The sequence below is a fragment of the Gouania willdenowi genome, chromosome 8 (genome assembly GCF_900634775.1).
Source record: "Gouania willdenowi chromosome 8, fGouWil2.1, whole genome shotgun sequence".
Lineage (NCBI taxonomy): Eukaryota > Metazoa > Chordata > Actinopteri > Blenniiformes > Gobiesocidae > Gouania > Gouania willdenowi.
Window position 1 is genome coordinate 22,324,321 of NC_041051.1, and position 243,793 is coordinate 22,568,113.

Below are 243,793 nucleotides of genomic sequence, written 5' to 3' on the forward strand. Positions count from 1 at the left end.
GCTAATTTTCTCTCATTATATATATGTATTTTTAAAAAAACACACTTCCTATTTTTTGTTAGTTCCTTCATTGGAAAATGTTTCCCTATTGCTCAGATAATGAAGCTAATGATTATGTAATTATGGAGAGGTTGGAAGCGATGAACGCCTTCAGGTTTGCTTCGTACATTCCATTAAAACTTGATTTAGAAATATCAGTTTGCCATTTCGCATGCATGTTATTTTTATTAACAGTTAATTTTTACCTTTTAAACTGCATGGTAATAACACTATTACTATACTTGAGTTTCTCATGACTCCCGGAGGTAAAAAGCGAAATCTCCAAGATGAAGAAGTATTTCATCTAAATAACAATGCTTTATGGTGCATTTGACCATTTCAATTTAATTCAGCTTTTGTGATGGTTCTAATAGAGACTTTAAGCTTGATGTGGTTTCTATCTGCGGCCCCGGCCCCATGCTGTACAAACTGTGATATGAAACTGTTTTCCTCTCAACATCTGCTTGGTTCAAGTGTTTGTATGTTCTCCACTTAATCTGAAGCCTCCGCTGCAGCTGACTATATTATAACCTGTTTGTTTGGTAATAGTTAATCATAAGGCAAACAATCACTGAATGTGTGCCAACAAAAACTAATCATGGAAATAGAGTGGAGCATTTTTTATTCTTTATTCGCCCCGCAGTGGGGAAGTTTGCAATAATGACGTCTCAATAAAAAGAAAAAAGTGCAATAAAAAAAGACAACAGAAGGCAGTACACAGAAAAAACCCAAAAAAATAGTGCAATGAAGATAAAATAAACAATACAATAATAGAAGCTAAATAAATAAATGAAGACGGTATTTATCATTTTAACAACAATAAATAAATAAATTAAAGCTAACACAGACAGTCATCATTTAAAGTGACTTTGATTACTTTTGAATAAATTGCAGCACTTATTAGTTGCTTATATCAAAAGTCTTGGTAGACATAGTTTTATTGTTTTATCTGTACTATAGAGTTATTCAAAGATACATTAACCAGGTTGCCAAGCAGAACATGGTAGTATGTTGAAGTTAAGCCTCTAATAAAACCAAACAGTGATGGTTTTGGTCTGATTTCCCTCATCTCCAATAACATGTGTTGTCACATGCAGCCAGGCCTATTGGATGTGTCAAACTAATATGCGATCGTGAGGCTGTACATGAAGAATTTGAAAGAAAAACAACTAATAGGTTAAGTGAATCTTTCTCTTTACCTTTTAGGGATAAAACATAATTGGACAGTGTATTTTATGAGTCAAACCCATTAATGGACATCCTGTTGATGCTCTCCCAAGCTTTTTACCACAGCCTTATTTCATTCTTTATTTTCTTGGAGCCATTCTGTTGTCCTCCACTTTTCCAGGTCGAGGGTCCAGATCCCCTGCAGAGAAGCCCAAATGGTCTTCTCTGTGACTTCTACCAGTTCCTCCAGAGGGATCCCAAGAGTTAAAATCCCTTTAGCATGTCTTAGGTCTGCCTATAATTGTGTCTTTAGCCATAAAATGTACGCAGGTTAGAAGATTATTGACTTTTACAGAATATTCCAGTCCTTTGCTTAGGAATCATTTTGTTTTGGCTTTACAATATATGCCTGGGGTAAAAAAAAAAAAAAAACATTTGATCTGCACTGTAAAGTGTCATAAACATATATACTCAACTGGATTCAATGACTGAACAAAAAACACTTATTTTAATTCACAAATGTATATAATTATATCTATAACATTAAGATGGATTAAGATATTTTGTTCCTGCCAAAATTAGCACATTACTGATTATTTGCTCACCTGTTTTGTCCAAAAAAGAGCTCCTAACTTGTCCTCTATACCAATAACATTTATTTATCTGATCAATTACATTTATTAATGCTCTTTTCCTCAAATACTTTTGGTGAAATGTTGTGCCCTGTTTACACATCAGTGTCCTATGTTTGTGTGGTCAAAGGCCACATGTGTGAATGCATGGGTGTGTTTGTATGGATTCATCTGCCCCAGCTCCCCTAACAAGTTCTAAAATATTCATGAAAAAAACTGGTTGCTTTTGAGAAGGGGAGAGAGACAGAGAGAGAGAGAGAGAGAGAGAGAGAGAGAGAGAGAGAGAGGAGGGTGAGAAAATGAACAAACATGCAATGAAAGTTAATATTCTGGCACCTGCCACAGAAGTGCTGTGAAATTTCTCACTGCTGTGAAACAGTGAAGGAAAGGATTTTAGAAATTGAGGGGAAAAAAGTATATTAGACCATTGTAATACCTGGATTGGTGAAACTGATACTGCAAGGCGTAATCATAGGTCTTAGGTGTCCTTAATTGCCTGTTTAATGGGGAATTGTAAAGATGGCTGAACTGTTTTAAATTCTGAGAGATCTCAGAGGAAAACAACACACACCACCTCACAGAGAACATGCAAGCTCAGAACTATCGATTTATGGCACCAATCTGTCTGTGTGTGTGTGTGTGCGTGTGTGTGTGTGTGTGTGTGCATGTTTACAGTGTACAGCAGGGGTGTCAAACTCATTTTAGTCCAGGGACCAAATAGAAATTTTCAAATGAACAATTGTGGTTAGCAAAGCGGACTTGTGATCCGAGGGTCACAGGTTCGAATCTCAACTGTGGCCATCACTACTGTGGGATGTTGAGAAAGTCCCTTAACCCCCTTAACTGCTCCCCGGGCGCCTGCAATTGGCAGATTAAATGACTGTTAAGTGACCGATATCAGTACCTGCAGCTTCTACTTTAAATTTCCTTAAATTTGTGACCAATTTTTCAAAGATATTTTGTGGGAAAACTTAGAGTTACGGGACTTTTGAAAAGTTAAGAGTTTTTTTTGTTTGTTTTTTTAACAACTTGCAATGAAAAATGACTGCCAATATGTAATATAAGCACATATTTGTGCATTTGGAGGGACTGAAATATTTACAACTAAATTAGTTGGTAATTTGTATAATGATTTATGACTTCTCCATCATTTTTACTTTCTCCTGCGGGCCGAATGAAATGCTCTAAAGGGCCGTATTTGGCCCCCGGGCCTTGAGTTTGACACCTGTTGTAGAGCGAGTTGAGACCTAAGTAAATGTAATTAATTTACTTAATAGATAACAAAAACGTAACATAGCCTTCATTATTTTATTTCCATGCTGCAGTTAAAGGTTCCGGTACAAAACTTCATGCAGCATTAGTTTCCATAGTGCAAAACTGTTTTCACTTAACAAATCATTCAGCGAGCATGCCAAAAAAAGACCACGTTTACTTTATCAAAGCTGATTCAGCTATGTTGAAAAATCCGACAAAATGTTCAGTATCTTGAGTGGATTCATCAAACGAAGCAATAACGATATATTTTATAAAGATACCCACATTTCCATCACAGAGAGAAAATGGCAGGGATTATTGAACGAGATAGAAGATATACACAATCATGCTTTTTGGACATCGTTATAATAATCGATCTATCATAAATAACGGTCAAAAACATTGAGGTAACAGCTTGTAAACGTTTTCATATAGTTTTGTTCAAGTTGGCAATAATAAACTCACTAAAAATATTAAACGATTCGGTTCAAGTGTAAACACTGTCGGAATTTTACGCACGAACTTTACGCACACACATTGGTCTTCGAGCTACTTTCCTCCAGTCATTTTTCGGAAGCAGTTGAACATTTTTGCATATCACTCCTGACTCGGACACTTGGATACTTTGACAAGTCCATGCAGATGCAGATCTTGGAATGTGCAGCACATCCACGCACCGGACCTCCTCCGGTTCCATCCTGGTCTCATTTGGTTAGCTGAGCCCGATCATGACTGTTTCCACATCTTTGGAGGATCTTCGGTCCTTCACCAGGAAGTTGATCATGCTTTCGGATTTAATCATCAAGTTGCACCCGAGGAAAAAAACGCCAAAGATGACAGTGAGCGACAAGACGCACAGCACCGCGATTTGCACCACGCGCATGACGAAGAGTCTGCGCTCCTCTTGCAACAGGACCAGAGAACCTCCACCGTCCCCGGTCACCACGGTGTCCGTGGTGTTCTCGGAATAAGTGGCCAATGTCCCTGCGAAAGTCTGGCTCCCGTTGAAGAGCGCGTCTTGGGTCATGTTGAAAAGGGGGAAATTCATGATTTCTCGTGGAGGAAAAAAGTAACAAGACTCTCGTTTCCACTCGGTAAGAACACAGTCTCTCCACGGAAACAAGCAGGACTTTGCGACATGCGTGTTGTTACAAAATTGAGAAGAAATGAACAAGCTTTGCAAGTCCAGAAAGATTAATAAACGTTGAGCTTTGGCAAAGTGCGTAAAAACCACGTCCGCATCTTCAGGTTTAAGGCATCAAAGTCCCTTGCATGTCGTAAATGTTAAAAAAAAAATGAAATAATCCACAAACTCAAACTTTTTCAGGCTTGGTTTGAGTTCCCAACACGGTATGCACAGTGCAAAGCGGCGTTTCCCCTCAAATGAAACAGGATCTTCCTGTGCGCCCGTGCGCGTCTGCGAGGGCTTCCTTTGTGCCAAGTCTGTGGTGCGTTTTAAAGTAATGATGAGGTCCACCCTCAAGACCACGCCACCATTTATCACCATAGGGGGAACGGCAGGTGGCTTCTGATATTGCATAACACCGGTGTGTTTCAACCTTGGGGTCGTGACCCCATGTGGGGTCGCCTGAAATGTTTAGTAAATGTTAAAAAAAAAATACTGATTAATAATATATTCAATTTATTTTTCAAATTAAAACACAATACATAATCTGAAACAACTGTATTCTATACTTTCACTCTTTCAAAAATGTATATAAATAAATAAAATGCAGAACAAAGACAAAGGAAGAAAAATAAAATAAATGAATAAAATGCAGTATAAAAGTATGTGAGCTGTCAAAAATTGTCACCAATATAGCTACTCTGTATTTGTTACACAGCATAACAAACATGATCAAGTTATTCTAGAAAGAAAAAAAAATTGGGTCACAATCCAAAAAAGCTTGGGAACCACTGCACTACACACTAAAATAAAACAATAATAAAAAAGAAAAAAACATGACAACATAGAAAAAGTGTATTTTGCTTTTCATCCTCAATCTTCTTGAGGTCCAACAAGAAAAGTTTGGAAAAACATGGACTACGACTGTGTCTAAAATGTAATCAGATCATTGAATCTTTTATTCCTGGTATGGGTACAGAATGTTTTTCACTACATTCCAGGCCTAAAGTTGACCTAAATTGAAGTTTTTATTGAAAGTGGACCCTCTTGGATAACTATTACTTTTAATGTAATGCTTACAGCAAATGGATCAGGAAAGGTACTCTTTGACGTGTCCTCCTCTGAAATCTACACGCCACCTATGCACATCAGTAATACCTGAAAACCTCTACATTGTTTATCTAAACTCCAATGTTTGTCAATGAATCATTCAAAACCCTTAAAGAAGAACTCGTTTTGAACACGCCATAGATTTTCATCTGCACTGTAAAGCAGCACAAAACAGAGAGGTATTTATAGACCTTCAAATTGTTGCTGAGGAAACCGTTACAGTGACTAGAAGGCTTGAGAGGGACCAATATAGGCACCGAGAGGTGTAACTTGGAAAAGAAGAAAATTAATAAGACTTGATTAAAGTATGACGCGTGCATCAGAAATAGCAGCAGTAACACATTTACTGTGATAGAGTAGATATTAAACTTAAACCCTGCTTACTGTAATTGCAGTTTGGTAAACATCACTTTGCTGAACGTGTTTATGATTACAGATGTACAGTATATGTGGAAGTAATGGCAATGAAACGTGATCTGTTTAAGAAGCTTGATAGCTTACAGACGGACAAAGTAAACTATTTACAGTTTTTCTCAGTTCGCTTTGGTGCATTCCTCAGATCAGAAATGAAATTCTCGAAACTACTGCGCTTGTTAATGTTCACATCATTGTGTCACTTGTGCACATCAAAAGAACAGTTTGTTATCTCTTCAAACACGTTTCAAATACTTTGGTACATCCATTCAAATGATTGAGCAAGATTCTCTGCTGTTTTAAATACTATCCATTGCTTATGTCATTTTGAACAAAATGTATTATATAGTGTGTATAATGTGTTATATAGTCTTTACATGCAGAATGGTTTAACATGTTGTCATAGTATGTTAAGAATATTTCTATAGATTTCCCTGTTTTTCAAATTCTGTCCTGAATTGGTAAATTGCTCCCAACAAGAACAACAAGAAATGTGTGAAGCATTAGATCAACCAAAACACATCACAATGTTACAACATCTGACAGTAGAAGGACAAGGAATTGGACGGTGGTTGTATCAGCCAGAGAGAAGAGGAAGAGGAGTTGGGAGGCTAAAGAGAGGAATAGGCAGAAGAGGCCGAGGACATATGGACGTTCCTGAAGAGATAAGAGCTACAAAGGTAGACCACGTTCTCAAACATGGGCTTGAGATGGCCGAGGTTGGTCCAAGGGTGGAGCCAAATATTGGGAGAACAACATCCTCAATCATTCAGACGTAGATGTGCAGTTTTCCCTAAACAGATTGTCCCCATATATTTACATTTCTACTTTAGTTTTTGGTTAGTTTTTTTGCCTGTCTGTATCACTATGACATGGTCCATCAACAAATTACAGGACAAAGTGTAAAAGTCCAGTCTCTTACAATCAATGTCCCACATACACTAAGGTGTAACTTCAAATTTACATCGCAACTTTAACCATAGTTTACATCCAAGCATTTCTCCAGAGTACACCGTCGTATTGACAACATGACTAAGTATTTCGACTGTATTCTCCCTACACAGTGACACATGGACTTGTCATTCGGATGGCAATGAAATGTTCAGTTGACACAAATATTACCTTTTAAGAAATGCATTTACTGTTGTGCAAATGGTGAGAATGAAGTTTGAGAAATGTGCCAATAAAGCAACTGAGAAAAACTGTAATGACAGTGGTGGTGTAAGTCATGCACGTTCCTTGGTGCATAACAAGTGGTTCACAAAAAGTCAAAAATGAGAAGAAAGTAAATGTTTTCTAACAGAAAATGCTTTGTTTACGTCATGTAATAATCATTCATCATCTATCCACATCCTTCAGGTCTGTGAGATGGGTGTTCTGGTAATAATAGATAGATAGATAGATAGATAGATAGATAGATAGATAGATAGATAGATAGATAGATAGATAGATCTTTATTGGCATTACATCAAATATGCATTGCATGGGTTACACAGTAAATACATAGTTAAAACAGTTAATTTTAGTTAAATAGTCATTACAGTTAGTTGTGGCTTAGCATTTAAAACTACTGCACTAATATCATACATTGTCAGACCTGCAGACTCCTATGCACAGTCAAACATTATGCAAATCTCTCACTTGTCACTCACTTCTGCGACTCACTGTCACATTACATACATTAGAATTTAAGGTTATTATTATTTTTTTAAATAAAAAATTACCCTAAACTTGAAAAAAATAAAAATATTTGTATTACAAGTTTCGAAGGCATAAAACATTAGTGCCATGAAGCAATGCTGTTAGACTGCTAGAGGAAATCAGAGGTCAAACCTACAGCCTGCAGCTGTAAGTTGTCACCTCGAGCAGAAATTCCTTCCACTGTCTCACTGAGTGTGAGTATCACCATTGGATTTTACCGTAACAAACATCATTGCATCAGTAGAAAATAATCAGCTCTCAGGAAGAGGCTCTGTCAGATTAATTGGCTATTTTTCCATGAGAATTTGTGATAATGCTGATGCTGTCTGGCGAGCAGCTTATAGCAGCAAAACTTTTCTTGGGCTTTGTGTTCGCCTTACTTTCTTGCCAAATATTAAATGATAACAGAGCAATCAGTGGCGTCTGTGTACAAAAGGGACGGATAATCTCATGAGCCATACAAATCAGTGGCGTGAAAATTAATTGGCTGCATGTACACCAGTTTGTTTAATTTGCTACCGTGTGACAGGGAAAAGCTTGTTCTTACATCTAATCCTTGAGCAGTGGTTCTCAAACTGGGGGGTGGCAAGGGAGGCGCAAGAATGGCCTGCCCCAATTTTTTAATCTGCGTTATTGTCAGTGTTCTGTCTAGTGTTCTTTTAAAGCGCTTTTTGTTAACTAATTGGGCTGATGATATCACGTAAACACAAACAACCAATTAACCTAAATGTTTAACAGTGACGTGCCGTGACCACTAGGGTTGGGTAGGCACGTTGCAAATCGAGACCACCAATGACAATTTCATATGTTTCTCCTGACAAGTGTTAATCAAACAAAATCAACATTGTAAAACACCATTAAAGAACCATAAGCAGTTATTTAATATAGCCTCCATACTCTCCCAACAAGATATATCTCATGACACGGCAGCACATCTGTTGTTTGTGTTGGAAACACAGAAACACGGAGAAAATGACAACAACAACAACTCAGAACAGCCTCAGTGAGGCGTATCCACAAAGCCAATCCTTCCTTTTGTTCCATTCACTGTGAAAAGTATGAAACATGTTCTGACCTTACCTTTGCTGAAGGTCTGGTAGCTCATGCGTTGGTCTCCCATCTTTTAAAAGCTGTCGTTTATTCTCAAAACAAAGTTTCTTTATCGTCTCTTGCGCTGTCATCCTTCCTGTAGTGTTATCCCGCCCACTATCAAGAGAACGTAGCAGCGGCAACGCTGGATCAATTCACTAATGCACTGTGAACCTACGCATAGCATTTAGCATAGCACGGTTACGTCCAAAGGCGGCGTAGAGAGCTGCCTTTTTACGTAAATGGTTTTCATCTTGGGGAACTCACTGCGCATGCGCAAACACATAAAAACATGCTATGGGAACAGAGGCAGAGCAGCAATGTGCTTTTGGAAGAAGGTGTGGCCTCCTCCTGCCTTACAGCGAAGTGAGACTGTGCAGCCGTTCCAGCTTGGAAATAGCGATGTTTAGTCATTTGGTCTATGAAACGCACAAAATGTTGACACTTTCAAACGTATAGGTAACTCCTCTAAAGAATCAGCACCAGAGCAGAAAATTAAAAGAGCGTACTTACCTTTTATTTGTCGAAAACAGCCATGGATAACTTTGCATCCTCCCTACTTTTGAACGTATTTCACAGCCTTGTCTTTCATAAGCCAGGAGTAGCAGCTGATCTTAGCTTTGAACTGAGATAGTTTTGGATAGTTCTCTTCCCGTGTCCTGTCTGTTTAAGGCATTAGCATCTCACTAGGCTAACTGCTGCTGTGCTGCTGCTGCTGCTCCGCGATTTCCACAGAAACAACTTTTACCTCAAGCTTAACTTATTGGCTTAAAAACACTTTTTAAATCCAACTGCCTTTTTATTAGCCATTTTCTTCCGTCTTCCAAGCAATTATAATTGTAATTCCATAATTGATAATAATTACAATTATGGCGTGATTATAATTGTAATTGTAATTGTAATTTATCTGCAATTGAGTTTAGATAACTGACTTTGTAATTGTAATTGCCATGGAAATTCTATAGAAATTGTCGATTATAATTTACCGCAAAACTGGGGAGCCGTGTTACAGTTCTATGTACAGTTCTACCCATATGTAGTTAACAATTATTAAAATATGTTTCATATCAAGCTTTCCCACATTTTATAATTTTCTAATAATGAAATCTAGGAGTATTCACAGAAAAGGCTCAAACGCTCACACCAAAAATATGAAAACCTATATTTTCATTGATTAGGAAGCCTAACAAGGTAACCAATAGATAGGAAATAAATTAGATGATAGATATTTGTTTTTAGTGTGTTTTACAGCTGATTTAGGAAGCTAACACAAGAGGATTTTTAGCTTTTATTAAGTTATTTTTATGACTTAGTAATTGTGATGAATTGTAATTGAACTTTAGTAATTATAATCGACTTTCTGAGGATAAAAAAATAATTGTAATTGGGAAAAAATGCTGGTCACCATAATCGTAATTGAATTGTAATTGAACATGGATAATTGAAAAGGTAATTGTATAACTGAAAAATGTAATTAACCCCAACCCTGTTTACAAATGAGAAAATGTGTCACAAAGTCACTAAAGAGCAGGAAACTTTAGGGAACACATTTCACAAGTTTCTTAATATTTGCCATATGTCATTATTTCCTCTGAAATTCTCAAAATGAAGAATTTGTTGCTGATGCGGAGCTTCAAACTTTTGAAAGAAAGTGTTTGTTACTCATGGCTGTTTGTAAGCACAACGGTGTGTAAAGATATATTCATATGAGGATGCACACATGAATGCCAGTGTCTGACTTGTTCCTAAGCAACAGTAGACCTGTGCGCCCAGTAACAGATGGTTGGTGAAGTTATTTTGGTTTAGAGGAGAGAGAGGAGGGTGGCTGGGTGTGGGGGTTGGTAGACGGTGCTGGTGGGGGGGCGGCGGTCGGTGGTCGTAATTAGGTGCCTGGACAGTGGGGTGTTTCCATTTAACATCACTCTTGTTCATTGCCATGGCAACCTAAACTAAGTGAAAACATCCCTGGCGACAAAAAGGATGGTATCTGACCCCACCCATTACTGCAACACTATTTACACCTTACACCAGGGTTAGGGGTCAATTACATTTTTCAATTACAATTCTGTTTTCAATTTTCCATGTTCAATTACAATTCACTTATGATTATAAACTGGAATTTTCTCCAATTACCAAAAAAAAATGCAATTATTATCCCCTGAAAGTCAATTACAATTACATTCCCAATTACTAAAATTCCACTACAATTTTACTAACTTTTATTCATATAGTGTTGCGATGATTGTATGTGCTTCTGTATGCATTTACGATTTAGTTTTAGCATCTGTACATTTACATTTTAATGCATTGATTATAACTAGTGCAGTGCCCTTAGGAAGTATTTATTGCTATAGAAAAGTGGGAGGTTATGTAGCTTTTTTGTGGATGTCCAAATGAGGTTGTGTGTGAAGGTGGGACGTCAGGGACATTTACTGTAGGTTTGTTGTGAAATGTGTAGAGTGGTAACTATTGTGTTTTCATATATTTTGGCTGTTAGCAAGGACACTCTAGGACAGGGGTCTGCAACTTTTACTCTCAAAGGAGCCATTTGGCTTCGTCTCACTTGGATTAAAGTCCTCCTGGAATGCCTTCTCAATGAAGACAATACTGTGTATTAAATTCTATGCAGTTAAAAAGATATAGAATAATTTTTGATTTAATTTGATTTGATTCATATTGATCATGTAAATGGAACCTTAAAAACAGTTTAAAATAAAATAAACATCAATAAATAACAACAAAACAGTATCTTGCATCTTCAAATTCTTACACATCTCAGTTTACATAAACACAATGTTATATAAAGAAGATTCTTTTTTTAGTTAATGTATTCAAAGGGCCACAAAAAGTAACTTGAAGTTTGATAACACATGATCATGTGGTCAACACATGCTAATTGCTACTTTTTTGCCACACATAAAACATGCATGTTTAACCAGCACATTGGTGGTTAAATGAATCTGTTCCCACGCAATTAAAATCTCTATTTTCTTCCAGAATAGTGTTTTTGTTGGTTTAATTATCTTACCGGGGATTTAAAACTTAAGGTTAGCCACAGGTGCAGGAAAGTTAAGCTAACCCTAACCCTGGGGCATCCTAACAAATCCGACGTTGCACACCCTTGAACCGAGCAGCAGCCATGTTGAAACTCTCAGGTCAGTCTGATCCTGAACCGCAGAGATATTTGAGGAACACACACACACACAGACATAAATTCCTTGCTTTTTATAGATAGATATCTTATCCAAAAGTCCAACTAGGGACAAGAGTTGGAATTCAGCAATATGTGATAAACTATTTGCACAAAACTTCAGTTATATTCACGGTATTTTGTTGCGCTTTGTGTCATCCCTATTCAAAAAAAAAAAAAAAAAAAAACTCTATTATATTATTTATTTATTTATCTATTTATTTGTTCCTTTCATGAAAATGCAGGCCAACATAGATTATTACATCAAATAATATCACAGTCCAAATGAAAGATTTTCATAATTGGAAAGGAACAGTAAGATGAATAAAATTCTTATATTTCTGCCCCTTAATTAATAATTAATTGTAATTGACCCCAACCCTGGTTTGTGGTGATTTGCAGACGATCATCTCCACGTGATATCTATTTAAAGATTCCATGCGTTCCTCCTTGATACCCATTCTTTCTATCGTAGTCTCTCTTTTCTGACTTACTGTACATACCATGTCTTGCTCTTCATTGTCCTTTTTCACGACATAAGCTGTTGATCCCACGGGGAAAGGCTGCGGAACAAGAACCATTGCAGCAGAGGAATAACAACACAGGAAAACATTCTCCTGGCAGCTGTATAAGAGCACATCTCATTACCCAGCTGGCCACTCACCTGAGAAAAAACTCATAGCCTCCCATTTGACCATTCCACACAACCCAGTCTCACAGCAAAATGTGTAATAGCAAAGTTTGTCCACATATAATATTGTAAACATTTTAAGTTTGAGGCTCTTGGAACGTAAGATGCTTACAGTTTCTTCCGTCTCGCCCCATGTGCTACTTAAGAAGCAGAAAAGGCTGCCAGTGGTTAACCAAACACTGATGGTGTTTTGATACTGGTTAGACTTTGTGAAAAGCTGGATCTGTAATACAGGTTAGGGTTCTTCCTATGCCCCCACTTTTGCTACGTGCCTCTTCTCCATTTTAATTCGCTGGCATCTGACCTGGTGGTACTTTTATTGAATACAACGGGTGTTATGCTCCTCTGCAAATGCCATTTATTTGAAGGGGCACCATCAGAGCCAATAGATCCAATACGGTCAATACCAGAGAGAGGTTTGCATTATCCACCAATACAGTTAACATTACAGCTTTTCTTCTTACTTCTATATCTCTGTCATTACTTCTGCCAGCACCTCTTGGACACTGATGGCAGTAACCAGGCAACCATGTGGAGAATAAGCCAAGGCATGGGGGATAAAGATTCAATAAATGGACAAGTGCAGAGATAAGAAGCATTGTGTGTTCCTATAAGCTCTACCACACACACTCCACCACCTGCACGCTCTGCTGGAGCTTGATTTCTGCAGAACAATGTTAGATACATTCCCTTTTTCTGCATCCTTTTCTTTTTATTTCTTCTGTTGTTTTTCATCGGTTACTGTGATGGAAAGAGATTTTCTTTCTGTTTTTCTTTCTTTTCTTTTTTTTTAAAGTTATTTATGTGACATGGCTATTTGGGAAGTTATTTAGCAGGATAATTATAATATAATATATTCTCCATTCAGGCCACTAGAGGCCGTTGTGACATGTTGAAAACTATGACCTATGACGTTTACTTCAAATTAACTTTCTAAATGTAATCTTAAATTACTTTAAGAGCATTTTTTGTCATTAGAAAGTACAGTACTCTGTCCTGGTGGCCCAGGTAATGAATACATAAATAAAGCAAATACATAGATAAATAGAATGAATTTAAAATAAGCAATATCAAAAGAATTTTATCTACATAATTCAGTTGTATTCAAAAGCAGTTGTACTTGTAATAATAACTATAGAATTTCATTATGTATATAGTAGCATTTCCTTTATTATTAATTTATTAATAATAAATATTATTGTTATTATTATTAGACATAATTATTATTAATATGATTAATATTCATTCAGTACCAAAAAACAAAACAAAACCCTGCTCGTGTACGTAATTTTGTCATTCAATCGGTCCTGGTAGGTCAGGTAATGTCTGAATAAATAAATAAATAAATAAATAAATAAATAAATAAATAAATAAATAGATGAAAACAATTAATTTAAAATAAATACATAACTGTTGTACTTGTAATAATATAATTTTATGATAAATGGTAGCATTTCCCCACTGTTATACTTAACTTTATAAAAAAAAATGATGATTAGTATTATTATATATAATCATTATTAATGTTATTTATATTCATTATGTTTAAAAAATAAAAAAAAAAATAAAAAATAAAAAATAAACTCTTTTAGGTCATTTTGTCATTCTTAATATATTTTTTCTCCGGATTTGAACGGCCATGGCGAGTCATGGCACGTCTGCGCGCACACACACACGCGCGCACACACACTGTGTGTAAGAGGCGGAATGAGGAAAGGCGTTTTTAAAGTAGCGCAGTGAGTGAACCCTGAGGAACCCCGCTGTGCTTCTCGTCATGAAAACACCAACTCTCTGCGCTGCAGCTCTTTTCCTGCTTCTGTCCACTGCCTCACATGTCTGTGGTAAGGTTGACTTTTACTACTTAATGCTGTGACTTCAGGGGACAGTTCATTTGAACTCTAATGGTGTGTCTCAGCGCCTCTAAACGCTCCCTCGGAGGTGTCTGAACATGCTTCTTTAATACACGTATAGTTGATGAATGCAGATGGAGCCTCACTGTTTGTGGCTTCACTCTCTTACCTTATAAGGGTGTGAGAAGAATCTTTCATACGTTGAAGTGACTTCCTTCCAAAACAAGGCCCTGAAATCTAAAATGATCTTAATTTATTGTTGAAAATATAAAGAACATGTAGCTCACATTTTTTGTGCACCTTTACTTCTGAAGTGGACAAGTGTGTAAAATGTAGGCTTATTATATTTTTGCAAAACTCTGCTCATCTGCAAACTTTACACACAACACAAAATTTCATAAATTGGTTTACGTGCATTTTCATATATAATAATAATAATAAAGCATCAATTTTATATAGCGTTTTTTTTTTGGACACTCAAAGTCGCTTTACAGAATTAAGGGATTATTTTTTCACTCCACACTTGGTGGTGGTAAGCTACTGTTGTAGCTACAGCTGCCCTGGGGGTAGATTGACGTAAGCGAGGCTGCCAAAGTGCGCCATCGGCCCCTCCGACCACCACCAACACTCACACACACACACACTACATTCATACTACCCACAATGTGGGTAAAGTGCCTTGCCCAAGGACACAATGACAGATTCCACTGGAGCAACTGCCACCCTACTGTGGCACCTGGAATTCTCACCTACTAACCAGGCCCAGACCTGCTTAGCTTCCGGGATCTAACGGGATCGGGCAATGACAGGCTGGTATGGCCACATATATAAATCATATGTGTCAAACTCAAGGCCCATGGCCCAAATCTGGCCCTTTAATGCACCTATTCGGCCCACATGCAAAAGTAAAAATTACAGGAAGAACATGTATCATTGTCTAAATTAGAAAGTAATTCAGTTGTAGACACCTCAGCCCCTCCAATTACACATGGATACAAATTTACACATTTTCCACGCTCTGAAATTGATGAAATAAACGAATTTATTTAAATCCTGCAAATTTCTCAAAATACTCTACTACAATAAATAACAATATGACTGAATTTAAGTTTAAGGTCACTTAATGCTTGGATATTGTCTGTCTCTTTCTTATATGCTTTATATTATGTATACCTGGAAATGCTGCTTGAGCACATTAATGTTGAAATTGCTATTTTTCCTGCCAAAAATCTGTGGCCCACTTGAGATCAAACTGTGTTTGGCCCCTGAACTAAAATGAGTTTGACACACTTGGACAACTAACATTTTCCAAAAGAATTTCCTAAAGTACAAGACACATTTTTAATTTCATAATTACACTCAAACATAATATTACAGGGTTGATATTAAAATGTCTACTTTTGAAACGTGATCTCAGTTTTGTGTTAAAATGACCATTATAAGCAGGTTGATTTTTTAAATTTATATTAAAAAAATATGTGAAAAACATATTTAAAATAAGTACACATTAGAAACAGCACATAACTTTCACTTAAGTATATTTTGGTATAATATATTTCTATAGAGTGTAATAGAGTACGGGTGCCTTAGTGTTTAGCAGTGCGTGTGCGTGTGTGTTACCCTGCACCGGCAGATCCCGGTGACCCTGAAAAAAGGAGCAATTGAGTCAGGAAATGGATGAATGGTAATAGAGTACAATTGTGTTAGTGTAATCTTAGTATCATTTTTATATATTTAGCATAAGCACATTTTCAATATACTATCAATTTTCAATATACTATTGAAAATGTGAATATGGTTTAAAAAAAAATTTCCCCACCAGGGTTTTTTTAATCACTTTATGACGATTAATGAAGTTGAATGTTTCGCTGTTGTACAATTTCTGGATGAACAGTAGGAGATGTACAGCGCAAAGTGATTTTGTGAAAGTTTTCTGTATACGTGGGTCAATGACGAGACACCTAAATGTTCTGTCCAATATTTTTTTTTTGTAAAGAAAATGTTTAAAGATGCCAAATATGATACTTAGTATATATAGGCACTCACTTAGATTAAAAAATAAAATAAAAAATATATAAAATGTTACTTACTAAATTACTTATGCAATTTATTCTGTTATTCAGGGCGGTTATGATGTTTGGATTATGGTTATTTAAAAAAAAAAAAAAAAAAAAACACTTTTATGATTCAGCATGGTGAGTGCAGCATGGTGTTGTTGTTCAAGGGTGGAGACTAGGGAACTCTGGGGACTTTGCATGTTCTTCCTTTTCTTGAGTGGGATTTCCTGTTACTCTGAGTTCCTCCCACAGTCCTGGAGTCTCTAAAAGTCTCTAAATCACTCGTAATAATGAATTATGGTTGTAAAAATGTGTCATCTGTATCTATTGTACAGTATCCCACCAACAGGTCATAATAACCCTATGTAAAGAGGAGGTTTTGTTTATTCAAACAAGGTTATCTCTTAAATAAATGAAACCTCAACTTAACATACCATTTCAAAAAAAAAAAAAAAAAAAAAGAAACTCGCTGGAACTATTACATGGAAGTGAAGGGAAACTTCAAAGGAACTATCAAAGGCGATCAACAGAACTCCTCTGATGAAGACTGACAAAAATTCCTGAAAATCCTTGTCTGAATAAACGAAACCTCAACTTAACATACCATTAAAAAAAAAAAAAAACTAAGTGAAACTTGCTGGAACTATTACATGGAAGTCAAGGGAAACTTCAAAGGAACTATCAAAGGCGATCAACGGAACTCCTCTGACAAAGACGGACAGTTGACAGTCGAAACATGTCAGGAGATAAAAAAAAAAAAATCCTGAAAAACCTTGTCTGAATAAACGAAACCTCAACTTAACATACCATTCAAAAAGAAGACAAAATGAATCTCACTGGGACTATTACCCATAATAACTACTTAATAATTACCTTCCCACTGCAGTTTTAATTAATTGAAAATAAAAGTATATATATTAAAGCTTTAAGTTACTTTACCAATGCAATTTGAGTTTTAAAAAGTTACTTTTGCTCTTTTTTTTTTTTTTTTTTTTTTTTTTTTGGGTTCCAGGTTCCAATATATGTACATCCCAGGGTGTGACCACATGTCAACGGTGCCTGACTGTTCATCCGAGCTGTGCGTGGTGCTCACAGGAGGTAAAACTCTACTGTGCCTTGATGCTCAGGAACTTTCTTTTTTTTTTGTTCCTTTTCTGATGTTTGTTCATCAAAGTGACAGAACATTTTGAGGAAATCTGGCATTCTACTGTAGTCAAAGAATGTATGACCACAAGAAACACTTATTTTTTTGTATGCTGTTTAAAATTGAGTAACTGTTCCTATAGGAATTTGGAAAAGGGGGCTCGAGCGTCTCTCGCTGTGACCTGAAAGACAATCTGCTGAAAGGAGGATGCAGTCAGGTGGCTTTGGAGTTTCCCTCCAGCTCCCTGACTGTCGTCAAAGATGCACCACTCAGTGACAAGGCCTCAGGGGTCGCTGATGATGTCACTCAAATCAGACCCCAGAAAATTCACATGGTGCTAAGACCAGGTTTGTTCCCATGTGCTCATTCACTCACTTTTTATTTAAAATGGTGAATCAGAATCATAACACTTTTATTCGCCAAGTACAGTTTGAAAACAATACAAGAAATTTAACTCTGTGGTTGTTGCGAAAAACCCCCCAAAACAAAACAACAACAAAAACAACACTATAATAATAATAATAATAATAATAATAATAATAATAATAACTAGACAAGATCTGTATTCACAAGGTGAATATGTATTTGGCCAAGTTATTCTGAAAAAAAGTATATATTTTTTGTTTTGGCTGAGCTTCGTCATCCTGAGAGCGTTGAGGTTTCACATTATTCTGGCTTCCAGAATATTCTTCTGAGGAGTTCTTGACCTAAAATATGACCTTGAGCAAAGGTCAAGGTCACACATTGAAAGGAAAAAAGTATTTTGACGTCATGAACTTTGACCCCTACCGATCTTTTTACTGGTAGGTCGTACAGCTTCGGTCCAATTAAATAAAATACTCCACCTGAGATGAGCTTTTTCATAAATATATGCATCGAACTTGTACAATAAATATTCATAGATATATGGAATATTTTGGTTTTTGACACTCAAAAAAGATCTACTGCCCATCCTTGACATTGCTCCTATGAGATGACATACGTGTCATTAGTGCTGCATTGTTAGCCTAGGAGTTACACGACAAAGGAGTTGCGAACGAAAAATAAGAACTCCAATGAAAACAATGTCAACAATAAAACAAAAGGATAAAGGATGGATATATACAAGTATTGCAGTACTGAACATCAATAAACTATTAAAAAAAAAGGCCTTCTGCTTGGTTATCTAGCATGGAGAAGACCTATAGATAGACAGTTTGGGGTTGCTAGTTTTAACTCATATTTCCCCACAACCTACTGCATGTGTTGTATATACAATTCTTCTTTAAAATATCATGCATCAGGGGTATTAAACCAGTTGTCGTCCAGGAGCCATATACAACTGTTAGTTCTTAAAAATCCCATCAACAACCTTAGCAAACTACAACTGACACCTTTGCTTTAAAAAAAAAAAAAAAAAGCATTTCCTATCAACTATGGCATCAATAATTCATTAACAAACCTCTGGAATAAAATATTAGGTTTCATGAGAAATGGTTTTCCTGTGATTTTTTTTCCCTTTGCAAAATCACCTTTGCAAAACCTTAGAAGGGCTGAATTTGGTCCCCGGGCCTTGTGTTTCACACTTCTGACAGAGGTGTTGTTTCTTGTTTACTTTCTCCCTCAGGTGATGCGAAGCGTTTCACTGTGAATGTGAGACAAGTGGCAGATTACCCCGTGGACCTCTACTACCTGATGGATGTCTCTTTTTCAATGAAAGATGACTTGGAGAGGCTGCGCACTTTGGGCAACAAGCTGGCTGTGACCATGGGCCAAACCACGAGCAACCTTCGCATGGGGTTTGGAGCCTTTGTGGACAAAACCAAGTCTCCATACATGATGGCCTATCCTCCGGAGGCAGTGAAAAACCCTTGCATGGGGTAAGCATGGACACATAAGAAATGTACGAGCTGAGATGAAAGTTTTTTGATCAGTTATACTGGTTCATCTGCGCAGGATTAGTGAAACGTGCCAGGCTCAATTTGGGTTCAAGCACGTTTTGTCACTGACAGAGACGGTATCTCGCTTCACTGAAGAGGTGGATAAACAGTCGGTGTCCAGAAACAGAGATGCTCCAGAGGGAGGATTTGATGCTATTGTGCAAGCTGTGGTTTGCAAGGTACAAGGATGCATTATTTTAATTGGCTTTCATCACGTACATGTACAATGTTTACCTAAAGTACAAAACCCTTTGAAAAAAACCTTACAAGAAATTATTGTATATATGTAAAACTATAACAATTAAACAATAATAGAAATTTTATTATTATTATTTATTATTGACGTTTTGGGAATAATTTGAAGAAAATTGCAGGATTTGGGAAAAATTGAGAGTTCTTTTAACAACTGATGCCTGCCACATAAGCATGGGGGGGAATTGTGAGCAATTCTAATATTGTGGAGCTTCATTGACATTGTGTATTAATATGGCAATATCTAGCTCAGATATCGACGACTGAATTAGTTGGTAATTTACACAAGGATTCGCGGTTTCTCTGACTTTTTTTACTTTCTGCTGCGGGCCGAATTGGATGCTCTAAATGGCTGGATTCGGCCCCCAGGCCTTGAGTTTTAAACGCCTGATAATTAAAAAAATAACAGTTCGAGCCAAAATGAATCAAGACATTTTGAGAGTCGTGGTCGTGATCATTTGCCATTGTCTCTAGGAAAGGATTGGCTGGCGTCCAGATGCCTCACACCTTCTGGTTTTCACAACTGATGACAAATCTCACCTTGCCTTGGATGGACGTATTGCTGGAATCATCCAACCAAATGATGGACAGTGCTACCTTGACAATGACAACTACTACAACAAAACACAAGTGCTGGTAAATAAGGAGTGAACTTTGAAAGAGCGAATCAGACGAATGCGTTATTCCATAACAACGGTATTTAAATGTAATGTGTGGATATTTGTGTTTACTGTGTCTTTCAGGACTATCCCTCTTTGGCTCTCCTTACAGACAAGATGTCAGAAAACAACATCAATTTAATTTTTGCAGTGACTAACCTTGTGGTCCCACTTTACAAGGTAAACAAATAGTTGTGCGCCATTACATAGCTTTATTGCCGTTCACTTCAGAATTGATTCCATTTTCTGTACTCAGGAGTACAGTAAGCTCATTCCAGGCACCACAGTGGGAAAGCTGTCTGATGACTCTGGGAATGTCATCGAGTTAATTAAAGAAGCTTATGAGGTAAAGATATCAAGAGGTCATTTAAAAAAATAGCCTAAGGAAAAGCATGCTTTAGGTCTTGTATTTCAAAATGTCTAATATCAAGTTAATTTTCTTTGATTTCTGTCAGAGAATCCGTTCCAAAGTGGAGCTGGAGCTTCTAGACATCCCAGCTGAGTTAAATCTCTCCTTCAATGCCACTTGCTTAAATGGGGAAGTCATTCCTGGCCTTAAGTCCTGTACTGGCCTTAAGATTGGTGATACCGTACGTATTGTTTTTGACAATGCTTAGACTCAGTTTTTCTGCCAAGAGTTGATTGCAGGTGAATTTATTACCTTCTCTCCAGGTGTCCTTCAGTGTTGAGGCTCAATTACGTAGTTGTCCTAAAGAGAAAAGTCACACTTTTATCATCAAACCAGTGGGCTTCAAGGATTCCCTGGAAGTTACCGTGGACTATGCCTGTAGTTGTAACTGTGAGGCACATGCGGTGGCCAACAGCCCCCTCTGTAGCAACGGCAATGGGACCCATGAGTGCGGCGTGTGTCACTGTCACCAGGGTCGACTGGGCCCACGGTGCGAGTGCTCCGTGGAGGACTACAGCCCATCCGATGATGTCAACTGCATCCCCAAACCAGGAAGCCCCATCTGTAATGGAAGAGGAGACTGTTTGTGTGGACAGTGTTCCTGTCATTCCAATGAGTTTGGCCAGGTGTGGGGGAAGTACTGCGAATGTGATGACTTCAACTGCTTACGCTTCAAAGGGGCTTTGTGCTCTGGTAAGTACATGCATTTGATTCTTATGGAAGATTGAATAAATGTGTTAAAATAAGATTTGGAGAATTCAACATATTGCAGAAAGCTTTTTCCAAGATTTGTTAAAAATGGTACACTGTGATTATCAAATTTGATCAAAGTCTTATCAAATCTATTTCTGGAAACCATAAGTTAATAGCAGATTATCGAGTCAGTATAATATCAGTTGCTGACGTAATTGTGAGTTTCATTACCTTAGGAGAAAACTAACCATGTTTGGCTCATAAACGCAAAATTTAGGGGGTCGCTGGTTCAAATCCATCCTTAGCCATCACTGTAGGATGTTGATCAACTCCCTTAACACTAATGGCTTCCCAGGTGCTGCACTGTAGCTGCCCACTGTTTTTCAGGTGTGGGTTAAAACAAATTTAATGTATGTATGTAGGGCATACAGTATATGACCAAAAAGGCGATCTATCATCCGTTTATTCATAGATTTTGGCTGCCTTGTGGAGACAAAAAAGAGGGTCATTGGTTTCAGATCCAATCTTCAGTTGATGAAATTTCCTTCTGCATGGTTTTGGATTTTTTGGGGAAGAATTTATTGTAAATATTGTTTCAGTACTTGGATAGATGGATGATGGATGGATGGATGGATGGATGGATGGATGGATGGATGGATGGATGGAAACAGTCCATCATAAGTATTTCTGTTTTTATCTGTTTGACAGCTAGGTTTGGTGATTTCAAAGCCAATGCTGTGATATTTAGACAATATTATTAGTATCAGATATAAATGGTAATTATTATCCCTATGCTAACAAATGACCAATCCTTTGTCTAACCTGTAAACTTACACAATTGTTAGACAACACACCAGATTAAACAGGAGTCTGTCTACTCACTGGAGTGTTGCACAGAATGCGATCCCTCCCTTTTACAAGTCTGCACATGGCTCAGTTAGTCAATGACTGTGCTTCACAACGTTTTGTCATTGGGTAATTATTAAGCTTCTCAAACAAAAGCTATACTGCTGTCTTAGAATTTGGACACAGTACAACACATGATGATGTGCTTTCCGTGGCTCTAGATGAGCCAAATGATTCTCCTTATTTACTTATTAGGTAAAATGATTCCCCATAATTTCTGTGCTACAAACATGGTTTGTGGAGTTGGGACAAACATGAGTTCAGGCATGGAGGGCCTAAGTAAAACATGCTGTCAGCCATCATGATAACAGGCCAATGAAGAAGAACAGCTTCAGAGAGGCACGAATGTAGAAGACACAGTATCACACAGCACTGTACTTTTTTAACACATTTTGAACAGATATAGGCAAATAAAATAAGCAAAAGAGCATTTTTGAGTCATTATGATTTTATTTTTTCAGATATCTTGTCTTTCAGCAGTCATTGAAGGTCTTGGATGTCTTTGTCATTTGAATGAGACTCTAGAGAATAAGTGACCATATATAGTAATTTGAAAATCTAAGCCCGAAAGGATGTATTTACAGCAAAGTGTGTTGTTAAAAGTCTAATGACTCTAAAGTAAATGTTTATCTTTTCAGACCATCCATTTGTCAAATTGTATGTCTTATGGGATGGGGTTATATTTTACAAATGGTTATTAGGACATATTATTGGACTCCCAGGGTTTGGGTGGAAATGCCCCACAGTGCACACAAAGTCAAAGCTGTTGAAAAACATCTCGGGGGCTTAGTTTGGGCCAGCTAAGTTTGAGTGTTTGAGTCAGTGCAGACATTGTGTAGTACCATGTGTCCCTCTGTCCCACCTCAATTGAGGCTACCATGACCCAGGGCAGAGGCAACAATATCCCCTGTGGCTGTGCATTTCTTCCCTGGCTGAGGGACTGGTGCAGGGCCAGGAAGCAGGAGTCAGCAAGCACAGCCCCACAAATACAAAACGGAGGAGAAAACAGGAAGGTTTGCATTCCTCTGCTGGAAATTTGCCCAAACCTTTTTTTTCCTCTGTGCAATGTCTGTCTTCACTTTCAATGATTTTGCTCCCTTTCTTCATCCATTGAGCACAATTTACAATGAGTAGACTGTGTTTATGTGACTTATTGAGCCTCTTTAAAGCGTCTGCATGTGATTAATGTACAGGATTACTACAGAAACTCAGAGAGGATTGTGACGTCAACTTGAAAAACGTCCTTTAATACCTGAGACGCATTTTTACACATAAAAAGAAAAGTTGTCCACAACCACATGTGATTAATTAAATGCATCGGTAGGAAAAGGGTTTGGGTGTTCGATCTCCTGAACATGTTTCAGCTCTTATTCTTCTGACTGAGTTGGATAATTAAGCAGCTGCTTCATAATATGTAGGTCATGGACCATGGTTAAAAATTAACTCCACCAGTTACCAAAGCTGATCCCTTTAATGCTGTAAACGTTGATTCTAGACGAGAGGCTGCTGCCTCCAGGGTGGAAACCATTGCATTGTTTTCTCCGGTTTACAGCTTCAGTTGAAGAACCTTGAACCTTGTGTGTTGCTTCATGACCACTCATTCACTCAGTCTGATCCAGCTAGGCGGTTACTCACGCACTCTAACACTTAGTCATCCAATGCCGTATTCTGATTGGTTTCCCCTCTCTGTGGCTCTGTAATAATAGTTTGCTTTCTGATCCCATCTGCAAAATGGTTACATTGAGTTTTGTGCTTTCTTCACTTTTATTGTGTCAGACCAAATTTGTATGCTTATGGGATCAACAAATATTGTAATTTGGAAATACAAAATGCTATGGCATGATTCACATTCAATTTCAAGTTCTTGCAATACAAATATATCTGTTTTGATCATTGACATTGCATTTAAACTGTGATTTGTAAAACTATCCAGCTAATTGAATTTATTGTTTCAATGAAGTTAACAGAGGTTATATTAATCCATTTCCTAGGTAGGCTAATGTGGATATTTTTACTGAAACAACCTCCTATATGAAGTCAAGCACTGGAGTCTGAGGGTACTATGCAATATCTCAGCTCTCCCTACCACTGCACACTTCTGAACTGATGATTCTGATCGTGTTCCTGGAATCTGTTGGAGCCTGTTGCTCCTATTACCACATGGAACACGAGGGCTTTCATCTTCCACATCTGGTCAAGTTTTTCTTTGAGCCCTTGGTCATTTTTCAATTTCTCCTTTTTGGAGTTGGTATCCAGAGCCAGCTTTCAGAACAGAAGTGGTGACAGTGCATCTCCTTGGTATATGCCACATTTAATGTTGACTTGGGTAATGACTTTTGACTTCTCTAGGGTGGTCTTTCACATTCCTATGGGGGAGTTCTTTCTGAAGGCTGTTAGTGTCCTGTTGATATTGTACAATTCCAGAATCAATGTATGCGGCATTGAGTCCTAAGCTTCTCTTCTAGTCAATCCAGGTCATGCACAGGTTGGTCTTCCTACTCTTGCAATCGCTCCGCCCACTAGTAGCTGGTATTTGGCTCTCTTGGTGTTACTGCCAATTCCTTTCTCTGCCTTGCTCATTTACTGACTCATGTGCTTACTTATATAAGCCGCTATGATGACTGACAGAAGCTTTTCCCCCCCGAAAAGTGATTGAATCTTCCTTGGCGTAAGGTCTCTCTTTGGTTAAAATTATGTCAAAATGTGTCAAGTACTTTTTACGTAATCCTGCTAACAGACAAACTAACTGTTTGTGTGTGTTTTCTCCAGGCACTCCGGCTTCTTCCCACAATCCAAAAACATAACTGTTAGGTTGATCGCAGTCTCTAAATTACCCGTAGGAGTGAATAGTAGTGTGAGTGGTTGTCTGTCTGTGTGCATCTTGCTCTGCATGTATATATCAGTATCTATATCTATAGATTAAATGTATGTTTTTTTGTTCAGCAGTTGGCAATAAGTGCACCTCTAGGTAGCAAACACTGTCTACATTCTCAACAAGCCACAATGTCTTTTGACATATCAATACATTGGGCACAGCCACAATAGTCACTGACAGATTGAACAGCACAGCCCTCGTTTGATGGATTACAATGACTAATAATGTATCCTAATATTGTAATTTATGTTTGTTTTCTCATTATGCCCATTTTAATAATAAACAGTATCTTAATTCATGTCAATGTAATCAATATGTTCCCAAAGCACAGAGATACAGACACGCAAGTCAATTCTGTAATGATAATGTAACCACATGGTTAAAATTCATACATAAAAACAACACATTTTTATGTTGTACGCTTCCAATTCCCTCAGACCATGGTAAATGCAGCTGCGGAATATGCCAGTGTGATGCTGGCTGGAAAGGAGAAAACTGTAACTGCAGCACTCGCATTGACACCTGTATGTCAAGCATTGGGCTGCTGTGCACTGGGCGCGGCAGCTGTGAGTGTAGTGTTTGTCATTGCACTCAACCTGGGGCCCATGGAACTACCTGTGACAGATGTCCCACCTGTCCTGATTCCTGCACCATTAAAAAGTGAGTTTAACACCTGGGATTTGATTAAACAAAATGCATTTCTTAGACTTTTTAAATAAGATAAATAGCCGCTGCATGCACAACAAAGCTTTGAATTTTTGGGTCAAACATCTTCCACATGGTAAATATGTTTTATGGACTGTGTTTGCAGGGCTTGTGTTGAGTGTCAGCACTACAAAAAAGGACAGTATATAAAAGATAACAGCTGCAACAGAATCTGCAAAAATGAAATTGAAGTCGTGGATGAACTGGGTGAGATCTCTTGATTTAGCTCCCTGTTGACTTTCAGCTTAAACTAAAGTTCTTGTTAACATACACATTTGTGCTGTTTGTAAAGGAACTTTATCATTATTTTTATTCACAAATCATTTTTATTTTCACCCTTTTTCTAAAACTTTTTCCGACAGTTTTCCATGATGCGAATGCAGTGAATTGTTCCTACAAAGACGAGAACGACTGTGTGGTGCACTTCCAGTATTATGAAGACGACAGTGGAAAATCCATTTTGTTTGTGGTTAAAGAACCAGGTACTGTGAGGCTGAGTGTGATACAAGTAGTTGTTGCACTGCCAGAGAGCATCTTATTGTTGGTATGTTGTCATGGTTGAGCGCTGTCTGGGTGGAGGTTCTGTCTTTGTGCATCTGGCGGGCTAATTTAACTGCACAGCAACCAGTAATGTGTTATTACATTCTCATCATCAATGAGTTTCCCACTGCTCACCACAGCTGAACCACAGACACTGAGTCATGTGGTGATTATGTTTAAGTTGATTACGAAACACTTTACTGGACTTTGGGTTGCGCCATTTTTTGAACTCCATGATTACATTTGACTAATTAACAAACATTATCAGACCAAGCATTAAGAAATATTATGTTCTATCTCTTGCTCTTCAGAATGCCCTGAAGGTCCAAATATCTTAGTGGTACTGCTGGCAGTAGCTGGAGCGATTATACTACTGGGCCTCATTTGCCTCCTAATCTGGAAGCTGCTGATCACGATCCATGATCGCAGGGAGTTTGCAAGGTTTGAGGAAGAGAGAGCCAAAGCTAAATGGGATACGGTAAGAAAATTGCATTAAACACTGTCCTTGCCACTGGTGCAAAAGTAGAGGTACTATTTAGAGTTGGCATTGTCTTCCTTAAGGGAGGTCATGTTATTTTCCCCCCATCTTCATTGGTTATAAGAACCCCAAAAACATAGTATTTGAGGTTTATTTTCCCTAAACTCGCCTGTTGTCCAGAGTTTTAGCCTCTGAAAAGTCACTTTCTGAGCAACTCTACACAAACAGGCTGATTTGAGGCCTACTTATGCATATTCATGAGTGGGCGTGTCTATAGACGGGACACTGACTTCCTCCTCCCCGCACGGTGACGTAGGGCCAGAGGATGGCCCGCCCTCCTCCCACCCACTCCGTAGCCGAGCTCATGCTGCTTTAAAAAAAAAAAAAAACAGAGACAGCGTGGGGGCGGGGGCATTCGCTGGTACATACATAGACTGTAGAAAATACATACATAGCACTGCGCGAAGGACGCTGAAATGCTCACCTTCGTGGGCGTGTCTGTTTACATGTCAATCATGGTAGAGAGCTTCCTGGAGGCGTGGCTTCTCCAGCTCAGTGCCACGTCAAATTCGTCATCAAAGTGGGAACGCGTCATCAAATTAGAGCGAGGTGTTTGGGCTCACCCTGCATTAAGAAAGGAACAAATCACCCTCTAACTAACGATTGAGGAAATCAATGAAAAAAAACTCTTTGGGCATCTGTGTGAAGCCTTAATAGACCATTTATGATGATGTTTAAAGCACGGAAAAGTTGATTTAGTTTAACATGGGCCCTTTAAGAAAACTTTTCCTTAAGTAGGTTACTCAAGATTTATTATGACAGTTAAAAAACTCTATTCATCCTGTCACCAACACACAAAGCACGAGGGCCCTCATTTATCAACCTTGCATTAAAATCCTCATCGTTAGGGACTCCCACCCAAAAGGGAGAGTAAAGGTCCTTTAGGAGAGCTCTTCTTCTCTGCTTCATTGTCTAGCTCTCTGTTTTTATTCTCTTTGGGTAAACAAAACAGGGTTACAATGGCATCTCTAACTTTTCCTGGTTTGTTAGAGCAAACAAAAGCAGCAGAAGTTGGCCTTTTGACTGAAAAAGCTGGCTAAATGATCTAAAAAGCAGGCTGAATGCTTCACTCCAATAGAAAACAGTGGGATGGTGACAGGCAGTGGGGCCGTGTGACATCATCAATCATGTAATTTCAAGATGACAGAACACAGGCTCTTAAACTGTGAAGTAGTCCCATTTTTAAAAAGCAATGAAATCAGTATGGTGCATAACAATGCATTTTGTTAAGCATAAATCATCTAATAAGTACATTTCAAAGATTTTTGGCCGAACTTGTAAAAACACTGGAGGATCCCTTTAATGATAGTGCGGTAATTTGCTAACGTTAGCGGAACAATCCCCGAACATAAATCAGCTGATTTATCACAGCAGCACGCCCTGGAGAACATTTATTAGGACGTATTAAAGCATTTATTTAGAGTTAATGACAGCATCAAAAGTATTGGAACACTCCTTCAACATGACAACAGTGCGTAACGTTCCATAAAGGTAAGTGAGTTTGGTATAGAAGTCTCTTTCATTGCACTAAATAATGGACAGATTCAGAGTAGGGTTGAAGCTGTTAAAACTATAACTCCAGGTTAAACCTTACAGAACTAAGAACAATAACTAATTAGAGTTCATGTACAGTATGTAAAGACATACCAACACTTAAGGCATGATACTATTTAGAAAAGGTTACAAATTAAGCTTGTATGATCATGAAGAGTTGAATTTTCTTGAAAACTTGCTTACTTTGAAGAGGGTGAGTATTGTGAAATGCATTAAAAAAAAGGGAATTTAGAAGTGTGTTAATTTGTATCAATTGTTTGCAGTTTAAATGGGCAAAAGCCAGGTTTATATAAAACCGTACAGGGCAGCCTTCCAGGGTTGGGGTCAATTATAATTGTAATCGCATAATTGACAATTCATTACAATTATGACATGATTATAATTATATTGTAATTAATAAAACCTGTTGCTGTTGTAATCCTAATTTAATTGTAATTAGGTTCAGATAATTTACTTTTTAATTGTAATTGGCATGGAAATTCTATGAAAACTGTTTTTTATCATTTAAACGCAAATCTGTGGAACCATGTAAGAGTTCTATGGCTGACACATATGTAGTTAGCAATTCATAAAATATGTTTTATGTCAATCTTTACCACTACCTGTCAGTTTTCTTAAGAATCACTTTACCATTTTAAAAAATTTAGGAGTATCTGGACAGAAAAAAGGCTCAGACGCCCACATCAAGAACATTAATACCAATATTTTCATTAATAAGGAAGCCTAACAAGGCAACCAAGAGATGAACAACAAATTACGTGATAGGTAAAAATGGTTGTGTATTTTACAGCTGATTTAAGACTTGGGTCAAAACTGACCCAAGTCATATGAGATGCTAACAGAAAGCAAACACAAGGGCTTATTTATTAAAAGCTCAGTAATTGTGATTATTTGTAATTTAACTTTAGTAATTGAGAACGTAATTGTAATTGACTTCCAGGGGAAAAATAATTGTAATTGGAAAAAATGCCAGTTACAACAATCGTAATTGAATCGTAATGCTGCCTTCGACAGTAGAAGATTATAGTTGCATGATATGTGTATCCAGAAGAAAGTGAACTAAAATCCCTTTTCTCTTTTTTCCTAGGCTAACAATCCTTTGTATAAAGGAGCAACCTCCACCTTCAAAAACGTAGCATACCGAGGCAACTAACAGCAACTCCAGAGAAGACGAGCTTATTGGCTAACAACAGTGGTGGAAGGTAGTGCTACTGAAAGGAAAAGCATTACACTGTCATGTGACGAGCTACTGTGGTTCAAAAGTACTTTCTGCTGTCACCAATATGATGAAACTATTGTACATCGCTTACTGTGAAAATTAAAATTGTTAATATAAGTCAGAAATATATTTTAGGTGGCCAAGTGGGGGTAGGGGGACGGGGGCGTATAAAGGAGGACATTTTTCAGGACTCAACAAAGCCAGAATAAATACTTAAAAATAGTACCAAACCCATAACATAGCACGGCTTAAAGAGAGTCCAGATATATGTAGAAATACAACAAAGTCTACAAATATTGTAGTTTTATTCAAAGGTTTTATACAGCTCAGTTACTGTATAATCAATGTCTCAGGTACAATATTGTTAACATACAAAACTGTTGTTTTCAGTCAGAGAACCCTCAAAAGTTACATCTTAACAATCAATAACAATATATATATATATAATTATTAATATTGTTATATACATAATATAAAAGTATTGTGACATTATCGGCTATATAACTAAACACAACTGCTTTTAATGCTGTTTTTGCAATATAAAATAAATGTTACACTGCGACTACATTAATGTAGATAAATCTACAAGACACTTGTATTTTATTTGCTAAGGCACCACAAATCTTGCATATTTCTAATTATCAGAAAATAACCCTGTATAGTGATGGGTTTGATAATTGTCCTGATTATTTACATGGACACAAGGAGGTTGCTGGTTAGTCCCACATCAAATAGCGACCGGAGTAGACGTGTTCTTTTGGAGGTCATATCCTCTCTTCAGTGTATTTTTATAGAAGCTTCAAGCCTTGCAATGAGGTTGTCAGGATTTTAACATAGCTGCAGTTTTTGGAAAAGACTAAGAAAGTTTGAAAAGGTGCTGAATTTAGCACAAAAATGAGAAGTTGGCAATAATGCCCATAGTAAGAATGGATATTTCTTCTCACTTCTTCCACATAGTACTTGTCATTTTCCCCCCATCATTATACAACAAAACCCTGAACGTCAGCTCTGCACTTAAAACAAATCTAGACTTAAGTTTGTCCACATTTTTATATATATGAAATCTCATCATTAGAAATGTAGCAACTCACTTGCTTTGATTATCAACCCAGCAGCAATAATAATATTCATAATACAAAAATTGAAATGTGACTTATAGAATTTTATAAACGGACTGCCTTAGCTTACTGAGTTATGTTAACTTTGGTTAAAGGGATTCAAGGGATCTTTGGTGCACTTGATTTTTCAAACAGCAGTGCTACCTTTTGATGGTATGGATTGAATGTCTTCTTTTATTTTTATTTTTATTAATTATTATTATTATTTTATGTGACTAACTTACCGGTTGGTCCAGCCATTTCCAAATTGTACATTTCTGTTGGTATGTGTTGAAGAGTATCATCACAAAAAATGGCTTCATCTGGAGGTAGGCTACAGTATAAATAGACCTTATCTTATGGCCAATTTGTTTCTATTGACTTTAATTGACTCCTTCGGTTTTAAATGGTTAACTAATGAATAATCAATTTTATTTGCATGACTTCCAAATGGCGGTTTGTATCATTATATAGAAAAAGGGTTTCTTAGAGGCAATAATATCCATTGTTCAACCATTATACCATGCACCATTAAATCTACCAAAGATTATACAAGAACAATAATTTCAATAATCCAGCCACTGTTCCCACCAAGAATGGTGTTAGAATATACTTGACCTCAATTGGTGAATCAATGAAATAGTGAATGAACTCCATTGTTTGCCTGATTGTGTTTTCTACTGTTGACTGTCTGTCTTAGATGTAAGTTTTGTTTAAATACTTTCAGCTGTAAATTCAAATAAATGCAACACCATACAAGTTTGGAAAGGGATTTGTTCAAATGTACTACATGTTGCCTTATCAGAGTACAAACTCAAAACGAAAGACTGAAAATGGTAACAAAAGAATGTATGAACATACCTGGGATATCTCTGAGCTAACGTTAGTGAATGTGCACTTGAAAAGACAAGAATAAAGTTCAACTTTGACAACAGTGTTGTGTTGTGGGTCTCTGTGTGTATTTAGACTGTTTCATTTTGATTATGATATGAATAATGGAAATTGAGACAAGACATGTTGATAATGAACCTGGGCGGCAGTGGCTCAGTCTACTGGTCCATGGATTAGGAACGGGAGGATCGCCGGTTCAAGTCCTGGTGCGCACCAAAAAACCGAAGTTGTTCTGGTAGCTGGAGAGGTGCCATGGTACCTCTTGAGCACCACCAAGGTGCCCTTGAGCAAGGCACCGAACCCCAACAATGCTCCCATCAAGTATAATAATAATAACTGATTGTAAAATAATTGTGCATTGCTGTTTTTTGGGTATCAGTGAACAACCTGAATGTTGATGCTGTGAGCGTTTTTTCTTCACATAGTCCGCCTCAGTTTCCCCCACACTAACACATACATATACAATCTATGACTTCAATACTATTTCTCCCCATAGCGCACCATTTACAACCCATGCATCAATGTCTACAGGAATTGCTTTTATCCTTCCTGATGCTGATCTCAGGTTCGATTGGCCCTTCAGCACAAGTTACCATGGTGATTTTCCCCAGTAAAAAGTGAACCAGTGTCGTACATCAGAAAACAGAAATTACTTTGATAAGAGAAAATCCGGCTTCGTAGTACAGCTCCCTGGTCTGGTCTGCCCTGTTCTTTATGGGTTCCTGTTAACTCTGTTACTTGATTTCATTACAACTGACTTACTGTTAAAACGATACTACTACCTGCTGCCTTAATCTTAGCATTTGGATCAACTTACACCTAAACCTGATAACAAATAATCTAAATGTGTGTCCTAAACTTAACAACTGGTATGAAAACAATATTAACAGGGCATGAAAAATAGTTCAAATTTGGTCTGTCTTCAAAGTTTCCAAGAAATGAGAGGACAACTGATATATTTATTTAGAAATTATTATTTCTATATTGCAGGTACACATGTCCAGCTCATATTGGAGGTGAGGCATGGTACATAATGAATATGGAATAGAGTGCAATGACTTGCTCCTGCAGTTCTTTTCATCCTATTGTCATGTTTTGGTTTTTTTATTCAGACGTGTTTTTAGCAATGTGGCAAATACATCCCATCAAGCCAACCAGAACCTGGGTGGGTGATTGTGTTGTGTTGTGCATTCCCATTATAAAGTAATTTTACATTAAAGCTAATCTATCATATTTTACAACTTTTCAAAACTCAATAAATAAAAACTATATCAATGTCTCCCTCTAGTGTTTGAGTTCAGTAACCAAGGCACAAATAGGAAAAATGGAAATAGCTGTCCTAACATTAATTTGAATAAATAAATAAACATGTTTATTAAAAACGTGATAAGTGTGAGAAGTGATAATCAAAATAAATGTAATCTGAAAAAAATAAACTATTACGTCTATTACAGTATGTGTGTGTATATGATTGTCATTTCATTAAAACCTTAAAGTAAAGATGATAACTGACATGGCACTGTTTGTTTATTATACCACAATAATATCTGATAAGAATAAACCGATTTCACAAATTCCTTCCTTAATGTATTTACTTTTTAATCACATGATTTTATATCTGCGATTATGCTATAAAAATAGTTAATCAGGTATTAGTGATCTGTGAGACAGTTTACAGCTGATATGTTTAACAGGACCATGTAGGACAATGATAGATATGTTAGTTTATCAACTGATATAGTTTTTCACCTGCTACATTTTCATCATATTTAACTTATTTGTGATGTTTCTATTCATTTTATTTTGTTTTTGTTTTGTTTTGTTTTGTTTTATTTTATTTTATTTTATTTTATTTTATTTTATTTTATTTTATTTTATTTTATTTTATTTTATTTTATTTTATTTTATTTTATTTTATTTTGTTTTTTTGTTGCAGTTTTTCCTGCCGTTCATGAACGCATCACCACTGAAAACCATGGTCCAATGTCAGTGACGTCACAGTCATCATGGCGGCGCCCCGTACAGTGGACGAAGTGGAAGCAGACAGTGTTCAAATGGAGCCTGATGGAGGGGTTAAGAGGCCTCAATTCGGGACACGGTTCCTCACGGACCCGCGGCAGGTCTTCCAACATAACGCCTGGTCGGTTCTTTCACAGCTGCGCTGCTGTAGTAACAACAGGTTGAAGTTCATGCAGATGTGCTTTAGCAGCTGCTAGCTTAGCTAAGGCATGGTGCACACTGCACAACCCACAGTGCAGATCAGCACTCACCGATTTTGTCTTACACTTTAAACCAGTGTTTCTCAAATTGGGGTACCCCTAGGGGTGCGCTATGGCACTACGGGGGTATTTCAGAGAGAGAGAGAGAGAAAATAATAAAAATATGGTGTTTTTATAGTGTTTATTTTTGGTTAAAATGATAATCATCATAATGAGGATGGGAATGTTCTTGATTAGAAGGCAAACTGGAAAAAAGGTCAGTCTTGGTCCCACACCAGGTAGGAGATGATTCAAACTATAGAAATAAGGAGCCACTATAAATACTGTTAAATTCCACTTATTTACAAAATAAGATCATTTAGAATATGTCATCACTCATTCATTCCATCATTATGGTCTATAATTGTTTTTTCATCGAATTCTAAGCAAAATATTATGTTCGGACAAAGGGGATACTTGGATTCAGAAATAAGGGAAAGGGGGTACTTGAGCCTTAAAAGGGGTCCGGGTAAAAGCCGGAATTCCGCCACACACACACACACACACACAGTATAGGTTTTCATTGCAGCTTTCCACAAAGCTGTCAGTACACACACACAGAGCTATATATGTATGAAAAATAATCCAGAAAAGTGGAACAATGGCGTTTTATTGAAATCATGAGCCATTTATAAAAAAATTTGCCTTTCAGTCAGGACTCAAACATTGTCAAACAGGACATGTATCAGTATGTGCTTTAAAAAAAAAAAAATGAAATTCAATATCCATCCATACTCTGGAGATTAAAGAATATATATATATAACTAAAACGTGTTAAGATTTTTTTTAAACAACAGTAACGGACTACACTAACTCTAACCCAACCTTTACAGTGTGTGTGGAGGAATTTCAGAATTAATGTTCTACCAGATGACTACAGTTGTACTTAAACTGTGCCTAACAAGCTGCAGAACACAATGAACTAGTAAATAATACAAAACCTTTATGTAGCTATAAATGTTGTTTAGCTTTTTCATTTTTATTAAAGAAGCCAAACCAAGCACAGTCTGTATGGTTTATTATCCCCGGATATAGGTTTGAGCTCCGTGCGTCCGAGTTAAATGGGACAGATTTTCTCAGAAACTGTTTAAGATACGATAACCAAATCCTTTGCGTGGCTTCAGGTTATCAATACCTTGATGGAGTTCGAAAATGAGAAGCGCACAATTAATTTTTCTGGCGTTATTGCCCTTGATTCGTTTTTCTTTACTCTGCTCGAGGTATCTACAAAGGGGACAGCTTTTCTTAGAAAATGTCTAAGACAGGATAACTAAATTCGGTGTGTGGCTTCAGGGTATCAATACCTTGATGGAATTTGAAAATGAGAAGTGCGCTATTATTTCTTCCAAAGTTATTGCGCTTGTGCCGTTTTTTTTTTTTTTTTTACTCTGTTCAAGGTATCTTCTGTGGGGACAGCTTTTCTTTGAAACCGTTTAAGCTATTTAGTAATTTTATATTCTGATGTGATAATATTTTCTTATGTCTACATCTAAGTTCTTAGATTTAGGACATTTAGGAAAAGGTTGTGAGTTATAATGAGAAACAATTTGGTGGGGGATGTTGATGACTGTCATCTTATTGACTTTTCCTTTATTCAACATAGTTGAGTGAATAGGAGGGTTTGACATTTTCTAGATGTCAGTGTTATGTTATTGTATCTAATTATTCATTTGTTTGTGCTTTATTCTTGGTTCAGTGAGCCCATTTATTAGCATCTGTTGCACTAATTGCTTTGTTTGAATGTGACTTGAAATTCATGGCACTTTGTCTGAGACTCAAACCTGTTATTTATCTTTCTGCTCCTACAGTCTGAATAATCATGTATTGTCAACAGGGACAATGTGGAGTGGACCGATGAACAAGAAGCAGCTGCAAAGAAGAAGGTTTCAGAAAACAGCCAGCCTCTGCCTACTGAAAAACAAGGTGACCTGTCCAAGTTAATTGTTGATAATCAAACAGTGAGTCACTCAGCCATAGGAGAAACCATAGACTGTAAAAAAGATGGATGTGACGTCCTCCATAGTTCCCACTCAACGCTCTTGAAGCCAAAATACAGCGCTTAGGGGCGTGGCCATCTTGCAAATTTGAGTCAATTTAGATCCAGAGTCTGCGCTGTAGGGTCCTGCGGGAGGAGCCTTGGTAGCACGCCCCGCCCCATTTAGCGTACTTACCAATCATTGTAATATATGACGTCAAATTCCGTATTTCAACCTCAAATAACCTTTTTAAAACAAACTTCTCAGAAAATTGAACACTTGAACGCAATGTAGGGCGATAATAACTAATGATCACAGCAAAATTTTGGTGTGGAAAACTTACCAGTTTGACCCAAATCCTTTCCGTTAACATTGAGGAGGCGGGGTTTATGGCCTATACTGCAGCCAGTCAGCAGGAGGAGCTTTAAAAAAAAAAAAAGCTTAACTTTTGGAGGAGCTTGTCACATCCATCTTTTTTTTTTTTGCAGTCTATGGGTAAAACTGTGTTTCTAATTCCATTGTTGTAATACAATTTATGTATTTTTATAAAAGCATTTTTTTCCTGGAATTTCCTGGATGAGCTGATTAGTTCAGGCATTAGCTTGTAGTTTTGCAGCAATTATTGCATTTTTTTAATCCAGTCTCAAGGTTGCGCTATAAATACACACAGACCCCCTCCCCCAACCTAATTTTATTTCACATTACATGTATCTCCAAATAACAGGGTAAGCCTACTTTGTAATGTAATGCCCCACTAGATGTATTCCACAAATGCACATCATCTGTGCAAAATAAGAATACTTATTCAACTTCAGAAGTGGCAAAAGTGCTAAATTCCTGCCCCTGGATAATAGTAATACATAAAGAAATATTCAAAATAAAAGCATGGGAAGTTGGAATCATTCTGCTACACCTGCCACTTTTGGGTCCTGACCCACCAGCTGAGAACTTCTGCTCTAGAGGCTTTTATTTGCAATATTTTTCAAAGATATTCAAGCAAAGCAGATTCAACGTACAAACTAACTCCTTCCATATTGAAAACAGTCTATGGTGTAAGCAGAAAAAGGTAGGCGGAGCCGTTAAGAAATGAACTAATGTGTTTCATGGCTTTCCTTTTCCTTGCAGAAGAATACAACAGCCGAGCCAACGAGTTCTGGAACGACTTTTACACCATTCACGAGAATCGATTCTTCAAAGACCGTCATTGGCTGTTCACAGAGTTCACAGAGTTGGCTCCACAGAGTACCGCGAGCCATAAGTGTCAGTCTGAGCTCGGTGCAGCAGAGGAGAATAAGCTGCACAGTTTGGTCAAAACACCAACCGGGGAATTTAACGCTTTGACTCTGAATAATAAGGATGCCTATGGGGCTGCTGCCACATACCGGATACTAGAGGTCAGCGTAAACACATGAAATCAACAGCCTGCCCAGCTTCTTTTCAGTGCCAACAGTTTATTACAGTTGGATCATTTATTTCTAGACTGTTTGAAGAAGTTTGAGTGATTTCTTTGTTCATTTTTTCATTTTATTCATACCAGGGTTAAGCGGTGTACACACATAAAATCTGAGTAGATACAGACATAAAGATAATAAAGAGACTTTCAACAGTTGTTATCGTACTCCCATAATCACGCGTGATTGAAGGAGATCTAACAACGTAATCTGATGCTGTTTTCCAAGCAACTCATAACTCGTTATTTTTCGACCTCCAACTTGAAAATGGTGACTTGAAACGCCACCTAAAGTCGGAGCTCCCACTCGATACAGTTGGGAAAAAATAAAATATTTTAATCTAATATTATACTGGCCACTCTGATATTTGGACATGTCGCTGCTGAACGTGGTTAAGATTATGATTACATTTTAATTTATAAATGTTGAATATTGGTTTAATAATTACGATTGTCGGCCCTGACCCATTTCAAAGCTGATTATTGGTACAAATTCACTCTTAACACCTCAGACCACAGGATAATCTCATGAAATAATTTTATCAAACTAAATAATCTGCCGTCTTTGGTCGAAAACGGGAGCCCATATATAAATTTGTGTATACCTCGCTTTAAGGAATGGAACCAGTTTCAGCCTGCATTTAACAGAAGAGTGGGTACATCCTAGTCAGGGCAACGGTCCATCTCATGTTAGAGAAGATTAAAATGTTCTAGGTCACATGTGTCAAACTCGAGGCCCAGGGCCCAAATCCGGCCCTCGAGAGCATCAAATTTGGCCCTCTCGAGACAGTAAAAATTAGTGAAAAAAACATGTAACACTTTGTAAATTACCAACTAATTCATTTAATACAAAAAATGCAATTTAAAAAATCTGAAATTGTTGAAAGAACATTTTTACTCAAATCTGGCAAATATTCCTCAAATTATTCCACAGAATTTCTCCAAATTCACAAAATGGGGCGGGTGATTTAAGTGTAAATCCTGCAGGGACTGATATACTGACATACTTCATTTATATATCTTTTATACCTCGAAGTGCAAATCAGGGAAAATTAATTTTGAATTTGCTCTTTTTCCCACAAAAAAATATGTTTGACCCCTGAACTAAAATGAATTTGACACCCCTGTTCTAGATTAAGAGTTAAATATTGTGTCTCTCTCACTGTTTTGCAGCCTTGTTAAGTGTTTTTTTTTTTCCCCCAATGTAATGGAATCATGAAAAAATAATGCACTTTGTTTCTTTGTATGCAGGTTGGCTGTGGTGTTGGGAACACGGTTTTTCCAATACTGAAGACTAACAAGTAAGTACAAAATAAATTGAAAGCAGAGCTTCTCAGATCATCCAGTGATTAATTATAAGCATGCACATGTTCAACCTTTTTATGAACTTCTCCCTTTAACCTTGTTATCCTAATTAAAGCACTGTTGGTTAATGATAGCTATTCTAGTATAGTATAGCTCAGGGGTCTGCAACCTGCGGCTCTGGAGCCTCATGTGGCTCTTTGACTCTTTTTCAATGGGTCCCTATCGCTTAAAAAAACAAAAAAATTTAAATAAAGAGTTGTTTGTTAACCTAAAAATAAATAACGTTGTACAATGACTCAGCACCTTCCTACTTCACCTCCTGCAACATCTACAGACCATTAGCTTTCCTGCACCTGTGGCTAACCTTAAGTTTTAAATCCCTGGTAAGATAATTAAACCAACACAAACATTATTCTGGAAATAAATAGAGATTTTGATTGCGTGAGAACAGATTAATTTAACAATGTGCCGGTAAATTATGTATGTTTGATGTGTGGCAAGAAATTAGCAATTAGCAGGTGTTGACCAACATGATTATGCGTTATCAAATTCAAGTTAGTTTTTGTTGCCCTCCAAATACATTATCTAAAAAAAATCTTCTTCATATAAGCATGTGTTTATGTAAACTGAAATGCATGAGAATTTGAAGATGCAAGATACTGTTTTATTGTTATTTCTTGATGTTAATTTATTTTATTTTATTATAAATTGTTTTTAGTTGCCATTTACATGATCAATATAAATCAAGTTAAATTACACATTATTCTACATAATTTTAACTGTATAAAATTCAATACACTGTGTTTTCTTCATTGAGAAGGTATTTTTTTTGGCAAAGGAAGGACTTAAATCCAGGTGAGATGAGGCAAAATGGTTCCTTAGAGAGTAAAGGTTGCAGACCCCTGATATAGCTGTTTGTAAGGCACCTAGAGCAGACCCCCTGTACAGTGGAACAGATTTTGAAGTGGAAAAGTAAATTGTAAAGGTGGATCCACAGCTCGTGTGATGATATATCGTGATAGTAAAATGTCACTTTCCGTAAAGTTTGTATTTTCTTTCTTTAAAGGGTCCCTGTACTGGAAATGATTGTAGCATAAAATGTGTTTAACATATTACCAATAAATAAACCTTGCACATGTATTTGAAAAAAGTAAAAGTACTTTTTCAACTGGATGTTACGCTGTCATTGATTCTGGTGTAAGGTTTACATTAGGTCCCACTTGATTGCTGTGATTTTCCTGTTTATTTAGGTTTTTTGTCGTGCTTTTCTCCCCATTTTTTACCTCCGCCAAGCGCAGAGCGGAAGGTTATGTTTTACCCTGCGTTTGTTTGTCTGTCTAAGTTAGGATGATAACTTGAAAAGTTATGAATGGATTTGGATGAAATTTTCAGAAAATGTTGATAATGGGAGATTCAATTTTGGTGATGTTCTGGATTACCAAAAATGAGAAAATACCACTCGTGGAAATCACAATATGGGTGGATGTGCCTGCTCCTTTAAGCGCGGTGGCTTATGGGTAATGTAATAGTGGTAGGGAAGTGCAAGCTGTACTCTTTAAATTACAATATGGGTGTAAATGAGCTACTTGGTAAAGGTCTGTGCTCTACGTGTGCTCTGGTCTTTAATATTTTCTTATTTATTACTACAGGCAACATCATTTTTCTCCTGGCTGGTCTACAAGGACTTTTAAAGAAAATAGTGGACTAAACCTCTAATATTTTATATGATGCACTAAAACACATTACTTTACCTGTAACAGTGACCCAGGACTCTTTGTTTACTGCTGTGATTTTTCCAGTACAGCTGTGGAGTTAGTCAAGGTGAGACGGTTTGATCTAAAATAGTTCCTTCCACACAATAGTTCTGGATTAGGGACCGACTAATGCAGCAATGTTTTATCTTTTTTTTTCCCCCCCTCAGGCTAATCCAGATTATGACCCTGGGCGCTGCCTAGCCTTTGTTCATGATTTGAGTGACGTAGAAGCCAATTATCCCTTTCCTGATGAAACTCTTGATGTTATAGTCCTAATCTTTGTGCTATCAGCACTACATCCAGACAAGTACAAACTCTTTTCGACTCAATCCTTTAGTTTTCATTCGGTATAAGTCTCATATTTGACCTCTAGTTCTGTACGTTGGGGCTTTTTTCAGGATGCAGGCATCCATCAGTAGGCTGGCACGTCTGCTAAAGCCTGGAGGAGTGCTGCTGCTCAGAGACTACGGCCGCTATGATATGGCTCAACTCCGCTTCAAAAAAGGTTTGTCACACTGAAACACAGTGCAGGCAAAAGAACCAGTCTTATCTTTGACATGTTGTTGTATCAATGACTGCACGCTCCGCACACTCTATACTAGTTTATCAGGCCACAATAAATCAGTAATCTAGTTATTTAAATCTACAGTGAACAGATTTCTTGCTTTAAAAAAACGTATATCTTACAGTCGTAGATGTTGACTGTTTTGATAATCAAGTCTCATCAACTGTTTATTCACATAAACTTAATTAACTTTTGTTTAGAGATCATGTAGTTACCATTTTGGGTACATTTTCTAAAAGAAGTATTGACATTTTTAATGCTAGATCGTGCTATTTGTACCTTATTTCAACATAATTTGATGTAAATTACAACTTGCATATGAAAGAGAATTAATCTGCCCAAATACTATCTATTCAGCTACACACATCTGGACCTAAACTTTATGGACTTTAATATTTAATAATAAATATTTTACAGCATGTTTCTCACTGTGGCTACAGCTGTACCTTATCTCCATCAATAAATCATTGAACAAACTTGTGTAATTTCTACACCTAATTATTAAATGTATATTAATATGTCTGTTAATTCTATTAGGAAGGTGTCTGTCCGAAAACTTCTATGTACGAGGTGATGGAACACGAGTGTATTTCTTCACACAAGGTATGAGGAAATATCAACGTTTTATTCATGGGAGTTTTTTGACAGATAGTCAACAATCGTGAAGAAAAATTCCTCTCCTCCTTGTTTTACTTAAGATGAACTTCACCAGCTGTTTACAGAGGCTTGCTTGGAGAAAATTCAGAACATGGTGGACAGAAGGCTTCAGGTGAACAGAGGGAAGCAGCTCACCATGTACAGGGTGTGGATCCAGTGCAAGTATCGCAAGCCTATTTGTCACCCTGGTGAGACAGAGGGGAAAACCTGACAAACTTGACATTCCACTACAACTCCTACTCAAACCGAAGTTCTGTAATGGGAATGTCACGAACTTCATTGTTATTGGAAACAATGTGTATGGTAACTGCCCTGTCACCTCTTTGCCATTGAACCGGTTTTCGATGGTGATGCTGCTGTGATTTTTGGTGCTGTTGTCTTTTTGCAGCCAAAGTAAGGTTTTCTCCATCTCTTGACGTACATAGTCACAGTTGGAGGTGTTTGACATGATTGGACATTTTTTTCATAGAGCTGTTGATAATAAAATACTTAATTTTCTAAAGAATGTTTGGCGATGCATGATAAATAAATGATGTTACATTGTAATATGTCTCCCACATAAGCACATCTCAAAGATCACTTGTGGAACTCCGAATTCCTTGCACTTGTTCTCATAGAAGGGATATGCCGGTAAAAAGAGAGCAAGCATGAAGGTATATGACTGAGTAGTTTGTTCTACCAGCTTTCAGAAATGCAAACCCTTATTAATCTCAAACGGGAAGGTGAGTTGATTTTTTATTTTTCATCCAGAATGAAGACTCCAGCTTTCCTTCACAATCCAAAAACATGACTGTTGGGTTGATTGGAGTCTCGAAATTGTCTGTATTTGATGCCCTGTGATGGACTGGTGCCCTGTTGAGGGTGTACCTCTGCCCAACTAGAGCTAGAGGCCTCAGCAGACCCTTACCACCCTTAAAGAAAGAGTAAGCTGTTAAGAAAATGGATAGATAGTTAAGTGTGTTTGTTATTTATACGTGTTTATAATTTCTCAGTTTAGTTGATTTTAGAGTTCTGCGTGTGTTGAATTCTGACCATAATGAGAAGGAAAAGTTTCCAATAAGTGGGTGGTGATGTTAAATAGTTTATTGCACTCAGAGGTTTGCCATTGGTTCATTCTACAGAGTTTGGGGCAGGCTTGGACTGTGAAAAAGAATTTAATGATCTCACGAGAAAACGTGAGACTTTACAGATTATTGTTTACATTGCAAAAAAAAAAAAACATAAGAACCGAACCGAATCGATCCGGATTCAACTGAAACGCGCAGTCAGCACAACTTCTGATAGAGGTTTTATTCCCTGCGGTGATGAAGAGGAGGACTGCATCCGACCTGTAGCCTTTTTTATGCAACATAAAAGATTCGCCACACCACACCACAGGGGGAGATAAAGATAGGAGGGGGTCACTACCGCTGGCTTCAAGACATCTGTGATACCTGGTGGAAAAAAATTGGGATTCAAGGGTCGCCATTGTGTGAAGCGAGATATACGACCCCCGAACCACGGTATGGTCCTCGGATAGAGGGATGTGATGGGGATCCCCACCTTATAAGGACTGCATTAAGGCAGATTTGGGGATACCCGAAGTCAGCGAGGCCTCCGAGGGAATCCTCCATCGTCTACCTAGAGACACGCTGCGGGCTGCCTTGTCCGGATCGTGGCTATCAGGCAACGCGAGGGACGCGGCTGTGAATGCGGCCTTGCCTGGGAGGGTCCGCCGAGCACCGGGCAAATAACGGAGACTGCTGCAGTGGTGACAACAAATCCCAATAAATAACAGTAAGTGTCCGGTTAGACCGCTGGTGAAGGGAACGCTTGTTGACAAGTGTGCTGTGAGGGGAAGGACTTGTTTTTGGTTTAGCTTGTTAGCGTTAGCCATATGTTTGTTTGTCTGATAGCCTTTGGCTGCTGATTCTTATTACACTTTAAAAAGTCGAGGTTTAATTTGTAGAAAGCATTTAATAACGGTGGTGGTAAGTGTTTTGTTATTTTTGGTGCTGTATAGATTTATACATGTCTAATAATGAAAGCTAGCTAACGATTAGCTATGCTAAGTGATGACTAACATCGGGTTTTTTTTTTTTTATTAAACTCTTCATATTTTGTCATTACTCAGTGTTAGATATTGTAATTTCAGATAAACTGGTTTTCCGTAATTGCTACTAACGTTTTGAGTTTGATTGTGTTATCTAGGGGACACAGTTAATAATCCATATGCAATTTACTTCATGTATATATGTAATGCATGTAATCCGAACACACAACTCATTGTAGAGCGTGTAACATAAATATTAATGTTTGTTCAAGGCTTAGGTGAGTGTTTATTGTAGCACTTTCCATTGATTGTACACCCTCAAATCTGACCTTTTATAACTCCATCCGTAATCCACGTCTAGAATGTCAGAGAAAAATCGCATGAAGCTACGATTTTTCAGTTTTATAGACAGTGACTTCACACATCTGGCCTACCTCGTTGATTTATGTGCGTTCACAAGTATTGTCTGCCTGTGTCTTTAGGAACTTTACAATGTCACTTATATTGATAACTAACTGATATTGATAACTAAGTTGCTTGAATTGTCCTTTGCTGATTCACTTAGTTTATGTCAAACATTGTTTTAAAGCTCATGTATGACTCGGAACAGGAGTTTTCCATATCCATATTGCTTGGAAAGCCATGAGTCACCAAACTGTGCCTTTTGAAATGGTGATCTCTGACACCCACTTGAATATTTTCATTTCTACGTACTGAATTTTGTACTGTTGTGTTCACAGCAATGATGGAAGAACTGCATAGTCTGGACCCCCGAAGGCAGGAGCTGTTGGAGGCACGCTTCACCGGGGTCGGTGTGGCAAAGGTTTGTTCAGAAATGATGAAATGTGGCCGCTGTTTCCTGCACTTAAATAGCACACACGAGCACAATATATACTATGTAACTTTTTATGGTCGAGTCTTTGTTTTTCTTTGTCTCTTTGTGCCTTGGTATCATTCTGCTATTTGGCATGGACACGCTTGGCCCCACATCTTTTTTGTCCATCCCTGGAGAAGGTTGAGACACGTCTGTGCTTTTTTGGCGGGTGGGATATGGCATCTCTGGTTGGCTCACGATGTAGCGGCTGTATATGCAAGTTGTGATTTGTGCCAATAGGGCCAAGGATGGACATGGGTGGTCGGGGGAGGAGGAGGGGTAAGGGCAGGTTAAGAAAGAAGAAGATGCTGTTGACCAGCTGTAAAGAGAAGACAGCTGTCTTCGTTTCTCTGATGGATCTGTCTTTGTAGAAGGTGATCTTGGAACAGTTACAAAGTCATTTGGTGCCAGCAGTGGGCCCCATGCCAGCCATAGGCAGAGCGGAGCCCAGAACATGGCATGGTTCCTGCTGCTGCAGAGAAAATGGCGGCGACTCTTGCTGAGGAATCATGCCCCAACCATCCTATGTGACAAGCAATGCAATGTGTGTGGTGGAAGTGAGTGAGAGGAGGAAGAGGCTTCTTAAATGGCTGAAAGAATTACTATTATTTTCTACTGGCTCTTAATGCAATATCACCAAGTTGTACAGGTGACATTGTAATTTACCGTGACTGCTGAATTGGGAAATAATAAATGAAGCACTGGTTTAGTAGAGTAAAAGTTATGATGGGTATTTTTTTCTTTTCATCAACCATTGTAGAGAATAAAAGCCGTCTTGCATTGTTAAAAAAAAAAAGAAGGAAAAAGCATTCCACCAAATCTTTTTCAGTGAGCAGGAGAAAAATAGATGACATTATTTAAAGGTGACAGACTGAGAGAGGAATACATCCCCAACAGCATGCCTAATGCTCAGCCATTTTAGGAGAGTTCAGCGAGAGAGCTCCAGTGTGCTCTGAATGACTAAGTGTCTCCCCCTGATTGGACAGTGCCTGCTGAATTCTGATGCGATTCATTTGATTGACAGACATCACCAAGGGAACCACATTAGGGCTGACGCTGGTCTACATTCAGTGGGAAGTTAATAATTGTTGTGGTGGAGGTGGTGGTGGATTCCTGGTATCTGGTTTCCAACTCTAAGGGAAATCTTTTAAATGTGTGTGAATAGTTACAGCTGAATGTCTTGTTATCTTATGCCATTGAATGTATGTCCCACTCATTTTACCAGGGCTCGGGTCAGAATCTAAATGAGTCATCCAATCAGAGTCTATGCAGCGTGGGTTCACTCAGTGACAAAGAGCTAGAGGTTGGTCTAACTGTCCTTTTCAGCCATGTCGCTGGTCCTTCATATTTCTTTTTAATGAGCCATGATTCTTTCCCCACAGACTCCTGAAAAAAAGGCCAACGACCAGAGAGTAAGAAAACGAAAAGCAGACCACTTTGATAGCAGCCAAGGTGAGGTCATCCCACTGTCACAGTTGTTTTCTATCTCGGACGTCTCTCTAAACTTTCTGGTTCTTTTTCACAGGTAAAGCTGGAGTAAGAGGACATAAAATTAGTGATTATTTTGAGGTAAGTATCAGAGGAAAACGCCTCCTCTGTGCCTTATATCAAGCACTAGGGGTGTCCCAATCCGATTTTGATATCGGATATTGGTTCGATATTAGCCAGAAAATGAATATCGGCTTTTATCGGACTGCATCTAAAATCTTCAACATAATAGCTACAGTATTCTACAATTGAATAAATTATATATTGAAGGTTAAAATGTATGTAACCAATTGGTTAATAATAAATGGGTTAATTTTTCTCATACCTACTGTTGCTGACTATTGTTCTCTGTTTGAGTAACATCACTTGATCAAGTCTTTTCTAACATCCCACATTACAAAATAAGTAATAAAAGTATGTAAGATTTGTGTTGATATCGTATCGGTATCGGCCAATACTCAAGGCTGCAATATCGGTATCGTATCTGAAGGGGACATCCCTATCAAGCACCGCTCACGTGCTCCAGTGCTGCTTTTCACACCTTCTGCTAACTTTGGTTAAAACCATCTGTCTTTTCATCAAATCACTTTCTTCCTCTTCTTTTTCTTCTTCTTCTTCTTTCTGAACGTGTCTGTCAGTTTGCGGGAGGTAGTGGTCCTGGTACCAGCCCTGCCAGGGGAATTCCACCAGTGGTCCGCTCTTCCCCACAACACTCTCTCTCCAATCCCCCAGTCACGGTGAGCACGTTTGCTCTGTGGACTCTTTAAAGCCTCTTTTCTATCATCTAATGACTTTATTTCATGCAATTCTGCCACTTATTTTAACATTTTTCTCAGCATTCTGGCTTGACCACAATCTTGTGAAAAATAATGGGATGGCTCCTTGTATGATTCAGATGTTCCAAATGCTGATGGTCGATGTGGTCAATTATAATTGTAATTGATAATTAATTACAATTATACAATTATTGCTGCTGTAATGAAATTGTAATTGACTTTAAATAATTAACAATTATTAAAATATGTTTCATATCACGCTTTCCCACATTTTACCATTTAAAAAAAAAAAAAAAGATTGAAATCGTGGGGTATACTGACACAAAAAAGGCTCAGACGACCACAACAAAACTGTTAAAACCTATATTGTCATTGATTAGGAAGCCTTATAAAGTAACCAATAGATGGGAAAGAAATTAGATGATAGGTATTTGTTTTAAGTGTATTTTACAGCTGATTTAGGATCCATTATTATAAGAGATGTTAACACAGGAGGAAGGTTTGCTTTTATTAGGTTGTTTGCTTCAGGCTCAGGAATTGTGATTAATTGTAATTGACTTTAAAAGAATAATTGTAATGGAAAAAATGCTGGTTACTGCAATCATAATTAAATTGAAATTAAACATAGGTAATTGAAAACTGTAAATTGGAACTGACTAATGTAATTGAGCCCCAACCCTGATTACAAGACATTTCAGGAGTCATTTTAGCGCGTCGTCTTCCTATTTCGCTGAGCACTTAAAGCAAGAGTCCAAAAAGACATATGAACAAGTTAAGTTTAGAACTTTGCTGACATCATGCTAAAACATTCTATAGGTGTTCCATCAGTTTGAAGGCTGCTCCCAATTATTTTCCTGACCTCACAAATGCCCTGGAAAAAGAGAATAGCTAAACATTGCCATTAATACGCTTCTTAAAACTGGTCGAAATTCTTTCTTAAATTTGTAAAGAGTGCACCAGCTCCCTATTTCATTATATTTGCATTTAACAATACAGCGTGGGTTATGCTTCAGAAGGATCACAGATGCATATGTCTGTAAAACATCTGCTATTACTTATTATAGAGATGAAAATAAAGTCTAATAATTGAGGAGAATTTTGCAGATCTTATTCAAATCTGAAGATGCAATGATAAAAAAGAACAAAGATGTAACTCATGACTTTTTGTGCACAAATTTTCCTTTTGAGATGACAAAACTAGGAGTGTCCCAGTCGATTTTGGATATCGGTCCAATATCAGCCTGAAAACGAATATCAGATTGAAATTTCCGATTTTTAATTTTTTTTTTCTTTAACTATTTTATTATTTTATTTTATTCTATTGTTGATATTATGTTGAAGGTTAAAATTCATGTAACCAATTGGTTAATAATAAATGGGTCATTTTTTCTCATACATACTGTTCTGACTATTGTTCTCTGTTTGAGTAACATCACTTGATCAAGCCTCTTCTAACATTCCACACTACAAAATAAGTAATTATTATTTTTTTATATATTAAAAAAAAAGTATGTATGATTCATGCTGATATCATATCGGATCAATATCTGTAGCAGCCGATACGCAATGCTGCAATATTGGTATCATATCGGAAATGAAAAAGTTGTATCAGGACATCCCTAGAGAAAGCATTAGTGTACGCCACCTTTGACACCCACCATTCACATCGTTTGATTCTGCTGCTCGTCATTGCTTCCATGGAATCTTCTTTCCTCCTGCTGAATGTTGTTGTTGTTGCTTGTTTCATCCAAACTGTGGCCTCAGCTCTTTAGAAATTCTTTGATGTGATGAAATTCACAATTTGGGAAATCTGCAGCTGCTGTGTGCGTAGAAGGTTTATTTAGACAGACGTTTCTGCTTTTCCAGGTGCAACAGGGAAGCCCCTCCTCAGTCAACTCGGCCAACGCAGAGCACCCCTCCTGTTTAATGAAGCCTGCTGCTCTGCACGTGCTTCACAAATCCACTCAGGTACTCAAAACACTAAAAGGAAATCTCATTTAGTTCTATCATAGAACTATATATAGTGGATCATAGCATTTTCTGTCATTATCCACTTATAGCATGATTGTGTTTGTGTCCTTTAGTCTGACCTTACAGTAGAGAAACTAACAGCGATGGAAAACAACAAGAACTCTGACCTGGAGAAGAAGGAGGGCCGAATAGACGATCTGCTGCGGGTACTAAATGCATCACATCATTCCTGCTAGTCTGCCTGCTATTTCAGGGTTCCTGCAGATCCTTAAAAAGTCTTAAAAAGCATTAAATTCCTGAATCTTCAATTGTTATTAAAATGTCTTAAATCAATGCTTCAAATATCTTACGTCTTAACACATAATAGGTAGGTTTTTATGATTGCAATATAGTCTTACATTTCAAAATAAATGGTAACATTTAGTATAAATAATGTGGGAAAAAGTAAAAAGTTTTTTCTTAAATGTTTTTTTTTTTTGTATTTCTGTTGTTTCATAGATTTTTGGCTATTTTTTGTATTTATCTTGTGTTTTTAGAGTGATTCTGATTTTTTTTTTTTTTTTTTTTTTTTGCGTATTTTACTCTCATGTTGTGTATCTTTGTGTGCTTTCTTTGGGGGCTGCCAGTTGAACATCTGCACTAGACAATAGAAAAAATTTACCCTAACCATATGTAATTGATGTGGCATTTTTTTTACCCCAATTATGTTTACTTTAAAGTTGGTTTTAAATTCAATTTCAAATGGCATTAAAAAGTCTTGAATTTAAATTTGACTAAAGCTGTAGGAAACCTGTATTTTCACCAGTTTTTAAAAGATATTGAACTGCGTCTTGTTTTTCCCCCACTCTGTATATTTCAGTGTACTTTTTTTATTTTATTTTATTTTTTAAACTTTTTATTCTGTTCTGTTCCAGGCAAACTGTGATTTAAGACGGCAAATAGATGAACAGCAGAGGATGCTGGAACGTTACAAGGAACGTCTAAATAAGTGTGTGACCATGTCTAAGAAGCTGCTGATTGAAAAAGTAGGTGTATTTCTGATTATTCACCTGATAAAGGCCTTATTGGGACCTGGAATAAAGTATTGATCATTTGTGCTTGTTTACTCCAGTCCAAGCAAGAAAAAATGGCATGTCGGGATAAAAGCATGCAGGACAGGCTTCGGCTGGGCCACTTCACCACCGTAAGGCACGGGGCCTCTTTCACTGAGCAGTGGACCGACGGATATGCCTTTCAAAATCTTATCAAGTAGGATTCTCATTTATACATTGGTTTTGCAAGTTCAACTGTCAAAATTATGCTGTTCTGCTTTTTTTTTTTTATTATTTGGAATAGCTATTGTCTTCACTTTATATCAAGGAATTTAGATAAAATTATACCCAGAGAAATTGTTTGAGGTTTAAATATGTGACCAACTGCCATTTTCTAGACAACAAGAACGAATCAACTCTCAGCGAGAGGATATTGAAAGGCAGAGGAAACTGTTGGCTAAACGTAAGCCTCCCTCAATGGCCCAAACACCCCCACTCAGTCTGGAGCAGAACAAACGCAAAAGCAAGACCAATGGAGCAGAAAGTGAAGCGTACGATGCCAACGTCCTTCCAGTTTGAAACTCTTTATCTTTGCAATGTTTGTGCTGCACAAACGTGACAATTTGTTTTTGTGATCTCACAGGTTATCACAAGCAGAGTATCACGAGCAGGAGGAAATCTTCAAGCTAAGATTATGCCATCTTAAAAAGGTTTAGCCTCACTTAACAGTCACTTCTCATACATTATTTTTTTTTCTGCATTGACAAATAGTTTCTTTATGAATGGTTTGTTTGGCGTGTGCAGGAAGAGGCAGAGATCCAGGCAGAGCTTGAGAGATTGGAGCGAGTGCGAAACCTGCACATAAGGGAGCTTAAAAGGATTCACAATGAAGATAATTCCCAGTAAGATTTTGTTTGTTTTGCATATTTTCTACTTCAACAAAAAGTTAAAAGTGCTCCGTCTAATATTTTATGAGTAACTTTGAATAACAGATTTCATATAGATTCACTAAGACATTACAAGTTAGTCAATGCCTAGCATTCACATGACAAACGCTAATGTTTTCGTCACGCATATATTCAGAATTTATGGATACATGTATTGGCCGTCAATGACGGTCAACGTGACTAAAAAAGTTATTTAATGAGTTCTTTATGAATCAGATTAGAGGTGTGCAAAAAAAAGTTGTGCTAAGCTGTTTTGGTAATAGATTCTTGAACAAGTAGAAACGTGTTTTGTCATGTCTTACCAAGGTTCCAAAATAACTGAGTCGTCACTTTCCAGTGATGAGGACTGCATATATTTGTGGTGATTGCGAGTTGCCTATATTCATGTGTACCTAAGTTTATTTTTCACGTTGAAATAAAATGCAGCATTTGCTTTTTGAGTTAAGCAGTTGCAGTTATTCAACAGTTTAAATTGCATTACAAGTGAGAATAAGAGAAACATCTAAAATGTGTAATTAAAAGTTAGCGTAGTGTGATGTTAATAGTGAAATATTTACAGTATTAGTTGAGGTCGGAGCTCAACTAAAAAGTTTAATTCTCACTCTCTCTAGATTTAAAGATCATCCAACGTTAAATGACAGATATCTGCTGCTTCATCTACTTGGACGTGGAGGATTCAGTGAAGTTTACAAGGTGAGAGAAGGAGGCTTCCCATCATCTAGGAGTTTATCTGTCTACACTGACTAAAGGGCCAAATATGGAAAATAAGCTTTTAGGTGGGGAAAACAGAGCAACTTTAACATTAAAAAAATATGAATTTTGGTTAGGAATTTTTGTGGAATTTTGTGGAATTGTTTGCGAGAAATTGCAAGATTTGTGGAAAAATTGACTTCTCTGTGCAATTTTACTTTCTCCTGCGGGTCGAATTGGATGCTGTAAAGGGCCGGATTTGGCCCCTGGTTCTTGAGTTTGACACGTGCTCTAAAACAAAGTTGTATGGGTTTTTTTTTCTAGGCTTTTGATTTAACAGAGCAAAGGTATGTTGCTGTCAAAATCCATCAGTTAAACAAGAACTGGAGGGACGAGAAGAAGGAAAATTATCATAAGTGAGTATAATTTAAAACTACAACAGATTCTCTGCTCGCTGTTGGTAAACCATAAAGATCTACAAGTTGTGCTTAGATTTACAGTGAATTATGCTTTCTCCCCTCAGACATGCATGCAGAGAATATAGAATCCACAAAGAGTTGGACCATCCGCGAATAGTTAAACTCTATGACTACTTTTCACTCGACACTGACTCGTAAGTGCCTCGTTTTTCAAACAACCTGTGATCTAAAGTCAGTCTGATGTTTTTTTTTTAAACTGCTTACGGGTTTCTTTTTGTTCTGACCAGATTCTGCACAGTCCTGGAGTATTGTGAGGGCAACGACCTGGACTTCTACCTGAAACAGCACAAGCTCATGTCAGAAAAAGAAGGACGGTCGATCATAATGCAGATCGTCAATGCCCTCAAGTACCTAAATGAGATTCGGCCGCCTATCATTCACTACGACCTTAAGCCTGGCAAGTCTTCATTCCAGTTCTATTGGCTTTTGTATCAGGATGCTGGAAAAACCTCTTCACATTTTTCATCATTATATACAGTATATATATATATCACCTGTCCACACCCAGATCACTGCCACTATGGGCTTTTGATCAAGGCCTTTAACCCTTAAATACTCCCTTGATGCAGTAAAGCATGCTCCTTACGGATGGGTTGAGCCAAAAAAAACAATTTTTTCCTTTGCAACACAGGTAACATCCTGCTGGTAAACGGCACTGCCTGTGGGGAGATCAAAATCACAGACTTTGGCCTTTCAAAGATCATGGATGACGACAGCTACAACTCAGTTGATGGCATGGAGCTGACGTCACAGGGAGCAGGAACATACTGGTAAGATTTCTTCTTTCACCTCAGGATGGAACAACAAATTATATTTTTCATAAAACAGCTCCTCTTACCTTGCTTTAAGGCCTGAGTCAGCTGGAATAGGCTGATGTTTTACAGACAGTGTGGTCATATGTGTTTTCTGGACAGAGTTAAAGATCTTTAACTAGATCAGTTAAAGATCTTTTATTTACAATTGTTAAATGCAGCATTAAAAAAAGATGTGGGAGTTCCCGGTGTTCCAACTGCTGTTGTAGGGAAAGAAGAAAAGCTTCAGATAATTGCAGGAAGAGATGACACTGCTGAGCTCTGATCAAACCCTAACCCTGAAACGAGGCCAATGAACACTTGCTATAACCCAAAGAAAACAAGGCAAACATATATGACAGTGAATAGTCTATTACTCAAGGTTTTTCCCATTCACTTTAAGGACAAAATGATCTATGAACGCAAAACGTTCTTTAAAACTATTGTAATAATAATAATGCATTGGATTTTATATAGTGCTTTGACATAGACACTCAAAGCGCTTTACAGAAATAAGGCGTTATTCTTTGTGGTGGTAAGCTACTATTGTAGCCACAGCTGCCCTGGGGCAGAGAGACGGAAGCGAGGCTGACATAGTGCGCCATTGCCCCTCTGACCACCACCAACACTCACTCACACACTACCATTCATACTAGGTAATGTGGGTGAAGTGTCTAGCCCAAGGACACAATGTCAGATGCCACTGGAGCGCCACCCCACAGATTTTTCGGGTCACAGACTTTGATGTTTTCCAGATCTGCTTAATACACAGACATGTTACCACTACAGCTAACGTTAGCATGTATATTAGCCGTAGTATCTGCCTACCGGCTGCAGTTTGAGGAGAAACGCTTGATGTTGTGCTGCCTTGCCGTGCAGGGGTACTAGGGACCTCATTTACTGTGTTGCACCGCCATCTTGGGCAAAAGTCAGGTACTGTGACTAGTCGACGTCACGTAGACAGAGTCGTGAGACAACACTTAAGTCGACTAATCTGTTCAACTCCTAGTTCACGTACTTGCATTTATTTTATTTGTCTCCAAAATAAAGGCTCAGAGTTGCTGTACTGCTGCGCACATTGTCATGCTACGTTGATTTTTATAAATCACAAACTTTGTGTTTTAAAGTGTCATGCACATTTCAGTTGAAGAAGCAGATGAGATCGCAGCACTTCAAGCTCATTCTGAAAACACAGTTTAACAGATTCTTTTCACCAAAGTGGAATGTGGTTTTGTTTCTAGGGCTTTGCTTCCTCTTGTGATTAGGGGACCATTTTTGGTATTTAGTAAAGTTAATTTATCTTTTTAATCCAGTGCATACGTAGCAACTCTGCACCGTTTATTTTCTGCATTTATTTTTATTCTTCCTGGAGCCATCGTCAAGCTATCATGTGCATAGATTTAAGTTTATTCTAAGAAGGAAAGATTCCTTCATGCTTATTGATTCCTTGCCCGTTCACCTCTTGACCTCCAGGTATTTGCCCCCTGAGTGCTTCGTGGTTGGCAAAGAGCCTCCAAAGATCTCCAATAAGGTCGATGTTTGGTCTGTAGGCGTCATATTCTACCAGTGTTTGTATGGCCGCAAGGTAAGACACCTACTCAAGAGGAAATAACTTGATTTTGTTCAACTGTTCTTACCTCATTTTGTTCTGGTATAAGCTTACCTGGACAGGGCTGCAGTGATGCTCAGTTTCCGTCTCTTTTCTCTAGCCCTTCGGCCATAACCAGTCCCAGCAGGACATACTGCAGGAAAACACCATTTTGAAGGCAACAGATGTCCAGTTCCCTCCTAAACCTGTAGTCACGCATGAAGCAAAGGTAGTTCATCTGTGACATGTTACACTTTTTACATGTGTTAATATCTCATAAAATCTCTGTATCTGTACAGGTAACCTATTTTTGCATAATGATATAGGTACAACGTAAAAGTAGTTATTGAACATTAATTGCATGTAAGAAATATATTTTTTAATTTTGCTATTGAATTTTTTTTATATTTTTTCTTTCTATAGGACCTAAAATAATATGTAGGTATATATAATTTATGCAGGGATCTAAAAAGGCAAACTTTTACAAAAATTATTTCATTATTTTTTAATCAATCTTTTTTTGCATTTAAAGATAATTGTCAGACAGGTGTATAATGAGGAATTTAAAAATAAAAAGAGGACAATAGATTACAATTTCATTTAGCAGATGCTTTTATACCACTCTTTAATAACTACTGTTAATTTTGACAGCAAATTTTGATTGTTTTGGTCATAATGTTTGGACTAAATAAAACCAAAATTGGTTTTATTCAAAATGTAGTCATGACATTAAGGTTTTAGTTGACTAAATCAACTAAAATATACAGCATTTTTATTTTTTGAAGATTCAATTACCATTTATCAACCTGATATGGAATGGTAATAATGATTGTAAAAACACACAGACGGATTTGATGTGATCAATGCATAAGATCACATGAGTTCATCCCATGTGCTAATACAGTTTTGTTTTTATTAGTTAACAAAAACTATTCTAAACATTCTAGGGATGTAACGATTCACTCAACGCCCGATGCGATTCGATTTGCGATACTGGGTTCACGATACGATTCTTTCACGGTTTCTTTTACAAAATGAGACTGTCGACAAATGATGACTGAAAAATATTCATTTTTTTTTCTTCGGAAAAAAAAAATGAATTTGGGGAAGCCAAAATGCTCCCTCACTTCTGATTTAAAACACGGTGGTGCGTCCTGAATTTTGAAATCTAAATGGATGGCTCACGATTCATCTTAACATCCCTAATTCATTCACTTATTTTTATTTTTATTAATTAGTCAGTCTATTTATTATCACTTAAAAAAAACATTTGTCGTCAAACTATGACAAAAGACTGGCAGGTGACAGTGGAAACATGTCAGGAGATAAATTTTCCTGAAAAAAAACATGTCTGACTTAACAAAACATATATTTCAAAAAACAGACAAAATGAATTTGCTGGAGTTTTTTTTTTTTAATAGAATGACGTCACATTGAGTAGGTTACATTTTCTGTGTTCATTCATTAAAGTTGTATCACGCTTTGCAGTTGGCACTCAATGCTGCTACGGATACACGCTACCATTGGTTGTTTTTAGAAACAAGTCTTTTTTTTCCCTAATATGATCTATTTCTCTTCCTCTGCAGGCCTTTATAAGGCGCTGTCTAGTCTACCGTAAGGAGGACCGCATCGATGTGCACCAACTGGCCAGTGACCCTTTCCTCATGCCTCACATTCGCAAATCAGTGGCCTCTTCGGGTACCTCGGGAACAGCTGTTGCCTCTACATCCAGTTCCTCTAACAGCAGCGCCTCAAACTGAGCCCACATCTTTTACCTGATGAACTGAATGGGTTTTTATGAGTGAGATGGAGATGATGCTACACAGCATCTCACCTCACCATAAAGAATAAGGTCAGATGGCAGCAAGGGGTGGGTTGAGGATTAACAGACAAGATAAGGAGGGTAGTGGAGCCACCTTTGGTCCATGTCCATCCAGCCCAGCTCACTGGCATTGTTCTGGGGGTCAAAGCCCTGGATGCCTTAACACGGCAAGGAGCAAGTTTTGGTACTGTACGGTTGGCAAATCGGGGTTCACATGTTCTTTTTTTGTGTTTTTGAGTTTAAAAAAAGATAAATTGAGGTGTAAAACCACTACAGCTTGGCCAGTTGGAACAGAGTCTAGAAGGTCTTAACCACACACACACACACACACATACCCCTGCATAAGCCAGGCTAATACCAAGTAGACCAAGTACAGTTTGTTCTCAATTTCCTCCACCATCAAACCCTCAGAACCAATGGAGGCTGTTAAATTATAGAACTCTAATTCTCCAGAGCAAGATGTTATTATCCAGCCACCAGTTCATCACCTCGCTTAAATTCCAGGCCCAGATAGTTTGTGATGAGGAGACACAGGATTCCACATCTGGACTCCTCTCCCTCGTCCAGAACTCCCTATGACCAAAGCGTACAACGTCCAGCTGGTGGCAGTGTTCCGCCTCAGTTTTTATAAGGATTGGTTTTAGAGTTGTGCTACTAGAGGCTGTTGAGGAATGACCCCCTCCATTTTACTTTTTTTTTTTTTTTTAAAAGAAACTTTTCAATATAACAAGTTTTATTAAGAAAACTGTTGTTTTCAAGTTGCCTTCAATTGGAACTGTTTTTTACTGACCCCTCTCTCTCTCTCTACCATAACACATATTTATTTAGTATGTTTGAAATTATTTTTGGCCAATATAATGCATACTAGTACTGTTAAGGAGGTTGAACCTTTGCAGAAAGTTGCATAAACCATTAAAATACTATTGGTTAAAAAAGCTTTGTGTGTGTGTCTATAAATGCCGTCCGACCATAAATAAATTTTTATTGTTAAAGTTAGATTGTAATGTCATTAATGTACATTTTAAGAGTAAAGATTTGTTTATCGGGAATGTAATTTACTTGTAGTTAAATCTTCCAAAAAATATGACCAACATCAATTTAAACAATCTTTATGGATTACGTGTCCAGCACTAGGAGAAATATGCAAAACAGCAGATATTAAGATGCTGCATATTTTGCAATAATCACTAAAAATACACAAAAAGTAGATCAGGTATAATATGTAAATGCTTTATAGTAAATACAGGCCTTGTGCAACATTTGTCTATATTACACATTAGTGTAAATGCAGTTGTTGACTGTTTATAAAGTACACGTCAGAGTTAAAATGTGCACAGTTTACATGTTATCCCTGAGCATACTTTTACAATACATTTACTCAGATTAGTTTCTCTCCACAGTCCATATAAATGTATTGTAGGAGTGACTGTGCCTGGGAAGTGTTGGCCCCTTTTTTCAATGAAGTACAATTATCACACATACAGTATGCCTTAACAGGTTTACAGTGTTTTTTAGAGCGTGTTTTGCCGGCAGTCAGACCTACTTTTGAGGTGCAAACCATCGCTGTGAGGCAGGATAGTGAGTTATGTATTCTATAAAGATAGACATGGTTGCATTATAAGCTGTACAGGAGAAAGTGGGTAGGCCTATATATGATGAACGGCCAAAGAAGATCAGGAACATCTGACAAGAGTAGGTTTTACTTGCCTTGAAATTGGGGTGCACAGCAACATAGTCCTATAGGTTCAAGCATTAGAATGGACACGAGTCCTTTCTGTGTGAAGTTTGCATGTTCTCCCTGTGCTCAGGCTTCCTCACACAATCCAGAAACATGACGGATAGGTTGATTGGAGGAGTGAATAGGAGTGTGAGTGTTGCTCTGTGATAGACTGACGACCTGTCCAGGGTGTACCCCCACCTAGCGCCTGATGACCAGTAGACCCCCATGACACTGAAAAAGAGCACATTGGTTGGGAAATGTATGGCTGACTGGTTTTAACAGGTAGGCCTATGATATTTTAGTGCATTGCATGTTGATGAAAACTTTTTTTATCAAGCATATGTAAAAATGATACAGATTTTTTTTATTTTTAGCAAATACGTTTTTGTACTCTTGTTCCTGAGTGAGGGAAGGATAGAGTGGCAGATCGAGTTCAGTCATCCAGGAGGGGCTTGGAGTAGAGCCGCTGCTCCTCTGCATTGAGAAGAGCCAGATGAGGTGGCTTGGGCACATGATTAGGATGCCCCCGGACGCCTCCCTGGTGAGGTGTTTGGGGCACGCTCCACCGGTAGGTGACCCCGAGGAAGAACCCGGAACACGCTGGATAGAAAATGTCTCTGGGCTGGCCTGGAAACACCTCAGGATCCCACGGGAAGAGTCTGGGCCTCGCTGCTCAGGATCCTGCCCCCTTGACCTGACCACGGATAAACGGTAGAAGATAGATGGATAGAAGTTATTTTAACCAATGCAAATGAAAAATGTAATAGTATATTAAAACCTGTGGATGGGTGGGTACTAAGCTACTATTTTTTTAACAGATAAACATGTTTCCTGTTTTTCGAAAGCTATCAAAACCCATAATTTTTCTTGTGAAGAACTTTTCTCTTAGCTTTTATGTAGGATTAAATATTAAACAAATTGGAATTCACTTTTTTTTTTTTTTGCTTTTTGTGGCTCGCGTACCTCACTTTGCGAACCACGCACACCGTGGGCTGCTTCATTCAGGGGCAGAGGCAGACGGAGCTCTAGCGGTCACAATCTCCTGCTCATCTTCCTCAAGCTCTGGATCTACTTTTTCCCTCTTTGTTCGTTTCTTTACTGCTGTGCGAGTGTGTGTGTGTGTGTGTATGAGTGTGTATGTGTGTATGTGTGTGTGTGTGTGTGTGTGGCCGTGAGCATGTACAGCAGCGATCGTGACCGAAACTGCGGATTTGGCTCAACATGGACAAGTCTGCGTCTCCTGCTCTGCAAATGCACTTTATATTTATTCTTCTTCAGTCTGGAACTGAAGTGGAGCGTTACTGGTGAGAACACGTCAGCTTTTCTTTCAATGTCCAACTATAGGTTAAAGTTCTAGACGTATGTGAACTGATGGTATAGGCTTTGTTTTAATGGAGGGGTTTCAGTGATTTTTGCTGTTTAAACGCTGCGTAACCAGGGTTTGGTGCGTCGCTGTGCCACGAAATACAAGTCCGAGCGCTGAGTGGGACCAGATGTTAGAAAGGAGAGGTGGGGGCTCTGCGCTCCGTGGAAGTGCTGTGATTTATTACTCATTTATAAAGTGTGCACAGAGAAAACGACTTTCTACGTCTCTGTTGGTCAGAAAACGTACGGGATGTGTTTGTTTGTCGGCCGTGCTGTGGAGTGACGCGTCATTGGCCCCCTGAGGCCAGATGTGACCCTAGAATGTAATTAACACATTCAGGCCTTTGCAAACGACCACAGTCACACCAGTGGCGCACAGAGGTCTAAGGAGGCCTGGGGCTAACATCATCCCCCCCCACCCAAAAAAAAAAAAAAAGATTATTACAATGGAAGATACTTGGAATATGTAAAATAAAAATAAAAACACACATCAAACGTTTGTAAATGTAGGGGTGTGTATTGTAGGGATGTCCTGATACAACTTTTTCACTTCCGATCTGATACCGATATTGCAGCCTTGCGCGTTGGCTGATACCGATATTGAACCGATACAATATCAGCATGAATCATACATACTTTTGTGACTCATTTTGTAGTGTGGAATGTTAGAAAAGGCTTGATCAAGTGATGTAAGTGTAAGTTATTTTTTTACTGTCAGTCTATGGTGGGAACAACTGAGGGCGGAGACAAAAACAACAAAAACTTATCGGAGTGCTTATATCGGAGATTTTAGATGCAGTCCGATAAAATCCGAAATTTAACTGAGGTGTACTGTATGTCTAGAACAACAAATAAATGCAGAAAGATTTCATTTATTTATTTATTTAGATTTTATTGAAAAAACACAAGCAGGTCAACATGCCCAGGTTTCAGAGCACTTCTTTGTGCAGTTACAATGTGCAGTGGAAAAGACTTTGATGGTTTAATAAAGGTACAAAAAGAAAAAAAAAAATCGATATGGATGCATTTTGAATCAATCCGAGAATCACGCGACGTAATATCGCAATATATCGCCGAATCGATTTTTTTCAATACCCCTATTTAAATGTAAGTCAGCCAAATGTATTAAGTTATGCATGTCAGAACAATTTCTTCTCTTGCTTCTTCTTTATCACTTTTTAACCATGTATCTAATGTCAGTGGTGAAAGCAACAGATTACAATGACTTAATTGAGTTGTACTTTTTTGAGTATATTTCAAAATCAGTAATATTAGTATGTTTTTAAAGGAGTAAAGTAATTTGTGACATTTCTAAACCCAACCGTTACTGACTAAATCATTATTATTTTGTTCAAAATGATCAATGTGAAACTACAAAAAATGAAATGACCAGACAACAATCACATGCATCACATTGTAGCCGACCAACCAGATTTAAACGTAATGCGCTGCGCCAAAACAACATTTTGTCAGTGTTAGAGTTCATAAATGTAGCTATACTTAGAGCCTGAGAATTTTTTTTAAAATTTTGCATTGAATTAATTGCCATTATTTTATTCAAAAAATAATATTTTTTTATACAGATGCCTAAATTAAATTAATTTCCAATTGTGCAAGATTTGGTCTCTTCCTTTTTAAGTTTATACATGAGATATTTACTGTATGCTAGAGAACCGTGGCAAGATTTATTACCAAGTAATACTTTTTAATTGTACTTGAGCATTTCATTCATGACTTACTTGTAATTGTACTCGAGTACAATTTAAATCAAGTAACAGTACTTCTACTTGAGTAGGATATATCACTACTCTTTACGCCTCTGTTTAACGCACCTAGTTTTTTGCTGTTCTGTTTTCCACTCGGTTGCACATTCTTTATCTGTGAGATGTTGACACTTAAAGAAATATGTAAGAAAAAATAAATTACCATAATTGCCACAAAACGTATTTTTTAAGAATAAAAAACATCTCAGGTTCAATATTGTGTATTTTAAAATTCTATTTGAGATATTTTCATTCTATTTAGCAATTTTAACTTGGTATTTATAGTCAATTTCTTTTTTAGAATACTTTTGAATATATATAAAATCAAATATCTGCCCTCACTAATAACAGTGATGATACTTAGAGGTCGTCTTCTGCTCGAGAGGTTGGAGGTTCAATCCCTGTACCATACATGTCTTTGTGAGTGTGCAAGGTTTAGTACCTCCAGTATAAGAACCACTAGGCTATGTGGAGTGTGTGCTTTGCCAAGGTTAAGAGAAATAAGTGGGAAGTTGATAAGTGTGTGCAGTGAGGTGGAGTCCTCTACATTTTTTATAGAGAAAATGGACGACCAAGTGAAACAAGCTCATTGGCCACCTACATATTAAGCTGTTTGAAATGTAAAGTGTTTAATGCCTTATGGCACTGATGTGACTGAGCCCGACTTGAACCCGAGCATCATTTTTAAGTATTTACTTACAGTAAATGTAGAGTCAGCATGGATGGGCTGGCTTCTTGAAATCATGAAGAAGCTGACACATCATGTATCTTCCTCCATGCCAGCATTGCAGCAGAAGAGGGCAGCAAAGTCCTGATGGCCAACGCCAATGGCACAGATGTTCTTGTCATTGTAATCAGTGTTCTACCAGTCCAGATCTTTGGACAAGGACAGAATCTCGAATAGATTCCTGTGCATGAGCTTCATCACTCCCTTTAACAGGAGAAAATTTAATTAATCTTTCATGCGTTTACAGCTGTGATGTTGTATTACTGTGGCCAAGGCAAGATGTCAGCATGGCAAACCTGGAATGTATGTTCTGGTGCTTTCATTGTTTTGGCCAGACTCAGCCAGTACCCACAAGCAGTAGATGATGATGTGGAGACCCATTATGACACGTCCAGTACAGCCATAGGCGTTGATGTGTTATTGTTAATCTTCAATCATTGCTTAACTTACAAATATCCTGCCAAGTGATTAAAAGATGATGTTGCAGCATTTCGCCCATAGGCAATCAGCTTTACCTTAATGAACAGAAATGCCTTTAAAGTGTTTAATATCAGATATTACAATTATTGTGATATTATCAATTGGACTTACAGTATTTATATAAAATGGTGCAGGAAGTTCAGGGTTTGTGGAATCATCTTGCGCCAAGCTGATAGCACAGATTTCAATTGCAAGCCATAAAAGAAAGTAAAGATATGATCACAGCTGTTTAAAAATGTAAACTAAACAGGCCTAATATTTATCCTGCAGTGATTCAACAGCTAAGCACGTAAAAGCTGTCTCATGCGTGGGAGTGATGGAGAGTTTCAACAACTCGCTTTTGTTCACACACTCGTTTATAAAATCCGTTCTGCGTACAAAAGTGTCGACTTCACTCAGTTTTTGTTTTGTGACTTTAGAATGCCAAAATCTACGTTACGCTTTCTGTAAACTCCCTGCCCCTGGGATAAGTAAACCTGTCCAAAATGTGTGTTGCTTCTGAGGTCAGATCACCATAAAACAAAAATGAGACAAACACAGAAGATTGGAATTTCCTGTCTGTTCGTATACTGTTTAATCATACTGACCAGTTAAATGCCTGGTATTTGTTTTTTATTGTAAATATCAGTAAAATTGAAACTTTATGGTTTGAAGAGATAAAAGTATGAATGGAGGAAGGTGTTTTTGTATTTTATATTTCAATTTTAATTTGTCAGGAATAATGAGCCTCACTTAATAAAAAGCTGAAATGATTAAATCCAGCTTATGTCCTAGAATCTGGTTCAAGTGATGAGCCGAGTGTGGAGGCTTTGGGAGGATTGTCTTTCTCGGCGAGTTCTGCCAGTTACTCTTTCATTCTCTCTCCTCAGAATGAGAGACTTTCTGCGGTGATAGGAAAAAAGGCGACATGGCAAAGAGGAAGATGAGTTCACAGCAGGAGAGCTGCTGTGGCTTCACTTTCACAGAGCTCAATGGCTTTAAGTTCCCCTGGAATTTTGCTCTCTGATTGCCCTGGCTGTGAGTGCTCTCACATCTCACATCCAGTCCTGTCTTCTGCAGGGTTGTATTCACACTTCTGTTTGAAATGACCTCTGAAAATTAAGTTTCTAGTCCTTCAATAATCCGATAGCAACTAATAATGTCATGACTTAAATGTAATGAAAGATCGGAATATAATAATCGACTAATAATCTAATAAAATCATGAGCTCTTAGCGTCATTAACATAATTTTGCATAATGTAACAATTTATTGCATTATGAGCCATAATGTAATAAAAGCTTATATTGTAACAATGGCTTATACTATGAGAAAAGTGCATTATCACACCATTCCTGCAGGTTGGAAGTACATACTTTCACATTTGTGATTGTCTGTTTGTATGTTAGCAGACACTGATTATGTTAAACGTTCTGGTTTATTTTGGGAATAGATTGTTGAGAAAGTATGTCATAAAAGTGAAAAATGCATAGCTCATCACTGTTAACATGGGAGACATAAACATCTGATGACATAAGAAATAACGGCTATCTAAAACATACAACAAAAATGTTAATACACAGACTATATGCTGGATGGCTTGGTTTTTACATAGGTATTGCTTACCTGCAGTAGTCTTTTGGTAGAGGTGAGCACGGTGTTCTTAAATGCCCCCAAATAACTCTCATGAATGCCAACTAGTGGCTAATAATAAATTGTAAGAATACACTTACTATTAAAGCAAAACTAAGGAACTTGCGCTTTGCGCTCCTCCTAAAGGTCCCTTTTGGACTCTGCACCCCCCGCCGCCTGCCCCACCCCACAGCTACACGCACACCTTTTCTCAGCCAATCACTGAAAAATCCTAATACAACAGTGACACTAAGGGTGCTTTCACACATATAGTCCCACGTGACCATGTGAACAGTATGAGGAAGAGAGACAAGTAAAATAAATAAATGAGTGTGGAAATGTGAGTGATGTGTTTGTTTGTGTGCTGAAAAGTGGTGGGAACCTCTGGGTACCTCACGATACGATACGCGATACAAGGCTCACAATGACGATTATCTCACGATATAACGATACTGCGATTAGCGATATATTGGTCAGAAATCAATCTACGATAATCTGACATAACAAGAAAAAAAAAAAAGAGGAAGTGAAAAAATACATTTTTTATTTTACATCTCCGAAAGACAGTAAATTGAAAAAGTGTCCTATGAACAGTGACACTATTTTAGTGGAACATTTCTGTAAATAAGTGTCAACATACCAATGTAAATGAATAAGTATTTTCAATAGTGCTTTCTGTAAACGAAAAATAGGGTTTTTCTTGCCAGTGACACCATTATAGTGCAATATTCCAGTAAACAATATATTGCTTGCTTCAACAAACAGTGACACAATTTCTGTGAAGATGTACCAGCACATTTTAGTGAAAAGCAGAAAAGGTTTTGGAAAGAAAAAAAAAAAAATCGATACTTAGCGGGAGCATATCGATAATCGATTGTGCGGAATGTATTATATGTTATATTGCCGTATCGAGATATCGTCACACTCCTAGTGCTGACAAAGCGGCTCTGAAAATGGATGGATAGCTAGATAAAAAGATAGTTAGATAGATGGATGGATGGATATTTGTGTGTGTGCTGCCTGATGGAGCGCTAGGTTGCGAGTGTGTGTGCGTGCCGCTTGTTGCGACGACGTGAATTTGTAGACAATCCTGTGCAGTTTGTATCAGGCTGCCGTAAAGCGGTACGTCTTGCCACCAGGTCGGAGGCAGGGAAAGTTTCAAGTGCTGTTTTCTGACCAGAGACAGCAGGGAGAGATGTAAGACCCCCCAATCACCCCATAAATACTTGTATTACCCTCAGAGGGACTACGAGAATATGGATTTATTAAGTTGAAAAAGTTACATAGTTCTGCTTTAAAAAATAGGCTAGTTAGGTTAACTAAGTTGGTTTATTGATGTGCTGAAACCCATGTCTTTTGCTTTATTTGCATTTTAATTTGAGAGGTAAATGATGATAATGCAACCCTTTGTTTCACAATATGGAAATATATAGTTTTACTAGTGCAAGTGGATTAATTTCAATTAATCACGTTAAGCACTAGTTATTTTTAATTTATATAATAACGTTTCAATTTGCATGAGAAAACAGATGCAACTAAGACAGGAATATATATGAATTCAACATGTATGTTCACTTCAATTACCAAACTTCTCATTTATGCTTGAGATATCTCGATACAACTTTTTCACCTTTGATATGATACTGATATTGCAGCCGATACCGATATTGATCCAATACGATATCAGCACGAATCATACATACTTTTATGACTTATTTTGTAGTGTGGAATGTTAGAAAAGGCTTGATCTAGTGATGTTACTCAAACAGAGAACAATAGTCAGCAACAGTAGGTTACTTTGTTGGCGTGTGAACCACAGTCACCTATGGATAGAAGTACTGGAGCGGAAAATGTTATCGGTGAGCTTATATCGGTGATTTTAAATGCAGTCCGATAAAATCCGATATCCGTTTTCTGGCTGATATCGGACCGATATCCGATATCAATATCAGATCGGGACACCTCTAATTTATACACATTAATGTGGTACAGTTACTCCTCTTTCAACCAAGTTCTAAGACAAACTAACTTCTTGACGTAGTCCAAGAGGAGAGCTGGATGCTTCTTATTTACAATGTTGCCTGCAATTGACAACATGGAACAGTGGTTGCAGGAGTGGTAAGATATTTATGAGCCAGCAGTGCCATCTTGTCATGAGCTCCTGAATGAGTGTACCACCACTCCAAAGGACAGTCCTGCATACTAATGATAGGCTCTGCTCTGTACACGTGAATGATGTTCACGTGTTGGGATCAATGGTTGCTTGCTGTGCTTCTAGCTCTAAAGTGTTAGCTGGACTGTGAGTAAGATGTGAGCCACACAAGGCAGAGGCTGAAATGGCAACAGTTTTAGCTGCAGCTGTCATGTTTCATGCACAGTCAGTCCCTACAGTTGTGATTTTAGCTTCAATTCCCCACTCAATGTTAAGAAGTGTTGAGCGCATGCCTCTGCAAAGTGACGCTTTTCGATGTTACTGTTACTCACAGAAGTCCAGTAGTCTCACACCAGGGCGACACGTTGTTGTTTTCTCTTTTCAGTTTCATAGAGTTCATGAATTTTTGACATTATTGTGCTACCTGATGGAGCCTTGTTCAATGGGTTTTTAGAGACAACTTGTAAAACCCTTTGTGAAGCCCATGTCCTCGACGACATGAATGTATCTGCAGTTTTTTGCAATCCACTTGTCAATTTGCCCAAGGTATTTTTACTGAGGACCCGACGTTCTGTGATGGTCGTTTCATCGCAACCTGTGTGACAAATTAGCAAAAGTGCTAGCACAATCCCCGACTAATGAATGTTTTGTGTTAAAGTGATATTTTAAACAGGAAGTGTTTCGGTGAAAGAAAAAAATCCTTTTTGCGGTGTGTGTGTGTGTGTGCGTGTGTGCGTGTGTGTGTCTGAAGTGCAGTTAAAAAGAAAGAGGATGAGTGAACCACACCCACTAAACCCTCATCAGAATGAGTGTAAAAACATTGGAGTTATTATTACTCTCTTGGTGACTTTGCACATCTTACACATTCAATTCTGGACCAGTGCAGTGCAAATCTTGGCTCTGTGGTCACTTTTTGGGCAAATCCTCACCAAAAGACTAGAAAAGACAAATGGATATTGGAAAACCACGTCATTTTGGGAAGTCATTGGGTTTTCTTCTTGAAATTTCCATCACCAAGGCTAGCATGCATGTGTTGGTTCAGCAGTTTCGAAATGTATCTATTTTGGATATTTTTAGGTTGAATTGACTGTGACCGTAACCCTGTGGGATGTTTGATAGAGCTGAGGTTAGTGATGCTGCCCGCAAGTCCTTGGGCAAGGCGCTTCATCCAGATTGCCGTGTGTGAAATGGGAATGTAAAAAGAAATCTGTGGTGGCACAATATAAATCCAAGCACTTGTTAATAATATACAGTATCATGAACAAATCTAATGTGTGTATTTTTACCAGGGCAACTGAAGCATTGAGACAAATCAAATCAAATCTCCTAACATGTTTACTATTAACATGTTTATATACTCTATGTTTGTACTATAGTATGTTTATACTATTAACCACTGTCTTTGTCTTCCTCTCTTTCCACAGTGCCGTTGGAGAATGACGACTTTGCGTTCTTCCTTGATGGCGCTGAGGGATGCCTGGGTGTGCGAGACCGTTCACTCTTCCTCTCGCCCTCCTGCCAGGAGCCCAGCCAGAGGTGGAAGTGGATAAATCGGGGACGCCTGTTAAACCTGGGGTCCTCCATGTGCCTGGGCATGACCACGGAGAATGCCAGCTCCAGTTTGGACAAATCTCTTTTCGGAGTTTACACCTGTGGCCACAAGCCCCCCAGAGTACACTGGGCGTGGAACTGTAGCCAAGTGCTCGACAACCTCAACAAATACATGCCGTCGCCATCTCTTTGGAACTCCTCATTCCCCGCCTCCCCTGCCCAGTTCAAATGGATTCTGCATGATGGTTTGCAAGACCTGTGCTCCAAAGCGTATCAGGGTAGGCATGTTTCAGATGTTTTGACATTACTGATCACATATTGTCAATTTGGGCTGCCTTCTGATTGGATTACAAAAGACACTTTAATTAACTGGTGGTAAAATAACTGTAAAGTGTAACATTGTCTTCATCTAGGTTAAACAGTATGTAAAGTTAAGAGGTGTTGGTGGATTTTGTTCTATTTACTTTCTTAGATTTGCTTTGGTTTTTTATAGCAATATATAAAGGTCTTGCCACTAATTATCAGATAGTTCTTTTTTTAATGTGTCAGTCTGTGCAGGCATCTTTTCAATGTTTAGGGTCACAGAGTCCTGCTGTGTTGTTCTGACCACAGAGCTTCAAAAAGTGGGTACCTTCATGACATCATGGTGTAAATGTGCAGATGCAGTGCTGCAACTCCTCTTAGCTACGTATTTCTTTCTGAAAAGCATATCGATGCAACTTTTTCTTGTGTTATCGGAGAGTTATCTAATGTTTTAGAGACTTACATGAAAGCAAATTACTGTCCTGAACAAGTAGCGGGTGCTGCCGTGAGCCCCTCCCCCGTCCCAAAGCCCTCACAGACGGTCAGGTTTACAGTGGCCCCTGGCCGCAGCATTCCCAGCTGCAGGTCAGAACAGAGAGGAGACCCACACCACTGCAAATGAATTGCACATGTTCAAAGCTGCCGCTGTTCCCACGGTGTTTGTGCGAACAGCTCACAACTGTGACTCGGCTCCCATCGTTCATGTTCATGAGCTATTTCATAGGTTTGCTTAAGGTCGTGAATGTCACAACCCTCCGTAAAAGTCTTTCGATCAAATTTGATTCTCTTAACAATGAACAATACAGGACGCAATTTAATTATATTTAAAGAAAAGAAAACAATAATCAACAGAAGAAAGTTCATTTGTATTTCTAATCATATTCAACGTTTTTTCAAACTAATTTTTTACTTTTATCCTTCCCGCAACATTGTTCCTATCTCCTACAGGGGGCGGGGGATATTTTTAAATAATTAGATTGTAATATTTACACTATTAGAATTATTATTTTATTATTATTACAATTATTAAAGAATTATTCAATATTTGTTTAATATTAAGACAAGGCAAATTTATTTGTATAGCCCATTTCATACACAAGGCAATTCAATGTGATTTACATGATTAAAAAGATTAAAAAATATTTTGAAAATGCAACGCACCAAACACAGCTGCTCACTTCATCAAAGACTCATAATAATTGGTAACACTCTGCAGATGGCACAAGAAAGTGGTTTAGAAGCTACTAATGGCATTGTAAACCTAAATATGTGTGTGGTGTCATTAATTGTCTTTGTGTTTCGGCATGTGTGTGTGGTTAGTGTTTTGTCAGACAATTTTTCAATTTATTAAAGCTGCGGTTTGTAACTTTTTTTTTTTTTTTTTTTTGCATCATTTGGTCAAAAATTTATAATCATCTTTGAGCATATTGTAATCCAAAGTGTTCTGAGTGGACAGTGAATCTCATCTCTTTCTCCCGGCCCTGTAAATGAAATTTATAAAGGAGTGTGACGCTCCTGGAATCTGGATGTCAGCCTATCAGAGATCATTCTACAAACATGTGTGCTCCATGAGATGTTTTGGGCGTTTCTATTGGCTGCTTGACTGAAGTCAGACGCATTCAAGGACCATCGGTAGTAAACGTGCATTTGCGGACGTTCCAGCAGAAGTCCCCATAACAACGTTAGGCACAACAGTTACACAGCAAATCAAGCGGAAAAAGGCAGACCGAGGTGGAGAAACAACAGAATAAAGCCACAAACACTGAGAAGGAACGAACTGCTTTCGCTTTGCATCATCTGCCCGCACACACACCTGCTTCAGAGGGAGAGCGAGAACCGAAAGGATGAATCGCGTGTTCAAGGTAAATTCATTTTACAGTCTGAATGTGGCTGCCACTCAGAGCGGCTGGGATCACTGCCCCCTCTGTGTGTGGAGGGGACGAGCCAACAGCAGCAGTTGCTGCTCGGGACAGTAACTACAGTAATACGTGCATTCATGTCAGAGTCTCTAAAATATCAGAAAAATCTCCACTAACACAAGATAACGTCCCTACATTTGTCACTAGTGTCTTTTGAGAAAGAAGTTGCTAAGAGAATTCACAAAATATACCGGTAAGGGAGGTTGAGTTTCAGTTTCGGTTTCAAAACGGAGCGGAGAGAGGATTCTACAAACTGCAGCTTTAAGTTTAACCATCACAAGTCACATTACCATTAATAAATGTCATGACTGTGCAGAGTGAACTTCAAAAACGAGTCAAATGCCAAAGTCTGTATAATAGGCTCTGGTACAAACTCAGCAAGTCTTTCTCTTTTCTTTCTAGACTGTCATGCTTCTAACTGAGAGCAACATCATTCTTGAACTTTCAATTTCTACAAATATGTCTGGGAAGTCAGTTTGATGCTGGAGAAGAATATCTCAGACATTAGTCAGCTTCACTGCAGCCTGTCATTGGCAGAGAACAGGAGCTACACAATTCTCGCCTCCCGTCTCTTACATGTGTGTCCTACTTTCCAGTGATCTAGCGTGTTTTGGTCATACCGCAGATCTAGACTGTGCCCTCTTCACTTGCTTTCTTCCCACTATACTATACTTGTGGAATGTAGCATAAAACCACACCAGCAAACTCAGGCTTGCTATTTTTGGCAAACTTTTTTTTGAAAAGTCAGACTTGCTTTGATTTCCAAGTCCTCAGGGATTTTCAACTACTGTGCTGTAGCACACAAGTGCAGTTTTTCCAGAAGATTCTTCATCGTAATCTTCACTTTTTCTCTCTTTTTTAACATCCTAAAAAGCAAAAATCAAGGTTTGGTGGAATTTATTCAAACAGCCAATGTGTGAAGTGAATGTAACGGATTGTTTTTATGGTTACTTGTACTTTTTTTTAGTTTATTTCAAAATTGGTGATTTTACTTTAGTTATAAAAGAAGTAAAGTAATTTATTACATTTCTACACCCAACCGTTACTGAGTACATTTTCATTTTTGTTGACGGACATTGTGAAACTAGGAAAAAAAGAAAAGACCAGACAACAATCAAATGCATCACATTATAGCCGACCAACCAGATTATACGTAATGCAAGGCACCAAAACAGCATTGAATGCCAGTTACTTCCTGAGGTTTAAATGTAGCGATACTTAGAGCCTGAGAATTGTTTTTATTTTGAATATAATTCATTGGTTTTATTTTGTTTAAAAACAATTTTAATGAAAAAAAAAAATTGTCCATTTTGACAAACCTTCTATTTTATACAGATGCTTGAGTAGGAGTACTATGTAACTGAGTTACATTTTACTTGTACTTGAGTATTTCATGTATGACTTAAATGTACTTTTTAATCAAGTAACTACTTCTACTTGAGTAGGATATAGGGCTGGGCAAAAAAATCGATTTCATTGATTTATCGAATTTGTAGATAAAAATGATTTTTATTTAGCAAAGTCGAGTTTTATTTTTTATTTTTAAAAAAAATGTATTTATTTATTTTTTTCAACCACAGTTTTCTCAGACTTTTTCGCGTTCCATCCTTGTGGGTTACTGTAGCGTGATGTGAGCAGCCCCCAGGCTATATGTGTGCCACAGGCAATTTTTTATTCACACTATGCTGAGATGCTAAGGGAAGAGTTTATAATTTTTTAAATTGTAATGTTATACATTATAGAATATGGAGTTATCTGAATTCTTAATATGAGCTACTGTGGTGTTACTGTTGCACTTTTGCTTAAGTCTGGTTAAAGCTTGAGATTGTTGAATGACAGAGCCTCATTTACTTTTTATTTAGGGATTGTTTTCACTCTTGAGGACAATCACAGCAATGAAGTTGCACTGTTGACTATATCATTAATGTCTGCAGTAATTTTTAAGTGCATCGAAAAAAAATCAAAAATCTAATTGAAACTCAAATTTTTCTTTAAAAAAATCTGAGTTTTTTTTCTTTTGGCAAAATCGCCCATCCCTTAGATATCTCAGTACTCTTTATACCTCTGCCAATGTGTGAAGTGAAATGATCTATTTTCTCTATTTTATTCTTCTCTGTTTAGTCTGTAAGAGCATCTTCTTGCCTATAATCCTCTAATGCAGTGGTTCCCAACCGGGGGTACGTGTAACCCTAGGGGCACTTGAACACATTGTCGGGGCTACTTGGAAATATTGATGAATCTGTTTCCAACATGCTGAGTCATTTTTAAGCCTATTTCAGACACTGTACATGCTCATCCTGCAATAAACTGCAATAATGAAATAAACAATATTTTGGCCTTAATATCCTACTATTTGTTACTAATGTGTTATGCACATTGCTAAAAATTGAGGTGAATATATTCTCTGCTATACAATAATTGTAATGCACAAAATTGATATTTAGTGTGCGTTAAACGTACAGGTTGACATTTTCAAACTATTAACAACATGTAAATAAAACAAGAAAGGCTACTAAATTGGAGTGATGAAGGGGTTCTCCTAATCTGAAGAGAGGCCTCGGGGGGGTACATGAGACAAAAAAGGTTGGGAAACACTGATCTAATATTTGATTGTTCAAGCTGCTAGGTAAACGTTCAAACACAACTCTCTGTTTCAGTGGTTTTAGGAATATATCTTTCATTTCCAGAGATCTACTCAATCCAAGGGAACTCTCATGGACACCCCTGTCGCTTTCCCTTCCTGTATGATGGCCAGTGGTTCCACAGTTGTACTAGCATTGGGCGAGAAGATGGTCACCTTTGGTGTGCCACGACATACGACTACGGAAAGGATGAGCTTTGGGGCTTCTGTCCTGTCAAGGGTAAATGATCACAGATTACACAGCTATGCATTTTTCCGATTGGAATATTTCACCGATCCAACCTCCTCCTCATCCCTAATTCCCCGTCGCGCTCAGGCAGCAGCTGCGAGACATTCTGGGACACTGACCCGCTGACAGACAGCTGTTATCAGTTTAACTTCCAGGCTACGCTGTCATGGAGTGAGGCTCGGATTAGCTGCCAACAGCAAGGGGCGGATCTACTGAGCATCACCAAGCTGCACGAGCAGACCTACATCAATGGTAATGTCAGGATGTGCTGAGAACACATGTTGGAATCATCGGTAAAGGATCTTAGTTGGTGACCTCTCACTTTATGAGGAGGTGTAAACACTGCACGTGATTAGCTGCTGTTATTCATAACCACAACCAGGGTTGGGGTCAATTATAATTGTAATCGCGCAATTGATCATTAATTACAATTGTGGTGTCATTATAATTGTAATTGTAATCTGTTGTTGTTGTAATTGTAATTCAATTGTAACTGAGTTTAGCTAATTGACTTTGTAAGTGTGATCGCCATGAAAATTCAGTAAAAATTGTCAATTATAATTTAAAGTAAAGATGAGGAACCGTGTTACAGTTCTATGTAGAGCTCTACACTAATGTAGTTAACAATTATTCAAATATATTTCATATCAAGCTTTTCCACGTTTTACCATTTAAAAAAAAATCGAAATCGAGGACACAGCAAGGCTCAAACGTCCACACTAAAAATATTAAAACTTATATTTTCATTGATTAGGAAGCCTAAAAAGGTAACCAGAAATTAGGAAAGAAATTAGATTATAGATATTTGGTTTTCGTGTATTTTACAGCTGATTTAAGACCTGTAAGACCTCATAAGAGATGCTAACAGAAGGCTAACACAAGAGGAAGGTTAACTTTTATTAGGTTATTCTATTTATTTCAGGCTCAGTAATTGTCATTGATTGAAATTGAAGTTTAGTAATTTAATTGTAATTGAACATGGGTAATTAAAAACTTAGTTGTAACTGAAAAATTTAATTGACCCCCAACCATGACCAGGACGCTCTAAACCTAACTGATTCATTTTCATTAGCATAGAATGAAGCTATTTTTTATGTTTAGCTTTAGTCTGCCATCCATCCATCCATCCGTCCATCCATCCATCCATCCATCCGTCCGTCCATCCATCCATCCATCCATCCATCCATCCATCCGTCCATCCATCCGTCATCCATCCATCCATTCATCCATCCATCATCCGTCCGTCCATCCATCCATCCTTCCATCCATCCATCCATCCATCCTTTCATCCATCCATCCATCCGTCCGTCCGTCCGTCCGTCCATCCATCCATCCATCCAATATAATCATGTAAGTTTTCTCCAAACTTGTAGCCAAACTGATGTATTTCAACTGACCCCCCACAACTCACATGAGCAGCAGCTCTACTTTGAGCTCCTCCCAGGTGACATACTGTAACTACTCTTCCTGTAACCTAAAGTTAGTCTAATTAGCCTATAAATTAAGATCAGTTTAATTCAAAGTAACACTACCATGAATTAAGATGTTGAAGTCTTAATTTTCATTGGTGCTTTTTTTCACATTTAACATCAAACTATTCAATTGTGAGTTAAAGGGGCTCTTAATTTTATTATATTAATTTTATAACATAACCATTGGGATTTTCTTTTTTTTTTTTTACTTGCCTGTGAGTCATTAGACATTTTGTCATTTCAATACTGTAAAATTTGATAATTTTATTTATATAATATGTATTTCTCTTTGGGAAATTACTTTATGCTTTATATGTAAACATAACTTTTTTGGTAAAGTTCTACCACTGTTCTTGGACACTTTCACACCACTTGTGGTAGTCTGATGGCAGTTGAAGTCATGATGACTTGATCATTCATTTTTAGGCCTTAATAAAACACAGTTGACTTTATTGCATTTTTATCTGTTGAATTGCCCTTACTTTGAGGATAATGATATGCTGCACTGGTTGAGAGATGTGCTGTTGTTCTACTTTAGGTTTTCTGACTGGCTACAGTGCTGCTCTGTGGATTGGCCTCAACGACCTGGACATAGACGGCGGCTGGCAGTGGTCCGATTCCTCCCCACTCAAATATCTCAACTGGGAGCCAGGTTAGCTTTTGAAAACCATCTAAACTTTCTGCTTTTTTTTTTTCTTATACACATCAAGGTTGAAAACAATACAGTACAGCCACAAGGCTTGGCTGTTGACATTTGGGTGTTCTATACCAGTGTTTCTCAAATAGAGGTACTTGAGAGAGAGAGAGTGAAAAATTAACATATAAAGTGTCATTTTTGGTCATCTCACTATTAAAAAAACTATAGAAATAAATCTATTCAGAAACCACTAAATCAGTATTTTTCAACCTCAGGGTCGGGACCCCATGTAGGGTCGCCTGAAATTTCAGAAAAATAACATAGATTATTATTCTCTTTTTTTATTATTAAAACAACACACACTTCGTGAAATATAAATCTCGTTCAACTGAAATGCAGTAAAAAAAAATATTTGAGCTCAAACATGATCAAAAACTAATTTTAGAAAAATAAAATTTCCTAGGGGTCGCCTGAAATTTTTGAAAAATTATAATAATTTTTTGAAATGTTTTTTTTTAAATTAAAACAACACACAATCTAAAACAACTGTATTTCTATACTTTCACTTTGTGAAATATAAATCTAGTTTAACTAAAATGCAGTAAAAAAAAAAAATCTGAGCTCGAACTTGTTTAGGAACTCATTCTAGAAAAAAAAATGTCTTTAGGGTTGCCAGAAATTCTTGATATCAAAGATCCAAAAAAGGTTTGGAACCACTGCACTAAATACTGTTTCATTCCACTTATTTACAAAATGAGATTCTTTAAAATGTGTCATCACTTTTTTATCCCATCATTATGCTCTATAGTTGTTTTAAATAGCTTTCTAAGGAAAATGAATTCACAAACAAGATAAAGGGTTACTTGAGCTAAAAAAGTTTGCGAGCCACTCATCTACACCATGGTACGAGGAATTGATCATTCCTATGAGTACGAGCTGATCATTCTGTTCATTTCAGACCAGCCTAATCACGCTGAAGAGGAGAACTGTGCTGTCATCAGCACAGAATCGTCAGGTCACTGGCAGAACCGAGAATGTTATTTTGCTCTGCCATATGTGTGTAAAAAGAGGCCAAATGCCATCCTGGACCCATTCAACACAGGTCAGTATATGAGCCTTCTAACAGCCTTATCTCTCACCACAATACAGACTCAGGCTCCTTGGCTTTGTTTGCTCAGATTCATGGACAGATGAAGATAAATATGAATGTGACGTGGGCTGGCAGGCCTTCCAGGCTGGATGCTACAAGCAAACGTCAGAGAAGACGGATTGGGACACAGCTCAGAAGATCTGCCAGAAGATGGAGGCCAACCTGGTCAGCATCCACACACTACCTGAGCTGGAGTTCATCTTACGTAACCTTAAAAAAGGTGAAGAACCCTTTCTGCTTAAGTTCAGAAACACAACCTCAGGAGTTTACTTGCCTTTTCTAGGCTAACCCTGCACTCTCTGTCACACACGCTCACTCTGAAATCTCTCTCCTTGTTTCTGCCGAGTGTGTCAAAAGTTCAATGGCAGTTTGGAAGAGATGAAACACATATTTTGACATTTGCTATGAAAATTGAATATTTATGATGTCTCACTCGAACAAGGACAAACAGAGATCAGAGTTATGACAAAGTACTATCAAAATCCAAGAAGTTCAAACAGGGTTTGGTACATTTTTAGAATGTTTTTATACTGAGATTATAGTGTTACCCGATAATACTTAAATTATTAGAAAAAAACACATTTTGTTGTTATTTTTGGCAAAATGTAGGTACAAAAAGATCACAGGCTTCCTTAAAGCTGCAGTATGTAGAAGAATGAAATTTGTATGGAATCAATCATGCTCCCCCTCCCCTATTTGTGACTTATGTGATTAAACATAAATCAAACAGGACTTTTCTGACAAATTGTGTTGAAAGCATTTTAAGCGAGTAAAATATCAACATGTGGTCATTTGATCCATACAGCTCGTGGAAACACATTTCTTGAGATTTTGGGAGACTGTGCTACTGACTAAATTTTCGGTTAACTTCCAAACAAGAACCCTGTTTACAAAAGTGTTAAAAACTAATGGAAGACAAGAAGAGATGATTTTTTTTTTTAATTTAATTTTTAAAAAATCTTTGAAATAAATTAATTAATTGCTTTGAAACTGGGATGTTTGTCTTTTAGCTTGAAGCCAGTTCCAGAACGATTTTACGTTCCGATCGCAATGCATGATGGGGTGGTTAAGTACGACGAGTGAACCCATCGTGCATACTTAAAAAATGTCCCGAATTAGTATACTTCTGGGTATTTCTTGCGTAATCAATGTTTCCATACTGTCTAATGTAAACGCCATACATACTAAAGTCAAAATGAGTAGTACGTTAGTATGCGAGTTTGAACACAGCCATTGACTAGAATGGAAACGTATCAGCTTTGTTGCTTTGACCAATCAAGACTTTTATCTCCTCCATGTTAAACACATAATGCAAAATCCTCATTGAATAGGGGTGGTTTCAACCACGTGCACCTTTTGGTGCTGCAATCTTAGTAAATCACTCACCACCGCTAAAGAAATGGCACATGCAAAGTGTTTAAGCATGCAATCAGTTTTGCACTCTTTATTTGGTCTTAGTAAATCAGGCCCTTAGAGTTAACTTTTTACTTAAACTCATCATCTATGTCTTCCTGCAGATGTTGATCAGTTATGGATTGGACTTCACGATACCAAAATGCAAATGGACTTCCAGTGGACAGACAATACGCCTGTCATTTTTACATACTGGCACCCATTTGAGCCCAATAACTTCCGCAACACCCTGGAAGATTGCGTCTCCATGTGGGGGGCCGTGAGTCATTCCTTTGACGCTTTCTAACCTGATGATAACCCATAAAGTCAGAGGGCTTTTGCTGGTTTCCTTCTCGTATATAATTTACCAGCTGCTGTGTGTCTGGTGTCTGTGCAGGAGGGCCGCTGGGATGACAGCCCCTGTAATCTGACTCTGCCCTCCATCTGTAAGAAAGCAGGAACAAAGAGCGATGCGAAGAAAGAGCACCACGACTGCAAACAAGTATGACTTCTTCTTTTCTCCATTGTCATTCACAGCTTTATTCTTCCTTTTCTCCTTGACGTATATTTTCTCAGATTAAGACCAGAAAAGATTTGATGTTTTCCCTCTGCAGTACTTAACAAATAGATTTATTTTCCAGTCAGGTGTCCTGTAGCCGCTGACAGACTTTGCTGCGCCTCAGAGCGCAATTGTTGTTTTTGCCGTTTCAGCTGCTCTATTACCTTTGATCTCATTTTCCAGAGTTTATCTCCATCGTTCTCCCTTCAACTCATCCACTCTTACACTAATCGCCCCCAAACTCTCACTATTATATAAATCACTGCCTACTTACAGACACAGTCAGTATTTTACACATATCACCTTATTAACACACATAATAAAATTTTTGACACCATGTTTGCATCTTTTTCTCACCTTTGTACACATTACATGCATATGACTATTTCTGATAATTATCTCCACCTCAGGTTTAAATGCTTCAGAGCTGATGATCACTAAACAAATGCAGCTCCTTCATTTAATACATGGATCCTACCAGGGTCATTCGGTGCCCACGGCAAGAGTGGACTTAGTATAGAACAAAAATGTAAATAAAATTTTTAATATTAATATTGAATTACGAGAAAACATGTACAGTGATTGTAAAGGGTGTGTTTCGCGTGTATTATACTTTTTAAAAATATTTTAAAAAGGGTGCAATTTGGCGCCCCTCCAGCAGATGGCGGCCTAAGCAGCCCCCTGGGTTGCCTGGCCGGAAGGCCGGCCCTGCATGCTACATATATTTATCGTTTCGAGTATTGTTTGAGTAGAAACATTTGTATGTCTCTGTATGTTGCAGACAAAGATGCTCAGATGTAACATTCAACATTATAATAACAGCATGGACCTATCATTTATCTGATAAATAACTCATTCACCCTCCACATAAGACTATGAGTTTGGTGGTCATTCACAGGACCGTTGAACATATGAGCACGATACGCAACATGTGAAAAACCAATGGATCTTTTTTACATTTATCCCACTGCAAGTGAGCTTCAGTCAATTCTCAAAACATGAGTGGTGTAATACTCAGAGGTGTAAAGAGTACTGATCAGTGGCAGCTGGCCAATAGAGGGCGCTAGGGCGCTGCCCAACCACTCACCACATTTGTTTAAGACATGAAAAAAATAATAAAAATTAATAATGAATTAAAAATACGATGAAACAAATGTATATCTGTATTTAGATAATCAGAATACATATTATATAGGTAAGGATTACGTGTAAAGTTGTTTTGTTCATCTGTGTCTGGTATTTGACGTGTTTCCACCCTAGGGCTCACTAATCTATATACCGTCCACTCTCGTTCAAAGTTGTACATGTGCAGTAACTCCTCTTCAATACGTGTCAATGGGCACTGGGACGGTAGAAGGAGAAGCAAAATGGAGAGTGAGAAATAATTATGCTCTCCTTGCCTATCTGCCAACCCAGCATGAATAAACACAGGTAGAACCCATTTAAAGCACTTTTCATAAAAGGCTCATAAATATGAACATATGAACCTCTGGTAATGCTGTTACTTGAGCAGGCACCGAGTACTAAGGTCAGGAATTGAAAATTGGTTCTTGTTAAGAACCGGTTCCCGGTGTTTGAATTTTTTTGTAATTGTTTGCCCCTCACTGAGCATTCTGTACTTTGCTCCTGCAGTTATTTTTTACAGGATGGCCACTATTAGAGAGAGCAGTAACAAGAATAAACTGTCTTTATTTATAGACAATCTTGTGAGAGCTTTTCTTGACAATGTTCAGATCATACAATGCTTGGGTTGAGCAGCTATAACCAACACCTCCAATCTCCTAATGTTGATTATGACTCCATGCTGGCCAGTGACTCCCTACTCCCATTATCTCTTGGAGAAGTAATTAGCCTAGGGGTTCAAATACTTTCCACCTTTCCACTCTTTTAACATGTTGTGTTCAATTAAAACATGTTTTTTTCTGTACCATTGAACATTTGGCTTACAAATTTGCTTTTACTTACCACCATCATAGTTTTTTTGTTTTTATCACAACGCTATAATTGCTAATCCAATTCTTATGTCAACCTTTCACCATTTTTTTCTTACTTTAGTGACTTACTGCTTGGTATATTATTTTGTGTGTTATTTCTTGATCATGCTACGAGCCAACTGGAGCAAAAGGCAGTTGTAGGGTGTTGTGTTGAGATTTGTGTCTGATCAGATCAAACCTCCCAAGCATCTGCTTAATGCTTAATGCCAAATGGGTTTGTGCAAAAAGCCCGAGGTTAGGATTTTTCACACAAGGCAATATAAGAGCTGTCTCTTACAGCCAGTCCTAAAATCGAAATCCTGTTGTGTGCATTGGCTTGGACCACGTCTGTACACGTCCACAGATATTGCACAAGAGCTGAAAGCAGGGGGAGTTGTTTTTTTTTCTATGCCTGGACATGTTCTCTGCACTGTAATCAAGCATTTTGACATATTTAAGACCTGACTTTTCTGTAATACAATGCAATTTTCAATGTCATTTAGGCTTTTTTTGCCTCCACTAAAGGTTTTAATAGGGCTTTGTTGTTTTGCAGTTTTTGATGTGATTGCCACTGAAAACAGCATTTGATACTCCTCCAGATAGTTTCATCCCTTGGCACAAGTTACATTTTTAATCCTTGAGTTTTTCCATTGATCCTTGTATTTGTATCCTTGTTGTTTAACACAGTCTTGAGGCCTTTACTATGAAGCTGGATTTTTCTCTTATAGCTTCAGGATTAACCAGGGGTTTTCTCTACCACAACTCTTGTTAACATCTTACTGGGGTAAATCACCATGGTAACTGATGCTGAACAGCTAACCTGCTGCAAAACAGGTTATGCTCTGGATAAGAGATCAGCGGGTATAAAAGCGCAGCCTACAACGACCAATCAGTTCTTTAGTGGGAGGATTTGACAGGAGAAAAAGATGATATAGGGATAGATGTAATTCTTTCGTTTTTGGAAAGAGAAGGAGAGGGGCCAAACAGCGAGAATGGCAGAGGGTCCACTTAAGTCCAAAGTTACACCCCAGTCCCTAAAAGAAATGGTATAGAAGCAACGAACAGTCAAGTTTTCTTCACCTCAGGGCTGGAAGTGGCACAGTCCGGCATGTTTCTGGGTTGGAGAAGACCTGCTTACTTTTGATGAAGCCAGAAAATCCTGTGAGGATTACAGCGCTGCTCTTGTGACCATCACTAACAGGTACACACACACACACACACATACAGGAAACAAGATCTTGTAATTTAAAGACCAATGCTGCTATTTTTTTTATATCTCTTATTCTTTTATACCAGGTTTGAGCAGGCCTTTGCCAACAGCCTGATCTTTGGCCACTATGGAGATTCCTTTTGGATTGGACTCCACGATGAGGGAAATAAAGGTTCCTTCCAGTGGCTGAGCGGCAATGAAGTTACCTACACCAACTGGAATCGAGATGAACCAGGTACCTCAGACACAACTCATCTGAATGTGTCTTTATTAACAGATAATGTGTCGTAATTCCACTCAACACAATATTGCTTCCAGTTCTGCACAATTTGAAGCAAATAACAGACATGTCCAAGTAAAATTCTAAATAGGCTTATCTGTTTAAATTTCTGTGCTTCTATAAAGAGCTGATTCTGGTCTAATCAGAGGGTTCATCAAGCTATATATGTACAGTATGTACAGCCACATCGTGTGCATTTTCTCGTCTGTTTCTGCGTGTGTGCGCGGACGTGCGTCAACTTGTTGTCGCTGTGTGTCTTCCTGGTTTGTGTGTGTGAGTTGCATTCCGGATATATACAATATATACAATTAAATGTTAAAATGTTTTAACATTTAGGGTCCAATGAGTGTTCACAGCATTTAGGTGGTCCCAATTTTACAGATTTTCCTCAGTTTCTACTTTTTTCTTTTGTCCATTGTTTTTCCACTCCCTGTCCTCACTTTCAGTCAAATCTCGTGGTGGCTGTGTTTCCATGGAGACGGGCTTTTTCATTGGGCTATGGAAGGTGAGGGATTGTTCATCCTCGAGGGCAAAGTTCATCTGTCGTCAGACCCAGGACACGTCGCTAAGTCCGGAGCCCCCCGTCCCTCAGCCCACCCCAAGCCTCAGCGGGGCCTGTCCCAGCGGCTGGAAAAGCAACAGCAACCTCCGCTACTGCTACAAGGTACGTCTCAGTCAGAGTTATGAGCACATTAAGTGTACATTTGTCCATCAATCTTGTACAAGGAAAGTGTCTATTGAAGATGAGATTAACAAATGACAACAAAAGATGTTCTGAAACAATGCAATCAGCAGTTGTGCACTATTTCCCAGGCTTTTGTTGTGAAAAGTTAAAGTTTATGTTATGTGGTCAGTACTGCTTTAACTAAGTAAAGTAACTTTCTCACTGTTGTGCTATCATGCCCCTTAGTTTGAGAACCATTATGTAAAAAAAAAATCTTGTGTTTTTATGTGTTTGCGCATGCGCAGTCAGTTCCCCAAGATGAAAACCATTTACGTAAAAAGGCAGCTCTCTACGCAGCCTTTGGATGTAACCGTGCTATGCTAAATGCTATACGTAAGGTCACAGTGCCTTAGTGAATTGATATCACGTGACCGCTACTGCTAAGTTCTCTAGTTAAAAGCGGGATAACACTAGTCAGGATGACAGTGCTAGAGACGATAAAGAAACTTTGTTTTGAGGAAAAACGACAGCTTTTAAAAGATGGGAGACCAACACCTGAGTTGCCAGACCTTCAGCAAAGGTAAGGTCAGAAAATTGTTCGTATTTTCTACAGTGAATAGAACAAAAGGAAGGATTGGCTTTGTGGATGCGCCTCACTGAGGCTGTTCTGAGTTGTTGTTGTTGTCATTTTCTCCGTGTTTCTGTGTTTCCAACACAAACAACGGATGCGCTGCCGTATCATGAGAAATATCTTGTTGGGAGAGTATGGAGGCTGTATTAAATAATTGTTTGTTTCTTTAATGGTGTTTTATGATGTTGATTTTGCTAGATGGCTAAATGCTTGCTCATGCGGATCTTGTTGGGTTTTTTCTTTCTTGTTATGATTTTTATATTTTTATAAGCGTATTGAGAGGACATTATTGTAAATTGTGCTGTACAAATAAAGTTGAATTGAATTGAATTCAATTGAAATAAATTGAATTGAATTAACACTTGCCAGCATAAATTGTCATTGGTGTTGACATTGGTGGTCTCGATTTGGAACGCCCTGCCTACCCAGCACTAGTGCTCCCAGCATGTCACTGATTATCATGTTTGTGTAGGTCTTCCATTCCTCCCGGCTGGAGCAGAAGATGAGTTGGTTGCAGGCTCACCTGTTCTGCCACAGGCACGGAGCAAACCTGCTGAGCATCAGCGGCCCTGAGGAGGAACAGTTCATTCTGCAGGTCCTCCATGAAGCCTTTGGGTAGGTGTGGACTGGAACTAAATCACATGTGTGAGTCACCATTATGATAATGTTTGCAATTTTCTGTGCCACGCAGAGAGTCGGAGGACCATGAACAGCACTGGTTTTGGATTGGGCTAAACCGCAGAAACCCTACGGACAATGGCAGCTGGAAGTGGAGCGATGGCCTGGCTGTGAGTAATGATAGCACAACATACCTAAGCTTCCAGCTTTCAGGTTGTGATGAAAAATGCTTCTCTGTGAGAACTGAACTAAGAGTAGGAACGGCATTGCCTGCAGCATGGTTTCATTCCGTACATTTTTTAAGAAAAGTTTGCGACTGTGGCTCAGGTGGCAGAGGGGTCGAAGTTGGGGGTTCGATCCCACAACTATACCTGTCTATAAGTGGAAGTGTTCTTGGGCAAGACACTGAACCCTAACTTGCTCCCAATGGTTGCCAAATGGATGGTGCACGCTATGTTACGTGCTTGACAAACGCATTCCTGATTGCCTGGGGTTAGTAGGTGTCCTGCAACGTCTATCAGCGTGCGTAGTGACATTTGCGCACGTTGTAACAGGCGTGGACTTTTAGTAAATCTGCCCCTATGTGTTCATCATTGCTTTGTGTTTACACTAATGAATGGAGTTATGCGCTCATTTTACCCCAATAAAGCATTTTTATATCACACAAGCAGTTGCACCCGATATCAAGAAATAACATCCCTATGAATAGTTTTGTAATGCTTCAGTTTAGTCTGGAGAAAGCGGTTTTCAATGGTGGATTATTTGTTTGTGTCATAGGTTACGTACCAGAACTTTGGCCGTTACTACTACAACACTCGGCAGTGTGCTGCAGCAGACTTAGGCGCTATGACCTGGCTACCCATGCACTGTGACTCCGAGTTGGATTGGATCTGCAAAATCCGCAGAGGTATAGCTAACACAGGGATACAGTTTTTTTTGTTTAGTTTGTGAATTATTGATGATATAGGCTTATATTTGCGTAATTCTAGGTAGCGTGGAGCAGATACCAGAAGAAACAGAAGGTCAGTTATGATTTTTCATTCTACCCAACAGTTAGCTAATTCTTTTTAATTATATTTAGAATAAACAGTCTATTTTTATTAATATTATGATTCTTACACTTTCTCTATCAGGCACCACTACTCCAGAATGGATCGGTTTCCAAGAGGCTGACTATAAATTTTTTGACCACCGCACCACTTGGGACCAGGCTCAGAGAATCTGCTCCTGGTTTGATTCCTCCTTGGCCTCCGTCCACTCAGCAGACGAACAAGCCTTCTTGGTCAACACTTTACAAAAGGCACAGTTAACTTTATATATACCTTATTATCACTTCAAGGGTCAAGTTTTGTCTTGCATGTCTTACATGGTCTTAATTTTGCTGTCATAGCAACCATATTGTTTAGCTTAGTTTTGTGGATAGTTAAATAACTGGAGTAAAGACAGGGAATTTACAATAAACTTTGAAAAATAACTTTGATTACCTTTATTTTCACAAAAAAGTGATCAAAATTTTAAAATTGTTGTTTCAATGCTTCTGTCAACACTGTCAACACATACCATATCTAAATACAGTAGGTTTCAGCTTTCAAAACAGAACTAAGTAACTTTTTCATCTTAATAAATCCTTCTCGTAGTCCCTGTGAGGGTCATACAAGTGTTTATGGGGTGATTGGGGGGTCTTTCGTCTCTCCCTTTTGTCTCTGGCCAGAAAACCGCACTTGCAACTTTCCTACCTCCGACCCGGTGGCAAGACGTACTGCTTTACGGCAGCCCAATACAAACTAGGCAGTGACTATCCATACGGTTGCCGTATCAATAACCAGCCCCGTGGCAGCACACGGTTGTCTACAAATTCACTTTTTTCAAACTTATTTCATGGCGAAACCAGCAAAAAAAAGGCAGAGAAGACCTTTGTCCAAGGAATGGAGCAACTCCATGCAGTGACAGCTCAGCAGCAGCACACATGCAGCAACCACACACACACATATCCATCCATCCATCCATCTGTTTTCAGACCTGCTTTGTCAGCACACAAACAGACACATCACACACATTTCCACACCCCCTTCCATATTACTCCCCATCATTCATTTATTTTTATTGTCTCTCTTCCTCATACTGTTCACATGGTCACATGGGACTATATGTGTGAAAGCACCCTTACTGTCACTGTTGTATTAGGATTTTTCAGTGATCAGTTGCTACCATCTTGGGAGAGAAAAGGTGCGCATGTAGCTGTGGGGTGGGGCAGGTGGCGGGGGGTGCGGAATGTTTACAACAGTGACATAACTAAAAGGGACCATTAGGGGGAGTGCTAACCACTAGTTACTTAGTTCTGCTTTAGGTACCTTTCTTTACTAAGATTTTTTTCAGATTTTAGACTTTTCTCCTCTGTGATTTTTCTTTTCTTTTTTCATTATTGACCTATTTCTTGATTGTCATCAAATGCGTTTTAAGAGAAAAATGTGATTGTCTCAACTTGTATTCCTGCTTATGCTAATGTTTATACATTTGTAAGATAAATGTATATATCTTGCATGAATCTGCTTTGAAAGGCAGTATATTGTCATCTCTTTTAGATGAAGAAGGTGGAAGGGGACAACTGGTGGCTGGGGCTTCACAGCTATGAAAATGATGGTCGGTTCCGCTGGTCTGACCATTCTGTCCTCAATTACGTCTCCTGGGCCCTTGGGAGGCCACACCCACTTAGCCGTGATCGCAGATGCATCCACTTGTCTACAAACAAGGGTGATAACAGAAAAAGAGACAGTATGTGTAAATGAAGCATAGTGCAGCTTACATTGGCACCTAATAATTGTTTTTCTCTGATTGCCAATAAGCTGACTGGTCTGATCAGAAGTGCTACTCAGACCTGCCTTACATCTGTAAGAGAGTCAACGTTACTGGTACCATTCCTCCAACTCCATCATCTCCACATCCACCTGCAGGCTGTCCTGATGGATGGTCGTCTTTTCAACACAAGGTAGAGCCAAGAACCGTTAAGTGCTTTGTATAATGAATATAATAACTTATCTTGTTTCCTTGTCTGTGTGGGCTGTAGTGCTTCAGAGTGTTTGATCAGCCATACCAGGTCACATGGTCTGCAGCCAAGCTAAAATGCGAGGTGCAGCGGGGTGTGCTGGCAGTGGTGTCTAATCATTTGGAGCAAGGTAAGTACCAGAAGTACATTCAGCAAAGTGTACGATGTCTCAGCAATGCCTCCCATTCCCACAGCTTTCATCACTACTCTGTTGAAAAATGCCAGCTCTGAACTGTGGGTGGGCATGACCTCAGACTCCAAAGGTCACTTCCAGTGGGCCAAGACCAGTCTGCTCAGCTACACAAACTGGGCTCCTGGGGAGCCTATAGACAACAGCGGGCCACACCACAACAAGACACCGGTACTCCCTACACTCCTCCTGCTTCTGCATCTTTGGAGGTCATTATCTATATAATATGCTTTTTTTTATCTCTCAGGGAAACTGTGTCGTGATGATTCATGGGAACCCTTGGAAGAAAACTGGCATGTGGGCCTCCAGAGCCTGTGAGATGGAAAATCATGGCTACATTTGTCAGAGGCCACAAGGTGTGTTTTTATGTTTAACTCAAACATCTTAAACAGAAACGTGTAAGTAAAGTCTCCACATCTGACTGCAGACCAAGGCCTCAGTCCTGCTCCAGAGCTTTTTCCTGCTTCACTGTCAAAGCCAGTGGAGCTCGGTGGAGTCACCTACAAGGTAGTGAAGAAACGCCTGGACTGGACAGGTGCCCTGCACCTCTGTGAGTCTGTGAATGGTACCTTGGCTACTGTGAAGGACCCCTACCAGCAGGGTTACCTTACTCTGCTCATCAACAGCCTACGACAGCCAGCCTGGATCGCTCTCTACAACTATGGAGTGAGACTGTTGACTTACAGACAGCTCAGTATTTATTTGATTCAGAAGGAGATTAATAAAGTGTTATCTTCTCACGTTTTTTTTTCTTGCAAAGGGTCGAAGCTTCACTTGGTTGGGTGAGGAAGAGTTGTCATATTCAAACTGGAGAGATGCTGAGCCCAAGCAGTTGGCTGGATGTGGTCAGATGACCACTACGGGTCATTGGTTTATGACTCCCTGTGATGAAAAACTGGAGGCTGCCATCTGTCAGATTAGCGGTATGTGTATGGGATATACTGTATAAACTAGGGGCCACAGGTAGCCTGTATGGACCATGTGAGGTGCCTGCTTAGGCCTGTCCTTAACAGCAGCATTAGCCATCTAAAATCAACTTTTACCAGGCTTCAACCTCACAAATATAAATTCAGATAACAAATGTAGCCAGAGCCTTGGTAGTGTTAAGTACTGTTGAACCTGATGAGTTTTTATTTTTATTTTCCATCTTTTTTACTGAAACATTGACACAAATGTGTCAAGTGTCACAGATAGCATTTTATTACAGATGCTGCAGTCTTGGTGTTTAGATTGTGATGTTTGTTTCTGAAGATAAAAACAAGTTTCATACAAATCTTACATAATTGTTAAATTATTAGAGAACATATTTTGGTTGATAAAACAGTAGTTAGTGGCTAGTGAAATAGCAACATGATGATTCCCTATTAAATTTTTCAGAAGTGGTCATTTAAAAATGAAACAATGGCATAAATCAAGAGAAATAAAGTGTTGCATGTTGAAACTTTTAAGTATTTCCTAACTTTTTAACTAGATGCAAAGTCTTTCTTTATTATCTTTCCCTCTAGTTAAAGTGAAACTCAGAAATTGTAGTATTTTTTCAGTGTATTTCAAACTGGTAGCCCTTTGGGTTATTAGTAAGTCATGGTTTCAGAAAGGTTGGGGACCCCTGCTGTTTACCCAATTACCAGAGCAACTAGTTCCTGTTAGAAGGTGCGACTTTGTGTATTATAACAGATAGATACACAAATATATATAAATAAATACAGTAGTTACTTTGCAATGGATTAGTGCAATGTACAGACTGTACTCTTTGACAGCTGGAGTCACCAGTAAACGCCCACAGCCTTGAACAGGAACATGCAGGTCAGGAAATGAATCAATGAATGAAATACAGTAGTTAGAAAGACATTGCAACTCCCTCCATTACTGTACACACAGACTGTATGTGCAGAACTTGCACTTCAGAAAGGAAGTTAAACCCCAATCTCATTAAAAACAATTATTTAGGAAAATCTTTCATAATATATACTATGACCATAATTATATCTACAATAGCCCCCCTGAAATAAGGTTCCTCATTGCTGTGTGATTGTATTGTAGCAGCTCTTGGTAGAATGCAGGGTGCACCCTGGGTAGATTGTGGTTCACAGTGTACCCTGTATTGTCAGTCAGCTTAGATATGCTAGGGCAGTGTTTCTCAAATGGGGGTATGTGTACCTCCAGGGGTACGCGATGGCACTACAGGGGCTACTTGAGAGAGGAAGAGATTGAAATTTTGTCAAATAAAATCATTAAATATATGACGGTTTATAATGTTTATTTTTAGTTAAAAATTATAATCATAATAAAGATGATGGAAATGATCTTGATTAGAACATTAACTAACCGGAAATGATGCAAACTATACAAATAAATCTATTCAGGAGGCACTAAATACTGCTTCATTCCACTTATTTACACAATGAGTTTCTTTCAAATTGCATCATTATGCTTTATATTTGTTTTTTCATAGTATTCAGAGCAAAATGTAGTCAGAAAAAGAGGGTACTTGGATTCAGAAATAAGAGGGTTGAACTTGAGAAGCACTTTGCATATCCAACACAACATTACAAAATTTAAAATGTTTTCTATGTAAGATGTATTGAGTGTTGGCTAAAACTTGTGTATCAGTGACACAACTGACTGTGTGAAAAAAAAAACATCTCTAATAAATCTTGCATGTGAATATGAGACTATTTACACCTTTATATTAGCCTACTTAACTAAATTAGATCCAATCCAGACTATTGATCCCACTCTTCTTTCCACCTGACAGATGAGCCAGTGGTCCACCAGTGGGTGTACCCCGGCCTGTGCCCGCAGCCTGTGGGAGAGTGGGCGTGGGTTCCTTTCAGAAACCACTGTTACGCCTTCAACTTGCAAATGCTGAAGTGGCACCAGGATGCCCGTACATCCTGCAAAAACGGTACAGTAGCGCCTCCTTTAGTGCAACACTGCTCAGAATCCTGCTGTCCTTCAACCTCAGCCTGTGGCTTCCAAACGAATGAATGCATCAGCATCGACCTTCTCCACAGCAAACACTATTGACAAATGTGTATCAATATATCTAAATTTAGCTGTGGTCTCCATCCTTTACTGTTCTATGTCATCAATCAATCAGTTTGTGTTTCCACTGTTTCCAGTTGGTGCAGAACTTCTTTCTATCTTGGATGAAACAGAGAATGTGTTTGTGTGGGAGCACATTCAGAGCTATGCAGAGCAGGCACATGGAGCATGGCTGGACATCAGCGTCAAAGGTGCTATACTTTCACCTTACCTTTGGAGCAGATTGTTTGCTTTAAATTATTATACACATTTATTTTGTTCAACAAGGGATAGGAAAAAGTCCTATCCCCCATTCTTTACCATTAACAACTAACAAAATCCAATGAAACAAACTAAATGTACAATCTATCTATCTATAATGCAAGAAAGGTCTGCGTGTGTGTGAGCAAATATCTCCCCGACGCACTGTCTGATCGACCTGAAACTTTGTCAACGACTTGCGCATACCCCGAGTGTGTGCATCTGTTATTTTGGAGTAATTTGGTCATTTTAAAACCAATTGAAATGACCAATCCACACTGTGGAACTCCTGTTTAAAAAATGTTTTAGAACACTGATGATGTCATTAACAGTGATGTCATCAGAGTTCCATCAGAATGTTCTAACTGATGATGTCATCAACAATGATGTCATTGGTGTTCCAAGAATGTTAAAACTGATGGTGTCATCAACAGTGATGTCATCATCAGTGTTCTATTCTATGCTAATGCTAAGCTAGTGTCTGTACACAATAACTTGAAAAGATTTGATTCCATTTTCAGGAAATGTTGATAATGGGTCAACGAACAGCTATATATAGATATATATATCCCATTCATTTTCCCATCCACACTGTGGCACTCCTGTTAATGTCAATATGAATACATTCTTCCGACGGGCACTGTACTAGCACAAATAAATACTCCAATCGAGCTATTAAGAAAAACAGGACAAAAACCAACAAAATGCACAGGCGCCATCAACATCTGTGAGATTGACATTCTCCTTCTTCATTTCTGTACATTTCAAAGATATATCTTTTGTTAAAAAAATAAATAAACTGCATTATATTCATACTTAGTTTAATCGTTTCATTAAGATTGTTTCACAAAACCACCCCACAAATGGAAATACATATAGTTTTTTAATCAGTCCGAGCGTAATGTTGTTAAATATCTCTGCAGTTGTGGTTACAATTTTGTTATAAACAAGAAGGGACACCTGATTGTGTCAGTTATACAGTTCTAAAGCAGACCATTCCCTGCTGCTTCCTACAAGTGTTACAGTATTTGTTCCTGCTACAGGCCGAGGTCTTGTGTGGAGTGAAGACGTAGAGATGTCGTATACCAACTGGGAGACGCATGAAGTGGCTTTCTCTGTGCTCTCCATCAACTCCTGCTTCTGGATCCAGAGCAACAGTGGTCTGTGGAAGCCGGGCTCCTGCAGGAACCGCACACACGGAGTCATCTGCAAACGACCTCGCTGTAAATACACACCCATGGCTGATATTAACCACATCAGTAGCGTTAACTCGAGTACTGCCTTCAGGGACAGTTGTTTGATAAAAGGGTGAACATAGTCTGCAATTTCAAATCAACATGTTTGTAAAAACATGTTCCTTTGCTAAGGCAACAAACTTGCATGTTTCTATTCACGTAGCAGAAACGGAACATTATGTTATTGTCCTGTGGTTCAGATCTGAAGTTGCCAATTGTTGCTACTCTGTTGTAGTCCTTGGAGTGTCAAAGTTTAAAACTTTCTTTGTATAATCTTTGTGGAGAGCCTGATTGTACAAATTCAGCTTTTATTCTTCATTCTTTATATTTTACAATTTTGTTTCACAACACTCAAAGGAATTTTCAAAACCATGAGCAAACTCCTTCCCTTGATGATCTTCGCTACAGCTTTTGGGACCCTCTTCTCCCACCATCTAGTGCAGTGCAGTGGTTTCCAAACTCTATGGCAGTGTTTTTCAACCTCAGGGTCATGACCCCATGTGGGATTGCCTGAAATTGAAATGGGGGTCGCCTGAAAAACAAAACAAAACATAAATAAATATTTTAAAAAATGTAATTAATATTGTTTTTCAACACAGTCTTAAATAACTATTCTCAAATATTAATCTAGTTAAAAGAAAGAGAAAAAAGGATAAATAAATAAAGGATAATAAATAAAATACAGTATAACAATATGACATTTTGTGCACTAAACCTAACTAGTACACTGTATTTGGTGGAAATCATTGTGTGCCTTGAAAATCTGGTCAATGTCCCCTGGTCGCTCCAATGATATTAAACTTTTTGAATTTTATTGTAATGTTCTGTTATAAAATACTGGTAAACCTTCAGCATTCATAGACAGTAATTTAAGCACTCAATAGGTGGTGGTATGGGGCAAAACAAGAAATGTGTTTAGCAACACTCCTCCAGTGAGCAGTGTTGCTAATATTCAAGTGTTGTTTATTGATAAAAAAAAAAAAATGTAACAAGTCTAAAAAAGTCTTAGCTTGTTTCAACTTTCTTGTGAATTTGCGTTTGCTGTATTAGTTTTTCCATGAGTGGTCCACTTAAAGCAGAACTACGTAGCTTGTGCTTAGCGCTCCCCCTAAAGGCCCCTTTTGGGTATGTCACTGTCCTAAACCCCCCGTCACCTGCCCCACCCCACAGCTACATGCGCTACCAAGACGGTAGCAACCAATCACTGAAAAATCCTAATACAACAGTGACACTAAGGGTGCTTTCACACATAGAGTCCCATGTGACCATGTGAACAGTATGAGAAAGAGAGACAAGTACAATAAATGAATGATGTGGGAGTAATATGGAAGGGAGTGTGGAAATGTGTGTGATGTGTTTGTTTGTGTGCCGAAAAAGCGGCTCTGAAAATGGATGAATATTTGTGTGTGCGCGTGCCTGTCGCCGTGATGACAGTGTGTGTGTTTGCTGTGTGTTGCTGCTGAGCTGTCACTGCATGGAGTTGCTCTGTTCCTTGGACAAAGGTCTTCTCTGTCTTTTTTGCTGGCTCCACCATTATATAAGTTTGTTTAAAAGTGAAATTGTAGACAACCGTGACCAGTCACGGTGCTGGTGATAGCCTAGCTTTCGTTTGTATTTGGCTGCTGTAAAGCAGTGCGTCTTATCGCGAGAACGAGAACAGAGCTGCAAGACTGCCAACAGGTGGGAGGCAGCGAAAGTTACAAATGCTGTTTTCTGGCCAGAGACAACAGCGGGGGTTAAAGACCTCTCAATCACCCCATAAACACTTGTATTACCCTCAGAGGGACTATGACAAGGATTTATGAAGGATAAAAAGTTACTTAGTTCTGCTTTAATGTGCTGATTGCATTGATTGTTTTTATGGGCGTGTTGACTGACTTTGGAGGCTTTAATCTGTCCTGGCTTACCTGACTTTGTTTGCTGGTTTGTTTATATATGTCATTAAATGCTGGATGGCCTATCAAAGGCCTTTACAATAGTAACCCTTACTGGTCACCTAATCACTGTTGTTTTCCTCCCTTGCAGCAGCAGAAACGTCCTCTTCAACATGTAAGTTGTGTTATTAGCACTTAAGCCATTTTGCCTGTTGCTAATTCTAATCAGCGTTTTCATCCTCTTATCTTACTTAGCAAATAGTGACAACCTACCTACTATGATCGTCGTCCTGGTGACGGGTCTAGCACTGGTGGCGCTCATAGTTGGGGTGATCTACCTGTACCGCCGTCACAACCTTGGGTCCCGGGGATCCTACGAAAGTGCCCGTTATAGCCGCACCAACTCCAGCCAGGGCGAGGAGCTGGAGAAGAACATTCTGGTGTCGGACATGGAGCTGAACGAGCAAGCAGAGTAGCCATTGAGGACTGGATGTTGGACCACTAGTGACTGGACCCCATTCGACACATTGAGAGGCTGCTGAGTCTTATACGTGGTTATTTTTGTGTGGTTTAAAAGACAAAAAGCTGATTTTAAACTGGTTACAGGCAGTGTGGAGCGCAGCAAAGGTTTAGTTTTTTAATTGAATTTTGAAACCTATTATTTGAGCTTGTCAGTGTTCTGGATATTTCTCCTGAAACAAATCAGACAGATTATGTCAAAAGCATTCACAGATATTGTTTTTTTTTTGGAACCAGCTTTGGACTCAGCATAATTCCATTTTAATGAAATAACCAATCTTCTCTTTCTTATTCCTGTACATCTTTTTGCACTCCATATCTTTACTGCTTATTACTCTTTGGATCATAACCAAGGGTTGAACACACTTACCAGCTCTAAATTATCCATATTTCAAACTGTTTATCTCGGCTAATTATTTTTATTTTCTTTTAAATTCCACTCTGTTATGGCCGTGTCAGTATTAGGTTAAACTTGTGGTTCTGTTGTGATTATTTTGTGTCCTCTCTATTGACTGGTCCGTTTCTGTGCAGCTGCAGTGAACTGTTTTCTTGTTGTGTATGGTTTTTTTTTTTGTGAGGCTGTCTTTCTGCTGTTTATTTGTGTTTATTCTTTTTCCCATGTCTGCATTTGTCATCTTAAGTCAACGTTGCACGTTGTGCGATCTTTTCACAACAAATATGCATTTTTTTTTCTTGCAAAAAATGAATAAATTGAATTTATATTGCATAAATATGACCATTATAAACCCCCCAAGGTGGGTCTGAAAAACTATATGAGGGGGAAATGTGTAAGAAAGAAATGGAAGTGTTAGTCCTGAGTGAGGGTGGAAGTGAGAGGGAAAAAAAGCTGAAAGCAATGCCCCAGAATGCTAAGAATACCAAGGAGGTCACCGTATGCCACCCTACCAGGTCCCATGCGCGCTAACAACCCCAACCCCTAGCCGGGCCCCTGTTGAACGCCAACGTGGTGAGCAAGGTGACCAACACGGCGAACACGGGTTAATAGAGCCTGTAGCAGTCCCCGTAAGGCCACACAGTTAACCAACCCAAGCCCCCACGCCAGAGGCCCCCACCCAGCCTAAGCCTATTCACACCACCTAGATGGATAAAGACTCTGCTCCTAGTCAAGAAAAAGGACCAGGATGTGGTTGGGTTGACGGTTAAGGAATCGGGCTTGTAATCGGAGGGTCATCGGTTCAAATTCAAATGGGATGTATGCGTGTGGTGAAAAAAAAAAAAAAAAAAACAGACCAGACCAGTTGAGGGTGAAGGTGAGGTCCTTTTCTAGAAGGCCCAGCAGAGCAGGTACGAGTCCAGCCCACGGGCCACAGAAGCAGGAAGAAGTTTTAGATTGGTAAGTGGTGCACCAGGCCCCAGGAGACAAAGGAGTTCCTGAAGGGCCTTGTAAGACCCCTATTCCAGCAACTGCCCACAAAGAGGCCTAGCTCACCAGTCACTGAACCAACCCAGTGGGGGAGCCTACACCAGGGGCCCTCTCGCTCTAATCTGTACTACATATAACTAGAAGTTGGCATTGGAAGCTGGTCTTGCACTAAATTGTTTTTTTTCCTGATATATGAGGGCTGAAGATTGTCCAAATCCTCACTTGTTCACTTGCTTGTCTTTATTGAAGACCTCAAACCCCTTTGCAGCCACAAAGAACACAGCCCAAGCTTTGAACTGGTGGCAGCAGTAGGATGGAGCTTAGACTTTCTTCTGGCTACTGGCCTGAAAATACAAAGCTTCAAAGGAACTACCTCTGTGGCTGTGGGTGTTTGCTGAGGACCAACACAAAAATGCTGACAATATATCTTATCATTTGAATGAGAATCTGGCAGCAGAAGTATTGAATTTGACCTTCCTGTGAGTTGTGTGTTGTACATTGGTGCTGGATTTCAATTGCAAAAATTTAGGGCTGCAATACCCTGTGTTAATTCATGTGTGAAGGAGAAGTGACATTTCCATTCCATACAGACTTTGTAAGGCTTTAACAAACCTGGTAACTTTGATGGTTTAGTAATGGGTGAAGCTGAACCAACTAAGGACTAGTTTTAGCACCAGTTATTGGTTCTGGCTTTGAAAAGGGGCCTTGAGTTTTAATAATATGCTTGCTTCAGCAAATTAATTTATCTTTTTTTTTTTTTTTAAGAAAAAAATAGCCTTTTATTACTTCATTAACAATTGTGATTTCTCTTTTTTTCTTTTAGGATGCAGGTCACCTTACATGATTTAACTCACCTATGACTGGTGCATATGTCAGACAGCTTTACTGCTTTAATGGGTAAATTGTTGATGCTTAAACTTCCCTCTGCCAAAGGGGAAAACATATCTCACATGAATGACATGGTTGTAGCCTATGAATAGAATTACAGTGTTTTGGAAACCAGTTAAATTCTTCAGAGAAGAAAATCTTTACTTTTTTCTTTTCAACCATCTACTAGAACAAGCCCCTCTTTCAGCATATTTTTACATCCATCACTTTGTGCGACACAATATATTTTTGTGCTGCTGTTTGTTCGAATTATTTACAGCCATTTCGCTTTGAGGCATTTTGGTGTTCTGTTTAAGGGGAAGGGGGAGGAGTTATAAGGAGAGCATGCTCAATGTGGAATATTGAGTCTACAAAAAGAGCTCAGTGGCACATCTGGAACCAATCAGGGAAAGGAAGGCATTAGGACATGGAGGGTCATAGCGGAAAGGAGTGGGAGAGAAAAATGATGGGGAAAAGAGGAGTTTGAAGAGGACTTCAGAGTGTAGGTAGAAGAAGAGGAGTAGACCGTGTGTTACGCAACCCTGCCCAGATTTGTTAGTGGATCTTAGTGAGTTATAATTTGTTTTTGGGAACTGATTGAGCCAGAGTTGTATGATAAGAGTCGAGGGCCTGTATTCACAAAAGTCCGTTCAGAGAACTCTACAACCTAAAAATTCCTAGCAAGGAATGTAACACCACATTTCCACTAGCGCAATGGTTCTGGAACGGCTGCTTGCTCGGCTGTCTGTCAATAAGCCTTTTCAAAGTCTGGAACTGCACATGCGCGACATGGTTTATTTTTATGGGGTCAAGAGGTGTAAAAACTTCAACTGGAAGCTCAGTTGGTCTGATGACATTGCCAACCTAACAGCATTTTACATTTTAGTCCAGAGATCTTTAGTGTTTTGCTCTGAGATTTTGTTGTGCAGAAGCCACAAGAAAGATTTACGTTGCACATCCTCAAATCTTTTTTTTTTTTAAGTAAAAGACACCGGCTTCACATAAAGGAGGAACGGTGAGAAATCAAATTTAAAAAAAAAACCACCAAAAAGTTGTTTGTGAATCAATTATTAAGGTATTGCTGATAACCTTGTCAAAATGCAGGCGACTAAAGAAGCAATATTTGTTTATGTATTATTTTCAAAGTAGCTATCCGTACGTGGACAACCCCTGTGCCATTCCTATGTGGCCTATGACCGGAAGTCATGTGACCATTCCGTACATTCAAATCAAAAGAAAAAAATGGCTGAACAAGTGATACATGTACAAATTCACGGTGGCAAGAAATTCAAATCCACTTCAGAAGGTTAGGGTTAGTTAGTCTGTAACATAGTTTAGGATTAGGGTTACGGTTGGTTAGTCCATAACGTAGCTTAGGGTTAGGGTTAGGGTTATGCGTCTTCTGCGGCAGCGGACACATCTGCCGTACGAAACGCACCGCAGGGTCCGCAGGATTCATTCGCATTCGCATCATACGCACGTCTAAAGCAAAGCCCCGCCCACCAGCGACACATCCAACTCGGCGAGTTTCACTGCCTGCTGAAGTGAGGAGCTGCAATCCTTTCTTTCCCCTCACAAACATGAACCACCAGTGAAAAAAGCCAGTGTGATTAGCGGCTAATGCTATCCTATCTCAGTGCCAACTTTCAAAGATGAAAACTACAGAGATAACTTTTACCTGCTACTACCACCTCCTCGCTGATTCTTCTCCACGCCTAATCCTTCCTAGTCTGGTCCCGGTTATAAAGGCCGTGTCATACAGCTCTAGGTGGTCACACACAGCTTCTACTCCATGACGAACATGTCGTGACCATCCGGTGTGAACGCAGCATTAGTCAGTCTGTAACGTAGTTTAGGGTCAGGATTAGTTAGTCCGTAACGTAGTTTACGGTTAGGGTTAGGGTTAGTTAGTCCGTAATGTAGTTTAAGGTTGCGGTTGGGTTAGTTAGTTAGTCCATAACGTAATTTACGGTTAGGGTTAGGGTTAGTTAGTCCGTAATGTAGTTAGGGTTGGGTTAGGTTAGCCCTAATAGCAAACAGAAGTACTGGCCAATGAGGGGTGCTACGTATGAATATCACAACAATTCATAAATACGTAGCATGTCCGTAACATAGTTTAGGAATCTACGTATTTATAGCAAACAGAAGTACAAGTACGTAGCGTGACTTATCACGTCACCTAAACTGGCCAATGAGAGGCGCTACGTACGAATAGAATGTCGGTATGTTGATAAGACCATGTACGGACAACCACTGCCTATTATTTTTGAGTCTGTGTCTTGCCGTGTTGCAAAATCAAGTTCAGTTTTGACAGGGTCCTGTGAATCTATTAAAAATTCCAGAAAGTTCATTAAAGACGTAACATTACAAACAAAGCCGGAACTGTGTTGCAAAAAAACTGTTAAATAATGCTAATACACTTGTAAAAACTAAATTTCATTCATCATTTGCGCAATCACAGCACATAATTTCACTTTATATCACCCCATCCATCACATCACCACAGTGTAGGGAGGAAGAGTCTTTCTATGAGCTTATCACTGGAGTTATGAAGAAACGAAGGTCCGCACCACTGCATAGTTTGCTCCCAAATTCAGTTTTTAATAAACACCAAAATTATCACTGGAGTTACCAGCCAGGGCAGCAACACTAATAACTGCGTCTCTTTAGTGAAGTTATCAGTGGTTCCATCAACGTTCCAATGAGAAAAATAATCGAGCTGTGATGCCTCGAGTTTACACCTCTTGACCTTTGACTTCAAGTGCGAGATCTGGACGAGAGAGTACGTTCTTGTGACATAAATATCGCGAGACTATGTTCAGCCAATCACGTCGCTTGAGCGCTGATTACAAACAGCTGAGTCCGTTGTCTTTCAGGACGTGAGGAGCAGCTACATGTTGGCCACTTTTAAACATCTATCTCTACTTTTCTATGGATTGACACACATTCTAATGCGTAAATTATACATTGTACACCTTCGGACCTCGTCTATGTCAGGAGTAGGAGCCGTTTAATCCCGCTGTGCGTGAGGTATAACAAGGAATTGGTGAGTTAGTTTGTTGTTTAGTGTGCTCATGTTATGCTAACTGTTGCCATCCACATATATTGGGTGGCTAATGCTAACGATTGTCTTTTACTAGAATGAGGTGGCTAAAGAGAGCTAAATGTGCTCCAGAATCATGTTATAAGGAACTGATTGCTTTTTATTATTGTGATTGTTGTAATGTATGTAATCAAGGAACAATATGAATTAATTAATCATGCAATTATTATTTTATTTTATTAATAACAATATAATTAATTATTATTTATTGATGGTTATTGTATTGGGTATAAAGTATAACTAACTAGCATGTGAATCGAATACCTATGTGGTAATGTTTGTTGTTATTATACAGGCTTGGTTTCCCTCCCTGGTGAAAAAAAAAAGTATTTTATTGTTTTTTAAGTATATTGAAAATGTTCTTACACAAATTGTACTTTTTGTAAACACACTTTCACGGAAACACTTTTACACGCTTCAAAACAATTGTACTCTATTACACTTTATGAAAAATATGTTTTACAAAATATACTTTAAATAAATAAAATATGATTTTTTTTTTAAAGTGTATTACATACTGTATTTTAAAATTGATGCTTAGAACTGACATTTTATCATACACTGAGAGCATATTTCAGAAGTACACGTTTTAATATAAATACTCTGATATTAGGTTTGAACGTATTTTAAGTTACGTTTGAGTCTAATTATGAAGTATACTTGTACCTTAAGAAATGTATTTGGAAAGTGTCCAATAGTATGAATGTGAACATGCACTTCAACCCTATTATTAATTTAGTAATTTAGCATAAACTAGTACATTTTTAAGTCATATACTTAAAGCATACTCAATACACTTTAAGTTGTTCCACAAAAACACACTAAATACACTTCAAGGTGAACATTTTTATAATTTAACTACATTTAAAATATATTAGGGGTGTGCCACAATATCGATACGATATATCACGATATTTTGTCTTGCGGTACGTTATCGATACACACAAGTTAAGTACTAAGCACAAGTTAAATGTTCTCAGGTTTTTAAGTTTACAAAGAACAAATTGAGATTAGTATTAGCACTGGAATGTATGTGCAGTCTGCAGTGTAGGTTAAAGTTGAACTTTACACATGCTGGTAAGTATAAGTTAAAATGTGTGTCCAGGTTTTCATAGACCACCCAGTTGTTTATATTACAATGCACTGACTGAAATGTTTATTTTTCATATGCGGTGAAATTTTCCAGTTTTCATAAAACAAGTTAATTCTGCTTGTTAAGCAGCACTGATATGTGTCCATGTTTACAGAGAAGTTGATAATACTAGCACTGAAATGAGTATTTTCTGCATTCATTTTGTTTTTAATGATTTAAAGTTAATTTGCACAAATGTCAGTAACAGTATTTTGGTGAAGCTTTATTTTGTATAAGTTCTTCCCTTAAAGACTTAAACATAACACAAGGACATGTGACTAGTTGTGGTCAGTGTGTGTTCAGAAGAGCCACTGTGCAGTATACACTGTGTTTTACTTTACTGTCATTCATGTGAAATTGATTGACAATGTTTTGTAATTCCTGTGAAATGGATTCAGTGCAGTAGATACATTCTGAATTTCTTCAGTAACACAGATATCGTAATGTATCGTGGATGAAATTTCCAGCGATGTACCTGGCAACACCCAGCCCTACTTCCTTTGCTGATCTGTTTGGCAGCAACATGCATCTGCTGCATTTAGAATAAAAAATAATGGATTTAAAATAATCACTATTACTGTGCAAATCGTTGTATAATCTTTTTCAAATAAGGTCCAATGTGGACAACAGTAGTTTTCATTAAAGCAATTATCTTTATATTTAGCTAAAATATATCAATTTTCGCTGTATCGTGATAATATCGTTATTGTGGGCAAAAATATTGCGATGTATTGTATTGCAAGGTACCTGGCGATACCCAGCCCTAATAGACAGACTTGAGGTATATTCATGATTAGTGTGGCTTCAAGCACACAACAGTACGATAAAGTTGAGTACACTTAACACTAGGGATGTAACGATTCTCTCAACTCCCAATACGATTCGATTCACGATACTGGGTTCACGATACGATTCTCTCACGATTTATTTTACAAGATGGGACTGTGCACAAATGACGATTGAAAAATATTCCTATAGAAAATACTGTACTATTATCCTTTTATTTTTCATTGTCAAAAGAATCCCTTGATAAACTATTCAAAACAATGCAATTTAACTAAAAATAGATCTTGAATGAAATAAATAAAGGAATAATACAAATGAAGAAGAAGCCTATTAATTTAAATTCTGGTTCTATAATAAACAATGCAAAACTGCAAAATAGATATTTTTCTTTTTAAAAGTGCAACTGAAAATGTATTTTGTGCCTTAACAATTGGACTTTAAAAAAAAAAAAAAAAAACAGTCATTGCCCTGTATTTACGTCAGATATTTGTTTGGACCAGCAGAGGGCGCTGGTAACCCAGTGGTTGGTTGGCATGCAGCTATTCTGTGCAGTGAAGAAGAGAAGCTACGTTAGCAGACAGAGCTAATAGAAAAACGTGACTTTTACAGATATTCACGTAATATTACAGATATTCTTTCGGTGCTAAAGGGGTAATGAATCATTTATTAACATATTTAAGAGTATAAGGTGGTCAGAAAAAAAGTAGTAGCAGATTCTGCCCGCCGCCTCAGCATTTGGACAAGAGAAGGATAAATATATAGTGCCCTCTGCTGTTTATAAAAAGTACTGCGATTCAATTTTCAGAAAATCGATATCAAATGTGATACCTATGAATTGATTTTTAACTGCCTTACGATTAATCGTTACATCCCTACTTAACACATTATTTTTTTTTACAGGGCTGTTTCAATGAAGGCACCACTCACAAAAACACAAAACGAGTTCTCTTTGTTGGTTCTGATTAATTACTGATTAAAGAGGACGTTATTGGCTGCTGAAACTTCTTTTGTCATGATCAAAGAAGGTCCTTTAGCTTTAGAATAGATAATAGCTACTGAGTTCAAATCTCTGATTGTACCTTTAAATGTTTCTATAACTGTAAGGAGTTCAGTCAGGCATAAAGATAACATCACATGTATGTCAAACATCTGCTCCAATCTACATCTTCACAAGTTCTACACAATGTTGTAATGAACAGAAATCAGGGAAATAATCAGATACAGTAGGTACCAACAAGGTCTTCTGCCAGTTAACTGCAAACCATGATTCACAAGTAAAATATTTGCAATGTGGATATTTTTCCACAAGAGGTCACACTCAACTAACATTATGAGCCAAGCTGGCCGTGGCCATCAGAATACATTTCACTTCTCTTTGAGGTTTTAAACTATAATTCACCTGTCCTACACTTTACCAAAATTGTTTGTTTCGACGAGATTTTCCAAAGAGACAATTGCACGTGTTTGCATATGTGTGCATTATCAATGTTTGTTCTACTGCAGGTTTTAGACAAGAAACAGCCTGACTCGCATTCAGCTAAAACCTGCAGGACAGCAAGCCTCCAGGAAATGTTTAACACCCTTAAATGACAGAACCTACAACAAAACAATTGTGTAATACGATCAACACTGCTGATTAATACATAGGCTCATGGAATATGATGTATGTCTCACCCTATCCTCATTAGGTCACCGGTTGGTGTACTTATGGAACAGGTAAATGGACTTGATTTGTATTGGTTGACCCAAAACAGCCCCTACGCTGTGATCTCGACCCCCCCCACCCGGTATGCTGTGATGTCGGCTGTGACGTGTTTTTTGTTGTTTTTTTCCGCTTTTAATCGGTACTGTCGTAGTAATTGTTACACACTTGGACACAATAAAAGGAACTTCCAGGAGTGTATGGGTTGTTTTAATTCTTTTTAATCGGCATAACTAGCAGCACTATCTATTTACTACAGGCGATCTGCTCGGATGCCCCAGCCTTCACCCGAGGACCCCTGCAGCCACTTAGCTGCGCCGCACTAAGTGATCCCCTACACAGGGTAAAAGGTACCTTGAGAGAACCCTGTCATAAGTGTTAAGATTTATAAAGATTTGGTTAAACGTGTGTCTACTAAGTTCAATAGAAGAACAGGTAGTTTGCTTTATGTTTATGGTTGTAAAATATGGCATTTTTACTTTCTTTCAACAAGTTGGCTTTTATTCCCATAGTGATCATGGCTGATGTGTTTTTTTTTCCCCCTACCTGAGCTACTTGTTGTAAAAAGTGTGTGTAAAAGGAGGCAGCTGTCTGATGCTTTCATGAGGTGCAGTCACGGTGCTCTTCACGACTCCTTTTATAGTGTGAAGCACTACAGAGATGATGATGATGATGATGATGTTCCACTGCTGGCGTTTGACAGTGTGAACAACAGTTGGCTGAAATTGCTTTTGGTGTGTCATCTTGAGGCATGTTATCATTCAATCCAAATGTTATTTGAGTCACACAAACATGAGCCAGTTGGTCACGTTGATGCCTGAAATGCACACACACACACACTCAAAATATTTTGAGTTTGATTAATTTCTAAAATGGCTGCACACTTCAAAGTGACTGTATCAGTAAGTAGCACCAACACCACAGCAGAAGAAGGGGTTTTAAAAAAAGCACTTGGCTTTCACCATTTCGTCCAAACTCATTTCTACTCCCGTCTTTCCTTCCGTGCTTCATTTCTTCCTGTGAGTTTGCAGTGACATTGGACTTCTTTTTTAGTGTGCAAAGATAGAAATTGAATTGGACGGCTGACGTGCACAGGCAGTTTATGTGAAGTAGAAACTCTGCACTTATCTGCTCTGTGCAGAGGAGAAGCAGACTTTGCCTGTGGGATGATGGCCTTTCTCAGGCCATCAATAGTAATGGTGGACCACTATTACCCAACCTGCTTCTGTGGACTCTTGTGCTTTCCAAGGTGGCAACAGGAGGGTAAGTGTTCCAGTGCCGTCAGTGCTCACCTGCACACAATCATGATCAGGATTCTATTTAGGCAGTGGCTATCCGTAAGGTTGCCGTATCAATATAGCAACATTCTATCCGTACGCAGCGCCCTTATTTGGCCAGTTTAGGTCATGTGATAGGTCAGTCATTAGTCAGTTGAGGTCGCGTGACTGAGACTAAACCTTAGCCTAAACCTAATTCTAACTCTAACATTAACCCTAAGACGCTACGTACGTGTATTTCGGCAACCGTACTAGTAGCACCAGGGATTGTCCGTACGGCAACCGTACAAATAGACACTTTCTTCCATTTTAGTCTGCGAGAGATGTATAGCAGCGCCGATTGTAGAGTTGTGTATGCTAAAATAAACAGCAACTTTTGCAACATTTAGCAACAAACCACATTAACTGAAATGTATGAGAATTTTTATTTTTATTTTACTTTTGACCAGATTTACAGCAATATTTGTAAACTTTGTGAAAATATGTCAATGTTAAAGCTAAATCAAAATTTGATATCGAAAAGTTAAATACTAAATCTAAACGGTGAATTTGCATATTAGCTAAATATTTAGTTTCCCCTGTAACATTAAGATTTAATTTTTACATTTAACATTTAGATTTCACTTTCAGCATTTAGATTTCACATTTAGCATTAAATTTCACATTTATATTTGAATGTAATATTTAGATTTAACATTGATGTTTTTACAAGAAAAAAAGATCACTAATATTGCTGTAAATCTGATCAAAAGTAACATTAAGAAAATTCACACATGTTTTTAAATGTGGTTTGTTGCAAAAAGTTGCTGTTTATTCTAGCATGCACAACTTTACAACAGGCGGCGCATATCATTGGTCTTACCTGTATTTGGTAGCTTATGTTGGTCTGCTGTGTCGCGGGACAGCGTGTTGTTGTTTTGCCCGTTCTGGTGGAGGAGCGTGCTGTCTGCGTCCACCGTTTTCTTTAGGAAATCAGGATTGATGCAAGAGACACTTCTGCAAGATCCCCAAACATATATGGAGAATTGGATCCCACATGAGTGCTTCAGAACCTACAGCTGAAGGTCTTCTTGTTTGTCAAGGACTTTAGTAACCCTATTTTATTAAAGAACTGCTCAAACTCAACTCTGTGTCCTAATCTTCAGGGCTTGTTTTTTCAAAATGTTTAATTCGGATAAAATTGCAACATCGGATTGGATCAATCTGACCCATATAGAACTTTTCAGGATATCTAAATGTGGATAAGAGGTGCTCATCTTTGTTAGATGAAGGGCTTTAAGCCTTTGGAGACCCTGGCCAACCTCCTGCATTCTGCCAGAACCAGTAAACAGGATGTGCAACAAGGGCCGCAATAGTAAGACACTATTTCTGATTTGGATTTGTTTTGAATTTAAAAAACCAGTGATGTTATTGATTTACTATCCTGTTTTATCATTGCGTGCATCACTAAAAAAATCATCTATAAACAAAACAACAATATTTTTGATTGTGATGAATATACATCTATTCGTGACAGATTGAAATAATCAGTTTAATCCAGATTTTATTGGATCAAAGTGATCCCAAACTAAAGGTTTGATCCGGATCAAAACCAAGATTGGATTACATGATTTAATCTGATTATCTGATTACTTTTGGAAAAACCGGCCCAGGATTTTAGAACAAAAAATAGATGAACAAAGTTTACACTAAAAAGGTTTTTTAATATAAAGCCTAAATGTGTTAGTTTTTTCTCTTCTGAGATGCAAATGGTCCCCAGTTATACACAGATTATGAACACAGCTGATGACAGGACGACTCTGTTTTCTCTACAGTAATGTGCTGTGTGATAGTGTGCACTGTGCTTGTAATTATCAGTAGGGAGTAAATGGGAAACCTGCCTCAACAGAGCCACAGTCACACAATGGCTTGCATCAACATACTTTTCTCAGCATGCATTTCTCTTTTTATCTGAGCCATCATTTTCTCTGCACCCCATCACCCTCACTTTCTCTAAACGGTCTCCTTCCTGTGGCTCTCATATACTACATTTTGTGACCAGAGTGAACAAGTACCAATGGACTATTTTATCTCCCTGCTGCTCTTTTTAACCTTCAAGGCAGACTGTACTCAACCTTTGTGTGAGTCTTTGCAGGCTAACTTTAATCTCACATTATCTGCTGTGTCGACAGCGTGTACACTGACTAAATACTGAGAGGTGACCCTCATAGTTTTGCATGGTGGTCTCATCATATAATTTTACATACATAAGTGGGCACATACATGAGCAACATATGTTGATATTTCTTAATGAAAGCATGCAGTTTTGTTTGTACCAGTGCATAATGGACAATCGCTTAAAGGGACTTGGTTATAATGAGATCCCTGGGGCTGAATGCAGCCTGCCTCGAAAACAACAGATGTGACTGGACTCGCAGAATATCCCCTTCATGCTGCCCCCAGTGTCTTGATGGAGATGTTACTCAGCAGAATAGCTGGTGATTGAAGGGGATGAAAAAAATCTGGACGTATCGAAATGTGCGTGAAAATATGCTGTGCTTCACGATAGCTTCTAGGGGTGTGAAAAAAAAAATATATATACAATATATATATATATATATATATATATATATTTTATGTGCCGATTTTAAATTGATTTTTTTTTTTTGTGTATTTGTGCAATGTTTCAGTGGTGTTACAATGCTTTCAATGTGTTGCAAAGTTACTTGATGCACTTGATTTTATGATGGCAGTGTGTAATGCCTGCAATGTTTATGTATGCACAGGCATTTTATTTTCATATAATCTGTTCAGTGCTTAAGCTGATACAATAGGGTAAAAAAAAAATTCAGATTTTGTGCATTATCAGTAACTCAGGGTGGTTTATCATTAATGTTCACTTACAGTTCTTACAATGCCGTCATTATGTTGTCATGGTTACTTTGTGACTTCTACATAGTAGTTTCAGTGAAAAGAAACTTGTTGCACTTTATTTTATGGTGCCAGTTTGTAACACTGCATTTTCTTTTTTAAGTGAAAATGTGCAAAAACACTAATAATGAATAATAAATAGGATGTTTTCAAGCAAATAGTTTTGACTAAATTTGTCCTCTGATTCTGAATGATCAATATCTTCAGATGAACATATACAACAACTTCATTTTTCATTTCTACGTTTAATTTTGATATTAACTGGGTAGAGCAATACGTATCGTATTGCAACAACTTTGCCAATACTCACCCCTAGTAGCACCTGAGGTGACGTGCTCACGTTTCTACCGATACCTATGCTTTTGGCGACACTTAGAACTGATGCTGGGACACTGCTGATTCATTGTGAAAATAATGCCCTCAGCATAGCAAACACATCGTGTAACACTGGTGAACAATTATCACACAATACATAGAATTAAAACCCTGTCAGAGGGTGAAACCTGTGACTTTGTTTCAGGTACACTGTAAAACCCAATAAATTGAACATTGAAAAAAAAATAGCTCAAACTGATTACATCAGGAAAAAAAAAATGTCATTAACTTAATCCTTTAAGTAAGGTTTTTTTTTTTTTTTTTTTTAAGTAATGGCTCCATAGCTAATTTAAATAACATTAAGTTTTATGAGTAAGAGTTGTGTTATTGAGTACTTTTAAATTGTTTCTTTCAATATACATTAATAATAAAAATTAATTACTTTAACCTCAAGTTTTCTTTTTAGTTTTATTTCAATTCAACTTTATTTATATAGCACAAATTACAACAATGTCATCTCAAAGCGCTAAACAAAATCCATAGTAGGAAAGAAAGAACCCAACAAGATCCACATGAACAAGCATTTAGCGACAGTGGGAGGAAAAAACTCCAGCGTAACCACTTATTTAATGTATTCTGTTAGCAGTTTTTCAATGTGATGTTAACTTAACTCTTCTAAGTTGAATTAAGTTACACAAACTTTCCCATAATTAAATAAATGTAGTTATTCAAACTCAAAAATCTGTATTTTCAAGTACTTAAAAATTCTTTGAAACTAATTACATAAATATTTTGAAGTTGCTTTAAATCAAAAGACACCCCAGACAAACAAACTGTGAGTGAACACAAAATGCTTAAATGCAGGTCAGTTTGTTGAATAACTCACAACTTCTTAGCAGTTCAAACAGCCAAAGAACTTTGGCAAGTGGACAGGGTACCACATACAACTTCTAGGAGGAAAACACTAAATCAAGGGATCCCATCCCTGACGGACATGAGGAGGCAATTGTTGATGACTGCAGGAAAATACTGGAAACGCAGCCCTAGGCCTGACAACCCTCTCTGCAGAGTTAGGAGAGCAAAATTGACATCTATACTAAGTCATCACTGCAACGGCAAGATACTAAAAAAACATGTGAAAAATGTCCTTTACCGAAAAGATACAAACATTGCTGTCAGAGGCAGTATGCTGCGTTCACACCAAATGCTGCTCCACCGGACGCATCTGCCGCACGAAACGTACCGCAGGGTCTGCAGGATCAAAAAATGTCCCCATTCACATCATACGCACGTCTGAAGCGAAGCCCCGCCCACCAGCGACACATCCAACTCGGTGAGTTTCACTACCTGCTGAAGTGAGGAGCTGCGCTCCTTTTTCTCCTCTCATAACCAAACCACCAGTGAAAAAAGCAGGTGTGATTAGCGGCTAATGCTATCCTAGCTTAGTGCCGACTTTCAGAGATGAAAACTACAGAGAGAACTTTTACCTGCTACTACCACCTCCTCGCTGATTCTCCTCCACGCCAAACCCTTCCTAGTCCGGTCCCGGTTATAAAGGCCATGTCATACAGCTCCAGGTGATCACACACAGCTTCTACTCTATGGTTGAATGGGTGAACAGACCGGTGTCTGTGTTGACGGCTTGACGTCATCGTCAACAAAGACTCTGATTGGCTTTCATCATGCGAAACAGCCGCAGGAGTTCAATACTTTCAACTCTTTCGGATGTGCGAATATGCGTAAAATTGGGAGCGCGCTCGCACGGTCAACGCACTTGACGTGTGGATCGCACCGCACTGAAAAGATTTAGCATCTGGGACGCATCTATCCATTGACTTTGTATGTAATCTGGACGTACGCATCCGGTGTGAACGCAGCATTAATGTGTATTCCTGTCTCGATGCCATATGCATAGATGAGAGAAGTGGTATACATTATATGCTGTGAAAAAATCCTCTATCCTTTATCCTTTAGTGCAAAGGGAAACTTCAGGGAAGTTGCATCACATTAAGTGCGAGTCCAATGAATGCCAAAAAGACTGTGACTTTGCTGTTGGGAGTGGTTTAATGACATTTCAATGCCATCATGTCTGCTCTTTGGAATACAGTTCAGAAAATGCATCCAGACTGCACTCCATGAAGAAATATTAAGTCATGTGGTTTGGAGAAAACAAGAAACGGCAGTGTCTCAGCTGCAGTCACAGGCAGTTGTTGCCAATGTATTAGTGTACAAACACAAACAAATCATATCAATCTATGAAGCAACTATGAGCTATTAGAGTCAACTTGGGTGAGTCATGGTCACTTATGCAAAAGCCTGAATACATGGCACTGTCAATGTTCAAAGTCAAGAATGACTTGCATTCACAATTACATTCACGTGTCCATCTTTGTTCATGCCCTGAGCAAATCTCCAGACAGGAAAGCTAATCGATGCACCTAGTGAAATGTTACTGCAAAGTGCCAGGAACATCACAATAGAGGTTCTGTCTGAGCAAAAGAGCAAATGGATACTCACACAAAACATTCCTCTGGTCCTGGGCAGTGAGCCACTGGCACACTGAAGCCTCACTGTCATGAGACATTCGTGGCTCCTCCAACAGGAACTTGCTGCAGAAACCTGTTACTATGCGGTTCAGGAAATTTTGGCGAAGGAAGGAGATGCATTCACAAAGAAGCATTCAGAGAATCACAGAATATTTCGGTTTTCATATAGGATAAAAGTAACTACATTATTTTTCTGTTGGCAGAACGTTGACAAACGTCTGCATTTGTCAACTCTTGTTGTCACTCCATTTAACTGCAAACTTTTTCCCACAAGCATGCATGGTTTTTCTTTCAAAAAATAAAAGTAGCTTATGACACAATCAAACAACGTGCAGTGATTATGAGTCGGAAAAGTGTGTGCGCGTTGCTGCAGAACCAGAGCAGCGGCAGCAGCTCCTCCTTTCTGCACACAAACACAGCCAGCCTCTCTCCTTTCCGCTCTCCGTCGTCCGTCAACACGTAAAAGTTGGAAACCGTCCAATTCCACAACCGAGTCTTTTGTTAGCGCTGTCATTGTTTCTTCCTTACACTACACCGGCTCTCTCTGCATAGGCTGGTGTAATATTAGCACATAGTGCTAACAGCTGATGTGTGTAAACAATGGGTCCGTGGCTCCAAGCAGTGACTCCCAACACAATCAGCAGCAGAAAAAGTAGTGCAGTTTGGGCGTCCAGTAGTGCAGTTTGCATTTACATATATGGCAATAAAGAATAATATATATTCTATATTTAACCGCAGTGTTTGTTTTAGCTGTTGGATAGTTGGAGAGGGAGGGGCTCACATTCTAAGAGGCGTGTTAGGTGACGTCACCTGCCAACGTGGGCAAAATCCAACTCGCCTGTTTGTAGCTGACTTTTTACAAAATGTGGAATAACAAGGGAGGGAGGAAACAGAACCTTTTCAACTTTGGCCCTCTGAATCAGGCTAAAGGGATGTATATCACTGTAGGAAAACCATTATAAAGTGATTTTTTCATCATACCTCCCTTTTAATGCACTTAAGTTTTTTTGGAATGCATGTTTTGTTTTATTTGAAAGCCTAATATAATGAAAAACTTTGTAGTGCTTTTTTTTTTAAAAAAGCAAAGGCTACTGGAATATTTTTAAAAAAATATTCGATAAACATTTACTTTATTTAAAAATGTATTCTAGACTATTTATGCACTATTAAAAAAAATAGTGAAAAACTTTCGATATTTGGTATTCGGCCAAGCGTTTACATTTTATTTGGCTTCGGCCTCAAATTTTTATTTCAGTGCATCTCTAGAACTGATCTGAGCTGCAAAATCTGTAGATAATGAAAATGTGCTTTGACTGTAAAGGCCATGACTCACCGGCTGCTCATTAGATTCATGTTTTCCAATGAAATATTTATTCATAACAATTAATGATTGTTATTGTGTTATAAGAAAGAGTTTCTCCCATCTGCATGGTTGTATTATTTGTGCTCCACTGCCATTCAATCAAGGCAGACTGACTGGATGTTTTCTACACAAAAATATGTAGCGCTTCCACCATCAGAGAAAGCTTTGATGCATAGCCTGCTTGACTCCACTTATAAATGATTTATCAAGAGCACACATAACCAGTCTAGGTAAGAGGTTGTAAAAATAAGGAGTGATGTTCGCAGGAAAAGGAATGACAGTGAGCGTCTAAACAAGACAGAACTCCAGATGGTGCCAGTGATAAGTGTGATCATCACTGGGACTCGTGCCACGGTCGTTATACTCCAACTGAACGATGTGTGATATTGCCACTAATAGTCATGTCAGCTGAGCATCACACCATGGGGGGTGGGGTTGAGGAGGCATCTTGAACTAATCTTGAAATCGACAGCAGCAACATGAGAAACAAACATTCCAAGCATCAAAATAGCTAAACACCAAAGAATTCGGACAATGCATATGGATTTAATTACATTATTATAACCTACAATTGTTGTGGCACTTTTAGCTTTCTGTTTGGAATTGACATGTTAGCATTACCTTGGTAGGTTTAGTCTATAGGTGGAAAGCTTACCTTTCATTCCAAAACATGTAGATTACACTGACTGTCCTTACATTGTCATTATCTGTGTGTTAGTCATGTGACGGAGTTGGGACCTGTTTCACAGCAACGCCTCTCTTGGTTTAATCCTTGGTTCAACAAGAGTTCTTCCTGTGTGAATAGGCATGTTAACCCTGATTTGAATTTTTTCCCTCAATGGCAAAAACCTACCTTTATGGGCTAATCTCTTCCAGTTATTATTATTAATTAGGCTCTACAATCACTGTCTTGCCCTAAAAGTACAGAAGATTGATTGATGTCATGCATTTTTCAACAAGACTTAACCATTGACTTACTAACTCGCTGAGGTAACTGTTTCTCCCAACATGCATCACTGAGCCTTGATAGCCTGTGACTTTGTTAGTGGTTTAGCTATTGTTTTGTTACTTGAACACTTCTTATTTATACAGACAACTGCAGACCAGGAACATCCCACAAGAGCTGCAGTTTTAAAGTTGCTCTAATCTAAACACATGGAAATCTCAATTTATATCTGTATCTATAGGAATATAAATTAAATTATTGGATCAATCGTTATACACTTAGTGCAGTATCTGTTTCTAGCTTTGGACACTTGTGGAGTGGTGCTTCAGATGTTGTTGGAATCTGTTGGATCCACTCTCCAAGTTTTGGATGATATATATACACACAAACTGAAGCAAAACAAAGCGATACACAAACTTGAACCAACGACTATCAACCTAATTATAAACTGGAACTAAACTTTCAAAAGACAGGTGAACATACCATGAACGTAAACCAAAAATAAAGCCACAGATCCCAATCATGATAAAACAGATTCCATCTGTTGGAGCACTTTGCTAGAAAAGGACCCCAAAGCCTTTCATAAATGCTTAAAACTTGTCTCTCTCAAGCACAGATAGAAAAGACTTGCTTCTGAAAAATGTCTGTGAGCGTGTGGACTCAATTTAAAAACTGAAACTGTGCATAGATCTTGTTTACTCTGACACAAATCAGGGAAAAAAACAACACACACACACACAACCTCGTCAACATCATTTGGGAAATATAAGTGCACACTCCTGAATGATGGTAATTACAGCACTGCCTGAAATATCAATAATCACTAAATCCCTTGCTGGTCTGAAAACCTATTATTCATTTCCTCACTCTGTCACCTTGGAGACACAGTACTGTAAAATAATACGACCACATGTGCCTTCAGATGCAGATAAAGACACATCACCATTCACAGAGCAGCCATATAAGGGTACACGCTCACATTTTAATTAGCAGCACTAAGGTTTAGGAATCACAAGCCACACTTTAATTAATCTCTACAGCTATGGTAAGCAGAATCCAGGTCAAGCTCGACTTTGTGTGGTTTGCTCAACTGGGAAATGTAAAGCAGTGGATGTCAGAAGAAAATGCATTCAACATGTTTGGTAAGACAGAATCTTGATGGTCTATTCCCACTCAAAGAATGGGTACAATTTCTACAGGAAGGAGGTTTGCATGCATATGAATTCAGATTGATCCCATTCCACCTCTCAAACCTAGGTCTGCTGACAGTTGTTTGCACTGCTCTTTGTATTAGAATCTCCCTCTCTTGAAGGACAAATTCTTATTAGCACAAGCATCCGATGTTTGACATCATTATTGAATGACTTCAGCTCCGGCTGATCAGAAACCAGATGACTTGACTCCCTGTGCTGGTCAGAGTTGTTCAGAATAGCAAAAATGAAAACTGAGAATTTAAAATCTGGATAAATCGTCAAAGCTCTTCTAATCCCTGCCCTGTCTCAGCAGTAAAAGGGCAAATTGGATTGTTGAAATTTCTGCAGGAATTAACCTGCCTGTGAGTGCTAGTAGATAGCTAATCTTCTCAATTAAGAAGCATCAAAATTGTGGTGCTCAATTGTGGACACTCGAAGAAATGAAGCATCAAAAATCAACTCAACAAAACTAGTAATCTCCCTCTAAAGGACACCAAATTAGCAGCTGTAGTCATTAGGATTAGTAACAAGGCAACATTTATGGAGTGAAAAAATAAGCCTACGTATATTCTTACCTATTATGCCGAATCATTCTTTCAAATTTCTTATTAAGTTGTTGAATATACAGCCTTTTTATTGGTCTGGGAAACATAAAAATATAGAAACGTTTATCTTCTTGTTGACCCATCTTGGTTTGAATTGGTCCAAACTGTGCAGCAATGTGTTTTGATTTTATCTTCACCCAAATTCTATTCACAGCAATAAAAAGTATTTATCCAGTCTAATTATTTTGTAATCTTATTGATTTAGTCTGTTGTTTTCACCCATGAACTCTCGTTTAGCAGGGGTGCAACTGCATTTCGCCTGTTATAAAATGGAGGTTGGCCAACCACTCCTATACAGAGAAAAGCATATGAGAAGTCTCACATGAACTAAAGGGCAAAATGAGAGGTAACACAGCGCGTCAGCCAAAGCTTCTACAAGGTCAGTCATTTAGAACCAGCACTTTAGTCCTGCTGCAATGCCAACCAAAAGGTTTTAATGTTTGTGCACTTTGTCTTCAAGGACTGATCACAAAGACTTAAGTGCTGTTTGCAACCATTAGCTGAGTGAATGCAATAAGACCAAATGCCGCTTTACTCAAATAAACTAAAAAACAGAGCATTAGTGGACAATGTGCTCATATGACTAGTTAGCAGAAGTTCGCTTAAAAGAAATGGCAATGGACATGTTCGTTTCCAACACTATTCCTTCACTACCAAAGTGTTGCAAGCTAATTGGCCCAATTGATCCTACTGTTGCTTGTATAGTGCCTTGCTGCATTACAGGCAATACAGTCTTGTAATGCTTGTTTGGAAGAAAAACATTCATATTCAATATTTTATCCCATCTTACACATTTAATTTTTTTGAATCAATAAAATACATGTATTTTTCTGAAGTATTAAAATTAGCACTTAACAATTTTGCCTGCTAGGAAAACCTGCATTTATTAATAACCCCATAAGGGTAAAATTGATATAGAAAACAAGTGCAGATGAGACCATAGTACATTAAAAAAGCACAAAAAAATATTTAAACCCATTTATTCACTTTTTCTTGCTTTTTTTGAATGTAAATTCAAACAAAAACATGTCAATATTTATATAAATAAACATGATGAAAATAACACCAAACAAATTTCAGTAAAACGAACCCATGTCATTGAAAAGTGTCAAGTAAAGAAACATTGTGGCTTTTTTTCTGAAATGCATTGTTGATACACTTGTCCAATGAGATGCCCCTTCTGCCATCGCCCCTTCCCTATGTTCAGTGTTCATCCAAATTCCCATTTATTTAATTCAAAGCAAGAGAAATACACACAAATTGATCTAAAGCATTTGTTTCCAAAGTACAGTTTCTTTCATCTCTGCAGTGCAAGAAATATCAAGATGAGGGGAAAAAAAAGCTCAAAATAATAAATAGACTTCCTCTGTCATAATTCTGTGTATATATACATATTTATAGATATATTGGAGGATTAGTCTCTACATGAGTACACAGCTCTTGGCCCGGTCCTTTCTCATAGCTGGGGCTTGGTCCATTTGCTCAGTCCGGCTGGTCAGAGGCGGCAGAGGAAGCTGCGACACTCGCTTCAGGTCTCTGCGGCTGCTGCTGCGCTTCAGCTGTGGAATATGTGGCCGATGCACTGACGCAACAGTGGTAATGTGGAACACGTCCCGCACGCTATTCTCAGACATCTTAGACGTGCACTCAACATAGGCCACAGCACCCATTTCTCGAGCTATTGTGCTGCCCTGGAACAAGCAAATGAGTCATTTTAATGACAAAACAATATATCAGAAACGACAGAGTAAACAATAAAAAAAATATATACATAACTGGAAAAAATAACAATTTTTGGAAACTAGCAAGATGGAAAAAAAATCTAACCACAATGTGAAAAAGAACACTACTTTAAACAAATCATGGAAGGAACCAATGCATCAAAAATGCGTTAGATTACTACGTCACCGCAAAAGTAATCTGATTACAGTAACGCGTTACCTAGTAATGCGTTGATACGCCTTGTTACCTAGTAACGCGTTACTGACCAACACTGATTGTGAGTGCTATGTTGCAGGATTGACAGACACAATCCTAATTGCGTGTGGTTTATCAGCTGCAAACCTTTAGTAAATCTGCCCCACGACTTCTCTGTGTAGCCATTATGATACTCCTAAAGCCAACTCTGAGGGCCGTTATAATCAACCCAGATAATTGAGACCATAAATTGTTTGCTTAGGATCACATCAGGGGCCGAGTTAATCTTAAAATCCCTCTCTTTGGTAAGGCGTGACCTCATCAGGCGTTTAACCCTACATTCACAAAATGATCAACAAAGGTTGTGACGGATACATTTCCCATGACCTTTAAATCACATTCTCTCCCGTACAAAGGCAGCTTTCAGTTAGATTTTCATTACAGCTAAGCACTTAGCTGCTAAAAGGCGATAGAATTGTCATTAGGTGAAACAGCAGATCTAGATCCATGGCTGATGGGAGTAGGAAGGAGGAGAATGGTATGAAGCTACAAAATTAGCACCCTTGATACGCCTTGATCACATCTCGGGTGGTAATTAGTGTAAATGACTTCAGTTCATCCCACATCAGTGAACAGTTGCTTTTAAATACATTTTCAGATTTAGGATGAAGGGTACCACCTTGACTATTGTAGCATTTGCTTTTTATACAATGAAAAGTGAGAGTTATTTGAATCTGATATTCCACAATATAGCAACTATTAAAAGATGACACTAAAAAAGGGAAATGTTCACATTTACACTATACCCCTATTTCCCATGAGTGATATGTTCCGGCACCCCGCGATTGGTGAAAATCAGCAATATAGCGCTCCATATACAAAAGCATTGTTTGCGTTGTCCCTTTAAGATGACAGTGTGTGCGCTCGATTGGATATATAGATGAGAGAGAGGCTGTGATGGTTTGTGTGCGGTTAGTGAGGCTCTTAAATAGAGATAGTTTACCCAAAAGTCAGACTTTAGGACAAAAACATGCTGGCTATAAATGCTCTTCAGCTTTTTTGATTTAACTTCACAAATTGTATTTTACTCTTCCTATAAGCATTTAGTTTACATGAACCTTTGTTGCAGTTTTCATCTAATCATCAATTCACTATTTTTCCTCATTAATTCACCCTGCACTTATTCTCACCTGTTCGTGTGTGACAGGGATTAGGCGCTGCTTGGACAGTTCCCTCATAATGTTGATGTCCGTCCTCCTGTCCAGTTTACAGCCCACCAGCACCACTTTAGCATTGGGACAATACTCTTGTGTCTCTCCTTGCCACTGCAAAGTTAAGCACATACAGTAAAATAACTATCAGTCAATGTGATCCAATGAGAGTGATTGAGATTGGAATTAGCCAAGTCAAGCAGCATTCAAACTGCATTTATTTTGCTAGGAATCAAAACACAACAGACTGGGATTTTACTATCAGTCTTTGGCACAAAAAAAGCAAGCAAAGTGAGGAGTAACCACAGGGTCATGGAAACAATGAACACATGAGAGAAACTGAATTCACAGGGTATGCTACAGTAAGGCATGCTAAGATGTAGTGTGAATGTGAATGCTGTTAAGAGAACAAAGGACATTTTGTACAGAATGTTTTTAGTTCATGGGCAAACGTGTTTTACAACACAAATAGAAGACAAAGCTAGATTAGTCTTTTTCCTTTGTTCTTTTTTGCTGATCAAAAACAATGATCCCATCATGACTTAAAACCATGATATGATCTGAACCGTGACTTTTTTGATCAGTTGCGCCCCCACCAGATCATGACAGAAAAACTTTTGTGACAATTTGTTGAAAAAAACCACAAATTCGATTGGTTTGTCCTTTTTTGAGATTTGGTATAAATCAGTTATTGGAGAGCATGTGTAGGTCATTAGCGCAATCAACATTATTGATCCAAAAAAGAGGAAATACTCACATACAGTAACAGGTAGAACAAAGAATATGTGACGGATGTAATGGGAATAGATAATTCGTTTATAAATATTTAGAATTTTCTTTTTCTTCTTTAAATGCGCACAAAAAAGCTGGAATGATGCTACCTTAGTTAAACATTCAGTGGCATCTCCACTACAGGGCACTTTTAACAAAGAAAATCTTTGTTGTCCAGTCTTCCTTCCTTCCAAAAGCACTTAAAGAATAAATGTTACCTTTGAAATTGAACATGTGCAGTCTTTTCTTCTCACAAAAGCACCAAAACCCCTAAAATACTGTGCTTTCCATTAGCAAAATGTCAAGACGACTATACATTGTTCACACTACAAACACATTTCACCTTTCAGGCTTCTCTAGTTTCATCCTAATCCATCCAGTGTTAAGGTTTGATTGTTTAACCCTCCTGATGTCATCTGGCCACCCTGCGGACCTCCTGGTGGAGGCAAAGAGTCTAATTGTGGGGCATGTACAACAGATTCTCAATGTGCCCCTAAATTTCAGGAATTACGATGGTGAAAACTGGGGGCTGGAGTTGATGGAGTACCCCTAGCAAGTAATGCATGGAAATGGCTAAATCCAGCTTCTGGCACTGTTTACCCAACAGAGAGTAACGGTTTGTAGATTCTGGTGCTGTCTTCAGCTCACACGGGAGCCAGTTCAAAGGCAAACTTTGTACATCCGGCTTCAAGATGAGAGTCAAAGGGCTGTTTTATATGTCACACATGCTTGCTTTCAAAACCCATAAGTGTGTGTTTACCCACCACAGGTATTTGCCTAAACGTGGGTACAGAGGCTGTAAAAACACATCTAAAGACCACATTTTGAAACTCCACCCTTGAATGCCTCAACTTCCAGCATTCCCCTTTCTCAACCATTAACCACCTTCAAAACTATTTGGTTCAGTATTCTGCTTAAAACTTAAAATTCTAAACTCATACATAATATGTGTGCAGCATCTGCTTTGATATGATTAGTGTGGATGATTCGTGTATCTATTATTTCCTTTGATCCTAACTGGCTGCAAAGTATATTCTTTTTACTTTTTGGCCTTCAATTCGTTAAGGGGACACGGGTCAAGTATCCCTGGAGGTTTTGATAACAAGGAGGACTGAGTGGGCTTTAACCTGCATGCTAATCTGTTATTGTTGAGCCCAGAATAGCTGCTGGCACAGAAGTCTGAATCAATAAGAGAGGGTGATCAAGAAAAACTGTATATAAACCTGTTCTGAGAAAAGACCAGAATTCTCTTGAATAACTCACCACAAGGCTTGTAATCATACATTTACACCACAGCATAACAGAAATACTATATTTAGGACAGATGGATATATTCTTGTTTCTATACCAACAACCTAAGGTGGTTTCAAAATAGTCTGCTTCTGTGCATCAGATTTGTAATGCACTGACAGGCTACCCAAGGTGTACCCTGTCTTGTGTTATCTGTAGGTTTGTTTAGTTAAAGTCAGTAGATAAGGTAAATAAATGATAAAACACTGACCTTTTTTATGACACTGTCCAAAGTCTCTGGACGGCTGATGTCAAAGCAGATGAGAACCGCGTCTGAGTCGGGATACGCCAGAGGCCTCACATTGTCGTAATAGGATGAACCTGCACACACACAATTAAATACGGTTCTACGATCATTACATCGTTGAAGAAAGTGTGATTTGACCTTATTCCAACCATATGCCCAGCTTGTCTAAAAATGAGTGCATCCACGATGCAAGTCATTTATTACACATTTGAGTAGACGCTGACAGTAAAGATAAACTAGCCTCTTCACAGATTTCTATTTAAGAAATTTTTTTTTTTTAGTCAAATGACATGCAGCTCAACTGTATCCCAATAATTCTCAGGAAATGTCAGAGAGCAAGGTCAGGATTTGGGATGCAGAGAACTTGTAAATGCTCTCCATAATCAAGGCCAAACTTAGGGTTGTCTTAATTTTCATTGCTCTCATCCCCTGGAATAGAATCCAACTAGAGTCGGGTAGAAAAATCAAAGCCAATGCTTTAATCTGCCCACATTTACACCAACGATTGTATATGTGTGGTGTAAGTGGGTGGCTGGTGAAGTAATCAAAGTTGTGGATTCAATAAGTGATAAAAGCTCTGTGTTGGCTGTTGGTGGAGCAATCCTGTTCCCATTCGCTGTGAGGTAAAGCAAAAGGTCAATTGAATTCTAGACAGAGGCAGATAAAGACGGTAAAGGTGAGGAAACACACAACCGCTATAACACATTTATTACAAACCCTCCTCCAGTATTAGCATTACCCTGATTTAGCACCAGCAGTCATTCACCATGAAAAGTGGAATTGTGCCTCCTCATCCATGGGGTTAATAGCAGCAATCCTCCGAGAAACTTCATCAAAGACTGAGAGGGGCAGAGGTGACAGGGTGGTGAGGAACGGATCCTCATCTGCCATCTCTTGAGCTTCATCACAGGCCTAAATTATCCCAGAGGATGTTTTGCGAGATATAGAGGCTGTATTACAGCTTGAGAGTTGGGATCTAAAATGTGACAACTCTATGACCTCCATTGCGGAAAACTCATTTTGAGACAAGAGAAAATGAAACAAAATTCAAACTGCATTTTCTGAGAAGCAGATTCTTAAGGAGTCCGGTGTAATTGAGTGTGCATCATCATCAAACAATGCCTTCTGCGTTAATCTGCATCATCACAGCAGGAATCCTTAACCTCTCTCTTATCGCGACATTGTCATTGCAGACGCAGCTAAAAAACAAATTATCAGTAAGCGAAGCAGAGTAGTTTTTGCTTCCAGATTCTCTGATGTCTTCATATGCGCATGCAGAGTCAACAGCGACTAACAGCCTCATTAGGCCACAGACTCTGAAAAACACCATTGCACTAAAAGGCAGTGGAACAAACAGCTCCTCAAATGTCACCAAAACGCTAAATTAACCAAAGAGTTTGTGTGTGAGCCTTTTCTCTTCTCACGCAGCTGTTTTTCTTTTGAAAACCACCTTCAAAGTGAAAGAAAAACATTTTAAGAGGAGTTGGAAGAGTATCATAGCAACCTAGAGGGATGCAAATGGCTTCTTTGTGAAACCCTGAAAGAAGTGAAGAGAGCTGCTGTGATGAGATTGCTGAGGTCCTTTGCCATACTGATGATTACAAAGTGAACAAGAAGACAGTCATCAACATCCCCCGCGAAAAAAAAAAGGAACAAGGGCAATAACTCCGGAAAAAAATTGTTGCACGCTTCTCATTTTCGAAGGTTTGGAGCTCAAACCTATATCCACCTTCCACACTTTGTGGCGGGAATAATTAAATCAGAGAAGAATAAGGTATGTGGGCCTTCTCTTTAGAGGTCAGACAAACCATTCAATGCTTAAAGTCTGGTCAATGTTGCAAACTTTCATAACATTGCTTTTTATGAAGCAGTAAATACAGATGGGTGCCAAAGCCCCTTAATATGGTGATGTTTCCATTACCCTATGTACCACAAAAGTATACATACAGGCTGTGTGTTTAAAGGTGCATAGGGCAGGATTTGAGAAAAAAAAATGGGTGCTAATGGGTGATGAAGCATTAAAACCCAAAAAGAATTAGCCCCTCCCTACTGTTTTGTACAAAAAATGATATCCTGGCGCAGTCCGCCTCCTTAGCTTCAGACCGCCTTCATTGACAGACTTACACGTGTTGGGTCAATTTATGTGCGGTCGGCGTGTCAGGGGACTGGATCGGAGAATATGAGCAGGAGAGATATGCGCGTCTCTGCAGGTACGTAAAAAAATGTGCAGACTGGAGAATAGGGCCCTAAGTGAGTGCAAGTCTATTAAATTTGGCATGAATGTCAGATTACCAATACACAGTTTTAATTGCATCATGATATGACATTACAACCAGATTTTGAGCAGTATATTCAAGCATCACACACTCCACTTTAAATGCCTTGACATGCTCAGCAGCACTCAGTGATGGACTGGCGGTTGCAGAGTAATTCAAAGACCCTGAGGCAAAGAAAAGCGAAAATCAATTCAATACAGTGAAATAGGTCATTGCGAAGCCAACTAGAGTTGGCATCTCTCACTCGAGACTGAAGCTTTCATCATTTAATGGTGTTTGAGTCGATATAAAGGCCGAATACGTCTATACACACACGTTCATATGCACACCGAGATAAAACTGCAGACCTGTAATAGAATAGAGATGACACAGTGAGGATTTCAAAAGCATTGCCTGGACAGTGATGGTGGTAACAGGTTAAGTAGCCATTAACCTTCACATAAGAGATATTGATCAAAGAAAAGCATTTCAGGACATCAGCAGCCTTTTTCATGGATCTGCTCTGAGCTTCCAGGGGGCTTCACACCTGAATGGATGTTTGTATGTGTAATGTCCACTTGTATGTCAAAAAGCATGGTTTCTCCTCAGGGGAGAAAAGATGGAAAGGTGTGTCTGCTACCAGTTTCTCTTCAGTCTGAGTCCCTCTTGTACGATCACACAGACACTCACTTCACCAGAGCAACAGGTTTGCATTTCATCTGCTGTTGTTTGATCTCTGTGTCGGCCTCAACCATTTGGTTCATGCTGTGCTTTGAGAACATGCGGCATTGACAGTTTACTGATCAGAGACCACACTACATTACTGCTCCTACTTAACCTGGTTTGATGCTCGGGCTAAATTTTAATCGTTTTAACACAGGCTTGGGTCGGTTGTTTTGATTAACACGAGAAAGAAGCACAAATGGATGCTGAGGAGGTGAATCAAAGGCTGGCTTGTGGTACATGAATAAATGAAGTAAATAAAACTGAGTTAATAAAAGAACAAACCTTGGAATATTCTACATATTTGAATAGTGTCTGGCAGTAAAGAGTTCAAGTTTAAAGAGGGATCTGTTTGATTCATTTTTTTCTTCTTCTTTTCTACATAGCAATAGGAAAACAGAAATGACAGCACAGACTCTAAGCAGTTGTCTCCATCACAGTGTTGTACAAATTTCCATACTCAATGTTAAATACAAACAAGTGTTGACTTACATCCTGGAAATAACGATATGTTTGTTTATCATGTAAACATGCTAAGTGTTAATATTTCATGAATAAAAGTAATTGTGGTAAAGTTTTCAAGTCAAATTAATGATTAGGAGTTTAGTGAGTTTTAAAAGTAGCAAAAGTGATTCCGCACACCAGATATAGCTCCAAAATAAGAGATCAACACTTTTCATTAAACCATTTTTTGGAGCTATACTGTATATGGTGTGCGGACTCACTTTTGCAACTTTTGTCATAATTTTTCCAGTCCAGTCCAGTCATCCTCTGGGGTGTGCGTGCCTATGAACTTTTCATCGAGTTTAGTGAGTGTAACGTTAAGATTTAGTATTTTCTCAGAAAACAAAAGTTGTTGTGCTCTTTCTCCTTTATCCACAACATAACAACTTGTTTCTAGTTTTCTCATTGCATGTCACATATAGTAAGAAATAATTCCTGGGAATCTGATTTCCTTGAAATGTTTGAAAATCCTTATCTTAGTTTCAGACATGTCAACACTATCAGCTCTAAGGGTTCTCAATGGAATGGTGGTAAAACATGGGTTCATGCCCCAGGAGTTCACATCCGGGCATTCTGTGTGACAAGTTTCTATGTTCTCTCCATGTAGGTAATCTGGGTGTTTTCCACTGTCCAAAATATATAATCCATTAGATCAGCATTGGGCCTGAACACATCCTATTCAGGATATACAAAGGCTCAAAGAAAGGGAATTTCTAAGGTTAATATATCCACTTCCTCCAATACAGAGCTATCATGGTGATACCTTACACCTTCCATCTCTCTGATCCTCTATTGAGGCATCCTGGGTTATAGCACTACTTATTTTACTTCCATAAAAGCACAAGTGGCACCAGACAAGAAAGGGGATGCAATCTGTTTAGAACATAGTCATTAATTTCTAATAGGTTGAGTGAGTGTGTGTTTGTAGGTTGAGGTAAGGAACAAAGTTGAAATCCAACCTCCCTCATCGTGTTTCCTCTTGTGTGGATGGGTGGCAGGTGAATGCTGAGAAGATTTCAGACCTGTGGAGGTGGGTGTGGGGAATGCAGGGGGGGGGGGGGGGGGGGTGCAAAGAATAATGCCGGGAGCAACAGAACCAGTCAATGTGGCTGTTTGAAGTGTGGTGATCAAAGCTGGTACTGCTGAGGCAGAGGCAATGGACGGACTGAGAAAACACACTGAGCCACATTTCTCTGGGCAGGTTTCCTGTCTGCCTGCATGACTGAACCATTCACTGCTGCTGAATGGGAACAAATACAGGGTTTAGTGACAGAGGGATTAGTCTATGTTCCTTCTCTTGATAAAGTGGATGACTGGTGCTAAAGAATGGTTATGTGTCACTGTCAACACACCGCACAGTAGTCTGTTGTGCAATGACATATCTTTATCAATACATGAATAATTTATATCATATATTGTTATCATTATATTATACAATAAAGTGTCATGAGTAATTGGTCAAATTAACTATGATGTAACAGGCTAAGGACTCACATACTGCATTACTGTAATACTATTAAAAAGGCACAGTGAGATGTTTAAGAAGTATTATTTTTGGATTGTCTTTTCAATGAGAATAAATGTGCCTTCAACTTTAAGAGAAAAAAATAGCATCAGGGTGATAATAATAAAGAGGTTTACATTTTGAGTATGAAGAATTTCTGCTGATTAATGCTAACCTCTTGTTAGCATTAGGACTCTATCCCCACCTGTTGTGGGAAGTCCATAAATCAATCAACCATGATCGGTAAAGACAGATGATGATATAATGAAACCATTAACATCACAAAAGTGTTTAATACCACAATACATTTGTTTATAGTCTTCAGGCTGATGTAACACTGCAGCTGTTTAAAAAGTGACATGGTTGATATTTGTGTGACTGTGTCCCAAGCAGGTCAGGTCCCAAGGGTGCCACCAACAAGCCTGACTCACAACACAATGCCGAGGAGGGCAGAGTGCTGGGCAGGGGTCGAAAAGCACAGATGCACAGTTCTCCTTTTGTCCCTCTTTTCTCATAGACTTGTCTAAGGCTTGCCCCCTCCTCACCCTCACTTCCATCCTCTCAAACTCCCATTATTCTCCATCCTTCAGCCTTGTCCCCTTGCTCTTTGATGCAGCAACAGATGCATGTTTTAATGTGTGCCCCAGCCCCCAATTTAACCTGTGGTCAACACATATACAAAAGGAAAAGTCAGAGTAAGGGGAGTTCTTATTCACATATTTACATTTCCCACAAATTTTGAGTTTAAAGTTGAACAAATCCACCAAAAACTTTATTTTAACTTCTAGATAAGACCATAATGTATTTTACAAATTTGTCCTGCACCAATATACACGTACAGTACCAGCATAAAATAGATTTTTAAGACACACTGCACAATGCCATTTGTAAACGACTGGTACTTCTACTGATGACTGAAAGTGAAAAAAAAAAAATGTAACAATAATAAAAGGCAATAACAGTGCTCAATAGATTGTTGTGCTTGAAGACGCTGAACTATAACAATAGCGGTCATTTCTGTGATTAAAAAAACGGGAAAAAACTGTAAATAGACTATAATGGCAAAGGATGTATTTGGGTGAACAATGTAGGATGTGTTCTTAGTATAAGAATGACAAGAGTATAAAAAATTGTTACATTAAGGAGCTTGACAATAGATTGTGATCTATTAAAGTACTAACTTAACATTGTTGGTAACATTGATCAATTGAAGTTACTTTCCATCGTTACTTTCCAACATCTTTTTGTATATTTATGTGTATATGTATGTTTCTTGCATATAAACTGTTTATCTGTTATATTAACTGTTTCATGAAAGGAAGCAACCACTAATATGAAATTATGATACTTACAGGGGTGGGAACTTATAACTTTACTTCCTCCTTCTCGAGTTTATGTACAGTATTACGTATATATGAAAGTATGTTAAAATGTCGTAAAGCTGCACATGTTAATGCAAAAAAAGTCATGTGTATATGTAATGTACATTGAACTCGGAATAAACAATCAATACTGATCATAGCAACTAACGGAGTACATTACCTTCACATTATTTCGTGGCATGAATGAAAATCTGTTGAAACCAAAAGGACAATGGACGACCATGGTTTTTAATTCCCGTGACCTCGACACACACTAAAGCAGCTGTCTCGATTAATGGATTGCTAGAGGTGGAGAACATTGATGTACCCTTGCTTTATTGAGGTCCCTTGTTAAAGATAATCATGGGGACTATTTTCTCCTCTCACTATCTCTTCCTCCTATAGTCATTGGTTTCCTTGTCATTTCCCAGTAATGTCCTCTACAAGCTAGTGTCCACTCCAGTAGTTGTGATATGTGGCTGCCTCTGTGTGTCTTGGGGATCATGCATCTGGGGTGCTGTACTAAGTGCGGTTTTTTTAGTTAGTTCACAAAGACAAATTTCTTTTACAAGGTTTGCAAAAAAAAAAAATCCAGAAAAGTATTAATATAGCTTACTTAAAGGTACAGTCTGCAACTCTTATAAAAGTAACTTTTTGTCACATTTGCTAAAGCTGTCACTATGTAAGGACAGCTTTACATAAAACTAGTAGTTTGTGTGAAAAAAAAAAAAGTCTGCCAGAGGCTGCAGGTACAGCCTCGGGCAGATTGCCAGAATGCACCGCGACCGAGCAAAAAGAACCAATCAGAGCCAGAATTGTCTTTGATGGACTGTCTGACAGCTGTTGCTCACAGGACCCGCCCCTTTCTCGGAGTTAGAGCGCCGTCTTTTTTTACAATGTATGGTCTGGAGGAGTAGAAGATGGAATTGGTGACTTTTCTGCTTGAAAGGTAATTACTGCTGCTTGATTTACATTATGTTTGATTTGTAAATGTTACACGAGAACTCTGTGGTGCATGTGTTGTTCATGTGTGCACAGCAGCCTCCGTTTGGGCTGCAATAAGTGACACTGTGTTGTTATTGCTATAATCTGGTGTGTGCACATAGAGAGAGAGAAGCGCTGCAGTAATATGCTTTTAACAGAGCATGTTATATCACTGTGATGTTGCTGTTCGACTAATGTTAGCTTGTTAGCTCCTCTGAGGGAGGGACTTTGGAAAGTTTGGAGGCAGGGCAAGAGAGCAGCGGGGAAGGAGGGGGAGAGAGAGTTTGTGCCTGTGAACAATGCATCCAAAATATTTTTTATTCATATTACACATTATGTTAGCACTCAGTGATAAAAAATAATAAACACAATTTTGTTGTTTAAGACCATCTATTGTTTTCATTGATTCAGTCATATACCAAAATCCATTTAAATTGGAAAAACTTTGCTTCTCGTGTCAAATATTGTTATGCGCTTATTTTAGTTTAATCGAGATTAAATAATTACAAAGTCTCTATTAAATTAGATGATCTTTCTTTTATCTAGTCCCACCACTAATTTTTATGTACAGGCCAGGCTGCCCTGGACTGATTAAGGGTCTTTTTCTACTTTATATTAAAGGCTGTAAATCAACAGATTGGTGCACTATTTCTCTGTATTCATTGTTTAGTGTGTACTTTTGAATCTCTACATTTTTATGTCAGTGAAGTGAAATCAAAGCCTCCACTTCATCTTGATTCTGGTAAAATGAAAGAACCATGTTATTTATCCACTTCAGTGGTAATTCTGACTGGCTGTTGTGGGCATGGACACTCCTACTTAAAGATTAAACTCCAACTCTGCCTGAAGTGGTTTAGGGTTTTCTTTATTTTTAAAGGACAGCATTCTCATCAGAGAAACGATACTCTGCTAAGTTGTGGCCCTGGGCAGATGCTGACCCTGACCCCTGACTGACAGGCTCCAACAGATTTATTCTTGAAGTCAACATGAGGACCAAAGATAAACAATATTATTTAACTTGCTGATCATGTAACTTAGAATACTCTTGTCATCACTCCCAGAAGATAATTTTCGGTTTGGGAATGTTTACGGTAACAGAAAGACATCCCTCTGGGAAAATCCCACACTCTGGGTATAAACCGCTCAGCCATGTCTGGTCAGACGCTGGCAGGCGCCTTTGGTCTGGGACGGCAGTGACATGCAGGATCTCAGGGTAGCTCAGAGCAGTAAATCCATCCAGATGGTCAAAATGGGATGTAGAGCATAGCATTCCTTGCTTAAAGCATTTACACATTTGATGGACTAGATATGTACATATACATACTGAACCACTGTACAGTTGTCCCTGGCCTCTACATAAGTTTGTTTTATTTCAAATTAAGCATGATTTCATTTCCTAGAGGCATGAACTCCAATCCATATAAAAGTAAGGGTCTGGCATTGTCATCACTAGTAAATAATGAAGGCAATGGTCCTACACTGCTCTGGCTTTGTGACCCACAATTAGCACACTACAGCAAACTGTGACCAAATCAAGGAAAATGTTGAATTTATTAAATGAATTTAATAGAAAAAAAGTGTCCATAGTTCAGAAAAACTAAAACAAGAACATTTTCTATCATTATTTTTGTTGGTGCCTATCTTCAGCTTTCATTGGGAGATAAATGGAGTATACCCTGGATGGGGTGCTAGTCCATCACAGGCCACCATCCACACTGACAGACAACAGGCAATCTAGAGACTCCGACCAACCTGACAGGCATGTTTTTGGATTGTGGGAGGAAGCCTGAGTGCCCATTAATAAACCCATGCAAGAACGGGGAGAACATGCAAACTCCACAAAGAAAGGACCCAAGTGTCCACCCGAGGGCTTTAACCCAGGACTTTCTTGCTGTGAGGCGGATGTGCTCACCACTACTCCACCATGCACCCCCAATCTATCAATTTGAACTTCTTATTTACAGTATATCACCATGTTTGAGAGGTGTCAATCACCTCTCTCAAAAGAAACATAACTAATTAATTACAAATCTGACTGTAATTAATCACAACTTATTAATTTGTAAATCACACCTTGAATTATCCACTTATTGCACAGAAGTAGTGTTTGTTAAGGTAAAATATAACAGTTCGTAACAGCTCATTCACACATCAAGATTGTGAAGTTTACACTTTTGATCGGCTAAAACCATTTGCACAATATTTGCTAAGTCCTAATACTAATGAAAACCCATGGTCCTAACACGCTCAGATGTATTTAGTAAATATACTTCAGTCTAATAAACTACAATTGAAAGTTTATGCAGTCTGAAACTGAGTAAATACAGAATGATATTGCAATAGAACAATACCAAAACTAAAGATGTAGAAGAACAATGATTCCCAGAATGATCCGCAAAGATGAAAAAAAAAAATTTGAAGAACATAAAGAATCAATCACCATCTATTGTTATGCATTGAACTGCAGGGCACAACTGGAGAACAGATACTAAAAAAATCTTAAGGTTCTATATCAACAACTCCATCAACAGTGACTCACACCGGCCTGGCCCTCCAGGCAAAGGAAATGATTTAGTGTGTTTTCTCACAAACTCACAAAATAAGAGGATTAATGTTGCCCCCATTCATTCTTAAGGACTTAGTAGACTATATGAAATGTGCCCAAGTTTGTGTCGTTATTTTAAAGTCCTGATACATGCTAAGTCACAAAGATTACTACTGAAAATGAATAGAGTGCAACTTTACCAAATCATCTAAAAAAAAACGATGCTTTAAACTTACAAAATGTCATTATCCGTCTTGAGATTTCACATTTAAAAAGAACTCCTTTTGTCATACATGTTTAGACATTAAATTAATTGTTAAATTTAAAAGCAGTATGGATATAATAAATTGGACATTTATTCTGTTGAGGTTAAGGAGTTAAAGGTTGGTAGGTAATTTTCTCCAGATACGCTTTTTAAGTTTTTGGAGGAAATTTTTTTTTAATGTCCTGACAGAAATGAAGATCTTATGTGCTCTGAAAAAGAAACGAAGAAAATCTGTAATCTGTAGCAGCTGTAAACCTGTAATAACTTCGACCAATGAAAAAATACGGCGGAGCCCTCGGAGAATGCAACATTCAAAATCATGCTAGCTTTTGAAAATGACCCTGCCTTTAACCCCTGCAGCAAACCCCTGCATTATTTTAAAAAGTGGCACAAAACAAACAAACATGTATCTTAACAGTTGCTATATCTTCCCACAGCTGTCTCACAAAGATAACTAAGCCAGGGAAGATTTGGACACGTACACGCACACACACAGGGGACTTTCATTAAATGGAATGCAAGCACAAAACAAAGCAGGGCATGGCTGGCTCCGAACTTACAAGTAAATACAACAATCATAAATTGCAGAAACTCTGAGCCACGAAAAGCCAGAAAACGGAGGGTGTGAACTTGGCAAGGTCAAAGAAAAACTTGTCAGAGACATGTTTGCAGAGGAAGCGTGAGCCAGTCTTCCCACGGTCACAGCGAGGAGGACAGAAAGAACATCATCAGCTGAAGGCTGGATTGATTAGATGTCAACCTCTGGAGAGAGGTGCAACCTGAGATATGGAATTGTCTTACCTGATGTGTCCCACATGTTCAGCTCGATCCGGTGCTTGTCAATCTCAAAACTGGCAGTGTAGTTTTCAAACACCGTGGGCATGTAGTTCTGCAAAACAGAGGTTTATTTTGGTACTTTAATAAAGATGAAAGAGGGAGGCATGGTAGACAAGCCTGTGTTTTAACAGCCACAAGGAACTAGGAATATCTCACTTTAAATGATGCACGAGGAAATCAAAGGTTCTCAACTGGTGGGTTGAGACAGAGAGTTGGGTCCTGGATCTGTTGTTAGTAGGTCGTTGGCATTTGTAATTATCAAAACAAAGGGGGGAAAGGGGATCTTGGACTTTTATAAATAAAAATGTTGTTTTTATCTTATTCTTTCTTCTTATTATTTTTTTATTATAGTGTTATCTAATTATTAGTGGTGTCCCGATCTGATATTGATATTGGATATCGGTCCGATATCAGCCAGAAAACAAATTTCGGATTTTACGGGACTGCATCTAAAATCTCCGATATAAGCGTTCCGATAAGTTTTTGTTGTTTTTGTCTCCGCCCACAGTTGTTCCCACCATAAGTTAAAAATAGCTGAAGTGAACTTGAATTGCTGACTATTGTTCTCTGAGTAACATCACTTGATCAAACCTTTTCTAACATTCCACACTACAAAGTAAGTAATAAAAGTATGTATGATTCGTGCTGATATCGTATCGGATCGATGTCGGTATCGGCTAACACGCACGGCTACAATATCAGTATTGTTTCGGAAGTGAAAAAGTTATATCGGGACATCCCTACTAACTATTTCTATATTTACATCAGACTTCATCACTAACTGCTGATAATACATTATTATTCTTTTAGAATTCAAATGTATGGATTCAAATGTTCTGATTTTATTTATCAAAAATGAGAATGGATTTTATGGTACATGTACAATTACATTTGGGTTGGGGGTTCGAATCCCACTCTAGCCAAGTAATTGTTGTTGTGTCCTTGGGCAAGGCACTTTACCCACATTGCCTAGTATGAATGTGTTGAGTGTTGGTGTTGGTCAGAGGGACTGATGGCACATTATGGCAACCTCACTTTTGTCAGTCTCTCTGGGCAGCTGTGGCTACAATGTAGCTTACCACCACTGTGTGTGGAGTGAAACAATAATGCACATCAATGTAAAGTGCTTTGAGTGTCTATGAAAAAGGCTATATGAAATCCAATATATGATTATTATTACATTATTATAATTATTCTTATGTATACACATTTTCTTGTAACTTTTTTTAATTCGAAAATGTCTTTAATTTGAGTCACAGCTTGAAGGAGTTACTGAAACCAAATCAGCTGAGAATTACTGCCTTAAATCCTTTGGGGGATGATGATGATGATGATGATGATGATGATGATGATGAGTAGCTTAGAAATATAAACGGAGGCTGGCATTAGAGCTGAATGTATCATTAGAGATGTTCAAAGACTACTGTTAGACATTTATTATTGTCCTCTCCTCAATGGGAAAAAATACTAGGCTTTGAGTGGATGTAAAAAGCATAGTGAAGGGTGTATAATAATAATCTTATATCACGTATTTTCATTTTCAATAAACACCTAATTATTGTCACGTGTCTTTTTTAATAAAGCGTGGAACTTTAAACGAGCCTACCTCTGGATAGCAGTCCTTGGCAAACACATGGAGGAGCGCCGTTTTCCCACATTGCGTGTCCCCGACCACCACGATCTTACAGCGGCTGCCCGCAGCACTGTCCATGGTCGGCCCGACTCAGGCGTGTATTGACACGGCGGTGAGTTCCATCCAGCGTCCGCTACCATGCGCAGAGTGGTCAGACACCGGGAAGAACAGGCACACTGGACGTGTCGGCTCCACTGTGGTTACCCAGCTGATGAGACTCAACTACTGAGTCACTACGAGCACGAGCACGAGCACGAGTACGAGTAGGGCACGCACTGGCTCCTCAGGAAACTCTAGTTCTTTGGTTGCTGGCCACGCCTCTCCATTTTCTTTCAAGACACACAACACAGAACCTAATATTATGAGCAGAGGTGTAATGAATGCTTCTCAAACCTTTTGGGCTCAAGTACTTCTTTTTTCTTATTTCTGAATCCAAGACAAAAAAAACTATAGAGCATAATGATGGAATGAATGAGAGATAACACACATTTTAAAGAATCTCATTTTGTAAATAAGTTAGATTTAGTGCAGTGGTCCCTAACCTTTTTTGTGTTTTTTGATCGTGACCCCATTTTGATATCAATCATTTTTTTTTCGAATTAGTTTTTATCATGTTTGCATGCATTTTTTTTTTAATTTTTTACTTGATTTATATTTCACAAAGTGAAGGTATAGAAATACAGTTGTTTAAGATTGTGTTTTTTTAGTTTTAGAAAAAAATGCAAATTCAAAAATCGATTTCAATTTTTCAGAAATTTCAGGCGACCCCATAAGTGGTCCCGACCCCAAGGTTGAATAACACTGATTTAGTGGCTCCTGAATTGATTGATTACTATAGTTTTTATAATTTCCAGTCAATTCACACCTGGGGTGGAACCAAGACTGACACTTACCCCCCCCCCCCCATTTGAGAAACACTAGTGTAGATAGAGAGTACTGATTCAAGTACTGTCTCTAGATTGAAAATGTACTCAAGTACAAGTCAGTCAAACATAAAATTCAAGTTAAAAGTAGCTAAGTTAAATAGTACTCAAAGTAAAAGTTACTAGTTACTTTCACTCCCCACATTTATTTTTGGTAATATCTTACCACGGTTCCCTTGCATACAGTTAACATCTAATGTATAAACTAAAAAAGAAAAGAGATTGTGAATGGGAGTGTGATGAGTATCAGCAACCTAAAGAGAAACACTGACCCCTGCTGGTATTATTATATATTATACCAAAACACTATTATATTATCCATCCATCCATTCATTTTCAGACCCACTTGCTCCTGTTTTTCAGGGTCGCGGGGTGTATTATATTATGACAAAAATATAACGTATAAGAACACATTCAAACAAGTATTCAATGATTTATGCAGGACAGGTTTCAAACACATTTTAGCCTTTTCTTAAAACAACACATATAAAACCTGTAATTCTGTAAAAGAAAAATTAGATAAAACAATTTGGTATATTAAATCAATAAGCAAGAGATTGGCGCCCAAAGCGAGTCTATTTACCATTCACTCAAAATTTTTGTATTGATCAGTTGATGGTGAAAGCTGGATTTCTTTAGCTCAAAATTCGGTAACATAATAATAATTCCATATTGGTAAGTTGATGGAGAAAGCTGGAGTTCTTTATATCAATCTTCAGCAACATACACCTCAATGAAGTGCATTAAATAGCAAAGAATATATCTCTGCTTAATAAAAACTATTGTAGAAAAGACTTAAAACTAAGTCATCCATTGATGCGTAATAACAATGATAACTGAGCCCAATTCTGAGCTTTTCTTTTTGTTTACAGCTCTGTATTCTTCTGATGGCTGATGAAACAAAATGACAATGATAAGGGTTTTGGAGAAGTTCAAGGTAGCACTATTACACAAATCAGGCACGGTTCTTCAAGAGGTCCTACACATGTGTGTATTAGAAAACAGATGACCAGATAACCTTTCCAATTCAGTATGAACTGGAAAGAGGTCATAATCGAGGCAGAGAAAAACCAGTGAACAGCCCAATACCCACATGTCAATGGCCTCAGAGTAAGGGAAAGCCAAAAGAAATTTCTGCGTAACAGAAGTGAAAAACTTGTCTAAAATTGATCATCTTAACTCTTCGGGATGCGCCTTCATGTTGACCAGCATATTTTCAGGTTTGATATCATAGAATTTGACCACGTTAATTTGGTTTACATTCAGTTGGCCAATGACCTTAAACACTGATAGCTGGAGGGAAAGAAGGACCGTTAAATTCCTGTCAACGTTAAAGTCCTGTTGGAGGCACCAAAACTTGAGTTTTTCACGTGCTACGTCTCCTCCGCCTGCACTCTCTCTTGTTCTGAAGAGAAAGCACCATCCCATATACGTGCAGCACATATGCATACCACACACTGTCATCAAGAGAGTTGAGCAGAGCAAGTTGAGCAGCGCAAGGCGCTACCATATACTTTCTGTTAAATATTGGACTTTTTTTCCATTTTAGGAGGTTGGTGGTCATAGGAGGGTGTGTGTACTCAGATTTTGCATTGGCCACTGAACCCAGAAAATGCTATGATGAGACTTTGTCTAGTTCTGTTGTGTCCTGTTGTAGGAGCTTGATCTAGAACATGGAAAAACCCACAGTACAGCTCACAGTTTACGGGGTATTCCAGATAGAAGGTTCAACATACTCTGAGTCTTTCCTTGAACTCTGAGTTGACTTACTCTGAGATGGGAACCTCCGAGTATCCGATTCCAGAGTATTTCCCTTGAGTTGCACGCGAGCACAACCACTACAAAAAGCCATCATCAATGGAGCCCTGATACCACTAGTCACCATGACAACTAGAAAAGAAATATCCTGTTTCTGCGTAAATGTAACACAGCTGCAGCTGTGAAGGAGATGGAGACACGGCATAGGGTTAAACAAAAAAAAAAAAAAGAAAATTGCTACCTGAATCAAGGCATAAGTTTGAATGGTACGTTAATTTTGTGGGGAAGTCATCTAAAAAATAGCCTAAAAAGGATCTAGGACAATTTCCTAATTATCAAAATAAATATATATATTTTATTAATGTCTTTATTTCAAAAATGTAAAAGAATAAAATAACAACAATTTACAAAATGAAAAATTATGAATTACAACAGCAGAAATAGACCATTTATAAGATAACAAACATTTAAGCGTCTCATCTTACGTGTGCAAAAAGGAGTAGTAAGAAGTGTAAATTTATTTAATCCTACCCTTTAATCTACCGCTTTTTTAAGTACAACTAATAATACAATTAATTACCCATATATTATTAAACAAACAATCTACATATTCACAAATAGTTCATAGCTAATCATCAAAACAGAAAAAACCAACTGGTGATTAGATACATTTATTTATACCTGCTTTTAAACTGAATTATGTTTGAACATTGTTTTAGCTTCACACTCGTTTTGTTGCGTAATTTTACTCCACAAATTGAAATACATGTTTTGGATGTTTTCTGGCAGTAGATTATTTATTGCCTTGTATAAAATATGTGCAGTTTTGATTTTAATTAACTGTTAAGTCTTTCCGAGTACCCCCGGCAATGTGCTCGTGCACCCGTTTGGGAATTACTACTTTAATATTAACAAATTCCCAGAGGTGTAAAGAGTATTGATACAGTATATCCTACTCAAGTAGAAGTACTATAACTTGATTGTAATTGTACTCAAGTACATATACAAGCAAGTCATACATACAAGTACAAGTAAAAAGTAGCTAAATTAAATAGTACTCAAAGTAAAAATGACTAATTACTTTCACCCCCCCCATTTTTATTTTTGGTAATAAATCTTGCAAAGGTTCCCTTGAAGACAGTAAACATCTCATGTATAAACTTAAAAAGGAAGAAACCAAATCTTACACAACTGGTACATAATTTATTTTTCCACAAAGGCATCTATATAAAATAAAAAGGTTTGTCAAAATGTACAATTTAGAAAAAGGAAAAATAAAATGACACCAATGAATTAAATTCTCAGGCTTTAAGTACTGTATAGCTACATTTATGAACTCTAAAACTGAGAAAATAACCAGCATGCAATGCTGTTTTCTTGCTAGGGATGGATTAGTTTAATCTGATTGGTCAGCTATGATGTGATGCATTTAATTGTTGTCTGGTCATTTCATTTTCTGTAGTTTCACAATGTCCATTGATCATTTTAAAGCAAAAAATAATAATTTACTCAGTAACGGGTTGGTGTAGAAATGTAATGAATTATTTTACTTCTTTTAAAATGTACTTAAGTGCGAGTAAAATTTAGAGATATACTCAAAAAAGTACAAGTACTCATAAAAACAACTCAATTACAGTAACGTGAGTACTTGTAATCTATTACTTTCACCCCTGTAAAATCCCTACTACTACACCGTTGAAGCCAATCCGTGGCCACATTCCACTCCGTGTTTTCCAGTAAACCCAACATCGTCCCACTCACACACTGTCAGAGGCAGCGCTGACATCCATTGTCCGCTAATCATCCACTGACTGCTTAGTGTCTGTGTTTGAGTTTACATGCAGCACAGCTGAGAAGCTCCCACTGTTCTAGTCTCTGTCAGTGCAGCACAGACGGCATCAGACGGTCGCTCCTCACCAACAGACGCCCCTCAGTAGCTCATTTAGTCTCCATAACTGCCTCTCATCCTTAAACAATGTCTGGAGAGGACGCACCTGCCCAGCAGCAAAACGACGTGGACCAGAAGCAGGAGACCAAACCAAGCGAGGAGCCCAAAGCCGAACCCCCGAAGGAGGACCCCGCACCCGCAGCTGCACCTGCCGCTGAGCCCGCAGCAACCACTGATAAAGTCCCTGAGGAGGAGACGTTCACCTACCGGGCTCTGGTGCTCACCGGCTACGGAGGTTATGATAAAGTAAAGTTACAAGTGAAGAAGGGGAAGCCGGTGGTGAAGCCTGGTGAGGTGCTGGTCCGTGTTAAGGCGTGTGGGCTTAACTTCGCCGACCTGATGGCCAGACAGGGCTTGTACGACCGGCTGCCCTCCCCACCGGTGTCCCCCGGTATGGAGTGCTCTGGGGTGGTGGAGGCGGTGGGGGACGAGGTCATCGACCGAAAAGTAAGGAGACATTCATTAATTGGTTAATGAAACAGATATTAATTGATTTATAGTTGTTGGCGAAAAGCTTCATCTATGGGCGTGTCAGGCTCTCTCTCTCTCTCTCTCTCTCTCTCTCTCTCTCTCTCTCTCTCTCTCTCTCTCTCTCTCTCTCTCTCTCTCTCTCTCTCTCTCTCTCTCTCTCTCTCTCTCTCTCTCTACATCTTTATTGGCATGAGAAACAATTGTTTCAGATATAACAATGTACACAGAAAAATAATCATTATTAAAAAAAAGCTAGATTTGTGTTGTGCAAAACAATAAAATAGAATAAAAATAGGGGTTCACTCTATAAATGTAGAACAAAATTTACAATTATGTTATATAAAAGGGGAAAAGTTTTATATAGGGTTTTACATATACTGTGTGATATATCCATACACACACACACACACACACACACACGCATCCGGTTATACAAGTACATACATTATATACATGCACACACATATGTATATATACATACATGAATTGTGTGTGTGTGTGTGTGTGTGCGTGCGCGTGCGTGCGTTAAAAGCATCCGCCCTAAAACACTGTTTAATTTTAGTTTATTTTATCTATTAACGCTGACCAATGTGCGAATTCCTAAAAGTTGATTGTTTTGTTGAATTGTTTTTCATCATTTGTGATAAAAGAAGACAAAAGATTTTTAATCAGACAAGTTGAACACAAAGCCTGCAGGCGTTGCCTTTCTTTTTTCAGTTGTTCTCAATATGAGGTGATGGTGCGCACTGAGTATTACTATGTAATGCATAATGACCAAATAAAAGCTTAATCCACCATTTCAGTTTAGATTTTGCTATGGATATAATAAGCCAATATTTGTGAGTCTTTAGGGTGGTTTTTTTTCGTGATGCTCCGATGTTGAGCTGCCTGTTGATGTGCGTCATATCTCAGAGCGCTGAGTCAAGTTAAATGGAGAACGTGACAATACCGGAAACGATATGTCTGTTCCTTCAAATTAAAGATAATTAAATAGTGAATTGAGGAATGAGGATGTGTATTTATTGTGGGAGATATTAAATATTTATAAATAACCAAAATTAAGAAATGTCACAATCTGACATTTAAAATACAGATTTACATAATGAAATTGAGGGTCTATAATAGTCATAGCCTTCTATTGTTAAAGTCCTACTAAATGTAAACATTTTTTTTGATCCACTTTAAAAATAAATTCTATAGTAACAAGCATGACTCAACACTGCTTGGAGCGGAGTGACCAACGCCCTTTATCACCGGGTTCGTGAGAAGCACACGAACACACCTTTTTTCAAGAATGTGTATATATATATATATATATATATATATATATATATATATATATATATATATATATGTTATGTTTTATGTTTGATCATAAAGTAATACATGTGAGTGGGGTGTCATTCATTTTTTATATTTTCCTCACAATACGGATGAGCCTTTTATATTCAAATCATATCTCATATTAAATATATCCATTGTAAGTACTTCTATATTTTAAGTGTGAAGTGGATTATTCTGTCCTGATGTTGCACCTAATATGTATAGCTTAAATGAATGACTAATACTCATGGGTAATGCTTTGAGTGGTGTTTGAGTGATGGCCTTTCCTGCGTTATTGTCTCTTGCCTCATGTTGATTTGATTTAAAGGTCACAATACACACTCACACAAGCATTACCACAAAGCTTGTCAGCCCTCCTCTACATCCCCTTGTCACATTTTATAGAATCAGGAACACGTCTTCCAACATAAATATAGAAAGGGAAAACTTTAGGTTATTTACATAACCCCGGTTCTATGAGTAATATGAGTGAGATGTCTCAATATGAGATGCACCCTCCATCTGCAGCCCTCAGAAGCAATTTCTCAATCTGCCAATCCTGATTGGCTGGTGAAATGTGTCTATCCGACAGGGACACTCCCACCTCCTAATAAAAGAGGAGGCGGACAGACTCTCTTCATTCAAAGTAAGCACCTCTTCTCACTCGTTCAAGCAAGAAGGGTTGTCTGGTAGACTCATAGAACCAGGGTTATGTAAATAACCTAAAGTTCTATTTCATAATATTTTCTGAGTATGGGATATGCTAGCTCCCGTATTGCAGGCGTGTTTATTGAGTGGAGGCCAGCCCACAGGGCAGAAGTCTGTACATATAACAACAGGAGAACTGCCCGTGCCATGCACGGGGCGGAAACATCCAGCATGTAAAAGCAAACAAATGTGAGGGGCGAGGTCCAACTTGCTGCCGCACAAATGTCCTGGACAGACACTTCCCTGAACAAAGCTAAGAATGTTGCGAGACCCCAAGTCGAGTGCGCGCGCAGGCCCTCAGGCGGCCGCAGACCCTGACTTGTATAAGCCAAAGCGATAGTCTCCACAACACACTGTGACAGGCGTTGCTTAGTAACAGGCTTCCCCTTACGGGGATTAGCCCAGGAGATGAACAGCTAATCGCTCCTAATGCAGCTCCTTGTTATGTCCATATAAGTGCGCACCGCACAAACTGGACACAAGACATAAGGCCGCTGCCAAATCTTGTGAGGCAGAAAAGTCCAAAAGCTCAATGGGAGCGCCGCTCTTGTGGCTGGTCTCCAGTACTCCCGTACCTGTTGGGATGTAACTGAAACAGAAGTTCCTAACGGAAAAATAAAGTTCCTTAACTTTGAATTGAAATTGAGAGAACATGAGCCCACCACCTTCGGCACAAAGACCGGGTTGGGCTTCAAAATGATCCTCACATCGCCCAGGAAGAGCTGAGCACATGACGGGCGCACCGAGAGTGTATGGATTTTACTGACCTGCTTCGCTGATGCCAGAGCCAGTAACAAAACAGCCTTCAGAGAGCCAAACTTCAGGCCCGCCTCTTCCAGTGGTTCGAACAAAAGACGTTTAGGTCCCTCCAGAACCACCACCAGATCCCATGGTGGTCCCAGTGGTCTGGACACGGGGAAGAGCCTGCGCGCTCCCTTCATAAACCGGCAGATCAGTGGGTGCTGACTCGCCAGTTTTTCCCCAAAGCCTACATGACGGGCGGCGATCGCTGATAAATGCACTTTCACAGTGGAAAAGGCCTTGTCAATCAGGTCCTGCAGGGATCACAAAATTGCTCCCACCGGGCACTGAAAGGGGATGCGTCTCCTCTGGAGACACTATGCCTCAAATATCCTCCACTTGCAATCATAAAGAGATCTAGTAGAGGAGGCCACTCTGTGTAGTGGAAATCACAATCTGTGAGAGTCCCACGGCTGACAGATTGAGCCACTCAGGGGCCAAGACCAAAGCACCAGATGCTCCGGGTGCAGGAGGAAAATTTTTCCCCTCGTTTGCGACAGCAGGTCCCTGGGCAGTGGGAGCTGCCAGGGAAGAGCTCGCAGTAACTGGCGAGCCCCTGGACAACAGGTCTGCGCCCGTGTTCAAGATCCCCGGGATGTGCATTGCCCTCAATGAGAGGAGACAACCACAACTCCACAGGATTAGTTTGTGTACCAGCAAATGCAACCAACGGGAGCGCAACCCGCCCTGGCGGTTGACGTATGCCATGCTCGTGGTATTGTCCGTTCTCACCAGGACATGATGTCCCATGAGAGACGGAAGGAAGTAAATCAGCGAGAGGAACACTGCTGAGAGCTCAAAATAATTTATATGAGAGCGCAGAAGGTCCACATCCCAGCTGCCCCTCACAGACCTGCCCTCGTGGACCCCACCCCAGCCCATCAGGCTGGCATCTGTGGAGACCATCTTCCTGGACGTAACAGTGCCCATAGGTACACCGTGCATCAGGAAACCCAAGGCCCGCCTGTGGCGTAAACAACACTCTCTGTGCGCCATGACGCAGAGGATTCAGCCCATGTGAGGCCACCCACAGCTGGAATTCTCTCATGTGGAGGTGTCTGAGGCGGATCACGATGATGGCCAAAGCCATCAACCCGAGTAGTCAAAGACACAATCTGAGTTGAACAGATTTACCCGGTCGAAGTAGCGCTTGGCATGCCCTAAACTTCTTCACCAGCTCCACCGAGAGGCGCTTGGTAAAAAGCACTGAGTGCAGGGATAACCCCAGTAAGATTATTTCCTGTGTAGGGGAGCAGATCTCCTCTTGTACCACATGGGCCGAGTCTCCCTGGACCTGAGAGTGTATTATGCCGGCAAAACAAGGAGGGGCAGACGCAAACTGCAGCCTGTATCCTCTCGATATTGTCCGTAATACCCAAGCTCGGGCTGCGAGCGCTGCCCATCTCTCCTCCCTGAGGGAGAGAGTGGTTAAGCGCTGTGGTTCACTCACCATGAGAGGCTCCATCCGTGGTGGGGTGGCGCCCTCTCCCGGAGGAAGACTGTCTGCGGCCGGAGGTCCCATCCGTGGTATGGTGGCACCATCTCTCGGCGGCCGCCCGCACACACAGAGAGGACCCATTCGTGGGGTGGTGGCACCCTCTTCGGTGGCGGCCCGCGCACCATGAGAGGACCTGTGCACAGAGCGATGGCGCCCCCTCTCTTGGTGGCAGCCCGCCCATCAGAAGAGGACCCATCCGCAAAGCGGTGGAGCCCTCTGTCAGTGGGACACAGCCATACCCCCCAGGGCAAGCATGTCGTACTGCTCGTCCCAGGGGACAGCGTGATGACGGGGGTCCCACCGCCCCCGACCAGGGTGCTTGAGCGATGTATACATCACTTTTATTTGAACAGGTGTGTGTGTGCGTGCTTGTGGACATGGAGGGGGGGCCAACAGCTGAACTTCCCATGAAACATGTCCGTCTCTCCAGGGGCTACCAATGTCACCAATGTGCCTTGGTAGAGGGGAGGTTGGGGCATGGGGAGCCCTTGGGTGCACACGTGAAAGCAGAGCAAGTGGAGCTGGAGAATGAGGAAAGAAAGCGGTCAGGCTGTCTTCTCCTTCTTCCTCGCCTGTGTGCGTTGATCAGGTTGTACCGGCGCAGCTGCAGCCAAGGCTGGGAGTTTACTGGGCCATCTGGGCGGGCCCTGTTGAGGCTGCGGCCCTAAACTGCAGGCTCTGGGGAGCAGTCTGCAGGAACACCTCCGTCGTATGGATGGAGACGTGACCGGAGGCTTTCCGGGAAGACAAAGGCGCAGAGCCTCATCATCTGTCTTTTTCGCCTCACATCGCCGCTGCATTGAAGACAGCGCGGAGCCAAAGATCCCCGCCGGGACTATAGGCACATCCAGGATGTCGCTCCTCTCTGTGTCGGACAATTTAGCGAGGTCGAGCCTACGTGCAGTCAGACATTTTTTTAGTAAGTGATTAATCTATCAATGTTTTAATCAATTAATCATATAAGATAAATTGCACTTTTTATGCTTCTGGATCTTGTTTTATTGGTATCAAATTTTTTGTGGCAAAAAACACTTTTATTGCATAAACTAATTGCCATTTCAAATAGGTATTACTTAAATAAATGCCTAAAAAGCTCCTAATAAACACAACCACAATGTTTAACTTAACAGTGCATTTAGATGCCAAATTGAGGTAAAAAAAAAAAATTCCCCAAGGTCAACAATAAACAATACAATTTGCTATTAACTTAAAACATAAAACGCCAATTTTTTATTTTTTTTTACTGTCCCGATTAATATTTATGTAATTAAGAATTAACATTAATTTATGCTTAAATGTTTTATTGTTGTTTATATATCAGCATATAAAACATGTTTTGAAACATTTAAAATTACAAGAGGGTACATGCCTTGGAGCCAAATGCGGATCATCCCCTGGTAAAATGCACTCGAACTCGTTTGCACAGTCACTGAGGCCACTCAAACTAAAATGCATTTACCTGTGGCTTTAATCTGAATGCATTTAAATTACAAATTTACAGTCAGGACATTGTCTTTTTGACCCATATTTTCATGCATATATATATTAAAACTTGTGAACTTGTAAATGCTTGCATGCGTAACTAACTACTAACCAGGCGACAGTTCAATAGAAAAACAGTCTGGGTGTGCTCTAGCCTTTTCTATGCACAGCACGCTGTATAGTGAAAATCACATCCATCGGTTCTGGTTTAATTGACAAATCTTCTCATCCCTCGATAAATCTTAATTTTAGCTCTGTATTACTGAATTTTGTAACAGCTGACTAAGCTATAAAGACAACCTAACATTTTTATATTCAGTTTTAGAACATCTGTGACTAAAATATTGTTTGTAAATTAAATATTTAAGGGTATGCAATCAACTGGGGAACAATATTTTAGAAGACAAATACATTGTAAATAACCAAGCTAAAATATATTTTTCAATAACTAGTTTTCTATAATTAAGGTGTGATAGTGTAAAAATGTGGTTTTAACAAATGCAGCTTCTGTGTTTGGCCAAACTATTAGACTAGAACAAGAACCAAGGTACTTACATCCTCTGCATCACATGACTCTTTTCTGTGTCAGCCTCAAACAAGCGTTCCTGCCAGGGACAATAATGCTGAGTGAAGTGAAAGCACAGTGAACTCACCCAAATTGACCTCAGAAATGAGGGCCGAGAAGGAAGGAGCACAAAAGCTCATATAACCTCCAAGTTCAGTGTCTATTTTTTTAAATTCACTGTGTTTTTTGGAAATTAGTGTATTTTGAAAAGGGTAACACTTTCTTCCTTTTTCTGTTCATACGGATATATTTGATATTTTTTCTTTTTCTTTCTAGCTCTTATTGTTTCTCCTAAAGATGCTCTGTTTTATGTGATCTTTTTCATTTTACCATCTCTGAATTTGATGTTCGTCTCACACTGTGGTGGCATGTTCATTCTTAAGCTTGTACTGTTTGCATATCCCTATCTGGCAGTTCATAAAGCTTGGATAAGAATGTTTTATTAAGGAAGATTTGTATTGATGGAATGATATGGTGGTAAACAGAACTATAGCTGCAGCAGGGTGTAAATAGACATATGGAACCTATACTACAAAGCTGGATATATACCGTATATCCAGGATAACTTTCTGTTAGCGGGCTTAACCTAACCAAACATTTATAATCCCAGAGCAGCTGTACTATGAAGCTGGTTTTCAGCACGTTAACTAAAGCCAGGTGTTTTCAGCCTGAATGTGTGTGTGCACATAAAAGGGGTGGAGTTGGCTTCATCTGACTATCACAAACACGGAGAACCCGTGTAGGGCAGCCTACGTTTTGTACTATGGAGGAAAAGACAATTATTCTTAAAAAGAAATATGAAGAATTAAAATCCAAAAGCCACACTGTTTCTGCAGCAAAAACCAGAGAAGAAGGAATACAAAATTGTCTGACTCTGTTAATAAAATTGGTATACAGCTCAATAAGGATCATCATAAGGTGTACATTATTTGTATTTTATATAGCTTATATCATCTTACAGGGTCCTCACTACTTTGTGTATAGCAGTGCAGCGTGAGTTCTTGCCAAGGCTGTTAGCGTCCAACAACGTGTCTGAAAGAATTAATGAATCAGAGAGCGGCTGACAAAGGCTCAATCAGCTGACAAATGTAGGCCAGTCCATTAGATTCAAATTTATGCATTTCTTATAGGATGTCATCAGCTAAATGAAAAGGATGGCATCGATCCATAAAAATTCTCTCTCTCTCTCTCTCTCTCTCTCCTAAGCACACCTGTCAGATCCCATCCGCACACCAACCAGGATCCTCTAAGACGCTGTTTCTCAAATAGGGGTACATGTACCCCTTGGGGTACGCAATGGCACTTGCAAGGGGTACTTGAGAGAGAAAGTGAAAAATTAACAAATGAAAGCATTAGAAATATGGGGGTTTTTGATGTTTATTTTTAGTTAAAAATCCATCCATTTATCCGGGGCCGGGTCGCGGATGCAGCAGTCTCAGCAGAGATGCCCAGACCTCTCAATCCACACACACCTCCTCCTGCCGTTCTGGGGGAACCCCGAGGCGACACCAGGCCAGCTCAGAGACATCCAGCGTGTCCTGGGCCTTCCACAAGGCCTCTTCCCAATAGGACATGCCTTAAACACCTCCCAAGGGAGGCGACCAGGAGGCATCAGAAACAGATGCCCGAGCCACCTCAGCTTGCTCCTTTAGACGTGAAGGAGCATCACTTTACTCCAAGCTCCTCCTGGGTGACTGAGCTTCTTACCCTATCTCGAAGGGTGCGCCCAGCCCCCCTGCAAAGGAAACTCATTTCGGCCGATCTTGTCCTTTCGGTCATTACCCATAGTTAAAAATGATAATCATAATAACGATGATGGAATTGATCTTGATTAGAACATAAACTGAAAATGCAATGGTCAGTCTTGGTCCCACATCAGGAGTGAGATGACTGGAATTGATCAAAACTATAGAAATAAACCTATTCATGCGACACTGTTTCATTCCATTTATTTACAAAGTTATGTTATCACTCATACATTCTATCTGTAGTTGTTGTTTCATAATATGCTACTTGATCGAACTACTTAAATAAAAATTAAAGAACCACTGTTCTAAGGGACAGGTCATTTTACAAGAGATGTCACTTTGGTTAAAAGTGTCTGCTAAATGAAATTTTAATTGTAATCTTATAACTGATTGGTTAGAAGGGCTTGCTTTTATACTCGCTAATATCAAGAACAAAACATACTCCCGACGAGGTTAAGCTGTTCAGCATCAGTTACCATAGTGATTTACCCCGGTAAACCAGTGTCATATAGTACAGAACACAGAATAATTCCCAGGAGTTAGCGCCATAAAAGGAAATCTAGCTTCATAGTACAGGCCCATGAAGTCAGTCTTCTGGGCGTGGCCTTCATTAAATAAACAAAAACGTACCCATTCATCAGATGTTGTATGAACATCTTTCCTTATGAGTCAAGGAAATGTGGTTAACCACAACGTTTCAAGGAACGATAGTTTTTGCTGATATCATCAAAGCAGCCCAAAACAAAAGTGCCGATTCATTGTCTTGCATAGTAAGCAAAATGAATCACCCTCTGATTAAAAAAGAGTTAAAGAAAGGTTGTCAGCATTGGAAATCATAACAAAGAAAAGTATTAGGAGGGAAAAAAGGGAAAGTGTAGCTTGAAATAAACCAAGTCACTTGACCTCAATTTGAAATATAGAGGGAGATCTCCCTAATTGGAGTGAACGGACAGTGAGAAGCATGGAACCCTAGTCTAGACCATTAGAAAAGCATGGGTGGGGACGGTTCGTTCCCAAGAGGAGTGAGCTTGTCTTCTGCTCAGCCATGGGGAAGAAACTGGCATGGACTCTGATATGTGGAGAGAAGCCAGGGGATAAGATGCGCCCCATTGTCTTATTTCTCTGATCAGGAAGAGGGAACACGGGACGCTCCTCACAGGGGGGAGGACGGCATAGACAAAACCAGACAGCGGAGGATGTCAGGCTGGTGATGCAAGAGGGCGCGTCATAGAAAAAGGCAAAAAAGATCGACGGCGAGAAGGGAACAAAGGCAGTCTAAAGTAACAAGAGGAAAAATGAGTAAGGAAGTGAAAGAGAAAGAAGGGAAGGCAAATAAGTGAGGTGTGTGGATATGAAGCGGGAGGAAGAGCTGTGGTGGGAGGATAAAAACAGGAAGAGAATTATAATGCTGTAGTCGTCTCTGTTTCCTGTGTCCCTTGAGTGGGCTCTCATGATTGGTTGGTTGGAGTGCCGAGGGTTAGAAGTGTTTATATCGTGGCAATTTTCCAGCTTTGAGACAGTTAGGAATTTAAGGCCACTGCTTTGGTAAGAATAGATTGGGAGGAGCACATTTCTATTGTTACAATAAAAAATCACTGATATGAGAGAGTTTTTATTGGATATTGAATCATGTGTGCCACTCAACTTTCATAGAACCAGCTATGACCTTTCATCAATTTAAAACCTCAGAAAAGAAAGAGATGCTTCCTTAGTTCATAAGAAGTATGCACAAACCATTAAACCCATCAACATATTCAATACGCTGAAAAGTGAGAAGGCCGTATGGAGTAAAAACTAGGGATGCACCGAAGTAAAAATTCTTGGCCGAAATCGAAAACCGAGGCAGAAAACCGAAACACCGAAGCAATGACATTCCAACAATGCACAATATAAAAATTAAAATCATTTAAAACTTGACCCCACTTCTGTATACATTAAATAATATTGTACAGGCCTATAACTGACTGGGCTGCTGAAAGAGAGTCAAATGAAATATTTTTTCTCATTAAAACACAAAGTGCATTACATTTCTTGATGAAGAGCAGCTCCTCTGCTTTAGTGAAGTCACTTCCTGACTCTGTGGAAACAAATTGTGCAACGTTCCACTAAAACATCTGTGTGCTCAAACAGCTGTTTTACAGTTACATGCATAGTTTACATACATCTGTGTGTAGTTTCAAATGTGAGTGATCAGTCAATTCAACAATGTTGGCCCTAAATTTACTGAAGCAAGGCAGATGAGAAAGTCATGTATTAAATGGAACAACAGGCTGAGAGGAATCTTTAATCCATGTGTATCACACAGCTGTGAGAACACTTCTCCCACTGGAAGCTACAGCGTTCCTCCTCTGCTTCAGTGGATCAATGAGATCTGAAATGAAAAAACATTGACAAGCTGCTTGATTGTAGAGCGATGGTTTCCTGGAATTTACTGAATAAAGCTGGCTGTTTTTTTTAACTGTAAATAATATGCTTGCAAAGACTGTTCAAACTATAAATGAATAATTACATGTTGTTCTCACAGCATGTGTGTAGCTGTTCACCATCATGAGCAGACTGCTCTTCTTTAGCACCAATGTTGGCATGTGTAGGTTTTTCTCGACCTTGTTTCCGGATCTTTTAATTCAACGGCTCCAATAACACAGGAGAAGAGTAGTATAATTTCAATTTTGATTTTCTTTCTTTTATTTCTTTTACTGCGTACCTTGACTCATGTTTTATGAGTCTTAATTTATTTCGTATTTAAAATGTAGACTTTTGTGTGATGTATTTTATTTTCGTCTGTACAGCACTTTGGTCAGTACACTCCAAACCAACTTTTGTCTGCTGAATATATGTGTATTTGGGTATTTAGTAATGCTGTTGATGGATCCTAGTCCCACTCTTCACATTTAAGTAAAAGTTTTTTTTAATTTTGCGTATTTAGCTGTAAAATGTCCGGTATACTGGCCACTAAGAGTTGAAGCTCTTGAAACCCCTGCGTCATCACTTTAACTGTTGGCCCCGCCTCTCCTATAAAACCTGACACCCGCCTCCTTGCAAACTGTAACACGTAGATTGGATTGACACCTCAAATGACGCCTCTGTGGCTAAAGTGTCCGTACTCTCGGACTCACTCATGTTTAGCTTGTTAGCTAGCAGTTGTTATGGGTTTTGATTCTGTGTGCGGGGATGGAGGGGAGCGGTCGGTTACTGAAAGTAGCTGGGCGTGTCTTACTGCTACAGCAGTAACGCCCATAATCAAGGCTTTTTTTTAAATTTCCCTCCTAGTGGCAGCTCAGCAGAAGACAGGGGTGTACTTATAAAGTTGGATTGGATTGGAACATGCAGAGAAACACAAGTTACTATAGCATAAGGTGTGAAGAGGACCCAAACATGAACACTTCATTTACCAGTCCATCTTTGATAAACTTCAAAATCCAACAAAGTAGAAATCATCAAAATCCAGAACAATGCAGTTACAATAATAAATGACAGCATGAATAACACGCAATAACTGGAATAGTGTATACGTATATGTGTGTAGGTATGTAAATGTGCATATATATGATACCTAAATATATATATATATTGGTTTTATTCATGTCTATAAAAAAATGTAGATTATTATTTATTTATCTTGATGTGTAAATGTCTTTTGCACCTTATGTGGAACAGTACCCACATTTTGTTTTACACTGTTAAATGACAATAAAAATCAAATCTACTAATCTTCGACTGTGAACAGAGGTATATAGTTCTATACATGCACTTACACACAGACAGGACAGGGGCTGTCATACACAAGAAGAGACTAAAACAAAAGCTAGAAGAAACAGCCCCAACAGGGGATCAAATCTACAACTTCCATAGCACAAGACAAAAATCTATTACATAAAATTAGATACAGCCAACCAGATATAGATATGAAAATCAAACACGAAACACACTCACAGACCCCAGATTGTAGCAGTCACGGTTGTAAAAAACACAAAGGTTCAAAAATACAGTAGGAATGCACAGTTGCACACACACACCTATACACACAAAAAGATACAAACCAAGAAGAAACCCTGTCACTCTGACAATGCATACAGTACATTTTCTTTGACCATACATTGTGGTTGTTTTCGCATAAAAGCTCTTCACTTTAACCATGTCTTCTTTTTACATTGTCTTTCAGGTCGGTGATAAGGTCATGGTACTAAACCGCTTCGGGCTGTGGCAGGAACTGGCAGTGGTGCGGGCAAGCCACACCTTCCTCATGCCAGAGGGGATGGATTTCAAGGAGGCAGCAGCCCTCCCCGTCAATTACATCACTGCATATATGATGCTGTTTGACTTTGGCAACCTGCGACCCAACCACAATGTTCTCATCCACGCTGCTGCAGGTAGGATGCAAGGGAAAAAAAACAACACAGAAAATACAGACCTTTATTTTGAAATTTCTAAAGTTAGAAAATGTAATAATTCAATACATTATATTTAAGATTAAAAAAAAACTGTGATTATATTAAAACAAAAACCACAATAATCTTTCATTTTGATGATTAAGCATTGAACCCTTAATTGATCACAACAAGTATACCTATAAAGACTATAATTTAATTTAAAATAATTTTAATAAATTCCTTTTGATACCAATAAGGTTTACTGGAGCATTAAACCTCAATTTTTTTTGTTTCATTTCCTTTCCCCAGTCTATTCTGCTTTAACATTACTGCGCCCACTTCACACTGTGTACAGCTGTGACAAATACCGCCTGCCTTTGTGACGTGCTAAACGTACGTGCAAAAACAGATGCCGCAATCAGCCGCTCTCTAGGAGATATAACAGCTGTGATTACTCACAATGCACCCGCACCATCCACATTTATCAACTGGTTCTCTCTCCACGCTCATATCCTCAAATATAGTAGGCTAGTTATCTTTTCCATATATCTTCTCTGCTCTAAGATCATTACTTTCCAAACAAAGATGACATGCTAATGCTAGCTTGCTGAGCTGCTTTTGTGTAACAACAGGCGTGTCATGCTGGCTAATGTCCAGTTGCTGTTCGATGAGGTTCTGCTTTGACCTGATTGAGTTATTGTATGAAATGTTGTGTTGTGCAGTTTGCATAAACCATAAAACTATCATTTTTAGCTGTCTCACTCACTGTCAGCAGCTGCATGTAGCATCGTGCTTGTGTGGGCGTGCATCTTCAAAGCTTGTGGCAGGACAGGTAGTGTTTAAATGAGCCACAGATTGTGCATTAGAATCACAATTAGTTTTATTGCCAAGTGGAGTTTTTATACATTACAAGGATTTTTTTCTTGGTGGATGGTGCAAAAAACAAACAGTATAATTCTAATAATAATATTTATATGAATATACATTGGTCATTTTAAAAATGCTCCTGTTGTGGCTGTGTTTTTAATTTACTGCTATATAATGTATCTAATGTATATAGATTATATATGTAGTATTAACTTTATTATAGGCATGCTGCTGTGAGTTACTAACACGAACAAAACTAATGGAAAAAGGGCTAGTGTTTTGGCAGTTGACTTGAATTCTTTTCAATTGCACAGGGTTAAACGTTTACACACCAACACCAGTATCCTCAATGGGAACACAGACTGATCTTTAAGGAATATAGGCTCAGAAGAATAACTTCATTGAGTTTATAACATTAACTTTAACCAACAGCTGAATAATTGTCATTGTGACACATAAAGATATTTGAGTGAATCCTCCTGGTGTATTCCACAATGCATTTGCACAGTAGTTAAGACTGGCCAGACATGATAAGTTTGAATCACCATTCTGACCTGTATTTATAATGTATATTTGATGGTTCATAATTAGAATTAATGTGCTTTAACATTTACCCAAGTGGATCACCCAGTTCCTGAGTCATTTATTCATGTGACACATTTCCCTGCTGATTTGGTACGAACAGTGTGTTTGGTTTCTGAGGGCAGGCGGCCAATTGCATCTCACCAGCTGTCGAGACATAAGGATTGTTCAAACACATTACCAAGGCTACGGCAAAAACACTTTTGGAACAATCTGTTATTTTCTAAATGTAAAAACAATTACTTCAACATCTTCCTGTGGTACCTTTAATAGTGCTTGGTCCCCTACTCTTTGCCTTATACAGGTACTGGTCATATAATTAGAATATCATGAAAAACTGTATTTATTTCAGTAATTCCATTCAAAAAGTGAAACTTGTATAGTGTATACATTCATTTTAATGTTGATGATTATAACTGACAACTAATGATAACCCCAAATTGAGTATCTCAGAAAATTAGAATATTGTGGAGAGGTTCAATATTGAAGACAGGTAATTAACTCAAAACACCTGCAAAGGCCTTTAAATGGTCTCCAGTCTAGTTCTGTAGGCTACACAATCATGGGGAAGACTGCTGACCTGACAGTTGTCCAAAAGACGACCATTGACACCTCGCACAAGGAGGGCAAGACACAAAAGGTCATCGCTAAAGAGGCTGGCTGTTCACAGAGCTCTGTGTCCAAGCACATTAATAGAGAGGCGAAGGGAAGGAAAAGATGTGGTAGAAAAAAGTGCACAAGCAATAGGGATAACCACGCCCTGGAGAGGATTCTGAAACAAAACCCATTCAAAAATGTGAGGGAGATTCACAAAGAGTGGACTGTAGCTGGAGTCAGAGCTTCAAGAACCACCACACACAGACATATGCAAGACATGGGTTTCAGCTGTCCCATTCCTTGTGTCAAGCCACTCTTGAGCAAGAGACAGCGTCAGAAGCGTCTCGCCTGGGCTAAAGACAAAAAGGACTGGACTGCTGCTGAGTGGTCCAAAGTTATGTTCTCTGATGAAAGTACATTTTACATGTCCTTTGGAAATCAAGGTCTCAGAGTCTGGAGGAAGAGAGGAGGGGCACAGAATCCACGTTGCTTGGAGTGTAAAGTTTCCACAGTCAGTGATGGTTTGGGGTGCCATGTCAAGTGCTGGTGTTGGTTCACTGTGTTTCCTTAGGTCCAAGGTCAACTCAGCCATCTACCAGGAAGTTTTAGAGCACTTCATGCTTCCTGCTGTTGACCAACTTTATGGAGATGCAGATTTCATTTTCCAACAGTACTTGGCACCTGCACACAGTGCCAAAGCTACCAGTACCTGGTTTAAGGACCATGGTATCCCTGTTCTGGATTGGCCAGCAAACTCATCTGACCTTAAACCCATAGAAAATCTATGGGGTATTGTGAAGAGGACGATGCGAGATGACAGACCCAACAATGCAGAAGAGCTGAAGGCCACTATCAGAGCAAGCTGGGCTCTCATAACGCCTGAGCAGTGCCACAGAGTGATCGACTTCATGCCACGCTGCATTGCTGCAGTAAATCAGGCAAAAGAAGCCCCAACTATGTATTGAGTGCTGTGCATGCTCAAACTTTTCATGTTTATACTTTTCAGTTGGCCAATATTTCTAGAAATCTTTTTTTTTGTATCGGTCTTAAGTAATATTCTAATTTTCTGAGATACTGAATTTGGGATTTTCATTAGTTGTCAGTTATAACCATCAAGATTAAAAGAAATAAACATTTGAAATATGTCAGTCTGTGTGTAATGAATGAATACAATATACAAGTTTCACTTTTTGAATGGAATTACTGAAATAAATGCACTTTTTCATGATATTCTAATTATATGACCAGTACCTGTACACCACCTCACTTCATGTAGTGATCCACCCCCCATGGCTTCTCCTGCCACTGGTATGCTGGTGACACTCAGCTTTTCCAGTCTTTTTCACCTGATGACACTACAGTCTCAGCTCGAATATCAGTGTGTCTGGCTGATATATCCACATGGATAAAGGAACTCCACTTTCAACTAAATCCATCTAGGCTCATTGTCTTTATAGCTTGTCCTTTTCCAGTAGTGCGCATGTGCATATACCATCTCAGTACAATGCAATCCCAGTACGCCACACCAGCTTGAATTCAATCTACTTGTGCCCACAAACTCTACCAGAAATCTGGGTGTTATGATTGATGACCAGCTGATCTTTAAGGTTCTCCATCTTGTCAATACGCCCTTTATAAGATCAGAAGGATCAGACCCTACCTGACACAACAGGCCACACAGGGTCTGGTACGGGCCCTTGTAATTTCATGCATTGACTACTGCAACTGTGGCAGACCTCCCTACTTGCACATTCAAACTTCTGCAGATGATTTCCATTGCCTGCTTGAATCAAGTTAAAAACTCTTCTTCTGGCTTATAAAAGTGATAAGAGTGGCTCCTGCCTCCCTGGAATCTCTCCAAATCTACATTTCCTCTCGCCCGCTACACTCTGAAAGACACCCGGTACTCCCAGTCCAGCATGGCTTTAAATCTCTAGCGAGACTCTTCTACTCTGTTGTTCCCAAATGGTGGAATGAATTATCCAACTACGTTAAGATTGGTAGAGGCCTTTTTCACTTTTAAGAGACGTCTGGTGACTCAACAATACCATGCGCTCTACGTCATGGCCGATACTTCCTATGTTTGATGTTCACAGCACTCCTAATTGCTCTAGGCTTCAATTGGAAATGCTCCGAGACTGGTAGAAACAATCACTCTAGTATTTGCCTGTTTGATTTGCTCTAGAGTTAGTTTGCGTGTTCACCGACTAAACGAGACAGACTATTTGAGCAAACGAATCCTAGAGCGTTTTAACCGCTTAAGGATCCATCGGTGTGAATGCACCCGTTGTTTTCAACCAGGATTAGTTCAGAATGCCTGACTCCAATTTGTCCATCATTCCTTTATGCAAGATTCCAAATAAACAATAAATTGGGACGAGTCCTCAGCTGCCTCTCTCCTGGCTTTTTTTCTGGTTTTTCCAAAAACAATAGCCTATTGTATTTCCTGCCATCTCCAACACACCTCACATCTGCATCCTCTGTTGTCGTCCTACCCCTCCGGCCCTCTTTAACCTCCTCACCCTGTGCATGACCCCAAATTATTTGCACTTGAGTCCTCGTCATCGGGGATATGTGCACATTTTCTCTTTTGTTTTTCCCTAGAGGCCTTGGAAGGAGGTGGAAGTTCAGAGACATTTGGATTCATATCTTGTGGCTTTCCGGCCAAGTACTTTTCCCCTGACCTCTTTCTGAACTGGCCCTGATGTTTCGAAACTTGGCCAGCGACTTGCCACCACACCCACACTACACATTTTATGCATTGCTTCCAGCAATGACGTTTACATTTCTTTTATTTATGAGCTCTCAAATAACAGCAGATACAGATACATTTCACAGTGTAACACATATGATAAATTCCTTATGTGAATTTTAAGGTGTTACAGGAGTGCTATTGGATTTTTCTCCAAATGTTTTGCTTCAGAGCTTATGAAGATATAATTCATAAATGTGAAGATGGTGGTAAGACTTTTTTGTTGTTGTAAAAACCAATCCCCTCTTAAAGCACTGGAAGGTGGAAATGTTCTGCACATTTTTACCACCATACTTTTACAGTGATTCCATCTGGAGGGTCTCCATAGGAATATGTTGGAATGTCAGTTTGATGATCAGTTTTATGTGAGACGGCCCCAGCTGCTGCATGTGGGGGAAGTACAATACAAACAATGAATAACAGAAATTGAAGCAGAAAAGCTGTAGTTGTATAACTGTATAAAAAAATGTGTTACGTAAAAGGAGTCTGTAGCTGACAGTTTAGTAATGTGTGTTGAAAATAATACATGCATTGATACATGAATGAATACTCCAACTTAATAACCACAAAACCCAAGGCTGGCAAGAACACTGTGCATAACAAAAATTAAATAAACCAGATAAAATGTCTTAACAATTCCTGTTAAAGGAGACATATAATGGTTTTAAATCCTTCCTTTTTACATATAAATCATACAGTTGTGGTCTATATAAAGCGGAACTGCAATGCTTGGGTCTGAATTCCTCATTATTATAGCTCCACAGACCCCTTTTCTACCCCTTTTCTGATGTGCTTCTGAGAGCAACTCGTTTGGGTGCGGTCTCTTTAAATGCAAATGAGACACTTCATACCCCGCCCCCTCTCCAGGTTGCAGAGGTGACACTCGGTTCAACTCCACCCAGTTCGGCCATTTTTGTAGTTTGATACAAGAGATACGATTATTTAGCGGTGCAGAAAATGTTTATTCACACGTTATTTACAAATGTCAACCGGCGGAGCGAGATGAAAATGATGATGAACCTGCAGAACCCTAACAAGTGAGCTAACACAAGCACCGAGCTAACGCTAGCGCCAAGCTAACGTCACAAAATGCATTTTAATACAGTCTTTTCGGAGACAAAAACGGCAAAATGAAATGACTAATGAAAACTTTAGACTTAAATTAAATCACGTAGGCCATATCATCACACTTTTTAGTGTTATTTACAGCTTACTGAAGTGCTCTGTTCGTCGTCTCCAAAGATAGAAGGAATTGAACCCTCAATCAGACAAAGTCTTTCGGCAAATCCTTCTTTATACTGGCGGAGGTTGCTGAAGCAGTCATCCTTGAAGTGCTTCGCGCACACAAAAATGACCTTACCCACAGATGTGGGTACATTTCCGTGAAAAATAAAACTCAACCAGGCACTTCGAAAAGGTTCTGATGCTGGGAAATGGTGTAATGAAGCGTGTGGGTTACTACATCCAACAACTGAACATTTTGATTTATCCTCTCGTAACTTCGGCCTTTGGACTACAAAATAAAAGCGAGAAATAAAAATGGCGGATTGCTCGAAGTGTTGGGCCTGGAGTCGATGTACTAATTTGGCAGTTCCGCTGCAAATACTGTGACGTTATTGCTCAAAAAACAAGAATCGAAAAATCAAAACAGATAGAAAAATATGACAAAAACAGAATATAAAGATATCAACGGAGCACCTGAAGAGACTAATTTGAACTTTTCTGTACTTCTAAACAACAAAATGCATTTCAGGGCTAAAAAAGTGGATTTAGCATGATATGTCCCCTTTTAAAAAAAAAACACATAAGAGTCAAGAGTACACACAGAATTAAATTATGCTATAATTATTCAATGAAAACAGAAGGATAGCTGTAGCAAGCCTGGTGGTCAGGTAAGAGTTCAGTTGGTACAGATACAAAGACATTAGCTGCAGTTGGGGTTTATTTTATTCCCTGCACTCATAAATAGTTCAGAGAATATGTTCAGGGTTTTAATTCCGCCTCTCCGCTGGCTCGAGCGAATGTTTCCCTCACTGTGGTTTCCCGGCCATACAAACATTTCTGTTGGCGTGTTAACCCCAACTGTCAAACCAAGCGACTCACTGTAAATAAATACAAAGGTAGAATAATTTGCATTTGCAGTATGAAAACCACATTGGGAATAAATGTGCAAGGAGCTCAAAGTGCAGTCAACATTTAAAAAGACATTTCACAGTAAAAAACAAACAACCAACAATCAATCAATGCCATTACAAATACTATAATTTAAACTACTGTACAATAAAGAGTCATATAAAACCACATAAAAATACTATAGGGTCAATTCTGTACAATAAAAAGTCCATACAAAATTAAAGTGCCTTGTTTAACCCTCCTTCCTGTTTCTCTACATCCGCTAACAAACACCCCACAAAAGCCTTTTATTCAATGTAAACAAATACCATCAGATTGGTTAATGTTGAAGGTGAGTAAATGGATGGACAAGTTTAGGACCCAGTTCATTGTCAGCCAGACTTGAAGGCCAATTATAGTTGCTGCAAAATATTGTTTAAACCATAGAAAAGAAGCAGGTAAAAAGACCCCTTGTGTGAAGAGAGCAGGTTGATCAGATTATTCCATCACACACAAAATCATACACAGGAAGCCATGACAGACCAGAAGCAATACCATAGACTGAACAAAAACCTATACAAACTACAACAATACTTGGGAAACCAACTGAAACTATTACACAACAAACATGACTTGGTACATGATACTTTACCCCCAGTGGTACGCACATTTTTATAGGTGGTACATGAATAGAAAATACAAATTGGATATTGGAATATAAATCGACCTACTGTCGGGAGCCTAGATGCATTACCACAAATTACACATTAGCCAACTACTTGTGGTTACAGATCATTATTCTTTTTTTAAATGATTATACTGTATATTATTCCTAAACAGGAGAGGTAAATGTCAGAGACAAATGTCACTGTAGGGTTACATTGTATGTGTTCCCAACTTTTTTGGGGCGTGACCCCATTTTAATATCACAATTTTTTGGCATTTTTTGTTTCTTTCTAGAATTAGCTTTTGATAATGTTTGTTGTTGCCAGGATTAGTGCACAAAGTGATGCGCCAGCTCAGACATTTTTATACGCCATTTTATTTCAACTAGATTTATATTTCAGAGAGTGAAAGAATGCAGTTGTTAAAGATTGTTGTGTGCGTATGTGCGTGCGGTGTTGTAATTTAAACAACAATAATAATTAAAACATTTTTAAAAAATACATATTTAATCAGTATTTCTTTTATTGTTAAAAATTACACTTTTCAGCGGACCCCATTTGAAATCCAGACGACCGCAAATGGGGTCATGACCCCAAGGTTGAAAAACACTGCATTACATTATGTTTTTTAAGTGTGCAGGAGAAGGGGGTACATGGTTTCAGGTTAAATGTCTGAAGGGGTACAGAACTGTGAAAAGTTTGGGAAACACCGCTCTCGTCCATATCTGTGTGGCATTGTTTGTCAGCCATGAGCACTACACGCTATGATAGGTTTGACAGGACGGGAGTCCTCGAGGAAATCAGTGCAGGAGAAATCAGTGAAAAAATAGTACCAAGATGGAGTTTAGAAGTGAGGGGGCAAACAACAACCATGGCCACAATCCATTCCTCAGTAAACACCTGAGATCAATGTGTCTCTTGTTCATTTGATCAAAGAAAATATGCTGTTGAAGATGTGACTTGATGGTGGGCTAGCAGATACAAAATGAGTGAGACAGAGTGTTTATCCTGCCATTGTGATCATTCTCGGTTTCTCCACCTATCCCAGCTGTTGGATTTTGGTTGCGGAACATTTTTTTGGCATTTTTTTTTTTTTTAGCATTTTTCGTCTTGGATTTCCTATGGGTTTTCAGGGAAGTTCCTTTTCACTCTGAATAGTCATGTTACAAAGTGCAGCTTGTGCCAAAAATGTGAAAATGTGTTGAGATGAAGAAAAAGACGTTTTCTTTGCAGAGGAAGAAATACACAATCACCAGAAAACAATTTAGATGGATGTAGCTGAAGACAAAAGCAATCATATGGAAGTATTTACTAAAGAGGGTTTCTCTGTCCTCAGCAAGTGTTTGTCTGTCTGAAACAAATCATCACCGACAGAAATGTGGGAAAGAAACAGAATTTCAGAAAAGAGACAAATGCAGTATTTTTATTCTTTGCACATTTTTGACATTTACCCGATACCAGCAGCCGTTCACAGTGGTTCAAGGCTCCGCCCCTCTAGCCTTTGTCTTCTTTGTATCCAGGAATATGTGTGTCTGATTGTCTATGTATTTTTATGGCGGAGTGAGGTACAGAGTGGTTTTTTTGGCATGTTTTTTTGCATCTTCTGATACAAAATCAGGAGGTTTTTCTGCTGAGATTTTGAAACATTACAACGTTACATTTTCTTGTGTTGCTTGTAGTATCTTTGACTGAAAACATTCTGTTTTCCTTAAAAGCTGAAAAATTACATTTTGAAATGTATGTATTTGTGCAATGTTTAAGGCACAGGATTAAGACATATTTTTCAGCTTTGTGTGAACATGAAAAATAGTATTCATACTTGTTACTAAGAAAATATTAAAACATGTTTTATTTCAAACTAATCTGTTTAATTTAAGTTCCAAACATTTATTTTTAAAGTTTCTCTTTTTTCCCTTGGAATGGTTTGTTTGTATAATAAGAAAAATCAATAAAATTGATTATTGCAAAGTGTAAAAAATTTATCTATTGTCATATTTGACCACAAACCATGTTCCCAAATGCAGACCTAATAAAAACTGTTTTTTTACATTTACGTTGGTCATTTGTTTGTTAAGACTTTAGATTAATAATGTAAAAAAAAAGACGTTTATTAAACAAGCACTAATGTTTTTAAAATAATTTATATTTTAAAGATATTTTGCCTATTTTCTGTTAAAAAAATATTCAAACAAGATATTTGTGTTTGCTAATTGCTCCAAAGGCTAAAGAAAATAATTTCCTTTTGTTATTTAATTGTGAGACAATTGAACCATTTATTTATTTTATTTTTTTTTTCATGTAATTGCAAAAAAATGTTAGAATTAATCACAAGATTGGGTTTTGGGTAAGGATTTTGGTTCATAGAGTTGAAGTAAAGTAAAGATTATGTGTATAACTTAATTTAAAAAAAAGTGTTGATATATAAAGTCATGTTTTTCACATTTACTAAATGAGTTGAAAATATTTCAAAACAATGCAAAATGTGTCTGATCTAAACCTACTGTACACATTGGTTTTAGTTTTTTTAAATTATTTTCCGTTTGTTTTCTTGATGTTACCAATTGACTGTGTTTTGATTCAGCCGTTGTTTTTCTGTTAATTTAAGATAAAGGGAAAAAAAAAAATAAAAATCACTTTTTCAAATAGATTTGTATTCTTTTAAAAGTAAAAAAATTAATAATCTGAATTTTAACCCATTTTTAAAGGTTCAGTTTTACATGCTTAAGGTCCCTTTTTTGGTTCAAATTCTGCTTTTTACAGCTAAATATTAAATGAGGACCATCATGATGCAACCAAATGTGTCTTTTAAGCCTCAAAGAAGAGCAGTCATTCACACAAAATGGCTCACTTTGCTCAGTCATTTTCATCAATTTGGTCGAGGTTTCCTTGGAAACACAAACTTGGTTTCTCACAGAGGATTGAACAGTTACAACAGCACTTGCATCCAACAGCAACAAGCCCCAATACTGTTTTGCCATCACTTGTGTGTTCAGTCTCAGCAGGCGAGATAATTGTAATACAGAGCGGCTCATTCATCACAAATGGTTCCAAAGCTTTTCAATGAACAACCATGGATCACAAAAAACTACTGGTTTTATTTAAAAGAAGTCATACTCTCCAACGTGTTGGGATGTTTAAAATGTCTTATTTTTCTTAGAAGCAAACCATCATCCCTAATCTTATCAGTGACTCATTTCTGCTTTTTCTGTGAGGTGTCAGAGTTGTTCTGTGGTAGCTTTTCTTCACATAGCAACAATGAGGATAGCTTTGAAAAAAGTCATTTGCCTCCATTTCCTGTATTTCACTGGGTCGAAACATATCGTGCATGCATAAATTGATAAAAAACATTTGGGAGCCACGTTTTGTGCAACATTTGCTCATTTGTCACAAATATGATGTACAGTATATTCTACTAAAATGTTCAATAGACCCTTTGATTGTTTGTAAACATTGTGACGAATTTTGTTGGGCGGGGCTTACCCTGGAGGCAAACCACCAAAGATATATATAAACACTAGATGACCTACCTGTGCTGTTAGACAATAGGGAGCTACGTAGCACCGTGGCGAGCATCTTACCTCAGACAGCTGGCCCCGCTCATTACATCGATGTCAGTGGTGCATGTACTAATTAAATAACCCTAACTTGCTCAATTTTCAAACGGCAAGCGGCAATTTCAACATGTACAAGCATCCTTTGTCAAACCTACATATAATAAGGTTTGTAATAAGGCAAACCGTTTGTAAATCCGTCAATATTTCATCGAGTTACCAGGTTCGGAGGTGGCAGCCATCTGCGTTGACTGGTTGGGGTTAGTGGACAGAAGGACCAACAGAACAGGATAGAGAGATAGACCATCAGAGTGTCCCAGACTAGTTGAGCCGTGAACCACAGATCAGGAACTGCCATCATCAGCTTCACGACACCTGAAACAGAGCAGAGAGAGAAGGGCGAGGAGAAGGCACTGACTGCAGAAAAACACGATACAGTATTATCAAGTCAGCCTGCCTTGGCTTTGGGCCTCACTCCCAGTGGCCTAGTCAGCACTTAATGTAAAAGGAACAAATCTCTTCTCCTTTATTGGTAAGCTAACATCGACTCCAAGGTCTGTAAACGTGACCGTTCACAGACGGGTTCATGTCCGCTCTAGCGATTAGATTATGTTATGATTCTATATTTATGCTTTAGCCTGCGCCGTTTCTTGTTTTGGCCACCATTAGGGGGTCTATAGCCTAACCCTCTAACCTTTCCTGACAAGTTGTGCACCTTATACTCTATGATTGAACAGACCAACAATGATGATGAAGGCTATAGGAATGCAAAATGAATGTGGTATTCCTGATATTGAAAAAAATTGTGTTTTATCTTCCTTTATCAAATGTAAATATTTGACTTTAACTGGTATGTTAGCTAGCGAAACCATCTATCAGTCTGTTCACCAAACGATGTCATAAATAATATTGTAATCTGATACATTTTTGTATTTCCTCGGTCAGGCATGTGTTTATAGAAGCATTTTAGTTTTTAGAAATCTTTAGACAGGCCTCTGTTACAAGCAAGCCGCTGCTTATCAGTAACCTATTACCTTCATACCACCTCTGCAAACACTGACTGAGTCATTTGCCACGGCTGTGTACACACTTTTAAAAATGGGGAAGGAAAAAACGCAGACATACAAAATTCAAGTCATGGAGAATGAAGCATATTTTGTCTTTAGCTGGTTTTGTATGAATAGCTGTGTGTGCCAAACCAACAGACTGGGCAGCTCTGTGGCATTTAATGCAGGTAATCTCAGTTTTAGGAAGCACTGAAAGAGCTACATTGACTCCTGTTTCCACATCTGTATGTGAATGTGTGTGTGTGTGTGTATGTGTGGGTGTCCATTTTCCAAGGCAAATGTGAGTAATCTGATTGTGTTTAATGCGCTGTTTACCTACCCCTGAGCTAATCACATCTGCCCTGGTATTGACGTGCTTGGTTTGGACAATAAATAATGCAAATCACATTTATCTTCAGAAAAGCATGTGACATGTTGATTTTAAGGGTGCTTGTTATTTTGCTGTTGATTATTAAACAACCTCATTTATGCCTTCTCAGCAGTGTGGGAAGGAGATGGCTGTTGATTTGCTGCTAAGACGTCTTTTTTTATTGTATTTTTGTTAGCAGATTCTTCACCTACCAAAGTCAGTTAAGACAACAAATAAAGTCTGAGATGGGCTGATTGATTCACAATGAACATAAACTAAATATCTAATCTGTTATTTCATTTATCTGCCCGCCAGTCTGAGGTTTGCTTTAGAATCAATCAAAGCACCCATTCTTTATCAAATCTCCCCAATATCCCTAACCCTGGGGCGTCAAACTCATTTTAGTTCGGGGGCCAAACACGAAATAGTTTGAACTTAAGATACATAAAGTATGTAAGCCACCCACAATATCTAGGCAATAAGTGACAAACATTAGTCCCAGCAGGATTTTCTCTTTTAAATTTTAGGGATTTTGTTACCAGTTTTTTTATTTAATTTGGGGGTAAATATGTGAAATAATTTGAGGAAAATGTAGTTCTTTGAACAAATTGAGATTTGAAATGACTGCGGTTATGCATGGGAAAATTGCCATCTTCCAAATATTGTGGCATTTCATTGAATTTGTGCATTTAGAAGGGCTGAGATATCTACTACTGAATTATTTGGTCATTCACTATAATTCATGTATTTTCCATCTTTTTTTTACTTTTTCCTGCGAGCCAAATTGGATTGTCTGAAGGGCCAGATTTGGCCCCCGGGCCTTCAGTTTGACTCGTGCCCTAACTTATAGTTTTAAAGCCAAATCCATCCATTAATATTTTGTATACCCACTTCTTGCTGCACTAAGGGTTGCAGGCATAAGGTGGGTTTATACTTTACAAGGTGCTTGTCTGTCACAGAGCCAAAAAGACACAAACCATTTATACACTTATCCACTCCTATTTAGAGTCTCCAATCAAACAGAACTTTTTTTGGACAACTTTTTGGATCGTTGAAAGAAGACGGAGTACCTGAAAAGAACTCATGCGAGTGTGTGGTATACATCTAAACTCCACACAGAAAGCTTCCAGGAAGGCTTGTTGTGAGGGAGAACCACAATAAATGACTATGGGGCCGTGCTGTTCTTAAAGGTGCAATAAGTCAGATTTGCAAGCAATTTCTGCCACCACCAGGTGGGATATTACTGAGTAAAACCATCACTTCCACCATATCCGGTTCTGACCACTGAATGTACAGGTGACAATATTCTGTGCTACACCTCGCAATTGTTTTCGGCGTGCCCATGCAGGCCGATGTATATCGTCAGCTTTACATGTGTGATGAAAAAAAAAAATTACATATGGCATGACAGCTAAGGACATGTTTCTTAACACAAAATTTTTATATTATGTATTTAAGACATATTTAGAAGTTGAAAATTCCACATATTGCACCTTTAAAACTAAAACCATCTTTGATTATTCATGTTTCATTTCCCATATACTGAGTTTAATCTGCACGAAGGTAAATTGTGTATTTATTAAATTGCTTTTATTATTTTTGTGTCTTTTAAGGAACAATAAAGTACTTGTTTTAACCCAACCAGTATTCTGCATAGACTCTTAGTGTTAATGTCTGCTTATCGCACCTCACTTTGACAGTAAAACTGGTGAGATTTGTGTATACATATGATAATTTTAGGAATTCAATAATGTTTGTTGGTCAGGACTTTTTTAGGTTTGTGAGACTCACAGGGAGAGCTCCTACTATGGTACAAGGTCACTTAAAGGTTACAAGGTCTGAGTTAAATTTGTTAAATGACACTGGTTAAAGTCTTTTTTTAAAGGAGGAAAACTAGACCTAATCCATCAAATGTAAAATCCTGAAAAATTCAACTGAGTAAATGAATACTGTTTTCATTGAATCAAAACTACATAATACTACTAATGACTTATTAAGCCAGAAATATTTTTCCCATCAGTGTCTAATTTTAACATATAGTGGCTAGTTAGTGAGAACGTGTGATCTGATGCTAATCCAGCTCAATATGAAGAACTCCAAGTGCAGGAAGTAACACATCTATATGATCAATCTATTAGATGGTAGCGAGCATCATCCACTCCTCATATTAACATGCTGTACTGGTTTTAATAAGGTAACTTTTATCTATTGCAGATTTTGTGCTTGTCAACCAGTATGATGGCTTACACATAGATTGAACATAATTGCCCATTAACCAACACATCCCAACAACCCATTAGGGAAAAAAGCAGTATATTGAAAGTAATATATCTATGTTGTATTTCTCCACACTCTGGCAGTATTTAACCTCTTTCATCCTCCTTCAGGTGGGGTGGGCATCGCAGCCACTCAACTGTGCAAGACAGTGAAGGATGTGACTGTTTTCGGCACCGCATCGGCCAGCAAGCATGAGGCCATCAGTCAGGGTGGAGTCACACACACCATCGACTATCGCACCAAGGACTACGTAGAGGAAGTTCGCAAAATTAGTCCGAAAGGTGAGAAAACTATACATCTGCACTTCAGAGGCACTATATAAATCAATCAATCAATCTTTATTTCTATTTAAAAAAGTGCTTTTAATACATAACATGCAGCTCAAAGTGCTTTTACAGGGTTAACCCCCCCACCCCCACCCCTTACAAACCCTGCCCACCACACCCAGGTTAAGATAAAGACAATGGCATATGGCACATGGCTGGGTACAGAGGATCTTGGTGAGGAGATTTATTAGAGGTTATTTGAAGCTATTATTGCTAATAGTAGTAGATTTATTCAGGCTTACTTTGAGCTGCACAGTTCACAGATTGCATTGAAGTAGCATTTGTGATAGACTAACACAGATCTGCTGTATCACACTGTGACTGATGGTGATAAGAGAATAGACTAAATGTACATATTATTTTACAAATCTAACTGAATGCAACGAGAAGTCATCAACATCCCTCGCCAAAAAAAAAACATAACCATTTTTGAACTCCATCAAGGTATTGATACCCTGAAGCCACACTGAGAAAAGCTGTCCCCTTTAACGCGGACGGACGGACGTTTGTGACGGGAGATAAAAATACCACGATACTAAAAGTTTTCTAGCTTCATGCTAACGTCTATGGGATAACACATGTATATGTTCATGCTAACATTTACTGCGATCGGCATTGATTTATATAACACACCGTTTATGCCTAGCTTTCACAAACACGGTCTTAGGAGTGTTATCAAACAGTACACTTAAACATAATCACAAGCATATGTTACAAATACAGTATATATTAGTGTTCTTATAAATAGAAAACACCACAAATCAAAAAGTCTGCTAGCTTCATGCTAACGTCTATGGGAAAACCCATGTATATGCTCATGTTAACATTTACTGCGATCGGCAGTCATTTTATTTCTTTTTTATTTATTTTATTCAATTGTAGAATACTGTAGATATTATGTTGAAGGTTAACATTTATGTAACCAATTGGTTAATAATAAATGGGTCACTTTTTCTCATACCTACTGTTGCTGACTATTGTTCTCTTCACATCACATCACTTGATCAAGCCTTTTCTAACATTCCACACTATAAAAATAGTATTAATTATTATTTTTTTTATTAAATTTAAAAAAAATAAATAAAATGTATGATTCATGTTGATATCGGATTAATATCGGTATCGGCCGATATTTATTTCAACCGTCATCCAAAGTTTTAATCCCCGAGGGGTAATTAGATCGGCAGAGAGCGGCATATTAAAAAGCAACACATAATAATAATTATTATACACACACGCAGAAAAAAGTAGCAAGACTACAGAAAGAAAATGTGCAAATGAAAGATAACGTGCAAAAATATTATTTAAAAATAATACAAATAAAAAGAAGAAGAATGAATACAAATAAGTAAAGTTTTTTTTTTTTTTTAGCTCCAGATAAGTGGTGAAAAAAAAGTCAGATTATTTGAACCCTTTAGTGTTCAGGAGGGCAAACATTAGTATAGTTGTAGTATATTAGTTTTACTGTTATTTATGGGCTTTCCCCCCTTGTCCTGTGTTGCTAGGGAGAAATGTTATTGTGTCAGTTCTCTGGAGAATCATTTCATCCTCTCCTCTTCAACTCGTCTTAATTTTTAGCTGGAATCGAGTGAATCGGAGAAGTCCCATAAGAAATGAAGCACTGACACTTTATACAGCATGTATCTAATTAGAAACCTGAGTCAATGTAGTTTAAAGCTCACTCTATCCTTTTCTATCCAATCATTTGTGCTGTGGTCAAAGTGAAGTCATGCTGTGAGCCTCCTACAATCAGTGGAACAAGGGTTTAACGGAGTCCAGTCCTCACTGACATCAAGGAACACAGTTAAAGCTCAGGCATTACCTAATAAACACAACAAGCTTTTACATCAGCTCTCGCATTTTGACCTTGTCTGTGTGGTTTCCTTCATTATATACTTCAGAATGAAATCAACTAGAATGGCGAGACATTTTATCTTCCTATTCTTTTCAAGAACTAAAGTTAAAAAAAAAAAACTCAAAACAAGTAGAATCTCATATCACCCTCTTATTTAAATACCATTGTATTTTTATTTATTTTTTGTATAAACACTCCCATACTTGGCTCTACTCTGTACTTCTACTGAACTCTGGCATGCAGAGGGAGTTGGATCTGTGAAACACCAGCGATAATAACTATCCACTGTTCTTTTTCTCTGCTCCAGGATTAGATATAATACTGGACCCTCTTGGAGGGTCAGACACCCACAAAGCCTACAACCTGCTGAAGCCAATGGGCAAACTCATCACCTATGGTACGTATGACTTTGTCATGGCAGTGGATTTGTTTGAGTTGATAGTGACAATAGGTTAAGATTTATATAGTTAGCTTTGTTTAGCTTTTACCCAACAAAATCCATCTGAAATGAATAAGCGTGTAATGATTAATCTACTAGATCAATTGATCGATTTATTTAATTGCAATTACACATATTTCAGTCTCTCCAGTAATTTGTGTGATTGTTGCGGCCTCAAACGCTCAAAAGCTTTTTTCAAAATATTGCGGCAAATGTTGCAGTATTTTGTAGCTTTTGTGCATGAAGATACCAACTAAGCACCAATGACATTGGCTACTGCTGCTGTGTTAAAGGATACCTGTAGTGATTTGGTATTGAAAGCTCTATTAGAGAACAAATAACCTCTGGTATTGTATATGATTTTCTAAGTCCTTATAGAGCAGCCAGGACATAAATAAACACAGCCATTTGTGAGGCACATTTGCCGCTATTTTAGAATCAGACTCCTTTTATTGTTATTGTTGCTCTTTCAGAAGCACAACAAAATTTAAAAATAGCAGCTCGTACGAGGAAGATTCGCATTAACTGTTCTGACACAGTCTGCGACCAGACTAAATGGTGGTTCTGGTGGAGTCACCGTTAGCAACTGGCTACGGTAGCTGACGATGGTTTACACAAGGTGGCTGGAGTCTGTGTTTACTCATGGACTTCAGCTACATTATCCCACCAGATCGATTTTGTTGTCACTGAATTTGACACGACACCTGTCTGTAGAATTGTAGCAACAGTTGAAATGTTGCGGTGATTGGACATAATTGTGGGGATTTGAGGGGATTGGCTGAATTTTTACTCCTGATGATCTCTCATGGCATTCTAATTTACCACAGCACAGCGGTTGAAAATCATCATTCTAACAAGTTCAGATACTGTATGTCTTTTTTTTCCCATTCTCACAATTTGCCTCTTTTCTTTCTCAGCATTTGATACAATTTTTCCCAGTTCAAGTAATCTATCCATAATGCAAGAAAGGTCTGCATGTGTGTGTGTGTGTGTGTGTTTCCAGAGCGAATTCCTCCCCCGACGCGGTGTTTGTTTGACCTTAAACTTTACGAACAGCTTGCACACAGCCCGAGTGTGTGCATGCGTCATTTTGGACTTATTTGGTCATTTCAAAACATTTATTTCTATGTTTGTTTGACCGTTCGCTGTTTAGACTGGACGGACGGGACCCGGAAATTATTGACGGGCAATGGCCGCGGCTGTTCTGAAATCGAACGGTGACAAAATGACAACAGAAATGCACAAAACTACACCACAAAAAATACAAAAATACACCAAATTATTTCAAAAAACATACATTACAGAAAAATACACCAAACGAAAAAAATATTAAAATGAGTACAAAAAACAAAATAACACATTTATCATGCACATGTTTCATAGCGTTAAACCAGGGAAATCGCACACGTTATTTTACTTCTCTTTGTACGTCCAACCTTCTAACATATACTCATTTGGCCACAACTGACAACTCTACTGAAGCTCCCACATGGATACATACTTCCACAGGGCACTGTACTAGTTAAACAAAAGGCAGAAAACAAATTGCTGCTGTCACAGATAAATGAATAAATAAATCATAGATTCCTCTTCGATTCTAGCTATCAACCAGTATAGTATCAGTTAGCAATAAAGATGGTTCAGCTATAAGTCAGCAGCCGGATTCAGGTAGTAAGGCTGCGCATGTAATCCAATTTTAAACGTGATTATGAATTGGGCCTCCACTATTACATTTATGTGATTGTCTGTGATTTTTGCATTTAAAATGCGGGCTCTGCTGCATATCTAATCAGGAACTTTCTCAGCCCTAGGAGTCAGCCAACCACCAGGGGGCAAACACATGATTAAATTCTCTAAACTAGACTGAGAGCGAGTCATGTGGAGCGACCAACCTGCAGCGCTGCTTTTTTTATGGTTTTTATTAAGAAAAACATATCTAATTAGTTAGTATTAATTAATTAATCAGAACACTGAAGTCAGTAAATGTTGACAGGCTGCTGTTTCTGTAGGTTTAAGCCCGATGTTCTTAACTTTTCTTTATATGCTGTAATTGTTTTCATAGAGTTCCACTATGAGTCTTTAACAGTGTATTTATATATTTATCCCATAGTACATTTACAATTTTGGGGTAAATGTATTATTATTCTTGCTGAAAGCTTTTCTTTTGCGCTCTAAACTGTTCACATATTGTTTGTTAATAAGTAGTTGAATAAAAATACAGACGTTTACCCTAACAGAATGAATAATCATGACTAATAATCGTGATTACAATGTTGATCAAATAATCATGATTATCACTTTTGGCCATAATCGTGCAGCCCTATCAGTTAGTTGTTAGTTTTACTATTCGTAGTGTCAAGCTGCTTTATGGATGTGTCCTCAGTGTGCTTCCCGTGGGAAGACTTTTTACAGTCGCTCTGTTCCAGTGCCAATCTCAACCAAACGTACATGCAGCAAGGGGTTGGCATCTGAGGACAAAAGGGCCCTTCATATAGCCCAGAATCTTTCTATCCGGCATGGTACCCACGACATTCATCCTCTCTCCAACTCACACTCTAGCACAACACCACCCTCCCTTTCTTTGTGTGCTGGCTGTTTCTCTTCCGACTTAATAGAAGTATGCATTTTGAAACAATGTGAGTTCTATCTGCACAAAAACTTGGAATGTATGTTAATGCAGTTAGCTCGATCCCTATCCACTCTCAGAGGCAGCTTTGTCTCCCTGTTTCCCCAGAGAGTGACACAGTCCGGGAAAGCACATGCAACTATGTGGTTAAGAAGTCGCAACTGGCAGCCCTGGAGCCACATGTGGCCCTCGGTCTAATTTTATGCAGCACCCAAAGTAAACGTACAAAATGACAGAAAAATATAAATACAAAAACAAGAATACATGAAAAAATACAGTAAAAGACAAGAAAAACAGAAAATACTCTAAAAACACACACTACTACAAAAATTGACAAACTGACAACAGTAATACACAAAAGTATTCCAAATAACACAAAACAACAAAAATACACAAAATGACTCAAAAAATATCTAATTTAGGAAAAATACACAAAAGGACAACAGAAATGCACAAAATGCAATATATAGAATGACAGAAAAACACACAAATTGACGCAAAAAGACACAAAAAATGACTCACAGTACTAACAAACAAGCAAATGGACAACAGAAATACACAAAAATTACTCCAAAAAAATGCAAAATGACATCAATGCACAATATGATTCCAGAAAACATACAGTTTACAGGAAAAATACACAAAAGGAGAACAGAAATGCACAAAATGCAATCATAACAAGCAGAACAACAACAAACATACACAGAATGACAGAAAAACGCTGACATATTTGTGGCCCCCGCTGTGATAGAAGTTGCCCACCTCTGGGCTAGGGTATGAATATACAGAGAGATGAAATTATAATTAACTTGTCACTTTTTAATGTCAACCAAATCTTATATATACAGGTGCTTCTGGAATAATTAGTATAATATGATGCCATATGGATATATGGAATTATGGTCCCAGAGTGTTGAGGAAGAGTTCAGAATCACATGTTCTAAGCTGCCTAAAGTACAGAGGGAAGTTACCATCGTCAGTGATGGTTTGGGGAGTCAAGTCATCTGCTGGTGTTGGTTCACTTTGTTTTATGAGGTCTAACATCAATGCTTTCTCTACAAGGACATTTTAGAGCTGTTTATCCTTCCCTCTGCTGATAAGCTTTATGGAGATACTGGTTTCATTTTCTAATGGGACTTGGCACCTGTCCACACTGGTAAAAGCACAATTACCTGATTTATGGCAATGGTATCACTGTGCTTGATTGGCCTACAAACTCATCTGACCCTAAACCCAGTAAAATGAATGATGATTTGAGGTCCCATATTAAAGCAACCTGGGTTTCAATAATACTTCAGCAGTGCCACAGGCTGGTTGCTTCATTGCCACGTCACATTAATGAAGTCTTCATTAAACATAATTTGGCCTTATGTAGTATCCAAAATTAAATGTAAAAAAAATGGTTAAAATGCATTATCATGAGTGAATTGACTGTGTTTAATCTATATATATCAATATAGATAGATAGCTTTATTGTTATTCATACATACACACCATAGGCGCATACAAGAATGACATTTTTACGCACAAGGCTTGACTTTATATTCTGTATATATATATATATATATACATATATTAATGTTGTGCCGATAATGATACTAGTGTCGGTAGGAGTCCCGATACGGCGCTAAAAGGCTGGCATTGGTATGAGCATATACTAACTGTTAACACTTCGATACAATTTACAGCATCAAACTCTTCCTAAAACTACTATCGATAGTCAGCCAAACGGAACAATAAGCCGCCGAACGCCAACGAAGAAGAAACCACCGAAAGTCTTTGCGTTCCCGCGTAACTCGGCAGTCGCCCCTCTCTTCACCGAGGGTCTCACCCTCTCCCCTCACCCACAGCCTTATCGACATGTGTTGGCATCGACCGATACGACGCAACTGGCTATCGGCATCAGGACCTAAACAAAGGGCATTGGAACAACACTAATATATATCAAATAAAGAGCGCAAAATAGTTTGCGTGGTTTAAAATTTTTGTTGCGCCTTTTCTTTACTTGCTGTGGGTGATTCACTTTTTTTTATTTACTTTTTGGAAGCACGTATCTCTGATTACAAAATGATGCAATAAAGAATATAAAACCTTTCTTTATAGATTTTACATTACAGAGTAACTAGTTCAAGTTCAATTTATTTGCCATTTGCGGTGAAAAGAAACCACATTGGAATATTTGTGCAAAAATACACAAAACAGACAAAATAAATGAACACAGTGAAAGTTCAAAGGGAAACATTTGACACTATGAAGCGAGGTAATAAAAACACACATAAAGCCTACTTAAAACAATACAATAATAAAGCAATACAACAATAAAAGTGCAAGAACAGCCTTCAAAGAGCTTTATTCAGCCTGATAACAGTTTGTGGGAAGAAGCTGTTGTGTAAACTAACTAAATCCCAAGACCACTTGTGTTCTGCTGAAAACAAATGTATTTAGGTTTTACGTAGTGCTGTTGATTGATCCTCATCCAAGTCTGACATTTTAGTCAAAACTTTTCAATTTGGCGAATTGTTGTAAAAATGTATGAGTGACACCTGTGGACTAAAGGAATTGTGAATAGAGGTATAATGAGTATGTCGTTAGCATAGCATAGATTGTTCTTTGGATATTTTAAAGTAGGTGTGTCTTTATTGCTCCAGGAGCCCCGCCCATAATCAAGGCTCAAAGCTAGTGAAACTAAACATAGTTAAAGTTTTAAGTAAAAATATTCTTTACTTGTGTTGTACTGTATTGTTAATGTATTGATATTAGCAGATTATTGCATTACATTATCAGAGGATTATTATTTTATCATCAGGCCAGTAACGTGAAAACAAAGCTAATAATGCAATAGCTTAAGTTATTGGCAAAAAATGTTTTTTTTACTGAAAATGTATTACATTATTGGCAGCTATTAAGTTATCTGCTGTTATAACCTCTCCTAAAGCATTAAGCCAACACAGAAGTTAGAAATGTCAATAAGTGGGGTTTTATCTATCTATATATCCATCTGTCTTTACTTGTAATATATTTTTCTTAGGTGCAGCCAACATGCTAGCAGGTCAGAAGAAGAATCTGCTCGCTGTGGCTAAGAACTGGTACCATCAGTTCTCTATCCACACACTCAGCCTGATTCAGGGAAACAAGTCTGTGTGTGGATTTCATCTGGGATATCTGGATGAGGAAACAGAGCTAATTACCCAGACCATGAACACCATCCTGGATCTCTATAAGCAGGGAAAGATCAAACCACACATCGACTCCACCTGGCATCTTGAACAGGTTTGTCTTCATCTGTGTGCTTCTACTTTTCACTTATGGAATCTGATTAGATTACAAGTCATTTTGAGAGGGATGAGAAATAATGTTTCATTCATTGTGTCTCAATGACAAATGTCTTTGCGTGCGTGTGTCTGTGTTTGTCCGTGTTTCACTCAATTTTGTGACTTTTTTACTAAATCAAATCTTGTTTTGTGCGTACTAACACAATTTTGGCATATTTTTCATGCTGCTGTGTGTGTTTGTTCATGCGTGTCCCTCTGAATTCACCCAGAATGCATGTGAATATTGCGTTATTTTGTGTCTGTGTGCATATTTCTAGCTTATAAAGTGTAATTTGCTGGTGCTTTTGGTTGTGGCCACTGATGCTGCAAAACCCAACACTCAACAGACAAAGTTTGTCTACAAGCAGCTGTGTCAACTGAACAGGCTTGAATGATTGCAGACCAATTTAAACAGATAAGAATGGAGTGAGTGTGAAAATAAATAGGAAAATCGGACGTCGTATGACATCTTCTGTTGTCATTGTCTAAGTCCTCCTCTCTGCCTACCTCTCTGTTTTTCTCCCTCCATAGTGTCATTTTTTTCTTCTTCTTTTTTTGTTCCTTCTTGTTGCTATGGTGACGTCCTTTAATCGCTGTGTGCGTCTGTGTTTGGGAGGGGCCTTAATGTATGAGAGAAACATGGGAGGAAGTGTAGAAACACATCAGAGAAGAAGGTCGATGTCACAATGTTTTAAGATGTTTATGCCTTCCTGACGACATCCTATATAGCATTAATCTACTAAATTATTATTATACACAATGGTATTGTTAATAACTAAGACATGACTGCAAATGTCACGCTACTTTCTTGTTCATCATGACCCCTAACACCCCCCACCGCTTTTAAAAGCAAATGTGTGTGTGTCTCACTGATCATTAAGTCGTTGAATAAATTCTGTAAAATGTTAATAGTAATGAAAAAGGTGCTTTCCATTGTTTCTTCACGATCATTATCTTCCTCTACATTGATACACAAGAAGATCACATCCACGTCAGCCGCCCTGAATAGCAGCCTCATGTCTAAGATACCTTAGAGCTAGAGTGGTTGTCAGGTCCTTAACAAGCGGAGGGTGAATGTGGGCGGAGCTGTTAAGACAGCATCGGTCAATCTCTCCTTGACCTCTTCTTCATTTTAAAACTGATACTCACACTTCCTGAAATCACTCCTTCCTCTCATGTAGGTGCTTAATTCAAGGGACTGGAGTTGTCCCCACATACCCTTCCCCTTCCCCCCCACCTCCCAATCGTCCCCATCCCTCTCATGTGCCTGCGTTGTCAGGGACACGTTGCAGTCTCGGCTTTGCGTTGCTAGGAGATGACTCTGTTGCCGTGGCACTGGTTGTTAGGTGGTCTAATGGCTTCGTAGAAATAGGTGAGTGGTTGGTGGAGGGTGGTTGGGGGGGGAACACAAGCAGTGTAAAGGCCTCAGTGGTCAAGAAGAGGTTGGGGCGTATCTCACGAGGATTTTTCATTCATTATTTTGAAGCACAGAGGCACGTCACTGCCTGTTGGAACATTTTATGTCACAAACTGTTCTGATTAGGTTACTTGTTAAACCCAATCTGAAAACATGACTGTTAGGTTGAGAGCACTTTTAAGGATGTGCTTAGTCATGGAGGGTTTGCTGGCATAGTTGGTCTGCATCCAGTTTGATATACATTTCTTAAATCCTAAATTTCCATGGTTTCACTTAAATTAAAGGGTAAGATAATAAGGAAAAAAATGTTTCAACTTTCAGCACTTTTTTTCCTTAGTTGTTTCATTTTCATTACATTTCATAGGCAATCTTTATGTTCCTATTTTACTAGCCACTAACTAGCAACGTTTAAAGTAATCATGAAACACGTAGCATTTGTACAATTTTACAGAAATTGTAAATTTATGACAATCTGTAGCTTCTTTAACAAAATCCCATCTGCAACACTTACACAAATTTGTCCCAATGTCTTAGTGAAAATAAACATTTAAAGTTGGTTAATTTAATACAAAAGCTTATCAAGTGCAGTGTGTACTGTATTCTGTCACCTGTATTTATCTTAGTGAGTTTGAAGCCTGGCAAGGAAATCAGAGTTTAGACAAAGCTCATTGGTTACTAATGTTCCTGTTAGAAGAGGCCTGAGGGCACCTCTTATGGTCAGTGCGTACTACCTGGTGCCCGCAGGCACCATGTTGGTGACCCCTGTTTTAGCTATTCCTTTATTTTGTTGTTAGTTATAGAGTGTGGTAGGGGGATATATGTTTGAGCTCCGTTCGTCCGAGTTAAATGGGACAGCTTTTTTCAGAAACTGTATAAGATAGGATAACCAAATTCTCTGTGTGGCTTCAGGGTATTAATACCTTGATAGAATTCGAAAATGAGAAGCGCGCAATTATTTTTTCCGGAGTTATTGCCCTTGTTTTGTTTTTCTTTACTGTGTTCGAGGTATCTTCAAAGGGGTCAGCTTTTCTTACAAACCGTTTAAGATAGATAGTAATTTTATATTCTGATGTGATAATATTTTATTATGTATACATCTACGTTCTTAGATTTAGGGCATTTAGGAAAAGGTTGTGAGTTATAATGACAACCAGTCTGGCGGGGGATGTTGTTGACTCTCATGTAATAATACATTTTTAAAAAAAGCTTCACATATTTTGTTTAATACAATAAACACATTTTTTATTATATATATTTTCACTGCAACTCCCCTTTAAATGTTGGTTTCTGTCTTTCCTACAGGTGGGCGATGCCATGAGGAAGATGCAGGAGAGAAACAACATTGGCAAAGTAATTCTTACCACAGATCCCATGCCTGAGGAGGAGAAGAAAGAGGAGGTCAAGAAAGAGGAAAAGAAGAAAGAGGATAAGAAAAAGGATGAGAAAAAGAAGGACGATGGCAAGAAAGAAGAGAAGAAGGATGAAAAGAAGAAGGAGGAGGAGAAGAAAGAAGAAGCCAAGAAAGAGGAGAAGTGAGAGGGAGAGTTAATTAGGCAGCGGTGGGGGTGGGGGGTGGGGGGGATAGACAAGGGAGAGTGAATATATCGATGATCCTCTGCCTTACCCATTCAGTCACAGTGATTACCTCAGCCTGGCTCCGCCCACCATCTACACCTTCTGTCCAGTGCTCTTAATCTTATGTCCAAACCTTACAAAGATGATAACTTCAGGTTAATCACCTTAATTGGCAACTACCTGTATTTGTAATTGGGAATGAAGGAGACGGTAATGGTGATCCAGGCTTGGGGCAAATCACTGTTCCCATGACAACCCATTAACCCCGTTGCTCCACCTACTCGCCCCTCTACACATCTGCACCCACTGTGCTAAAATGTTTTGCTTGGACATTCACCCACCACCTCCAGCTTATTTCCCTTAACTCACTGTGCTGGGTGCTCCCACACACACACACACACACATCTGTCTCACCTACACCCGCAAAAGGACAGGACCCGCAGACAGGCAAAGCCAATAAAAAAGTACCACACCCACACGCTGCTCTGTCAGCGTCCAATACTTAGTTACGTCACATACGATGAGTCAGAGATGCCTATGATTGGGCTGAGGCATCCTACCCGCCCTGGGGGGCATTCTGCTTTTAAACAATGGCCATATGTTTTATATTTTTTTCTATAGATGTCTCCCCTCTGAATAGATCTGACACCATGGATAGTTGAGGCAGAAATCATTGCCCAGCTTTAGTAAGGGACCATTGGTTGCTACAAAGTGCAGTTTGATAGTTATTGTCTGTTAAATCAAGCCACAAACACACATTCAAACAGCCTGTGTGTGATGAAAGAGGTTTTAGTGACTGAAATCAAATGCCTCTGCATTCCTATATTCCGCAACGGATTTTTGCGATGTTCCCAATCTATTGTGGTCCAAACCAGTGAGTGAAAATTTGACTAAAGCTGTCATCCATTTACTCTCTTCTTCTCTTTCTACTCCATTCTCTTTTTTTTCTCTCTGTCTCCCACCTTCTTCCATTCCCTTCTCTGTGGTCGGCATAGCAACAGGCCTCAGGCTCATCAAAGATGGCACTGTGGTCGGTCTCTGTCTATCTATCTCTCTCTCTCTGCATTTCCCTATTCTGCTTTATGTTTTTAACCGTTGTTCCCACCTTTTAGAAAGATAATGTGATGATAACATGAGTTAAAAGTGACTAATATTGCTTATTGCTCCCAAAAAGTCATTTAGTTTTTAATCAACACTGACATTTTGTGCAATCAGCAAACTTCAATCAACAAAAGTGACTACCGTACCTACTCGCATAATGAAAAATAATCATCAGTATTTCATTGCTGCCTGTCTCTGAGTCCACTCCTCCTGTTAAGACTCAGATGGTGACTGTAATAATTAAAAAAAAAAAAAAAAGTTTCTTAAGAAAATAAGATTAAAAAAAAGTCGTGTTAGCATGAGTGCCCCCCCCCCCTTGCCTCGTGTGCAGTGTGTGGTGTGTCATTGTGTGTAAAAACGTGTCCTCAGGTCTTTTGACAGGTTTTGGGAGTGCCCACCTTATCCTTTCCCCTCATTAAAACACCTGTGCTACAGTATTCTTGAGCTCCAAACCCAACCTACGCCTGTCGCTCCCTCCTGTCTAAAAAGAGACCCTTTCGAGGACACTAGTTTTTATTTTTTTATTTTTTGCACTCTGCTCACTGATCTAAATGCACTTGCAAGCATAGCAGTCACACTCCAATTCTCCACCCCACACACACACACACACACACACACACACACAGGGCTTTAATTCTTCACCGGCGCGCTTCCCATCTTCCTGTTTCACCAAATATCTACTGAAAAACAGGTGACGCACACACAAACACACACGCTCCTGTAAAGGTCCCCACATTTTTATCTGCCAGTATTTGCCCAGCCCAACTCTAAATGGGTGGCAGCTAAAATCAAAGCATTCATCCATCCTTTGGAGTGGGAAGTAAAATACGGAGCCGGATTGGGGACCTGGATCTGAGCTGGAGTGGGGATGTCACGCTGGTGTGTAAGGAGTGATTGTGTCCTATTTGCTTCTGGTTAGTGTTCTGTTTTGATCTACTGGGCTCTCTTTGTGAACCTGTTGACAGTGATTCTGTTCCAAGTGTCCCGTGAGGCACAATGGTTCTGTTTTTTTTCTATTGTTTTGTTACCCAAGGGTTTAAAGTTCAAAGCTCATCATCACTTTGTAAGACCCTGCACTTATTTTAAATGTGATAAAGTTTGTTTTGGTTTTTTTGATCCAAACTACTTGTGCCAAATTGTGTCTACATACCTCTGTCGATGCTTTAAGTAATTACTGTAAGAATTTGAATAACATTCATGTTTTGGGAGAACTTTTCATAAACGTGGATGACAAATGAAAATACAATAAAGCTGTCACAAAGGTGAGATTTGTATCCCAATGGTCAAGATGGTGCTGAGTTAATTTTGACTCCAGTTTACCAAAAGGGTTGTAGTTTTAGATTGCCCTTCACTGTGGCTCCTCACCTCATTCCCAGCCTGTTGTTTCAGCACTCGCATCAAATCAGCCACCTGTGGATTTCTCAGTGTAAACTATGGGATCGGAGGTGATGAACTTAGAAAAATGGCTCCCTTAGCTCTGAATTATTCCAATTTCAGCTTGATTTCAAGTTGTTTGAGTGGTTGTTGATATTCAACCACAGCTGTGCAAAAAAATTGCTTAAAGTTTTACTACAGCTAAGCTCTCGCCTCTTTCCCCCCATATGCTATTTTCTTTTCTTTCTTTTAGCTGTTCTCGCAGCTATTTCGTCTTATAGTGCAGTGCATCTGTAATCTCTGGCCAGGGCATCCATCTGAGATAAAACATGACTTCATCATCTGGGATTTAAAGAAGCATGCATTCTTCTGTATGTGGAAAGACAATTACAATCTTTATTCCCAATGCTTTCTACGTATTTCTCACATCTTTCGAGCCGAGATGCCTCTCAGTTGAACTCGATCAGTTTGACAAATGTGCCATATCTGTGCTCAAGGTATTCAAGTGATTGTTTGTTCAACAGATACTGAACTCCAATATGTTAAAACTTGACCCAATATAAATGTCCACCACAGCGTACGTCATCATTAAATACCTTGCAGACACTTATACAACCAATTATTGCAAATATGAGATGCAAAGAATTAGTAGTTACGTATAAAAAGGTAGAAAGATAAACACTATTTTCTAACAGGTCTGCTGCTAGATTGGACATATTGATTTACGTTATATTCCAATAACTAATTCAGCTTTGAAGTGATTTTGTTGTTTATGGTTTCTCAGGTCATTCCAAATTATGTTTTTGTGTGTTAAAAAACATAATTCTCTGCATTGACTAACACAGCAAATTTCACTGCACCCCACCCTCACACTATTTCTCCTCCACATAGTTCATGTTTGATATATGCTTGAGCATTCAAGAGTGGATCTGTCTTTCCACGTCATGAGCCACTGTGTTCAGAGAACCCAAACAACTTGCAGAGGGTTTCTACTAAGCCAACGTGTAACTGTTTAATGATGCCAGTTGTATTCCAGGCAGGCAGAGAACTTCCAACCTGGCTGTGTTGTTGTGTTCAGCACCTGAGAGCATGTTTTTGTGTATTTTTAGTGGTATTGTAGAAGGTGTGGTGTGAGTGAGGAGGGTGCTGAAGCCAATCTGCTGCCTTACTGTGCCGTATTCAGTCCCAGTTTGTAACTTCAGCATGTTCACTGCCAAGAACAGCAATTGTCCATTTAGGAGACGTCTCAACATACTGCAAATACCCTCTCCTAACATCCACAAACTTCCTGTTAGGAGTTTTCAAAAAAACTGTCCCAATACTCTGGTTCTCTTTTCACCGTCATTCCTCGTCCTCCCATTCTTCGTCTCTACTTTGTTTTTTAAACCCTGTGAATTGATGCTGCTTCTGTGCTTGACTCTGGGTTTAGTGCGTGGTGCCATGTTGTCCCATGGCTTTTACAGCTTGTAATGCTTCAGTGTGTGATGTTACCATATGCCTTACATGTTTTCCAGGACTAATAAAAGAGCATAACAAAAAAAAAATCATGAAAGTGTGTTTATTTCTGCTAAATATGGCGTGAATGCATGTCAACATCCTAAGGCAATACAGAATGAAATAGATTTGAAACTGTCTAAAATACACAATACAAAAGCTTTCGTTTAAAAAGGTTTTTAAATTTTCAAATAAACAAGTTAAAAAAAACAAAGATATGGAATGTGGATGGTATGACAAACGTGACATTAAATGGCATCTTGTATTGTTATCTATTAATACTAAAACAGTTTGAATAAAAAAATTCAGATTAAGTACAACTCTAACAGAGTTGGTGTGCCCAACCAATCACAAGAAGGTACTTTGAGGGTGTGGCTTTTTTTAGGAGAATAAATATTTTGCATTACTTCAAGAACCCTTTCTAAAATAAAATCAAACTAATCTTGATATCAATGAGCTATTTCCCTTTTGCATTTTGGTTTACGGAGTCCTAAATCAAAGGCGACATCTCCACTTTGTGTTGCAACACAAAACTAGGAGCCCATCACATAAAATGAGTTAAAACAAAATAATAATAAAAAAAAAATACTTCATTTACTTCAATTACACACGCACTCACTGCGACAGTCCTGTTGGAGGAGTCACTGAACACCGCATTGAAGTTTGAAGTAGAAAAGTTAAAATAAGACTAAGATACAACATTAGGTTTTATTTCTTTTCAGATCAGTTGTCAGTCTTTGCTTGGTGTTCCCCTACACTGTCTATCTGCTTGACGTCTCCAGCTCTGTTGTTCAGCCCGTCACCTTTTATTCCTTCCTCTGTATCATTTCCTGAAGCAGTGAGCCCGAGAAATGAAGGAGTCGAGTCAACTGTACTTGTTTTGTTCACTGTTGGGAGACTTGTAAATCCGTTTGCTGCCTCTTTCTCACAGAAGTCACTCTTATAGGTTGTCTGCCATCCCTGAATTTTGCTGCTTCCCTCTGCTTTGCTTGAAAACTTATTACTGTCATACTCCGGTACACGATCCCTATTTATTTCCAATGAGGAAGGAAAGTTCCCCATAGAGTTATACGGGGCGGTGCTCTTAGGCTGGTTATCAGTTTGGTCCAAACTTCCAGAAAAGACGTCCCTCAAGGTGGCACACAACTGAGAACACAAATTTCTTGGGCCGGTAATGATCATTCTATGTTTAGTAAATTTAACACAAACCTTTTTAAATCGACTTTGCATTTCAGAACAGCAAGCCCGCAAGGTTTCATCCTTTGAGTCGGACACTCCTAATTCTGACAGGTACAGTTCATTTACAGATATGTCATAACGCAATGAGTCAACCAGCTGCTGGAGACATAATTGGCTGAAACTCACTTTGTCCTCGTTTGCACCCCTTAGGGTCAGTATCTTATGCTTACAATCATCTGACAACCTCTCATTCATCAGGACATCAGAGGTCAGGTCGTCTATTTGGACTCTATGCACCTGGTTCATGTATTCCCAAATCGACAAAGGAACAGTGATCTCATGTTTTTCCTTGTTGGTTTCACTGCTAAAACTAGAAGACCTGGCCCTGGATCTCACTGGAGTTTTGCTGGAGTTATCCAGGCTTTTTGACTCCATAACCACAGCCTTTTCCTGAGGAATCGCTGAGAAACTATTAGAGCGTCTGAGTGTGGATTTGGATGCAACTAGTTGAAAATCAGCGTTTCCTGTAAAACTAAACTGAGAAGTTAGTTTTACAGGTGTTAAACTCTTGGGTCGAGCATCCGTTAGTTCTGGGTTCAGCACTGATGCTGGCAAAGTGGTACTATTTTTGAACAAAATGTCCGAAGCAATGCTTTGAGGTAATGCTCTGGAAATAGGCTCATCAGAAACCTTTGCAGGTTTTGATAGTACATTGAGACCCAACATTGGTCCAGGACGGCTTTGTCCACTGCAAGATGAATTTGTTCCAATTCCGATGTCAGCTGACCGATGGCCAAAAGCAACCAAATCTTTGAACTGAGCTGCCAGTTTAGGCTTTTTGGGTCTATGGGGAATCTTTTGTTTCTCTTCTGTCCACAATGTCTTAAGCAAAGGATCTCCAATGTGGGATGATGGAAATCTTTCCACATGACTTGAGGTGTGTTTTGGTAAACTTGCCTGCTCCGGTTTTGAAATTATCTCTGTATTGTCAAAATTCTGGAGAAACATCCTGGCTTCAGACACGTCGCTGCAGCTCCCAATAATGTCAATATAGTGGTCATCTTCACTCACAAGAAGCTTGGGATATCTGGTACATAGGCTTTCCATTGCTCTTTCCAGCTGTCCCTTAGAAGGCAGTGGGGTCTTCGGAATCTTGACTTGCCTGATCTCTGCCTCATGCTTCTGGTAAAACCTGCGTATTGCTTCTTTTGCCAATGTTAAGTGACCCGGTTTAAAAAACGCTCTAGCTACAGTTAATGGTTCCAGAGTCAGAGTAGTTAAACCCTCATTTGTCACATCCAACATACTGACATTATACTGCCTGAGAGTTTTTTGACATTCCTTGCTGTAGTGTTTCTGCAGATATTTGAACAACACTGCATCTACAATCAGTGAACAATCCTCTTTGGGCATCAGTGCAGCCTGTCCGATATCCTTTGAGCTACTGTCACCAGGTGAGTAATTATTTTCATCTTGCTTGGCTTCTCCTTTCTGCTTTTGAACCATTCTGTTCTGGTCCTCTGTCTCCTGAACACGAGATTTGTGTGCTGTTTTAACACCCTTTGATTCACTCGATACCTTTTCAACATTTAGTTTATCTTTAGCTGATTCTGAGTGTCCAACGTGTCCGAGTAGCTGTGTCAAAGCTGCCTGGACTTTGGAATAAGTACCAGACAACTTGCATTTTTCTGTCTCAATGTAGTTTATGCGGACATCTCTGTGGTTCTCAAGAAGGTTTGTCAGAAACAGTGATCCTCCAGGCAGCCACCTGTAGTCAACAGTGGCTGACAAATGAATGATGACCTGTAATAGAAATAAAAAGAAACCAAATAATTTCACTACTTTTAAACTGAACAATCCATAGGCCACTTCCCCCTTTCTGAAAACAATCTAAAATATCTTTAATTATATATCATTCAATAATTATTATTATTATATAAGCAGCTATTAAGTAATGTTTAGAAATGCACTAAATTGGCTTTTTCTTTACTATAATGTTTTGTTGGCTCTCTGGTAAGAGCCAAGTTTCAGTTTGAGCCCCTTACTTTAGCTGAATATACCTGATTTGGGTCCATGCATTCACAATGCTCTGTTGCAGTGAGTTTGTAACTCCTCCCATCGATGACCAGAACGTGCTGGCTGTGACGAATGATTCTCTGTGCCACTGTGTGGGAGACATCATTAAAAGGAGATCAGTCAAAGCCTGACAATAATCCTGACTAAGCATTTTTACCGTAGTTCTCTATAGATAACTTTCATGTTAGAACAGTGTCTGTGTTTTGTAGCCTCCTTATCCCTGAAGGCGCTACTGTGAATGTAATTATGGGCACTGCTTTCTATGTAATACAAGAGGTAGCATTTAGTAAGTAGCAAATCAATAACGTTGGCAAGTTTTTTTCACGATTTTTCAATTAATTTATCAAAACAGTGGAATATGACTTTATTTTGGACTTCTGACATAGTGGGCAACGGCGTAGGATGAGAGCATGAGGACCACCTGTAGAAGTTATTAATGTTATTTTGTTATTTGAACAACAACCCCTACCAAAACTCTGACATTAACTTTATCAGTCTAAGTTGCTCTATGTCAACTTTCGGATGTACGACTCAAACTCTGACAAGTGGTGATTCACACAGCCAGGAAACACCCTGTCCAGAAGTGGCATGAGTGGAGCATGGATTCAAAACCAAATTAAAAGCTGCACTGGGCAATGATTTAAATTCAAACATTCAAAGTCAACTCCAAGCGATGAAAATTGTGCGTTCGAGTAGCATAGCAACAGTTCAATCTAGCAAAACTAATAATTACTTATTTTATAGTGTGGAATGTTAGAAAAGGCTTGACCAAGATGTTCCTCAAACAAAGAACAATAGTCAGCAACAGTAGGGATGAGAAAAACTGACCCATTTATTATTAACCAATTGTTTACATGAATTTTAACCTTTAACATAATATTTACAGTATTCTACAATTGAATAAAATAAACTAAAAAAATAATTGGGAAAATGAATAAATAAATAGATAAAAATAATCGGACAATCTGGAAATTTGAATCTGATATCCGATATTCGTTTTCAAGCTAATATCGGACCAATATTCGATATCGAATCGGAACACCCCAAGTTCTAAGTATTGGTATTTTATCGGTTTGAAAAAAGTGGTATCAGTGCATCCCTAGTCATTTTTCTAGTTTTGGACAGAAGGTGTGTTCTCCTTGAACGCTTGTTTGGTTTCACGTGTACATCCTATATCCTGGGCCATCTGTAGGAAAGGCTTAAAGCAGGTTGGACCTCACAAAGCCTTTTTGTTTGTACTTGATGTATTCATCACACAGGAAGTTGCACCAATAATCAAGGTATAGCGGCTTCTGGGTAAATAGGATAGAGAAAATTCTATTTAAATATGTGAGCGGCAATAAACAATTCAAAACTGCATAATAGTTCTTATTCTTTTTAAAAGTGCAACTGAAAATGTATTTTGTGCCTTAACAATTGGACTTTTAAAAAAAAAAAAACAGTCATTTTACTGTATTTACGTCAGATATTTGTTTAGACCAGCAGAGGGCGCTGGTAACCCAGTGGTCGGTTGGCATGCAGTTATTCCACCAGTGAAGAAGAGACGCTATGCTAGCAGACAGAGTTAATAGGAAAACCTGACTTTTACAGATATTCACGTAATATTACAGATATTCTTTCAGTGCTAAAGAAGTAAAGAATCATTTATGAGCATGTTTAACAGTAAATGGCGGCCAGAAAGAAAATAGTAGCAGATTCCGCCCGTCACGTCCGCTTCTGGAAGGATTAATATATAGCGCCCTCTGCTGGTTAAAAAAAGTACTGCGATTCAATTTTCAGAGCATCGATGTGAACCGTGGTACCTATGAATCGATTTTTAACTGCCTTACGATTAATCGTTACATCCCTAGTGAGCGCAGTGTACCACATCCCTCACTGACCTCTACTCTCCTGGAACGTGATGAGGGCTGACATGGGTGTCCCTTTGACTATATTGACTGAGTCAATGTCCCCACCGCCATTGCTGACACGCTGGAAATGGATGAGAAGTTTGTCTTTAAGCCTGACGTCCTGGATGTCTGAGGGAAGCCCACTCACTCGTACAGTCCGACCTGGCTGTGCCATCTTCTGGGATGGGAAACACAAGAGGAAAAGTGTCTCAGTGACTGAAATGGATAATCATGAAAGCTGGCCAGTAAGCTGTGAAGGATGTTAGCGTGTAAAACGGTTAACCATGACTATAAAGGACTAACCATGTACACACAGACAGTATTCTAGTGGAATGACAAAACACTAGTTGCTTTTTTGGAGTTTTTCATTTTTTTAAATGTATCTTTACCAGTGCAGTGCCCGTATGTCTTGCTATAGAAAAGTGGGAGGTTAAGTAGCTTTTACATGGATGGTTTATATGGAAGCTTTAATTTATCTTTAATTCAGAATAAAAGTTAAATCCTCTTTAAACTGACCTTGTAAACACTCAATTCCTAATGCAAATTTAATTCTGAATTACACACACGCACGTATGCACACACAATTTTTTATTATTATTATTATTACTCACATTAGTTACAAAGGTTGCTCATTGATAACACCTGCTGGTCAATATTTACGGGGTGTTTTTTTAAGATATTCGACCCACTTTAGTCGTTTTTAAAAGCCCTTTGTGCAGTCACATCTGTAGATTATACGCAGCTTTCAACTTATCCTGAGTTACCACAACTACCTGTCAACATTGAGCTGTTCTGCAAAGCTGCATTTAAGACAATTTTATGGAATAATTCATAAAATGTATCATTACAGTCCAAACAAATCCAACGTTGCACACCCTTGAACCAAGCAGCAGCCATGTTGAAAGTCTCAGGTCAGTCTGAGCCTGATTCGCAGAGATATTTGAGGAACACACACAAAGACACACACACAAAGACACACACACACAGACAGACAGACAGACAGACAGAGATTTATAGATAGATGTCATCCAAACGTTTTTCCCTTAAATTTATTCACAAACAAATGTCGAAGCTAGCAATTGCCGCTCTTAAGTTTGTTTTTGATTCCACTAATAAAAATGGGTTTGTTGTCAAATGGCCATGTGACTTAAACTTTGAAAAAGTTTTGCGCATTGCATTGTGGGTTGTGGAGTCCCTAGAAAGAATGCAAAGAAGAGAAAAACTTTGTTCAAGAAGTGTTTTTACAAGATTCTTACAGCAATTTTTTTGTGATTCTTCACCAGACAAGACTGTGATTCGTTGGACGTCATTTTTGTCCAGATTTGTTTACATTTTTCACCGTAACATGCGCTCACTGCGATTTTGACTGTAATCAGAGCTTTAAACTACAAAGCTGGGGGGGGGGGGGTGGTTCCTGCTGTGAGCTTGGAACGGCCCCAGTTGCCAGTGTGAGTACACCCTTAAAGTTCCGTCAGTTTTATTTTAGCTCATGCTTATTTTTAGCTACCCGGCTAACCCTTTTATTTTAGCCCTAACCCCGGAAATAACCTAAAACGTTTCTCTTTTTTTGTATATGTATTTTTAAAGGTGGAATTTGCCGTATTAAATATGGTGAATTGAAAAAACATATATGACAAAAGCGGGATTCGAACCCACGACAATGGAAGGAAGAATTCTCGAGTGCGGTGCCGAGACCACTCGGGTGAAAATGCAGGCACATTACGCTTATGTAGAAAGGGTCCGCTTCCTACAGGCGCATGCGCACTAATAGCGTAGTAAATAGTTACACTTATACGTACAATATTTTGCTACCTTAATTTATCTTACTATGATTAACCCTAACCCTAAAAATTAAAGGAAGATTATTACCCTTTTTTTTCCTTTTTTTTTTTTTCTCAAAATGACGGACGCGCATGCGCACTTCGCCAGGCGCGCATGCCCACTGTTACCGTATGAAACTTTCACGGTCGGTTTATTCTACACTACACTCGCAACGTCATCTTTGGTACCCACACCCAGGCTATTGATACGTTTCCGTATCAACAGACACTTCCTTTTTAAAATTAGACACTACTTGGTTTTAGTTAATTTTCCTGTAATTTAGACAATAACGATGATTACAATGATTAATTAAAATCAACACAACCTTTGGTCACGGCTGTTTCGCCAGATGTGCACACATTACTATTTATTTACTCAGCATCTGGTCATTGAATCTTTGACCTAAAACATTAAATTGATTATGTATTGTTGTAATCAATCAGTTCTGCTTTCCTTCCTCAGCTTTTAACGCGAGATGTTTCCTGTTCTTTTTTCTCTTTGACTTGAAACGGTTTTAATAAAGCCAAACACCATGTATTCTGACTTTTTATATACATACAGTATATATGCACGCCTCAGTGAATCCTCTTCAACAACAACCTGTATTCCACACTAAATGTGTTATTGATCATTTATACATGTATTAGTCTGATGATACGTGGGATCACCGTGTGTCGTGAAGAAGCCCAAAACAGGCTAACCAGCAACGCATTAAGGAAGTGAAAGGAGTACATACTACATTCTGAGCTACGGAACCTGTCAGCTTTAGAACGTGTTTTACACATGAATAAATAAATCATAAGCTCCTTACCAGCACACACCTAATGGCACCCAGCGAGGCTTGTGGCTATGTTTCACAGATCGACTCTTTTTGAAAAGCCATGAAGGAAAAGTGAAACTAACACTACTACCATGTGTAATTAGTACTCTGCCCGCCAGGAGGCGACAAAACATCATGTATGTTAACAATTAATGTAAATAACTAATACAAGTAAATGAAAACATAATAATGCATGATAATGATTGGATTTATATAGTGCTTTTTTTTCAAGGAGACACAAATTATTCATTCACACCAATCATACTGGTGGTGGTGGTGGTGAGCTACATTGTAGCCACAGCTGCCCTGGGGCATATTGACAGAAGCGTGGCTGTCATTTCCCGCCTACAGGCCCTTTGACCACCACCAACATTCATGCACACTTCATACCCATTCATAAAAAGCAATGTGGGTAAAGTGCTTTGCCCGAGGAGACAATGACTTGAACTCACAACCCTTCGGTTAACGAACAACCTGCTCCTCAATTTTTTACTTTTGACCATAATAAAAATGGAGCAGCAAATGTTTTGATATTTTTTCAGCTTTTCAATATTGCTGTTAGTTGTGTATGCCTCCCTCCATCCACAACATGTGACCACTGAACCCATTAATAGCAGTGCCATGGTTGGGGTATCGGTATTTCCTTATTTGTGAAACTATACAGAAGTACAATCTCTCAAAGAGCTCCACTGGTCTCATCTGTATAAATTACAGCTTTTAAACTCATACATTTACGAGTTTAAACTCGTAAACTAATATGTATTTAGTTTTTTTTACTGTGGCTCTAAAACGCCATCCATTGGTGTTATAATGCACACGTGTCAAACTCAAGGGCCAAATCCGGTCTTTCAGAGCATCTGATTTGGCCCACTGGAGAAAGTGAAAATCAAAACATGAATCATTGTGTAAATTACCAAATAATTCAGTTGGAAATTGTTGTTGAAAGAACTCCAATTATTTTCAAAATCCTGCAGTTTTTCTCAAAATCATCCCACAAATTCTCCCCAAATTAAATAAAGATTAGTCATAAATAAATCAAAGGACATTTAAGTATCTGTCACCCATTGATTAGCTATTGTTGATGCCTTCCATGCTTTGTGTAATTCATAACCGGAAGTGCAAACTCATAACCGGAAGTGCAAACTTGGGCACATTAATGTTGAAATTGTTCGTTTTCCTGCTTAAAATCTGTGGCCCACTTGTGATCGACCTGTTCGGTGTTTGGCCCTTGAACTAAAATGAGTTTGACACCCCTGTTATAGTGGAAGATTCGTCAGTGGCGCTATACACCTTAGGGTTGCGTGGAGCCGCCAATAACCAAGAGAAGAAGAAGAAAAAGCTGAGCATGCGCAGTGAGTTTAACGCCTCGTGAAACGGTGAGTGGAGGTCACAGACAACTGAAGCAATAGAGGTAAGACACGCCAACAAATTCCCTCATGGAACTAAAACTGCGTTACGAATTAAATAAACTGGAACATAAACTCATTTGCTGTTGAATTTTGAGCTTGAGCGGTTTGTGCTATCCGTGCTGTACTCGTCTGACATAGTAAATGTCCTGAGCTTGATGTCTTTTACTTGTCTTTCTGTGGGGGTCATTAAACTTCACTATTACTGTCGAAGTGCTCATTTCCGTCAGCGTTCTGTTTGTCCTGAGCTAAGTTAGTTAGCTCCAACTAGCTTTAAACCGAAGGCCAGTGTTAAAGATTGAGTGGCGACTATTTTAGCTAGCGACCATTTTCCTTTAGCGCAGTTAGTTGCTGGTTGCAGCAAGTTACATATTTTAACACTCCGCGTGGTAGATGGCATCTATAGGGAGCTGGCAGAGGCATTTATATTTACAATGTCTCCGTTAAGGATGAACCATTTTGGAAATTTTTTAATAATTAAATTATTTAAAAAAAATTTCAAGGTCCTCTACCCATCTATTTTTCAAGGCAGTGGCTATCAGTACGGAATACGTGTCAAATGACCGGCAGTCGTTCTATACGCAGCGCCCCTCATTGGCCAGTTTAGGTGGTATAGATGCATCACGTGACTTTCAAGTTCCGTCAGTTTTATTTTATGCTCGTATTTATTTTTAGCTACACCGCTAACCCTTTTATTTTAGCGATAACTGTGACCCTAACCCAGGAAATACCATAAAATGTGATTATTTTTTTTTTAGTATATGTATTATTTTAGGTGGAATTAGCCGTGTTAAATATGTTGAAAATGAAAAAATATATATGTCAAATGTGGGATTCGCACCCACGGCAGCGAAAGGAAGAATCCTTGAGTCAGGCGCCTTAGACCACTCGACTGTCCTGATACGTATTACGTACTAGGAGACACTTACATTTTTCATTTTTCTATCTGTACGTAGCTGTATGGACAACCCCCAGTGCTATTTGTATGTTGCCTATGATGTTACCGGATGTCATGTGACCTTTTTGTACAATCTGTAATATGTAACTAATGTACTATATTTTTTTCCTGCATGGAAATTCTGTTGCTCTGTGCTATGCTTTTTTATTTGTCATGTACGGTTTGCCATTTGAGCAATTTTAATATTGAAATTAAAAAAGTACATTGTACTCTGAAAATACAATCATTTAGACCACTCTGAGGTCCGTCAGTGTGAAGTCTTATGAAAGAAAATGCTTATTAGTGACAATTTAGTCATTTCATAATGTGATAGTTTCTGTCCAGTTTTAGTCAACAAAAATTCAAAGGTTCTAGTCTAATTTTAGTTTGTTGTTGTTTTTTTCTCTATATATAAATTGGTGTAAAAATATGATCATATGGCATGTGGCTACACAATTCTCAGTGTCTCTTACTGTGTTCTTTGCTACCGCAGGTTACTGTCATGGCCAAGTTATTTGAGTCTATTGGAAAGTTGGGGCTCGCCCTCGCTATCGGTGGTGGTGTTGTGAACTCGGCACTTTTTAATGGTAAGTAAAAGTCATCAAACGTATCACTGAAAGTTTTTTCTATTAAAAGCATCTGTGTTTGTAATTCTGAACATTGGCGTCAACAAAGAAACTGTTTCTTTGGAGCTCAAAGAATGTAACCCCCAGGATTACCGAATACTGTTGGGGTCAATACACCCTTTTTGTAATAGTGCGCTGGGGTTGGTGACATCAAAGGTTCTGTTGTCCTTTGTGACGAACACAGGCTTGAACAGCTTTTTATGCGTAAGTGACAATGACATAAATCTTAAACAAAGAAATGTTAAATATTTCACTTACATGTGCACCCCAAAACAATGTTTTACTTGAATATTGTGATGCTGAACAAGATTTAGGAACAGTAATTTATATCAAGTCTTTTTCTTAAAGCACTTCAAAACAAAATATTTTCCATGTGACAAACATATGAAGGCTCAAACAGCTGTTTCAAATTATTCACAGTTTCCAAGGATCTGTGTTGTGTCAAATGTTATAGCTCATCAATGCTGGCTCCAAATTTACTGCAGCAGTTAACAATGGAAATCATAAAAAGGGTCATGGCTAATGGGGTAAAGCATGTGAATCAAATATTGATGAGTACCACTTCTCTAACTGGTAGGTACTTCTAGAGCAGCTTACAATACAGTGGGTGAAGCGGGTGCCCAATGGTGCTGCATACTTAAAATGGGTGCTCACACAGTCACGAGATGCGTCGATGCAAATAATTATTGTTTACAAATTTATGTTGTGATGACATCGACCTGTCTTCTAGGGTTGGGCATCGTTTGGATTTTAATGATTCTGATTCTCAATTTCGATTCCTGTTCTAAACAATTCTCGATTCTGATTCTTTGAGTTGTGCAGGTCAACAGGTCACAGATTTCACAGGATAATTTTTTCATTTGTAAAAGCCTTTACACAGGCCATTTTTATTAATTCACTTAGTTGAAACAATTTATTTTGGTTGCTGTACTGTAACTAGGGTATTCAATTACAAAGGTCCCCAACTGTAACTGTAAAAGTGAAACTTGCTTAAATAAAACTACAAACAAGTTGGCAGCAGTCTAAAAAACAAAGAGCTACAGCCCAGGTAGATGTGAACCTAAATGAAACAAACTCAAACCCTGGAGCAGTTGTGTGACAAATAAATCAACACTTCTAGTTGAGAAAGATTAAGTTAATTTTGGTTGTTCTGCGCATGTGTGACTTGCGGCGATGACGCGCTGGTGAAGACATAATCCAAGATGGCGGTGGCCCAGACTCCAGTCGACACTATTTAATAAGAGTCTTAAAAGACATGGATATTATGAAAAGAGTGGATGGACGGAAGCATAAACATGCAGACTTTCACATGGACTTAGTGAACACACACAGACCTATGGTCAACAAAAGTAACGCAAATTTGTACCATTGTGTACCGATACCGGTTCCTAGCTACCGTGCATTTGTACCATATCGGTATTTAAACTTTATTTAGTTGTCTTAAGTGTTGTGTGCTGTTTGTTAGACTGATGAACCTTTTTTTCCTTTTTTACTGTAGTTGATGCAGGACACCAGGCGGTAATATTCGACAGGTTTCGGGGTGTACAGGACATCGTTGTTGGTGAAGGGACTCACTTCCTCATTCCCTGGGTTCAGAAACCAATCATCTTTGACTGTCGCTCACGCCCACGTAACGTGCCAGTCATTACAGGCAGCAAAGGTACCAGAGCTAATGAAGTAATAAAAACATTTAGATCTTGAGCCTCCCCACACCTTTAGGCCTCCTTGTGCTGACTTTAACAGTGACGATGTTGTTGCCCTTTGCCAGATCTGCAGAATGTAAACATCACGCTGCGTATTCTCTTTCGTCCGGTCACAACTCAGCTGCCTCGTATCTTCACCAGCATTGGTGAAGACTACGATGAAAGGGTTCTACCATCCATCACCACAGAAGTCTTAAAGTCTGTAGTGGTAAGTATCGATTAATCAGAATCACATGACAAAAGGAAGTTATCGGTGTCTGTGTACGTCATCACAATATCCTGTTTCGGCTGAAAACCGAAACCGACCAAATTTTCAGGACATCACTATACGAAACTATTGTGACTCTGACTTTCAGTGTTCAGCCTCTTGTCATTTACAGGTGTTTTTAACTCGTTAACCTTTTGTTCGTCTCACTGCCACAGGCCCGGTTTGATGCTGGTGAGCTCATCACTCAGAGAGAGCTGGTTTCTCGGCAGGTCAGTGAAGACCTCACGGAAAGAGCCTCCACCTTTGGCCTCATCTTGGATGATGTTTCACTGGTATGTTGCTTTGCACAGAGCATCCCTTGTTAGTTGTTGATCTCTTATTAACAAAGGTTGTCATTTTTTGTCCCCAGACCCACTTGACTTTTGGCAAGGAATTTACAGAAGCTGTTGAAATGAAACAAGTGGCCCAGCAGGAGGCAGAGAGAGCTCGGTTCATCGTAGAAAAGGTATTTTACAAAAATATTTTGTTTTCATCTGTGGTGTTGCAACGTATAGTGTATTTTGCGACTGCAATGATAAGTCAATGTAATCGATTATGTTAACATAAAACATAAGATGTCAAAAATGGTGGCATAGGGACTTTAAAAAGGGCACATGGCACCAGTTTTGACATCTATTTTCAACATCGTCCTATTCTATGAAAAAATAATGGCAATATCTAGTAAATAAAGTGCCACAGGTTGTCTGAAATCTTTAATTTGACATCGTATTTTCACTTCCACTGAGCGCCACTGCTGAAATCCCTGCAGTTTGACTTTGATGTCAGAGAAATCCTCAGCGATACATCCGAAGCACACAAAAGTTTGATTTCTGGGGAAATACAATTTAAAAGTACATAAGTGGCTGACTGTAGTCAGAGGGACAGGGCAGATGTCCTGTTGTCTTGTATCTTCCTGAAATGAGTGGTGGAAGCACTGAAACAATGTGCCTTTAGGGGGTGGGAACCTCTGGGTACCTCACGATATGTGATACAAAGCTCACGATAACGATTATCTTACGATACGACGATACTACGATTATCGATATATCGGTCAGAAATCAATCTACAATAATCTGACATAACAAGAAAAAAAAGATTAAATGGAAAAATACCATTTTTATTTTACATCTCTGAAAGACAATAAATTGAAAGTGTCCTATGAACAGTGAAACTATTTTAGTGCAACATTTCTGTAAATAAGTGTCAACATCCCAATGTAAACGAATAAGTATTTCCAATAGTGCTTTCTGTAAATAAAAAAATAGGGTCTTTCTTACCAGTGACACCATTATAGTGCAATATTCTAGTAAACAATATATTGGTTCCTTCAACTAACAGTGACATCATTTCTGTGAAGACCTACCTGCACATTTTAATGAAAAAGCAGAAACGGTTTTGAAAAAAAAAATGATACTTAGCGCGAGCATATCGATGATCGATCGTGCGAAAAAATATTACGATATAGCGCCGTATCAAGATATCGTCATACTCCTAGTGCCTTTATTTCGGTACTGTATCATCACAGACACAGTTTAAAAACCACTGATATAACCCTACATGTTCCTAATGTGTTTATAGATGTGCCATTTGGAGGCAGCTGTCTTTGTTTGTAGAATAAAGAGAAATTAAAAAATGTGGCTGTCAATGAGGAAAAAAGTATTTTTTGAAAAGATCAAACATAAAGACATGAGTCAAACACTATTGTTTTCTTTCATCTTTTCAGGCAGAGCAGCAGAAGCAGGCAGCTATCATCTCAGCAGAGGGAGACTCTCAGGCTGCGCTGCTCATTGCCAACTCTCTAATGGAAGCCGGTGATGGCCTGGTCGAGCTCAGGAAGCTGGAGGCAGCGGAGGAGATTGCCCTCCAGCTCTCACGCTCCCGTAATGTCACTTACCTGCCCTCAGGTCAGGGCACTTTGCTCCAGCTGCCCCAGTGATCACTCCTCGCTCTCTATCCTCCCCACCTGCTGCCACCAGCTGCCACTTTGGGCCACAGTGGTTTGAGGATTCAATGAAAGGATTCTTCCAACTTCCAAACATTCCTCCCACTCTTCCTAACCATCTCTGGACTAGGCTCTGCTGATAGCAGCACAGTGGTAGAACAAATGAAAGGTCTGTAAAGGATAAGTTTATTAAAAATATTACCCTGGTGTCAAGCAGTGAAGCGATTGGATAGATTTATTATATGCCATGTTGTTATTGGTGTGCTGGAGAAGGTAAACTACTTATTAATAAAAATCTGTATAAAGATCCCTCTTCTGATTTACCATACTCAAAAAGAATTTGTTGGACTTATCAACTTTGGAGCAAAGCTAAAATCATCCCGTTTACAATTGGAATGTGCCTATATAATAACACTAGTGGATTACCCTTTATTAGTGTGTGCTTGGATTGAATTGTTCAAATGTAAGTCCTGTTGTTCAGAGGTGGCAAAAAAATAAAATTATTTCAACCACTGTATAGTCACTTTTATTTGTGATGTGGATGTCATGCCGCGAGCAAACACCGCGGCCAGCACAGGCTTGTCTGAATGCGGGCCAACGTGTCTGCAATGTGGATGTATTTCAACATATCTGAGCAATAAAGCGTCTTTTAAGCATAGGTTGAGATGGACCATGGGTTGAAAACAATGAAAAGTTCACTCAAGTGCGATTTATGTTTCTGTCATGTCTACGCCAAAGCTACATGTAGCCCTCTGCATCAACACAGACCCCTACACCGTAACGCCACCTGATGCACGCCTCCAAAAAATCCTAATCATACATTTTTTTTTTTTTATTTATTTAGTTTTTGAAACAATATTAGTATATGCAACTGCTTTGATTTTTAGTGAGGTTAGTACATAGTCATAAATGCAGTAATTGGTATTTCATTTGGTGTTTACATTTTCAGCCTTAATTTTCTGTTTCACCCAATAATTTTTATTTTGGTGCATCTACTATTTATGACATACTTTAACACATTTACAGTAGCTCATTCTAATGGTGTGTATTGTAGTTGACGCTACGATGGATTATAAACACTATTGAGGACTACTTTAGAAGGGATTTATAAAAAATGAAACACTTAATTTGTTTGAAAATTTACATAGAATTGTCCTGAGTACACCGCCTCTATCCATCCTCAGAGATAAGCAAATCCAAAGTGTGACTGAGTGTGTATTGGTCTAGTCACATGTATAAACGTCTACATGAATATTAATGTTATATTCAGTGCAGACAACAGACAGTAGTTCTGCAAACAACAATATGTTGGGTCTCTCAGCTGATAAACAAACCTACTGACGTGTTACAGTTTATTCTGGGGATATTTTCCTCACTCACTGTAGCTCTTGGTTTATTCTTATAAAAGGATTGTATGGTATACAGTACAATAGAAAGGGAAAAACTATCATTAAAACTGGTTTAACAAATAAGAAAAGGTGAATTTGAGATCTAGTTCCATGTGGTCTCCTCATGACGATTTAAGCTGAGTTCAGTGTGCGCGCTCCCGCCAGTCTGTGCAGAGCAGACGAACAGAATCCCGACCTAGATACGCGGCGGCGCGCTTGCCTAGACAGCGGGCGGCCCGTCAGTGCTGGGATGAGTGCGGGACGGCTCTGCTGGGCCACGTAGCGGGGCTGAGGACGCCGGTGAGCGGGTTTCATCCTCAGCCCGTTCAACAACTGCTCCCCCGCAGGTTTTCCAACACAAAGTCAGCTGCCGTCACCCAGTTGTTTTCAGTTTACATCACGGTTACGGAGAGAAGAAGTGCACAGTAATCTGTGCAACTCTGATTGCACGAAAGGGAGGTCGACCTCGACGGAGGTGAGCTAAACACACAAACGTTTTGTTTCAGTTGCTTTGTGGCGTTTACACGGTGTGACAGGCGCAGCGGTAAATGCACACAGTACCGGTGTGACTCGTCCAAGAGCCCGGCTTAAGCTCTGACTCGTTGAATGCTGTTTGCCTTCACAGCAGACCGAGTTGTCTCTCATTACAGCGGAGAAACAAAACAAAAGCATGGCGTGCATTTTTCCTGCGGCTCTGTGCGGCTGTGATAGCTGTCACTGACCCTTCACACGGTGCTGCTGTGAAAGCTACTGTAACCACTGTTAACACGGTTGACGTCGATGCTAGCTGAGAGCTAACTAGCCCCAGTCTGGGCGCTTTGGGGTTAAAAAAGTGACAGTTGTTAGCTAACGCCTGTCAGCTAACACTGGATTGTACTTCATTGGCTGTTGCCGTCTTTTTTTTTTCTTTTATTATTTTATAGTGAATACTCAGAAACCTCTAATAGTTGCACCTGGAAAAAATGTACCCAGGTTAGCTTATCTTGTGTGTGTGTTGGTTAGAACTAATGTAGTTCTCAGGCTAGCAAGCTAAGTAGCCTAAGTTGGCCTAGCCCTGTGTGGCTGTATTTAACCCTCTGCGTACTTCACCCTTTACAGCCTGAAGTAGGAGCTGAAACTGCCATTTTTTATGTTAAACTGCTTGTTTGTACATGTTATCTTAGGCTTTTGTTAACTATACCCTTTTCAATATGTTAAAGCTCAAATGAAACAACACGCCCATTGCTGCTGACTGATGTTTGTGTATCTTCAACAAGATACACAAATGGCACATATCTTTTTTTTTTTGTTGCATTTTTTATTTTTTACGTGAGGGAAGTAGCATAGTTTTAGCCGTCCTTGAAAATATGAAGCATTTATAAATTAAGTCAATTTTTTATGGTTTAATTTCAAAATAAGACATTTTTCTTGTATACATATGCTATTTAAGATTAACATGTGTACTGCAAAGACAACAGAGATTTGACTGCAAACTTGCACTATGTCCAGGTTTTGTGAGTTTTGGGATTGCATTTGCATTGTTGAGGTGCCAACTCCATACTGCCTTATTTGAAATTAAAAAAAAAAACATATCTTGTGCACCATCTGTGAAAACCCTTTTTCTGCTGTGATTCCCACATTTTATTTGACGCACCCTTTGTTTTAGAAATACCATTTTCTTTATCTAAATTTTATTGTAAGATATATATTTTTTTATTGTCTTTATTGAAATTTTATAGCCCTTATTAATGTTGAGCAACAAAACCTAGCGCACAGTCTCTTTAGACCAGACTTTAGGTCAATACAGAATCTGAACATGCATCCTCAATTTCAATTACTATTCTTAATTCACTGCAGTTATGTTGGAAATACTTTTGGAAGTAAGGTGTATTTGTATACAAACACATGAAGAGTTAGTTTGTAATTGTAATCTATTCATATGTACATACTCTAGAATGTTTGATTGTGCTTTATGTGGCCCCCGAAACTAGAAAGCTTTTGGTACCAGTGCCGCTGCCCTTTGGTGCCACATTATGACCCGATTATGAGCTCTTGTGTCCAAAAACCTCCATACTCCTGTAGTGTAACTACACAGTGATCTGGATTAGGTTTTATGAATTTGACCAGAGTGGGGAATGTGAACTTTCACACTCGTCCTGTGCAAACTGTGAAAGCAAAAGCTCATTGAAGTCTTGAGGTGAACTGATGCATTTGGTCTTTTGAGCTCTCCTCCACTCTCCTGTATCATTCAGTAAATATATATTGTTCACAAATGTTAAGTTGTGGTTGATGAAATTTCGTATTGCTTTTATTGTTAAAATGTCAGTAATAAATAATATTCTCTTTTTTTTTTTTGCTGGATTTTTTTTTTTTTTTTTTTTTTTTCCTTTTTTTTTAAGCTTTTGTATTAATTTGATGCAATTGCATTGCCTCAGTTTAAGTGAGGTTAGTACAGTCATAGTTATAAATGCAATACTTGACAGTACTACTAATAATTGGCATGATGAATTATTTTGGTTTTTAAGTTTTCGGCCTTTTGGCCTCATTTTCGGATTCGGCCAAGAATTTTCATTTTGGTGTATCCTTAGAAATAAGTCTTATCAGAATATCACGGGTAGAGGATGAGTTAAGACTTCTTACTACCCTCTGCTCTTAAAGAGACAGTACAGTACCTCACTCCAGAGGAATAGCTCTTCCAGAAAAAAGACTAGAGCCAAACTTAATGCCAGGGTCCCCACGGTCATGAAATTCCTGGAAAAGTTATGGAATTTGAAAAAATGATTTTCCAGTCTTGAAAAGTTATGGAGTTTTTGAACTGTTTTGGTAAAGTTTTGGAAATATATCCTATTTTATTTTAGTTTAACATGTGTTGAACCCCAAATATTTTAAGCGTTATCTGAATGTGAAAGTGCTGCATACCGGCAGCATCACTGAGCGGGAATCACGAGATCTAATAAAGTCACGCAAATTCACTCTCGGCCTCATTTATAAAACTGTGCGTAGGTAAGATCACCTCAGCTGGCGTATGCTAAAAACCAGGAAATGCATAATCAAAAAAAGATCTTAATATAATAATTATAATATATTGGATTTTATATCATGCTTTACATTGATGTGCATTATTCTTTCACTCCACACACAGTGGTGGTAAGCTACTATTGTAGCCACAGCTGCCCTGGGGCAGACTGACAGAAGCGATGCTGCCATAGTGAACCAAAGTCCCCTCCCACCACTATCAACACTCACTCACACACTACATTCATACTAGGCAATATGGGTGAAGTGCCTTGCCCAAGGACACACAGACAATGACTTTGCTAGAGCGGTATTCAAACCCCCAACCCTTCGGTTATTGGATGACCCACTCTACCACTGAGCCACTGTCGCCCACAGTCTTGGCGCTTCAGAGCTAGGTCATGGAAATTTGTTAAATATTTTGAAAAGTTTTGAAAAATAATTGTGCATAAAAGTGTGGGAACCCTGTAATACTTAATGTAATTGTTATGAACTTGTTCATACAATCTCTAGGCCACCAGGGTACACAGAAATGCTCTTTTTTCTTCAGGGTAAAAAATCATTACTCCAATTGCCAACAGGATTATGTAAACATAACGCACTCTGAATTTTTGCTTTCTTCAATTGATGAAAATGAATGATGGATGTGTAACATAATTGAAATAGTCACAATTACCTTGATCAAAGGTGAATAATTTGACCTGTACACGGCACCACTTTGCTGAGATTTTACCAGTTATCAGCTGTGATTGATTTAAGCATTTTTGTACATACATACTCTATGTAATATAGGATTTTCTTTATAACAAGACTTCATTAAGGTAATGGGGGCACAAAAGATGATCAAAGTTGTTATTTGTTCTTGGTTTGTTTTTGTTTTTTGTAAAATAATTTATTAAAGCTAAAAAAAATTGTCAGATTTTATTTTAAATTTTCCTCCCACAAGGACTCTTGCTTACTTTCTGGACTTGCCAAGTAAGAAAATCATTCTGATAAGCATTCACTGTGGTAGTGGGGTGGAGGGAGGGAGGGTTGTTTAAGGTTCTTATACTGTTAGCCAAAGATATGGTTCAAAAGGTCAGTACTGACAGGAAGAGCCTCCAAAAAGAGAGAAATAAAATAATAATAAAATTTAAAAAAAAACAATACAGCTCACATATTTTATCTACACGTCTTAGTACTTTGTGTCTACATGTTATGTGTGACCATAATTCTCTGTGCACTACTTTGGCTACACCCTCAAGTTTAGGCGATGGCTTCCTGTGGTTTTATCTGTAACTGAGCTGTGGTTACGCTACATGTAGTTGTCTTACACTAGCTTTGGTTTGATCAGTACTTTTATTTTGAATTAATTTTGTAGAAATTCTAGAGACTGCGTTTTGATTTTTACATCAGTGCAACAGGATTCTAGATGCACTTTTTCACAGCATTTCTTTGTTTCTTACAACAATCACTGATAAATTGCTGTTTTTAAAAAAAACATGGCATTTGCCTTTCAGACACAGGAGGCAAAATGACCTTTACCTTTTAATAAACCAGCAGAGGATATCTGTAAACTGTTCAGTTAGAACCACATGGTGAAGTGCCAAAATGGCAACAACCTTGCTTATAACATGTACAATAAACAAAAAGGTCTGTTCTAAATTTTATATATACATACATATATTATATACTGTAGATAATAAACTAAATAAGCAGCTCAAGTACGATCAGTTATTCCATTAAAGTGTCCTTCTACAGTCCTTCTCGTAGCTTAACATTGAAACTATTATTGGAAATGTATGCATCGATTACTATGTCTGAACGGTGAGGTGTCGATTATTTCTCCCAGCGCCTAATTCTCTGCAGATACACCTTTAAGTTGGTGCGATATACAGTGCCGTGAAAAAGTATTTTTCCCGATTTGTGATTATTTCACATATTTGTCACACTTAAATGTTTTGGATCATCAAACCAAATTTAATATGTCACAAAGCCAATCTAAGTCAATATAAAATACAGTTCCTAAATGATGATTTTATTCATTATTATTTATTTCCATTGTTAAAATATGAGTTAACCTTGTCTTCAGAAATCTGTGTAGAGTTTCACTGGCCACACCCAGGTTTGATTAGCGCGATGATTGTTGAATCAAGAAATAACTTCAATGTAACCTGTCAGACAAAGTGAAGTATGCTACAAGATCTAAAAAACAAAACAGGATCCAAAGTAGTTTAAGAACAAATAAGAAAAAAAGTGATTGAAATCTACCAGTCTGGAAAAGGTTACAAAGCCATTCTAAGGCTGGAAGGTGGAAACCACGGCTGACAACAAAGAACACAAAGGAAACATCTTGATGATCCCCAAGACTTTTGGAGAATGATTTGACAATTCTGTGGATCGACAAGACAAAAATAAAACTTTTTGGAAGTTCTGTGGCTTGTTGCATCTGAAGTTTAAAAAAATAACAGCAGGGAGTTGAATCACTGGTAATTGCCAATATATCCAGTCATAGTCAATCACTTCCTTCTTCAATTTTGTTGCTTGTTTTATTTTATTTTATTGATGTCCCATTTGTGTTTTAATGACAGTTGGTTAGATGCTCTCAGAAAAAATATTCAGACAATGTTTGTGTGGTGTCAATTGACCTTTCGCAAACCCCGCCCACAAACAGTCATTATCCAATCATAGTAGGCTAACGAGCTACCGTTAGCCTACTATGTAAGCAAGGTCCGACATGCTCAGAGCAGTCACATTGGTGAAGTGGTGTGCTCATGGCTTGTGCAAGTCAGATACCAGGTACCCCAAGAGTTTGGCTGGGGGGGGTCATGTTACTCAGTAAGATCACCATTAGCTGTGGTAACGCTCTTATTGCTTGAGGGGGATACGAACAATATAATCTGAGAAAACTTACCCAGTACTGCAGGAGCATGACTGGTCCGGTATGTTATCACTTCCATAGTTGTGTGTCCCTTCGTTGTTTATTTTAATATGTTGAATTAATCCCTCCACAGCATATTCTGGATCTGGAGGATATCTTGCATGGATTGCTTCAAAAAGTGTCACTAACATGCACCGGTAGACTTTTCCCTGCCATTACAGACAAGACCAACTCGGAAACATGACAGACATATCAAACGTAAATAAGGGGGGCGGGGCTTTTGCAAAAGCAGGACATCTTAGCATTGGGTTGGTCTAAATGTGAGACACTTAATTGTTGAATTTGCATTCACTGACTTGTGAAATTCCACAAAGATTTGTGTGAAAAAAGCATTTGCACCTAATCTGTACTGATGCTTCAGTCAGTGGCATGCCGCACACACCAGCTACACAATAAATCAGTGGTTCTCAACTGGTCTCACCCTGGGCCCCATATTTTGCCAAGGTCATTAAATTGCGACCCACTTTTTTTCTGAATTCAACCAACCAAAGTTTGTTTTTCAAAAATGGCTGTTGAAAACACACACACAATCATTTTTTAATCATAAATCTTTATATTATATTGTTCAACATGCATTTCACAGCATACCTGTCAAAAGAAAAGTTTATTTCAAGATAAAAGACAAGCCCAACACAATAAACATTAAGTATTAATTTGGTTTTGACCAGCTGTCCGCGACCCACCCAGTCCAGGTCCACGACCCACCTTTGGGTCCCGACCCACCAGTTGAGAATCACTGCAATAAATGATTGAGAGCTCACTTTCTATTGCCAACCCTTACACTCTTGTTCTTTCATCTCTTTCCTCAGGTATGTGTTGTGGACAACACTTCAAGAATTACAGAGGTTTTCACAACAGGTTCTTGTACTCTTCTTTGCTGGAAGACCTATGTACCCTGAAGATCAGCAGGCCTCGGAGAACTTGAGGAGGATCCTTTTGTTCCAACATCTGCAGAGGACCTGTGATTTTTAAGCAAACATAAAAGATCATTTTGAAATGATTGTATGTGTCAAGTGGAGCTTTTACGTCAGACGTCATGGATTTGCTCTTTGAATCAGGTTGACCGTGTGTCACCTTATCCCCTCCTCTCTGTCCCTTCAGTAGGTTGGGAGGGTTGGTGTTGCTTCTTCCACCTCTTAGCACGATCGGCTTGACTTGGTGGCACAGTACATGGCAACTCTTTTATTTCACCAAAATTGCACCAATTAGTTTCTGTACTCTCTTCATGAAATCTTGCCAGAGCCTCAAAGAGGAGGTTTCCATCCCCGGCCTTGGCGGGATGTCCCAGGAGGGAGGACACAGAGCTCAATTGTCGCAAACCTATTTTCATCCTCCCAACCCTGATCTGGTCCTGACTGAAAAGCTTTACAATAGGGAAGTGGGAGGCAAAGCTTCCTCTGTGCTAGTGGAGAGCAAAATGGCGGCCAAGACGACCATGACAGATCTAAACATCAGTCAGCTGCCAAATCAACCTGTGGTTTCACCAAAGCAGTATTTCAAAGAAGGTGTGTTAGCACAAGAGGTGGAAGGTCAAGGTTCTCAGGCAAGCAATGAAGACTCCTCTGACACTGATGATGATGATGAAGAAGAGGAGGAGGAAGAAGACGAAGATGGAGAGGAGGGTTTCAAGCGTGAGCAGATCATTGTAGAGGTTAATTTGAACAATCAGACACTTTACGTGTCAAAGGGGGACAATAATCCTGGAACAAAGACAGTGGAGGATGATGATGAAGAAGAAGAAGATGATGAAGATGAGGAGGATGATGACGATAGCCCGGATGCAGAAGAGGAGGAAGAAAGTGAGGGCGACGAGATGGAGAGTCAAAGGACATGTATAAAGAGATCCCGTCGCAGCGCCAACATTGAAGCAGCTGCCAGTCAGCCTCAGAGAAAAAGCCTGAGAGCAGCCACAGGTATGACCACCAGGGGGCAGCGTAAGCCCCTGGAGGATCCCAAGAGCAAGCGCAGGTCAACCAGGTCAGCACAGTACTCTGCAGGAACCACGACTACAGCTTCCAAAACGGAGGCAGAGGAGAAGGAGATGTTGACATGTGAGAAGTGCCCTCGAGTGTTCAACACCCGTTGGTACCTGGAAAAGCACATGAATGTGACACACAGACGCATGCAGATCTGTGACAAGTGTGGCAAGAAGTTTGTCTTGGAGAGTGAGCTGGCCTTGCACCAGCAGACAGACTGTGAGAAGAACATCCAGGTAAAGCAGACGCCTTGATGCATTGTAAAGAGCTAAACATTTAAAACCCTTTTACTATAATCAAGAATATAATCATAGCATAACATTTGAATTTTGTCCTTTTTTTTTTTTTTTTACTGAATTTACAACTAATTCATTTCTGAATCAAATTTCTTCTATGAAAATTTAAAGAATGGACTCATCAAACTATTCATCAATAGTATTGGAGACAGTAGTTATAACTTGTTAAGAAATAAACAAAAAATATGTATTATAGAGCAAAACTAATGTAATCCAATATTGTGGTATTCATTTAACATTATTTATGTAACTGCAGCTTTTCAGGTTCAGATTTGGAAGCCTATTATACTTGATGTACATCAGAATCAGTTTTATTTGCCAAGTAGATTTTTTTTTAAGACAATACAAGGAATTTGACTTGGTAGATAATGTGAGAAAAAAACATAAACCAGAAACGGTATAATAATAAATACATGTATATGAAGGATGAATATAAACATGAATATATTTACACACAGTACATGCAGTATGTTGTAAAGTCCTGGTCAGTATTTAATTCAGGATGTTTTAAACAGGTTGATGCCTGGTTTAGCTAAGCCCTACCTTTAGTTTTTCCATTTCACCAAACTCAGATCAGGCTGAAGAGCAGCGGCTCAGTCAAAAATATGTGAAAAGCTCATTAGTGTTGCCTGATAGACAACATTTAACATGTGTACTGGAAAATTTAGTCGTAGTTTTAATTGATATGTTGTGTTTTCCCCATTGTCATTTTTAGACCATCCCTTACTTGAGTAATAGTTTTATTTTTTGAATTAACACACAGGTCTAAATGTCATTAGTCATTTATAAATTACAGAAAAACAATAATAGATTTTAGATCAAATAGTGCATCTAACCTTTTCCCCTGCGATTCAGGCCATGATTCTGTTTAACTGTTGGTAATTCTTACTGGTGTTTTGCTTAATGCCACCAGAGGGAGCTAGAGTATGATTTTAAAAGATTTATTCACAACTAGTCTTTCCTCAACCTTTCCTGTCTTCTTCTCTATGTTCTCCAGTGTGTCTCCTGCAATAAGTCCTTCAAGAAGCTGTGGTCTTTGCATGAGCACATCAAAATTGTGCACGGTTTTGCAGAAAAGAAGTTTGCGTGTGAAATATGTGAAAAAAAGTTTTACACAATGGCTCATGTTCGCAAACACATGGTTGGTAAGTCCAGACCTCTCTTATTAGATTATGACCCCCACCCCCTACCATAATATTTACTGACATAACCTCTTTTTACTGTTTTTTAACTTTAACAGTATCAGTAGGACTTTGTGTAGTGAATAATTATTTATTTATTGTACATCCACAGCATCTTGTAACAGCAACCATTCAACATGTGCTTGCATGCAAACACAGATGTTGTCCATACACCTAGAATAACAGCATAAACCTAGAAGAGACGGTGTTTCCTAGTTGGTCAGTGAAGTCCCAGTCTCATGTTCAAATTATTTTATTACATTTAATTACACTGGCGGTTAGGTTTAGGCATTTGATAAACATGGAAAAAAGGAAAACTACACTTTTATAGTAAGAAGTTGGAATTTTTTTCCACTATTATTTATTTTTTTACCATGTCTGCATATGCCATCAAAGGTTAACGCTAACGTTAACACTTTACTAGGATTTTGACTATTGGGATTTTGTCTGTTATGATTGAATGTGTGTACCCCAATTTGAGAACCACTGTTAAAAATGATCAGAATTCATTAGATGTCTCAGTTTTTTCTTTTTAAATGTCTCTCTCCTGAACCAGCTCACACTAAGGACATGCCGTTCACCTGCGAGACATGTGGGAAGTCATTCAAACGCAGCATGTCTCTCAAGGTCCACTCGCTCCAGCACTCAGGAGAGAAGCCTTTCCGTTGTGAGGTAAGATTACACACACACACACACACACACACACACACACACACTTTTAGATTGTACCCCAGTTGCTTGCGTTGGACATTTGCGTCTGAGAGCGGCCGTGAGGTCACCTGGAAAGTAATAATTTTTATTTTATCCTTAATGCAAACTACCACTGTGTGTTGCCGTGCAATGGACTGCACTGGCAGGGTGTACACCCGCCTAACACCTAATGTGAGCTGTAGATGGGCACCAGCAGACCCCCTCCACCCTGAAAAAAGGAACAAGCCAGTCAGAAAATGGATGGATGAATGTATAGATACACTGGGTAGGGGTACGCGATGGCACTAGAGATAGAGAGAGAAATGAAAGCCTTAAAAATATGGGGTTTTATTATATTTATTTTTGGTTAAAAAAAATAATCATAACGATGATGGAAATTATCTTGATTAGAAGACAAACTGAAAATACAAGGGCCAGTCTTGGTCCCACACCAGGCAAGAGATGACCGAACATGATAAAAACTATAGAAATAAATCTATTCAGGAGGCACTAAATACTGTTTCATTCCACTTATTTACAAAACGAGATTATTTGCGTCATCCCTCATTCATTCCATCATTATGCTTGGGCCAAGCACTAGTTTGGATTATGTACACATTTTAATGTTTTTGTCATGTGTTGTGGTGTTTTGTTGTAAATTGTAAATACAACAAAATTATAGCAAATCATAAAAAAAAGTTGTATCTGGCAGAGCGACGTTCTTTTTACTTTCAGATTCTGACATTTGTGACAGATGTGACACAGATGTGACACACACATTTGTGACACTCTGTATTCTCCATTGTTGTCCTTCTTCTAGTAGACTAGATGCATTAGAGGCAGGTTGCAGGTCATCAAAGGAACTGTGTGTGGACCATAAGCAGTCAACGATGTAGTTTTTTAGGATGTCATGATGATCACCGTGTGGTTCTAGTTTCAGATTGGCATCAAATTTTTCACATTCAGTCAGAAACTGACAAATCTATTGCAGAATTCATAAAATAACAAAATAAATATGATATTGGTAATAAATAAATACAATTAAATCTTTATTTTTAAGTCATGTTCATTACTTTTCATAAAAGCTTCTCTGAATCCGAAAAGTTAATTTGTTATAGAAATTATCATGTGTAATTTAACTTAAGGTTGTGGTTAGTGTTGGGTCTGAAAATGTTCTTTTTACTCTTTGGGGCAAGACTTTCTCTAAAAAAAAAAAAAAGCAATCTCCAAAGCCATAAACACAGATATTCAAAGGTATATATAGTATAAAAAGTGTACATTTCTTCTTCTCAGTGGGCTAACTTTGCTGTGGTGGATTGCTTTTCCCTACAGCCAGGTGCTTAGACAGACGGCCCAGTGGTACTATAAATGCCTACTGTCAGGAAAAACCTCACTGTGCAATCATGCATTAAAAGCCTGGATATAGTTTCAGTAATTTCATGTTCTGTAATGTATGAATTTCACTGCTCACAATATGATGCATTTTAGGTGTTTTAGAAGTTTTCACCTACTAGAAAAAACATTCTATGTTTTATTGTTAAATATAGCAAGTACAAAAATAAAGAAAAATCTGTGAGATGTGAGAAAAGAACAAGGGGGATTTTATTTTTTTACCTTTAGCAACAAACGGCAAACCAGATGTTTACCTTTGAAATTGTGTTTGCACACTTTGAAAATGTCAAATTCCATTTTAATGACAAAAAGAGATCTGAGTGTGTTCTGGCTATCTGTGCTGCAGAATTGTGACGAACGGTTCCAGTACAAGTACCAGCTGCGCTCCCACATGAGCATCCACATCGGACACAAGCAGTTCATGTGCCAATGGTGCGGAAAAGATTTCAATATGAAGCAGTATTTTGACGAGCACATGAAGACGCACACAGGTGAGGAAGAGTTTTTCTTTTCTAGTCACATATCTGTCCATTTCTACCACAGACGAATATTCATAATTTGGAAATTTCAACTACACAATATTGAAGGTGCTGCGAGGTGAGGTGTAAAGAGAAGTCAAATAATTGAGCAGCTGGCCCATTTTAAATGGAAGATCAATAATCAGCAGTAATAAAAAATCGAATCAGTAATCATTAATCGGTTTGTAATTAAATCGAGCTTTAAAAATTCTGAAAAGTGAGCTATTTTACTGGCCCTAGTGCTTTAGGTGATGGAAATATTGGCTGTACTGTCTCATTCTTACTGGTCAGCTGCACAGGAATTCAAGTGTGTTTTAAAACACACATTTAACCATATAACTTATTTTCTGGGAAGCTGAGCCAGCCGGTCTCCATACACGTCTAAAATAAGAAAGTCGAGAGCTTTCCAAGATGAACACTGGTTGTAAAAGAGCGGGTGTCGCCCAGCTTTTCTAATGAGAAGGATGCAGTGCATCAAAGAGGTGCCTTGCATATAAATAGACTTGTAATCACAACCCAAATGAAGCTCTCTGATCCTGCAGAACTATTTCTCAGACCGAGCTGAGCCACACAGCTGGGAAGTCCTTCAGTGTTTTGCTCCAGCTGTGGGTGGACACACCACGCTCCTCTAGCCTTTACGCTTCTATTTGTGGTATGTAATTACGATGCTACATCTCCTCTCCCTGCTGCCACCAGGCAATTTAGCCTCCTACAGGAAAGGCACACCCATGGGTGCTCTCTAGTACTCTGACAGTACTGGAGTTCAGTACAACATTTTTCAGGAACTGTTGGAACAAAATTTTATATAACAGAAACGGAAATCATTATCTGTCACCTTTTTGTTAATCACACAGAGTGAAAGAGCCCCACGTATTGCAAAATAGAATAAAGCATTTAAAGTGGCTTTCAGCCGCCTCCTAAAAGTGGGCTGTGTGGGTGGTAACATGCACATTCAGTCGGTCCACGGAGGGAGGTTAATGGGAGCACCAGTCTGATGAAACGGCTTTTGTTTTCATTTTCACATGTCTTTTCTCAGTGTAAATTGTAGCAGCTTCCTGTAGAGTTGGTTGAAAGCAGATACTTTCCTTTATACATTGTAAAGAGTTCTATTGCTTTCAGCACAGAAAAAAAATCATGCTTGCATTGCTGAATAAAGTGCTTTGAGTACTTGCTGCATGTTTAATGGATGCAAATCATGATTCGTGGTTGCTGATTTGATTCAAGGACGATATTGGTTGGTTTACGATTACGATTTGATCCAAAAAAGATTTGTTCCCTTTTTAGCCAAAATAATAATTCAACCATTGTAAGTGAAATAAATCCCTGATTTCTGGACAATGCACATGAGCTTTCCTAGATTCCTGTTGTTTCTTTTAAAGAAATCGCCTATAAATTAATTATGGACATAAACACTCAAGTAAACAACATTTAATGACAAATGTATTCACATTTAGTTTGAATGAAGTTCAACCAACAGTTTAAATTAAGAAGATGTTAACTTTTCAATACTCAGTACACTTTCAATAAAAAAAATACATACAGTATGTTTACCTGACTCTTCTGCTTGTTTTTTCAACATGAACTTGCCGAGCACAGATTGATGTAGTTAATTGATCTGATTGATGAATTGTTACACCCTTAAAGGAGCAGAGGCCAGGATTTGAGAAAAATAAACATTCATTTTAAGTTTTTTTTTTTTTTTTTTTAATACTAATGGTTGATAAAGTGCTCTAAACCGAAGAGAATGAGCCCACTCACATTTCTCCTTATTGCCTTGAAAAGATTGTGATATATTTTGGACTGCTGTTTTGGGCGTGAATTTCCCGAGCAGTTCTGGGGACGTGATGTCAAATGATGCTGGTGCGTGCTCTCGATGGCTTGGAAATAAACAGAAATAAAGAAGAATGAGAAGAAGATGGTTTGGAGACTGAAAGAAGACAAGCACAGTGGACTAAACAACTGTTTGGTTCCACAGATGAATGCAGAGGCATGTGCACAGATCTTGCAGTAAACAGTCAGATGAACAGCGAGTAGATAAATAACCGTGTCACAGTTGAAGTGCGGATCAGGCCGAATTTTCTCGTCGGAGTCCGACTCAACAGTGGAAAAACCTCTTTTTTTTCTTAAAGGTTCCATATCATGCTATTTTTCACCCATCTCCATTTGTTCTAAGTACTCTAAAAACATAGTATTACAGGTTTATTTTTCCAAACTCGTCTGTTTTCCAGAGTTTTAGCCTCTGAAAAGTCACTTTCTGAGCAAATCTACACAACCAGGCTTATTTGCATCCTACTTATGCATATTCATGAGTGGGCGTGTCTATAGACGGGACACTGACTTCCTCCTCCCCGCATAGTGACGTAGGGCCAGAGGACGGCCCGCCCTCCTCCCACCCACTTCGTAGCCGAGCTCATGCTGCTTTATAAGCATGAGACAGAGTGTGGGGGCGGGGCATTCACCGGTACATACATAGAAAATACATACATAGCACTGCCCGAAGGACGCTGACATACTCTCCTTCGTGGGCATGTCTGTTTACATGTCAATCACGGCAGAGAGCTCAGTGCCGCGTCAGATTCGTCATTAAAGTGGGAACGCGTCATTGAATTGGAGCGAGATGTTTGGGTCACCCTGCATTAAGAAAGGAGCAAATCACCCTCTAACTAACGATTGAGGGAATCAATGAAAAAAATACTTTGGGCATGTGTATGAAGCCCAAATAGCACTTTATGATGTTTAAAGCACAGAAAAGTTGATTTAGCGTTATATGGGCCTTTTAAAGAAATTACATATTTATGTTTGTTTTTAGTGGTAAGCATCAATATTATTAACAAACAACTGTTAATGTCAACATCAGATTATCGCATGGGTAACAAGCGAACATCAAACATAAACGGGCGCAGTGCGTGCAAGAGACCCATAGGATCTATTTACATAATCCATGTATCAAAGATAAGGATAATCCATGTTATTGTGCAGGAAATGGAATATTTCAATGGTGTATTCCTTCAAAATTGTCCTCTACTCCATTCTCCTTGCCGTGCGGATCACAGCTCTCACTGTTATACAGCTTAAGCTGCATGCGAGTCGGAAAGGTAGAACGCTGCGCGCAAACAACACTGTGACTGAACCCGAACCCCAGCTCTAAATATCTGTCTCAACCTGACCCGTCCGGTGCCGTCGGGTTTCGTCAGAGTACGGTCGGGTATCAATCCTCAAGTATCAGCTGTAAACAGTTGATGTGCACACCTGCGGTGGCTTGGCTGATGGCTGCACTTACTCTAACCACCGTGGTGTCACTATGGAGTCTGATTTCTAGATTCTGCCCTATGCTCCTTTAATGCATCATAATCATTTAACTTTACTTCTGTTACCAGATTAATCAGTCTGATTTCTTGAATCTATGCAGGAGAGAAGCCTTTCATTTGTGAGATCTGCGGGAAGAGCTTCACCAGTCGGCCCAACATGAAGCGCCACCGCCGCACTCACACGGGCGAGAAGCCGTATCCCTGCGAGGTGTGCGGTCAGCGCTTCCGCTTCTCCAACATGCTCAAAGCACACAAAGAAAAGTGTTTCCGGGTAACCAGCCCTGTGGTCCTACAGACTGGTGGTCCATCTGTGCCTGTCCGGATTTTCACTAATGCCTTCCCCCCCTCTACCGCCACACCAACCCCCCTCCCCTCAGCTGTGGCCCCAGCCATCACCTCTACAGCTCTAGGCCTTAACCCAACAGGAGGTTCTCTTCCTTCCCAAGGCCACGTCGGACATGCATTTTCTCACGTTCATCTCCACTCGACGCCCGCACACCATCATCCTCACCCCCCTACCACCCAACAACACCTCTCCAACACCACCCAACACATTACAAATCTCCCGCACCACCACCTGGTTGCTCCTGCTGTCTCTCACCTTCCCCCTCCCCCGGCTCTATTCAAGAGCGAACCCCTGAACCACTGTGGGCATGAAGACAACAATTACCTTCACCACATAGCCCCCCCAGGCAAGGGCCCAGGAGCAACACAGCACCACTGAACTGTGCTCCAGTCTTGCAGCTCTGCCCCTCTTCATTTCCATATATGGCTTCTCTGATGCTGTATCAACAGAGGAGATGCTGCGCAAGTAGAGCTTGGTGGAGCTCTAACACGAGTAGGCCTTCAGGCGCTATTCTAAAATCTTGGTTCAGAAGTACAGTACATGCACCATTGTTGTTTTCTGCATACAAACCAGAACAACAGGCTTGGAGCTCACAGACATGCAACGGAAAGACAGCAGGAATGATTCACTCATGACTTTTGTAATGCATGACATCTCTGACGCTTTCAGTAGTCAAGAACTTCTTTTTAGAATCTTAAGTAGGACAGATTAAAACAGATTAAGCTAAATGCACACATTTGTGTGTGAACTAATGTACCCTGTGCCCACATTATCGAAAAGTAACATCAACCAAGATCCTCTTCTCAACTAACAGAGATTATAGCACACTTTGTGTAATAATTCCTTCTAGCAAAGATTTTTTTTATATAAATGTTCTCAATCTGTACAATAGTGGTTGTAAAGTATCCCATCAAAAGCTGCTACTGGTTGTTAGCGTGTCGCCTAGACTTCAAAGATCAAACAGAACATCATCAAACCCTGGATTCATTGTTTTTGTGTGAGCAGGTCATCCCCATAGCAATACTTTACCGAGTGAATGAATGTTGCACCTGGTTTTACTAGAGCCTTCTTTCCACTGAAGGTTAAGTAAAATGTTTTCTGAGCAGAGAAAATGCAGTGCCAAAGGTCACAGGAAGGAAAAGAGTTGGAAATGGTCAATGGAGTCTTGACTTAGTGTGGGATTCATAACAATTAATGGTGCTTTCCATTCCAGTAGGCTACATAACATTTTTCTCATTGTTGCTTTTACATTTGATTTTTCAGATGTATAATTTAGAAAATGAATAATTTAATGTTTCATATAGACCTTGTCTGCAAGCAAGGATTTTGTAATAGAGATATAAAGTTGGACTAAATATTTTCTCATCAGGACTGTTGTAGTTATGCTCAAATCACACACACACTCACAAGCACACAAAGACCACGCTGTAGCTGATCCACTTTCAGTGAGCAGTGCCACCTCAACGCTCTCTACTGCAGGTCAACCGATGCTTTGAGATAACAGACAACTGACAAAATACTGCCAGTGTCAGTAGCCAGGCTCACAGTCCAGTCAGCATTTACCCCACAACCCTTCCCTGCTGATAAAACCATACGAGTCACATGCACACAGTCACACTGGGACCTTTTCATTCAAGTTCTTAACAATAATTGTTTTATCTTCATTGTATAGCAGTTTGGATGTAGTGGATGTTTTTGTTTTTTTGTTGTAATCATAACTTAAGCCACCTACAGATTTCACAGAAACAGAACTTTACTGTCCTCATTCTCTTTTGTTCATTGATGAGAACTTATTTATTTTGTTCTCAAACAGTTGGTTTGGAAGTTCTTCCTGCATCATGTGTGAAATCTGTTGTGTTAGGTGGGTGAGCGATGGGAGGTCAGGGTGTGGTGTGGTTTTTCTGCAGCATTTAAGTACATCATATTGCATCAGTGCATGCTGAATGAATGAATGATTGTGTGTGTGTGTGTGTGTGTGTGTGTGTGTGTCCAAGTCACCAATATCTTAAGTGTTAAGCAAAATGTGCAAGTCTACCAAGCCATCGCCTGCATTTTTTGGATCAGCTGATTTTAAAACCTATTCAGCTCTTGTGCAGTTTGAAGTCATTTGCTGACTTTATTTAACAATGCCGGGTTCCTTGGTCTGCTTTTTTTATTGAACAAACATCGTGACTATTCCAAGTGATTAGTGTTGACATTTTCCACAAAGTAAAACTAAACTAAGTCTTAATACAACGGTGGAGTCAGTTGAATTAAAACTTCTGAAACCTAGAAATGCATCCCCGTTTTCAAAAATGTTTTCAACATCTACTAAAGTCTCGTTTTTTTTATATTTTTCCCTTTAAAGGTCATATAGTGAGTTTATTGCACAGCAGCTGAGGTGAGCATGTTACCAGAAACAACTCATCACCTCAGTGTCTTTGACCTAGCTAAGTATGTAGAGGCCTTTATAATCGTATTGACAACCCCATTATTTTTGATGTACCCCGATTTGCTCAATGCAAAAAAACCTTTCCAAGTATTTTGAATGTGGAGTAAAAGATTTCTTATTTTCAGACAAAGCTATATGTATTTGGTAAGTCATTAAAAAAAAAAGAGTCACGAGGATTACAGGTTAGCTCATAAACATTTCTGTAAATTCAGCTCATTTTCCAGCTTATTAATTCATTGGTTATTCAGTAAGAACTGCCAGGATGAGAGGGAGTAATCTAATGACTTCTACGTCATGGGAGAGTAGAACTGTTTTTGATCTTGGAGCAACCATCAGAATGAATGTTAAATGTTGCACAGTTACAGGAATGGTTTGACTGCCATTTGTCTGTCAATCGTTTGCTAACAGATTTGAACAATGAGATATAAGAATTTTGAAGTGTGTGCGAGTGTTTGAAAAGGCATACATTAGTGTGACTGTCCGACCATTGCCCATTGCTTTTGTACCAAAAGTAGCTTTTAGATTGTGTGCCCCAGTTGATGTGTGGGATTTCTTTCAGAGTAAAGCATTAAATCAGTTGCTACAAACTTATACAGTGCACACATTCCCGTGGCTTGGTACTGCTGTAATAATTGCCTTTTATCTGCCCCCCCCCCCCCCCCCCCCCGGCTCATTGTTGTGCTGCAGCAGGTTGCCTGGTGGATCTTTTGTACAGTTTTCCTTTCTCAGAAGCCTTTTCATTTTGTGTGTCTTCTCTGCACTTTACTGCTGCGTGGTTGATGTGCAGGGATTGGGGAGCTGACAATGTATTGTGGAACTGAGTGCAGCTGTAGCTGCACGGGAAATGGGTGGTGGAGAATAATTTGGATGTTTTAAGAAAGAAAAGGAGAAGAATCCCCATCAGAGGTGGGCTGTGTGGAAGGGGCCATCACAAACGAGACGATAAAAATATACTTGGTATCAACAAAAAACTTGCTTCGTCATGAAAGCATGTTACATTACTGCTTTGGTGACTGTCCACTGTACTTTTTACACAGACTGAAAATCAATACATAATTTCTGTCTTCACATTCATCTTTCAGTGTGCTGAATGATTCTCCTCTTTTTTTTTGTTATAGAATGCACTTTCTACTAAATCTCTTGGCTAGTTGAGAGTAATGACATTGTATCTTCTTTAAAGATGTTTTTAAAAAATCAATATACCTTTTCCTTTGTATTTTTAACCACTTAATGTAGCATTGTGTATTTTATTATTGTATCTGGTACAAAACTGTGCAGCTTTATAATGTCCTGGTTTGTGTTTTTTGTATGTCATGTGGAGATGTGGGAAAGTTGGGCCTTTTTTTAAATATTGTGCATTTAAATGACTGCTAACAATGAGAAAGTAAAAACAAGTAGCCATGAAAAATACATTGCAGCATCTCTTTGGCTTGTCCTTTTAATAAACCAGGATCGCATACATCAATGGTTTTGCCTTCTACTGCACTCAGTACGAAAACTTAAATTTGCAAAGGTTTGTGTAAAATCAAATCACCTTTATTTATATAGTGCAAATTACAACAAAGTCATCTCAATGCGCTTAATGAAATAAACTCATAGTAAGAAAGAAAGAACCCAACAAGATTCACATGAACAAGCATTTAGCGACAATGAGAAGAAAAAGGTGAGAAAGGTGAGGAGAAGGCACTGACTGCAGAAAAACGTGATGCAAGAATACAGTGGAATGAGAATGAATATGGTGTGTGATCAGTATCAAGGGTTAAAGACACAGAATAAGTTGAATTCTGTTAACAATATGATACCAGTTTTATCATATATATTTGTCAGCATTATCTTCTCTTTGTTATATCGTGAGAATAATTGGTTTATGTTCAAAAGCAATCTGTGAATGCAATCAATAATTTATTACATCAAATTTTACAAATCATGTTCTAGGGCACTTCTGGCCTTCGAGCTACAGTTGTTGCCTTGTAGCTTGTTTACAGAGAAATGAGGACATGACTTTAAATTGCATTAGCTGTGTAATGAAGGAAAATATAATACCCAAAATGTCAAACATGTCAGCATATTATACTAAAAGGCATTAAAAGTGCAACAGGCTAATCAAGTGTGTCGTAGCCAGTTCCTCCTGGCTATAACTGAATGGCCATGTTATTGTGTGCACATGGCATGACGAGATGTCCGATACCTTAGCCACTCCCTGATTAATTATAGACATGTTTACTCTTTTTCAAGTGAAACCCCTGAGTCTAAAAAGGTGGTTTAAAAAGAAGAAAAAAAAGTTTGTCAAAAGCGAGTAAACGGCAACATCGTCAAGTGATCTTCGTGTCCCATAACACTCCAAACAAAGCCACGATCTCTCAGAACTGTCTGACCACCAACATCAGTGGTATACTGGCATCCTAACTCACCACATATGAACACCATCAAACATTTTTGGGATGATCTGGATCAATCAGTAGTCAGCAGAATCACCCATCCCCCAAATCACCTTGGGCTCCAAAATACGCTGTTGGTCGAGTGGGATCAAATTGTACAGAAACAGATCAAGCATCTAATCAAGATGAGTATAGGCGGTAATGTCAGCAAACTGCCGTCATACACACTATATTACACTAGTGATCCAGAACACAAATTGTTTTTATATACTTGTCACAAAATAGTTATCTTAATATAATCAAAGAAATTATAGCTGATGCACAGTAATGGTTGTGGTCAGTCAATTTTAGGCAGTTCTGAGTAAATGGTAAAATTGACTATATTTAAATAGTGCTTTTATGATGATGTAGTTTCAAAGCGTTTTACAATATTATCTTATTCACACACCAATGGGACAAAGCTGTCATGAAAGTCACGAGTTGACATTTTGGAACAACTTAGGGTTCAATGTTTAGCCTTGGTATAGAACCCACAACCTCTCTCGATCAGAAGGCGACCTCTTATCTGAGCCACAGTTGCCCAAATCTTGTCATAAATACAATAAAGGTATGTATGTAACCATCTCTAACTTAACACAACTTTTACCGGATTTCCTCTTCTTCAGAGGTCACACAAAGACATGTTTTGATGCTGCATTACACGCTGTACACGCAACGCTCCGATGAGTCATGTAATGGCACAGCAGGTTGTTGGAATGACAGAAAGTGTTTAGTGAGTGGGTGGTCATAACACGGGGGGATGGACCTGTTTGTACATCTCCACTTCCATTTGGGGCCCCAGCTGCTTGGCATTATGGTGCAGAGCTGGAGGCCACGTCTGTCAGCTTCGATAGCAGAAGAAATGTGGCCTTCCACATTCTATCTGTGTGCAGCTCTGGATGTCGCTTGGGGAAAGAAAACCTGTTTGTATCACATTTTGAGTTTACATTTTTTCATTCTCTCTTTAAAGAAACAGCAGGGTTTGTCTCAGACGAAATATATAAGAGAATGCTGGTTGAGAATGTTTGTTTTTAATCCAATTTTTCATGAGCTTAATCCAAAAATCTAAAACTTTAGTGTGGAGAAGGCTGGAGAACAGGACCTACACGAGCACGAGCAGAACATAAAATTAAAAATTAAAAAAAAAAAGATCCCGGGAAGGCATCTGTCCCTAGTAATGAAATCTAGCCTCCTCAATATTGTGTTTTTTTTCATACAATACAATAACGATAGCTAATTACATTTTGTAACTTTTATTAGTGTTTAATAATGTTTTAAATCAGTGGTTCTCAACTGGTCTCACCCTGGGGCCCATATTTTGCCACGGGCATCAAATCGCGACCCACTTTTTTTTCAGAATTCAACCAACCAAAGATCATTTTTTAATCATAAATCTATACATTATATTGTGCAACATGCATTTCCCAGCATACCTGTCAAAAGAAAAGTTTATTTCAAGATAAAAGACAAGCCCAACACAATAAACATTAAGTATTAATTTGGTTTTGACCAGCTGTCCGCGACCCACCCAGTCCAGGTCCACGACCCACCTTTGGGTCGCGACCGCCAGTTTAGAATCACTGTTTTAATTAACTCTGTGCATGTAGACATTATTTAACTGCTTATTAATGCATTAACTGACATGTTAATGAATTTTAGGTAATACATTATATTATTAATAACATATTATTAAACTGTTAACTAATGTTTAATAAGCATTAAATAAACGTTGATTAAGGGACCCTTTTTATAAAGTGTTACCATAAAACTCAAAGTAATGAAAGCCTATACTGTAATTCATTTCTTTATTTTTCCCCCTTTTTCTCTCTTTTTTTTCATTAATTTCTAAATATGGATATGGAAATGTAAAATAGTGTAATGTTTGTGTGATAAATGAAAGGATGAGTTCTGTGTTTATAAAATGACCTTGGTTGTGTTCATGTTTATTCTGTTGAGAAACACGCATCACGTGACTTAAAATTTAAAAAACAAACAAACAAAAGACACAACAACAAACACTGGCTCATCTACCCCTGATTTCTATGCATTGATCGATTCATTAGCAGGGCTTTATTTACCGCACGTGAACGCGCACTGTAAATGGGCGGGCACGTGGAGCGCGGGCACAATCGCAGCGGGTCGTGTTTTTTTTTTTTTTTTTAGACGAGAATAAAAGTCTAGCGAGCGCCTCGTTTTTCACCAGAGCTGTGGAGACTATAGAGGTGAGCACCAGGAGACTGTCGGCAGGGATTGGAACCAGCAACCGCGGTATGTGCATGGTTATTTAACACACTGTCTCAGTGACTAGTGTCAGGGGAAGTGTATTAGGTTACAGTTTATTATATCATTTTATTTCAGTGGTTATCAGCTGATGAATGAGGCTTTAAAATAAAAAAAAATAAAAAATCTATAGTAACCAATCATTCCTCTAAATGTTTGTACGTTTCTATTATAATCAAAATATCTATGACGCCTATTCAAAAATTAAAAGCAAAATGCAAAAATCTACTTAAATAATAATGCACTGGATTTTATATAGTGCTTTTTCTTAGACGCTCAAAACGCTTTACATTGATGTGCGTTATTCTTTCATTCCACATGATGGTGGTGGTGGTAAGCTACAATTGTAGCTACAGCTGCCCTGGCGCTGAATGACAGGAGCGAGGCTGCCATACTGTGCCATCGGTCCTTCCGACCACCATCAACACTCACACACCACATTCTTAATAGGCAATGTGGCTAAAGCGTATTGCCAAGGACACAACGACAATGACTTGGAGGGAGCGGGATTTGAACCCCCAACCCTTCGGTTATTGGACAACTCACTCTAATTATGAGTGTAGGCAAGACAAAATAAAAAAAAGGACAAAAAATGCTTGACACTAGTGAGAGTATTGGCTGAAATTCTATTTACTAAGGGATGATAATAATAATAATAATAATAATAATAACAATAATAATGCTTAATGACAACCTTCTACTCTTACCTATAGTTTGAGAATTATTCCATGTATGAACGCAAAAAATCACCTCATCTAACATAGGAAACCAAGCCTTAAGGTTTAAATTATAACCAACAATTAAGTTGGGTGTGGAACTTTGCTATTATTGCCTTTGAGGTAGGAGTTGCAAAGGAAGCACCTATTTTAAAAAGCCATTGAGAGTGAAAAAAATGTGTTTGTTTTAAAGATTACCACACGAATCCAATTTCTAGAAAGCCTAAAGAATATAAATGTTTATAAAGACAACATGGAGTCATGTGAGCTGAAATCATTTAAAAATAATGGACATAATGATGTATATGCTTAAAAATCCAGTAGACATGAGTCGGGGCACGCCCCTCCTACTCAAAGAATTTGAGACTTAAACTAGTCAATACTTGGAGAGAAAATAGAAAATGACTAAGGCCTTGGGATGTGTGAATGGGTGGGCTGTTATAATAATAAAATCCATTCATTATAGGAACATTTGTATCAGTTGGATCCCTTTTTGTTATGCAAGTCAATTTGTGTGCTGCATTCTTTGGCTGCTGCTTTAATAACTGATCACTGAGCATCTCTTCCTGACTGCATCACAATTTCTTCTGCTTAAATAGTGCTTGTTTGGCTTTTTTTTTTGTTTTTTTTTTTGTGGTTGGTAAAAAAGAACCCACTGCTGGGATAAACCACACTGAGGTATGCATGCTTTGTACATTTGGAATAACAAGCTCATCAAGCTGCTTCTGTACTTCTTTGTTGGCTTATGGATCTACATTTTTAGAACCTGTTATGAACCTGTTGGTCTCGTCTTGCTGCTCTGTTTGTTTTCGTTATATGAAAGAAATGCTTGGCAATATTTTTACAGAGTCGTGTCATCAGATGCTGTCTTTCCTGAGCTAAAGCTGGTTGGCTGATCAGCCTCAGCAGATTCCTAATCAATATTTAAGTTAAGGGTTTATGTAAATTCTATTTCGTTCAGATCTCGTATCAGATGTGGGACACTGTAAAGCAGGCAAGCTATCGAGAGTTTATGGCCCCGTCCTCATGGAGACGAGTTTTAATGTAAACGGTCAAGTTTTTTTTTCCGTTTTCTCCTTGCGTCCACACGGCAACAATAATTGGAAGCCGAATACGACAACTTCTGAAAATCAATCAATCAATCAATCTATATTTATATAGCGTAAATTACAACAAAGATCATCTCATAGCGCTGTCAAAATATAAAATAGTAAAGGAAAATTTTTTTTAAAAATCCACATGAACAGGCATTTAGCGACAGTGGGGAGAAAACACCAGAAATCTCCAGCAAAACCAGGTTCAGAGGTGGCTGCCATCTGCTTCGACTGGTCCCAGAGGGGGATCACAACAACAGTAACCCTGGCAACAAAGCAGAAGCTCTACTTTGTCGTCGGTCCACTAGCAAATTTCCTGTCTTGTCTTTGTCTCCATCTCCTTCCTCTTTTTTTATTGTATGTCCTGTTTTTCCTGAGTTTTATGGGCATGCTCGGTGTCCTCTTACCTGTTTTGGTGTATTTCTGTGGCAGCGTTACAGCACCACATATGGGCCTGGTATGTTTACCACAATGTTTTCTCATTTTCGGGGAAAGCCTTTTCCTTTCGTCTCCGTGTGGACAGAGCCTAATACTTCTGTGCAGCATTTTAAAGTGTGAACTTGTCAAACATCAGGGATTTTTTTTTTTCAACTGCTGTCATGTCTCCCCTCATCTTCTAGGTGAAGAAGAACCACACAGCAACAGAAGCTCAGAGACCATGGCCTCACGCCAAACTCACATCGCCTCAGACAAACGCTTCCTCATCTTCTTTGACTTCGACGAGACCATCGTGGATGAAACCAGCGATGATATGGTGGTGCAGGCTGCGCCCGGTAAGCACCTACCCGGCTGGCTGCAAGACACCTATCAGCCTGGCCGCTATAACGAGTACATGCAGCGAGTCTTGGCCTATCTGGCAGAGCAAGGCGTCACAGAAAACATCATCCGTAGCATCATGGAGAAGATTCCAGCCACACCCGGCATGCTCACCCTCTTCCAGTACCTGCGCAACCGCTCGTCGCTGGACTTCGAGGTGGTGCTGGTGTCCGACGCCAACACCTTCTTCATTGAGTCCTGGCTTCAACGTGCTGGAGTTCGACATCTCTTCAACCGCATCTTCACCAACCCTGCCACCTTCAACAAAGATGGACGGCTGGTGATGCGGCCCTTCCACTCTCACGACTGCCTGCGCTGTCCTGACAACATGTGCAAGCAGGTGGTGGTCAGGGACTACGTGGCCCGCAGGACGCAGGAGCGAGGCCGTCCCTACCAGAGGGTTTTTTATGTGGGAGACGGCGCCAACGACTTCTGCCCCGCGCTCTCCCTCGGGCCTCGAGACGTGGTCTTCCCAAGACGGGACTTTCCAATGCACAAGCTTATCATAGAGACCCACGAGGCTATGCCTGGGGAGTTCAAGGCGGTTACTGTGCCTTGGGCCAGCGCGGAGGAGGTGGTACAGCGGCTGAGGAAACTAGTGGCTGAATAGAGAATCACATATTTAAGTCCATCTGGTATTTTACTCAGTCACCGCTGAAATCTCACTCAAAGTTCTTTGTGTGCTCTTGTGCCTACTAGTGCCTTACACCACCTTCTCATGTTTCAATGTAGATCGACACGCACGCACAAGCGCGCACACATACAAACACGCAGACAAGGCCATCAGTCAGTTAATGATTATATGTAGACCTTGGCTTTGAAATCAATAGCAATTTTGATTCACCTCGTCTGTTGAAAAACACTCACGAGCTAAAGGTGTTGTACATTGTGTCATTGTCCTTCAGTGGAGCATTTAAATACATTTCTATAAATGTGGGTCAGTTAGTAAACGCCCTCAGCAGTGACCTGAACTCATATGGTAATAGAAGTACAGGAGGAAATGAACTGTCTGCTTGATTTTAATGTTAAATAAAGGTGTGTTTTCCGGAGCAATCATATTAACACTGCTGTCTAATGGCAAAAAGTGAGTTATTTGTACCAGCATTTTTATCCCTGATTATTCAGAAATATATGACATTGTCTGTTTACCTTGTGTATTAGTCTATTGTGTTTACTGTGTAGGTGTGACCTACTGTCTTCTATGAACACCAGCAGGAATTAAAGCCATTATCTGAATCTGTCTGTGTGTGATTTAACAAACAATGTAGCAACAATCAGTCTTCTGCGACATCCTGATGCAGAAAAGTTGCATTCACACTTTGTGGAGACACAAAAATGTGTCTCCACAACATCCTCAAGAGAGGATGGCAGGTTAGTTCAAGTTCCTCTAATATAAATTGTCCGTGACACAAAATATTGGTGCTTAAACCTAAAGTCCAAATGGGGTTCTTCTGAATGTAAAGTGCAAATATTAAGACAATTTGACAAGAGACTGAAAGATGGCTACTTTCGATTCCTTTTTTAAATGAAGTGAAGGAACAATCATGCCTGCACAAAGCAGAAGTGGCGACAAGAACTAACACGTCCCTGTGTTTACATGATGAACCCATTTTCGTAACAAAAGACAAAGCGGTAAACACTATCAGAAAGCATCTCCTCCATCTACGCAAACCGTTTAAAGTAAGAAGCAATGTCAACTATTTCCCCAACCAAATGCAAAAGCGAGATTCAACCACCTGCGACTACCACTAAATCTAGCAACAAAAAAGGTAAAATGGCACAAGATACGGCAGTCTCAATAGTAGCCCAGATAACGTTTGCTATTGAAAAGCAAGGACTTAAAATCGATAAGTAAAGACTTGAAAACAGTAGTTTCTGTTGATTTACAAGTCCTTAAAGTAAAGATAGAAAAAAAAACAGAAGGAACAGTTAAATATAAAATTCAGCAGCTTGAAAACAAAGAGGCTGAACTGGCACGCCATAGGTGCCGTTTGGATTTTGGCGGCAACAAAAAGAGGGAGAAAAGGTTAGGATGACCGCCATAAACATCTGTAGTAACGTAGCTCGAGGCTTTAAGGAAAAGTTTATGGAAATCATTGACTCGGTGCATATAGACTTGGAAGAAGAAACCCAAGCCAAAGCATATGTGCGGGATACAGTATCTGAACCTAAATTTGTGGTATTCCAATCACTTTTATCCTAATCTTTCTTTCCCTCTGCTATCAGACTGTTCAACAGCCAATAGAACTGGATATATTTCACTATCCATAATGCACACTTCATATTTGACTTTTCCATCTTTTGACTTTTTGTTGCTTTTTAAATTATATTATATTATATTTTACTATACTGTTCTCTTTATTTGTTTTTTTTTGTTTTTGTTTTTTTGTGGCATCCAGTGTGGTGAGCAAAATAGAAATTTCATGGTACGGGGAAACATGTTTCTTTACTGTGAACATGACAATAAACATTTACAATCACTTTAAATCACTGCACCAACTCTAAAGCTGTGAAAATAAAAGAAATTAAAGAAAGGTGGCCATAGCAATGGGAGGAATAGAGGAAAAGGAAGGTAAGGTGGTACTACGGAATACAAACAAGGGTTGGGGAAGTGAGGAGAGCAGGAAGAAACAGAAGAGAAGAAGGAATTATGTGAAGAATGAGGTTTGGACACCCACGTCTGAACAGTATTTTATTTAAGATAGGGAAGCACAAGATGAGTAAATGCAGCTGTGGGAAAATGGAGACAGTTGAGCGTGTACTGATGAACTCGCTGCTCATGTCTTAAAAGAATTGAAAGCCAATTTAGTTTAGAAATTATGTGGCAAAGTTTAGAAAGGAAAGACTATAAGATTCTATTTCCGTTTTTGAGGGACATAGATGTCATGAATAGCATATAGTTGTGTGTGTGTGTGTGTGTTTTTAACATTTTTTTTAAAATTTTATATAGAATGTCAAGATCCACACTTTACATCAACTGATGGCGGTAATGCACCAACTATTATTTGCCAACCGCCATAATAATCCATAGAAGAAGAAGACTGACCAGCAGGTGGCAGCGTCTAGTCAGCTGTAGGAAAAGAAGAAGAAGAAGACCGGAAGTAGTTCATCGTTTGCACGTTGCTAATAGAGCAACTGTACTGCCTTTCTGCTACTTTTATCTGGTTCAAAGTGGATATTTTGTATCTGGAGTGTAGCAGTATAGAGGTATGTGTACGAGCCCACACATATTTACACTTCGGTGCAGTTAAATTATTTTAGCCTCACCGGGCAATAACGTAACTTAAACGTTCATTCATTTTCCCGATAGCTAGCTGCTGCACAAGCTAATAGAGTTAGACTACAGTCAAATAAATGTAATGTATTGGTTCGAATTTGGTTCTTACATTTATTTCAAACCGGTTTTGTGTTGCTGAATTTCTCGTTTAGCTGAACCAAGTCTGTGTATATAAAAGTTAGCTAGTAATGGGTAGTTGAGAACTCGTCAAACGTTGCGGCACATTACCAAACTGTATTGATACTGTGTTCAATACTGACACTTGCTGGATCTTAACCATCATTGCAGGCAAACTATATGAGCGACTCAACTGACATACTGATTCAATGACCTAGTAGGTCTACTATTTATCTTTTCAAAGTCATAGGTGGTATAAAGACATGTGAAAATGTAATATTTTCCTTTCCGCATCTAGGGCTTTTCTGGCTCATATCAAATTTCCAGTGGCTTCCTTTTATCAACCGCTCGTAAAAAGTGCGGGAGAACATTCCCACGCAAAGTATGGCATTGATCATCTTGTAGTTGTGCGTATAAACGACTGTAAATTTATGCACAACTTACCATGTGTACACACAAAACCTGGTGGTAGAACAGGGAAACTACAAATAGAACGCACAGTCATAACAAGAGTATACCTGATAAAAAAATAAATAAATATCACAATTTGTAATTTTATTTTTTTGAAAGATCACAATTTTTTTTTTCTACAATTAGATCATTCAGCCTAATATGTAAATTATTTACCAGTAAAAACTAAAAAATCCCTTAACAAGCCACAGTACAACACAACACTGTGTTCCCATATAGGAGAAAAAGCAGCTGTTGCTTATTAAATGTGTCTGTGTGGCATTTTGCATCAGCAAATTTAACCCAGAATTGTCTTTGTGGTCAGATTTTATAGTTGGGGTGTTGAAAAAATCGTTTCGGCAATATGTATTGCAATTCTTGGATCGATTCTAAATGCATCCATATTGATTTTTATTTTTATTTAAGAAAAACAAAACCATATATATATGTATTACCTTTATTAAACCAGGAAAGTCTTTTCCACTGCAGGAGACATTGTAACTGCACAAAGAAATGTGCTGAAACCTGGGCATGTTGACCAGCTTGTGTTTTTTCAATAAAATCTAAAAAGAAAGTACTAACTCTCTGCATTTATTTGTTGTTCTAGGCGTGTACCTCAGTTAAGTTGCACTAAAGTCAAAGTTGGTTTAAAAACCACAGGCAGATTGTATGTACATTTTTTTTTATTTTAAGTTGTTGGCACATGGCATGTTAAAGCCAATGTTTTTAGTGTGAAATATGCCAATAAAATATATTTCATACATAATGTTCTCAAAGGTGTCCACATTTACAGATTAGTTGTTTCTTAAGTCATATATATATGAAAAAATTGCAATAATTGCCTTTTACTTTAATATCGGGATATATCGCATCGTATTGTGACCTATGTATACACACCCCTACTTTATAGAGCTAAAATGATCAAGATTTGTATTGTGTATCACCATTTTGAGAAAAAAATATTGAGATATGAGTTTTGGTCCTTACCTACTTACAAGTAAAATTAACAGTAAACAAAAAGGTTGATACACAAAATTTCATTTCATTTTAGTCACGCACTCCTTTTCTTTTGCTTAATGAAAAATGAGGTAGGACACTCAAGTTAATAAAATATTACTTTAAGCAGTCTTGTGAATCCCTCATTATCCAAAGTTTGGATAGGGGACTTTTGCAAGATAAAACGTTACTGCTTCGTTTACATTAGGCCTGGGTGATATGGACCAAAATTCATATCAATATTTTTCCTACATATGGCGATGACAATATAAACTGAAGTTTTTTCTCAATATAGTTTGAAAAGAAAAAACTGTACTGGGTCAAAGTCACTGTAGAAAAATATCACAAATACCCTTTTATCAATCATCAGCAGCACAATATCAACATATTGTGCCATGTTTGGCCTTTTCCTATATGAGAGATGGAATTTGTGATTAAATTCAGTAGTGTAGCTTCTTTCAGGGCAGTTTTAAGTTTCTAAATGCAGTTGAAGTGTTTCATGTGCTACTTTAATCATCAAAATCCAACAATGTAATCTCATCCTCAGTTCTCAGCAATATGGAGGCGGATTTATATGATGAGTTTGGGAACTACATTGGCCCAGAGCTAGATTCTGATGATGATGATGAAGATCTGGAGCCTGAGGATCAGGATATAGACGAGGTATATCCACAAGTCTTCCTAAATTCCTGTCAGAGTTCTTCTCTAGTTTTTTTTTACGGCTGATCTGTCATTCTTTTGATGTGCGTGTTCGCAGGCCGATGAAGATGATGATGACGAGCCTGCTGATGCAGACGAAGATGTCCCAGGCATGGAGGTTGTCCTGCATGAGGACAAGAAGTACTATCCAACAGCAGAGGAGGTTTATGGATCCGAGGTGGAAACGATTGTCCAGGAGGAAGATACTCAACCTCTCACAGGTCAGAACAGAACAAGGTTTCACAAATTACAGCTGAATGTGGAGAAAAAAGGCATTAAAGGGTGCCCCTACTACTTTGTTTACAACATAAAATGTGTTTCATGTATTACAAATAAACAACTGAACAATTTTATACATGAAAATACAATCCATAGGGTCTAGCTACTGTATCATTTGACCATTTTCTGAAAAACTAACAAACTTCCTCATGTTGTCCATTCGCTCCAGAGCCCATCATCAAGCCTGTCAGACACAGACAGTTCACGCTGATGGAGCAGGAGTTACCCGCTACCGTTTACGACATGGAGTGAGTAACATGCTTTCTAACGTGGATCAGCATCTTAACCCGCAGTTATTAATGTAAAACATGAATGATAATAGCAACAGACTGAGTAGCAGACTCTTAAATATACTTCTGTTTGGTTTCAACCGACAGATTTCTTGCAGACCTGATGGATGGACCAGAGCTGATCCGTAACGTTACTCTTTGTGGTCACCTTCACCATGGCAAGGTCAGACCCTTCCTTCTGGCTCCGCCTCTCTCATCTTTATGTTTCTGTTGCCAAGCAAAGCATGTGATTTATTAGATGAATAATGAAAAAGCAGACTTTAACACATGTTGTAATGGTGGGCGATATATCGAACATACTCAATATATCACGGCTTGTTTCGTGCAAGTTGTATGAAAATCGAGATAATCGATAATATTTGTGTCAATTTCTGCACCAAAGGGTTGACTTTAAAATTTGTACAGAGATTGAGAGGAGAAATTAAATCGAGACATACATTGTAATTTAGCCTAAAAATATCGCGATATTGGTTATAAGCCATATCGTGCAGGCCTATGTTGAAAACATGGTTGCTCTTTAAGAGCATCTGTCCCCGGTAAACATCGAATGAGTGTGTTTTTGTCCTGCAGACCTGCTTCGTGGACTGCTTAATTGAACAGACTCACCCAGAAATCAGGAAGCGAGATGATGTTGACGTGAGTGTATCTTGCAATACATCATTGTTTCTTTTGTGCTACACTTTCAATCTAATAAATAGACCATCCCCCTCCCCCCCAGCTGCGGTACACAGACATCCTTTTTACAGAGCAGGAGGTAGGTGATCTATAAGTGTGGAAATATTTACTGCTGCAACAATTTCTTTCCAAAGCAAAGCAGACCTCTTTAAACTGATGTATTTCTTATGTAAACTTTAGAGAGGAGTTGGCATAAAAAGCACCCCCGTCACAATGGTTCTGCCCGACTCTAGAGGAAAGTCTTACCTCTTCAACATCATGGACACTCCAGGTAAAGTGTTACTTCTGCTTATTTCAGACAGTAGGTCTAGTACTAACACATTTTTCTGTTTCAGAACATAATTATGTTTTTTCTGTCCATTTTCCGCGATCACGAAAATTAGGAGGCCTTATAAAATAGACTATATTCAGTTTTCTACACTTAATATGTGACAAATGTGGTCCATTGTATGACAAATTATATATTTTAAACTTTTAGTTGTCAACTTTTTTTTTTTTTAAAGGTTTCAAATTGTGAGTTTGCTTCATGATGACTGTCATTTGGCTGATGTGCTTTAAAAACAAGTGAAAGTGAATTGCTTTTGATAAATGTAGCTTGTTTGTAGATGGTTGTTTACAGCTGTTTATAAGCTGATATCCTTGCTGTAGCTTTGGTGGTGTTGCTGCTGTTTGCAGATAATTTTTATCCTTCACGTTCTCTTCGTAAATTATGGTATCTAGAGTATATTGATTGAACGCTAGGTAGTTTGTGTGGTCGAACCTACAATATACTCTTCAGAAACCAGAGCAAAAGGTTCATCAGGCTGTTCTTGTGAAATAGGGGCCTGTTTTGTTTGTTTTTTTGGGTTTATTCTTTAAATAACATCATTCTATTTCTCCCTTTCCCTTTAAAGGCCATGTTAATTTCTCTGATGAGGTTACGTCCAGCATTCGAATTTCAGATGGCGTCGTCCTCTTCATCGACGCAGCAGAAGGAGTGAGTCACACTTGGGAAGCGCTCTTTACTGTAAAACAAATGTATCTCCCAACTAGCTTTGTGACCTTAAAGTTAACGTTCTGTTCCTCTAGGTGATGCTGAACACAGAGCGTCTGATTAAACATGCAGTCCAGGAGCGGATGGCTATCACTATCTGCATCAACAAGGTGGATCGACTGATTGTGGAGCTCAAGCTTCCCCCCACTGACGCTTACTATAAACTTCGGCACATTGTGGATGAAGTCAACGGAATGCTCAGGTAATACTAATCACATGGAACATGGGAACACTGAGTGGGGGCTGCATTTGTTATGTTACAGGTGTGTAGATCTTCCTGAACCCCTGCGTTAAGTTCTACATTTAGATTTCTATGATATGATCTCACAAAATGTGTAAGTGATGACAGATCCTGATCATTCAAGATATTTTTCCACTTTAGTTGTTTTCTCGGCTTGATGCACGCCAATAATTTATCCTGTCTTTTCCACAATCACAGGAATTGTCTTTTGACATGTTTTTTTTTTATTTATTTGAAGCTACTCACTGCACCAGTTAGTGTTAAATAAGTTGTTGCCCACTGAAACATATTGGCTGATGCAGTTGATTGTTTTGTGTGCAGCACATACTCAACAGATGAGAACATGGTGGTGTCGCCTCTCCTTGGAAATGTGTGCTTCGCCAGCTCTCAGTACAGCATCTGTTTTACTTTGGGTTCCTTTGCAAAGATCTACTCGGACACTTACGGTGAAATGATGAATGACATTGCATGTAATTTTTATGATTTGAAATTAATAAACCTACTTTATTTCCCTAGGTGACATCAACTACAACGAGTTTGCAAAGAGGCTTTGGGGAGACATTTACTTCAACCCCAAAACGTGAGTGACTATTTAATAAACCATCCACTCTGGTACTCCTTCTCATTCTATGGTCATGCTTTTGTTTTTTCAGGCGCAAGTTCACAAAGAAAGCTCCCAGCAGTAACTCCCAGCGCAGCTTTGTGGAATTTATCCTGGAGCCTCTTTACAAGATCCTCTCACAGGTCAGGCATTTTGAAAGTTTCTTTTTAAATGAGCAGTCGGCTGGCTCGATTCCCTCAGCCTTCGTTAGTCTCAGTGTGTAATCCTGACCAGAATCCTCTTTATGTGTATATGAAGGTGGTTGGGGATGTAGACACGTCCCTCCCTAGGGTTTTGGATGAGCTGGGGATCCACCTGACTAAAGAGGAGCTGAAGCTTAACATCAGACCTCTCCTGAGGCTCGTGTCGAACCGCTTTTTTGGAGATTTCACCGGTATGGACACAGTGTTTAAGCTATTTTTCTTTGCACTTCTATATATACTGACATCACCTACAATACCTCTGTTAATTATGGGGATGTTGCCAACAGACTATTTTCCTTGCCGACTACACTGATGTTTCTCATCAACAAGTCGACTAGTCTATTACACAAGGTTTTTCTAAAACAGTTTTAAAAAAAATAATGTTTTTAAGTATTGTTTGCATCCAATATTCAACTGAAAACATCCTCTGCAAAATTAGTTATTGCGAGGAGAGTTTTTCCGTTGTCTTGTTGCCAACAGTGAGTTAGAAGAAGACGAAGGGAATTGGCCTCACAAAGTGTTTATTTTCTGACGGTTAATAGCAGATCATAACACACTGAGTCTCGTCCAGCCGAGAGAAGAGACTGAACCTCTTTGTCTATTTGCGTCTTATTAACAAATCCTTGGACAGCATGTTCCCAGGTCATTGGTTTTCAGACTGAAACATATTTGACATTCGCACCTGTATAAGCATCTTATTGGCTGGTAATCAGATATCATCCAAACTTCTTGGTACAGATATTCTGTCTACTCAGCACTAGTCCAAGTGCACAGAGCTGTCAATGGTTGTTCAGGTAGTCATACAATACAGATCTTATAATAATGTTACAGATGTATGTCAGACAGATGTTATTACATTGATGTTGGTTATTTAATCCATTCATTCATGTTTAACGGCACATTTAGTTTTGTCCGACCTGGTCAGATACCTCATACGGTATCTGTCCAGGAGAGCAGAGTTGGTAGTTTCCCTCTTTGGTTCTCCTCAGGGTTCAAAGCTGAATGTTGCTCCTCTGAGTATTTATCTTCTCGGTTAAAACACATCACAATCCAGTTAGACAGCATGAGCCTTAATTTTCTAGAATTCCTTAACACTTATTAGTTTGATTTTTAGTTTGTTGTGCAAACTGAGACAGACGAGCTGCTGAACTCTGCTAAACGTTCATGTATTTCCTCAGTGATGAATCAAAGGAATCAAATCAAACTGAAAAAAGATTTCTTCAGTTTAAAGCTTACAAATATTTGGATAATAAACAGTCCACGGGCAGAAGCAATATTATTTGTTAGTAAATTATGTGATCAACAATCACATTAAACTATGCCAACAATACAAAAGGTACGCACACACCTCACACCTCTTTAGTAAGTTGATAAATCGTACATCATTACACAGTTCCCAAACAAAGATGGGACACTAACATTTGCTTGCAGGAGCTGCACCATCTTTGCTAACAATGCCTCTTCAGCCCGTGTGCAAATGTCCAGCTGCTGTTTAATGTGGTTCTGCTTTGACCCAGTTGAATTATAGCCTGAAAGTTTTGTCTTACGCTGTTTGCATTAAACTGTCACTTTGTAGCGGATTGTAACCTTTCATAGCACGTACGTGTGAGCGCTCATCAGCACGGCAGGTTTAAATGCACTGCAGTTTGTGCATTTACCACCAGAACATTGATCATTCAAAAATATTCTTGCTGTGGCTGTGTGTATAAAAAAACATCCTGCTGATACATTATCACGTTACTTAAAAACAAACGATTAAACAACTAGTTTCTTGGCAGTCGACTAGGGATGCCACCCACATTCCTAGTTAAATAGGTTTGCATTTTGAAGAGAAACCTTTCTTATTAGTCTGATTTTTTTTTTTTTTCAATGCAGGTTTCGTGGACATGTGTGTGCAACACATTCCCTCACCACAAGAAGGTGCCAAGATAAAAATCGAGCACACCTATGTGGGTGGTTTGGACTCTGACTTGGGGGAGGCCATGGCAGAGTGTGATCCTGAAGTGAGTGCCATTTAAATATTTAGAGTTCTTTTTAATATGGCGCGCAAGTGACCAGGTTAAAGCTGCAGTCCTCAGAAGGTGTTATTTTCCTCCATCTGTACAAGCCAACCAAAAAAGTTCTTTCATCTGCATGATAAACAGTGCTTTCAGTGTCTTTTTCTGTCCAAAGGTAAATTGTTTGTTCCTGTTATTTTTCTCTGCTTCACTCTCTCTCTCTCAGGGTCCTTTGATGTGTCACACTACTAAGATGTACAGCACAGAGGATGGCGTTCAGTTCCACGCATTTGGCCGAGTGCTGAGTGGGACCATTCAGGCTGGGCAGCCGGTAAAGGTTTTAGGAGAGAACTACACACTGGAAGATGAGGAAGACTCCCAGGTCTGCACTGTGGGTCGGCTCTGGATTTCAGTGGCCAGGTATGCTTAGAACCTGAATTCTGCCCAGTCAGAAAACCAAGCTTTTTGCTGAAGTTGTAATTACTTCTCTTCTCTCAGATATCAGATTGAAGTGAATAGAGTCCCTGCCGGCAACTGGGTTCTAATTGAAGGCTGTGATCAACCAATCGTTAAGACCGCCACGATCACAGAACCAAGAGGGAATGAGGAGGTGAGCGGTTGAAGGAAAACGTACCTTAAATCTGTAAAACAATTTTTAGTTAATTAAAAGTGAGAACGATCATTTATGCTCTGTTATCAGGCGCAGATCTTCCGGCCGCTAAAGTTTAACACAGCTTCGGTGATCAAGATCGCAGTAGAGCCGGTAAACCCGTCAGAACTGCCCAAAATGTTGGATGGGCTCAGAAAAGTCAACAAGAGCTACCCCTCTCTTACTACAAAGGTAAGGCCCGACATAGGCAGTGAATGGTTACCCAGAGACATGGTGAAGCATTTCAAAAGTTAAATAACTGTAAAGTTTTTATTTACAGCAGACTGATTGGAGGAATTATCAGGCCCCGTTAATGACTTTGTGTTCGTTTGTTAGGTGGAGGAGTCCGGAGAGCATGTCATCCTCGGGACAGGGGAGCTTTATCTGGACTGTGTCATGCACGACCTAAGGAAGATGTACTCTGAGATAGACATCAAGGTCTGCTCCCTCTTTTACACTCTTGTTAGAATACTCTAATACAACAGGTCTTTGACATTATCTTTTTTTAAAGTAAAATAATTGTAAAATTGGACAATTGTGCAGTTTTAGTTAAAAATGTAGGATGACAAACGGGAAAATAATGTCTGTCCTGATTTGTCGCCCTCTGCAGGTGGCCGACCCTGTTGTGACTTTCTGTGAAACGGTTGTGGAAACGTCATCACTCAAATGCTTTGCCGAAACGCCCAACAAAAAGTGTGTAATCTGCCCAAGCCAACAATACGGTTTCTTCAAACTCTGCGTTGAACTTTATTTAGTTATATTTTCGGCTTGTTGTGAAGTTTGCACTGACACTGCAGGTATTGACGGCTGTGTTGTATTTTACAGGAACAAGATCACCATGATCGCTGAACCACTGGAGAAGGGGCTGGCTGAGGACATCGAGAACGAAGTGGTGCAGATCACTTGGAACAGGTACCATGTGGAGCAGCAAAAATCAGCTGATAGCTCCCAGAATCCCTTAAACCTACATTTTTGGATAAACGGTAGATTCTTAATTTGAAGAAACAAAACTATTTTGAACTTGGCATTTGTTAGTTATATCTGCCACACAATGCATATAGAAAAGTTTGCTTTCGAGATTTAGTACTTAGAATTTAGTAGTTTTTACCAGTGGGAAATGTTCTCTAGTGAGCGAACATCAAGATGAATCAGAATCAGAGGCCTAAGAAATATTGCCGATGAAATGAAGAAACACTAAATTGAAAAAAAGAAAACATACATCAATAAGTAAGACTTTATTAAATTAGGATTAAATACAAGTCCACACATTACAGTAAAGAAATAAATAATACAGATATACAAATATAATACAGATATATAGAAGATTTAAGAACAAGTAACAGAATAACAAATTAACTTATCTGCAGTAGAAAGAAAATCATGCCAGCAACACTACTGTATATGAGGAAAAACCTCATCCATTCTTTTAAGAATAAAAACGTTTTTTTTTTCCCAACTTCTAACTTTCTAACTTATTGTTTGATTTGTTATTTTGTTCCTTTTTGTGTAGTGATCACAAGGTTAATGTGATCATTGATCATAATGTTACTAGTGCATGTAGGACAGTTATTGTCTAAATATTTGGTCTTCAGTGCTTTAAACTAATAACTTGGAAATGCCACACATTGTTCTTTCAATGTGATTTACTTTCTTTGATTCATCACTGATTATATACCTTGATGTTAAGCAGTCTTCAGTTGCTAGTCAGTCTACATACAATAGTGTGATGGTTAAGGGAGCAGGCTTGTAATCGGAGGGTCACTGGTTCAAATCCAACACAGTACGTGGCCATACCAGCCTCTCATTGCCCGATCCCGTTAGATCTCGGAAGCCTGGTTAGTAGTTGGATGGGAGACGACTGAGAATTCCAGGTGCCACAGTGGGGTGGCAGTCACCCCAGTGATATCTGTCATTGTGTTCTTGACATGTCACCCACATTGCCTAGTATGAATGTAGTGTACGAGTGTTGGTGGTGGTCGGAGGGGCCGATGGCGCACTTTGGTAGACTTTCTTCCGTCAGTCTGCCCCAGGGCAGCTGTGGCTACAATAGTAGCTTACCACCACTAAGTGTGGAGCGAAAGAATAATTCCTTAATTCTGTAAAGCGACTGAGTGTCCAAAAAAGCGCTAAATATAATTAATGCATTATTATTATGTCATCACTATTGGATGTTTAGCGAGTCTTAATCCTAACTGCTTGTCTTCTATGTCGCTTTCGATAAAAAGCATCTCCTTAATTAAATTGTAAATTGTAATGTTTTGCTCTTGTAGATTATTTCTTTTGTCCTTAAAGGAAATTGTAAAACCTTGTGTAATAGACTAGTCGACAAGGAAACATCATTGCAGTCAACAAGGAAAATAGCCAGTTAGCAACATCCCTAGTAGTCTTGTGTTAAAGGGGCCTTCAGGGCAAAACTCCTGCCTCCTTATATTGACGAGCTTACTTAAGTTAATTGGATAAAAGCCTGCATGAGTTTCCCTGAGGCTTTGACATGATGGTGGTGCCCTGATGTGTGTTGGGCTCCAGTGAGGTTCATCTGTGAGTCCATCTGGGCCCAGTAGTGCCATAGGAGTGACACCTTTCACACTAGATTACTAAACCTCTGCTTTGCTCTTCCAACCAACCTGTCTTCCTAATTCTCTCCCTGACTATTTGCTCCTCACAGGAAGAAACTGGGAGAGTTTTTCCAGACCAAGTACGACTGGGATCTGCTGGCTGCCAGGTCCATCTGGGCTTTTGGGCCCGACACCACAGGACCAAACATTCTGGTTGACGATACGCTGCCTTCTGAGGTAAGTTTTTACTTCATTGAATTTGTGTACACTACAAGGCACCTCTTAATCTCTCCCATTAAAGCAGTGTGTGTAAGCATAATTCTAATAATCTCTTGTCTTCAAAAGCGTCCAACTTTTTAAAAGTATTGACATGGCAAATGACTGTAAATTGCTCCATCCACTCCACTGCAGTAAAATATGTTGGTGTTTGTGTAAAATAATGAATTTTAACAAAAATAAATATTGCTTAAAGAAATTCCTTGCTGCCCTGATCCATTACAGACTTGCGTATATTGCCTTTTAAACTGTAGGCTTCCAATAAACTGAAAGGAGTTATTTATTAAAATGGTAAATCTTACTGATCGATCTAACCTTTAGCCCAATTCAAAATGATTATATGTGTATACAAATATATATATATACAGTATTTTTTTTTTGGAAGCTAATTTAACAAACCTGGATTTTGGTGTTTCCAAAGGGAGCTTTTGAAATAGTTGTAGGGTTATTATCCAATCTAGATCATATTTTCACTGGTTCAGGTTAGATGTCTCCCGATCCGATATCAGCCAGAAAACGGATATATCGGATTTTATCGAACTGCATCTAAAATCAGCATATAAGCTCGCCGATAAAATGTTCCGCTCCAGCACTTCTATCCATAGGTGACTGTGGTTCACACTCAAACACACCTACTGTTGCTAAGTATTGTTTTCTGTTTGAGTAACATCACTTGATCAAGCTTTTTCTAACATTCCACACTACAGAATAAGTAATAAAAGTACATATGATTTGTGCTGATATCATATCGGATCAATATCGGTATCGGCTGATACGCAAGGCTGCAATATCGGTATCATGTTGGAAGTGAAAAAGTTGTATCGGGACATCCCTAGTTCAGGTTGCTTCTCATTCCCATAATAAATATTAGAAGAATAAATTGGAATTTAAAAGGGAGACTACACTTTGCATTCCTACAATAATAATGTGTTTGTCGGTAGGTGGATAAGACTCTCCTGGGTTCAGTCAAAGACGGCATCGTCCAAGGTTTCCAGTGGGGGACGAGGGAAGGACCGCTTTGTGATGAACGTAAGTTTTTACTCTGACCATAAATACAAGGAGTTTATTTTTCATTGAGGTGCTTATTTCTCTGTGCTGCAGCCTGTAGTTACATGTTTCTATGCTTCCACAGCCATCAGGAACGTAAAGTTTAAAATCCTAGATGCCGTCATAGCTCAGGAGCCTCTCCACAGAGGAGGTGGTCAGGTCATCCCAACGGCCAGAAGAGTCGTGTACTCTGCTTTCCTCATGGTGAGATCATTGGCTACTTTCCTCTTCTCCTCTTCAGCTTAACTCTTTTTCCCCCTCTGGTCTTTCTTTGATGTTCCATTACCTTGATTATGGTTACGGATTCTGCTTACCTCTGGTCTTTTTAAACAATTGTGTTCCTCTGTCAGACTTTGTTTCTTTTGGCTCATTGGCTTTGACTATAAATCTTTGTGTGCAGTTCATTTTATTGCCACATTGTTTCTACGTACTTTTGTCCTCAGTCTGATGCAGACTTTCTTTTACGCCCCAGGCCACTCCAAGGTTGATGGAGCCGTATTACTTTGTGGAGGTTCAGGCCCCAGCAGATTGTGTGTCTGCGGTTTACACTGTGCTGGCCCGAAGACGGTTTGTCTGCTCTGCCAAAACTATTATTTGAATAATGTTAATACATTTGGCACGAAAGACTCGTGGTTATTTTTCCTGTCATTAATTAGATATATTTGCTTTGTTTCAGAGGCCACGTCACCCAGGATGCGCCTATACCAGGCTCTCCTCTCTACACCATCAAAGCCTTCATCCCGGCCATCGACTCTTTTGGCTTTGAGACTGACCTTCGCACACATACACAGGGTCAGGCCTTCGCTCTGTCCGTCTTTCATCACTGGCAGGTAAACAACCCTAAAACATTACCCAGACTACTATCTGCTACTTTGATCGGTAATCTTTTTAGATCCAGCTCTGAAATCCTAATGTGAATGTTAAGAGGTTAGATAATAATTAATTTAGCTAATGTTTACAACAAAAAAGAAAATAGTTGATAACTGAAACTGAGCCCAGACTTAATTAAGTAATTTATAATCCATGCTATTAATCAGCGATTTTAACCACTGTCTCTCTGACCATTAGATGTCGTCAGGTGTGCTCTGTAACCCGGCCAATGATATCTTGTCTGTCTAATGATGTTATTGCAAGTTGTTTTTTTTTTGTTTTTTTTTTTTACTGTAGTCTGTCACTTTAACAATTGCAGATAGTGTTTAAATAATCCACCATGTCACGTATCAGGAGGTATAGCTTAATTAGATAGGATGGTAGTAAGGTTTGCAGTGGCTCCAAATAGCCTGAAAGACTCTATACACATTATACAAAGCACATGCACATTCAGCATGTGCACCCTGTGAACTAGCACATATATGCACTGTAATTAGGGTGTGCACATATTTGCACACTTTATGATTAAACGTTAGGATCAGCATCGTCTATACATGTGCACATACTGCAGATCAGCAATTAATGTGGCCACATTAATTGCTGTTGTATTTATTTTGGATGTTCTTGACATTCTCATTATAATGGTAATAAATACTCATGAGAAATAAAGGCTTATTGCATTTGAAAGAGTCGACTTGCATTATCAATAACAATTCACTGGCATTTATGCCTAACAACATCTGTGCGAACCGCAAAAATAATTTAGTCGTATATTGACGTTTCTAGGCCGACACAGATGACATCCCATGATATAGCTGTTCTTTTTCCTTGTCTGTAAGGTGAACATGGAGTGAATGTAAGGCCAGAGGTTCTCTGCCTCGGCTGTGGGGATTTTGTGTGCGGTCATGTGACTTCCTGGCTCTGTTTCATTGTTAAAATGTCAGGCTCATGTGACGGCGCCCAAGCCAGAAGTTAAACCAGAATAAAAAGGGTTGTGCCAGCAGTGATGGATAAGAATAAAAGAAATGAGCAGTATATAACTCAATATAACTGAGGAAAAGGAGCATTTCTTCTTTAAATGCAACACACGTTTACTCTGACACGTACAATTTATCCAAAAAGTTACTTCAGTAAATGTAATGGAGTAAATGTAGTTCGTTACTACAAACCTCTGGTGATATGCCACTAGGCTCATATTTAAATGCCATATGCCATCCCTCCCCTGAGTCAAGTCTGACTTAATTTTTAAGGGTTTGATCCTTCTCACTTTTTGTCCCCTGAGGTGAAATGTTCTCCACAAAGTGAGAGATGAATTATTTATTTCCATGCTTGTCTAAACACACGGCGAGAGATGTATTACAAGAAGCCTGAGTGATCCTTTGGGGATATGAAAAATAAATGAGCCCCATTCAAGGAGGTGTTTCTTCAGCATTTCATTTAGTGTACAAAGCTTTCTTACTGAACAGTGCTTTCATGCATGGTTTATTTTTTTAAAACTGGTTTGGAATAGGATGCTCTTTATATTTCCCTTGGGAGATTCTCTAAACCTGTTCTGTTAACACTCGCTGTAATAAATCAAACGGTTTTGTCCCTGTGTCATCCAAAGCACTCATGTATTTCCTTGTCCCACCTGATGTTGGTAATAAATTATCTTTTCTTAGATGACTCTGATTGAAATATAATTTAAGCCACTGTGAACCCTCTGCTGATTGCCCTTTTAAAGCTCTACTCTAAAGTCTGTATCTGATATCATCAGGTCTTAAAAAACCTTCTCCTCGTCTCTGTGCCCTGTCTTTTTCGAGCCCATTGGGTCGTGTTGTGAGATGGTAAGAAATGAGAAGCTTCTCTGAATCGTTTGTTCCATTAATCTCAAGAGGCTGACTCGTGCACCATCGTTAGATTGATCATGTTAGACCAGCGTCTACCTGTCAGCAGCTCAGTGTGTCGTTTGTATCTCACATCCATTTGTTGATTGCCATCACTTACTGCAAGTATGTTTTTATTCCCTTTGCTCTCATTTTATTTTCCTCTGGGACTAAGAAAGTCTTTCTTTCCCTGCATCTCAACCAGGGGTGTAATCATTTGCTTTGCCAATTTGATCAATGGATGAGGATGGTTAATTTAAGTGATTTGGAATCGTTTCAGTAACTTTTTAACCAAAATAATAATTCAACCAGTATGACAGAAATAAATACGTGGGTACTGGACAGTGCAGGTGAGCTTTCCTCGATTCCTGTTTCTTGTAAGGGAATTATCTATAAATGTATTATGGACTGAAACGAATAAGTAAACAACATTAAATGGCAAATGTATTCACATTTTTAAGTACATAAGAGATGTGGCACCCTTCATTTGAGATCCAATTAAATCTGCCCCATAATGTTAGTACCCTGAAAAAGACCCCAATGGACTTAATCACAGACTTTAGGAGTGTTCCACTTCCCCTCTAAGTGATGGGTGTTTATTGTGTGGTATAATGTAGATTGTGTGCATCGCTCTCTGTGTGAAATTGCTACCTCAGTTCTGTTTTTGCAGAGTTCAGACTGGTTATGGTCTCTCCCTCATTGTGCCTTTGATGCTCTGCTTACCTGTCTGTGTATGTTTAATATTGATGCTTAATTTGTAGGGATGTAAAGATTAATCATGAGGCAGTTAAAAATCGATTCAAAGGTGTCACGTTTCACATCGATACTCGAATTGCAGTACTAAAATTTTTTTATTTAAATTTTTTTTACAACAGAGGGTGCTATCTATTTAGAATTTGAAATTCAGGACTCACCACCATGTTTTAAATCAGAAGTGTGGAAGCATTTTGGCTTCACCAAGACACAATAAAAGAAGTGAGAAAGAAAGAACGTGTGAAATACAAGGTAAGAGGGGCTCAGAGAGGAAAGGGATAAACAAGAGAGAGAGAATGAAAGACATCGTTTGTTTATTTATATTATTTCTTTGATATGGGATTTGTTTTAAAGTCCAATTGTTCACACACAAAATACATTTTTAGTTGCACTTTTAAAAAGAAAAGGAGCTATTATGCAGTTTTGCATAGTTTACTGTAGAGCCAGAATTGAAATGAATAGGTTTCTTTTTCATTTGTACTATTTCTTTATTTCTTTTTAAATTGCATTGTTTTGCATAGTTGATCAACGGATTCTTTTGACAATGAAAGATATAAGACAATAGTACAGTATTTTTATTTTTGAATAAAAAAATTACATTTTTCAGTCATTTGTCGTGAGAGAATCGTATCGTGGAACGAATCGTATCAGGAGTAGAGTGAATTAATTAATTATTAAAAAGCCCAGCAGGCTCTACTTGGCCCATATACCGTAGTTTACCCATGCCAGGGTTAGGGTCATTCATGGTTAAATGAGGGCATAGAAAAGATTTGTTTTATTCCTAATTCTAAATGTCTCATCTTACACTTTCCTGGTGACGATTTTTTACTTTTTGTCATTAGTCTCTTAATTTCAAAACATACTTAAAACTTTTGGGTTAATAAATGTTCTTGGACTCATTGTTTTCCCTCACAGATTGTTCCTGGTGACCCTCTGGACAAAAGCATCGTGATCAGACCACTGGAGCCACAGCCTGCGCCCCACCTAGCCAGAGAGTTCATGATAAAAACCCGAAGACGCAAGGTGAGCCTTCTCTTCCCTCATTAACATTTTGCACGTATTACAGGCCTGTGAATATTATCACGTTGACTTTTTACATTAATTTTTCCACATTCATGTGTTTAGAACTTCGTTGGAAAAAGTAATACATCTTGTCATCGTTTCACAGCACTCATTTTAACAATGACTAAATATGTTGTTCTTCCAAAGGGTCTCAGTGAAGACGTGAGCATCAGCAAGTTCTTCGATGACCCCATGTTGTTGGAGCTGGCAAAGCAAGACGTGGTTCTCAACTATCCCATGTGAGACGCTACAACCGCTGCAGCCTGAAACTTCACCAACAGCAGAATACAAGATGCTCTCAGCAGCTGCTTCTACTCAAAGATTGTGAAGCTTAGCACTCTCTTGGCTGCATGTCCTGTGTTTTTGTATTTTACGTTTTTATATGTAAAATTGTTCAGTGTTTTTGTAGAATAAAAAAAAAATACACATTGGATGTTGGATTGATTGTGTCTGTTTTAAACTGTATCTCAGATGCTCAGATGTCCATGCTCTATAATCAGCAACACTTGTGTCCGTCACAATGTCTCTGATTAGAACTTGACACAGTTCTGTGGATTAGGATGAGTGTGATGAGTCGGAGACAAGTGTGTGTGTAACTGATGGATGATTGGAAGTAGAGAGGAAACTATGGCTGGGTTTACATGGTCGATGAAAGAATAGGAAGAACTGATTAAATGCACTGAGAGACGATAAAACCCCTAAATGCCACTTTATGAGAATCCTAATGTCAGCACATTGTTTCGTAGTAACTGGTGACCATACCTCCTCCAATCATTTAAAATACTCAACTATATTTTCCTCTTTTTTTCACCTGAACCTTTGCTCCACAGACATCTCAGCCACATTGTATAACTCTTCCTCGTACACTCCAGAGACATAAGCACCTCTTAACTGCATTTAACCTTTTTAATTACCTACATTTCAAGATCACTGCGAACGACTTGTGTTTTACTGCCACAAGTCGTCTCAAATGACATATTTCCATGTATTTGTCATCCAATCAATTCTCATTATTAAATAAAGTTCCAATCGACAAATTAATGTTTATCCTTTCACCTATTAAGCCCGGTTTAAGCTTCTGCATCATAAGATGACACCGTGGTTCATTGAGGTTCTGTGTGGAGTGGAGAATATACTGCTATGTCACCATGTATGTGGTTTCAGAGGTGCATTAAAACAGTACTTGTTTATCTTCCTGTCACAGTAAACAATGTCTTAAGAAGCTTAAAATGCGATTTCTTTTGCTATAAACACTTGCCAATCATTGCTTTCTACACGTTGTCTTAAACATCAGAACAATGGTTTCAAAATAAGAGGTGCTTTATTTTTAAATATAAACATGCAAACAGAAAATGTAAAAATGTACTACGTTCTTAGATGAAGATGTAGACTTTAAACAACTTAGGTCTATGGGTCTCTGACACCCTCTGTAGTCAACCCAGTCTCACTCCAAAGCGTGGAATAACTACAGATATGTAAATGCCTCTGAAAGCGTAAAATGACCAGGCATCATCTGCTCAGTCTTTTCAATGGGGCATACTTCAGGTCACATGACCCCAAAGTAAGTCTGGCTAAGAAACAGTAAACATGGAAAACAATAATTCAAAACATGTATTTTAAGTTTGTGTATTATGCAAGATATTTCCAACTAGCTTTTTGTAATGGGTCACTCTGTGGTGCATTCGTGAGCATTGCTGCTTCTCAGTGCAGGGATCGTGGGTTCAAGTCCCATTTGTGGCCCCCCACTTGTCTCTGTCGAGCCTTGTGATAGACTAGTATCGTATCCAGGGGGGTTTACACTGCCTTACGTCCTATATCTGCTGGATTATGCTTCTGCATCCCCTGTTAACCTGTAAATGAAAATGCAGGTATAGAAGACGAGCCAAGCTTTTAATAGTTCATTTTCAGAAGATTAAACAAATGTTATAGGACAGGTATTTGTTTACATTTGTAATAATTTTCCTTTGAAAAAGCTTTGATTTTTTTCTGATATATATCACACATTAATAATGCACAAGATTTTCCTTTAGGTGTTGAAGTGAGCCTGTTGCTGTCCAAACAGCTCAGTGCCTCATCACTCAGCACAGACAGTCCCACACACAGTCCCGGGAGTAGCAGAGGTGGAAATTACAAGGAAGCAAGAAGTGGCTCACGCTGCTTTTGACATTTGCTCTGGATATCACTTGTACTCGTGTCCAGTGACTTTTCCATGTTTAAGCAGATGTGCTTGGGCAGCGATGGGGAGGCTGGGGCCTGATTGTTAAGGAGATTTGTGAAACAGGATGCGTGTTACACACCACTTCTGAAGAAGGGGTTAACATGCACATGCTGTTCACCTGTGATGAAAACATCTGCTGTGGACTCATCCCATCACGCCTCTCTTTGCTCTGCCACGAGCAGAGATCGCGTTTGTCCTTGGGCACAGAGGCGGATGGGATTAGTTGGGGTCTGAATGAAAAGGCCTGGAGCTGCGCTGACAATCTGTGGTCTCAGAGCTAAAGATAGATTTCTGGAAGGGGCACCCTGCTCCTGCTCCTGTGACTTAGGCCTTTGGGAGTTTCTGTGCAGCTCCATCTGCTCTAGACCACCTCATGGGTGGTTGCACCCCCCCATCCTAGATGACTAGGTCCTTGATCGTCCCCCCTTTCTGCAGCCACACACACACATCTCTGGCAGTGCTTTATTTCCATGACTCAATTGTCTTGTCCTGCTTAACATCATGAGTCACGGTATTCTTTGCCTCTGGAATTTCAAAGCCAAGACGGAGCATCTTTATAGTCAAAGGGAAAATCCAAATATATGAAAGATTTAGCGAACCAGTAACCAAACCAACATAACTGAGTCAAATTTCAGAGAGATGGGAATGTTTTAAAACTGTTCAAGAATCAGTATATTGATCAGGATCATCTCCAGAATGTAATGAAGTCTTACATGGTGCAAAGTCTATCTTTAGTTACAATTTAATCAAATTCCC

The 243,793-nt window shown here is 38.7% G+C and overlaps 12 protein-coding genes across 16 annotated transcripts; 9 read left to right on the plus strand and 3 right to left on the minus strand.

The window, feature by feature from the left end:
• Positions 1-3,132: 3,132 nt before the first annotated feature.
• Positions 3,133-4,572, minus strand: rprml (reprimo-like). Its single transcript, XM_028455417.1, has one exon. The coding sequence runs from the start codon at positions 4,138-4,140 to the stop codon at positions 3,805-3,807; it is 336 nt and encodes a 111-aa protein (XP_028311218.1). The 5' UTR covers positions 4,141-4,572; the 3' UTR covers positions 3,133-3,804.
• Positions 4,573-14,102: 9,530 nt separating this feature from the next.
• Positions 14,103-31,764, plus strand: itgb3a (integrin beta 3a). The gene is made up of 15 exons (XM_028454863.1): positions 14,103-14,254; positions 17,333-17,418; positions 17,607-17,811; positions 19,071-19,323; positions 19,400-19,562; positions 20,110-20,271; positions 20,379-20,474; positions 20,551-20,640; positions 20,750-20,884; positions 20,967-21,396; positions 25,615-25,837; positions 25,989-26,089; positions 26,245-26,364; positions 26,734-26,900; positions 29,602-31,764. Exons 1-15 carry the CDS (start codon positions 14,188-14,190, stop codon positions 29,665-29,667), a joined length of 2,364 nt encoding a protein of 787 aa, XP_028310664.1. The 5' UTR covers positions 14,103-14,187; the 3' UTR covers positions 29,668-31,764.
• Positions 31,765-33,720: 1,956 nt separating this feature from the next.
• On the plus strand, positions 33,721-42,191 carry mettl2a (methyltransferase 2A, methylcytidine). The gene is made up of 9 exons (XM_028455123.1): positions 33,721-33,861; positions 35,814-35,902; positions 37,081-37,349; positions 38,657-38,706; positions 40,471-40,531; positions 40,632-40,771; positions 40,863-40,969; positions 41,567-41,632; positions 41,728-42,191. The coding sequence occupies exons 1-9, from the start codon at positions 33,728-33,730 to the stop codon at positions 41,895-41,897; spliced, it is 1,086 nt and encodes a 361-aa protein (XP_028310924.1). The 5' UTR covers positions 33,721-33,727; the 3' UTR covers positions 41,898-42,191.
• Positions 42,192-42,881: 690 nt separating this feature from the next.
• Positions 42,882-57,019, plus strand: tlk2 (tousled-like kinase 2). Of its 2 annotated transcripts, XM_028455546.1 has the most exons (21): positions 42,882-43,462; positions 44,459-44,541; positions 45,818-45,895; positions 45,975-46,044; positions 46,118-46,161; positions 46,719-46,817; positions 48,723-48,824; positions 48,941-49,033; positions 49,742-49,852; positions 49,939-50,075; positions 50,257-50,409; positions 50,502-50,568; positions 50,663-50,760; positions 51,417-51,498; positions 51,820-51,911; positions 52,019-52,108; positions 52,202-52,371; positions 52,606-52,744; positions 54,239-54,350; positions 54,475-54,582; positions 55,940-57,019. In XM_028455546.1, exons 2-21 carry the CDS (start codon positions 44,461-44,463, stop codon positions 56,111-56,113), a joined length of 2,100 nt encoding a protein of 699 aa, XP_028311347.1. In that variant the 5' UTR covers positions 42,882-43,462; positions 44,459-44,460; the 3' UTR covers positions 56,114-57,019. The 2 variants fall into 2 exon arrangements, with proteins under 2 accessions (XP_028311347.1, XP_028311348.1); XM_028455547.1 differs by lacking the exon at positions 46,719-46,817.
• A 1,876-nt stretch (positions 57,020-58,895) lies between these two features.
• mrc2 (mannose receptor, C-type 2) lies at positions 58,896-94,098 on the plus strand. 2 transcript variants are annotated; one of them, XM_028455562.1, is made up of 29 exons: positions 58,896-59,199; positions 67,417-67,821; positions 72,453-72,626; positions 72,723-72,887; positions 74,646-74,759; positions 75,703-75,846; positions 75,923-76,114; positions 77,412-77,566; positions 77,684-77,788; positions 80,904-81,019; positions 81,115-81,263; positions 81,755-81,972; positions 83,076-83,218; positions 83,295-83,391; positions 83,999-84,128; positions 84,211-84,243; positions 84,355-84,521; positions 85,804-85,993; positions 86,065-86,207; positions 86,286-86,394; positions 86,459-86,625; positions 86,702-86,810; positions 86,882-87,120; positions 87,215-87,377; positions 89,210-89,359; positions 89,577-89,690; positions 90,783-90,962; positions 93,000-93,023; positions 93,104-94,098. In XM_028455562.1, exons 1-29 carry the CDS (start codon positions 59,073-59,075, stop codon positions 93,322-93,324), a joined length of 4,443 nt encoding a protein of 1,480 aa, XP_028311363.1. In that variant the 5' UTR covers positions 58,896-59,072; the 3' UTR covers positions 93,325-94,098. The 2 variants fall into 2 exon arrangements, with proteins under 2 accessions (XP_028311363.1, XP_028311364.1); XM_028455563.1 differs by having other exon boundaries at positions 85,804-85,972.
• A 20,364-nt stretch (positions 94,099-114,462) lies between these two features.
• rnd2 (Rho family GTPase 2) lies at positions 114,463-131,813 on the minus strand. The gene is made up of 5 exons (XM_028454813.1): positions 131,517-131,813; positions 129,875-129,962; positions 118,897-119,006; positions 116,604-116,738; positions 114,463-115,187 (listed from the first exon to the last, which is right to left on the minus strand). The coding sequence occupies exons 1-5, from the start codon at positions 131,619-131,621 to the stop codon at positions 114,918-114,920; spliced, it is 708 nt and encodes a 235-aa protein (XP_028310614.1). The 5' UTR covers positions 131,622-131,813; the 3' UTR covers positions 114,463-114,917.
• Positions 131,814-135,984: 4,171 nt separating this feature from the next.
• vat1 (vesicle amine transport 1) lies at positions 135,985-176,874 on the plus strand. The gene is made up of 6 exons (XM_028455692.1): positions 135,985-136,619; positions 148,931-149,138; positions 164,068-164,238; positions 166,446-166,535; positions 172,232-172,473; positions 175,234-176,874. The coding sequence occupies exons 1-6, from the start codon at positions 136,200-136,202 to the stop codon at positions 175,465-175,467; spliced, it is 1,365 nt and encodes a 454-aa protein (XP_028311493.1). The 5' UTR covers positions 135,985-136,199; the 3' UTR covers positions 175,468-176,874.
• A 2,773-nt stretch (positions 176,875-179,647) lies between these two features.
• On the minus strand, positions 179,648-187,375 carry LOC114468469 (uncharacterized). Of its 3 annotated transcripts, none has more exons than XM_028455386.1 (4): positions 187,252-187,375; positions 184,611-184,797; positions 182,715-182,818; positions 179,648-182,457 (listed from the first exon to the last, which is right to left on the minus strand). In XM_028455386.1, the coding sequence occupies exons 2-4, from the start codon at positions 184,792-184,794 to the stop codon at positions 180,199-180,201; spliced, it is 2,547 nt and encodes an 848-aa protein (XP_028311187.1). In that variant the 5' UTR covers positions 184,795-184,797; positions 187,252-187,375; the 3' UTR covers positions 179,648-180,198. The 3 variants fall into 3 exon arrangements, with proteins under 3 accessions (XP_028311187.1, XP_028311188.1, XP_028311189.1); XM_028455387.1 differs by having other exon boundaries at positions 184,611-184,794; positions 187,252-187,344; XM_028455388.1 differs by having other exon boundaries at positions 184,611-184,794; positions 187,262-187,329.
• Positions 187,376-188,526: 1,151 nt separating this feature from the next.
• phb (prohibitin) lies at positions 188,527-194,634 on the plus strand. Its single transcript, XM_028455053.1, has 7 exons — positions 188,527-188,671; positions 190,097-190,190; positions 191,728-191,889; positions 191,998-192,140; positions 192,356-192,472; positions 192,550-192,645; positions 193,903-194,634. Exons 2-7 carry the CDS (start codon positions 190,106-190,108, stop codon positions 194,113-194,115), a joined length of 816 nt encoding a protein of 271 aa, XP_028310854.1. The 5' UTR covers positions 188,527-188,671; positions 190,097-190,105; the 3' UTR covers positions 194,116-194,634.
• A 1,060-nt stretch (positions 194,635-195,694) lies between these two features.
• On the plus strand, positions 195,695-214,971 carry znf652 (zinc finger protein 652). The gene is made up of 6 exons (XM_028455676.1): positions 195,695-195,984; positions 202,233-203,635; positions 204,693-204,840; positions 205,433-205,548; positions 207,305-207,449; positions 210,886-214,971. The coding sequence occupies exons 2-6, from the start codon at positions 202,649-202,651 to the stop codon at positions 211,506-211,508; spliced, it is 2,019 nt and encodes a 672-aa protein (XP_028311477.1). The 5' UTR covers positions 195,695-195,984; positions 202,233-202,648; the 3' UTR covers positions 211,509-214,971.
• Positions 214,972-218,154: 3,183 nt separating this feature from the next.
• On the plus strand, positions 218,155-222,120 carry phospho1 (phosphoethanolamine/phosphocholine phosphatase 1). The gene is made up of 2 exons (XM_028455295.1): positions 218,155-218,246; positions 220,689-222,120. Exon 2 carries the CDS (start codon positions 220,727-220,729, stop codon positions 221,492-221,494), a length of 768 nt encoding a protein of 255 aa, XP_028311096.1. The 5' UTR covers positions 218,155-218,246; positions 220,689-220,726; the 3' UTR covers positions 221,495-222,120.
• Positions 222,121-223,939: 1,819 nt separating this feature from the next.
• On the plus strand, positions 223,940-241,252 carry eftud2 (elongation factor Tu GTP binding domain containing 2). The gene is made up of 28 exons (XM_028455623.1): positions 223,940-224,091; positions 226,272-226,387; positions 226,482-226,644; positions 226,872-226,950; positions 227,080-227,155; positions 227,563-227,628; positions 227,711-227,746; positions 227,848-227,938; positions 228,561-228,643; positions 228,736-228,902; positions 229,263-229,387; positions 229,458-229,521; positions 229,595-229,685; positions 229,801-229,936; positions 231,621-231,748; positions 231,969-232,162; positions 232,241-232,352; positions 232,443-232,583; positions 232,728-232,829; positions 233,002-233,084; positions 233,217-233,303; positions 235,057-235,183; positions 236,164-236,251; positions 236,355-236,473; positions 236,742-236,836; positions 236,946-237,099; positions 240,673-240,780; positions 240,967-241,252. Exons 2-28 carry the CDS (start codon positions 226,283-226,285, stop codon positions 241,060-241,062), a joined length of 2,916 nt encoding a protein of 971 aa, XP_028311424.1. The 5' UTR covers positions 223,940-224,091; positions 226,272-226,282; the 3' UTR covers positions 241,063-241,252.
• The last annotated feature ends 2,541 nt before the right edge of the window (positions 241,253-243,793 follow it).

Excerpts from the sequence above, each read along its gene's own strand:
- rprml (XM_028455417.1), bottom strand. The coding sequence starts at position 4,140 with ATGAATTTCCCCCTTTTCAACATGACCCAAGACGCGCTCTTCAACGGG.
- itgb3a (XM_028454863.1), top strand. The coding sequence starts at position 14,188 with ATGAAAACACCAACTCTCTGCGCTGCAGCTCTTTTCCTGCTTCTGTCC. Across the intron at positions 25,838-25,988 it reads GATTCCTGCACCATTAAAAA|GGCTTGTGTTGAGTGTCAGC; the intron begins GTGAGTTTAACA and ends CTGTGTTTGCAG. Across the intron at positions 26,901-29,601 it reads CCAAAGCTAAATGGGATACG|GCTAACAATCCTTTGTATAA; the intron begins GTAAGAAAATTG and ends CTTTTTTCCTAG.
- mettl2a (XM_028455123.1), top strand. The coding sequence starts at position 33,728 with ATGGCGGCGCCCCGTACAGTGGACGAAGTGGAAGCAGACAGTGTTCAA. Across the intron at positions 33,862-35,813 it reads GTCTTCCAACATAACGCCTG|GGACAATGTGGAGTGGACCG; the intron begins GTCGGTTCTTTC and ends TATTGTCAACAG. Across the intron at positions 41,633-41,727 it reads AGTGTATTTCTTCACACAAG|ATGAACTTCACCAGCTGTTT; the intron begins GTATGAGGAAAT and ends GTTTTACTTAAG.
- tlk2 (XM_028455546.1), top strand. The coding sequence starts at position 44,461 with ATGATGGAAGAACTGCATAGTCTGGACCCCCGAAGGCAGGAGCTGTTG. Across the intron at positions 48,825-48,940 it reads TGCTTCACAAATCCACTCAG|TCTGACCTTACAGTAGAGAA; the intron begins GTACTCAAAACA and ends TGTGTCCTTTAG. Across the intron at positions 49,853-49,938 it reads AGAAGCTGCTGATTGAAAAA|TCCAAGCAAGAAAAAATGGC; the intron begins GTAGGTGTATTT and ends TGTTTACTCCAG.
- mrc2 (XM_028455562.1), top strand. The coding sequence starts at position 59,073 with ATGTACAGCAGCGATCGTGACCGAAACTGCGGATTTGGCTCAACATGG. Across the intron at positions 83,392-83,998 it reads AGTGGAGCGATGGCCTGGCT|GTTACGTACCAGAACTTTGG; the intron begins GTGAGTAATGAT and ends TTTGTGTCATAG. Across the intron at positions 86,208-86,285 it reads GGTCGTCTTTTCAACACAAG|TGCTTCAGAGTGTTTGATCA; the intron begins GTAGAGCCAAGA and ends TGTGGGCTGTAG.
- rnd2 (XM_028454813.1), bottom strand. The coding sequence starts at position 131,621 with ATGGACAGTGCTGCGGGCAGCCGCTGTAAGATCGTGGTGGTCGGGGAC. Across the intron at positions 119,007-129,874 it reads GAACATGTGGGACACATCAG|GTTCATCCTATTACGACAAT; the intron begins GTAAGACAATTC and ends GTGTGTGTGCAG. Across the intron at positions 115,188-116,603 it reads TCCCTGTCACACACGAACAG|GGCAGCACAATAGCTCGAGA; the intron begins GTGAGAATAAGT and ends TGCTTGTTCCAG.
- vat1 (XM_028455692.1), top strand. The coding sequence starts at position 136,200 with ATGTCTGGAGAGGACGCACCTGCCCAGCAGCAAAACGACGTGGACCAG. Across the intron at positions 164,239-166,445 it reads TCGCAAAATTAGTCCGAAAG|GATTAGATATAATACTGGAC; the intron begins GTGAGAAAACTA and ends TCTCTGCTCCAG. Across the intron at positions 166,536-172,231 it reads GGGCAAACTCATCACCTATG|GTGCAGCCAACATGCTAGCA; the intron begins GTACGTATGACT and ends TATTTTTCTTAG.
- LOC114468469 (XM_028455386.1), bottom strand. The coding sequence starts at position 184,794 with ATGGCACAGCCAGGTCGGACTGTACGAGTGAGTGGGCTTCCCTCAGAC. Across the intron at positions 182,819-184,610 it reads CACGTTCCAGGAGAGTAGAG|TGGCACAGAGAATCATTCGT; the intron begins GTCAGTGAGGGA and ends TCTCCCACACAG. Across the intron at positions 182,458-182,714 it reads AATGCATGGACCCAAATCAG|GTCATCATTCATTTGTCAGC; the intron begins GTATATTCAGCT and ends TTTCTATTACAG.
- phb (XM_028455053.1), top strand. The coding sequence starts at position 190,106 with ATGGCCAAGTTATTTGAGTCTATTGGAAAGTTGGGGCTCGCCCTCGCT. Across the intron at positions 191,890-191,997 it reads AGTCATTACAGGCAGCAAAG|ATCTGCAGAATGTAAACATC; the intron begins GTACCAGAGCTA and ends GCCCTTTGCCAG. Across the intron at positions 192,646-193,902 it reads CTCGGTTCATCGTAGAAAAG|GCAGAGCAGCAGAAGCAGGC; the intron begins GTATTTTACAAA and ends TCATCTTTTCAG.
- znf652 (XM_028455676.1), top strand. The coding sequence starts at position 202,649 with ATGAAATCTTGCCAGAGCCTCAAAGAGGAGGTTTCCATCCCCGGCCTT. Across the intron at positions 204,841-205,432 it reads TGTTCGCAAACACATGGTTG|CTCACACTAAGGACATGCCG; the intron begins GTAAGTCCAGAC and ends CTCCTGAACCAG. Across the intron at positions 207,450-210,885 it reads GCACATGAAGACGCACACAG|GAGAGAAGCCTTTCATTTGT; the intron begins GTGAGGAAGAGT and ends GAATCTATGCAG.
- phospho1 (XM_028455295.1), top strand. The coding sequence starts at position 220,727 with ATGGCCTCACGCCAAACTCACATCGCCTCAGACAAACGCTTCCTCATC.
- eftud2 (XM_028455623.1), top strand. The coding sequence starts at position 226,283 with ATGGAGGCGGATTTATATGATGAGTTTGGGAACTACATTGGCCCAGAG. Across the intron at positions 233,085-233,216 it reads GCCGAAACGCCCAACAAAAA|GAACAAGATCACCATGATCG; the intron begins GTGTGTAATCTG and ends TGTATTTTACAG. Across the intron at positions 235,184-236,163 it reads ACGATACGCTGCCTTCTGAG|GTGGATAAGACTCTCCTGGG; the intron begins GTAAGTTTTTAC and ends GTTTGTCGGTAG.